At 47.4% G+C, this 243793-nt stretch overlaps 5 protein-coding genes across 18 annotated transcripts; 3 read left to right on the top strand and 2 right to left on the bottom strand.

Moving 5' to 3' along the window:
- The first annotated feature begins 442 nt into the window (after positions 1–442).
- Positions 443–62655, top strand: KIZ (kizuna centrosomal protein). Of its 11 annotated transcripts, none has more exons than XR_005932980.1 (15): positions 10326–10472; positions 16016–16078; positions 17628–17784; positions 23149–23241; positions 27724–28099; positions 30666–30915; positions 35263–35397; positions 36562–36726; positions 38052–38202; positions 41796–41955; positions 42955–43035; positions 52436–52535; positions 60575–60618; positions 61629–61761; positions 62415–62505. XR_005932980.1 is itself a non-coding variant. In XM_030021870.1 (15 exons), the coding sequence occupies exons 3-15, from the start codon at positions 16050–16052 to the stop codon at positions 62516–62518; spliced, it is 1845 nt and encodes a 614-aa protein (XP_029877730.1). In that variant the 5' UTR covers positions 10359–10472; positions 13266–13353; positions 16016–16049; the 3' UTR covers positions 62519–62655. The 11 variants fall into 11 exon arrangements, 9 of the variants coding, with proteins under 9 accessions (XP_029877731.1, XP_029877735.1, XP_040981231.1 ...); XM_030021870.1 differs by lacking the exon at positions 61629–61761 and adding an exon at positions 13266–13353 and having other exon boundaries at positions 10359–10472; positions 62415–62655; XM_030021869.1 differs by lacking the exon at positions 61629–61761 and adding an exon at positions 13253–13353 and having other exon boundaries at positions 10363–10472; positions 62415–62655.
- A 4904-nt stretch (positions 62656–67559) lies between these two features.
- XRN2 (5'-3' exoribonuclease 2) lies at positions 67560–120342 on the top strand. Of its 3 annotated transcripts, none has more exons than XM_030022890.2 (30): positions 67560–67717; positions 74618–74745; positions 74826–74937; positions 76428–76539; positions 77673–77731; positions 77811–77900; positions 78978–79050; positions 79157–79207; positions 79566–79723; positions 80139–80213; positions 80316–80449; positions 80546–80603; positions 80694–80801; positions 81897–81941; positions 82879–83010; positions 84331–84449; positions 87596–87731; positions 91352–91459; positions 91539–91628; positions 92148–92220; positions 95731–95814; positions 96548–96645; positions 96736–96815; positions 98678–98734; positions 100778–100846; positions 100945–101079; positions 102495–102622; positions 108888–108948; positions 114567–114708; positions 119515–120342. In XM_030022890.2, exons 1-30 carry the CDS (start codon positions 67643–67645, stop codon positions 119575–119577), a joined length of 2853 nt encoding a protein of 950 aa, XP_029878750.1. In that variant the 5' UTR covers positions 67560–67642; the 3' UTR covers positions 119578–120342. The 3 variants fall into 3 exon arrangements, with proteins under 3 accessions (XP_029878750.1, XP_040981286.1, XP_029878751.1); XM_041125352.1 differs by lacking the exon at positions 67560–67717 and adding an exon at positions 69071–69089; XM_030022891.2 differs by lacking the exons at positions 67560–67717; positions 74618–74745 and adding an exon at positions 77221–77328.
- A 3057-nt stretch (positions 120343–123399) lies between these two features.
- On the bottom strand, positions 123400–124583 carry NKX2-4 (NK2 homeobox 4). Of its 2 annotated transcripts, XM_030022932.1 has the most exons (3): positions 124205–124583; positions 123601–124073; positions 123400–123540 (listed from the first exon to the last, which is right to left on the bottom strand). In XM_030022932.1, exons 1-3 carry the CDS (start codon positions 124581–124583, stop codon positions 123400–123402), a joined length of 993 nt encoding a protein of 330 aa, XP_029878792.1. The 2 variants fall into 2 exon arrangements, with proteins under 2 accessions (XP_029878792.1, XP_029878791.1); XM_030022931.1 differs by having other exon boundaries at positions 123400–124073.
- Positions 124584–157802: 33219 nt separating this feature from the next.
- Positions 157803–159838, bottom strand: NKX2-2 (NK2 homeobox 2). Its single transcript, XM_030022592.1, has 2 exons — positions 158720–159838; positions 157803–158446 (listed from the first exon to the last, which is right to left on the bottom strand). The coding sequence occupies exons 1-2, from the start codon at positions 158976–158978 to the stop codon at positions 157887–157889; spliced, it is 819 nt and encodes a 272-aa protein (XP_029878452.1). The 5' UTR covers positions 158979–159838; the 3' UTR covers positions 157803–157886.
- Positions 159839–206688: 46850 nt separating this feature from the next.
- On the top strand, positions 206689–213743 carry PAX1 (paired box 1). Its single transcript, XM_030023591.2, is given in 6 exon segments — positions 206689–207007; positions 208090–208520; positions 208522–208720; positions 209871–210013; positions 210282–210501; positions 213023–213743. Coding segments are annotated over 6 exon segments (1089 nt in total). The 5' UTR covers positions 206689–207003; the 3' UTR covers positions 213115–213743.
- The last annotated feature ends 30050 nt before the right edge of the window (positions 213744–243793 follow it).

Raw genomic sequence — 243793 nt, 5'->3', positions numbered from 1 at the left:
GAATGCTCTGAAAAGGTAATTGTCTCCTGATGATATTTCCATTATACCCCAATCCTGGCCTAAATGCTATCAGCGCCGGGCTGAAATCGATACGGGGAGGAAGGACGGGATCTCCGCCCCGGCCCGGCGGGGTCCCGGCCGCTGCCCGCACAGCCCGGCAGGCAGGGCGGGGGGGTCCCCAGGCCAGAGCCGGGGTGGGGGGCAGCATCCCCAACACTACCACCACCGCCACCCCCCGCCCGGTCTTTGCAGGAGGGCTTCGGGGGAAAACCCTGACTCTTCGCCGTTGCCGCTTTCCCTCTCCTCGGCGCAGCCGCGGTTTGCCGGCGGTGCCGGGCACGGCGGGGGCCGACCGGGGCTGGTGCCTGCCGGGGAGTGGGGGGGGAGGCCGGGGGTGGGGGGCTGACGCCGTTCTCGCCGGCGGCGTCTCGCTGCGGAGGAGCCGCCGCGCCGGAGCCCAGGTAAGGAGGGCGGCAGGACCCTGCCCGGGGGGGGGACGACCTCGGAGGAACGGGAGAAGCCGCTCCGATGAACAAACGCGCCGGTGCCCGAGCCCGTTCCCTTCGGCGGGATGCGCCCCGCGCCAGACAGAGGTCCTGGCCGCGGGTTTGCTTAAGGAAGGGGGGTGAGGGGGGGGGGGTGTTCAGGCAGGAGCTGGCAGGGCTGCCCGCCCCCGCGCCGAGCCCCCCCGATGCTCCTGCCTGCGGGGCAACCGGCGAAGCACCGCTGTGGGGAGGCGCGGGGAGCCGGGGAGCCGCGATCCCCCCCTCGCGTGGGGCTGGGAAAGGAAACCCGGGCCCGGCCCGGCCCGGGGCTGCCGGTTACCGATCCTCCATCGTTTCCCCCCGAAAGCCCAGCCTGTCGGGCGTGTTCCCCCCCTCCCCGCCCCGCGGAGCAGCTTTGGGGCTGCTCTGACCCCCGCTGCCCTGGCACCCTCCCCGGTTTCAAGCCCCGCAGCACACGGCCAGCCCTCGGGTCGCAGAAGCCGCTGCCCTCCGTTACTGAGGGTCATTGTCGGTCCCGTTCACCCGGCGGCGCTGGAAAAGCAGCGGGGATGAGCCCGAATGGGCGCAGCGTTTGGCAACGCTCTTCCGGAACGCCGCTGCGCCTCCGGTGTGTGAAATACCCCGGTTTTCCAAGGGGAGCGAGCCTCCCTTTCGCTGGGCGTTACGTACCCGCGGTACCGAAATGATAAAATCGCCAGAATTAAATCACTCGGCGGAAACGACGGCGGAAGAAAAAACAAAAAAGAGACATGAAGGCGGTAAGCAGGAGGAAGGGGCGAAGCGAGCGGGACCTACCTGAGTCCGCTCCGGCCGGGCCGGCGGCGGGCACCGCTCGCCCGCTCCGGTGGCCTCCGGCGGCTGCAAGGCGGCTGCAGGGCTCGCCGTTTGTTCGGCGATCGCCGCTGCAACGGCGCGGCTCGACATCACCCCGAGAGCCCTTAGGAGCCGGGGTGAGAACGCGGGGGGGGGGGGGGCGTTCTGCAGCGGCTCCCGAAAACGGCACCGGCGACTTCGCCCGCCGGGTGCGGGGGATTCTCCTCCGGTTGCTTGCTTGGAGCGGGGGGGGAGTGTTGGGTTGCTTGGGTTTTTTTCTTTTTTTCTCTCCCCCCCCCCCCGCCCTTCTTTCTTTGTAAACCCCTTCGCCCAGGCTGGCGGGGGCGGGGGGCTCGGTGTGGCCCCGGCCCCCGGGGCGGTGCGGCGAGCCCGGATTTCACCCTGGCCTTCGGATAATTGCTGCGTAATTGCTATTAAAGGATCGGGCGTTGACGGCAGCGCCGGGCGGGCTGGTAGCGCGTCCCCGGGCACTTCGGGGCGCAGCAAATAAATGCACTTCTGGAGAGAAAAAAAAAAAAAAAAAAAAAGGCGAGCGAAGTGTATTAATTGAGCGAGAATAAAGGCTTGCTCGTTAAAAAGTTTACTGGATGGTTGCAATCGTCTGTGCTGCTCGGGGGGGGGTAGGCAAGAACTTGCCCTCCGATGTGGAACAGGCGAAGTTACTCCGGGCAGGGCACTGCTGCACAACGGGGGGACACGGACACGGCGGGGGGAGCGGCTGGAGGCGAATGCCCAGGGCCGCGTTGGGATGCCCACGCCCCCCCCCCCCAGGGTCTGGTCCACTCCTGATGGGAACAGGGCACCCTCCAGCCCCGCGTATGGGATGTGCGGCTGCAAACGGTCAAACATTGTGGCCCTTGAGCCTGTAGGTCAGCCCAGAGCTTTACCGTCCCACCTGCCCACCCAGCTGACATCGGCGCTCTGTCAAAAGCAGAGCCGAAACGAGTTTTCGAGCACTATCTAAATGCACTGTTGGAATATTTTCCATTTCTTCTCAAGCCCTTTCGCCAGCTTCTGCTTCAGGTTCCTATTCGAGTTTGGCACGATTCTTTACTGTTGTGTGTACTAAATGGAGCGCAGAGCCCGGCGGTGCCGAGCAGACATGGTGTAATTAATTTAATAGTCTTATGCTTGTTCTTCTGCTTTTCAAATGAATGAACGGTGTATATGTATGGATCCCTTAATTCATCACCAGGACAATCTTTTGCACAGGACAGGGAGGAAAATGCTTAATAAATGACAGAAAAAACAGCACGGTGGTTTGGGACAGGAAGTGAGAAATACCATCTCCACTTGAAACTGGATTTCAAAGAAAGAGAGAGTTCAGAGAAGCAGCGTATAGTTATCACCCCACGTGAAATTTGGCCTGGCTCTGCAGGTAGCACTTGCTGAAAAACAAGCCGGCTTCTCCAGCACTTTGTAGGGTCCAGATGTTCGGCTCCAAACCTCAGGCAGAAGTAAAAATAAAATGGAGACAGCAACCAAACTGCGACCAGAAATTAGTTCAGGTTTGCACATGATTCTAGCTCAGGGGGAATGCGTTTATTTTCCATATATGCTGCCACTGCCGTTTTGCCGATTTGCTCGCTTTTGTTTTGGAGTCACTGATGACTTGCAAACATTCATGCTGAAATACAAAGGTCTTTAACGGGGTTTAAATATTTTGGTTTACGGTAGTGAGGGATTCTCGGGAGACTCTATGTTTGTCAGTGTCCGTCTAAAGAGCAGCATCTCGCTGTCCACGCCGTCATTAGGAACAGCCGTCGGATCTTATTTCCCTTGCCCCAAACAGCACTAAACTGCAAGGCTCGCCCAAGTGCTTCCCTTTGTTTCAAACCCTTGTAGCTTGGAGCACTTGTTGAACCTGACGACAAGTGCATCAAAGTGGCTGACAATTATGAAATAAACAAATATCATTTGAGGCATTTTTGAGCAGACTCCAGTAATACATAGATTAGCTTATTGATGTCGTTATCGTATTGAATATTATTCATACTTCTGATATTTCTGCTGCGCAGCAGCATTCCCTGCTCAGTAAACATCATATTATCTCACTATGCAAAAGGCTTCATTAATCAAAACAGACAATAGGCCAGACACTCTCCCTTTGAGTCTGGGGTTTTGGATCTTCCAGGCTTTTTACCTTGTCTGCATGCCTTGTCCCTGTCAACGCAGAAAGCAACTCTTCAAAACAGATCGCTATAAAATGTGGTGCTAAAAGGACAACATTATCTAATTCAGTTAAAAGAATTTCCCAGTTATTTTATATTTTCCCTTTAATTTTTCATGACTTGTAGAGAAAAACTTTTCAGTATTTCAGTCAGTACGTGAGATTACTCCACTCATTCGTTAAAATACTAATGAAAGAGCCCGATAGATCTCTGTCCTTTAAAGCAGCAGCGGCAGCGTTAAGACCAAGAAAGATGGGAGCCGACTGGCCAACCTGTGGTTGCGCTGCCTGCCTCACTCATTGGCGATGGGGAATGGCTGGTGGATGGGGAGCTGGGAATAACGTGGCCATGAAGCTGCTGTTCTCCAGAAAGAGGATCCTGGCAAAGACACGGCACGATCTCGACTTGGTGCAAAGGGCCACACGTTGAAGGCGAGGTAGGCCACTTTAGTGGCTAGGAAAATGTTTGGGTGCAAAATCTCCCCTTTGCCTCTGTAGGCTCACTGCAGCATCACGAACGCACAGCTGTGCACTTCGGGCGCGGGTGCAGAGCAGGCAGTGAGACACTGGGGCACACAGAGAGTCGTTCGTTCATTTGGCGAGTTTGGCAGAGGCAGATTTGAACCCCGCAATGGATGTTCTCCATCCCACGATTTGTAACGAAGTTGAACTCTTGGCGGCGGTGGTCTGCGACGCGTGGCAGGCTCTGCCTCGCACCGGGCTATGGCGCGTTGGGTCGAGCTGCAGCCTGCACAGCGGAGTAACGCTCCCTGCTGTGGGACCCGAACGGGCAGTTGTGGGATTGATTTTGGCTACGTACTTGTGAGCCATCGTCTTCTTCCTGCTTTCTTTTTGATTACTGCGGGCCTGAACGAGACATTCTGTGATGATCCAAAATAGCACAAAATAGTCTTTCCCGCACAGAAATACATCAGGACTGTTTCAGATTGAGCAACAGAAATTAAAGCAGTGGCTGTGCAGGGCACTCTGGAGCGTAAGGCACAGATGATTTCAGAGAAGACAGGAATTGAGCCTTTTGACGGTCTGCGGTGAGTGGTCTCATTCAAATTCAGCCTCTTGTCTCGCATCTCAGAAAACCTAAATTCAGTTCTCATTTCTCCAGGGACGGGGAAACTCAACACCGTCAATCTCCTCTTTCCTCTTCAGACAACAGCAGACACTTAAATGGAGACTGGTTAATTCCTCGTGTCTACATCTCAGAAACAGAAGTGACTTTGAATTATTGGGAAAGCAGAGAGACCCGCAATCTCCCAGACATCCTCTGCAGATCCTTGGCCTTGGAAAAGCCTGAGTCAGGTCACACCTGATCCCTTCTGGTCTTGGAGCCTCATATGCTGCTTAGGAGACTCGAAAAGCACTTGGAGGTGGCTGGAGAGGAGGGACGCTTCCCGGCAAACCTTCTCTAAACTGGTCCCCTCCCTGTGCCACGGCATTCCTGTTGCTCATTAACAACAAAGAGCCGTAAACAATGGCATGTGCTTGTATCTAAATTCTCCAGGATTAATTCAAAATTCATTGACAATTACTAGAGACTTTTCAATTATGTCAATAGGCTTTGGGTAAGGCCCTTACATTCTTAATAAACATTATATAGTTTTAAATGCTCTAGTCTTGTTCTTAAGATTTTTACTTAATCAGCCATTATCGTTGGCTTCTGTGTTAACAAGTTCTTGCGGGAGGAACTCATTTCACCTGTCCTGTCGACAGCAAAAACCACCTTCTTCAGTAAGACACAGTATTTTCTATTTATGCATCGGAAACGAGTAATAATAGGTTGCAAGGAACTGTAACATTTAATAAAAGCATTTTATTACATTTAAATTTATTAAAATTTAAACATGAAATTCAACATGTTAATTACTATTTCCATGCATTGACACTGACAGTCGGAAATGGATCCACACAACTGCTCTGCTGAGATATGTTCACTGCTGTTATTTGCTCTTTGATTACTAATGTATTATTAGTGCTCTTCATTTGGGACTTGATTCATTAACAAAAAGACTTACATGGGCATTATGTAAATTTTTTTGCATGTCTTTTACATAGCTACCAGGGTATGTATTATGAATCTAATTGAAAAAAAAAAAAACAAAACCAAAAAAAAAAAAAAAAAAAGAAAAGAAAATGTATTCAGTTCTGTCCTGACTTGTGGGCAAGCTCTAGCTAAATGTACAGTCGCTCTCAGAAATCACATCAGTGCAGAGAGGAAAAACCTCTTTTCAGTACATCACAGTCTGTGTTTCTGCAAACCCCTTTCCAGAGAAACCACGCACAAACCCCAGCCTGCTGCGTTTCAGCAGAAATAGCAAAATGGTGGCAATGAAATGTTCAGGCTCTCTCATATTTCTCATTCGCGTGCCTGCTGTATACATCGGTGCTTGCAGCTAAGCGCCCCTTTTGTTTTTATTCAATGATTTCTCTTTAATGCTTTTGAAGTCGTGATTTGGTTTATTCTAATCCAGACGTTGTCAAGCAATGTTTGTATTTCTCACGTTAAGTGAAACTCAGCTAAAATCAGAGAGGGCCCTTAATCTGTAAAAGCTCATCATTATTGTTACGGCAGCAGTGCGGGAGGGGGTACAGTTATGCAGAGGCTAGTGGGGGGAGGCTTTGTCCCAAGACACCCTACACGAGGACACCGACAATTTCTGCTTTATATAAAGAGTTTCCCGTCTTTCTGGGACCAAGTGGCATCCCCTCCATTTTCTGGCTTCAGATCAGAGGCTGTGGCAGACAGTCTGCAGCAGGGACATACCGTGCGTGGGTCTATCGCTCAGGAAAACGGGCAAACCCCGTGACAGCCATCTCTGATAGCTGTAGCCAAGGGCCGGCAATGGGTGAGAGGGGAGAGGCCACGGGTCAGACAGACAGATGATTGGTGGCACCTGGGAAGAAAAAGCACGGAGCGGGTCAGAGATAAGCAGGGCAGAAAAAACTGCGGCAGAGCTGTTTGGGAAGATCCCAATAGTAGAAGCGGCAGAAACGCACGAGTTTTAACTCCAGTTTCCCTCCCGCGGCGTGAGCCCACTCCACCGCAGGCAGTGGGTCCTTCCGCAGATGCAGCTTCAGGCTGGACCAGCCCCTTGCGCGGGGCCGCAGAATCCATCGGGCTCTGGCAGCCGGGAAGGTGCCCTGCAAACCACCACAGACCTGCGGCTGGGCGCAGCGAGGTGATGATATCCTTAAGCGTGGGGACACAGGGTGACAGCTTGGCCCCCGAGCCTTTCACTGGAAGAGAGCGACACAGGCTGTCACTGGAGGCGTGCGTTGTCAGTCCCTCGCCCCCTTTTTTTCCCCTACAAAGACATATTCTTTTTCACTTTCTTCTCTTTCTCTCCTCCCTTCTTCCTCCCGCAGGTGGGCACCCTGCGGCCAGATGCTCATCACAGTGAGGTGGATTCTGCACCTTCCAGGGTACTGCTACATCTCCAGAGGAAAGCAGGATGCTAAAGGCACACATGGTTTCCTCCCTAACTTAAAAAGAGTGTGTAAAGCTGTTAAGATTAGTGCACATCAATCCCTGCATTTGAATCAAGAGATACTTTTCTTTTGGCGGCTATTGGGGAAAAAAACCCATCATTTCATTCAAAGTGTATTTAATAAGACAGAGGGAGACAGATTTCTTTGACAATTTTACAGCTCTTATCAGATTACGTTAAAATTAAATTAAAACAATCTAAAAGAAGTGTTAAGTACTGAAGGGAGAACACAAACAAAACACTCCTCTTTGTAGGCTTTCAGGGCTGGGGTACTGATGTTAGTTATCAGGAATGTGAGTAATAAGATTATTCTTGAGTCAATTATGAGCCCATCAGTGTCAGCGCGGGGGATCGCGTCGCACGCCTGGTACCGCAGAGGGTGAGCACTGAGACAAGGGGTAGAAGGGCAAGAGGAACAAAGTGGGAAACATACTGGGGGGACCAGGCTGAGGCTCCTTGTTTCCTAATTTCTTGTTTAATAAAACACCAGGGTGTTTCACCCATTTAACACCACCAGCCCTGCCGATTACCCCAGCCCCTCCTGGCCCCTCTTCGCCGCCGGGACCATTTTGCCCCAATCTTCTCAGTTTTGTCACCACGACCCCCAGCGCTCCCTCCCGGCTCCTCCCCAGTTAGAGGACCCTCCGCCAACCCTTGCCCATTTCCCGGGGGTAAGAGGTTTGAGCAAGAGATGCTGTGGGAGGTGGGCAGCCTGTCCAAGCGCGCACCTCGGCGGGGAGACGCGGAGCAGCCCACCTCCCCCTCAGCAGCAGCTCCCCTGCAACGGAGCGCCCCGGAGAGCTCTGCCCCTCACATTTGCTCCGCCGTAGTCCACAATTAAAAAATAAATACCAGGGTTGGAAAGGTCCACTGAAGAAATAAACTGTGCAGTCCTATGAACCTCACCTCCCGCGCTGAGCTGTCAGGTGGAGATCAACCCCTTTCAACTGAAACTTGGGAATCTTGGTTTGGGAATAAGGTTTTCCAGTATGTAAATATAACGTATGCTCGTAATTTTAGATAGCACTAGAAGCGTTTGAAAGTTTTGATATTATTTTAGCAAGCACAAATATTTTCGAAAGCAGTTTAGTCTTCCAGAACCAAACCTGGTATGTCACTGGTACAGGCTTAAGAAAGCCAGATTCTTTGCCTGTTTTGAAAAATAACAAATCTGTAGTATATGAAAGTGTTTTCTTGTTCAAAGGCCATATAGCCTTTGACAGTTTTCTGCATTGACAATCAGCGATGCATTCAAAATATGTGTCAGCCCGACAGAGCGCATTTCATGGCTGACGTTCTGAAATAACAAGTTTTTAGTGTCTCACCTCGGTGTCAAAGGGGAGACTATTTTTTTTTTTGACGTAGATATTAGCAATGAGAGCTGTTAGGAGGGACCTTCTGGGGGAAAAAAGGCAATTTAACTATGAAGCAACCATGAAAACCCTTTTATTTCTATTTTATCTGCCCCCATGACTGAGCAGGAACATCATGCTGATACAAAGGCTCTGGAGAAGTCTTAGTACTACAGGTAACCCTCAAGGAGGGCAGGGGGATCGTGTCTGCAGCTGAGATGCCAAAGCTCCGGTTTTTTTTCCCCCACAAATTTTTAAAGGAAAGGGCAAGCTGTGGTGGAGCTGGGTTGCAAAGTCAGGATCTGGGGAAAAAATGCCCAACTGTGGAAGTTTAGGCAAGCTCAGACCCAGATTTCACCTGTCGGTTCTCATGAAGATGTGAACTCGTGCTGTGGTGGACGTCTCCATAACACGTCTTTGCTTTCAATAAGCAGAAGAGCAGGAAAGAACAGTGTGTCTTTTATTACGAGTGTTTTTTATGTGAATTCAATAATAAAAGGCTCCCAAATCTGCAAATCCTTTGCCTGTGCGTTTTCTTGAGTAGGTAAGCTCTTACATGAGCTAAAGCCATCCATATCTTATTGAGCCATTTATTTATAGTGGATATGCAAAGGCTAAGCCAGACAGCAGCTATGGTTATTCAAGTGACAGAAGCTAATTTGGGGACTGTTAAGTACCGCTACATCAATTCAGCAAAGCTTTTTACTTTACATTTAGATTTGGTTTATCCCAGTTTGAGGATGAGGTTGTTGAAAACCACTAGGAACGCTGTCGCATGACACCGAAACCTGGCAGAGGAGCCCCGACCCGCAGGACGGGGCCACCCCCGCGGCAGCCCAGAAGCTCATCCCGATGCTCCTGAGCCTCCCAAACCCCCGGCGCTGGCACGTGGCTTGAGCCGTGTCCTCAGCCGTGCCATTACTCTCGCAACTACAGCTGATGCTTTCACGTGGCAGTTGTCGGGCAGAAGTTCTAATGAAGGGTAATTATGATGATGATCTCGTACTAATTGTGTACTGATTGCTGTTCTAATTATGCTTAAGCATTTCATAGCTATCCGCAATTTTGTCTATTGATGTAGAGTTTCTTCTCCTTAAAGTCAAACACTCTCAGGGTATTTGAACTTTCTTTATTGGGGCACTGGAATTTAAGCACTAATTTGGCAGCTTCCTTTCAAAGGGACCTGAGTTTTTATCTGAAAATGAAAAAAAAAAAGTGTTTTTCTTTTCTACTTTGTTGACCAGCTGGAGATGTAAACGCAGGGTTTGTCAGGGCTGGTCCAGTGCTCGCTCAAGGCGGTGTGGCTTTTTCCACTGACCGATGGATTTTGGCGAGAGGACGTTGACGTGCTCTGCCAGCTAGACAAAGGGGCGATTCAGAGAAGGAGGAATCGGGGACTTTTAGTCTGATGTTTGATTGCTGTACAAATGGAAAGAGGCCATTTGCATTTTCCGGTTAGTTTTTCCCTGAGAAACACGGTGTGCAACCAACTCAGTAAAACCAACTATTAAAGGGGGGGCCCTGTTACCGCAGCTGTTCAGCAGCTCCCCGTTATTTTTGGAATTAACGTCCTGGCACCTTGCAGAGTCCCTATTTCCCCGCCTTTTCCGGGGACACGGAGATCGCTGCCTCGCCCAGGGCTACCGAACAGGCTGGGGCCCAGTTCTCCTCAATGCCCGCCCGGTGACTCGGCTGGGTGCCACAGCCATTGCAACTACTGTAGTAATACCTAAATTAACAGGTTTAGTAATACGCCTCCCTGCCGTGGCTGCCGGTGCGCGTCTCTGTACGTACAAGCACGCAGCGGGCGGCTGCCCCGCCGGGCGGGAAAGAAGGCGGGAAGAAGGAAGGCGGGACGCCCCGGCCCCGCCCCGGCCCCGCCCGCGCCTCAGGGCGGCGGAAGACCCCGCCCCCGTCCCCATGGCAACGCGCGCGGGGAGGGGAGGGGCTTCCGGGGCGGGGCCGGCGCGGTGCACGGCGGGAGCCGTCGCTTTGGCCACCGGCGTAAACAGGGCGGCATGAGCGGGCCCGGCCCGGCGGCCGTCGCCGGTTCCCCCCGGGCCTGCTGCGAGGGGCTCGGCGGCCTCCTGCGGCGCCTCCGCGACAGGTGAGGGGACCCCGCGCCCCCTCCGCTGCGTCCCGCTGCCCGAGAGCGGCGGCGCCGGGCCGGGCCGCTGCGGGCCTCCGGTGAGGCCTCGCCCCCCTTCCCCGGCGGGGCGCTGCCGTCGGGAAGGGGCCGGGAGGGGAGGGCGGCACCCGCGGGTTCCTGTCAGCTTCTCCCGGGCGCGCCCGCGGGCCGTTCTCCTGAGGGGACCGGCCGGCGTGGGCTGGCTCCTGGGTCTCTGCCCCGGGGCGGGGGGAGGCGGGCTCTCGCCTTCCCGGGAACGCAACAGTGCTGCGCCCCGGGAGAAACGAAATGGGGTTCGTGGGGTGGCTTGGGGCGATCTTTACATTAGGGGGCTTTCTCCGGGGAGGGGGGAGTAGTCTGAGGTCCCCAGCAGCGTCTCAGAGGGGGCACTTCTGTCACCTCCTTCTGCCTTATCATCTTCCTTCGGCCGATTACGTGCTGGCAGAGGCGTGTGTACTGAAAGCTGGCTTATTGGTAACGCCCCATTTCGATATTTTCCCTCGTTGTGCTGTACGATCTCCGTATTAGCCTGTTGGGTGACTTCTGAAAGCGCCGAGGACCTCTTACCCCTTGTGTGAGAAGTTCTCCTGCAGCACTTCTGGCAGCATTTACAAAATTACTTGTTACTTCAAGTAAATAATATGGATGCTGGTATTCCAGAGCTGGCTAGTTGATGAACGGGTGTGTACAGATGTTTCCCTTACAGGCATCTTTTTAATCTTTAAAAAAAGTTATTGTAGGTGTTTCAGTTTGTGGGTGTTTCAGGGGGATCTGACTTCAGGAGAAAAGCAAGTGTAGGTGGTGATCCAAGCTTTCTAAAGGGGCTTTGGCCTGAGGGATCTCAATCACCGGTCAGTTCCTCTGAAGCTGTGCGCAATTAGTGATGCTCCCTGCCTGTTACTCACTGCAATAACCACAGTAATTGGTGTCAATTAGCGTTTTTTTTTTTTTCTGGCCAGAGGAAGTCTCTCGAGATCATTTGTGGTATACTGTTATGAAGTTGTTTTCTAAGCAGTACCTGTTTTCTGTCTAATACAGAAGACTTTGATTTTCTGGGTCTCATGCTAGCTACAGTACTGTATTAGCTGTATACATTAGCTAATACACACAGTTAGCAGAAATAACACCACCATGGCCGTGATAATCTAAACTTGCATTTAGATACTGCTTTGACAAAAACGCTGTGTATATCTTCACTGATATACTGTTCTGGTCTGGAAGACCACTGGCAAACAAAACAGGACTAATTTGCTGTTTAAAAGACTGGATAAGAATATACACAGCATATTTTTATTGTGTAGAAATTATTAAAGATGTGGGCCCTAGATATGGAAGACACTTTATCTAAATTGTGGTGTTAGAAAGTGCGAGGAGAGGGCAGATTAAAATCTGAGTGTTCTAGACGGTGTGCTGCTTTGAACTATGTCTTTACGTGCAGATATCCCTCGTGTTAGGAGTAGAGATGTCTTGCGCTTCCCAAGAGCCCGGTCTGCGTGAAGTTTGGTCACCTCTTGTATAGCCTCTCTGTTGTCCGAGCTAGGGCTGAGCTCATGCTGCAGGAATGGACTTCCCTTCTTCAGCTCCTCTGAAACCTCTGGGAACATCATACATTTCAGACATCAGCTCCTCTAATTCAGTTGGACCAAAAGATTCAGGAGTTATTTGGGGAAGGGGCATTACAGGCAGACAGACAGCATGATTGTATAAGCTGTGCTTCCTTTGGAGACCCAGCTTAACAGGTCTTGTGATAATAAATAGATCTTTTCTACCTGGCACACTTCTGTTGTGTGTACTTTAAAATACAAGATAAAAAATGTATTTGCACTTGGTGGTGTTGACACAGAAGGAGTAATTTTTATGCCAGAGTGCAAGTTGTATGCTGCTGTTGCCTCTGGGAACGGTGCTGCAGAGGCAGTTGCCTCTTCAGAATTTCTCGAAGTGATACCTTTTATCTAAACAACTTCTTAAAGTGAAAAATATAAAACCTTTTGTTAAATCACTGGAGCTTTTTAAGCCCCGCTTTGGAATTCTGCACTGATCTAATTCCAAGTCGCCTGTTCTAGGACCTGAAGTACCCGACAGCTGTTTCACTCCTGACTGCAGTCCTGCTTTCAGTTTGCAGTTGTGCTTAAGCAAACAATGAGCCACTACTAAGCAGCCGTATGTGCAAGGGCTTGAATATGGTGGAGGAAGCTGCTGCTTGGTTATGTCCCCCATCTGACTCTTGGTGAACTAGAAGGGAGTTCTCATGAATATTTCTTTTCCACCTGTTCTCATAAATCTGTTTTTTCCTTAAGTGCTTGAGTTCTGAAGTGCTTGAGAAATTAGCCACCAGATATTAAGCTTCTGATAAACAGTCAGCATGGACTGCCTTAACGCTTGTGCAAAAACCCCATAACTGTACCTTAAATTCCATGTTAGACTTTATTGGATGTACTTTATTTCTTAATGCTGGTACTTTGTCCAGTCTGAATATAAAAATTACTGCATGTGTAGGTCCTTGTACACTGGTCAGTGGTATCTGTGTTGTGGGCAAAATTATAAAGAATTAGGTTTGAGGTGTCTAAGATAATAAGTGAGATGGGGCAGAGAGTTTACCTTCTGTGTTTTATACAGACCTGACCATGTTGTGATTACTCAGCACTTAATCTTCGGTGGTTGCTGGTGAGAAAGGCAGTGTTTCAGCGGTGTGGGCAAGGGAGTAAATAAATTATATAGTTAAGTGCTGTACTTAACACTGTGACTAACGTTGCAATTAGCTTCGCTTTTCAGACAGTGAGGCCTGATGCTTCACGCTAAGGGTGATTTGCAGTAAACCTGTACCAGTACTGAGATGTCCTGAGCAGAGGATGTAAATCAGGTAGGATTATTAGTTTCAGAAATATCTGCTGGTATCAGTTGTATGTAGACAATGGTTCTAAACAGGCCCCCTCTAACCCGCCCAGGGGACCAGCGCAGTTGCTAAGGCTTGAGCAGGCTCTGGCCAGGCTCCAGGCTAGTAAGGTGGATGCAGCTCAGTGCTCAACAGTTGATTTAATGTCAGGCTGATGTAGAAAAACAACTGTAAAAATAACATTTCTTACTTTTATGGGAAAATTGCATTGTGTCCAAGTGTTGCGCAATTTTCTATGTACTTATCTCAACAGGGTATCATGACAGGAGTACTGTTATTCCTACATTATGGATGCGGAACTGAAGCACAAAGAGACTAAGGCCCGGTATCTCAAAAAATACTGAGGCATCTTAGTCCTGCTGGTTTAAATGGGAGGTGAGGGATCAAATATCACTACAGATCGATGCCTGGTGAAATGCCAGAGATTAGAGAGAGCTTGTGGCTGACCAGGGAATTTAATTCTGCTCTCAAATCCCAGACTAACACTCTTTCTGTGTAGACTGAAGGTTCAGGGTTGTTTGAAAATGAGCTGCCGGGGTCCTTAAAAAGTTCTGAAGTGTGCTATTTTTGCCCATTTAAGAAAAAAGTTGATAACTGACTGTTTGCACCATTTTAACCTAATGCAAAACTGTGTGAAGAAATAAAATTTTCAGGCAGAGGGCTTTGGTTTTTTGTGTAAAAAAGGAGGTGGTGGTGCAATGGAGTGGCCAGAATGATCCCTGTACTGCTTCAAGCTTCATTTCTGTCACCGACACAAAGAAACTGTGCTGGAACCTTGGCAGAACCTGGGCAAGCAAATCTACAAGTAAAGTCTTGATTGCCTCTAATTCAGTGCTTGGATGGGGCTGTGTTGCAAACCAGCACAAGCTGTGTGGTAACCATTCCAGGCATCCATAATGACGATGCTCAAATGCTGAGAGGTTCTTACCTGATGTTTTCTATACTGCTTTGTTTTGCCTTGAGAAGACCTTACTTATATATTCATGTGCTGTCTAAATAGCTGTAGCAGACTAATGAATGGGATACTGAAAAACCACGCTGGTAGAAAGGAAACGATCTTTCAGGAGCTAAGGAATGTGATGTTCTACCTGTGGTATCAGAGAATGAGGAATAGGATTGGAGCCAATGGCTGTTTGCATCCATCGGCTTTTACATCCATCAGGATATCGGTGTTCTTTATTGAGTCGTGAAAATTACTTCTAGAAGTGTAAAAACAAGATCTTGAAATCTTCTTTTGCTTAGCTGTCCATCATGTAAAAGGAAATTGAAAGGATGAGATCCCAGATGAAGCGTGGCTTTTAAATTGCATACATGACATGAAAACCTAATCTTGTTTCAGACAGTGGCAGGATCAGATGGGCAAAATGGATGCCTTGATCTCTCAGACTAAGAAGCAGAAAGGGTTTTTTTCCTTGCTTTCTTCTGTGCAGGGCAACTGGGAGGAGGCAAACGTGTGTGGCTATGACATGGACGCGTTTGTAGGGGAGTGCACAAATCCATAGATAAGCGTGCCTAGCCACATGGGTGCATGCAGTCTCACGTATCTGCCCATATCACTTGCACGTGTACAGCCTTCCTGGCTAATAAGAATTTGAGATTATTTCTTAATAAGCAACTTGGGGTACTTGCTTTGATTGTTGCAGGGTTTGTAATGTGAACCTACTGGAAGCCTCTGTCTTATCAATTGATTATTCTAATTTTTTTGCTCATGGGATGGTTGCTCATCTTCAGATGCAATTTGTAATCATTAAATAACATCAGCTTTACTCTTTGCTCTTCCTGAAAATAGATTCTCTTTGAAATAGATTGTAGGTGAGGTATGAAGTTCATTCTTAAGCAATCTGATCATCCCCATGGGCCTATAGCCTTGCATTGCTTTTGGCAGATACGTATGGCCCCATAGCATTTTCACAACCATAAGTATTTTTGATGGTTACTTGTATTTGTTACCCTTTAGTAAGTTCTGGCCAGTAATGGTAGCATATCTCTAGATGTACTTGCCTTTAATGCATAAGTGTGAAATATGTACTTGATTTTAAGTTCAAATTGTTAAATAAAATACTTGGATAGCACATTGGGCCTGTAAGCCGGGGAAGAGTTGGGATTTTTTTGAAATCTATTTTTATGTGTTGATACATCCTATGAGAAGTTCTGGGGAGCTGTCCTTTTGAATAAGTTCAGCAGAGTATTTCCTGCATTGAAAGTGGACTGCTGTTGGACTTGGAGTGGGAAGAAAGGGAGAGATGAACTCATGAACTGCCAGTCCCAGGGTTAAGAGCCCTTCCTGGAGCTGCTGGAGAAGGAACTTGAAACAGCAACTTAAGCTGGGCAGAAGTCTCTGGCTTTTTGGTGGTCTTGTGTGGGTGTATACATGTTCAGGCATCTCTTCCCTTTAAAACAACCTAGCTCTCCTAGAGGAACAAAGAGAAAAGTAAAAGCTCTGAGTTTTTTTTTTTTTTTTTTGTGATAAGCTTGGCTGGCAGATCAATCTGTAAGACTACTGATCTAGCAAAAATGTGCTCTCTGCTCTGAAAAGGTTATGCTCTGTAAAATGCTTGCTTTCTTGCATTTTGAGAATTTAAATTGTGAAATAGTTTTGCCTTACTGTATGTTGTTTGTTTTCTTCCAGTGAAGCCAAAAGGCTGGAATTAGAAAGAAAACTGATGGAATACAGGAAGTCTGATGCATACCTGTAAGCCTATTTAAAAACTTTATAAGCCTATTTAAAAACTTCTTAGAGGTTATTTTAGTTACAAAGACTTAGGTATCATGGAATGTTTTTAGAATGTTATCTTGAAGGGGTTTTTGATAACAAATTTATATTTGTATGTTAAGTGTAATGTAAGATTCATGTCTCCCAAGTTATTGATGAAATAACTTCAGCAGTAACATAACTACCTTATTCTATTAATACAGAATTGTTATTATCTTAGTAATAACTAACATGCAGGTTGGTTTTATGCAACTTTTACAAAATCACTGTAGCATAGTTTGTGCTAGAAAGTCCTAGGGTCTTATAAAGTCTGAACGTTTTAGGAAGTCCTAGAGGATATTCTAGGTTCTGGGCCTGCTTCTTGGATTGTTTCTGCATTATCTGTTTAATGCAAATTACATATACAGTCTGTTTTAAAAAACAACAACAAAAAAAACCCAAACAAAAAAAATCCCAAACCCTAAACAACAAACCAAAGCAAAAAAACCCAAACACCAAACAACAACAACAAAAGAGGGCTGAAGTGTGTCTCATCCAATATTCTGTTCCTTTCCCCAGATGTGTTTTGTAAAGCTCATAGAGGTGACTTTTCGACTTTTCTGTCTTGGCTCAAGCGACTGAGGGCTAGGTGCAGTAATGGCCAATCCCTTAGGAACAACTCTTCTGAAAGAGGGCCTTTAGATTAGAAAAAGGTGTAAATTAAAGAAAAAAGATGCCTGAACGGGTAGGGAAACATCACATGTACTTTGTTTTTTGTTTTTATTTGATGTTTTTTAATCTAACAGGTTTTGAACTGAAGTTTCTCTGAAAATATTGGCAGCTTGGGGGATTTAGGTTGCAATTTCACTACTGATTTAAGCAGAGCTGTAGGCAGATTGAGACCAAAATATGCTCTTGACTGCCCTTGGTTCACATTTTCCCTTTGTTGGTACTAACACTTGTGTGGCTGCCCTGTAATCAGAGAAGAAAATAGGTCAGGCTGAAAGTGAATCTCTTTTTTGGGTGGGTGAGAACTGGTTTAGCTGGATTACTCTTGGCCTAATTTGCCACGTGGCCACATAGCAGATAGTATTGGCACAAAAAAGAAAGGCTTGGAGTGAGATGCCCCTTTCGGTGGCAGCATGGATTTAGGTTGGCTTAAAGCAGTTGTGAAACCGCAGCGTTAATGTGACAATTTGTATGACTTTCAGAGCACGTTCTTCTAAATGCAATTTTCATTTTGATTTAATGTGATATAAGTGACTAAAACATAATCCATTTAAAACAAATTTACAAGCGTTTAATAATAGACTTATCCTTTTGAACACCCAAACCCCTGTTTAAATCTGAAGTTATATAGCAGACATCTGTCAGTTGTATAATGTAGCTTTGGACAGTTGTGCAGAAGAATGTGTCTACTCCTTTTTGGGGGACTAGGGGGGCAACTCCTATGTAAGTGTTAGTATGTCTGTGTCTGAGGAAAAGTGATTGCAATAGATGCATTTGTTTTATTTTCATACCCTAAGTACAGTTTCTTTTTCCCCTGTAGAATGAAACTAAGATACATGAAGCTGAAAAAATACCTGAAAGAAATAGATGAACGACAAAAAGGAGCTCTACTGCGAAACCAGACCTTTCTAAAAGAATTCGACCAATTTGAAGCTCATATGAAAACTTCAAGTTCAGAGATGATTCAGAAGATGGAAGTAACTTTCTATAAGACTTAATACGTTAGTGTTTACTGTTATTATAGGGTTGCTAAATTGGCTTTGTCTGAGTATTATGCACATGAAGACTTCAGATGTTAGTGAAACCTCATTATATGTTTTAGAGTGCTTAAAGTGGTAATGTTTGGGAATTTGAAATGAACCCAAACTCTGCTAATATATGATGTAATAGACCCTACTGTAGCTGCAGGGGTAGTCAGCGACACTTCACAGAACTCTACATTTGGTCCACAGTGAAGTGCCCTGTGCTTCTGAGTCTCTTGGAAGCAAGGGAGAGCTGAGATCAAAAAATGTGGAAATGGATCATGTGTCTGGGGTGTTAGTGATAAGATAATAAACCAGTGATATCTAGGTTAGGACAAAAAGGTGGCTTGAGTTGTAAAATGTTCATAGAGACTTTGTTATAAAACAGTATTTCAGTAAGGCTTTTATTACATAAAGTACCCACATATATTTTGTGGAAGTCATTTCAGGACATATTTTTCATGTTGCTGGTGTGAACACCCTAAATAGCCATAGTTAGTCTTGCCCCTGCTTATTGCTCCATCTTCATCAGCAGAGGAAGTGTAAGAGTAAATAACTTCTGTTACAGCAGATTATTGCATTTGAACTATCGGGACTAAATCTGAGCTCAAATGAGGTCACAGTTCTATTACTAAACAATCAACTAGCAATACTTGAACAGTGCTAAGAGAAAAAAACCTACTTCCTCCAGTATCCTATTGCATCAGTCCTAACTTTGCTGTTGGTAATGTTTTTGCATGTACTCAGAGAGATTTGATTCATCTGCCTTCAGAGTTGGGGAAGTTGTGAACTTTCCTTCTGGGCTGGTAAAGCCAAGCCCAAGGAGTATTTCATTACCTTGTATGCTTGAGCTGTGTGTCATAACTGACATGGTAGGAGTGTGGTAGTACCAAATAACCACTTTTAAAAGAGCCAATACCCTATAGAATATACTTCTTGTTGTCTTCTTTGTAGCATCTTTGTTATCAAAGATGACCCCAAGCATGCTGCTCTTCCTCATAGCCTTGACTGGTGTCAGCTCAAAGGTCTACATTTGCAAAAGGGATCTTATTACTGACTTGACTGAATGTCATTGGTTTGAGAGCTTGTGCTGGGATGAATTAGCCTTACAAAAGAGGCTGTTGAACTAATACATGCCTGTTCTGTTTTTAAATGACTAATTTCTTAAAAATTACCACAACAGGTAGAAAACATGCATAGTCACTACATTTTAAAAGGAAGAATAAAAGCTCTCATGAGGACAAATGAAAGTGACAGTTCAACAACTACATTAGCCATCCTCTGCTATTTGTTCTGCCTGTTTCTGTTGTTTTGGTCTGTGATTCTCATTGTGGAAACAGTTGTCAAAAGTCAGCTTGACTCTGCAGTGTTTTCCTTCTGGAGAAAAGTATTTGTCTTCTGGCAAGCCCCTACTAGAATATCTCTCCCTGTGATGATTAGAACTGATAACTAAATGGGGATTTCTGTACCTCCAGTAAGTAGTCAATCTACCTTAATATCTTAAAATAGTATGGGAGAAAAAAGTTGTGGAAGTAAAAAAAACCAAAAACATTTATAGTAGATCCATTTCTGTTGAGATAAAAAGGTCAGTTACCACTAAGCCTGAAATGCTATGATTTTTTTTTTTTCCCCATGCTGAAGTAAAATTTGATGATTCTCTTAATTTTCCAGTCTTTCAAACCCTCATTTGCAAATGTGAACAGACTTTTTGCTTTTCCTGTTTAGCCCTATTGGGGTAAATGGCTTCAGTCTTTTCCTTATGGTTATGTATCAGTAATGCTATTTGTAGGTTTAAGAGTTGCATTTGTATTGCTTTTTTTATAATTAGTGCAGAAATAAGATGAAACTTATACTAGTAAATAGATTCTTAAATCCATATTTAAGGTTATATAATAGGATTTTTTTATCATAACTCATGACTGAAGTACTTTCAGTTTAATAGGCTACTATAAGAAAAAGCCAAGCTTTGAGGATTTTGGAATCATATTAATATGTTGTCTTGCTCTTCACTGAAGAACAGTTTGGGATGTTGCAAAATGATGTAGTTTGGTAATGATCTCAGATGTGCTTGTGCCACTAATACATGGAGTCAGATTTTGGGGGAGGTAAAATCTGGGAAGGAAATATATTTATATCTGTTTTCCAAGAGCAGTAGCATTCTTCAGAAATATTTGGCAGGGGCTATTTCTGTCACTCTGCCACTCCCGTTTTTAACTTGCTGGAAGAAAGGAGGGAAGGAAACAAATTAGTTGAGGCACTTTAAGCCCCTGTGATGTGGTACTGACACAACACTTACTCTTGTGTGGCTGTCTAGAACTCAGTTGTGATTGTTTTTTATTTCTCCGAAATGCAGTTTGAATTACAACAGGAACAGTGTTCTACAGAGCGTACTGTTCCCCCCTCTGTCTTCTGTTCAGGGGCACACAGAGCTTGATCTGAGACAGTAAAACTTAGACTGGGGTCCTCTTAAAAGGAGGTGTCTGAAAAGCCAGGGTCCAGTTTCCAGAAAACGTGAACTTGCAGCAGCACCCTTGGGTGACAGTGGTACAGGACTGAAAGAAAAATGTGGGGTAGCTGAGGTGCTCAGATGCAGCAAGTATATGAAAAGAAATACGTAAGTACTTCTGAAAAAAGCTAAGAGGAGGAAAGAATCAGACTGCAACATAAAAACAGGGGGAACGGAAGGGGAAAAAGCATAAAATGATGTAGAAGTTTGAAAACAAACAAGCAAACCTTACTGTAAAATAGTTTTGGAAACTTTTCTCTTAATATGCTCTGGAAACACCGCACTAGGAAGTGTTATTAGAGCTTAGCCTGAAATAGGGATGTAGAGGCAGTAATGTTTGGTTTTGGTTTTTTTTTTTCCTACTGTCTGGTTTGGCTTTCACTAGCTGCATCACAGTAAACTGCACAGTATGCAGTTCTTATGTTAGAAAAGTTCCTTTCTTTCAGCAGATAAATATATGACCTGAAGTGTGAGCCTTTGTCCTTTCTAAAAATCTTTGGTCCTTTTAACTATGGATGTTAATGTTAATGCAGTGTCTAGTCCGTTTTGAATCCTCATAAGCCTTTTGTCAAATCAGTATTATATGACAACAAGCCCTATACAGTAATTTTGTACTGTGGCTAAAAAAAACCAACCAAAGAAAAAAAAAAAACCCCTAAACTTTATTGTTTTAAAATTAGTTGTCTTTGATTTCACTGAAGATCTCCTTGCTTTTTTTATTAAGAACAACAACAACTAGCTGGCCTCAGACAACTCTCCCCATGTTTGCTGTAACTTGCAATGTATTAACCCTGCATTCCGTTGTTCGTATGAGAGTAAACAGTCCCAATCTCTGCTTTTCTCTGCTCATGTGGAAGATTTTTATGTATGGGATTTGAAATGGGGTGATGAGGCCGGTTTGTGTTGATGAATGCTCCCTCTGAAAGGCTAGTAGGTTTGCAGGTCCGTTTCCTATTAGGGAGGTGCTGTCCTTGACTTCAGCGTACAGAGTGGGTGATTTGGGGGGGTGTTAGCTGATCTCCCTGCCTTTGGAAGTAAGGAAGCTCTCTGGAAAAGATGCAGCTATCTCTTATGGTGGCAATTGATTTCCACTCTAATAAACCAGTGGGCTGGCTAACATCCCATGGTTGCATACCCACATTAATAAATTCCTCGCACAACTATAGCCCAGCTAGTGCCTGGTAATTCTTTTAAGCCTGTTGGGTCTGGTGACATTCACAAAGCATCTTTTCCTTGCTTCAGCTTAGTAACATACAGCTAAGAGACTGTCCCTGGGGGGGTGTGTGTGTGTGATTTTTGCCCCCCCTTTCTTCTTTTTTTCCTTTTTTAATTTTTTTTTTTTTTTTCATTTTTATTTAAAGCAGAGCAGGACTGGGGGTATGTTGCGATGCTAGGTTTCCCCTGTTGTTTTTAAGGATTATTTTTTTCTGAGCAACCCTAATGCACGCCAGTTTGACTAGTGGTAGGTTGTTACACTGGTGTGAGTCAGTTGTGCCATGGGTTGATCTGCATGCAGGGTTTTCATTCATTGCTTCCATTTTGATGTTTCTATGCCATCCATTTTATTTTTGCCCAGTTAGGCTTATTTTTTTCTGAGCTGTCGAACAAAGCACAGATTACACATCCCCTATGCTACAGTTATGGAAAGCCCCCTTGTTGTGGATTGCATAAGAATTATGGAGCATGTAATCATTTAATCTATCATGGAAGTACACAGAAAGAAATTATTACTATTTTCTCCTTTTTTTCATAGAGAGAGAATGCCCTTTAGGGGTGCTTTATCATAACTATGTCCACAGTTTATTATATGGCTGTAGCTCACAAAACTTCTTTTGTTTCTGAAAGATTCACTTTTTTTCCCTGTGTGTGTCTGCAGTTTGTTTAGTAATTTTTGGGAGTATACGTACATTCACTTAATATTTCAGGAAAATCCAGTAGTTACATTTGAGTTTATTTTAAGCATCTTTAATTCTCATGTGGTTAGTTTTTTGTTTCTTAAAATTTCATGTTTACAATTTTATGAACAGCTTCTATTACCTGGGAAATAGCAGACTTGCTGAATGTACCATTGGAGTGAAGTGCAGAGCTGGTTAAGTTAATTGTTTTAAAGATTTATTTTCATGCATATTGCCTGATGCAGAATAGGTACTGAAGTGCTTTCATTCAGGGCCGATGTAACTTGTTATTGGGGTTTACAATTACTAACAAACAGGATTAATTATAGGTGCTGCATGTGCTTGGCTTTTAAGCAGTAGTCCTCCTATGAATGCATTACATTTGGTCAATTAAACAATGTAGTGGAGGTGAAGACGGTTTATGCAGTTGTTTGTTAGTAACACTACAGCAAGTTGCCTTTCATGCTGGGATGCTCTTTGTAACATCTGCCATATATTTTTCCTTATAATAGCTCAATGAGTTGTAAGATGATGTATGTAAAACAAATTCTAAAGCTCATTTCATCCCAAAGCCGCGGAGTCATTGTCTGGTTACAGCAGAAATAATTTGGTGTTACAAATACTAGTTGGGATTAAATAAATTTGAGTCAACAAGTTACTACTATTTTGTAGGATTCTAAATTATGTGAATGAATAAATGTGTATTAAAAACCTGCAGAAGATTGTGTACACAGGCCATGTCATTTGTTCAGGGGGGCTGAAAAATTAGGAGAAAATGGCTCTTCAGATATAGTCTAAGTAAAAAATGCTGCTGGGACATTACATTTTAAAGTGCACAATTTGCAAAGTAATATTTGTTGAGTTGTGGTTTGGGGTTTTTGGCCTTCAATTTTATGTAATGGATTTGTTCACATTTAGGCATGGTATGGAAGAGAAATTAAAAGCATGTTATTACTTCAAGAGGGTAACTTGTCAGCAGAAGGTGACATGGAAGAAGAATACAACGAGCAGGTAATGTGAAAGAAGTGGGGGGAAACGTGTTTTATTACATTGATGTGCTTTCCTCTCAGCTGCTGCATGAAGAGGCAGGCATTGCTAAGCAGTCTTTGCGTGGGGATTTTTGTTGTGGCATTTGTAGTGTGAAATATTGTTTAGTGCCTGAGTGAAGTAGAATAACCTGGGTAAAAAGTGCAATTATTTCAACCAAAGAACTAGAATTATAAAAGGGGGGAGAACTCTAACTGTTTGTATCCATCTTCTTGTTGGTTTTTATAATTCCTATGCTGAATAGTGTGAAAATGGTCTTGACTGAGGAGGAAGTATTCTTAATGAATGATATTTTTAAAAATGCAGCAGTCAATTCATATGGTATATTTATAATTTTGTGCGTTTTGACCTTTTCTCAGAGGAAGCAAAAAGAGATTGCATATCTAAGTAACAGACAAAAAGACTGACAAGGAATACTTAAATATATTCTGCTATATATCTGCAGTAATGCAGGCTTCTAATCCCTCCTCCTATCTCCATATAAATGATACAGTTCAAGACCATAGCTGTTTTCTTCACTAAAAGCAGTAAAGCTCTTTTAGATGAAATGTCTAAAAACATCTTGTAATAACTTGGAGCATGCTGGCAAGAGTAGTCACTTGTGACTATGTGTGAAACCCCCTCAGCTAGTCGATATTGTAATAAGCAAAAACGGTAGCATCACTCCATTATTCAGAAAAGCCAACAGCATGCTTGTCCCTTAGGCTACAGCATTCATTAAGAAAAGCTTACTGGGCTGAAAGCTGGAAACAGATGATAACGGGATATGATTTTCATATTTAATGCATTCCTTGGAAGAGTATGTGTGCTGCAGATTGATAGAAGAATCAACTGCTACTTTACTAAAAGACTTTCTAGTTTGCCCTATAGCTACCGATGGAATCATTCAGCCAAGAAATTAACTTTTTCTCCTTTTACCTGCTTTATATATCTGCTAAGCAGGCTGCCTGGCTGCCAGGCTGCCAGTAAATGTTATTATGCAGTTAAATGTTTGGTATTTAAGACTCTTATCAGAAAAGAAACAGAGGCCACACTATTTTGTTTTTATAGTAGGAGGAAGGTTTTCAGTTTTCTTTCTTCAGTGCATTAGCAGTCGTTAATCTGAGTTTATAGGAAGTTTTCCCCATAGATTAAAAAGTTAAAAACCTTGAATTTAGAGCATTCTTTAAACTGTAATATACAAAGCAATGAACCTGAGCAACCTTGACCTATATAAGCAGGCCTCCAGCAGTTTGCGAATTATGTTTTTAATTCAGACGTATGTGAAAAGGTAAGTTCATTTTTGAATGCTAGATTCTTCAATTAAAAGCAGTCAGTGTAGGAGACATGATTTCTAACCTATGGAAAAGTTTACATAAGTACTAGAACATCAAAGGCTTGTGGTGTGACTTAGATTTTTAAAAACTGTTAGCAGGTTTTGGACAGTACAAGAACTTGGTGCGTACCCAAATGTCACTTTATGTTGAATTACAGTTAATAGCTTGACTGCGGACTCTTTCATCTGCTGTCGCCTTCTTTCTTCTTCCCATCTCCCTCCTTAAATACAAAGGTAACTTCAACTAAATTGTGCATCCTTTTCCCTTGTCTGTGTGCTGTGTCTCAGATCTTACTCCGTAGCTCCATTTTTTTTCCCCGGACTGATTGTGCCTGTTTCCCACCACCTTCACCTCACTTAAAATCTGCTTATTCTTAAGTCCAAAATAAGAGAGTTTGTTCTCGGTGATGTGGCACTGAGTCAGTGATAGCGAGCACATGCGGTTAGCAGGTGGTATATCCAGGATGCAAATCAACACAGCTAGGAACTGGTTTTATTTACCAGCACTGGTATTGTAATGGTTTCCTTCAGGCTAGTCAGGATGCCAGTGGTCATGTGCTAACCTCATCAGTGATGCGTTTTAGAGACCAAGAAGGACAATCACAGAACCAATCTTGTAGGGATGGTCAGTATCCCATCCCCTAAAACACCAGTGTGAATATCTGGTACTTCTCTGAGCTGTGGGATATGCACCCTCTTGGACTCTCAATTTTTACGGAGTTCTTCAGTTCAGAAATCATATACCCAAATGGTGTTTGTCTAGAAAACCATGATTCTCCATGGAAAGGACTTGAGCACCAGTCTTTTGAAGCCCAGTGTAATGGCAATCCAGTGTTGGAAGTTGGAGGAGAGGTCCTGTACTGAAGAGGTCCTTCTCAGCTGGCAGAGCTGTGTAAGCTGGGCGTCTGACACCTTTGTGCCATGAAGTCTGGCTTCTTCAATTTCGAAGCACTTTCTTGAAGTCTTTCAAAGATTTTGGATTTGTGCATCTTGGCAGCGCCGTGTCTGTTGGACACAGGGCACAGGGCACCTCCCAGGGACACCTGTGGGTGGCAGAGCATCCTTCCCCTAGAAAGGGGGTGTCCCCAGGTGAGAGTAATGCCTGGCGCCTGGAAGAGACAAGCCTCTGGCTCATCTTCACCTCCCTAGCTTTCACATGGTCGTCTACTGTTGGGGGAGACCGGGCTCTTTTGTTAAGTCCTAATGGAAGGGATTTTTTTCTTATCTTTGTTCCCTTCAAAACACTTTAATGATAATAAAAAAAGATTGTATTTGTTACTGGAGAAAGAAGTGGGGAGCCTGCACTCCACAACCAAAAAGAGGATTGTAAGGGTGCTTTGTGCAGAGACTTCATTTAACTGCCAGCTGGAGTGACATGAAGTTCAGTAATTTTGTTGACTGTTCTAGGTAGTTCATCTACATGTTTTTACTGTTTTGGTTTGGTGGCAAAAACAGTACATAGACCAACGTTATCTGTCATACTTCTGCTTTGAGAATGCAAAGGTGGTGAAGAGATTCCCCGCCCCGCCCTGCCCCGCAATCAGAGAGGAGCTTGTTAGAGATGTGCGTCTGCTATGACTCTGCCAAGCACTTGTACCTGTTTGAATTGCATTTGTTTTGGAACACTACATCTAGGAGCTGCTAAATCCATAAAGTACTTGCTAGATGCATTTTAAAGCAGCAAATCCAAGACCCGAAAAGTAATTAGGAGAAACCCGAGAGCAGTGGTGATGGAATAAGCTGTGAAATTAATCCGAGTAGCAAACCTTTACTTCTTCTTAAAATAACTTCATGGCTTTTTGTTCTGCTTCTTGTTACGTGCAATTTGAGCTTTTTTAATGAAACTTGGTCACAGACTAGACAAGATGCCTTTGTTTCCTTTAAGCTGGGCTTGGCAGCTGACTTTGTATGGTAGGAAGAGGTCAGGCAATGAAAGAGAGGAGAGAGGAGTGGAGGTGACTGTAAATTGTCCTGCTGTGATTTGGGGCTGAAAAGTAAGCCCTGCTTAGTATGAACAATGGTATTACGATAGCTAATTTTGGCTTTGCATAAACTGGCGGTGACCTTTTAGTAGTAGTGGTGGCAGTAGCCACTCCTCCTAAATTGTTCTGATTGAGTAGGCTTACAAAGAAAAAAAGACAAGTATTAAAACACTGGCATTTAGAAGCAGAGTGGTTATACTGTTGGAACTATTTTTATGCAAGTTCAACAGTTCTTGAAGGAAAGTGCCATTTAAAATGTTTCTGCTCAGTGCCCGAAGTTGCCTTGTGGAAAATGCGATTTCATCTATGTGGTATTAGCCGAGTAGTCTACCTCTTTGGTGTGATTTAACAGACAGGAAAGAGCAGAAGAAAGATAATGAATACAGTGATTTTTGCCTCATTCTTATTTGCTTTGTTGACATGCTGTGAGCAAAGCTGGATATAGACAAGTAAGCAATGGCAGATGTGTGTTTCAGACTCTCTGGGGACCCTTCCTCATCCTGTTGCCTTCTAGAGAAGACCATGAGAAGAGCGGCAGGAGGAGGCTGATCAGAGCAGCTGCTGTGGGTGGCTCCAGAAAGGCCAGCTGTGCCACGGACACTGCAACAGGGTCCTAATGGGCATGTCTTGGCTTCGAGATGCTGCGGTACCTAAACCACAGGCTACCCGCGGCTGTACAGAGTCATGCACAAGTAGAGCACAATGGTTCCTCTAGAGTCAGTAACTTCAAGGCATTTTCAGTGACTTTGGGTAGCTCTAAATGTTGTGCTTTGGTCCAGGGTCTTAAAAGCCTTTGCAGGAATCTAATCTTAAAGGTTTGCCTGTTTGTAAAAACCAATTACTGTTTAGATTAGTTAGAGTCCTTCATGTATTTCAGTCCCTTTTAGTCGGGTTGGGGGTGCCATGTGCTTTTGCCACTGGTTGCTTTGGCTCATAGAGCTCTAGTTAAGGTCCAGGCCCTCATTTTCACACTAGAATGCAAGAAATGCATGCCAAGTGTTTGTGTAATAATAATACTACTACTATAGAAAATACTTGAATTCTGTGACACTTCTCTCTCCAGAAACCAACATGCCATCCCCTAGAAGCTCAATTTGCAACGCACTGCCTGTTTGTTTCCTTAAGCCATCTCCCACCTGTGTTTTTCAGATGCCGTTGGTTGGACAACAGGCAGGAATCAGCACCAAGACAGCCATGCCAAGAGGACTGTATCATCCAGCAACAGTATTTATGGGCTGCCACACATCAGCCATCTCGGCCGCAGGAGGTTTGGGCACGTGGCAGAAACCCCCACAGCCCACAGAGAGCCGCTCAGCGCCCGACCCACCTTCATGCTCTCCATCACTTGAAGGACTCGGTCCAGAGAGCAGAAGCGCTGATTTAGAGAGCGATGCATCAGTGGAGGGAGCAGCGAAACGCAGGGACCTGGCTGCCAGTGAAGAAGACTCTGAGCAACTCTTCTCCTCAACATCTGATCCCAAACCAGCTACCCCTGAGGAGGAACAGCCGCAGGGAAGCATCCCAGGTACGTCAGGACACGTGCCTGTCTGCCTCTGCCTGGTGCTGGGGCGTGCTCATCTCAACCAGAGTGATGCTCACAGCTGCTGGTTTCCCCTACGCCTGTTGCACTGTGGTTGAAGCATGGTGGCACTCTTCCCCACCCCCCCACCCACGTTTTTTTTCTTTTGACTCTGTTTCCTATCAGGCCACTCATCTGGACAGGCAAGGGCTTGCTGGGGGGCTGATCCTGTTCAGGTTCACTGTTAGAAAGTGAAGATTTCTTCACTGCTGTGCCCACAGTTGTCTTGAAGTAGTCTGAGCCTCATTTTAAGAGGTTTAATATGAACCTACTTCACTGGAAGAGTACGTCACTTCTGTTTCAGGTTGATTTCCTTCTCCATTGTGCTTGTGCACAATAGTTCATCCATTTCCAAAAACAGGATTTGGCAATGGAGACTGAGGATCAGTATGTCCCCGTATGTGGCTGGATTGAGTCCTACTTGGTGGTGGTTCTCTGCCTTGTTCTGGACTTCCCTGAGAAAGGTGGTGCAGACCCTCCCAGCTGAGATGCTCTTGCTCTGGGATGGGAAGTGCTGCCCTCAAAGGCTGCGTTTCAACTTCTCATTCCTTCCCCCCCCCCCCCATCTTGGCAAAATATATTCTCTCCCATTTTACTGGCTTGGTCGGTTACTTTGAAGTAAACTAATAGACTTGTTTTTGAAGTCACAGTGACAAAGATTTGTCGCTAAGTAACAGTTTATTACTTTTTTGAGACCTTGCAGAAATACTCTCCCCAAACCTTGCCAGTTAACATTGCAATTTTCAACTTAAACTAGTTTTCCAAGTCCCACAACAATTGCTAAAATGGAGCTATTTATAATGGAAACTGGTGGCAACCCTAGTGATGCAGAGACTCCTGATCTCCTGTAACAATTATGGGTTTCTTTATAGAGGAAAGCTGGCATCCCCATCAGATGCTCTTCTGTACTCCTTCTTGGGGTTTTTCTGGCATCCTTTTTCTTGAGGTTTTTTTTCCATTCCTTTTTCTTTCTCTAAGGAATTTATTTGCCTCTAATTTTCTTTCATCTGATGTATTTGCCATTTCTCTGTTTTAATGAAAGCTTGTCCTTACTGGTGCTGGAAGGAGACCAGTCCAGCCTGGCTTACATTAGCCCCGGGCTCTGCCTGCAGCTCTGCAGAGCGACGGTTCCTCCCCGGGGAGAAGGCTGAGGTGGCCAGCATCGTGTCTGGGAAAGAAATACCCATTTAATTTCTGGAATGCAGTATCTCTGCCTTCAGAGAAACTGTACAGTTGGGTTCAAAATCAAAATGAGCTTTTTGTCAAACGGTGCAGTAATCACCTCAGACCGCTCGGGGGGCTTTTTATGTCTGTCTGCTGCCAAGTGCGTGTTGCGAAGTGAACAGGCTAATGCGGTCCAGGTTTGAATGTGTGGAGGGGACTGGCTTGTTCCAGCTCTCCTAAGCTTGACCTTCCATGCTGCAAATGATGGGAGCTGATGAAGATGCTTGGCTGTGCCATACCAGGAGCGAGCACACACTGGGGTCTGCTGCCGGCTCGGTGCAGAGCAGCAACTGCCAGACTCTCCTGCTGCTCCCTGGCCACTGCTTGGCAGCAACAGCACAAAAATGTAGGAGGGAACAAATCCCGTTTCCCCCAGGTTAACGAAGCAAGAAAATGGCCCCTTCCCCACCCCCACCCCCAAAACTGGGGGGAAAAAACTCCGTTCCTCTCCGTCCTCATTTCTCAGCAGGTGAAGGAGTGATGTTCCTGTTGCGCATACTTGCTTCACAAATTTGGAAACAAGGCTAAGAGAGCCCATCCTGGCACAAGCTACTGCTTGGCATAAACCTTAAGTGATTCAGTTCCAGTGAAACTCCATGACCAAGACATGCAGAAATGCTGGGTGCTGTAGTGTTAGCAGGTGTGCAAATGCTGGTTAATTTAAACCCATGGTGAATTTTGTGGAAAACTGGGAATTTCTGTAGCAATACTAATTTGTTACAGCACTAACTGGTCCATTAACTTTTGGCATTGTATAAAAAGATAAGTAGCATGTATCTGTCATCTTAGAAGCATGATTCAGCCCCATACTCTCCTCTTTTAGAGAAGGCAATTAACGTGCAGAGTTTAAAAGCCTCCAGGCATGTATTTCTTCTGCAAGGTTTAAAAAAAAAAATGTGTTATGATAGTAGCCTCTTCAGGTGCACCTTTTTCCCAAAGAAAAGCTTTTTTCCAGCTTTTCCGTTTCGTCGTGCCTCCAGAGATGATTTAGTGAAGTAGTTGGTCTTCATGCCAGTGATGGTTTTTGAGGAGTGCCAGATTTGTCTCCCACCCGCCCGGAGCTGCAAACCCTGGCGTGAGTGTGGAGGCTGGAGCCTCCCCAGACTCCCCCTTGTGAGAGGAGCGCAGAAGGACATGGGGCCGTGGGCAGGGAAGCCCAAAGTGAAGGGAGAACAGAGGGATGCTCATTCATGCCTGTTAAGTGAAAGAGGTGAAAAAACAGTGTAGGTAATCTTATTTTCATTCCCTATGCTACAATGTACTCCTTGGTAATTTTTTTTTTTAACAGGACCAAAGTCTTGCCTGAGTAACTGGTGGACTTGTAAGGAGGCAAGCTCGAAGAGCAGCATTGAGCTCCCAGGCCCTGCAAGTGCCGAGGAGGTGATGCCGAGCACTCCCAGCGTGCCACAGGGAACGTCCTCGCCAGCGGCCGGCTGGGAGCGGGGCATGGATGCCAGTGCTGTGGAGGGCTCTCTGCTGCAACCACCAAACCCTCCCGCAGCACAGGAGGAGCCCTTGGTCAGCTCAGCACCAGACAGGTATGTCCTTCTGTATTTTCTTTCTCCTGGTACTCATTCGTTAGTGTATGCCCTGGAGGCCATTTTCACAGCTTGGCTGATGCGTGGCACTAAAGCTCGTATACAAGTGGGCAAGCTTCTTACTTATTTAGTATCTCGCTACCTCTGTGCTAGTGTTTAGATGGCTTCAGGTAACTCATTCAAGTGAGACCTGGAGAAGGTAAGTTATGTTTTTATTAAAATGCAATAGACATTCTTTAAATGTAAGTAAATCTTATTTCAACAAATTAATAATACCTATAACTTACAAAACAGCATATTTTGCATGGATTAAAATTTCCAGTCGGATAAATTTCTTGAGCTTTTTATCTGGAAATAGCAGAGAGAGGAAAGCGCAACACAGAGATGCACGGCTTGTCCTTTGCAACCATACAAAAGTGGTGGAGTTTTACTGCCAACAACTGCAGTTCTGGAGTCTCAGCTGTAATATCAATCACAGCTGAATTTTCAGCCTTGCAATGCCCTCGTAAGACAGGGAAGCACATCCCCATCCCAGGGGGCAATACCCACTATGAGATAGTCCACGGGGTTTGGCCAGGTCGCATGGGAGGGCTGGCTTTGCTCCCTTGCCGCACGTGAACGGCCCCATGCCAACTGCTGTCATCCCTTCCTGGGTCCTCACCTTGTCATGCCCTATGGCTGCAGGAGCATCTCTCCCACTTTCATCCCATCTCTTAGTTCTTCTGAAAGTCCATTTGCCACCAATTCCCTCTGCAGTGCTTCATGTCCACATCCCCCTTCACCCTGGCCATCCTACCACTGCCTGGCCCCACATTTTTGTGACCTATGACTGCTTGTTGCTTTCTCCTGCCTGCTGTCCCTTAGTGACATGCTTCTGTTTCCTTGTCCTCTGTATCCTCAACACCCTTCTCCCTCCTCACCGGCGTTTTCGTGCCCCCAGTCACAACAGAAATATTGAAAAAAGCCTTTTGTGCAGGCATGTGCTGTATTCCAGTGGGTGCTGCTCCCCTTGGGTCTCCCTGCCTTGTGCAGGCGCTGTTCACATGCAAAATGCTCCTAGCTGGATTGGTTAACTAGATACAGGGTGGTTAGGTGGTGACTGTACGTTGGGGAGAGGCCACGTACGAAAGAAACCAGCATTTCTACCCCTGGAGAGTGACTACTCTTTTGCTGGTTGGTTTTTTTGTTTATTTTTTCTTTTTTTGGTCATTTGCAGCTTTTTAATCTGCTTAACGCATCTATTCTTCCTACATTCATGGTCACATTGTCTTAGGTACTGATTTCAATATTAGTTTGTATTTTAATAGATGGCAGTTGAGCAGAAACTAGTGGCCATCAATATACACTTCTGTAACTTTATCATTTCACAGTTGCATCAGACTGTTGCTTGCTATGGAAACATCATCTAATTTACATCTAAATAGCTTTTACCCAGTTTTTCTTTTGTATAACACCTGTTAATCATAACACTTTGTAGGGAAGTTGCATAGAGTGCCTGCCTTTGCTAGAGAAGTCATAGCTGAGCGATGGTAATTTAACCTTTTGTTCTCTCCCCGTCGATGCTAGTGATGCCTCGCTGTTCATGAACTGATGAAAATATTGTGCAATGCTCTTGAAGCCCAGCTAAATTATACGAAAGGTTTCACTGCTCGCATTATCTGCGGAGCACAACTGAAACCAGAACGTGGAGGTTTCCTCTCGCATTATGCCAAGCTGAATACCTCTGTTTCTCAAGGCCATGGAAGTGGGATTGCCACTGTTAGCTGTTTCTGCAGAAAAGATACAAATCTTAATTTGTTTTACCTGAAAATTAAAACGCAGATAAAATTTCAAAACCGGCAGGCATGGAAGATCTCATGGTGGGATAAGTAGCGTTTCCGTTGTTGTGCTTATAACCAGGTGGGCTTTCCAAGTCCATCTTTCTAATGCACGTGAAACGTAGTGTGCATGCTCAAGTCTTGCAAAATAATTCATGAGCTGAAAATCTTGGGAAAAAATTTCCAAGTTAATTAGTGCATGAATTTAAATTATAGAAATTACACAAACTATGAGAATGCAACTTTTTTTGGTCTGAATATATCATGCCACAGATTCACAAAATGCATAATGTCACAGGTCTTGTGATGTCCCTTCAGTCTGTGTTTTTCTGCAATGAAATTCCTATGCTGGCTGAAGAAATATGCTGAAATTATGCAAAACTGTGCATATTTATCATTTTAAATTGAGATATCTGTAGCTTGGACTTTCCCAATGCAGCAGTGTCGCTGCTGTGGCATCCGAACGAAGTACCATTCCGTCCCCTGTCGTCCTTGGGCCATCCATACGCTTTTGGTGTATTATTTGAAATTAGTACAGGAGATGGAGTTGAAAGGAGCTCTTGTGTGCAGAGAGCACAGCTTATTCGAGAGGCAAAACAAAATCATTGTTACCTGTCAGGAAGTCACAAGTTTACATTTTTTGAGAAAATGCCTTTCCCACCTTACTGCAGGGATACCATTCCCTTTTTTAAAAGTTTTGGGTTTTTTCTCCCGCAGTAAGTGTTTTGCAGGTTGTATTTTACCTTTGGGTGAGTTCAGCCTAGTTTCAAACTGCCTTCTCCAGCTAGAAGAACGGTTATCATGATAACATCAAGTTGTTAAATCAAGGTGATGTTGCTACGAAAGGTTATTTATCATAAGGCTTGCACCTTCCTTGCAGTTCACAGTAGGGTGCTGGAATTTTGCTACCTCAGTTATTAAAAATTATGATTTTTGGCAAATAACTTCTGTGTTTCTGAGCACTGCTGGGTAGGTGCATTGATCAGAGGCTGTAAATATGTGTTTTCAGGCTCATCCTGCCAGCTCAGACCCACATGACAGCCTGGGCTGTGTATTTTCCGTCTTGCAGCCCAGGAGCCCGCTGGTCAGTGGGGGCTTGCCTGGCTTGTTTGAGCAGCACCTTAGAAGCACCCAATCTCCCCTCCTGCCAGGTGAAGCCACCCGATAGCTCTGGTCCTCGGCTGCTTGTTGCCGGTCTGAGCTGCTGAACCGGAGGTGAAAGGCTCCGTATCCTCTTACCATTCCTTACAGCACCCGGCCCTTTCTTTAAGGACTTAAACCCGGGGAGTGGCGGGGGGGGGGGGGGGTGAGGATCTCTGAGAATTAGCGCAGAGAAAGATGATGACTATTTTAAGGGCTGTGCTGAGGGGGTGGAAAAAGGCAGAGCTTATGCCTGTGCTGCTTCAGCTGCATTGAAGAGGACTTAGCACAGATGGATTGTGCATTACAAAATGTAACACATAATTCAAGCTGTCAGCTTAATCAGACTGTTTCCAGGAAGCAACCTGTAAAAGAGAAGGACCTCTTGTTTGCTGACCTCTGATCCGTAGCCTGCTGCAGATTGTCATACATTTTGTTTTTCTTTATGTTGGTGTCCCTTCCTTCCCCTTCCCTTTTTATTATTGTATCCCTCTCGAGTGGCACCCTGGAAGGACCACCCAGCGGGAGGAAAACAATGGGAAACGAGCCGGCCGCTAAAATACAGGGTTTGTAAGACTGGGGCAAAAGAAAAAGCACTGTTTAACTGCATATGTGATCTCCCTGGTATTGTTTTGCTTATTAAATGTCTAGGAAACTCGACTAAATGCACAGCAGCTCCCACTTAATTGTTCACTGTTGCCCAACAGTCCAATGGAAAACACAACTTTTGGTACAGCTTAACATGATTGCAACAATGATGCAAGTTTTTGTGCACAGAGCTTTTCACTTGAGGGAGCATAAACGAAGGTTAACTGTATAAATATGTCAGCTTCTACATATGGAAAAAAAATATTTTTAAAAAGTCTATTTTGCCTGTGGGGTTCTGCAGGCGCAGGACCAGCTGGGGCATTGCTGGTGGAGACCTGGCCTGGAAAGTCCCCAACAAAGCAGGCAGCCGGCCTGGACCTGAATAGCCATTTACACCTCTGTTCAAGGATTAGCCTGCTGTGTTGTTTCAATGTTTAAGTCCTAATTTGCATCATTATAGAGGTGCAGCTTCATCAAAACCCCTCTGAGGTCCCAGTTATGTCCCCATACCTGTAGGTGGTCACCAGATTTATTTCAATTGTGGAGGTGAAGGAATTAAACTACTCAGCACAGGGGTAATTTCAATGCAGTGTCTCAGGCCCTGGCTGATTTTTGGATGGTTTGTTTGCTCATGTGCTTTTTTTGTCTTCCTACAGAGCTCAAGCAACATGATTTTTGCTGCTGTTTGCTTTGAAGAGCTAAAATGAGGGTGTTTATTTTTCTAGCTGGTGTGATGGGAATGCATTTAAAATACCTGTCACAACTCGGGTCATTTCAAGTCCTGTTTGCTGTCTGTCCGCAGGCACTGCGGGATGCTGGCGGGACTCTCCCGTGCGCTGCAGCTGATAGAAGATGTGGTGGTGAGGACAAGCCCCCAGCACCGGGCGCTGTACCAGGGCAAGTGCGTGGGGACAATGGGGACAGCGGAGCTGCTCAGGTTAATGCCGTTTCCCTGCGAGCTGCTTCCCCTCTCCACTGCCCTTGCAGGCAGGAACCAGGGAGGCAGGCAGTGCTGCCTGTGCCTTAACCCCATCCCCTGTATTCTTGTTTGCTTGCTGCTGTACATCCAGTGTAATGCTTGTAATAATTTTGTTGTTGATTGCTCACATGCTTCTAATTGAATTCAGGTGAGCAATGGCGAGAGGCTGTTACTAAGCAGCTTTGGAGGAGCCTGTTGAGATTTGAGCCGGGGTCCTCGCTCTTGTGGTGACAAATGGCCAGTGCAAAGAACAAGCGGGCTCCTGCAAACAAACGTTGCCAGTTGCCAAGAGGCCTCCCTCCTCTTCTGCTGTTTTAATGTCATCGGAGAGCTGAAATATGGCACTCAGAATCACATAGGCAAATTACTCCCAACAAATACTCTTTCCTAAATGTAGCACTTTTTGCAGCCTTGCTCCGCACATCCCTTAGGTGAAGTAAATACTTATTTCCAAGAGTGACAGCATCCCCTTAGCTAGTAATGCTGATATGATTTATTGAGGTAGACAACAATAACCAGAAAAATAATTTCTTCTTCGAGGTAAAACAGCAAAGAGAATCACCAAAACCCATGTGTTAACAAAACTGGGTTCACAGAGAGCCCTCACTGTGCCTCCGCAGCACAGGCTCTTAATTACAAGAACTGGGAATGGCTTTGGAATTTTACTTAAAATTACATGTCAGCCTCCATAAACTAGGATTCTTCCAAGCACTTGATGGTTAGAGGATTTCTAGGGAATTAAGGGGAAGGGTTGCCAAACCAACCTGGTCCCTGCAGCCTACCACTGGAGATGGGTTCCTCCGACATGACTGCTTTGGCCACGGCATGGCTGAGGCTGCCTGGCCAAGAAGCAGTTTCACCGAGTGGACATGTGCAGGTTCCTCCCTCCCTGTCAAAAAGCAAAGGTGTGAGATGAAACCTGGTGTTTTCTAAGCGCTGGGTTTGAGCTTCCTGTCCTGTTCCACATCTTTTGCAGAGAGCATCACGGATGTTTGTCCCTCTGGGCTGTCCCACCGGTTATCCCATTAGCCAGGAGAAGTGTTACAGATTCTGCCTTCGAACTAATGCTGGTTCTCTGGGCTTTAAATAAACATTGCATGTGATACCTGCTTTATTTTGTAGCTTTTGTAATTGGGCCAGCAGACTAAAAGAAGACGACCTTGAAGCATGCGAAGCAGTCGTCCTTCATCAGCTTCAGGCTTTATTACAGAGCATGCTGAATGGATGCCTCCTACCTGAGAAGACACTTGACGCTGAAGGTAGAGCGGTGGATGAAAAGCAAACCAGGTATTGCAGACACAAAACTTGCATGTGGGTGTGATTAACATTCTTTTCTTTCCTCCCCAAGTCTGCTCTGCCTCTCTGGTGCAGAGAAAGCAGACCTGGGGCCAGACCTCTGATCGCACTGGAAAATAAAGACATCCAAGTGCTGATCTTAACGCATCTTTGCAGCAGGCACGCAACTTGAAATGAGAACATTAAGCAAATTCATTTATTTTCTTTTTCATTCACTGATGGTGAATCTTACACCATGGGGCAGCTCTTGGGCCAGGTCCCACCGTCTTGCCCTGTCCATAGCATCTCCCGCCCCAGGCTGCTCCGGCAGGGAAGGAAACATATTAACTTCAGAGACCTCTTAGCCAAGTAATTTCTGTGATCTTCAATGCAAGTCTCAGGCACGTAACAATGGGGAATGTAATTTTGAGAAGCAAATTATTTTTCTGTGAAGCAGAAGATGCATATAGCCTTTAAAAACAATAAACCGCAGTTATTCAAAATGGTTTTTTTTCTTTCCTGTGCGTATGCCACAGGGACAAGTGAGAATTGATTATTTTTTTTTTTTAAGGTCTCTTTAGTACAGTAATGAAAACAATTTCCATTCTTTCTTACTTAGCTTCTGTCTAGACCTTCTTCCCTGTTACAGGCTCAGCAATGCTCAAGTGTTAGCAGGATCGGGGCACTTGTGAGCACTGAAGAATGGTCTATTTAACTATACCTGGTTCTCCTTTCGAGGCTGATATGCCTGCAAGCACTAATATGTTGTTGTATTTCCTGAATGGTTTCTTAGGGACAAACACTTGTAGAGTTAATTGGAATTCACTTCTCTGTGGAACTTCATTGGAGCAACTGGAAAAACAAACATCTTTGGCAAACAAGATTGCAGTATTTATATTTTCTGCGTTAAAAGAAAAGGCACTTTTGCTCAAAAATAATAAAAAGAATTCTGAGGAAAAAAAAAAAGACAAGCCTGGGGAAGTGGGTGCCCAGCAGAGAGTGCCTGATGGAGTAAGTGAGGTCTGCCCAAGGCTGAGACTAGGGGCTGCAGAAAAGGTTTAATGTCTCCCGATCCCGAGTCTCAGGACGGACCCGGGGACAGACATGACAGTGATCACCCCTGCCTGTCCTCCCCACGTTTGCAGAAGTCACAAGTGACTTCTTGCATTTTCCACTTGGACATTTTTAAAAGAAAAAGTGGGAATTAAGGACAAAATGTGTGATGCTTTTCCCACTGTATGTTGACCCACTTGTCCAGATAAATGAGTAGCGTCGCACCTGTGTGAGTTTCATGTATGCAGGGTGTCCTACTAATGGTGCTTGGGTTTGTTTCTCAGCCCAGACCAGCAGTGGGACGTGGACATGCTGTGGACTTGCTTGAGCAACCATGCCTTGTTCTTGAAAAAGCACCAGGTTCAGCTCACGGAAGAAGTGGCAGAGATGTTTGAAAGACTGCTGGTTTCCAGCAAGAAGGCGCAGGACAGCCAGGTTGGCACTTGCATCTAATAATATCTAAATCAATGACACCTAGAGACTAATTTGCACTGTTAAGGCGAGATGGGCCCTGTGCTGCTAATGCGATCCGGTGTGTGGGCTTTAAAGGGAACGACAAGCAGTCTGCATTCATTAATCAGCCTTGGAGACAGTTAGGAGGTGGGTAAGGAGAGAATACAGGTTCTTCAGTTGTCTCAGTGCAAACACATACAGCACTTCATCCCTTGAAGAAAACAGTCTCTTTAAGGTCTCCAGGAGGGTGTCTGTTTTCCACCCTTCAAACCAGTTATTTGTTTAAACAAGCTCACCATTTGCTGTGGTGCAAATTTATCACAAGGCTTATATCATCTGTCTTTCTCTGTGGCTTAGTAGCTTTTTATCATGAATGATGTATTTTAATTTTTTTTTTTTAAAAACAGAGTTATGTTTAGTACACTGAATACGCAGTGCATTTTACAAACAGTAGCGTGCTCATTTTTTTAAACATTAATGTAAAAGGTTATGAACTAACTCTTTCCAAAAAAAAAAAAAAAAAAAAAGTTGGTGTTTGGTAGACCTGCGAGTGCCCTGACCTCTTTTGCTGCAAACCCAGAGCAGCCAGCTGCACAGGGAGGGCAGGGCTTTGATCCCTGCGGCCTCCAGCACTGGGGCTGCAGCTGTGCCAGGAGTACTGGGACTCTGGCACTGGGGTGACGTCCCAGCTGCTTCTGCACTGTCTCTGGGGTGGGAAGCGGGAGGTCTGCCAGGCAGCCTGCCGGTAACAAGTTGGCCCAGTGCCCTGCTCCAAAAATATTTGCAAAAAATATTTTTCCTCTAATTTTTAATGAGAAATTAAAAAGTTTGAACTGCTTTGCTATATTCTAGTTTTAATAGCATTTGAAACAAATAATGAAGATGCAATATTTTAGTCAGTTGTACACCTTCAGTTATAGCCAGGATAACTTCTTTTTCTATATTTGGGTAAGTAATTTGTATTCTGTCCTTAAAACATTCAGTCAAGTAGAAGAGATGAGCAAGGAATGCATTGGTGAGAGATAAACAAATACCGTACATAAATTTATAATTCCATGTAAAAACTTTTACAAAGTCAAAGCTCAATAACACAAGCTTTGTGGGTGAATATAGGCAGTAATAATCTATTTATTGCTACGTATTACTGTGGCCCACACATATGCATTTAGCATTTATATTACCTATTAAGTGGATCTAGTCAATTAAATGTAATGCCAAGATGCATCCCCTACTTTGAAACACCTTATTTCCAAGCAGGTTGCACAGAACAGGATCAATATAAATTACACAACATGCATGTACAGGGAACAGTTGCTTTATGATAAAGATGTATATAATGTAGTAGTGAACTCATAAGCAATCTGCACCTAAGGATCTTAAATATTTACGCCTCCAAAGTTTGAATTTTTTGCCCATGTTGACAACTTCTTTCTCTGAGGGCTTAAAGATCTGTCAAGAACCCCACTGGATGATGGTAGTGTACATCCAGGCAGCAGGGTGGAGGTGCAGGAGGGAGCTTTGAGCTCTTGACCATACAAAGAGACCTGTCAAGTCTGCCAGCTCCAGCTCCATCCCCATCAGCACTTGTGGTCCATGGAGGTTTGGCGATGACCAGCAGCAGGTCCACCTTCTCCTCCAGTGCTTTCAGCATCTCACCCATTCCAGTGGTCCACAGAGTCTGTATGTCCACCTGCCTGTCTTCTCATCTCTTATCACTAAATTACATCTGTCTTCTACTCTCTTACGCCTTACTATCAATTCTTCTCTTCTCTCACGGATCTCTCCCATTACCCCTGTTAAGAAAACTGGGTATTGTTCCTGTGGACACGGGACAGCCATAAGGAGCTAGCGTGGTAGGAACACCTTTTCTGGGCAGTGGGATAGTCTCTTGTCTGTGAAGGCTGGGGACTTGAGTGCCTTTTTCAAACAAGTTACGCTCCTGTAAGAATAAGACCCATGTGGCTCATGCAGCGTGTTAGATGCCTTCACACCTTGATGGAGATGGTGGCCACCCTGGAGTTGCCTTAGTCCCCGTGACTCTGAACGCCGAGCTTTGGTTCTCCTGGTGGGACCCTTCCTTCTGCCTGGATTAATTATGGCTTTAGAGTTTACATTGATTGCTTATATTTGGTGGTGATGGTTCATGCTTATTTGGATGTTAAATGATACTGCAGAAGGGTAAACGAAGTACTTATGGTGTGAGAAATCCACACTGAGATAAACTGCTACATGGGAATTAATTTGTTTCAATAGTAAAGATTTCCTGATCCTGCCTGTAATTTAAGGCATTCTTTACATTAAGAAAACAAGACTTAAAGTCCCCATTTTTTCAATGAAGTAGCAGCTTGCTCGCATTGGTTTTGTATGGAGACTTCCCATATGTAAGTTTAATAAACAGAAAAAAGTTTGGTGAGCCATTTGCTTAAGACTGAAGAGTTGCCGTTCTGGGCTCCTGAATAAATACGGATTAATGAGGAGGGGGCAGATACAGGAGAACAAAATTTTCTCATGAGTCCAAAATGCTTGGGCTTGAAGCCGTTCCATACTCTCAGGTCAGTACATACAAGTTACAAAACCTGGAGTCCTCTCTGAGATGTTGGCCCTCATTGCTGAAGGCTTATTGTTTTATTAAACAATTGTTTTATTAAATAATTAGATAATTAGAGCAGAAAATCTAGTAGATTTTAAAGACTCAAGTCCATATTTTGTGTTACAAAATAAAACCAGGAGGAACACCCTACAAGTCAAGAAGAGATAGGAAGGATGCCCAAAAAGCCTTTGCTGCTCTGTGTGAAATAATAAGCGCCAGGAAGGATGATTTCTCCTGCTCTCAGAAAGAGCTTTATAAAAAGCCACATGCAGCACTTTTAACACAGGTGGATGATAACCTAAGAAGCACTTGCTTTATTTTCAGCCTGCTTTTAACTCAGCTATATTTATGGTATGTTCAGCTCCCTATAAAGGTACTGGCTTCCAGCTTAATTTTTTGCATCAAAAATATGTTTAACTATGGAGGTCTGAATAGTGCTGCTGCAGAGGGCTGCACACACAGGCAGGAGAGAACAAACTTCATGAAGGTGCAGCAGTAGTACAGATTAAAATCAGAACCGTGCCTGGCTGAGGCTAGCTTGGGCAAGCTGTGGATCAGGTTCTCTGCCTTTGGGTTCATCAGTCTCGGGTGGTGTTTTAAGCTGCAGGCTTTTGCCAATGCCGTGGGTTAACTTGCGTTACTGCTGTGTGCCTGAAATGGAGAGATTTCTTTTCAGTCTGTTGCTATTGCAGCGTATTTGATACACCCTCCTGTTTTGCTTACCCTGAATGCGTGAGGTAGGGAATACTGAGAATGTCCAGAAAACCTAGTGATTAAAAGAATAATTCAGAGTTTGTGTTACTTCAAGGCAGAATGCAATTCCTGAGCTAGCGCCGATTTAACTCAGAGGTAATTTAACATCTAACAAAAACACCCTGGAAACAGATTACACCGTGAAGTATAGATTAGCCTAAATGTATGTTGGAAAATGCTTCAGACGAAGGATAATAGGGCTGTGGCTATTTTTATTTTTTTAATGCTGCAGGCTCTACCGGTGTTGAGAGAGGCCCTTCCAGAAGAGTGTGGGGATAGGTCATCTATTGAGAGTAATGAATCATCTTACAGCTTGCCATCGATCCCAAACGACGGCAGGGAAATAAAGCAGGCGAAACACGCTCCCCGGCTCGCTGGCACAGGAGGACAAGGTAACAAGTGTTACAAGGTCCGGCTGTGCGCTTGAAGTTAGTGTCCTTCTCTGTATGTATGTATTTTCTATCCAAATCTGCAGGGGACTGTATTATAGTGACTGGCAAATTAATGTATATTTGTCATGAACTTTGGAGGATTTTCCTAAATATCTCAGTATCGTTTGTCATTCTTGTTGTTTCTTAAAATGAGTGATGCCTATTGTGACTATTTTTTTTCTGCAGGAGGAGAAAAGCAAGCCTTGTGGCAGTTATTAAAAATGGATCTATAGGTGTGCATGTATTTAAAAAATATCTGCCATTTAGAAATTGTGGCATATATTTGTTGCCTTTGATTATAAAGCCAGACGGCAGAATAAATTTTCAAAAATAAAAGGGTTCATGCTGAGAAAGGTGTGTGGTGCCATTTGAGAGCTTAGAAGGTGAATACGTTTGTGAAAACCCAGTTAATTTCTTTAGATAAGGAAGTAATATATTAGTTCGGTGTAATAACCGGCAACGGCAACTTGCTTGGTCTGCTCTCAGAGCATCCCTTACATCAAAGTCTGGAAGAGACAGGCAATTAGGTTGCAATGCTCTTTACACAACAAATGTAAACAAACTGCTTTAGGCCTCCTAAATTCACGCGACTTTTATCCGCTGAGGAGACGGAGACTTTGATTTAAACTAATTTTCCGTGGTCGGTATGATATACGCTGCTGCTGTCGGGCTGCTGGACGAGATCGCAGAGTTACTGTGGGTTGTTTGTTTCCTAAATCCCATTGGGTCTTAAATTATTTAAGACATTTGGTTAGCTTGTCCTTTTCTCTGGAAGCTACAGAGAGGCAGGGTAGCCTCACATGCGAGGAAAGTTCACAGTAGGCGCCTCTTTTAAGAACGGTAATGGATAGTTTAGATCAATAAACAAGAGATAACAAAAGTGAGAAATTAAAGGGAGTAGGGCTTAAAAGCAAACAAACCAGTCTGATCACTGCGACTTTGAAATGTGTTTCATTATAGTGTGTTCACATCCAGAAGTCACAAGCTGGTGTGAAGATGAGAGCAAGGAAGAAAGCACGGTTGAAAAGATTCCTATTACAGGTAAAAGTAATGGCTGCATATTAACCTCAAATCCAGTATTCAACTTTATTATATAATCAAAACATGGCATTTTAGTGGTTTGGGTCCACTAATAGTGAGTAAATTCAGCTACTACATACTGAGCGCAAAGATTAAACGTAAGATCATAAAGTCCACGCTCATGTTAACATAAACCAAGATGGAAAATAACAGCGCCTATTTAATTCCTTGTAATCATGTTATACATTTAAACCATGTGAATATCCTGTCATTTAGCCTTTCAGGTCCCGGTATCAGTGTTACAAAGGTCAGTCTCCATGGGGAAGATCCAGTAATTATATGGCAAACTACAGATGTTTCTGATTTGATTCTTTTCTTTTCTCAAGTAATTGAATGTGTATCATTAGAATAAGCGCAGGGAAAAACCCTGCTAGCCAGGAAGCCTTGCCTTCGTCTCTGTTACAAAAGCTGACTGATAACACAAAATTTTTAGCAATAAGGTTTTATCAAGACGTGTTCAGATCCTCCCGCAGCAGATGTATGAGGCTTGCTTAGGATCCTGAGATGTTGCTGCTTTTCGGTCCTGGGGTATCAATAACACATTAGTATTCAGGGCAGGGCTCTTTGCAATGAGTCTCAATTTGCTTTTGCCTGATTTTGTGAAGTCGTGGGCTGCTTCCTTATAAATTTTGATGTTTGGCTAAATATTTATTTATGCAGGTGTGTACTCCGACAGAAAGGTGTGAGGGCATCTGCTTATGCAATGCTCGCTGTTGCTTTTCTGCTCTTTTACGGCTTGAAAATAGCCTGTCTTTCGGAGGGCAATTCATTTCTCTATAGAGGTTTTCCTCTGCTGCTTTTTGAGCCTAATTTGCAGCTGAAATATAAAAATGTGCTTCTTGTACTCCTGAATTATACTGCAGCAATAATATTCCTATGTTAGCCCAATAAAACTTAGATTTTATTTTTTTTCTAGAGAGTAGAATGCTTTTCATTTTCCTGCTTCTTAAAACTGTCCTTCAGTCACACATGGCAGCGTATTTTAAAACATGAATTGCATTCATTTTCAGAGGAATTAAAAGCCACTTAAATCTTTTTCATGAAACAAAACACACTTCTCATTTGAAAATTAATCTAAAATTTTGCAAATCTTGGGATTGGTTCGATTTTGTTTAACTTAAGAGGATTCAAATTTGAGGGTTGGGGTTTAAGTTCCCTAAACTGCAGAGAGTGCCAGCAAGAACAATGTCAGGAACAGTGACTCTCTCCAACTAATGCCATCACTGATACTTCTTTTTTTTTTTTTTTTTTTTTTAAAGAGAATACCGGCTCTTGAGTTTGGATCTCCGTAGCTGCCAATGGTTTTGGTTTCCTTCTCCCCACCCTGAATTTTATGACTTACCAGTACTAGTTTTAGCTATGATTTTGCATACAAATTTGTCAGGGAATTCTCTATTGCAGTTTTTCCTGCTGGGGACCCTGATGGTGTGTGCAGCTGTTTGCTGTGTTAGATGTCAGTTAGTCAAAAGCTAAGCCATGATGGACGTCCCCCTTTCCTACTTCTCCCATAGCTTTCTCACTGAATGGGCATGCAGATACTAATCCTTTCTATTTGTAAAACTGCTGAGAAACTCTCTGTAACCTAAACACTGAAACTGGTAACTTCAGTTTAAAATCTGTTCTTTCTGAGTCTGCTTTATTTACTGTTTTGTTGCAGCGTGTTTCCAGTAGCCAGTGGTTGCATTGTCTCTAGGAGTGAGGCTTTTCATATCTCACTTGAAAGCAAAGTTGCTCCTTTCAGATGCGATTCATCTTCAGCCCATGATCTTCTCTGGGCTTCTTGTTCTCTTCTGGCTCCTTGCCCTTCCAGCCTGTTGCTTTTTTCATTTTTGCTCATCATTATTTGCTGTAGATTGCGGCCCTGGAGCTCTGAAATTGTTCTGTGCCTAAAACGGAGACAGCATTTCTGTGCGTTGTCTCTTGGGTTCAAATTACTTGTTTGAGGGTTTGGCTCTGTGTTTTTAGATGGCCTGATATTTAATGTCTATTCTGTACGCGATTGTTTTGCTGTACAACTTTTTCTAAGCTTAAGGGATACAAATTTTGTTTTTTTCAGTACTTGCTGAATTCTTTAAGGGCTTTAAGTGTTGGTTTGAAACACTAAAAGCCCCAAGGCTTCCGAGTTTTGGTGGACTTCATTGTGAGAGCTGGGTGGACATGTTTCCAAGCAGTCTTCTGTGATGGCACTTTACGAATACTTCTATAGTTTGGGTTTATTTTTCTTCTGTTACAGAAAAAAAGAACCAAAATATTTATTTGTTTTAATATTCTTTAAATATTCCGGAAATATTTGTATTTTTTTTAATGCCTGTAGGGGAGGAAGGAGATAGCTGTGTGGCTTTGGGGAAGGGCCTTTAGAGTCAGAGCTGGCATAGTGTTGGATGTCCCTTAGGGACAGCCTGAAACTGCTCGTGAGACTTCACCCAGAGCTCTTCTAAAGAGAGGCTTGGACTGAAACATCTGCTGAGCTGTTCCCATCCCTGGCAGGCCACATGAGCTTTGCAAACCCATAGTCACCTGGGGGCATGGGGGCAATGTAGCTCGTAGCATAAGGATGGTTTCTTTCCTAAGCTTGTGGAAGGCTGTGTTGTGATAATTGACTTTAAAAGGATTGTATTTTGTGTATGGTCTCACCCAGAGAGGAGTTAGCTATTAATAGCAATCTCATTTTATACCAGGTTATATGAGGATAGAGAAGGATATGTGGATTCATTCTCATTTTCTTCATGGATGCTTTGGTTTTTTGTCGTGGGAAGACATGTAAAATAAATTGTTCAGCTTTTTTGCTGTTCCTGAGGTATGCGAATAATGCGAGATTAAAAAGAAAGGATAAAACCCATTATTTCTTGTTTTGCTGGATGACTGTTTAAGAGTCTCATTTATGAGCAGGAAACTGCTGATTTTATTGAAGGGGCAGGTTTGTTAAATCTTTACCAAAACCAGATTCTCTCTACCCTTCATTTATGTCTTTGATTTAAATAGACATTAAAGCTATAAAGCATTTGAATAAAAAAGGCGTTTACTTCTCCGTTCATCAGCCTTCACTTTCACAACATCTTGAATGTCACCTTCCAGCTACTCTCCAGGTATAAAATCTCTAATGTAGAAATAAGGAGGGAAAACCCTCTTAAGAAAAAAAAAATTAGCCCTTCTTTATATATGATAAGAGAACATGAAAGGGCACAAATGCAATTCTCCTTTCCTTTTTAGGTCACCTTTAATGAGCCAATAATCCTGCCAACACTTTTCCCACGCCCACGCATCCTTCCTCACAGGTCCTCCTTTGAGCTTCAAGTTAAAAGGTTCCCGAGCTTCCACTTGGAGTGCACTAATAAAGGCGTTAATAAGTCTACCCAACTTTTTGCTTCGTTTGATATCAACCTGTTCACAACTGCTGTTATGAAAAAAGTTCATTTGTATGTGATTAATTGCTGCTGCTGTTGTGGTCTGACAGAACTACCTTGGGACAGTGTAAGATTGTACGTTTTGCTTAAATTAGTTTGGATTACCTACTCCAGTAGGTGATATTTTAGGCTGCTCAACTTAAGTTCCTGAAAGACCTCAGAGTCTTTTTACAGTTATGAATTCTGGGTGAAAATTCTTCTTTGATCTTTAAACAGAGGCAGCAGCTTCTAGGAGTATTCTCACTGGATGGCTTGCTCCACTGATATTTCCCGAGTTCACTGGTCATCCAAGGGTCTGCTCTTGAAAGGATAGCATCATATGTTGGTATATTATTATGATAAGAGGATTTATCCTTTTTTTCTTTTAAAGGAAGAGGGGAGATATTTCTTGGTATTTGACCTACTTCTGGATACTGGTTACTGTATTGTTCTGCTCAGGTTTTAATTTGGAGATTTTTTTTCTGTCTGTTTGCTCTCCAAAGAGTACATCCTTTTATCAGATTTGCAGGTAGCCTTTATCTTCTCTCTGTATGCAAGTTTTTTGCTTTATTGCAAGGGCGATCAGTGCATATAAGAGCCCGCATACAGCCAGGACTCACACCTCTGATCCCAAGGCAGAGGTGTGCATAGCAGCCATTGGTGTGCTGGCAGCGGCATGGCGGCTGACAGCCCATCTTTAATCCTGCGTAGCTCTTTGTAGATTGTCAGCAAGCGCAGTAATTAGTGTTATTGTGGTGGAGGAGCTTGTTTAGATTTAAAGCTGTTCTGGGCAGGAACTATTGTTAGTTTTCTATTTTGGTACAGGACCTAGCAGTATGGCAGCCCAGACCTACCAGGACTTCTGAATGTGGATGCAGTAACTATTGCCAAGGTAACTGTAAAGCTACACAGCTTGCAGGCTCAGCTGATCCTGATAATATTCCTTTCAAGGCATTATTGACTTTGAAGTCTAGTGACAGCTGAAATACCCAAGCTGCTAACTATTTTATTGGTGTTAAAAGCACACAGAAAAAGCTAAGTTCCTTTTGGTGTAGGTTCTCACTTGCATATGGGACGAAGATGCGGACACGTGTCTGGGTTGAGTCTGCGAAAGCACTGGGGTCTTTTGGCCTCCAACTACCCCCATTTGCGTACAGGATTATTGATTGTTATTGGAAATAATGGATGATAGCTCTTTATAGCTTTTGAGTGGCATACAAAGTGCTCTCGTTCCGCTCCCAGTAGAGCAGCACCTACTATTCTGCTTCTACGGCTTGCTTACGTGCTTTGTTGCTTAGGTCGAAGACTTCAGTTTTGCTCACAAACTGTATGGGCTACACATGAACACAGTGGTATTTCTGTTTTCCCAGTGTGCGTTTTAAAAACCATCAACCTTGTGATTTAGCTTTTCCATTTCCAGACAGGCAGAGTCAAGCACTTGGAGATTGTTTGTCGAAAGACAATTTGGTGTCTGCAGATGACTTTTCTATGCTGGGACTCTAGCTGCAGTGAAGGGCTTTAATGCTGGTTTTGATGTTTAAAAAGTGTGGGCGGCTTCCTCGGTGGGACAGGTAATAAAATTAGCAAGATATAAATGTTGCAAGTGTGAGGCCAAAAGCTTTCTTATCTCTTTATTTGCAGAAAATTACATGACATCACTTTTTTAGCCGCTGAGATGTTTGGCTATAAATTGATAGATGCTGCAGCCTAGGCCATAGAGGGAGGAACACATGGAGAAAATACCTTCTTTTCAGTTCTGGGCTGGTGCAGTGTGTTCTGGGTTAAAATCACTTTAATGGTTTGGCAGAACAAAATAATAGTAGTTCATTATGCAACAACAGTGGTTTTTTCCTGGAATTGTTGGCTAATGAAGAAAACTACACCCATTTTGTTCAGAACAAAATTGTAAAAGCTGACATGAAAGCTGCTTTGACCCATGCTGACCACACAATTAATTCAAAGTTGAAAAGTGTGGAGTGTTTTTAATTAATAGTGGTATTGCAGATCCTTTGCTAGTTCTGAGTGGAAGGAACAATGCATAGGGAAAAAGGTGCAAGGAGAGCTGTGTTGTCTGTCTGGGACACACCAGCTCCCATTCTGCTGCAGTATTGCTCAAATGATTGGATTAAGAACATTCCATTATTAACATGCCAGTTTGCATTTAGAGCCTGAGTTTTATCAAGCTTGTTCAGTTGTGTCTGTGCAGTACAGGCTGGCCCCTCAGACTGACTAAATGCTCAAAGCACCCCATCCAGACAACTTCACCCCCGCGTGCTTGCATTGCTTCTGGGTTGTCTCTGGAACATAGGAGCTGGTGGTGTGGTGAGGCCGCTCCTTCTGCAGACCGCTTAGGCAGAGAACATCAAGCAGAAGCAGATGGCATCTGTCTGAATTTACCAAATCCGGATGGGGAGGGAGAGGTGCTTTTTACCAAGCCTGTGTATGGCCCAGGAGGCATTATGAGATGGCCGTCGGGAGCCACTGCTCTCCAGCAGAGCTGTCACAGCCTGCAGCCACCCTCTCGGCTCCGCTTCTGCTTCCCAGTGCCACTGCTCCCTGCTGAATGACTTCTATGGCACTGGCAATTCTTTTATCCAAGGGTTTCAGTCTGCACGCTGCTGATGCCCTCTCAACCTAGCTTTTTTTTCTTCTCTTTTTTTCTTTTTTTGCCTCTTCTCCACTCGGTGCATCTTTTTTGCCAGCGCTGTCAGGGATAAATGTGTATTTGTGTTTCAGCATAGCATGCCTCTTGCTGTCCCCAGCCTGCGACAGGAAGGGTGTTCTTGGCTGTTATAGTACGGCAAGTTAGATGTTTCTGGCAAAACAAACAACAAAAACACGCACACAAGCCAAAATAAAAGTGTCTTTTTGAACTAAGTTGCATTTAATCTTAAGCATGACGATCGGTTTTATGAAGGAAATACACTGATCTGCATAAGGGTTTTATGGCATGATGCAGTTCTATCAGGAGTGAAGTGCTTAAGGGTTTTCTCTCCTAGCAGCGTATTTCTTGTATCTTCTCTGCCCTGTACGTTGCACCAATCGCTTGTGCTTTCTCACAATGGTGAAGCAAGTATTGCTGTGTGCCCAGGTTGGGCTGGTTTTGTTAGCGCTGCACGTCCATAACCGAGACTCTTCTTTTCTGCCACCTCACAATGCGGACACGTTGTGGAAGGCATGGAGATTAAGTGGATGAGTGGGGTAAGAAGAGGTAAGAGCCAGGTGATTGCTCAGCACACAAAGCAGCAGTCGCTGCGCACTGATTACGCGTCGTCAGAGACTTTGTGGGTGCCGCAGCCCAGATGAATCGCCGCAGCAGGCTTTCCAGGGAGGTGAGCTGGTGGGCTTAGATGTTCCTAGAAGGATCTCCCATTTCTGTAGGGTGTGTAGGGTGTAAGTCAGCACAAAGATGCTCAAGGGGAGCGACTGGACTAATTGGCAAGGCAGTCTGGTGGCACTGAGGCAGACGTGGGGACTGACAGCCCAGCATTGTATTACCATTGATGGATAAGGCAAAGCTGGGCTCTGAAGTGTCTTAAAGGTGAAGAACAAGTAGTTTGTGTTACTGTTTGATGTTGCGAAGGAAGGGGAGCCAGTGCAGGTACAGAAAGCTTGGGGGAATGGTCTTTTGAGGCTGGTGTGTGTGCAAAAGCTGTAAGGAGAGCTGCACGACAACAGGGCCCAGTTTGAGTTTTGGTAAAGCTGGCAAAGACCTGGACTTATAAGTGCCAACTGGGAAGGTGTGGCAGCTATGCCTGGATCAAAGATGGGCTCCATGTCACTGCCCTGAGGGATGGGAAGAGCATTCAACAGCAACAGAGAAAGTTACTCGTGCACATGTAGAAGCACTTCCCTGAGTTTGCAGATACGTTCCTGCTGCAGGGGACCCCATCGACAGAAATAGACATATCGGGTCCCTGCTCAGGGTCGGGTTCCCAGGCTTAGCCTTAAACATGGAAGGCTTTGAGAAGCACACACCGCATGCAGCCACTTAACTGGTGCGCTAACACCCTCTGAAGCTGCCATCCGCTCTGGAAACTCTCTACCTGTTACAGTTGGGAAAGAGGAAAAGCGTGCAGTTCATTAACAGACTGTAATGAGGTGCGTATGTCCCTCTGCACATGCAGGGCTGAAATGGGAAGGGTGGTTAGAACTGCTGATTTGTGTGGAGCCCATTTGGTTCACATTCTCCTTCACATAAGGAGCGAGCCATGCGCCGGAGCCATGTCTGAGAGCACATGTAACTGGATTTTGAATGTTGGCAGAGTCTATGGCCTGTTGTGTTCTGTTAGCTGGGCACAGCTTGCTTGTGCAAGGCTTTCCCGAGGCAGAGGGATGGTCTCCTGAAGCAAAGCCTGCTCTATCCCCAGACAAGAAGAGAGCACGTTATCTCGGCTGCGTTTTGTGTTGTAGTTTGAATCCGTGCATGAGGTGCCCTGAAAAACACCCCATATTAAGTGCTTTATTGCTGGAGTGAAAAGCAGTTTCTGGGAGTTCTGACTTGATTAGATTAAATTAGCTTTTTTACTTTCCCAAAGTAATGTACAAACAGGCGTGACTATTCATTCCTTTGTGGTCAGGGGTTTCTCAGTGCATGCCCACACCACTCAGTCTGCGGGTCTGAGCTGCCACCAGTCTTGTATCCAGGATGTCCTCCGTGATCTCTGCAGGTCTCTGCTCCTCTGCGCGTGTACATCACAGGAAAGGGAGGTGTCCCCCTTTTTTCCTTTTCTTTTTTTTCTCCTTTTCTCTTTTTTCCCCTCCCATTCTTGATTTCTTTTTTCTCCATGCATTCTCTGGGAAGCGGTCAGACTTTGTTCGCAAGCAGCATGCTGCTGCCAGTGCAGCACCTGTGCCCGAGCTCTGTCATCCCCTGTGCCGGTCAGGCGTCTCGCACCTCTTTGTTGCTGAAACTGAGCAAGATTTGTGCCGCTGAAATCCAAGCACAGAGTGGTGTGAGCTGCTGGAGCAGACTGGTGATGTGCACAGCCAGTTAGAAAGTAGAGTGTCCAAGATGTACAGAAATACTAAATTATCCTGGGTTGGAATGAAGTTGGAAACAATCAGGGCTTGTTTATAATGTCAGTACTTCTATATATATTTTTTTATATATATATATATATATATATATGCAAAGTAGCCTTTTAAAGTGGGATTTGTACTTGAGCATCATGTTCTTTGGGAACGAGTACAAAGATGAGCAAATGTACAATTCCAGTGAATTCATTTACCTCTTTTTTTTTTTTTTTTTTTTTTTAAATCAATCTCTACAGAATGGAAATGAGATACGCAGAGCGGGGGGGTGAAAGGAAAGAAAGGACAGCGTGGATAAAAGATTTTGAAATAGCTGGGTGTTTGGCTATTTAAGTCATAAAAATCCCAAGATTTGTGTCTCCCAAACGCAGCTCTATTTCAAGAGAATGGTTGAAAATACTGATGTATCAAATAATATGAAGAGAACTGTAACTATCCTATACAAAAAATAATCTACATTTAAGGGGAAGGGGAATAAAAATAACTTTGCTTCCTGATTAACTAAAGAAATGAGAACCCAGGAATTTAAAAAAAAAAAAAAAAAAAAAGAGCAGAAAGACCTCATAAGTCCTTTTAAGTTTTGCGTGAAGTTGCCATGATGCAATACAGCTCTTAAAAGAATCTCAGTGTTTGCTGTTTTTTCTAAAATGAGGTAAAACATGCAGAAATTTCACTATTCACAAGAAATCATCATCAGAAAACTGATAGTGAGGGACTCTTGTTTTCTGTGTGTTTAACTGATTTCCACTTAATCATGAGCAAGCAATCCTGAGGCAGATACCATAACTGTGTGCTCTTCTCTGGACTTTGTCATCAAACCGAGAGTGTGGCCATTATGTGCATCTATTTGAAAATAAGAGTGTGTTGCTGCTAGGCACTGCACGCTGTCGTAAGGTCCAGCCATCGTTATTTGAAAATTTACATTTCATGTTTTCACTTAACAGGTCGGGATAGTGGCGATAATAGTTCCAAAGCAAAAGCAGGCCAAGAAATGCATTCGGAAACTAGTTCTTCACCAAATGAAAGAAGTCCTCCCTTCTCAAGGTAAAGTTGTTAAATCTTGTAACATTTGAAATGCTTCTGTAGAATGAGAAGCACTGACAGAAAATCACTGAAGTGCCAATTAATTTATTTTTTACTTGATCTAGGGTTAAGGTTTGTATTTATGTTTATCTCATAAAACATCTTAAACTTTGGTACACCTTAGAAAATATTTGTGCCACAGCCAAGTATTGTTTTGCAGCTGTTGTTTTCTCATTTTAAGACTCAATTGACATCTCAGTGAACCACAAATTAGCGTGTACAGCTGCTCTCAGTAGGGCTACTCAGGGGCCAGACAATAGGAGTTGCAGGAGAGGGGCAGACATAAAACATAAAGTCTTCAAGAGATAAAGTGGTGGGTTTCTTCTCCATGTATCCGAGATGTAAACTAGCTGTAACTGGATAATGCTTTTCATGGGCTCAGGGTTTGGGTTTTTTTTTATATTTACTGGGGTATTTATAACTTGCCTTTCTTGCTTTCCAACTGAGTAGGTTTAATTAATGGCCTCACATGTACCTAAAGGGTGCAGGTTTTATCTTTTTTGTTTGTTTGTTTGTTTTTTGTTTTGTTTTTGTTTTAAGAAAAAGAAGTTGGTTTGTGGGTTTTGGGGGGGATTTTTGTGTGCGTTTGTTTTTTTTTTTTTTTAACTACAGCAGTTCCCTTTGGGTCCCTGAGCAGTTCTGTTGGATGTTCCTTGTATTCTTCATTGGCATGTAACAGTAATCAAACAGCAGCAATCAAATTAGTGGTCAAGAAGCAGCAGAAAATAGGATATAACACAGCCATCTCATGAAATATTGGCTGGGCTTTAGATCCTTATCTGCTCTTATTAGAACAGCCCAGCAAGTGGGTGCTGCTGCTACGCGGCTCCTGGTCTGAAAACTGCCATCAATAGCACTCAGGAAGGGACTTTAAAGCATTTTGATAAATGTTTAACTCTTTCTGCTTATACGGCATCACTATCTTTCTGTAGCTTTTTTATGCTGTTATTGATGAGGTCAGTTCCAATTTTGCAAGTGGTGTTCTGCATTTTGTGTTAAAATCACAGTATTTCTGTAATTCTTCAAGTACAGTAAATACAAGCTGTAATACAGTATTGATGAATGGCATTCATGCTTTCTTTAGGATCAATTCTTATAGTCTTATGCTCAAACTTTTTTCTTTTTTCTTTTTTTTTTCTCCTTTTAAATTTTCTGAAACTTTGAGAATGATGTTCCAAATCATACTACCTAATGCTGTGAAATGTAAGGGTGCTCCTATAGATGAATTTTTAAATGTTAAATTTTAATCATTTACTGAAGCCCAGGCAGCAGGAAGAAAAGGATCAGGCCCTGAAGAACTCGCTTACAGCATCACTGCTAAGCACCTGAATAAAATATGTATAATTTAAAATGAACTATTTTTTTTAATTAAAAAAAAAAAGTCTCCAAGGTTTTTCCCCCTTGGATGTTGCACTGCTTGCTAATAATGCGTTCAGCAACTTCTGCATTTTTCAGATGCTGTTCATACAGCGTACTTTTTTCGCTGTTTTTTTCCAAATTCTTGTTTGCGATAGATTTTAAAATAATTTTCTTTGCTCTAAAATTTCATGCCTTTCAGCGCTGAGAAGCAAGTGTGCTTCATGTGCTGATACATGATGATGCTGCTCTAAAAAAAAGAAATCTCTCACAGCGGCTTAAAGTTAGTTTTTCTAAATGAGTCAAAAATAACGCAGCCTTCTAATCATGAAGTTTGTTAACAACCCTTGCTTTTGGACACTTGGCATCCGCTCTGCGGAGACGGAGAGCGGCAAAAGTAGTGAGAAAGACGGAGAAATGGAAAGGGCGACCAGCCGCTTGTTTGTGGCCAGGACGCAGCGCAATTTCTTTGCCGCTCACATTTAAGCGCTCCACTTACTGCAGTCACTTCTCGGGCTTTATTGCTTTTACAAGTGGTCTCGAAACCCACTACTTGAGAATAAACATAACTGTGTAGCACTGCTGTGGTACTTTTTATAAATTCTTCTTTGCTCCGTTTTGTCACTGAGCTGATGAGTGACCTCGCAAAAGACCCTGCTGGACCTAAATAAAAAAAATGGCTTCCTCTGATGTCCTCCAGACAATAATTATGATGTGCCAGTTAAGCCCAAACTACAGCTGAGGGATTTTACTTTAAAGCAGAGGCTCGGGCGCAAAAATGCATTTATAGCTCTTTGTCTGGCACCTCATTATGTGTGGGCCTGATTCATTAAGTAATTGGTTTGCAGTTGTTTACATGAGTATTAAGGCTTTCTATTCAGCAGCCTTTGAGAGATACATTGTGCAAATGTTGCATGTTATGAATGCCGAATGAGGGGCAGGGGACCGGTCCTATTGGCTAAACACTGCGCTCTGTTGAAAAGCAAGAGAAAGAGATTGGGTGCTGCTTTGCATAGCAATGACTTTCTTAATAAGCTTTACAGATTAATACACACAAGCTATAAAAGATGCAAAGAGATACTCTTAGCACATTTATACATGCTCATTTCACTATTATGGTACTGGAGACGGGAAGAATTGAGGGCTTTCATATTCGGTTTTTCAGTGCGTGTCTTCAGTGCATGAGACTTAATAGAATCCGATGTTTATTGTATTATAAATCATGGGGAAGTAGGCAGATCTGCAACAGTTTATTATTAAAGATTCTTTCAATGTAAATCTTTTTCTGCCATTGTATTTCCTACAGCAAAATCATTTTGTGGTTGAGTGGGGATGAAAGGCATAATGTACGAAGGAGTGAGTCTTAATAGGAAGCTGCTCTCCGAGTAAAGACCACTTGTTCCCTTTTGTTCAGAGGTGCATGCCAGAGCTTCCTCTTCTCCCGCAAATATCATCCTGCTCTTCACTTAGCTATAAAACTACTTTCTCCTGGCTTCATTTACTTTACCGAGGGAATATTTACGTGCACGGAGATGCAGCTTTCGTTTGAGGAGTTAGCGTTTTGCAGCAGAAAAGAGCACGTTAAATTGTACAATTACTTGGGGGGAAAAGGTATCAGAAGTCAGGACTGAATCTCTCAGCGAGAGCGGGCAGCAGGCGATGTGTGTGGCATTTCGTGGTCCTGTAGCAATGGATGCAGCCAGTGGAGGTCACTAGCTTTCTGGGTAATTCCGAATTTTTGATGCAAACAGTTTATTTTTCTTTGACTTGTTTGCGCTGTCTCGTTTCGAAATAATCTGGAGATTAGAGATGCATTATCGACTGAGAACCAACGAACAATTTTAATTTGTCAGGACATAAATATGGTGTAAAGTATTTTAAACTTTGATTAATCTGTCTTCTGGAAGTAATCCGGTCTGGTCTCTGAAGGCAGCTTTTTAGTCGAAAGCCGCCTTTACCAAACACAGATGTAATGACATGCAAATAAAAGTTGGCAGATTATAATTCATCCTCTTAATTATCCTCGGGGGCGATGTTTAACACCGAGGCTGGCCATCGGGGGGCACTCCGGCTCTGCGCATCCCCCGCGTCCCCCCCTTGCAAAACCGGCCCCGACATCCCTTGACTGGCTGGGGGGGCGAACAGCCTGCCTTGGCCGGGGCTCTGGGGAGAGTCTCCAGAGGTTTGGGGCTGGGAGCGCTCGGGAGATGCGTTTACCGGGAAATCCAGGGAAAGTGGCATAGCGTGTTTCCAGGCTCCTGAGAGATGCACCTAGAAACCAGCCCGTATCCATTTTTTTTATCCTCCTGCTGTACTTTCAGTTGTCACATCACTTCTGTAAGAAGCCGACTGTAAATTCAAGCACTTTTTTCTGACGTTACAGATATTTGTGAGCTTAGTTTCCTAAATCGTAGCATCCAGCTGTTGCAGAAATCGTAATGTTGTAGTGGGGATGCTCTACGGATATTTGTGGGGAATGGTTTGTGGGGAGAGGCAACAACATCTATCAAAATACGTTGTAGTACAGAGGAAATAGTTTATTTTTGCGGCGATGCCCTACGCTTTTCCGACACAGCTTCATCACAGCCCTGTGATGCAGTCTTTGTGTTAGCAGTTTCTCTAGGCAAGAGTGGTAGGGTTTTTTCTTCAGTGTGGTATATCTAAACAGAGAACAGTCTTAAATGTAGCTCGATGTAGGTCTTTGTATCCTAAAAAAAAGGTTATCCTGCTTGCAGTGTAGTTACTTAAATTCAATAGTATTACTCCAATTCTGGCACGATGAATGGATTTTTTAGTTTATACTGACTTTCCAGGGTGGGGAATACTTGTGATGCCCAGTTTCTAGTAAACGATCAGCAGAAAATGATAGAGCCCTCGGGGTTCTGCAGGAACAGGCAGGAAAGCGTATGATCACGGGGGATACCCAGCTGAGACTGTCACATCGGAGGCACTGCCACTAAGCAGCCTGGCCTGCTTACTACCAAGAGGCTTTTAGATGGTTTTGAAAAATTCTTTTTAAAGATGGATCTACGACTCCGCATCCGCGCGTATTGCTGGGGAGAAGCTTCATCGCTTCTCTCGCTGAGGGTTAATAAGCACCACCCTGTGAAAAAGAAGTGCTCGATTTGTTTTCCGTGGCATGCTGCCTCAGCAGCGCTTGTGCAGGACGGAGGCGCACAGGCTTCGAGCCTCTGACAAGATTAGCTGGAGTATCAGTGTTCCTGACACTGCTACACTTTGTGTTTTGTTTGTTTTTCTGATAAAACTTGGCATTTGGGTGGTGTTTTTTTCTCTTGGTGCTTGGGTGGGTTTTGTTGGTTTGGTTTTTTTTTTCTTTCCCCTTGATGTTTGGGTAGTTTTCTTTGTGGTGTTTGGGGTTTTTTTTTGGTTTTTTTTTTTTTTCTTCTTCTTTTTTTGCAATTGGGTATCTACCCCCCTTGGCGTTTGGGTGTCTTTTTTCACTTGACACTAAAACATAGAGGTTCAACAGGTGCTATAGCAAAAAGATATTCAGAGTAAAGTAAACATTTTCTGCTGTTTTTCTGTGAGCCACCTCTATTAACTTGGCTCTTGTTGGTCTGGTATTTTCCTCATAATATTAATTTTCTTTAGAGAGGGAAAAATATTTTCTTGGAGCTTTTTCATTTCTTATTGTTGCAGCATCTTCAATACAAAAAGCCTGTTTCATCACAGTAAAGGAGAGATTAAAAGGCCCTTTGAAGTTAAACTAGTTTGGGGTTTTTTCATTGTTAGAGCCTGGGTTCAGTTTGGAATTATTTTAGGGAAGAAGCAAATGTGTAAATGGATATTGAAGGTCACGACGGGGGATTAGTCGAGGCAGTGAAACTGGCCTTACTTCATTTATACTCCTAAAATTTCTTCGCGGAGGTCTGTGTTGTTATTGTGTGCTCAGTATACCAGATGATAACTTTCATGATTGAATTTGCCAATTTGCAAATACAAATGTTTTGCAACGTAGAGATCTTCTTGCATCTTATCAGCCTTGACCAACACTTCAGACATAATTCAATAATTTTATTCCCTGTTACAAAGCTATCTTGCAGCATTTTCCAGGCTTGGTTTGGTGGAGCTGCGATTTCCAATCTGGCCCTTCTGAAGTCCTAGCTCCATTTTTCCCTATCTCCCCAGGCGTTTCTCTGTGTGCCAACAGCTTTCGTGCCAAGCCTTTGCTGACGCCCTGTTCCCCGTCTTTCTCTTTATGGACTGCTGTGTCACGCTAACGCCCAGCTCCTGGGGTGCAGCGCTACAGCTCTGTGCTGTTCTGGGAGTGAATCCCATTCTACATGCAGTGGGATAAGCCCTGGGAGGATGAACCCCAGCAAATAGATGGGTTTTGGTAGAATACAAACATCTGTCTCTCTCCCTCTCCTGTCAGCATTGACCACCTTCTTCATGGGAAGCCAGGGCAGAAGGAGGAAGGTTTCCAGACCTTCCTACAGCCATGGCGGTCCTTATCCGCTGCAACTTCTCCATAAGACCGCTGGCCTTCAGCCAGACCTGGAGCACCTCACAGTGCTTTGAGCTGTCCAGAGGACCAAGCCGCCTGAGACCTGGGAAGTCCTGCAGTGGTGGTCCCACGCTCCACGTTGTGCACAGTGGTCTTCAGCACAGCAGGGGCTCTGGGCCCAAATGACCAACCTTCTCGTCTTTGATCTGGGCTTGAACCATGGAGAGAAGTGGAGCAAAAAAATCACTTCTAGGGACCTCCTAGCATGGCTGAATAACAAAACCCCACACGCCTCCCTTCTTGACAATGGGAGACGAAGCAGCAGGCAGTGGAAGCGGTAGCTGCCAGCTGCCTGATCTTGTTTTACTGAACTACTTGAAGATAAAATGGTTCTTGTGCAGTCTGCCACAGAAGTCACCTCTCAATTTGTAGCTCAGCAACAAGTGGTTTCTCTCTCTACACCCAGGGGAAAAACCATCCAGCTGCCAGAGTTGCAGCCTCTTGAGCGCATTTTTATGGGCTAAGCCTGGGATACGTGGAGCACCTCCTGGGAAATGCTGAGGGTCATGGAATCTCACCAAAGTGAACAAGCGTTAAGGGTGTTCATATTGCAGGACTCAGCCCAGAGACTCCAACTTAAAATACTTGCTGGAAATAACTGTTGAGTAAATGTATTTGAACGAGAAGTTGAAGTGTAATGCAGCGTAGGGTTTGACTCTGAATAAAACAGAAAGGCATTTGCATGGTTTGCTAATGCTAAAATGTCAGACAAACATCTGAAGGCTAACATTTTGAAGTTTTTTTACTTAAATAATAAGGTAATAATTAGTTATATCACTGTTAATACTTTACTAGTATTGTTACTGTTACTAGTACTTAAGCCTCAGTTTGGTGTCTTGGTTGAACTTTGGCTACATTTAATATTCTATTTTGGGGATTTTTTTGTGTATCTGCAAAGAGGGAGGCTGTGTGCTAATGGCATTCACAGCTTGTAGAAAAGGAATGTGATTTAAACAGTATGAGCTTTCTCTTATTTAGAAGGAAAAGTTCTTGTAACATAGGTAGCTGTAACGTAATGAAACTTCCCCCTGCTTTAAGTTTAGCTTTCCAGCTGCAATCCCAAATTCTTACTGAATACAGTGGTACAAGACAAGCAGTGAATCATCTCTTTTTTTTTTTTTTTGTATTTCCTTCATAAATGCCTCCACAATAGTAGTTAGAATATTTTTAACTCCCCACTTTAAACAACTATGCATTAGCTGCCATGTCTTTAAATGAAATGCAGCAAATTGTATGAAATTTTTGACAGCTGATTGAGTCCTGTTTTGACTGTGACAACAGCTTCAAATTGCAGCTTGACATTTGTTTATATTTTACTAGTTCGCACAGCAATGTCACAAATATCTCCTATTTGATCTTCCTTATTAAAATCAGCTGAAGCTTTATTTTTAGAGCTTATTGCAGGACTGTCAATATAACAGTTAATTCTCCTACATCATTGCCCCTATGTGATTATTTCACAGCCCCAACACAATACACATGCTACACACAAAAGATCAAAATGATTCCAGCTTGTTTGAGAGATTCAAAAGGGCCTGTGATGCTCTAGACACAAGAGCAGTCATTTAACAGAACAGAGTCGCAACTGCATATACATCAAGGTAGATCAAAGGCAGCCGGGAGATTGCACATTTACATGGGGATGTGGATGATGCTATGGGAACCCAGTAGCTGGGCTGGAGGAGGACGCTGGCAGGAAGGGGACTAAGGAAGTTCAGTGAGCATCGGTGGGGGGTGCTTTTATTTTTGTTTGGATTTTTTCTTTACTTTCTTTGCATTATCTGAAAGGCCGCAAAAGATAGACGGAGCTCTGATCCTTTGTACCCTTAATTCACTATTGGTGTAAATTGGCGCTGTTACCAAGGAATGACTCCAGTTCATGCTGCCTGAACATCTGGACCAGTCTCCCTGCTGCATGTTAATTTCTCCACCTTTTAGAAGACATAAAGGTGAAGAAACCCTTGACAAAATAGTTATTTTTAAAGAAAAAGTAGTTAGAGAAGTTACTGATTTTTTTTTTTTAAACCACCTCACAGTTTTTTTTTTAAAAAGTTGACTTACATTCTTTTAATTTTGTCACATTGTGCTGATTATTTGAAGTCTTTCTCTTTTACAGGACTGAAACCAGGAAGGGAATGGTAGCTGCTATAAAATCCAAAGGTAAGAAACCAATGTTACGCCCTTTAAAATAGATGTCTTTCTAAGTGTAATTTATATTGTAGAAAACCTCTAAGGACAACATCATGGAACCGAATAAAATATGGGCATAAGGAAATGGGAAAGCATGGAATGGCCCTGTCTCAATACAGGAGCCAGCAAATAGTTGTCAGTGGTGTGGAAGGAGTAGTGATCTTTGCTTCGGGGTTCAAATCAAATCAAAGAGTAGTGAATAGCAGGTGGGAGAAAGGCTAGAGAAGGAAAAACCTGATGTTTTCTTGATCTTCCCTTTGAAGAAGGGAGAAGTGGATGGGCAGCAGCCCGTGTGTCTGCACAGTTACAATAGGTAGGCGCACAAAGGTGCCCGTGCACCTGGAGCAAAAAATCTGGAACAGTTGTTTTCCACGAGCAAGCAGGCTTTCTTTTTTAGTTGGTGTTTGGGCCCTGCACATTTTCATTCTCCCCTGCATTTCATTTTTCTCTTTTAACCACCATAAGGACCACTGGTGTCTGAAGTCACCTCTAATGGAGCCTTCTGTAAGTGAAGTCAGTGCTGGGAGCAGGCAGCTCTTCGCCTGGAGCCCAGCTTTAGGCACTATGCAGTCCCAAGTGGTACAGAACATATTTCAGAGGTGTGGTGTCTGGGCTGGTTTAAGGATGCCATAAACGACGGCTGCTGTGGTGCCATTTGAAAGGTGCCCTCACGTCCCCATCCCATTTCCTTCTCTGCTGAGGAGTTTCATTTTTTGGAGCCTTTCAGCCATGTTCAGCCTCTTGATCTCCTCCCAGGAGATCACCTCCCAGGTGTCAAGCGTGGGAGCAAGCGCAGGGTGCAGCCGGCGCCGCTCTGATGTTCCCGGCCGAGTGCAGACCTGCAGTCCAGGGGGCCAGGGATATAGGATGAAAGATGCAGCTGCTCCATTTGTAGATAAGATGTTTATATAGCTTGTGCCATCAAAAGCGCTGAACGCATTAACGGTGCCTCAACCAAACATGAGCTGAAATTTCTGTAGGAGGTATGACAGCCTTCCTCCCTCCTGCTGCCTGAATCCCTGTTTCTTCGTCTTATGCCTCATTTGGGATATCGTGGGTACTGCACTGACTTTGGACAAACAGCAGCCCTCTGAAAGCAGACAGCACAGCTCTGTAAGTGACTGTGGGATTGACTTGTGCTTCCCCATGTGCCCTGCTTTTTACTTTTTTCGGGTCAAATGAATTTATGTATTGAGGAATCTCCCAGGCGCTCTGAATTTAAATGTGATTCTGTTTATTTCAGTGAAACTGTTTGCTAATTCCCAGAGCTGTTTGTTAAAGCCATGCAGTCCTTTGAAGTCTGTATTTGATCCTGTCTCAAAGTGGTCATTTTTCATGTGTGACATCATTGCCATTTTTATGCCAACTCTGTGATGTCATGCTCCAATTCTGACTTCACCACAGGGTCAAGTAGGGGGAGAAAGTGGAACATAATAGACAAAGCTGTAATTCAGGCAGCAGCTGGTCAAGTAAATTGCTTGGAGTGGAAATGTTCTCTCAAGCTACCTTGAGGAACAATGAAGTGGGACCTCTGAATGAGCCCACTGTTTGGCCACAGCAGCTCCGGTATTGGAGACCACGACGTATTGACAGTGCGCTGTATCGGAAATGCACGCTGAGGTCTTGTGGTCTTCAAAACTCTGACCTTCTCTATAAGCCATGGTGTCTAGCTGCCCCTGGAGAGCTCTAAAATGATCATGTCTGTGACATAAGTGACATAAACATGGAAAAGAGCTTATAATTTTTTTTTTTCTCCTCCCCCTCAGCTTTCTGGGGCGAATCTGAAGACAGCAGCTCCGAGATTGAGGCTGCTTTGCGCCCACAAACTCACAGCACAGAAGCAGATGAATTTGATGACTTCTATGATTAGGATTCCCCCGCTCGCTTTTGGGAAGAAATAAGCAATATCGTCCTGTGCATATTGAGAGTGCCACTGTTTAAAGTGCAGCTTATTGCTTTATATTCAAATAAAATTTAAATACAAAATAAATATTAGTTGGTACTGTACATGGCCTTCCTGTACGCATGCTTTCTCTTAACTGCTAAGTGTTTTCCTGATCTGACGGCAATCCTGCCCTGTGAGACTGAGCCTTCTTGTGATGTATTTGGTTTTGGGGGATGAGTGAAGATCTGTCCTGAGACGCCCGCTTTCTCGGAGGTGCTCGCACAGTGCTCGCCTCTGAGCGTTATCACCTCGGAGGGTGGGGGCTGTCTATAAAACAACCTCCTCCTCAGGCAGGCAGCAGGGTCCCTCTGTGTAGTGTCCTGTTTCTTCGTTGCTGGGGCTGGGCGCTGCTTGTCCGCAGTCCCCTGCTCACTGTGAGCATCTCCTGCCCGGTGCCAGCAGGACAGGTGCGGGACGCAGCTGCGTGACAGGTAACTCTTCTGTGTGGCAGAGGTGAGGAGGCTGTCACAGGTGAGGAGTCAATCGCTAGTGATCTGGAATTGACAGGGCTATTTGACTGGCCAAATCCAGCTTGCCTCTCTCTTGCTGGAAACTGCTCAGTAGTGCCACTTCCTCCAACCAGCCTGATCACTGCTTTTGTTGCACTGTGAATGCAAAGACTATCCTCTGCTGCTGCTTGCATGTATTCTGGTATTTCGACTACAGAGCTAGATGTGGTTTTGAAGAAAGCAAGCGAGCATTCTGGGTATGCATACATATGCTACTCAGGGCGGGCTGGCATGTTTGATCTTTATCTTCTTCTGCAACAGATCAAGAAGAAGAAATGCATAAAATGTACATTTCTAATTCGGCACGTTTTGGAACAGAGCGGCATTTACATGTGGCAAGCCCCAGTGATTTTCTGCTTTTACTTGCTTTGTAAAATCCATGCTGGCATTGCTGTATGGACATCACAGTAATTGGATGACTCTAGGAGCTTCATGCATTTTTAATTTTCTCCTTTTAATTCCTTTTATCTAAAATTAAGTTCATTAAACATGAGATTTTCTTTCGAAGGGAGAAACCAGGGGACATATTAAAAAAAAAAAATCTGTTCATAATTACGATAAGTTCAAAAGCAAAAAACAGCACCCCAATTAAACTCCACTGCAAAGCAGTACTGCATCTTTGAATACAGGCACCAATCTCTGGACCCAGTCCATCAAAAACAATTTTAAAATGGTAACAATATTCAATTTAATAAAAAAAGTGTGTGGTCCGAGACAAGCTTGAGAATATGAAATAAAGGCTTGCAGAAGGCTTGAAAATGAGAAGAAACCCTTAGTACAGATGTCTGCTGGCTTGCCTAATCTCGTGGTTTTCAGTCTAACGTTGGCAATGGTGCAGTGCTGAATGTTCCAACAATGGGAAAATCAGCTGCACGAAGGACGGAGCTGGGTGGGTGTATGACCAGGGCTGATGTCATGTGGGACAGCTGGACTTGACTAAAGGACTGAAACTGGACTTTACTGAAGGCTTTAATGACCTCCCCCACTGTGCTGGGGTTTCCGTGCCCGTTTGACCACAGGCTATTTTGGATTAAGGCTCCTGTGATCCCTCCCTTCAGAGGCTGGCTAGCTGATACAGCCTCAGCCACAAAAACAGCAAAGATCCCTCTGCCCTTCCCAATTTTTGCCACACCAGCTCCCCATGTCCTGTGGGACCACTGTCCCACAGAGAAGCCCCTGTGCTGTGTGATGGGCAAGTTAGTCAAGGGATTGGAGGTGTGCTGGGAGGAGAAGGCAGCCCATGGGGACCACAGGAGGTCTCCTGCTGCCCAAAGCAGCAATTCCCATGTGCCAGGCGATGGTGTGGGCTGTGCCAGGCTACTGGAGAGGGTGGCACAGCTCCCAACTCTTCATTGCTATGGCCAGCCTCAGTCAACACCTGGCTATCAAAGCCTCGGCGGGGCAGGGGATGGGAATCGCAGGACTGTCCTGCAAATTGTGACACTTGAAAACAAGTTCTGCGATGTGATGGCAATGTGACCAGAAGAGCTGGCACGCTGTCATGTTGCTGCTCTTGGTGGACCACCAGGTAGGTTTAGGGGCTTCTCCTAGCAGCGTGTTGGAGGCTTATTGTTCTTCGTGTACTGCATGCTCAGCGTCACCCAGGAGACCTGTATCAGAACCACTGTCTGAACCCACCATCCGAGGGCTGGTGCCTCGCTGGGTCATCACTCCTTGCTGCTTTTTTCTGATCATCCCTAAGCCGTGGTAATTCATTCCTGATGGTCCTAGCCATCTGCTAAATGTAAGCTCACCAGCATGTCACACCACAGACAGACTATTGCTACGTGATTTTTTCAGTGAATGTCAGACCAAGGTTCATCTGGAAAAAGTCTCTCTAGCAGCCTGCGCTGCTAAGTAACATTGCATCAAATCCACAGCACCTTTGTAGTTTTAAGCTCTTCCTGAGTGATTCTGGGTTCTTGATGTCAGCCCACTTTATATCTCCTTGCAAGATACAAGGCGCCCATCACCAGTCTTTGGTGCTTTCCATTCCCTCAGTCCAGCTCAGCCACAGACATGCAACTCGTGACAGATGACAGATGGCTTTGGGAGCTTCTGCTAAGGCAATATCTCTCTTTCGGTGTTCAAGCGATAGCCGAGTTCCTCCAGAGCATTATTTATTATACTCTTATTGTGCACAGACTCATTAGATGCAAAACATTCTGCCAGTCAACTTTATTCTGCTCCTTCACAGCTGTCATACTGGCAGCCCAAAGATGATGACAGATGATGGTGATGGACAGGGGGACTGTAATCAATACAGCCTTAACAGATTTAAATCAGCATGCCACTCATCTATGGAAAATACTGTAACGAAAAGGCTTCCTGTATTCCTGCTGTGCATGTGCAGCGACTTGGTGCTATGGTCTTTTTTTCACGTGTCACACGCACACAGCTGCTAGGCGAAACTTCGGCTCATGCCCCTGTACATCCGCTGACAAAAACAAGTTCGCACATAGGGGCTGACAAAAAAATGCCAGATGAGTGCCGTTGCCTGGTGAGCCGAAATGGAGTCTTGTGTGGGCATGCAGCCCGGACTACAAGACCTTGCAGAGAGAAGCAGGGCCTTCGGTTGCTGATGGGGAAGCCGACGGAGCTGGCAGTCGCTTCCCGGGAAAGAAGGTCGCACTGAGAAAGGAGCTCATCCCCACCTCAAATCGGACATTTGGCAGAAACTGTTACTGCTGTTTGTCAACGAGATTATTTTTCTCTAGTGGCAGACCTCTGCTACTGCTTCTTGCACAAGAGAAGACTCCGTCTTTTTCAGTTCGCTGGTGCACACCTGGCACAACAGCAGCCCTCCCACTCAGCTGCCTCTGCCTTGCCTATCTTGTTCTTAAAAAACTGTGCTTTTATCTAGCAAGTACTGGGCACACTCCTTCACCGAGGATTCCAGGTCACAAGTTTCTGCAGCACGAGTTTTGCTTTAGGATATTTGTAAGGGTTTGGGTTTTGTTTTGTTTGGTGTTTTGGGTTTTTTTTGCAAAATGCAGATTGACTTTTCAAGGAAATGTTTGTTGCAGTATTAATTTTTTCAGCACTTGTTTACTCAAGTAATTATAAGATAAGATGATCACATTTCATTTGCATTTGCTAGTGCTGCTGTCTTCTGTTTTCTTTAGCATTATCAGAAAAACAACTGATTGCCCATCAATACAAACAAAATGTTCATACTAAGCTGTCGTGCTCGATACTAAATTCCAGGAGGAGAAGCACTACAATAGGAAACTTCAATCAGGGTACACTTTGTAAGGAACAGATAAAGGACGATCTTTAGCTGATACCACAAATGTGGTGCCAATACAAAGTTGCTGGGGAAATTTATTCAAGTCACAGATTTTATTAAGAGGAGTGACACCAGAAAATGGCTTAACAACAGCTAAGTGAGGCTAAAAATAATGAGAAATACAATATTGGGTTAATTTGTTCTACAGCAAATTATCAAGGTAGCAAGGTTCCTCTCCCCTCCCCAAATCAGTGGCATTGACTCAACAAGCACTGCTGAGATTTTGTTATTTTTGTTAATGATTCCCAGGCTGCTTTTTCATGTCCTCGCCCCCGTCACTGCCCTCCTAATGAAGGTGATGTATAGCGACGGGACACAGCAGAGCACAAAATCTTCCTCATGTTAATCCCATTTAATGCCTGAAGGTTTAATTCCATTTCAGCATCATCAAACGGCTAACTTAATACTATTTGCTTATGCAACAGGCAAAGCAATAAGACGGGGTTTCTTTACACTGCCTCTTGCCACTGTCACGAATCGCACCAAGTGATTTTATGCTCGCTGCTTCTGCCCACGTCCCCTCAGCTTCTGCTGTTCTTCCACCCCCCTGCCAGCGATGCCAACAGCTCCCTCCCTCCTTCGAAGGTGAAAAGGCCTCTTCCAGAGCCTCACCCTTTGGTCCGAGTTCCTTACTGTGGAGGGAGGCTCCCGGAAACTGAAAGCAGCCTCACAGCTTTAACTCTGACAGAGCAGCCATGCCCTGAATCACTTTTGTCATGTGTCTTCTGCCCAAACCATCCCACGACGGCAAGCTACCTTTTTTGTTTAACAGGGCAGCTAATGGACGGAAGTTTTAACACAGAGCCCCGTCTGAGAGCAAGGACGGCATGTGGTGCTGCCTCAGACATCAGTCTAGCCTCAGGCTTTTCCCTTCCGACTGTCATCTTTGTGCCTAAGGAGCTCCCCTACAAATTCCGGGCGGAGGTGACACCGCGAACCCCTCACGGCAGGTCAGGGGCAAGCCCACACGGCGACCCCGCCGCCTCTGCCCTCAAGCCGCCATGGCGCCCTCGGCCCCGCGCCTGCGCACTGGGGCGCGCCCGCCTCTAAGATGGCGGCCACGCGGCGTGCGCCTCACGTGACCGCCCCCTCCTCCCGCCGCCGGCGCCGCCGGCGCCGCTGCGGGCGCGCGCGCTCCCCCATGGTGCCCCGCGCTGCCCTTTGCCCCCGGAAGCGCTGCTCGCCGCCTCGCCCGGCACCGCCGCCGCCGCCGAGAGCCGCGGTCCGGCCGCCCCCGTTCCCCGCTCCGCCATGGGAGTCCCGGCCTTCTTCCGCTGGCTCAGTCGCAAGTACCCCTCCATCATCGTCAACTGCGTGGAGGAGAAGGTGAGGCGGGCCGCCGCCCCGCCCCGCCCCGTCCCGTCCCTCCCCGGCCTCCTGTCCCGGGACGGGGCCGGGCCATCTGACGGCCGCCCCGTGACTGCGCGGGGCTGTGGGTCGGGGGGAGGCCGGGGGGGGCCGGGCAGTTTGGGAAGCATCACCTGCCGGTACTTAGGGCCTGCCCGTACTGTGCCGCCTTCAGCCCCGTCTTCGCTGTCTCGGGCGCTCCGCGTACCTTTTCGGGGGGGTTCGGGGGATTTGGGGGGTGGGGTTTGCCGGGTTTTTTTGGACTGGGCGGTTTTAATCTCGGTGAAAGTGGCGGGTGTCGAGGAGAAGTTAACACACCTGCTTGATTTTCACTCGGGTGCATGAGCGGTTCAGCGGCTTGGGAGGAATGGGGTTTTGGGGCAGGGAATCGGGTTTCTCCTACGATTTTCTAGTCTTCAGCTGGTTGATTGAAATGCGAGCCCTGCCCGGCGAGGTGGCCTCTGCCTTTGTATTGCTTCGGGCAAAAAAAACTAGGCTTTATGAAAGTGTTTGTCAAAACTTATGGTGAATAGGGACTAGCGGGGATGCTTTTTGCTGTTTCTTGTTTTGTTTCCGTGTACGTTCTTCATAGCCCCTGCTTGTCAGCAACTTCTGTGTAAATGACAAGCTGCAGCAAGCTTTAGGACTTGTTGAAAACAAAAGTGAAGCTGCTTGTATTGAAAAGAGTAAGGAAACACAAGCATAAATAGTTAAAAATATCTTGTGGGTCTGGAAACTCGTCTGTCTCCGTGAAGCGGATTAGTTCCATGATCCTGATTGTGATGTGGGCTCAGGAAAGCCGTTGCCAGCACAAGAGTGAGTGCAGGAGTGAGACATTTGGGAACTGGGCTGTCTTTTATAGCTGCACGGGTTTTATGTAAGATTAAAACGATATCTGAGTGTGTGTATGGTCATATGCTTCCTTGGGCTCACATTCCCCTAGCATTTGAATAGTTTACAGTTGTATCATTTTCAGATCTTATTAATTATTTTTGTCAGTCTTTTCTTTAACATATTCACATCTTTCTACAGCTTCCTACTTTACTCTGATTTTTAAATTTTTTTTAACGTGTCCACCAACACAGGATGTCACACTTGCATCCGAGACTTAAAACAAGTCTGTAGTTGTACTCTTTAAACTTGAGCAGCTTCAGCTTTTTTTTTGTCTCATTGCTGGTATTTTCTAGTATAGGAGAAATATCTCCTGCCCAAACAGGGAGCTGGTTTTTCCAAAGACATCCTCTAAAATCTGGCTTTTCATAGCAACAGAAGACACTTTTTGGTGAAGACTTAGTCCCAACCTAGCTGCTGGACCCACAGGTGGTTTTCATTAACCTGCAGCTCATAGTAGGTACGGTTTGTTGATTGCTTTATGCTGGCTGGTCACTGCCTTCGGCTGATGGCTTATATTTATCCTCTCCCTTGCATCAGCACGGAGGTCTGTATGGTTATCTGGGGAGCCCTTTCTGGGAAGTAACGCAGCTGAAATAATGTTTGTTTATATGTTTTTGCTAGGCTGGTTCCTTTGTGCGCGTCACTGCAGCTACGTGAATGCTTGTGCTGTCCTAAGGGACATGGTAGGAGGTGGAAGGTGACAAGGAGGATGGGGCTGCCTCCCTTCAGTGATAGCACAGACTTGCATTGGATTTGAATAGCTGCACTGTGGTAGCTTTACAGTGTAGTGAGCATGGCAAGTTACTCTCTTCAGGGCTAACTTAGCCAAAGTTTTTCTGAGAAGATGAACTCTCGAGTTCATGGTTCCCAAACTGTTTTTCCTGTACGCTTTTCCAAGTAATTTTTATCATCTTTTGTCAAGTTGTACCAGCTGCATTCTGCTCTTCTTTGTAGTACTGTTTTTGAAAGTTCATGTCCCTACAGCTGAGCATGTGCTGTGGCTGCCGGCTTTTTGCTACCTCCTGTCCTTCCCTGGGAGAGATGTGCCTTACATTTGGGAAACACTCTACTGTGAAGGACATAGAAATGTGTGGGCAAGGTAGAGACGATAAGGGAAAAGAGAGTGAAGTGGTTGAATTATGTATTGACACTGGGGTTTTTTGACTGCTTATATTACCTGCCCGCCTTCAGCAAGATTTCAGTGTATGCGAATGGCAGATAGATCACCTTTGGTATTCAGTTCTTGTTACCGTCAGGGTGTTTTTGCGTTTCAGATTCAGACAGTGAAACAGAATCATAGGTTTGGATTAATCAGATGTTGCACAGTTAAAACTGTGAGTTACTCTTTTGTTTTTATTGCAATTGTGGTTTCAGTTAGCCTGTCAGCACAAAGTTCATTTTACCTGTAGCTGCAAGAAGTGAGTTTTTTATTCCAGTGAATAGGTAAGCTTTGAGGATTTGTCTGCCTGGGGGAACTGTTATAGAAAAAGGTAGTTTGTGGGTTTACAAGTTTAGCTTAATAGCTGCTCGTATGAGTGTTTACTCTGGAATAAGCTGTTGACAGCTAGCAGGGATTGTTCTGGTCACTACCAAACTCTTGGGTTTTGTGTCATCTCTGATGTGATCTATTCTGAGGATCTGGGTAACCCTCAGTTTAGAGGGCTGTCAGGTACATGTGTCGTGTTCGCATCTGCTGGAGAAAAGTGGGTGGCAAGGGTGTTTGGTGGGAATTGGAGAACAATGTCTTTCTGCCAGCTACACCTACTGAGCATATGACTGTTGATGTGGCGTTCTCTCTCTCCCAGCTGGGGCTGTGGGTCTTCGGAGTACTAACACCCGAACGTGTGTGTGTATCCTACTAGTTGTCTTCAACTCATGCTGGTTGGTTTGCTTTATCCCCTTTTCACCAAAGCGGGGAACTCACAAAGAGAAACAGTTTGGTTTTTTGCTTCCAGTCAGCATCATAGCTGGCTGTACAGTCCAAGCCTTTCATTCACCAAATCCCCCTTTCCTTCATTACGTCAAAAGTTCACTTGCATGAAGGAACATCCATTTCAGCAGTAAAGTTAGACGGTTTAGACAGCAGCTTTAATAGTTACCTGTCGTATTTGTAACCATGCTGGCAAGATAGCCTCAGTGCTCAGTAACCATGAGGCGACGTTTAGTTGTGATGCTTTGAAGCAGTGTTCTTCTGAGCAGAAGGATGCAGGTAGAGTTTTGACAGCATAAAGTAGATTCTTTTACAGGTTTGTCTTTACTATGAATGGGTATTTTACATTTTTGTCTTACAAGCTTGTCCAGCTGCTTCTGGATAATGCTTTAAGATCTGTCTATTTAAAAGCAGTCACAATTTAAACGGCAAATATCGCTGCAATCTGTAACAATTAAGTACAGTTTTCTCTCAGAGCAGAAGACTTGTCTTTTTCATCACATTTGTAAACATTTAGATTAATCTTTATGTAATCAAAACTGCTCTAATATTTAGGTAAAGGTTTGTATAGTCTTGGTTTTACTGAGTTTGTGATTGTCTTTTTTTTTTCTTTAATAATTGAGCTTATAACAGCGAATGTTCTTTATTAAAAGAAATGGAAAGATATGACAAATTCCATTGGGCCAAGTTAGACTTACCGTAACTGAAGTGCCAGATCCTGATGTCCTCATCCACATTGCTTTGTTCCAGCTTAAGAGCACGTTGCAATTACAGTAAGGACAGCACATGGATAAATCATATTCATTAAAATTTTTTATATTCAAATCTGGTTATAAATTTGAGAGCGGACTAGGACAGTAGTGACAAGCTGTAGTTTGTCTTACTGTAGATGAATTTAAACTTCTCTCACGATGTAATCAGCTCTATGTGTATTTTAGGATTGCTATAAATCTCTCTAATCAGAAATTTTGTATCTCCCAGTAGCTTGTCTCTTTGAAATATTAAAAAGTTGATCCTTGTTCTCTTACCTTGCTAGATTATTTCTTTTTCTTAAATCTGATTAATCTTCTTCTTAAGCTGAGCAGGAAGAATAAGAGGAAGATCTTGAAGATAATATAAAATCCAGGAGAGAATATTCTTAATCAAATTCTTACGAATTAATAAAGCTGCACCTAAAGTATCATATTTGAAGATCTATTTTCAATGGTTTCAAAAGAGGCTGTAGATTAAAAGTGAACAGTTTAGTTATATCAAAAGAGATATCACTCCCAGATACTTAAACCTTTTACAAGGCTGTTACATTAAAAATCTGTTTGGTTTATGAGGATGTAATGGTGAAGTTGCTGACATAGTGGTATGCAGATGAAAACTGAATGGCTTTCGAAGCCATCGGAAAAAGATCATACTTATTTTGCTTTACCTTCAAGACAGAAAATAAGATCTGTGACAGGGGCAATTTTATTTTCCATATCACAGAGTTGTAAGCCTTTGATATCTTCTGAGTCACAGTTAGCTCTGGCAAGAGGTTTGATGAAAGATCAAGTAGAACACAAGGCAAGCTTCTCGTCCCATTATCTGATGTAAACCAGAATGAATACTCTTCTTTTACAATTGTAGGTCTTGGTTGCCCAGAGTAACTTTACTAGAACTGTAAGGTACGGTGCAGTGTTGGCACCTGACAATTAGTTTCTGCTAAAACCATGTGATTTTTGTGCTTGTGTTCTAGAAAGTTCAGTAAAGGAAGCAAACAGTAGTCAAGATTTCGTCTGTCAGGATTTGACTCGTTTGGATGAATAGTATAAGATAGATGTGAATTAGCAGAAATTTCACCCCTTTTAAAGAAGTGAAATAGAGGGACTTAATTATTTCAAAATGACTTCACAAAATTGCCCTGAAAGAATTTCATATACCTATAACTGTGGAAAATGTAAATACCGAATAAAGACTTATTTTGCTGAGAAGTTTTAATTTTTGCCTTTTAAGACTGGGATAAGTTCAGCTAGTTCTGCTGCTACTCTAAGCAGGAAAATTGTAAGAAAGTTGATGGTACAATCTGTAAGGGGTTTTTTTTTTTTTTAACTTTTGAATCTGATAGTTTGAGCTCTGTATGAGAGGCGTGGGGAACTCATTAAATGAGTAGTGGGCAGCAAGTCTGCAAGTAGAAGTTCAGAGTAAGTGCTTGATGTTGGTTCATCAGCTGCCGATAAGTTTCATGTGAATGAGAGAACCAGCAGTATCACGTTTTTCCCATCTGTCTCATGCAATACTGTGATCATAGCTTTACATAATAACATGATATTCATTTGTTTAATTTCACTTTATGCCAAACTATTCAAGAGTACACTTCATTCCAACTTCGCGATATAACTCTTTCCAGTCATAATTTCTCTGAAAATCATTTGACTTTTTCTTGATCAGTTCAAGTCTCTTCATCACTGATGCTATTGGTGTTTAATTCAGTGGTTTACATGTTTGGCTGATGATATTGCTTTGAAAGGGAGAAAGAATGCTGAGAAAGAATGCTGAGTTGCTCACAATCGCAGTAAGAGTGTTGCTAATAGCCTTTTGACCAAACTAAAAAAACAAACAAACAAACAAAAAAACCCCCAACAACAAAACCCCAAATAAAACAAAAAAAACAAACCCTAAACGTAAGGTGAGGAGACAAAATTGAACATGGTTGCTAATCCACCTTGCAGAGGAGCCAGTCTCTGAAACGCTCACGAGTGTTTCAAAACGGCTTGCTTTGACAGCTTGGGAGAAGGGGATGAGGTTTTTCATGTAGGTGTTATAGGGCCAACTCCAGTCTCTGCTCTGGGGCTGATTAGAGAGACTGTTCTCCTCACCTAGATGGTTGCTTGCCACTGACGTGACAGCATATGCAAAATAATGTGGGATTATTTATTACTTCCAATTCAGCTGAGATTTTTTTTCTTTGTACTTCTGGGTTTACCTTGTATAGCCTGCTGTAAGTGTTCAAGCATTTCATAGTAGTACAGGAACATAGATGGCTATAGGTGGTTTAGGGCGATTATAAATTCGCTTCAAGTTTACCATCTGAACTGCGGCCCGAGTTTCATGTTCATTAGGCAGCAGCCTGGCAGTAGAAGCAGCACTGATGTAGAAGAACTGAAGCATTAGGGTCAAAAGTTTACTTATTTTTGGAAGTGGAAGGGTAAGGACTGGGTTTTATTTAGAATTTCAAATATATCCACAGACAAACTCAGAGGTAAGAGTTGAAAAGTTCGGGGGTTTGAGCATCTTGGTGCATTTTGATAGTCATGAGGAAAAGTAAGACATGTACCCAAAGTGGAGATTCAGCTGGTAGGATCTGAAAGGATCTCCTTTCTTTGTGTAGAGGAATCTGGGAAAAGTCCTCTTTCTAGTTAAATCTCATTGTCGTTTGCTCAGCAGGATGTGCTGATATACTTTGGGGAGGCTTGTCACGTCATCAGCCGTGCTCCAATATGTCATCAGCCATAGGTGAATCACTTTTACTGTCCTGCCTCCCCGAGTTGTGTGTGTGACTTAAATACCAGATTGCAGTGAGAAAAGGCAGAGGTGCAAGTTTGTTTGGATGTGTTAATCTGGGGCACTAAGTGTTTAAAGTAGAAAGATTTTGATTCTTCATGGTTATCATGTTAAAGTTATAGCATCATATTATAAACTTTGAAGCCCCTTTGCTAGATTTTGAGGGAGTCAGTATAGTCTTGGCAGTAAAAGGAATTGCTTTCTTGAATAATATGAGATATGGAAACATCTTGTTTATAATACATGCTGATCAACAGAAATGAACCAACTCTGCCATAAAGCATCGTAATATCTTCTAGTTGTGCTAGTTTATAAACACCTTTAAAAAAAAAAAAAAAGGCAGTGCAATTTTAATAGTGTAAGCATGCATCTTCAGGTAATTCTGTGGGTAGCTTGTTGCTATCTTTTTTTCCTACTGCCCTTGAAAAAAAAAACTTTTATGAGTCTGTACATTAATACCTCTTGGTTATTTGTGATAATTCTCTAATCAAGTACTGAAATATTTGTTTCAACTGTATTCACAGGCTAAGGAGTGCAATGGTGTCAAGGCTCCAATTGATACAAGCAAACCTAACCCTAACGAGGTGGAGTTTGATAACCTATATTTGGATATGAATGGTATAATTCACCCTTGTACACATCCAGAAGACAAGTAAGGCGGTTTTTTATCTCTTTACAAATAGGATTTATTGATAGCATTTCAGATGTTAAATTGAATGCTCTACGTTTTAGGCCAGCACCCAAAAATGAAGATGAAATGATGGTTGCAATTTTTGAGTATATTGACAGGATCTTCAACATTGTAAGACCAAGGCGACTTCTTTACATGGCTATAGACGGAGTAGTAAGTATTGATATACTTATTTATTGATATGCAGCCAGTAATGGCTGTTTGTAAAATTAGGGTAGATGCCATCTGCTCTCGTAAGATTCTTTGGGAAATAGTTTTCTAACATGAGAAACTACAGGTAAAATAAACTGTTAATTTGGTTTTGGTGAGGATAATTAAAAGTATTCATGGGTTTTGTTGTCCACAGGGTTGTATGAGCTGGCTAAGGTAGTCTACTGCAGTCTGAACTTTGCTTCTGCAAGACAGTAACACTCTGAAACTACTTATGTTCCTCTGTTTTGTGGCTTTAGTAATAATTTATGCCACAGGCAGGGAAAGACCAGAAAACCATTTAAGCAGGTGCACTTAAAACAAGCAGTGACTTAGTTGTGCTGCAGAATATTTCACAGGCTAGTCTTAAGGCATATTTGAGGCTGAAAGCTTGTCTTTCTCCATACCTGATCCTCATCTCCCCTCGGTACATCATTTGGTCTAGTGAAAGATACCACCTTTTCTCAATAACTTTGCTTTACTGAGTATTTTTCTAACCAGATTGCGTAGTCTCGCTGAGAGATGCCAAAATAGCCTAGCAGAGACTGCTGGTAGGTCTCTTAAGCTTTGGCTGTTTTTCTAGGCTTTTCAGTTTCTCAAAGGTAAAATGAGTATCATTAAGTAAAAAGATTTTTAACCTGAATTCAAGTGCAGGAATTCCTAACATATGTGTGTATTGTGTTGTTTTTGAATGGATAAATATCAGAGATGTAATTATAAATACAGTCCACCGCACTCCTCCCCCAGTATCCCTAGCCATGCACCTAAACAAAAGTCGGTGAGGCTGAATACGGGAATATTCAGTGAATGCAGCATATGTATGGCCCAAAATGCAATAGAATAGAGAGGAACGTGACAGAATAGAGAGGGACAAGATTCAATGCCAGTCATTCTACAATGTGAGAGAAGCACTTTATATAGAAGCAATCGCAGCTAAATGTTGACGTAGCCTTTTAAAAACCCCAACATACCTGCCATAAGTAATAGCTAACTACTGTCTGCTGTAGTCTTTTTGTTTTCAAGAGAGTTATAAATACAATTGTAGGAGTTTCTTGCTGGAGAAAGGGTGTGTAATAAATAATGGTTTCAGATACATGTCACTGTAAGTTTCATTTATATTGGAAGGGAAACTTTGAATCCTTGAGCATTGTGGATTTCTGAGATGGGGGTACAGCTGTGCATGCTGCTGGCCTACCACACAGAGAAGCTTAAGAGACCTATTCAGAAACATGTCCAGCTCCCAGTGTTGCTATTTGAGAGCTAGTGGTGACACGAGGGAGGGACAGCAAATCCTTGTTTCAGTTACAGTTCAGACTGATGTCTTGTTAGATGCTTGGATAACTACAGACTGACCAATTTCAAAAGACTTGTCTTGGCTACCAAAAACAACTAGCAGAAAGGAAGCGATTGTCCAGATGCAATAACTGAACCAAGCATTATGATACCTTTTTTAGGCTCCACGTGCAAAAATGAATCAACAGCGGTCAAGAAGATTCAGAGCATCGAAGGAGGGCATGGAAGCTGCTGAAGAGAAGCAAAAAATAAGACGAGAAATTCTGGCAAAAGGTAGAACTGTGACCATGTCTCAGGTTTCTCAAGTGAGAGTCAACTTGTTTTGAATACTTCAGTGAGGTTTAGAAAAGAGATGTCTTGCTTAGTGGGTATTTGTCTCTGTGTTACTAGGAGAAGGAGGGGCATAGCAAGCCTACAGAAGGATGGATCTGTGTTTTCCAAAGTTAAGAACTAAGATAAAACAAAATGTCACTCTTTTCTTCTTCTGTCTCCTGCCTGAAATGGATTTGTATTGAATACTCTTAATTCCTTTGGGAAAAAATTGGACAGAAGAGCAGAGATAAATGTAGTACTGGGAAACTAACCAAAACTCTTATGGAAGGAAGTACAAATTTGTAGGGCTTGTTGAAAGGAGCGTTGAGGCTTAAAAGCAGGGATCAAATTAAAATAACGCTGCAGAGGAATAATGAACTGCAAGCAAGGGTAGTTACTTGACAGTGGAAACTCTAAACTCAGTGAGGACACAAAGTCAGTGCAGCTTCCTACGGGTGACAGTGACATGACTCGAGGGAAAGGAGTGTGTGTAGCTGAAGCATGCTGTCTGGGCTGGAGCAATTAATTCAGGTGACTCTGTAGGAGGAATGAATACTGTAGCCCAAGTGAGAGGGCCATTGTGTAACCTAGTTAGGGATTAAAAAGGGAGGACAAAGACTTTTTTAACATTTCTTCCTGTAGCATTTCTAGACTACGAAGACCCTTTATGAAGCTCAGAGATGAGAGAAGTTGGTGTAACCCTGTGTTTGAGCCCAAGTGAATAGATAGTGGAAACATAGGGGAGAATATGTAAGAAAATAATTATTTCCTAATGTTTTATCTCATTTAGCAAGCTTAGTTTCTTTGAGATTTCTTTCACAGTCTTTTGACAGAATAGGTAGTGAAATCACTTTCCTGAAGTAATGTTTGTAAATGTACTAACACCTTATATTAAGATGGAGATAATATAATGGTAAGAGCTGTTTTAGTTTTGTTGGTTTGGGGTTTGTTTTTTTGTTTTGTTTTGTTTTTAACAAACTAATTTTCAATAAGTGCTAGTTGTTATCAGGGGAGCCATCTGGGTTTATGTCATGCAAAAATATTTTTAATGTTCTAATGTATTTTACTTCTGTTAAATGTTTTTATTGCTCTAGGTGGCATTCTTCCTCCAGAAGAAGTGAAAGAGAGGTTTGACAGCAACTGTATTACCCCGGTAAGTAATCTTGCGCTTTAACCAACAATTGCCAGTGTCTGAATGAAGGTTTAATTTATATTCTTCTGTCACTTTTTAGGGAACTGAGTTTATGGACAATCTTGCTAAATGTCTCCGCTATTACATTGCTGACCGTTTGAACAGTGACCCAGGGTGGAAGAATTTGACAGTAAGTTTCACAGTTTCATACTTCAGGAAAATTAAGGTGATCTATTAGGCTGGGTTGAGATATGATTGAAAAATATAAATTTAACAGATTTGTCTCATCTTCTGGCATTGTGTGGTTATTAATAGTGGACCAACTTGCACATCCTGCTGGGACTTCAGAGATACATTTCATCCTAATAACTCAATCTAACAGCACCATTTGTTTTGATTTCATTTAAGAGCAATGAAAAGCTTTGATAGTAGAAGGCACAATTTGATATAATGGGAGACAGGGTTTTAGGAATAGTTTTTCTTCTTTTGGAGAAAAGTGTCAAGATACATTGTATATGTATTTTTTCACTGTTTCTTTTTTAACTCGTTTGCTACCTCAGGTAGGCTGCATTTTCTCTGTTATTCTAACGATGGATGACAATAGATAACAGGCAGCTTTCTGGACTTTGAAATTCTCTCCTCCTGTTCCTCAACCACTCTATTGCCACTGAGTTTTGTTTCTGACAACGCTGTGTGTTTGCTCTGTACAAGAGGGCAGAATAGTCAGTCTTCTCAGATGCAGCTGTCTGTTTTATTTTCCATAAGTTGACTGTTAAAGTGGTCTGATTAGAGGGCAGTTGACTCTGCTTACAACTCATGTCTGATGGAGGGAATTATAAACGCTAATGCTCATCTGGACATCAGTGTAAGGAAGTGTATAAAGTGATAATGTATCAGTGTATCTACGCATTTAGAAGACCTAAAGGGAAGCAGGCATATGTCTGCTCTATCTGTTAGTTCTCTAGTGCATATTTCGATTGCCCTGATATTTGAAGTTTCCTGATAAATCATGTTACTTAATGATGTGATAATTTCAGTGGTATTTGAATCAATATGTCAGCTTCATCCTAGAATTAGTAGAAGAAAATGAAGGTCTATTCATTGGTTCCAAACTCATTAATTAATTTCATTTTGAATCATAATATTTTAGTTAAAACTACAGATTAAAATTTCAAGTATTCATAAGTCAGATTCAGTATATGAACTACATAAGTTGGTTTTTTACTATGGTGGCATAAATTGTTTACATAATTTAAATGTTTCACAGGTTATTTTGTCTGATGCTAGTGCTCCTGGTGAAGGTGAACATAAAATCATGGATTACATTAGAAGACAAAGAGGTAAAATTCAAATAAATGTGAACATTTTGTTTTAAATTAAGGTATGGTCAGTAGTAATTTATTTTACGTTACTTTGGTTGACTAAATGTAATTTTCTTTCATATAGCTCAACCAAACCACGACCCAAACACTCATCATTGTCTGTGTGGGGCTGATGGTGAGTTCTCTTTTGCTAGCAATATGTCCTATTAAGCTTTCTTGTGCTGTTTTGTTTGAGTTGGGCTGTAGTTTTTAGGGTTTCACTTGTATCTGTGTAAATAATCCAATGTGTTTGTTAGTTTTTGAAAGCTCTGTGTAATATATGGGGAAAGATCTAGCACTGTCCATAGCTGAAAGGCTAACTTTCACTTAGTTGTGCTGTCTGGGTAGTTTGTGGGTAAGCACATCTGTGTGTTCACACTTGGTTAAGGTAGAATGTACTTTGCTTTTAAACTTTTTTCTTTTTTTTTTTTTTTTTTTAAAGCTTAATAGTATCTGTCCTTCATTATATTTTATTATTGTCTTTTGATTGGTAGCTGATCTGATCATGCTTGGGTTAGCTACACATGAACCAAACTTCACTATAATTAGGGAAGAGTTTAAACCAAATAAACCCAAGCCATGTGCTCTTTGTAACCAGATGGGTCATGAGGTTAAGGATTGCCAAGGTTTGCCCAGAGAAAAACAAGGCAAGGTAAGAATTTTGCTATTTCTAGAAATTCTTTTTGTCTGTAAGCTAATTTATGTTTTAATGAGATCCTTAAATTGTTTTTGGTGTTGGTTTTGGCTGAAACAGAATGCAAATTATATTATTGGAATTACCTAGCTTTCCTCTCACATTAATGAGTAAAAATTGTACTTCTGTAGCACCAAAATATTATGCCAAACCTAACATCCTCACTTGTGGCGTTTTGTTTTGTTTTTTCACTGGCAAGTGAAAATGATCAGTAACTTAAGACATGCAAAGTAGTGAAATGCATGCTTGGCATAAGAACTTGACAAACTGTACTTGTATACCTCTTAACTCCTCTCAAAGTAAGCCTTTAAAATTGAGCTGAGAAACTTTAAGGTGAGCTTGGATGTCATGCAACTCTTTCCTTTTATTTTAGCACGATCAGTTTGCAGACAGTCTTCCTATCGCTGAACAAGAATTTATCTTCATCCGATTATGTGTTTTGCGAGAGGTATGTTGAAGCAGTGACTATATATGCTTTATATAAATAATACTTTTAAACTCCATACACAGTGTTTTCTAATGTCCTTTTTCTTTTGTGTGTGTGTTGCAGTATTTGGAAAGAGAACTCACTATGGCCAGTTTGCCTTTCACTTTTGATTTTGAAAGAAGTGTTGATGACTGGGTCTTTATGTGCTTCTTTGTGGGAAATGACTTTCTTCCTCATCTGCCATCTTTGGAGATCAGGTAGATGAGAATATATGGGGTTTTTTCCTGCAAGTATACCTACTGTGGTTTTAAATGATAAGAATCTCATGCTTTTGTTTGTTTGTTTGTTTTTAGGGAGGGAGCAATTGATCGCTTGGTTAACATATATAAAAATGTGGTGCACAAAACTGGGGTAAATTTTTTTGCTTTTTCTTAAAAAAATATCTGGGTTTTGCTACAAAAATAGGCTTGTTTTTCAACTATATTATTTTCTGATTTGCAGGGGTACCTCACAGAAAGTGGTTTTGTCAACCTACAGCGGGTCCAGATGATCATGTTAGCTGTTGGAGAAGTTGAAGATAGTATTTTCAGAAAGAGGAAAGATGATGATGTAATTTTTTTTGTTACATTCTTGGTGTTTGGTTTTAATCACATGCATTACTGCTAGACTGTGACACTCCTTTAACAGAATAAGGGAAAAAACAAACTTTCTATTTTTTTGTTATAATCTCTAGTGAATTCCTCCATACTCAAAAAAGAATTGCGTGCTTCCAGTTGATTTTCTTTTCCTGGACTGCAAGGCCTGTTTTTCTGATTGTTATCCCAAGTAACAGCAAAATGAAAACTGTATGTGAGTTCTGTTACTGCCTGCAGCTTTTTGAATAGCCGCTATGAAAACTGAAGAAGGAATTGTTTTGTAATTTGCTGCAACTTGTGGAAGTGCAAGCCTTGACCAGGGGTGAAATACTAAAATTGAATTCCAAGTGCATTCTTGCTGTGTAGCACCTCCTGCCATTTGAAATGTGTCCATAAATTGTTTTTCTTCTGGTCTGTCTCTGCCGTTTGTGCAGTTTTTTGTAGAAATATTCCAGTTTATTCATTAAGTGCAGGGGATAAAACACCTTGTGAGTGAAAGAGCAGAATTGTGTTTACTTTCCAATCAAAAAATACTGTGCTGGTGCTGGCAAAATGTTTTGTTTATAATTGCCGCAGCCTGCACCTCTCTTGAAGTGGAAATGCCAATTTGAAGTTCAAGTTTTCAGTTTCCATGGCCCAAGAATAAGAAATATCTTTCCTTGAGCCTCTTCTTTTCCTGTTTCTAGGACTTTAATGTGTCTTCTACTTTTTTTTTTTTTTTTTTTTTTTTTTGGGTGGCTGTTCCAGTGCAGGCAAGGACCTTGTGTCCTTTGACACTGCTGTGACCTTGAAGTAAGACTCTAACTAAACTTAGTAGATGATATAAGCCATTACTGAAATTGTGGGGCTTTGAATACACAGCTACTTTTTCACCCATAGGTTTTCAGGGTAGGGTAGAAAATTGTATCCCATTTCCATTGGATTTACAGACACAAGAATTGACCTATGTCTTATTCAGAACATTACCTTAAAAACCCTATGGCCTTCTGGTCAGTAGAGGATTACAGTGAAATATTTTTCCAAGAAATCCGTATGCTTGACTGACTTTATTTCTCTTTATTCTTTTTAGGATAACTTTAAAAGACGGCAGAAAGAAAAAAGAAAAAGAATGAAGGTAAATTAATTCCTTTCACAATGCAAAAACTAGCAAGAATTAAAATGTATCCTATAGCTTTCAGCAGCTTTCAGAATCCTATAGATTTCAGGGCAATGGAGTTTAGCATAAGAGTTTAGGTTTAAATATGTATACCAGTTTGCATTAAATGGATTTGCTTGATTAGAGGCTTGTTTCTAAAAAAACCAACGAAGGCTTACCCCAAACTATAGTTATCTCGCATTCTGCCTGCAAGCAAGTCAGCGTTGCCAAATATCTCAAATGTAATAGAGAAGCATTAGCTGTTGTGGGAACGTGTTTGCCCTTTCTGACCCATGTAAGCTGAATTTTTAAAATTATGTTATTGGGACAATGTTGAATTTTTCTTCTATTCACAAAATATTCTGATGTTTTAAAAATGGGCTCTTGTATGTTCCTTTCAACATAGCTTTGTTCTTGGTTAGGACGTTCAGTTAAGTGTAGCTTCCAAAAATTTCAGGGCATGTGATATCCCCACTCTGAGTACTACCTAGATCTTGTGTTTATTTTTTAAATTACATATTTTCTGACTATCCCTGTTAGAGTGGAAGAGGTTATTCACTTTCCTTACAAAGAATATGTTCTTCCCAGTAAGTTAGATGAAGTCTCACTTCCCCAGAAAACTGCCTTTCAGCCTACCTAGAAGGAACATGGGCACAAAATGCAGCGTTTGTGGGTTTGGTTGTTTGTTTTGGTCTTTTTTTTAAAGAGCTTAAGAAATTATAGGAATATAAGGGTCTCACTTTTGTCATCTTATGTCTGACTGAGATTGTTAACTAATTTAAGCTGAACTGCATGAGTGAGTAAATTATGCTTGTTTTATATAACATGTTAATCTGAAAATTGTGACAGAGCATCATCACGCTGCTGTGGAGATTACACAGCTTTTTTAGTACACTTGTATATATTTATCTTTTAGAGGGATCAGCCTTCTTTTATTCCTGGTGGACAGTTCTCCCCTCAAGCTCTGGGAAATCGATCTAGTCCTCAGGCAATCAGTAACCCTAGACAAGCCGCCTTTGAGATGAGAATGCATGACAGACAGAATTCTGTAAGTAGATGTTCAAAGGTATTTACACATAGAAGGGGAAATAATCGCATCCTATGTTACTATGGACACGTTTTTCTCTACCCTATCAAGCTTTCTTGAAAAGCAGACACCAAAAAATCTATTTTTCAAGGAAGCGGCTTTTAATAACCAATTTTTGTGAGACTACTTGAATAAAATTGTGTTCTTCATTTTAATGTTTGGTATGATACTGCTTGTTAAATAGCTCTGGGAGGGCAAGTGTGAGGTGAATGCATCTGAGTCAAATACGGTGGCTCTTCTCCCCAAACTTGTTTAGTACTTGTGGAGTCAAACCTCCTTGTGAGTACAGGTTTAGGAACTTCCTCAGTGGGTTTGTGAGAGAGACAAACTGAATACCTGAGCTGGAGGTCTTTTAATGTTCTTTTTGTAATTTGTATACACACACAGACATAAATATCTCTATTTTGGAAATTTGTGATTTGCATAGCTATGTGCTTGTGCTTTTACTTTCCAAAGCATTGCTTTTCACTGGGAAGAGGAGAAACTTCAATGAGGTTTTTGGAAAGGTATTAGAAAGTGAGAGAAAAGTGGAAATAAGTTGAGTGCTTTGTTAGAAGTCTTGACTGTTAACTTCAAATAATAATTATGACAATTTTTTTCTTTCTGAGCATAAGTTTTCATCCAAACAGTGAACAAATTAAAGGTCCTTTTCCTCATAAAGATGTGTGTTCTGTTTCTTAAGTCTAAATAAATACAATATCCTCTTTCAAAGTACAATTTCTGCTATTCTTCCCTCTTAATCTTGAAATTTTTGCATATGGGTTAAGCAAATCAGTTCCTTTATGGAATGGGAGAAGTTTCTTTTAGATTCTGTAGTATTAAAATAGATAAATTTGAAAGGAGTTTAAAAGATCTGTTGTGAAGAAACTTACAAGCAGCATTTTTACAGTAGTCTGCATATGCATTTTTCACTGTTGCTGTAAAATGAAGTTGTAACATAAGCTGTGGGACTAGAGAAAACAGCTGTATTCCAAAATTGGAATATATAAAAAATGGCATGTTTTATCAGTTTATACTGTCTTGTTTATTGCATCTTTTTCTTTCTCAAATACAATTAACTTTTTGCCTGTGTGTATGAGTGCCAGCCTTTTAATGCAAAGATGTGTTCTTCTTTTCTTTTGCTACTTGACTTAATAGCTTAAGCATTGTGTAGCTTTTGCCTTGAGTTTTTGGGGAACTAAAAATAATGCATGTAAAATTAACAGCTTTGTGATAATCAACTTGAATTTAAAATGCCTAATAAATTCCCCCCCCATTTATCTCTCATAATTCTGACCCTAGACAACTTCATCATCTCCAAATACCAGCCTCACTTCTGATGGCAGCCCATCCCTGGCAGGAGGAATTAAGCGAAAAGCTGAAGATAGTGACAGTGAACCTGAGCCAGAGGATAATATCAGGTGAAGCCATTTTTTGTAGCACTTTGTTAGCAAATTGCTGAAATAGATGCAGTCTAATTAATGCCATTTAGCTTAGTGCAGCAGTGCCTTCAGATGCTTTTCTATGATCTTTTTATCCACCGGTAATTAATGTGGAGGGTTAGAATATTCAGTAAATTCCAGTGAGATGTGTAAGCTATAGCTGTTAAATCTAAGTATCTAGATTAGTATGCGTGCAGGTTTTCGTCCTCCAAGCCACTACTCCCTTTGAGACCAAGCACTAGATTGGCTAGATATTCACTGTTCAGCTTTGATTATGTGAGCTGAATGCCACTGTTTTGCAGTTGAATTTTTGAGCTATTTAACCCATAAAATTCAGTTACATTCACGTGTGCAGCATTATTTATCTTGATTTTCACAGTATGTGAAAATATTGAATTTTCACATATTCAATATGATCCATCTTTGATTTGTAGCAGGCCTTGTTTTGTTTTACGATGAGTTCTTTAAATGTCTTAGGACAGCTGATCCCTAGATGATTAAGGGATAAGAATTTTATGAGAATTAACTGACAGTGAATTACCAGTGAGTCTGCATTTATCAAAGGTTTAAATCAACCTATTCCCCTTTAAGTTGAGGGTGAAGGCCTTATAATTTTTTGTTAAAGGTTCTGCCCTCATAAATGCAACCAGTAGGGTTTTGTTTTCTGTAGAGTCAGGGAACGCAGGTGGACATGGGAAAACAGTAAGTGTTACTTCATTCTGAAGTACTGATCACTAGTGTCTGGGACTACTGTTGTGACATATTTGTGATATCTAGCTCATCAGATCTTCCAATATTGGATATTCTAGCTCTCATTCTTATTTTCTTTCCTGTAAGTGCAGATCTGAATGGATTGATTTTTTTTTTTAATCAATCAAGCAGAATTCTTATCTAAAATCAGGATAAATTTTAATGTTTAAACAACTGCATAAACGTACTAGATGCAACAAAGTTGTTTTCAAAAATATATTTTGTATTTAGATTGACTTTAAAACTAGAACAAATAGTTCTAGTCAGCTAGCAGATTGTTTTTTGTTATCTTATGAAAAGGTTTTTGAAATTTATGCAAGTGTCTAGCTGCAGGGAGCTCCTAGGGTCAGATGCTCATAGACTGCAGCTATTCTTCACTCTGTCCTTCAAGACTTTAGCACAAGTAGCTCTGTCCTTGCTCACCTGGCTTTCTTAAAGTCTTGAAAACATCTCTTGGTTTCTCTACCTCCTCATCAGTTTGAATCATCTTTGAACTAGTTCAGGTCAGATTTTAAAATGTATCTCTGTACTGGGCAACAGAAACAGAAGCAAGGGAAGATCTTTTTTGCAAAACCAAAAGGATATGCATCATGTAAAAAAGCATAAATCGATCTTTACTCTCTCTTAAAGGCTTCATATGCTATATTTATTGCTCCATGAGATTCTGACAAGTGTAAGTTTGAGTTGACCTTGCAGGTTACTTGTGTGCTTCAGATTCTGTATGTAATTTAAAGTGGTCACAGCCTTTGTGGAAAGGGATCTTGCATAGTGGTTTTCAGATGTGATAATCAATGCCAAGTTTTGAATTGTTGAGAATAAAATTATATTTAAAAAAAAAAATCATTGTTAAGGGATTATCTGATTTAACAGTTTCTAAATCAGAGTTGTAATTTGCTTTACTCTAGTTCACTTGAATACCAAAATTCATGTGAACTTTGAGATATGTGTGTGTAAAATGCATGCACTATGGTGAATAATAGGTTTAAATTTAAAAAAAAAACCAACAAACTAACTAAACAAACAACCCAAATAGTTTTATGAGGGAGGACAGTTCTGAAGCATGATGTCATGATTGAAACAACTGTTAAGTAGATCTTAATCTTTCCATTACTTAAACTACCTTTTTAGATGGCAGTCTCTGAATTGGACTGGAATTTCCCCCAAGGTTATGTCATGTCTGTTAGGACTAACAACTTGAAGTTTCATGTGTATTTTAATATATGGCTTGCTTGTGGCACAACTGTTCTCTCAAAATTGATGTCACCTATTGAATGACAGGGAGCACAGCAGATGTAGTGAGCGGGCAAAATGTCCAAGGAGGAAAAGTTCTGGAGTCTGTAGGCAGATATTCCTGTTGCTGCCCATGCCCACCACAGCTGCATTCCCTCTGCCTTTTCAGTTTTGCGAGGAGCCTATGGTCTGTGCTTACTGTTAATCTTCACAGAACATTCTTGCTTGAAATGTGGCACAATATAGCACATTATTCACTTTGTTCCTAACATTATACAGTAGAGCTGTCGGATTGAGATGCTTGTCTGTCAAAGATGAGCAAGTTGTTGTTTTCCCCTGCCCCATCTGTAGACAGACATAAGGGGGAGCTGTGTGAAGTAAGGATAAATGGTGTCTGAGATGGCTCTTTTGACTCCAGTATCCATCACTGGCATGAAAGATTGAAAATCCCTGTGTAAAAGGGAACTTGTCTGATGTGAGCCAGCAAGCACAGGATTCCTGAGTTGCATATAATTCTGCTGGTAATCATAGCTTGTCTGAACAGCAATATAATATAGAAATCAAGCTGCTGCTGCTTATTATCTATTTGCTTACTTTATATTTTGAGTAGCACAGAAACTATATCACTTTTCTGCTTGAGAGGGCCATTAAGAATAGAGGAATGAACTTGATGTGAGAAGATATTCCAGTAAGATAAAGATTTGGCCTAGGGTAGCTTAAACAAAATAAGGAAGGGGGAGAGTTTGTTCTCTTTCTAGTGGTTGGAAGAGTTAAAGAACAAAGTTCAAATGGCAGTTCTGAAAGTAGATTCCTGACGAGAAAGATGAAATTGCCGACTAGGAACAATATTGTTCTGAAAAATGGTGACAGCAGCAGGCACGTGTTTGAAAATCTACCCTGCTTCTAATAAGTACTTTGAAGACATGTTTATCAGGATGGTAGCTTCAGAATTTCATCTGGATTTTCTATGATGCCAACCATCAAATTTTATTCTCTTGCTGTTGAGTATCAGTTTTTATGCTTTCATTTAAATCATATAAAAATGGGAATTGAAGTAGCGAGTGACTTTGGCTTATACTTTAATTCAGATATGTAAATGTGCATATATTAACATGTATTGACATCTTTTGGTGTTTGTTATGCAGGTTATGGGAAACTGGTTGGAAACAGCGCTACTATAAGAACAAATTTGATGTTGATGCATCTGATGAGAAATTCCGTCGTAAAGTTGTACAGTCCTATGTGGAAGGGCTTTGCTGGGTTCTCAGATATTATTATCAGGTACTTAAAAATTTCATCTCTGAAACTTCAGTTTTCTTTTGTGTCTGCACCCTATTTCTTTTCAGGGTGCCCAATCTATTTGACACTCAAGATTTGAATGCAGTTTTTGCTTCTCACAGTAACAGCGCTTGTTAGTTTATTAAGGACTGATGCATATTTTTCCTTTGCAATGCATAGCCATGCATAGTGAAATTGCAGATGACTAAATGAGTGAACAAAGGACAAAGCCTGTGAAATGCTAGTAAGAATTCCAAAGGAACAGAGTTGTCAGTCTCCTCTATAGATTGTAATGATGCCCTATGAAGTGTATTGTGATTGAAGTAATCTGTATCTGATTTAAATCTTTTGATAATTGAGATGTCAGATTGGCAAGAGATTAGTTAGACATATTGGAGTTTGTTGCACTGATGGTTAATAACTAGCTTCGTGCCCTGAAGACAAAGTAAGTTCTATTTTGTGTGTGACCTGGGAACAGAATGTGCTTGAACCGATGAAGTTTATCTGTCTCAGCAGGGCTTTGTAGCTTGAGCGCAGTGCCATGTTGATAAAACTGCACATTTTTCATAGGTGGCTCACACCTGCCCAACTTAGAGCAGAGGCAGGGCAAATACCTCGCATGTCTGCAAAAAACTATGCGGTCTTACAGTTAGTTTATTTTAATGTGTACTCCTTTCCCCACTCCCCCCCCCCCCCCGTCCCCCTTGGGAACAAAACGGGAGTATGTTCCCTTCCCTTCCACTGTATTCATTAGTTGAGTTTGGGCTCTGACTTGCATGTTATGGTAGGTGAAAATCACAGGGTTTAAGGTTTGCAAGTCTGTTGCAGTTGATCTGCAGGGGAGCTGACCTCTCCACGTCCTTGAGTAGCTCCTTTTGCAAGGGACAAATGTCACCTGGACACCTATTTCCACCTATAGGTGGAAATTCCCATGATCCTGTGTACAGTTAAGGTCTGCTGAAAGCAAACAGTGTTCCTGTTAACCGTGACAAGTTATATTCCTAGAACTCTATACATGCCCGCATGTCTTCAGAGTGCATAAATGAATCTTCAGATTAGCTGTAGGTGTCTACTTGCTGCAAAACTGTCAGTGTGACCTTCAGTGATGCAGTAGTACAAAACCACTGCAAAAGTCTGGATTGTAAGGGAAACTGAAGGGCTTAGAGGAAGGGAGTATATGGCAAAACTGAGATAATATTTACAAGGTGACCAAAATATTTATACTCATCTGAAGATTGTAAAATTAAGTTTGTTGTAAAATTAAGTTTGTTTTATGCAAAGAAGTGTGCATGGGGTGTGCGTTCATTGCTTTGTGATCAGTGGCCACGGCCTTGTGCAGACATCATTGTGTGCTTTTGTAACTGTTCAAACCGGGGCTGCGTTTGCATGTGCACAGTTGAGAAATTTGTGGCTTTAAATGTATAGGAGCTGGAAGACAGGCATATACCAAACTTAAAACAATATGGGCAAGTCCCTATGCAACACTTGCTAGTTTAGCTTGTAAAACGAATTTAGTTATTGAGATCTATGTAGGTGACTTCTTGTCCTTCTGAGTTTGTAGATGTGGTGGCTGAAGTGACTGATGCATATAGAAGTGACAGATGATTACAGTCGCAAAGAAAATAAATCTGTGAGGTTGACAGCAACTTCAGGCAGGACCATAGTGCTCTCACAAATATTGAGAGGGATTGCTAATAAGACGTCAAGGAAAAGTGACTGTACAGAAAATATTTTCTGGTTTAGAAATGTTCCAAAGGAAAACTTGATGAAAGTGCACAAACGTTTAGGGCTTTGTTTTTGCCGTTTTGCTTCATATTCAGATTACTCGAAAAGAAGGCAAGTCTCTCTCTAGACCTTATGAAAATTCCGTTGCAGACTTAAAATAGTGCAGCAATGAAATACTTGCATGTGCTGCTGTTTGTACTTGCATAACAGAACTGTGTGTAGGCAAGATACTGTAACCTGCTATACATGGGCAGTCTGTTGGATGGGTATGGAGCAGCAATCAAATCACTTTCTGCCCATATGGAAGTTAGATTAGGAAGCTGTTGGACTGGGGGAATTTCAAAACAGGTTCACTTGATGGTTTTTGTTTGGTTTTTTTCTTTTTACCATAATAAGAATTGCTTCCAGTAACTGCTGCTCATTGTCCATAAAACTTCTGACAGAATACATTATGTGCTTTTCTATTCTTATAAAAAGCTAATAATGCAGATCTTGTTCCACTAGTGGGAACATCTGTTTGGAGAGGGGAAAAAAAAAAAGGGGGGGAGGGGGAGGGAAAAGAAAAAAGAAAAAAAGAAAGAAACAATCCACCTGGCTTTTGAAACATACTGAGACCATCTGAAGAATTACATCTAATAATTACAGTCTCTGTAATTTTATACCAAAAATAACACTGGAGGAGTCTCATTGACATTTACTTATTCAGAATTGGAAGTCAAAATAGTAGGCTTTTGTTTCAAGTGGTACTGCTAAGAAAAATAGCTGAGGAGGTGAAAACTTGACTTAGACCTTCTAAAGCCACGTTTCCTTTACAGAGTGCATCGTGTTCTGATATGTTATGAGTTTACTTTTTCTCCTTTTTGAGGATTATTTTGCCTCTTTGAAGTGAATGCACTTTACATTTCCCAATATTCAAGACAAAAGAATAAGAGGGGAAAAGCAAAATGTTACTCAAAGTGTGTATTAGTGCTTGTACTGAATAGAAAAGTAACAGTTAAGAATACTTTTCAACCTGCAACAAATATTGTTCACATTTTCACACCTTGTAGAGTGTATCGTATCGGGGTTCTCTGGTCCCCCATATTCCTAAGTTAGCGGTGGGATTTTGCATTGATAAACAGTAGCGCAAACTGTGTGCTGCCAGAAAAATACTACTTCTGTTCTTATTGAGACCTCTGTAATGGCTTTCTGACTAGCACAATTCTGCCATTTATACAATTACAGAGAACTTGGAAATTCCTCCTCTGTGTCATCCGTGTGTATTTCCCTGTTCGAGATGTGGTAGCAACTCTACACAAGTTGAAAATGTGTCCAGTTGTTACAGGCTCCTCAGCTTAGCCCCAGAGACTGGTTAACTGTATGGATAGACTGTGATTTCCTACTCTTTGCAAGAAATTTTTGTGCTTGGTTTAATTGGACTTTGTGCACATGCTCGTGTGTTTTTTCTCGAGGGGGAGGAAAAAGGCATGAGGTACATTACGGTGTCCTGAAGCTAAGGTTAAGATTCTGCTGTAAGGTCTTTTGTGTCGTTCTGGTGCTAGGTCCTGTCTCTTTGGCTGTCTCCCTTAGTGACTCAAACCTAGCACATAGCAAGAGTACTTTGGCATAGAAGTCTATCTGCTGTTCTGTGCTGCCGAGGAAATGCCCGAGGTCTCCATTCACTGTCCAGTGAACTCACTCGCTCTAGTCTGGCTATGAAAAGTTAAGTCCCAACCTGAAGTCCAGAGTACCTTTAGAGGCAAGAGCTCTTTCTTTTCTAATCATGGGGACTCCTCTTTCTCCTGGTTGATGCTGGGCTAAATTTTGTCATCTTTAGTGACTGGGCTACATGATTTTTATTTTTTTTATTTTACTTTTCTGATTTGTCTGATTTTGTTTCTCTTGTTTCTTTATCCTAGGGCTGTGCATCCTGGAACTGGTATTACCCTTTTCACTATGCTCCGTTTGCTTCTGACTTTGAGGGTATTGCAGACATGCCTTCAGATTTTGAGAAAGGCTCAAAACCGGTAGGGCATCTTTATTTATTTATTTATGATTTAACAGCTCATTAGAAGTGCCCTACATCTGCTTGTTTAATTTCAACAGTTTAAGCCTCTTGAACAACTTATGGGAGTATTTCCAGCTGCAAGTGGAAATTTTCTGCCGCCAACGTGGAGGAAGCTCATGACAGATCCGGTAAGAATCCTTGTTGTATTCCTCTCTGTAAGGTTATGTTGTCTTGCAGTTGTGTGAGCATGATTTGCTCCTTCTTACTGCAGGCAGAAAAATAATGGAGACCAGGAGGGAACGTTTTTGGTATATTGCAGAGATTCTTCAAAGATCCTTAAAAGTCATTCTTTGAATTCAGATGTTTCAGTGAGAAAAAATATTTCTGGACTCTCTTAACGCTTTAGTAAGATTCTTTACTTTCTTATAGAAACCTTGCAAAACTTAACTGGGGAGCAGATACCTTAACTCAGTTATCTGGAATTATTCTATCCTGCTTAATTTCTTGTTTTGATACTCTAAGTAATGGAAGAGCCCTACCACGCTTCATGTTTAAATAGCATTTAATAAAAGATGTTTCTATTAGTCAAAGTTATTTGCATCCTCCTTAGCTTTGTGTTTGCTCACCCTCTGTGAAGTACAGTACTACGTGGCATTCTGAATCAATTAATTGGCTTTAATGATTTTTTTTTTTTTCCTCAAATACAGGAATCAAGCATAATTGACTTCTACCCTGAAGATTTTGCTATTGATTTAAATGGGAAGAAATACGCTTGGCAAGGTGAAATTTCAACTTTCTTTTTTTGAGCTGTAGCACACTGACCTTAGTCCTAAGAATCTATGTAAAAATACGAAGAAAATGGAAAATTATCTTAGTGAGATAATGATGCACCAAGTCACACACGTAACTTGTGTTACTTCGTGTGGGGGAGAAGTATTTTGCAGCAGGTATATTTTTGAAAAGAAATTAGTATGAAGAACAAATTATGGCTCAGTAACTGATTTAGGATTGGCAATGATTATTATTAATTTCAGCAGTCATTCTAGATTTGTTAATTTGTCCTGAACTAGATTAATCATTTTTCTATTTTTATCAGCCTTAATGTGTAATTGTCTTTTGTCTCGTTTGCATTTAATTAATGGATCTTGTTCTGTTCAATCAGTGGCTCATTAGTACCTTGCGAAAAATGCTTTGGGGAATATAGAAATATTTGGATGCCTAGAAAGAATGAATGAAGAAACAGCTACAGTATTTAATGCAGCTTCTTCTTTCTTTAGAGAATATTAGTTTTAAAGGCCCGTCAAATTTTGTGGCTGGTTACACTATGCAGCTAATAGTGTAACATCTCAATTATAGGTATAAATAATTATTTGGGCACAAAATGAAACACATGAAATTCCATCTGAGCATAAGAAAGCACATTTTTACTCTGAGGGTGGTCAGACACTGGAACATGTTGCCCAGAAGGTTGTGGAGTCTCCATCCTTGGAGATACTCCAAAGCCAGCTGGACATGGTCCTGGGCACCCTGCTCGGGGCAACCTGCACAGCCCATGACCGTGCTGGAGCAGAGGGGGTGGACTAGGTGACCATAGAATGGTTTGGGTTGGAAGGGACCTTAAAGATCATCTAGCTCCAACCCCCCTGCCATGGGCAGGAACACCTTCCACTAGACCAGGTTGCTCCAAGCCCCATCCAGCCTGACCTTGAACATTTCCAAGGATAGGGACATCCACAATTTCTCTGGGCAACCTGCCCCAGTGTCTCGCCACCCTCACAGTAAAGAATTTTTTTCCTAATATCTAATCTAGATCTACACTCTTTCAGTTAAAAAAACATTACCCCTTGTCCTATCACTACATTCCCTGATAAAGAGTACCTCCCCATCTTTCCTGTAGGACCCCCTTAAGTACTGGAAGGCTGCTAGAAGGTCTCCCCAGAGCCTTCTCTTCTCCAGGCTGAACAACCCCAACTCTCTCAGCCTATCTTGCCTCACAGGGGAGGTGCTCCAGCCCTCTGATCATCTTCGTGGCCCTCCTCTGGACTTGCTCCAACAGGTCCATGTCCTTCTTTTGTTGGGGACCCCAAAGCTGGATGCAGCACTGCAGGTGGGGTCTCACCAGAGCGGAGTAGAGGGGGAGAATCACCTCCCTCGACCTGCTGGTCACGCTTCTTTGGATGCAGCCCAGAATGCCATTGGCATTCTGGGCTGCAAGCGCATATTGCTGGTTCACATTCGGTTTTTCATCCGCTAATACCCTGAAGTCCAGGGGTTCCTGCTGACATCAACAGTTCTGTGATCTTCCCCCAAGGCAGCTCACCTATGTTTTGAAATAGCCACAGTTAGACCTATGAGTATCTTTCTCGGGACAGTGTTCCAAAATCAAAGAGAATATTCCTAGGTATTGTGAGATGTGTTGCATAGCAGGTTTTCCCTCTAAAACGTGAAGCCCTTTCTTACCCCTGTTGTAATTCTGGCAACATTCCTTAGTCCATTTGTCCAGTTATCAAATCTACAGTCTAAAGCAGTAATGTTTTAAGTAGCTCCCACGTGCTTTCTGCAGGCTGTAACATTACTTTTGATTCATTTAATGCTTAATTGCATTGTGAACTCTTTGTTCTGGATTAACATCTAGAATTCTCATGTTTAAGAGGCAGTTGTGAAACAAATATTTTGCAAGCTGGAAGTACAGACTATCTTGGTTAAAAAGCATCTAGTATACCTTGTCCTCTTAATGAAATGTTTAAAGATCTTCCTCTTAGAGATGTTGTTATGCTTCTGAAAGCTCAGCATTGATCCTTTTTTGCGATCTCCTGGGTTATGAACACTTCCTATTTTGTTGTCATTCCACCAGCGTGTTGTGAAGGTGAAAATAAATTGTTTGTTTTCTAGGGTAGGCCTATCACTGTTTCCCTTCACAAGTAGTTATGTTCCAGCTGAAATTTGAACTTGGCTGAGGTCTGGTGCTGTCTTTGATAAAGCAGTAGTCAGTCTGCATGAAGATTATCCTCATACTTCATAAGCAGGGACAGTGCAGATTTCTTGTTTGGTGAGGTTGGCAACAGCAGGCTGTACGGTTCTGCTCCTCGTTATTTTACAGTACGCTAAATAAAATCCTGATTCAGTTAAACTTCTAACATATTTAACACTTCATTTATGGTTTGTTCCAAACTGGTTTTGTTAGGAGAGGGTATGAGCTTCTGGTGAAATTACACTTTTAGGTTGTCCCCTTTCCTTCAGCTCCAGGTCAATAGTATTTGTTTTAATAAAGCCACATAAAGATCTAACTTCTGAAGCAAAAGTGTTTCAGGCAGACCAAGTTTTAGATTGGGAATCTAAGTCTGTGGAACTCCAAAGTCTCTGTGAATGTTGTACCTTAGAGTGATGACAAATATGTCTGAGATCTGCCCACCGGTAGAACTGGTACGGGCACAAATATGAAACTATGAATATCAGTTTAGTAGAAAACCCTTGCTGTCATCTTGTTCAGAAAAAGCTCTAGTGTTCACGCTAAGGGAAGTAAAATAAAAACTAAAATAGTTACTCTAGATTCCAACCAATAATAAGGGTAACAGAAGTAAACCTTTGAAGAATCTTCATAGTAAATTTCTTAGTGCTTTTTTTGATTTTGTAATAGAAGAAAACATATACAGAAGCACACCAGGGAAGGCTATTCTCCAGTTTCATCCAATGTGATTGAGTGGGCTCTGAGATGTGCTCCTTAGTGAGGGTTTTTGATCCTGAGAGGAGCCTCCATGTTATCTTGGAGTAAAATTAATAGCTGGTGTGAATAGTCCCTAATGGATAATATCTGTATCACCTCATCTCTGAACTTGGAGTGATTTCTTCCATTGTTGTCTCTTAATAAATTAATTTGAATAAAGTAGCATTGAGTTCTGTCAGGGGAGTATCTGTAGCAAATGAGACAAATAATGACTGTTAACTGAGCTCATCTTGTTCCTAAATGAGGCAGGTGTTGGTAGAGGTTACTGCTTCCCAGTGCCTACCCAGGACTGGGGGGGAGGAGGAGGATGAAGGGGTGCTTGGAGATAAACTTCCCTTTTCAACCTGCACTACGACTGAACTATTTTTCTCTAAACAGCCTGCAGGGTCACAACTTCTGAAAATGTAGGGTTTTCTTTTCTGTGACTGAAACAACAGTTGTTTCTTGGATAGGGAATCTATTGGCGCTTTCCATGCTAGTGTCTTTTTTTGTTGTTGTTGTTTTTGTTTGTTTGTTTGTTTTTATCCCCAACAAGTGTGGAAAAAATAATGTTTTGGTTTTACTAGGTGTTGCGTTATTGCCATTTGTTGATGAACGACGCCTTAGAGCTGCCCTGGAAGAAGTCTACCCTGACCTCACCCCTGAAGAAAGTAAGATTTATGATATTTTGTTATAACTTGTTATTACTACTGTGTTTCACCCTAAATAAGCAAGGTATAATAGACGTTTGGTTGGATTGAATTATGGCAGGCTATAGCCTCTTCTTCATGGATGGTGCTGGTAATTAGAATGATCCTCAATGGGTTTGTTTTTGTAGCTTTCGCTTACTTTTCTTTTACTCAAGTAGACCTGCAGAAGACTTAACCTGAAAATTAGATGGTAGCTTAATTGTATGAAAAGCTTCTACCAGTATACACTGTCAAAGTATTTGTTAGATGACTATGTTGTAATCAAAAGAATAAACTCTGTTTCCAAGGTTAGAGTTGATGGTAAAACTTGATAGGTGTATTGGCTGTTCTGACCAGTAGGCTGGCTGTGTCTAGTTACGATATGTGAAGCTTCATGTTCAGCTTATATAGGCAAATGTACACGTTATTTTCTCCATTGTACAAAAATAATAGCTGGTTCTCGTAGGTAAACTGCATTGAACACAAGATTCCCGTTGTTTTACTGTCTGCCAACCACCCTTGTGACCAAAGACATCCTGTTCTGGGCAGAGACGCTGTCTTTCCAACACTCTCAAGGAATGTTCAAAGCTTTCTCCTAAATCACAGTGAAGCTTTCCTATTGTGGAGATGTCAACAGTGCAATGTGCTGGTCTGCTGTGTTCCTTCCTTCCCTATTTGCTCTGAACTCTTATCCCATTCTCTTCATCTTTTCTAGGCAGAAGAAATAGCCTTGGTGGTGATGTTCTCTTTGTTGGAAAACACCATCCACTTTGTGACTTTATTGTAGAACAGTACAAGACCAAAAATACAGAGGTAGGTTGTAGTTGTTCTTAAGGGATTGTGTAGATGTTGAGGATGGAGGTCTAATAAAGCGCTTCAGCTGAAGAATTATTTTTCCCATAGCCAGTGGATATACCCCCAGAGCTGTGCCATGGAATCCAGGGAAAGCTTACACTGAATGAAAATGCTGTTCTTCCAGATCAGTGAGTATGTCTTTTAGTATGGGTTGTTTGATGCTAAAGGACATTTCCTTCGCTTATGTCTGCATTTAAATAAAAATATCTTTGTGCCCACAATGAGAAACCTAAAACCTCTGACAAGGCAATGCATTTAGTTCTGAGGCTAAACATGCTTTCCACTAGGTTTCATAGTAGGTGTGAATTATCAGCAGCGTATGTAAAAAACCAAGCAAGTAAAACTTTCATTCTATGATCCTATTTTATGTTTATTTATTTCAGAACTAGGCTTTTAAGGCAGCATCAGAAATCTTTAAAGCACTCTAATGTGTGTGTTTAATTGCTGATGAATCTTTTTTTGTTTGTCATTTCATCTATGGAAGACTATTTTTTTATGTATTTAGTGATGTTCGAACTTTAATAGGTAAACAGGGCCTATATAATAAAAGTAGTAGTGATCAGTGGCCTTATTCAGTAAAGTCATGTTGTTTTGGCCTCTTTGCTTTTTTTATGAATGTTAATTTAGTGCAGTCTGATGTAATTTCCAATAGTGCATGCTATTTAAAGAAAACCAACCCAACAACTCTGCTTTTTATATGCTAATCTTAATTACATTAAAGAAAAATCCAGATAGAGATATATTAGATATATTTTGCTGTTTTCCATTTAGGCTGTAGCACTAAATTCAGGACTGTTACCAGCTATGCATACAAAAAATGCTAATATTTTTTGTTTTCTACATAATGTATTTAGTTTGAGAAATTATCAGTGTAATCTTCGCATAGTAGGATATGCATTCGTTTATCTAACTTTGCTTAGAGGCATAAGCAGGTGTTCAGTAACTCATTTGCATTAAATGCACAAACACTCTGATTTTGTTGGACAGATAATGTATCCTAGGTCACACTCACTAATATACATTTCTCTATTCTTGTCATGGCTTGTGAAGAATATAAGCAAGTCAGAGCTGTTCTTGGAGGGAATAGCAATGGAGGAAAAAGAAAACTCTTCTGGCATTGTCTTTGCTAGATAGGGTGTGAGAAATGGGTATTTTTTTACCTAGAGAAGTATTTTGCTAGGAATTCTGTGAAGATGAGCAGGCACTTATATTGCCGCTTCAAAGTAAGTCTTACTTTGCTAAAAAGATTTGGGTCAAATTCAGCCAGCATGTGTACAGTTTGTGACCTTTATGTGTAACATGGGTCTGTGACAGTTGTGCACAGTAGAGTGGACAAAGAAATCTGGTGTCTGATTGCTAAGAGTAATTTTCTCGAGCGTGTTGTTTGTCTGCTTGAATTGAAGGGGTAAAGTTTTCTGGAGGAAAGAAGGAAAGGGTTAAGATGCAACTGCACGTCAGGCTATTAAATCTCAGTTAGAATGGAGACTCTTTAAGTGCTGTGTAAAAACAGCTGCTAAATTTTTTTTTTTTTTTTTTTTACTTCAAAGCCTCCTTCTTCTTAGAGAAGCAGGTTTGTGTCTTCCTGGTGTCTGCATGTGTGTCTGTCTCTCTGGTCTTCTCCTGCCCTCTTAGGACCTGTTGTCTGCTTATAGTCAAACCCTAGCAGTACAGGGAGATTTCCAAGGTGCAGAATAGTACTAAGGTTTGTAAACAGGCTGCTGCGTAGTGGGAAGTGTGTGAACCCGCTGTTAGACACTAGAGAATCCACACAGACCAGCTGCAAAAGTAATGACATTAAGAAATAAGGATTCAGTAATTCCATTGGTTATAGAAGTATTTGATTTAGGGGAAAGGCAAGTTAATTTTGAAATCCCTTTTATGTGTCACAGGCTTAGTTAACAGAAGAACAGGAGTGGTAACAACAGAGAAAGTGGAGAAAATGATGAGAAATATGTTACAACATTTTGACAGAGGTTTTTCTCTTTACTAGGACAGTGGAGTCTCCTGTTCCAATGCTGCGTGATCTTGCACAAAATTCTGCAGTCAGGTAAGTAAACTGTGGGTTTTAATGCAATGGCATACAAAATACAGCAATCAAAACTCATTTTGTTCTGGTGTTTTGTGGTGTTGAGTTTGCAACAGAACCCATCTCTTAATAAAATTGAAGCTTTTACTTCAAAAGTTTCTGGTTTTCTGTGAGAATTGAATCCAAGATGACGTAATACAACAGGCTTGGGTTAGGGTGGTTAAGCAGAGTGTGCATAGTCCACAGGGTTGTCCAAAATAGTCATTTCTCAGTACATCAAACCCAGTGTGTTTCATCCCTTCAGAAACGCCTCATCTTTCCTGCTGTTGCTTTTCTGCTCACTCTCTGTTGGTTCTTCTGGATCTTTGGCAAGCAAGGAGCAACACCTACAGAACTTGATAGTCTGTATCAAGCCTTTTAAACCTCTGAGACAGAATTGGGTATTGATTGAAAGCCCTCCAGCTCCTGATTTTTGCCTCCTGGATTTTTATCCATTTTTATTTCTAGCAATTCCCAGAGGATGCCTGAGAATATAAGCTTCATGTCTTTAAGAAGTAAAGGAGTAATAATACTAACTTTGCCTGAATGTAATGTTTGGGAGAATAAGAGACTTATAATGAATAAAAAACAATGCAGAGTTTCCAAGAGTAAATTTTGTGGTCACATAAGATTTTAATTACTCTTGCACTTGACAGAAAATTTCTGTAGATCTAGTGTCATTCTCACTTAATTTGGCACAGTATAATAGGTATGTAATGCTTGAGCCTATAACCTTTCACTTCTTGAGCCACGTAAGATACTTGAGACACTGAAAATCACTTGTGATCAGTCTGCATCATTTTTTCTTCCAAGGAGGTATAACTTGGTTCAGCTAGAACAACTATCTACAGGCAGTAAGAAATGTTAAGTTGTGGCTTGTCAGGATATTGTAGAAAGGATGTTCTGAAATGGGGATTTAGTTACTTTGAGTGATGAGTTAAAGGTAGTTTTTGCCTTTCCATCTGCCACTGTCAGGAGGTTTGAATTGTTTTACGCTTCTGTCCATTTCTCCATTGCAAGGATTTTTCTTCCTGTCTTTTGAGATAGTATGAGCAGTCATGATTCTGCTCTTCAGTTCTTGTGACTTTGGCTGAATTTTCCAAGGGACCATTATTCTCTTTCCTTTAAATCTCATTCATTCTCTGTGCTGGAAAACAGATGTATTTCACCTGGAAGAGTGAGATTATTCTGCTTAGCTGTTTCCTTTTATCTTTCTTGGCATCCCAAGCATTCTTCTATATCAAATGGTAGGTAGTGAGAGAACAGGAAGCAGGTTGGTGCCATGGACTTCAAACATGTGCCTCGTGGGACCTACCTGAGACCTGGATACTTACACCAGGAGATTGGAATTGCTAGGATTGTGGATGAATTTTCCTAGAGAAAACCCAACCTGCTATATAATGCATTGTACCAGCAGAAGTTAAGCTTTCAGCCACATTTTGCTCTGTTACTATTTAGTTTGTGTAATACTAGACAGCTCAAAATGCAGGATCTGTGAGGTGTCACTGAAAGTAGGTGTATATCCCTCCAAGGGAACTGCATGCAACTGCAAAGCCGCCTTTCGGGATAAAAACTCCCTGGCTGAGGAAATCCCACTTCTAAGTTTTGTACGCTTTTGACTAGACTGCATAGCAAGCTGCTATCCTTCCTGTCTATACTGTGGCAGCCTTTGAACTTAATAAGTACAATCAGTGCTTTGACTAGAGGATTTGTACTTAAGGGTCTGCAGAAGATACTTTCATTACCATACATAGGACTAACTGTTTTCTAGACATTAAACTTTCTTTTGGACTGGCTATTGATACAGGGGAGGAAAAAGGTCACCCCGTGGAAAATAATTGAGATGTCTAAGTCCAATTAGTCAGTATATCCATGTGCAAGAAATGCACTTTGCAGTTTAAGTCATGGGTTCTTGAATCTTATATTTTCTACTGTGTACATCACTGTTAATAAAGCAGTAATTATTGTTTAATCTTGCTTGTCTTAATTATCAGGTAAACCTAATCCTCAAATACTTTCTCCTAGTATCTCTTTCAAAGATCCGCAATTTGATGAAGACTTTGTTTTCAAGGCTATAGTGTTACCTGGTGCAAAGTAAGTATCAGTTGTCAGTTTTCACATATTTCCATTTTCTTTCATTAATCTGAGTATTTGCTCTGATGAGTATTTATGGAACTATTTTTAATATTAAGGAAACCTGCTCCAGTTCTGAAGCCAGGAGACTGGGAAAAAACCAACAATGATGGCAGGCCTTGGAGACCGCAGCTTAGTTTTAACAGAGACAGAAAACCAGTCCATTTGGACCAGTCAGCATTCAGAACTTTAGGGTAAGACTGGTGGCATTGTTACTGGCTGCCTTGCTGAGATGACTGTACTCGTTTATTGCTTTTTTTTAATTTAAAAAAAAAAAAAAAAAAAAAAAAGGCGGCAAAGGGGGTGGGAATGGACTGTTGGAGATTAGGTACTGGTATTCCATGCTGGAAACTTTGGCATGTGATACTTATACAGTTTTCATCAATACTTAGTTTATTACTATAATTTTGCAGTAATGCCTTGCATTCTTCTTGATTTTGGGGGAGGTTCTACTAAATATTTCTAACTAGCTTTCCCACTGTTGGTTTTTTTTTTCAACTTGTTTGGTGGTTACTTGCTTGAAGTACAGAAGGTACAGTGAGAATATTGCACACAAGTGATAATTAAGACTATTATGAAGACATGAATGTCTTTTATGCTTTTAAAAATTAAGGAGTTTTGAGAACCCTTGTATGAAGTGTGCGTTACACCATACACTCCGTTTGATTGTCACTTTTCAAGGCATTGCCACAGTCAGTTTTTGTTAGTTCTCCCAAAGTCCAAGTAACTTTTCCAGGTACTCAGTGGAGTACGAGAATGCTTCTGAGCGCAGGATGAGAGAATGAGCTGGGGTTATGAATTACAGATAAAATGAAATGTTTTTCCTTACTGGGGAGTGCAAGGAGCCATACATTTATCAGAGCCAGAAAAGATAATGTTTTAAAGGAGATTGTATTATTAGCAAATAAAAGTAAACTTTGTGAGCAGCTGAACATGAGTGTCCCTTTAGGAAGAGAAAATACTTTCTTCTTCATCTTATGGCTCTGGAGGAGCTGGAAGAAGAAAAAGCAACATCCTTCCCTCCATTCGTGTGTTGGAAAGCATAATCGTTCCAATGCTACACTTGTAAACCATCTTCTGTTCTTCCATGTCGTAGTTATAAAAAAAAAAAAGTATAGCTGTGTTATTGATCACATATGATGTCTCATTAAATTGCTGTCCAGGGTGGCAGACACCACAAGCATCAAAGTCTTAATGCGAATGTAGTTCTGTACAGGAAGAACAGCAAAGGCCTGGCAAACACTGACACGCCAATATTTGCAGGTCCCGCACCTCTATCAACTCTTACTTCTTAGGAAATGTGACAGCAGTTCAGTTTTACTGAACTCTTACACAGTCTGCAGGGAATAGATGTTCTTCTGCTTATTGTGGCTTGCTATAGAAACTTCAGAATTTTTTTGCTGGGACCAGCTCGCAAAGCATTTGCTTTGTTGGTGGTGTGCCTGGGACCCTGGTCTGTAAGCGAGTCACTGCATCGTGCTTGAGCCGATCTCCACTGACCCACTGAAGAGAGCTGGGGCATTTCATGGGCTCGGTAGCAGCTGTGCTGTAAGATGACGTTCAAAAAAACATCCTATTCTTTTTCCTTTCCATTTCCTACACATAATAGCCATACAATGCCAAGGGAGAGAGGGATGCCAGGAATGTATGCCAATGCAGTACCTCTTGGAACTTACGGGAGCCCGTACACCAGGCCACTTCTGAGTGGGCAGCAGCAGATTCCTAAATTGTTGTCAAGTAAGTGGATTCTGCTTTCTACATTTCTGAGTTTGAAAAATATTTCCGTTTTGTTTTGGTCTGTTACACTATTACAAATAAAAAGTGGATTCAGGCATCCATCTTCATTAACCCTGTGTTGCTCTTCTCTATTGTTCTTCCTTTATTGGAATGCTGTAGTGAAATGTACTAAAATGTAATTATGTGCCTGTAAGTGGGATCCTATTTTGAATACTGCGCTCAGTATTCAAATGCAGTAGGTAAACTAGCATTTTGTCTCCTAAGGGTTCCTAGTGTCTATTATCTGGAACATATTCAGTATGTGGCTGAATCTCAACATCACCAGCATCAGCAGACTTAGTAGAAGCTTGGTGCTCTGTGTCTGAAGAGAACAGCAAGAGGAGGATGCTGGCCACAGAAAATAATTAATGCACAAGGCACAGTGGCAGGTCAGGAGAGATTGTAGGACTGACAGAAGAGCTGTGGTTGGCGCTGAGATGCCAGACTGAACCAAAATCACTCATTCACAGTCCTCTATTGGCTTCTTCTGCCTGCGGTAGGTGTTGCAACATCTGGCAAAGAGGTGGTAGGAGTTGGTCAGGAGGTCAGGGATGCCACTGCTGTTGGCTTGGTGAACAAGTGGGTCAGTCACTGGAAGTGCTAAGACAAATCCTGTGTGACCTAAAGTGGACTACTTCGTCCTGGGAAGGAATTGCTTGCGCGAAGGGCTCCCAAAAAGGGTGCTAGTTAAGAGTCCTCTCTCTTCGCCTGTGATTAGGAGCTGCATTTCTGTAATGGTGGGATTGAGACAGGAGGAAACTTGGCTAAACTGCCTAAAAAGGTGCTTTAAAGTAAGAAGTTCTCACTGTTCAGCTGAATTCTTGCAATATTGAATTATACAGGTGTATGAAGTTTAAACATCTGGCACAGATGAAGTTTGAACTCCAACATTTTGTCACATATAGAAGACCAGATTACTGCATAGTGAAGCTGTCAGCCTTTTTATACTTGATTTACATTTTTGCTGCGTATGAAACAGCGAATAAATAATATTGATGGCCACTCTGAACTAAGCTTATTGTCCGGTCCCAAAGTAGATGAAGTGTAGTTGAGTAGCGGGTGCAGAAGCTTTCTTGTGTGAAGAATCAGATCAATTTAAGTGGAGAGACAGATTGAATATGAGAGCTTGGAGCTATTAACTTTGATTAAAGGAAAATGAGTGGGTTTTTTAAACAAACAAGAAATACAGTCTGAAGAGAAGAGTGTGGGGAATGGGAAAGCAGAATTACCAGACAGGCATCACATTTTTGTATTAATCTTCAAAAAGAGAAAGTCTGTGTGGTTTGGGGGAGAGAGAAAGTATTTGTGAGCCCATCAGTCCCTATACTGCTGTTCAAGTCTTCTGAAGCTCGAGTCTTGATACTTTGTGGGAAATACTTATTTCAAAGCAGTTTTCTCTGCCTTACGTACATGGAGCTGATCTTGCCAATTAGGTACTTAGAAAGCTCTCATCCTCATGGCATCTGAGCACCTTGTGTTGTATAGGAAGCACTCCACATGCAAATATGCCCCAATGCCATCATTCTTTCAAATTGAGGAGGCTTGAATCCACTGATCGATATGAAATCCCAGTCCATCTGTTGGCCTCGGAAAAACTGTCTGGTGGCTTTCTTTCATGTGTCCCTTCCTCTCCTCATTTCCTGCCCTTGCATCACCCTCAAATTGCCTCTGGCATCCCCAGTTGCTGTTCTGCAGGTGTGCCTGGCAAATCTGAAGGCAAGGCTGAGTTTTTTATTTTTTCTTTCTTTTTCTTGTTGTGCCATTTTCCTTAATGCTGCTTTATCCATTAGGCAGAGGTTGATCTCGTGCTTTCCTGTTCAGGCAGCAAAAAGAGGTGCCGGGTCAACCTGCTGGTCCCTCCAGCCACTGTTGCAGCACACTGCTTCGCACGCCGCCGGCAATTGTCGTACAAAGGCTTTTTCACAAAGCAGGGGTTGTGCGCCTGCCATTGCTCTCCAGAGCTCTTCATCCCAGAGTTGAGAAGCTGGTTCCTGGCACACTCTGTTTTCATGGGAGACTGCAGCGCAACATGCTGCAAATATATTCTTTGTCAGTTAATTTTGTTGTATTTCTCCTCCTCTTCTACTAAGGATACCAAGCTGTCGCAGGAGATTAGTCTTAAACTCTAATTAACTTCTGATTTAAACTGACTGCAATGTGAATTCTTTACAACCAACTACAGTGGTGGTTGACTTAATCGGTGCCGAGTGGCCGCATGTGTCTTAACTCCTCTTTTACAGGTAGAGACCCTGGTAAAAGGGTTAAACCCTTGCTTAAACCCTTGTTAGAAGAATACCTCCAAGTATCATAGCCCAACATTTCTGCTGAAATCAGTCTTTCTGACATTCACACTGAAGGATGCTTTTGCAAATGGGACCACACCCGGACACCATAACACATTCTGGATTATGGATTGTGTGGGCTGAGTGTGAAGCAAACCTGTCAAGGTGGGAGCATGTCAATAACTCTCTGAACCTCACTGCAGTAGGTGGTGGTCATCTTATTGAACAGGAACAGGCTGCACGGACAGTGCGTTTGCTCCGATGGAAATTTGTGGTCAGAATGGAGCACGCGAGCCAATTTCGCCCAGACAGCGTTCTGTCTAGGAGTACCAAAAGGTGTTCCTAGATCTGACAGCACAGCTATCTTCTTCCTTTTGCAGTCAGCCCCTTCAGTTCAAGCACAAATGTCTCTGTCAAGGCACAGATATCTTCAACTAGAAAATCAAATTAGAAGGAACAGGAAGGCGTATGCTGAGTTTTCAATGGGGCAGGTTATCTCTTGTGTCAAAATTGTGTTCATCAGCTATGTAATTGTGAGAGAACAGCTGTATGCTGTGGCATAATTGGATTGGGAAGCATCCGGAACCCACATGTTCCTGAAAAACTAGAGCTGATGTGGTTAAAATTCCCACATTTTGTGGGATTGATGCAGATAACTTTTCATTTTATGTATTATGTTTTTATATGTATGATGAAGTAAAATTAGACTCTAGAAGGGCAATGCGGTCAACCAAAGTGCCATCTCTTCCTCAAGAACCTGCTGTGGGTGTTTCTTACTGTTGTTCTCTGATTTGACTTTGATGTGCCAATTTTCAGTTGATGAATAATTGTCTGTGCTGATAACTTGGGGAGTCAAGTGCAGTATGGCAGTACTCTGTGAATGGCATATTTGGTTTCTGCAGCACAGGATACCTGATTTATGACTTTCATTTCAGTCAGTAAACTTGTCAATTAGCTGCATTTGAAAAGTGATTTTGATTAGTGCAATCAGTAAACACAAAATCTCGTCTTTGATTGCCACACTGATTAGATAAATTGTTACTTGAGGAGCTGCTAGAGAAGGCAGTTTATCTGGCCTTATAGCTCTAGGAAATGCCTAAGTTTTGAAGACTAAAGAAAATATTAATTGTCATTTCTTCTCCTATTTTGTACCTTTTTGAAGTGCAATTCACTGCTCCAAGCTTTTTCTCTCAAAGATTGTTCTCTATCAGAGCCATACAAATGAATAGTAATAAGGTAGCTTTCAATGTTTTTATGATGATTTCATTAAACTCTTCCTTAAACTGTTCCCTAGAGCTGCAAAAACATCTGGTTACAGCAGGAGAGCTGGGTCCTTTCTTTTTCAGATGGGAAGAAAGTGATTAACTAGGACAGATGTTTTTGACTAGCCCTGAAGCAGAGGTCTGTATGAATGGGAAACACTGTACCAGGGTGAGACCAGCATCATCTCACTGGGTTTCTCACTAGAGCACCATTTGACCCTGGCAGTGGAATGGAAAATGTGTTCATAAACTTCAATTAAAATGTGAAGTTCTGACCAGGGAGGGTCAGGGAGGGAGAGACTTTATTAGTCTGTATAATTGTCCAGATACTTTGGGGTCTTGCCTAGCTCAGCCTGCACAGAGGAGAAAGGTGGGGGAAACATGGCCATTGTTCTTCCTGGAACATAGCGGGGGCGGTTTCTGGAAGTTTGTGTGTTGGAGCAAGCAAAAGGAAAACTGAGCCAGGCCTAGGAGACTTGCAGGTCTGGTTGTGGTGACAGAGCCAAAACCTAGCCCTCATCCTGGTGGCTGCGGGTGAAGAACAACAGGTATTAGTAAATGCAGATAGAGGGGTTTGGGGCATCTGAAAGTGTTTTTAGCAGAACTCAGTTCTTTTGTGTTGCGTGTATTTCTGTGGTGCTGGTGTCTGTGAAACTTTGAAATTATTAGAACTAAAGTCATCTTATGATATTTTCTGATTGAAAATAGTGATGCTCTTGGGCTTTACCAAATTTTTTATTTTTTACGGGGTTTTTTTTAGCAATTTCATCTTTGTAATTTTTGTTTTTTAAGCTTCAGTTTAACGTTGAGTCTTAATTGCTCGTTTCCCCCAAAGTAGCTGAAGACAGCATTATGGGCCTGGGTTTTCCTGTGTTGCACTGATCTTGTATTCAAAAGCAAACACAGCATCAGTAAAGCATTGTGTTAGTACAGCCTGTTTATGCGTGTAAAAGTCCTTGTAATTCACAGGCTGACCAGTATAAAGTGCCACTGTCCATCTTTGGTCCTTGTGATGCTTTACACTGTTTTGGTTACAGTGTATGTGAAGTAACCACTTATACCTGATTATGAGCATCAGTTAGTAACAGTATATATGTTTCTCTGTGTATGTGTATATATGTAGAGAGAGGTGTATATATTGGTGTGCGCGCACGCGTGTGTGTATACATGTAATGTTTAATAAATAAATACAGCATGTATCCCTGTGCAGCTCAGGCCATTGCTGGGCTGGATTAGCTCTGCCCAGAGGAGGCCCAGGCAAGAAAGGCAGTGCTGCTGGGGATCAGAATTTATTTCCCCTGATGAAACGGTGTTATCTTCAAGGGGGGCTGCCTGCACTCTCCCCTGCACGCTGGAGTGCTGCCGTGAAAGGTTTCTGTCTGGGTCAGACCATTACAGCCTGCAGGCAATCCAGCCAGAGTTAGGAGAGAAGTGCAGATTTTTCCTCTGTTTTTGGGGTTTTTTTTCCCCTTTTCTTTCAAATTATTGCAAAGCGTTAGTGTACTTGAATATTGGCAGTTTAATAGGGTGTTACTGTCCCGTGGCAGTACGTCCATTAGACAACCTTTGGAACCAGCTGTTGAAATTAGGTCACACTTAAACACTATTGAAAATAATCAAAGGTGTCACTGAAACTGAAGTTCTTGATTGATGCACAATTTGAGTGTTGTGGACTGACCAGGGAGCTATTGATTAGCCGTTTCTTTTATCCTGTTTACTGACCAGTTTATTTAGAAGAACAACAACCATTTAATTGCATGTCCTGTTAAAGCAATGTTGTTACTGCGATGTCATTGTAAAGAGTTAGTTTGGGTAGAAGAAACAATTGAGAAGTGGGTGGTCTTTTTCACTGCAGTTTCTTATAACTGCAGTGCTAGGTCTCGGGCCAAGTTTTTACCCCAAAAGCTTTAATTCACTCTGACTACATTATCTGAGAGATCATTAATAGATTTTTATTATTATATTATCATTGTCTAGGTTATATATTTTTACTATCTTTAAATTTATCCTAAATATAACTATATTTTTTATATATATGTGTAAATGTGAATAAAGTGGAACTGTTCACTCTATTATGTGCTGTGGTCATTCTTTTAGTTTGCTTTATAGAATAACTTAGCCTAATCGGAGGGAAACTTGCACATATTTTGAGTATTAAATATGTGTTGCTCACAAACATGGTGTGTTATGATGATGGCACAGCGGTGTGCGTGTGTATATGTATCTATAGTTTTTTCTTCAGATAGTGTAGTGATGAATGTACTTGTAAGTAATGTAAACATTAAATTAAGTCTTCAGTTATGGTAACAGACATGGTTTTGCATTTTTTAAAGTTCAAGAGAAGATACCTGTGAAGTGTCCAAGCACTAACCAATGCTAGTTCTAGCAATTAAAATTCAGTCTTCCCATAACTTGAAGATTATTGGACATAATAAAAAAAAAAAAAAAAAAGTTGCCTTTTCTTAATTAAGACTAAGCTTGCCACTGATGGACATAAGGGCTCTATCAAAATCAGCAATACTAACCAACGTCTTGGTGAAATATATTTGGCAGTGTATCCAGTTTGAGCTTTTCTGTTTGACTTCTTAAAACAAGTTCTTGAGCATGTGTAAGAATAAATGGAGCACAGTTCTTTAAGTATACTTGCTCTTTTTTATTTTAACATTTTATTTTACCCTCTAGATCTTAGACCCCAGGAGTCTTGGCGAGGTCCTACGCCCTTGTTTCAACAGACACCACAAAGGTAAGGTGGGAGGGATTGAAGTTTTGTAAAATGTGGCCAGGAGGATGTACTTGGTTCTGCCAGGCTTCACAACTTTTTTTTTTTTTCCCCTCTTTGTTTTGAACTTTGTTGTTTAAATTTGTTGAAATCATGCTGTACAGCAGGTTTTTTAAAGTTAATTAATGTCCATGATTTATTTATACTTTGTGAGTGCACTATGTGGTGTTCATCCTTTAAAAGGCTTGAGTACTTTGTATTAAAAAAAAAAAGAAGGCAAAAACACTTTCCGTTAAAACTCAGACTTCAAAATTAACTTTACTGTTGGTGCTTTGGTACCGTTCTTGGTTCTTTGGCCTTTATCTTATTGAAGCTTTTGAGATACTATGAAATTGAACACAGAGAGCTTAAAACTGCATTAGATTTTGGACAGGCTAAACAAATTTCTTTTTAGGAGGGCTGTGGAGCTTAATGAGGCATAACTAATGGTGTTCCACTTTTATCATTTCTGTGCCGCAACCGCAGCATTAGTACAGACTAGCCATTGATTCTTGCTACAAACCTCTTGAAGTCCTAATCAGCTTCTTTGGTACAAGTTTTTCAGGCCTGACAAGCCTATTGTAGGGCAGTGTCACTGTAGGTCAGTAGTTATTAGTTGCCACTGAAAACAGTTTCTTTAACTACTTAAGACTGAACTGAATTAAATGCAGAAGGGACTCAGGGAAGGATTATGGAATCTGCAGTCCAATAAGTGCCATCGAATAGAAGGAATGTGACATGGTTTGATAATAAGGGATGTTTTACATGCGTTCCTTCATGGATAGGTTGTATGTTCTTAAGTCAGATAGACTTTATAAACTCCAGCGTACCTGTGAAAGCTATGAATAATGACATTTATTTATATTTATGGAGGAGTGAGAGTGTATGTGAGATCTTTGAAGCTTCTGCTCTAGGGCACACTTTTTTTTTTTTTTTCATGGTTTTATTTGCAAATGTTAACCATTGGAAATACGAGCTTTGGGAGAATTTATTGAGCTCTCCGCAATCACGCTTTCCATGGCAACCATTTTGATCCCTATTGAAATAAGTCCAGCTCCCTTGTCCTGTGCCATGTCAATGTGGAATATTGCATTATAAATGAATCTTGCATTACAAACTTTAATATTACTTTGTCCATGGGAGTTGGTATTCCTACATCTTAATTAAATCCTATTTATATAGTACCATTTTGTGAAATATTGCTACAGGTCTGTAACTTGTCATTACTTTTACAATGCTATACTATCATTTTACCAGGCTGTGGGGTTTTTTTGGGTGGGTTGCGTTTTTTTTGGGGGGGGGGGGGGGTTGGTTTTCTTTGTTTTGTTTTGGTTTTTTTTCCAAAGTGGAAGAGTTTATCAATTCACCTATAAATAACTTCTTTCAGCCAGAAATTCTGTTCGTTTCTCACTTGAAATACATATTTTTGTTGCAATTGTAATAATCGACTGTCTTTCTAATCAGAATCCTATCATAAGGTTACTGTGCTTGGTTTGCGCTAATATTTTTAGAAGTGACTGCACACTGTCCAGGTACTTCAGAGCACTTTTGCAGATAGACTGTGTTCATGATTCAATCTGTTAACCTGTCCAGCGTGCTTCTAGTGTTGTGGTATTGACTTCACTGTTCAGTTCCCAGTCTTGAGGAAACTGGTGTCCCCTGAGGTGACTTTAAATTGAAGATATATCATCTTCACCTAGAAAATAAGCTTTAGAGAAGCTTGGAGAATGCCGTGCTAGCTTTTGAGTGACAACAGTGTATTTACAATGCTTTCCCTCTCTGATGGTGCTTTGTTATACCTCTGATGTTTTATGAAAATCACTAACTTGCCAGTTTTGGTGCTGAGGATAAGTAATTTTGCCATGTTCTTGGAAGGTGTTTGATTTGGGAAACAAGTCAAACAGATGCTTAGGGCTGATGTTGAGTTAGTTGCCATACAGAGATAAGGATGGAGACTTAAGCAAAAGTTTAAACAGAAACATAAAGATAGATAGCCTTAGTGTAGGAAAAAGTGCCTGAACCTGTTGAACTGAACACCCCCACCCCCCAGCCGAGAGGTTTTCGGTTTCCCAGTTAATTCCCCAGGAGCTGCCAGTTTCCTATACCGCTAGCCCCAAGGCTGTCCCCGCTTGCTGCTGCAGCTTCAGGTGTTCCAGGAGCAACAAGGTGCCTGTTCTCCATCACCTCTGCTCCTGGGGAGAAAGTAATTGAGGGAGGCCTGCCCCTGCTCCAGCCTTTTCATCTGAAGTGGGTTGGCAGGAGGCTACGATATCCTTGATTTGCGACATCAAGCAAGGGATAAGCAAGGAGCTCTGTCCCTGCCAGGAAAGCTTTGAGCCTTTGTGCTATTTCAGGGATAGAGTACTGCAGCAGGGGCTAAACACGCTCCTGCTTCACAGGCCTGGGTGGAAGAAAACCCAATAGTGTAAAGCTGCTTCTTCATAGTCCAGATGATCTTGTCTCCTGTGTAAGATATCTTACTTTTAAATTTAGTGATGAATTCAGTGTGCAGCAAGTAAAACAAAATTGGTGAGTTGCCATTGAACAGGACACCTTTCAGCATGTCCTGTTCAGGCCCTGGTCTGACTGGGCTGTGTTACTGGAGATGGCAGACAATTCTTTCGTGCTCTTGCCTTCAGTGCTGGTAAGCCGGTATCTCTCAGAGGTTATATATATATTTGCTGCCTGGTTTCCTGGCTGATGGAAATTTGTAATCTGGTTAAGTAGATCCTTTTGCTTAACCTGCTCATAGAATAGATTTCCAAAGAGGCTGAGGTTGGAACACAGAAATGTTTTACTGTATAAAGGTTCCTGAAGTTGTATTTTTGCTATCCTGTATGTATATGCTTCAATTTAATCGTAAGTTGACGTAACTCTGGATTGCGCATTTGAGTAACTCTGCCAATGTGAACTCGTGCTATTCCAAGTGGCACAATTCTTTTTTTGTTACCTGTGAGGCACAGCTTTGCTGCATACAAATCTCCACCCTCAGGTAATTTGAATCACCAGTTAATACATCCATTAGATAAACATAAAGTCAAGTGCTGTGGGGGACTATAACTTCCTGATTTCTGTTTACCAGATGAAAATCTAAAATTTTGGTTTTTAAAAATACTACATAATTCTGTGAATTAAGAGCAGCAAAAAGGTGTAAGCTGCTTTTCTGACTTTAAGATCAGAAAACATGTTGGAGCTTTTTTTTTTTTTTTTTTTTCTTTTCCTACTAGGCTTATCCTTAGAACATGTAGTGGTTCTAACTGAAAATCACCAATTTCACTCTTTCAGACGGCCTCAAAGCAAAAATGCCTCAACATAATAGTGATATTAGTGTTAATGTGTTTCATTTGTTAAATATCACAACTTTTCACTAAGCGGCACTTTATTAAAATAAAAAGTTTAAACTCTGTGCCAAATACATATTCACGTCAAATGAAGTTTGTGTCAAACTTTTCCATTCCAGGCATGTAGCAAATGTTGGCCTGTGATCATCAGTTGCTGAGGGTATTTATCACAAGCAGGTTAGCAAAGTTGTAGAGACAGACTGACTGTTGATGAAAGTCATAGTGCTGGGGCTATATAGGTAATTCCTGGTAGTTTTCCTTAAGGCTGAGCAGTGTATTTTTTCCTGGAGAGTCTGCTGTTTTCTAGGAATAATGGGGAAAAAAAAGTGAGTACTCGCAACACTTAATCAAAAGGAATATCAGAATACTGATTTTGAGTGTTATGCCCTGAAAGTGTAATGTACTAGTAACTTTAAATACAGTATTGCTCCTCCTAATGAATGATTCAGATAACATTGTGCATTGCTAGACATAACTTCTGAAGTTAAAAATAAAACCGCAGTTCAGTGTTACCACTTTGCTTTTGTGCATGCTCGTTTTTACTACATGTATTGCACATCGTATTTACCAATTGTGTATTTATCAGGTAAGACTCATACTTTTATAAAGAGGAATCAAGTTATTTAATTTCTGGAGATGGCAGGAGTTTCTCTTGCCTTACTAAAATTCAGGCAGGTCTTAATCTGACCAGGTGGAGCAGCTCTCCTGTAGGCTTTAGTGTGAAACCAAAAGCAATTTGCATCCAAAAGCAGAAAGCCTTCATGTCCAAAATGCCTGTTTTCATTCATTTTAATCTTATGTTTACCTGTCTTGATTCCAACTTTGCCTCTGTTCCAGCTGGTGAAATGTGTGTTTAAAAGTCCTTCCTCTCTCAGCATCGCTTCCTCAGTTGCTCAAAGCAGAATGTGCCCAACATTGTACAGCTGGCTGAGAGTCCTCCCTTGGTCACAAGTCATACCTCCTCCCTGAACTGCGTGGGCGCTTGAAAGAATCTTATCAGCCTCTGGGTAGGGTTACTCCTCCGAGGCTGAGGTCCCACCAATTTAATCCAGCAAATCTAGGCAGAGTCTCTTGGAAAACGTACAAAGTAACTTTCAGTTCAGCAGTGCAGCAGGTAAATGGGAAATGCAGTGCTCATGCTCTCTGCTATTCCTGTCTCTCGGCAGGCTGGCCGCACACTGTTCAGCTGACTCTCTCTTAAACAGGGGTCAGAAAAGATTAACTGTCTCGACTATCCAATGTTTTTCCTTTACAACAATACATTGTACTGCAAAACATAACTGCTATGAATTCTGTAAGGAATTGTACCCTTACCCACGCTCAGCTTTAAAGGCTGTATCATGGCTATATCATTTTTCTAAATATTTTTATTCAAACAATTATTTGATGTGTAATACCTGTTGCTTTATAATTGTAATGTTAGAATAGGCACTTGAAGGCAATTAAAACATTTCTTGCTGTTAGTAATCTAGGATGGTAAACTAGGTTATAATGGATGTTGAATTTGCGTTCCCATATAAACTGTATACCAAATGTCAGTCAGTCCATGCCAATTAGTGCTTATGTTGCTAGGTCACCGTGGTCAATTGAAAACGGCATCAATAGAACTTGAAAAGGTTTCTTCCCGATCAGACCTTCTGACATATTGAGCAGAATAATGGATGGGAAAAAGCAGCCAAGGCCCCTACCCTAGATTCAGAATACTCGCAGTAAGAATTCATTTGCAACCTGCAATTAACTAGAAAGAATGGACTCCCAGAAAGAGTCTGGACATTTAGAAAAGAAAGCCTCATTCTCCTGTATTGCACATGTTTACTCTTTGGATGGTGTGTTACATTTAGCTAACTTGGTGATATCTGGGGTTTAATCTACGTTCAAGATCAGTGTGGATGAATTGGCAAATTTGCCCCTAAAATAAAAGATGGGCAGAATCCTTCCAAGGAATTTGAAAAGTCTGATTTGTAAAATTGAATTTGCTGCTTGTGGTAGTACCTGGTTCTGTAGCTTTCAAGCTGGGATGAAGGAAGCAGTAAGTAAATGCGGCCTTTTGGTAGGAGAATCTTGGAAGATATTCCCCCTTCCCTGATTTATCTCTAACAACTTGGCCATCTGCAGTACCACAGCAGGCATAGCTGGATGTGACAGTGTTTAACTCTGAGACAAATGGGATCATTTATCATACGAGACTATAGAAATTTGGATTTTGTGGTGTGAAACTCTAGGAGCTAAGTTCATGTTGCAGTGTGTTTCTTCTTTACACAGAACTGCTGGGGCTGCTCCTCTTCTTGCCTGGAACCGCATGCTGCAATCCCAAAACCAGTACCAGCCAAGTCAGTACCAGGGGCTGGGCGGACCAATGAGTTACCCACAGAGACCTGAAGATCGGATGGACAGGGGAAGGCAGGTATGAAGATGTTGCCCTGTTTTGCATGTTTTGTTCTCGTCCCAAGTAAGGCTTCCTTCATGTGTGGCTGTGGAGAGTGAATGCAGCATAGGTTGACATTCCTGAGCTGGTTTTAGCCCAGTAGCTGTGTCACCAGTGAAAGCACTGACAGGTAAGCTTCCCAGCCTTGTCCTGCCCCTCTGTGTGTACCCCTGGGCAAGAGGCCTATGCCATGACTATGCCGACACTGCTTTTCATTAAAAGTAGATCAAACATGCTACCAAGTCACACATTTCTTGCAGCCTGAGAAAACGTAATCTGAAGGCAAGTGTTTCAACCAGAGTCTTTGTCTTCTGTAAGGTAATCTATCAGCTACACATTCTGGGGATAGAAAGGTTTCTCCCCGGTGTGTTTAAAATGTAGATTCTTAGGACTTCATTAATTTTTCCCCTCAAATGTTTATTGGCTTTTTCGTAGCTGAAAAACTACTTAAATGCAAATGTTAGATTCTAGTAGCCAGAGAAGTAAACACATCTGTGAAAGTACACGTGAAAATAGCTTTGTGTGGTTAAATGACAACAAGTGAACGTGATAGGAGAACCTCATCCAAAATTATAGGTGACTTTGTCATCAGTTTATGAAAATGCCACAAAATGAAAATGCTTCTTGAAAGCAGCAGGTGATTTTGCTTATGTGATTTTTTTTGCCTGTGTGTATTCCCAGTAAAAACGTAATGTGTGTATACTCTTGAACTAGAAATTTGAGTATTTACAATGCTATGTACTAGTTTAAAATAAATTTCAGATATCTATATTAAAATTCAAGTTCTGTTGCAGTTTTGGTAAGTCAGAACTATTACTCAGCTGTGGGAAGGTTACTGACCAGTAATGGGGAAAGAGGAGGAAGAACGCTCAGCTGCATGGTAACAGCACTATTTCCCAATCCTTTGTATGGAAACTAAGGCACAAACTGTTTGAAACTTGCCTTCTGTTGGGACCTGGTTCAGCTACTTCTCATAAATGTGCTCAAGACAAGTCACTTTTTAGTGGATGCTCTTAGTTTTTCTTTTCTTCTTCCCAGTCTGCTCATCTCCCGAGTATGTAAACATTTGTGTTACACAGTACAGCACCAATACAGTCAAATTTGGTGTTTGATTTCAGGGACTGTTTCTCCATGCTATTGGCAGCATATAGTCATTTTCATGTAGGTATAAATTCTGTCCTGCAGTGTGTGTATTGGATAACATCCCAGTCTCCTTTGCTTATACAGCAGGGACTGCAAGTACAATCCATTTAAATTGTAATGTCATACAGCATATGTGAAAGCCTTCTCATAGCATTTCTACCACTTCTCTGATTCTTTGTCTGCTTTATGTTTTCCTTCTCTGTTCTGGTTGGGAGACTCAGGTAGCACTATCACAATCACTTTTGCACCACGACATTGTTATGGTGTGGGGTTTTGAGGCAGCTAATACAATAAAAGCATGTACTGTCAAACCAAGTTTGTAAGAGAAGAGCCTTTGGCCTTTGCTGGGGAGGCTTTTTGCAGAGTGCCGCGTGCTTCTGTGTCTGGTTCAGCTTGTCAGGACCGAAGCCCAGCAGAAACAGCCTGTGAGCTGCTATTACCGTTCTCAGCATTGTCTGCCGACTGCAGGATTACATGGTGCTGCTGAAAAGATCTATAGCCAGCGAGGAGTCTGCCCCAGTGCTCCCAACTCTTAAAACTCTTGTTTGACTGAACCCTTGTTAGCAGCAGTGAGATTCTCTTCTCCCTGCCCCCCCGACTCCTACCCTGAAGCATTTTTAGTGCAGAGGAGGCTTTTAAGACTGGAGTAAGAACTGTCTTTAGCTCATTCAGTTGTCATATTGGTGTTGCAGGAAGAAACGGCGGAAGAAGAGGCAAGTATACCACCACGCACTCTTGCTCCAATTGTAGTGGGGAGGCATTGCCAGTACAGATCCTTTCAGGACTGGTTTTGGCTAGAAGCAAAACTAGACAGCGTGGGTTATGATCACATTAGGCTTAATATGGGGAAACAGTGGGGCTTGAATCCTGGCTGTGCTGCCCAGCTAGTCCCCAGTTTTTTTTAAGTATATTTCAAATTTGGATGAGGTGTATTGATAAGATCAGTTTTTAAAAATCTTTCATTTTTTGTTACACAGGTTTACCCAAAACACCGGAGACTAAGAAATAAATGCATAATTGCACTACTCCATAACGGGCTGCTGTAATAATGTAGAAAAATCAGTGGAGGATTTTGATGCTGGTAGAGTCTGGGTGGTATTTAATTAGGGCTGGAAAACAGATACTTGAAAAAAGTCTGTCTGCTACACTATACTCTGCACTACCCTTTATCCTGGGTAGCGTAGGTGCATATATTTGCAAAAGGAATCAGTGCTTAAACTAGTTCATTCCTGACCTTAAATCTTCATGCGTAACAGCTGCAGCTGGAATCACAAAGGTGAACAGGAATTGTCTTCCAGAAGTAGTTGCAGTGTGGGCTCAGGGAGGGCATCCCCTGTTAGTTCACATTTGGAAAGCTGTCTTGTAACTGTGGGCTCTCAGAGCAGCATGGACATCTACAGCCTGGCAGTGACAGAAAACCTCTGCCCTTGCAGCTTTCCAGCTGTTTGCCACCTGAATGATTAAATAGGAGGCGTATTGCTGTTTGGTAATATTGCAGTCTTGCCCAAAACGTAATTCACCTGTTACTAGCATGGGATGTGTCTGCTGGATCATGAAAGGAAGTTAAAACTAGGTGGTGACTATGGTTTTATTTGTATTCACTTACGTGATGGTTATTAAGGACAAATCTTTCAGCTCAAGTAAATTTGCTTCCTTAAAAAATTTCCTTGGCAGTTGTGTTGCTTTCCAACTGGTTTTTAGCTCCTTTTAAATTTTGGTTGTCTTTTTTTCTTTTTTTTTTTTTCGGGGTTTTTTTGGTTATTTTTAAATGAACTTTCAGATGTTATTTCCTCCGGGCTGACAGCACTGGAGTAAAATTAGAAGCTACCTTAAAGAGTTTAGGGTGCAAAACCAATAATTGAATCTAGCATTGCTGCCTGTAAATTTCAAAGCTTTAAAGCCTTGAAAAGGGATACAAGTGGAAGTGGTGACACATAGCAGCATAAATAATTATCTTTGGTCCCTTTCACCACTGAATTCTTTTTTTACAGCATACAGAACATGGTCTGAAGAGGTTAATAAACGCGCTGATACAAAGTACTTACAAAATTAATGCAACTGCCATGGATATGGGTTGCTCTGTGGTAGTGGGTGTTTGTTGGCATCTTCCAGCTGTTCCAGAAAACTAAAGAATAAACTTGATCGTGTTGTGCAGGTGTTTGACGTTTTTCTTTTAGTCTGTAGTAATACACAACTGAATGTCCAGATAAATGTCTTGTGCAGCTCTTACAAGGCCTCTAGACTGTAGTTCTGTACATAGATTTAGGTAACTGGAAGGATTTTTCAAGGGATGTAGACAACTTGTTTCCTTTTTTAATTGATTACAATCAAAACCAAAAACAAATGTAAAACCTTCCTGACAGTAGAAACAGTGTATTCTGCAGGTCTCTTTCAGAGCCCTTTAAAAACAGGGTGTAACAAATCGGTTTCTGCTCAGAAAGTTGTTTTTGATTGCCTGACACAAGCAGGCTGAGGAGAGCCTCCCCTGTCACAGGTTTGCTCACTGTCTCTTCAGTTTCAGCCGTTATCTCTGAGCCCCTGCAGGACAGGGTAAAGATGGATTTCTCTTTTAAGGAAATGAAAGGAAGCCTCTCTTCCCCTACCCACCAAAAAAAACTCCAAGTAAGAAACAAACAAAGCCCTATAGCTGTCGTTAGTGCATCACATTTAATTAACTTTCTGGTCTCTGCAGTGTATCAGGCTTTGAAATAATTTTAAATGTTTCAAAGGGACTTTTTATGAAATTTTCTGACAGATTTTTCACTGGATAGTTGATGTACAGAATGCCTCATCTAAATTTAAATACAAAAATATATCTAATTTGGAGTTATTTCCAAGGTGGGATTTAGGCATCTTTCACCCATTATTTAAAATAAATGAGTGCTGAAAAGGGCTGCTTCTGTAACAAATAAAATTCCACCACCACCACCACCACCCCTTAAAATACCTATCTGTAAAAATGTCTGCCTTGCTTTTAACATAAGATTGCTTACAACTAAAACAGAAAGCTGGTAGTTGAGGAAAATTTTTTTTTTTTCCTCTCAAAAAAATAAACCTGACTAATCTTACTAACAGCATACAGGCATCGCACATCTGAAATTGATACTTTAGTTAGTCCACAAAAAGGACATTTACATCATTACTCTGTGTAAAGCCTAAGCGTACAGACTGCAAAGCCCGCGTTTCGGTAGGAATTAAAAATTTGCATTTCAGATCTGCCCTTCAGGTGTGCGTGTGAATGAATATGTGTGTGTGTATGTGGCTTTAACATTTTGTACCCCTTTGCTTCCAGCATTGCTGAAAGCAAAGAACATGCAGAGGTGTGACAGCTTGGAGGTAACTTGTCCTCGGTGCTGTCTTTTGGCGAATTTATTTCTGATTTAGAAGCATGGCTCTTCCCGTGGTACAGCTGGAAGCTGAGGCCGGTGCTGTGCAGAGAACCAGTCTCTGCTGGTGGAAGTTAAAGCTTGTGTTTTCAGGAAAGCATCCGTAAACGCGGTTAAGAGACGTTCAGCTCTGCCTGCAGTACCTTTCTGTGCGAAGGATGTATTGTTTCATTTTTGTGTGGCGCCTGAAGCTCGCCTAACTTGTTTACTGTGATGTTAATCCAAAAAATAAATGCTTGCTTTTGTTTGTTTGTAGGCATATGGCCCTGGGAGGCCCTACCCGCTACCACCTTCCTCAGGAAGATACAGCTGGAATTAGCTTTTGACATTTTTTTTTTTTTTTTTTTTAAAGTATAGAGAACGTCTGGGGTTTTTGTTTTTGTTCTTTTATTATTTGGGGGGAAAAAAATGAATCCTTAAGAAACATCCCTGTAGTTTTTAAACTACGGTATTTGTTTTAAATGTGCATATTTCTTACCAAACTGATTATTTTTTTTTTTTTTGTGGGCAGCTATGTCGCTTGGAAATAGCGTATTGCAAAATACGAGTAAACTAGACTTGCTAATTTGCCTGTGAGACATTTGATGAGGTGGGAGTGCTGTTTTGTCTTTATTACGTATACAAGCTGTGCTTAGCTGTGCCTGTCAATCTGAACTCCAAACATCCTTTACTTCACACATAAGAGCCTGAAAACAGACACAGAGTTTTAAAGAATGCATAGAAATCGGATTTTATTAACTCTTGGGGAAGACGCAGCAGGCAGCCTGCAGAGCACGGTGTTTAAAGACGTCTGTCAGTATCCCTTGTCAGATGCTTCCTTGAATTTCTCACAAAGAAAGGAGATTTTTTTGGACTTTGAATTAAAACATTTCAACTTTTACAACTTGTGCCTGTTTTGACTTTGTTATTGTAACATAAACAAGCACGGAAGGTGTATTTGTCTGTTTTGATATATAATTTAAAATAGCTGCAAAGTACAGACTTTCCATTCATTTTTAGCACTCTTTCTAGGGATTTTCCATGTGAGTGTACCAAATCAGTAAATATTTTTATTTGCTTTATAAAGTGGCTTTTGAAATTCTGAGCAGTATCGAGTGGTTTATTTCTAACCCCCTCCGGCATGTGTTTGTATCTCTTATCTATACCTGCGTGCACACATTTATATTAATTTCTCGGAAAATAATTCCACACGGCCTCTACAGTAGTGTTTAAAAGCCTTGTTTAATCAAAAAGAAATGACGAGAGCATCCAGTTAAATGAGTAGCGTTAATGCTAATATACCATCTTTTGGCTGTGCCACGCGTGGACTTTTCCATTAAACACAGGTATCATATACATCAGTAAACTTCAAAGCTTTGCTGTTGCCCCTACGCACGGTTGCAAGGTGCGAGTAGTTTTTCAGCCCCTTCCTTCAAGGGCCCAGATGTTAATCACCAGCAAGGAGGAGAAAGACCAGACCAGTGTAACCTTGGGAGGAAGAAATCATGAAACTGGATTCATTATTTTCAAGTGATTGAGGGTGGAGCAGAATCCTTCATTGTAATGCAAAGAGTTGCCATCCTGCCCGGAGCCGGGAACCTTCGTCAGCCCTCACCAATGGCCTTCTCCCTCTGCCGGGAAAATATTTGGGTCTCAAAAAAGTAATTTTGCTTTTCGAGCAGAACAAAACCGGCAGCGAATGCGAATTTTCATGCAAATGCGGTGGTTGAGCGCGAGGCTGGAGGAAGGAGCTGGGTAGCTCATCCTCGCACCGCCAAAGGTGCCCCCTCCTCCCAAGGATGAACCTGGGGTGCCAGTGGGCTTTTGTTCCTCGCTCCCTGTGTTTAGGGGTGGGGGGTGGTATGAAAATGGGGCTGGAGAAACATTCTGGGGGGCTGCTCTGGGAAGGGCTTGTCCCTTCAGGTTCCCCCTTGCCCAGCTCTTCACGCCCTTGGCTGACAGCTGGCTGGTGTTCCCGAGCGGAGCCTGCCCTTGGCGCTGGGAGATGCGGTGCCCACCTGGACCCTCGGAGCTGTGCTTGGAGCAACGCGCTTGGCCGGGAGGGGCTTCGGTTCCTCTGCTCTGTCACGCAAGGATGGGATGCAGGGCCTGAGCGTGGAGCATCGCCCCTCCTCTGGCTGTTTTGCTTCGGCTGCCCGGGCATCCCCTCTGCCCAAGGTGTGCGGTCCTGCTGCATCCCAGCGCTCTCTGGGACCCGGAGCTGCTGGGGGGTATCTGGGGGTGGCCCGTGGGGACAGGATCCCCGTGGCACTCCTGATGCTGCTCTACTTTACGTTTTCTAAGCTGGAGCTGAGCCTGGTGCTGTCCCTTTTGCTTTAGCAGGGTTGGAGGGCTCAGACCCATCCCCTTCCCTAAAGGGCCATGCCGGGCGCTCCGAGCCGCATCCTGCAACCCCGTCCCGCGTGGGAGCCGGCGGGGAGAAACGTTAGGGTGGGGGAGCCGCGGGGGTCCTTGCGCATCCCCCTGTCCCCCGAGGGAGCGCTCCCGGTGCGGCGGCCGCCGGGAGGGGAAGGGCGGGGGGTCCCGCCCTTCCCCTCCCGGCCCCCGGGATGGCCCTTGAGAAGGGGGCCGGGGGCCGGTCCGTGGGCTCGCAGAAGCCGAAATCCCTCTTTTGCACCCCAGAATCGTTCCTTCACGGCGCAGCCAGGAGCGGCGCGGAGCCGCGGCGGTCCCCGAAGCTGGGGAGCCCCCGGAGGGGCTGGGGTTCAGCGGACACCCCCCCCGAGGATGGCGGAGCCGGAGCGGGGTGGTGGTGGAACGAAATCCTCTTAGCGGCTGGGAGGGAAGGCGGAAAAACGGGGGTTTTGGGGGTTGTCCAGGGGCGGTCAAACCGCATCCGTAGGTAGCCCGAGAACGAAGCAGGCAACTCTTGAGAACAACGTTTCCTTTTATTGTTAAAAAAAAATAAAAAATAAAAATTAAAAAATAAAAGAAAGAAAAATTGCCGGAAACTTCCGAGAAGCGCTTCCCGGTGTGCTGGATTTCCTCGGGGAAGAGGCGCGGGGACAAACCCCGCCGCCCCGATCCGTCCCACCGCTCTCAGTCCTTCCTCTTCCAGCCCGGCGGCTCCGGCCGCTGCGGGGGCCCGATCCCCGCCTCTCCCGGCGGGGAGGCGGTGTCCAGCCCCGGGAATGACCGGGAGTCTCCGTGATCTCCGCAGCTCGTCGGAAGCTTAGCGAAGGGCCGGGGTTTGCGGTGCCGTCTGCGGAGCAGCGTCTCCGCTGGCGTACATTCATTTCCTAAGCCATATTTAATAACAACAACGATAAAAACGTTTTTCCCCCTTAAATCTGAGCACCGGCGTTCGAGAGCTCTTCCGCCAAAACGCCCTCCGCCGCTGCCGGGCTTGGATTTTGTTTTATTTTCTTGATCCGGCGCGCCCCGTCCTCCGAAAGGCAGCGGCCGCCCGCCGCTCGCCCCGCTCGCCGCCTCCTCGACCTTGAGTTACAATTCAATTTACCTTCAATCAAATAATAATGAAATTGCACTTCAGGGGCACCCTTATAAAATTAATTCTGCTGAGATAAGTTGCACTTCAGAAGATTTATTGTTCGCCTTCAATGGGTCTGTAAGGTATACGCGCACCGGCGCGGGCTCCCGGCTGCGCTCGGGTTTGGCTGCCGGTGCCCGGTGGCAGGAGAACGGGGCCGGGCCGGGAGCGGAGCCCCGCGGCCCCCCCCGCGCCCGTCCCCCGCCGCCGCCGGCCGTGCGCCCCGTCGGGGCTGTTCTCCCGGGCGGGCCCGCGGCGGCCGCGCACAGCGGCACGAAGGCGGAGGGGACGCGGAGCCACGAACGCGCGCCCACACGCAGGGAGCCCCCGGCCCTGCGCCCACGCGTGGGCGCGCACGCGGCCGCAACCTCCCCACACCCCCCCCTCAACCGCCGCGGCTCTGCCGTCGGGTCCAGGTTTCCAAAACCGGGGAGAGTCTAAAAAAGCCGAAGCGAGGCCGCAGGGCCGGGGAGCCGGGGTGGGGAGGGGGCCGGACGGGGCCGACGGGCGGTCGTCGGGGGGGGTCCCCGCAGGCGCCTCGCCGGGCCGGGGCGGCCGTCGGGGCCCGAGGGTCCGGTCCCGGAGCGCGGGGGCGACGCCGGGGCGGGGCGGGGCGGGACACACGCACACGCACACACACGCACACACGGATTACCACGTCCTGCCGTAGAGCAGGTTGGGGCTGACCATGCCGCCGTTGTAGTCGACGCCGGCCGAGTCCATGGGGGCCAGGGGGGGCACCTGGCCGTGCAGCGCCGGCGGGCTGGGCGAGAGCTCCTCCAGGTCGGCCGCCTGCCCCAGCGAGCCGGGGTGCGGGTGGGCGGCGGGGGCGGCGGCGGGCAGCGCCCCGGCGGAGGCGGCGGGGGGCGGGGGGGGGGCGGGCTGCCCGGGGGCCGGGGTGCCGCTGCCCGGCGGCGGGCAGGGCTTGCCGTCCTTCACCAGCACGGGCACGGCGACGCGGCGGGGCGAGTGCTGCTGGCAGAGGCCGCCGCCGCCGCCGCCGTCGGGATGCAGCTGCTGGGCGGCCGCCTTGTCCTTGGCCTGGCGCTTCATCTTGTAGCGGTGGTTCTGGAACCAGATCTTCACCTGGGTGGGGGTGAGGTGGATCAGGCTGGCCAGGTGCTCCCGCTCCGGCGCCGACAGGTACTTCTGCTGCTTGAAGCGCCGCTCCAGCTCGTAGACCTGCGCCTGGGAGAAGAGCACCCTCCTCTTCCTCCGCGGGGCCGCGTGGAGCGGCACGATGGCCTTGGCGCCCTCGGCGATGCCGCTCAGGCCGCCCATCCCGGCCACGTTCATCCCCGCCGACGGGCCCATGAACCTGGAGACTGAGCGGGGACAGGCGGCTCAGCGCCGGCGGCCGCCCCGTCGGGGGCAGCGGCTCTCCCCCGCCCGCCCGCCCGCCCGCCCGCCGGCCGCCCCTCGCCCGCCGCCCCCGCCGCCCCGCGCCCGCACTTACTGCTGGAGTAGCGGGGGTCGCCGCCGGCCCCGTACCAGCCGCCGCCCGCCGCCGCGCCGCTCCGCATCCCCTCGGGGTAGGCGGGCAGCTCGCCCATGTTGCCCAGCCCGCCGTTGCAGTAGCCCCCGACGGCGCCGTGAGGGAACTGGGAGACTCCGTGGGGCATGTGGTAGGCGGTGGCCCCGGTGGGACCGGCCACGACGTGCTGCGGCACGGCGGCGGCGGCGGCGGCCGGCACCGGCGGCTGGCGGTAGGGCCCGAGGGGCGCGCCCAGCCCGCCCGCCCCGTCCATGCCGCCGAACTTCTTGTAGCTCTCCTCCATCGGGCTGAGGATGTCGGTGACCGAGAAGGGCGTCGTGTGCTTGGGGCTCAGCGACATGGCGGGACGGGACGGGACGGGACGGGATGGGCCGGGCCGGGCCGGGCGCTGCCGCCGGCACCGGCGAGCCGTGCGCGGGCGAGGCGCGGCGCGGCGCGGCGGCCACCAGCCCCGGGCGCCGGTAGCTCGCCGTTTCTTTTAGCCCGGCGCCGGGTTTACGCCAGACGCGGGGGGGCGGAGCGAGCGAGCCCGGCGGGGGAGAGCGGCGGCGGGCGGCCCCGTCCCCTCCCCGCCTCCCGCCGCCCTCCCCGGCCCCCTCCTCCCGGCCATTGTCCTGCGCCCGCCGGACGGCTCTTAAGCCCGGCCGCCCCGGGGCAGCGCCGGAGCGGCTCCGAGCGGCCCCGGCCCGGACCGAGCCCCGCGGCCCTCGCCCGTAAGTACCGGCCCGCTCCCCCCCGCGGCGCGCTGCGCGGCAGGGGCGGGGGGCGCGGACCGCACCTCTGTCCGTCCGTCTGTCCGTCTGTCTCTGTGCGTGTGTGCCCCCGAAAAGAAACCGCCCCGGGGGCAGCGCCACGGCTGCGGCGCGGATCCGGACCCGACGGCGCGGACCCGACGGCGGGAGCGAGGGAAACCCCTCTCCCGGCCCGGTTCCCCGGGGGCGCGCGGCTCCGAGCCCCGGCAAAGCAGCGGGCTGGCCCCGGCCCCTCGGGGCGGCGGGACGGAGCGCCGGGGCCGCCGCTCCCCGGAGCCGCTCCCGCCGGTGTGCGGGCCCGGGCGAGGACCCCCGCGGCGCCGGCTGCCCCTTCAGGGATGATGCTTCGTTCGCGGTTTGGTTTGGGGGTTTAGTTTTAGTCGTTGCTCGTTCGTTCGTTGGTTTTGCGACAACGAAATGCTCCCTCGGGGCTGTCCGTGCCCCCGGCTGGGGGCCGGGGCGGACGCGGGACGCGCCCCCCCCGCCCCGGGCTGGGGCCCGGCGCCCGTCGGGGGGACAGCGGCGGGGGGCTGCCTCCTGCCCGTCCCCGGCCGCTCCCGGCGGGCAGGAGGGAACCGAGGGGGCTCCTAGACGGCCCTTTGGGGGCTGAGAGGACGGGGCGCACCCGGACCCCACGGCCAAAGTTTCCCCCTGCCTTCCCACCCCGACCCGGGGCCGGGGCACCGGGGCTCCGCGCCTCGGGGCCGTGCGGGGCGGGGGCGGGCCAGACGCCTGCCCCGCTCCGGGGCGGCGCGGGGGGGGGGACCCGAGCTCCGCAGCAGCGGGCTGCTCCCGCACAAGCGCCGCGGGAGCCCGCGGGTTTGGCTCGCCGGTAGGTGCACCCTCTCCAAGAGCCGCACGCTGCTCCCGACCTGCCCGCACCCGCTGCCTGCACTCCCTGGCGCTGCTCGCTCCGCGCAGGGTGCGGGCCGGGGTGCCGCGGGGTGCCCAGCTGCGATTTCCATACAAATAGATAAAACTCGGTGGGTGCGAGAAGCAGCACCTGAACTACACCCTCCCGGGTGCGCATCCCTCCGCTCCTGGTGTTTGTCGGCCCCGGAGGCACTGGCCGCTCTCCGGGAGGGGCTGAGCCCCATTTTGGGGTACTGGGGATGTCCCGCACCTCGGGACCGGATCCTTCCCCTCCCAAACCCCATCCTTTCCCTGATCCCTTTGGTGAGAAGTGCTGGGCAAAGCACCTCCAGCCCTCGGGTGATTGTCAAAGAAAAAAGAAAAGATAATCAGAGAGAGGACAGGTCTGCTTCTTAAAGTTTGGACTCCCCGCCTTGAACTCGGAAGACCCTCGGTGCAGGGCAGTAGTTAAATGCGTTCAGATCTCTGCATGGGCTACTGCTCTTGCTGCTCACCTGTCCGAAACTCCCACTCCCCGCCAATTTTACCTGCAACACTTTATTCAGTTGCGATTTTCCCACAGTTCAGGCAGGATTCCTGGCACCTGCATTATTTTTTTCTGCGCCTGTTTTCCACCTCCCTGCTTCAAAAAACCGCCGTTTTAAAAACTCCTCCGTCGCTCCCGCCGATGGGAGCAGCACCGAGGGCCTGCTGCCACCCCCCTCGCAGCGCTCTGCCCCCGCAGCTGGAGGTGACCCACCAGTGAGACCCGCCTGCCCCGCAGGGCAGCCCCGGGAGAGGGGGGGCAGCTCTGCCCACCGGCCCTGAGGGACGGGGCCCTGCAGCAGAGCCCCCGGTGCCTGTGCCCACCAGCCTGGGCATTTCCAGTCACCGGCGGTACAGCTGTGCTGCACTCCGTGCTGCTGAGCATCATCTGAGCTCAGCTCTTACTGTGCCAGTGTCTTCCTCAAAAGGCTGACAGTTACATTGTATTTTATGTTATTTTTTTCCCGAAGCGTTTTCTGTCCCTTTTGGAGCACGTCCCCTCCTTTCTGAGAGTCACGCTCCAGGAAGGGGCTGCTGAAAACTCCATCCTCCCCGGATTCAGAGGCGCCCTGTTGTTGTCAAGGCAGGTGGCAGCGCCCCGGCGGATGGGGGGGTCAGGGGCCTGAGCCCCCCCGGCTAGGCGGGGGGAGGGAGGGGGACACGGGTCAGCCCTGGGGGGAAGCGGCCCTGGGGTTAACCTGCAGCTTGGCAAACAGAGGACCCCGCAGGAGCCCCGGCTCTGCGCAGGTGAGAGCCCCGGGAGGTGGATGGATGGAGATCGGCCTGGAGAGGCGGCGAGCAGTGGTCCTGCTCCTTTCCAGGGAGGGGAGAGGCTGCTCCTGGTGCCCTGGGGATGAATCCGTGCAAGCTGCTGGGGCAGGGAAGAGGTTTGGGATCTCACTGAGGCCTCGGTGCTGCTTTGGTAACAAACCAGACAGAAAGAAGGCGAAGGGATGAACAGGACGTGAGCCTGGCTGGCGTGACCCGGGTTTTTGGGATCTGACACAAGCGAGGTGGTCTGTAAGGACTGGAGCAATGGGCATGGTTCCAACCCCTGCGGCCTCCACTTATGCACAGAGGCGTTTAACCGGGGACCTTGTGCACAAGGAGTGTAAACCCAACGGGTCTGCCTAGCAGGAGAGCAGCCCAGGAAGGGCGAGCCGGTAGGAAAATGACCCCGGACACAACAGCCACGGCCAAACTCCTGTTAGAGGAGCTGGGATGAGGAGCGATGCAGGGTGTTTCACCAGTGATGGGGCTGGGACGGGCTCTTGAGGTCTGTGGTGGGTCCCGGGGGGGGGGGGGGGGGTCAGTCCCAGGGACTGACCCAGGTCTCCTGCCCACGGGCTCTTCCAGAGACCTGGGGGACACCCCTCGCCCCGATTCCCTGGGGGCAGAGGCTGCCCCCCCCCTGCATCCCCTTACAAAGCCAAAGGGGGGGCACACCCTGGGGGGACCTGAAAGAAATGCAGGCAACAAAATTCCTCACATTTATTTGGCACTGAAAACACCCCAGAATTTTTCCCACATCAGTAGCATGATGTTTTTTTATAAAAAGCATAACATTGCAACAGAGGCTTTCATAATTTCTTAATCTGGGCATTGTAACCCTCCTGAAACAGAGCCTTTTGGCAGGGTCAGTATCAAATATTTGGTCCTTGTTGAAATGAAGTATCGAGGTGATTTTTTTTTTTTCCCTTTGCTGTTTTACTTTAGCAGAAACCCGATGCACTCCTTTGTTCCAGTTCAACTTCAGTAACTGGATTTTCTGATAGGGAGGAAAATGTTTCATTTCATTAGAATGTGCTGGACTGGTGGTGGTAAAGAAAATCCTATTGATATGGCAAATGTTTCACAAAAAAACCCCTTAAAATCATCCTCATTTACAGAATGTATATTTTTCTAACTTAATCAGTCATTACCTGGAAGTGCCGTGGAAAAATGGACTGTGTCCTCCTATAGCCTGGGAAGATCAAACTGCAGATTTCAAGCAAAGTAGTTTCAAAAGCAGATTTTCAGAAAAGACATAACAAATGCAATAAGGCTGACAGTGATAGGAAAGAACCTACTGAGAAGTCAAACCATTAGGTTTTAATTTTTTTGAATTATTTTCCTAGCTTCTTGATTACACACCTTCCACAGAAGGTCACCTTTATTTAAAGCTGTGGGAGTGCAGATGTTATTTCAGAGATCAGTTTGTCTTTCTGATAATAATGACATATTTTGGCCATCCGGTGCTCATTTCCACACATAAGTTGTTCTTGCTATTTGAGACCGTGCCTATTACTGTAAAGATATTGACCTTGGAAAGACACAATTGACATATAGATAGAGGCTGATTTTTTTTTTTTTTTTGCGTTTTTCAATAATCCAGTATAAATGCTAATTTATTTCTGTTGCAGCTTGCCTAAAAGCAATAGTTTCTTCTAAATAATCAGCGATAGTCGCTCATTGCCCAGTTACAGTGTTGTGATCACGGTTGATGGCAGTTTGCCTTGATTCAGCTCTTACCAATAATTTGCAGAGATTAAAAGGGTCTTGGAAATGGAGGCTTAAAGAATTGCTTTCTAAAGACATTGTTAGATTGAAAAAAAGGAACCTGGGGTTTCCAATGCACTCTAAAATCATTTCCACATAAACCCCAGATTTAGTAGTTTTGAGTGTCACTAAATTGTCTGTTCACAGGGAAAGGAAGATATTTATACGGCATAAAGCGATCTCTGCTCCTCTTGCAGACGTTGGTCTCGCTGCCTGCGTCCGGATGGGTTTGCATCTCCCTTTCCAGGGGAAATCAAGCACTTAGAGAGTCATCGTGGGCAGGAATTAATGGCCGGCGTGTTTGCTCAGGGGAACACCTGCCAGTGCCACCACAGGGGGCACGGCCGCTGCAGGAGACGGTGTCGCAGATTTGGGGGTTTTGCTTATACTAAAGTCAGTAGCAGACTTATGGGGGGGGTGTTAATCTCACTGCACCTGACATCTATCCACCCTTAGGGTTCCCTTCATCCTGCCTCTCTTTAAGCGATGATGAGTGCCATCAGAGTTACCCTTTACAATTTTTTTCCTTGTGACTGTAGGTTTTCCTTATGCTATTTTTTGGGGAAAAAAAACCCAACACTAAACATATTGGACTTTTCCCTCCCTGAAAGTCCTGCTTGCTAGATGGATTTTTTTCCTTGGGGCTTTTTTCCTGAGGAGCCTTTCCCGCCCTTTGTCCAGCACCCACAGCAGGCAGGGTGTCTGCAGTGCCCCACAGATGGTGCGTGTTGGGCTGAAATCACCTCCAGATCCCCCGGCTATCCATCCCATCCCCTGCCGCTCCCAGGAATCGCAGCTTTGCAGAGCAAGGGCAGGTTTGTCTGGCTGTCTGTGCCTGCCCCATCCTTGCTGAAGGCTTGGGGCAGTGCCTAGCCCATCACCTGGGCTGGGTGCTGGCTGTGCCCTCGAGAGAGCCCACCAGGGTTCATCCCTCCTCTGCCCTCGATGCCCAGGCACATGGACGCTGCGTTTGGGTGCATTAAACCCACGGTGTGTGACCACAGCTGGGTGCCGCGTGGCTTCGATCACCTTTTGGAAGTAAACTGTTCTGTAGCCATTTACTGTGCTGTTAATTTGGGGGGTGGCTGAAAACACTAGCAGTCCTTTCAGATTTTCTTCCGAACTGCTGCAGAAGATGCTAAGCAGCACAAGACCCCCTCTAGAAACACCCTGCAGGTTGGCAGTGGGTGCAACTATCCCCTGAGATCAGCTGCTGATCCTGTTAACGAGGGTTATATTGATTTCATCTGGTGCTGATTCTGTATTCAGTGAATCCCTTGGGCCTGGGTTAGATGGTATCGGCAGCTACGTCTGCTGAGCATGTTTTCCTCTCGTTGAAATAATGACAAGATTGTTCACCCCAATGCGTTTTGAACATTAATGGGCACTGACCCTGCTGCCAGCTCCCGCTCCTTGCATTTCTTGCCCGACGTTCCTGCCCTGCAGTGGAGCACCGTTGGGCTGGAAGCCTGCAGCGATCAGTCAGGGCAGGCGGCTGCTTGCGGCTCGCACAGATGTGGGCTGTTATTGGGACCCTTGATTGACTCCTGCATGGAGACACGCAAGTTTATGAAGGTCCATGGGCAGGCGAGGTGTTCCCCAGGAGCTGCTGTGGGCTCTGCCCCCCTACTTCTGCCCTGCCTGGAGCGGGGCTTGGGTGGCAGCTTCTGCGGCCGTGGGAGTACAAGCCAGTTTTCCTCCTGCCTGTGCAAGGCGATGTTTCCAGCTATCGAGATCCCAGGTAAATGTCTCGTGCTCTCAGATTTGGCTGGGAAAAGTTTCTGTCAAGAGAAATGCGGTGGTGTGTGGTGATGTGAACAGAGCTGTCTCCTGGGGGGGCTCTCGGGTGCAGGGAATGTTGGTCTTCCTGGTTAAGTGAAATATCCAAGAGTTGCTTTTAATGTTTTCCTAATTATTGATGCAGTAGAAAATATGCCAATGTTGTGTGACAGTGGCATCTCATCCAGCTTTTCCTCAAATAACAGAATGTAAATATTTATTTGGCATCCCAGCCTTTTCTGCAAGGTTCGCTGAACCCTGCACCGCTTCTGGCTAGCAGCAGGCTTGTGCTGCTGTTGGCTCCTTTGTGCCGTGCCGCAGCCTCCTGGCCAACTTCCCCTTCTCTCTTTGTTGATATAGTGTTCTTTTATTTCATATTGTTTTCCTTTCCTTTTTAACTAGTCGGGTTGAATAACGATGCTGGCTTTCCTTGTCACTGCACGGTGTGGGGCTCGATGATTTCTCTGCGAGGGAACGCCAGTAAAATCTGGGCTCCTGAGTTACCGCTCTGGTTATTTGCTGTCACTGTTTAAAATTTCCTCCTGATACGTGTTGCTCATAACTGCTTCTGGCTTGGGAAGAGGAGCCCTTTCACATAGGACATGCCTGTTTGTCCACACGTCGTAGCTGGCCTGGGCTGCGCTTAGGGTTGGCAGAAGGATTATCAAACCTCTTCGTGCTCCTTGGCAGCTGGATTAGATGTGTGCGCAGGATGCTGGGGGCTCTGTTACACTTCTGTGGCACTGGGGTGAATTTTAATGATGCCTCTCCTGTCTTGCTCTGTCATCCAGGAAAGATCTTTCTGCTGATGTGGAGGCTATCCAAATCCATGTAGCTTCTTCCCTCTGTCAAAGAAGGCTCAGTGTTTCCCCTAAGCTCCCCTACTCAAGTATTTTACTAGTTTAACATTAATTTTTTGTCTCCCTGTATCCATCCTCTCCTGTGCCCAGGTCGGAGAGCTGAGCTCTTTGTCAGGTCTGACATAATTGCTGGTTTGCGAAACTCTGACCCCCAGTTTGTACTGGTGTTTGCTGTACCTGCTGGGTCCTCACCTGCCTGAGGGTTTCGTGGCTGTGTGCTGCCTTCCCTTTGGGAGGCCAAACCCTTCTGGAGTGCAGGAAGACCCTCAGACACTGGTCGCTATGCATGTTCAGGAGTCCATGTTGCAAACAGTTTCTTTAGAAAACGGTACAAAATGTTCTATGTTAACAGGGAGGATTAAAGAGTCAAAGGCTGCCCATATCCAGCCTGGGTAGTAGGTTGAGAAGTTAGTCTTCAGACACAGAGTTGGCTCTACGCAAAACCCCAGACAGGCGTTTAGCAACATATGGGTTTTCTTTGGAAAGGTAAAAAAAAGAAGGTGAAAAAACCTCCATACTCATTTGATCATAGAATCACAGAATGGTTTGGGTTGGAAGGGACCTTAAAGATCATGTAGTTCCAAACCCCCTGCCACGGGCAGGGACACCTTCCACTAGACCAGGTTGCTCCCAGCCCCATCCAACCTGGCCTGGAACGCTTCCCAGGATAGGGGCATCCACAGCTTCTCTGGGCAACCTGTTCCAGTGCCTTACCACCCTCACAGGGAAGGTGACATCTCCTGATTCCTTTTGTTGGCATCCTTATGTCAGTGCACGGTCAAGGTGACTCTTTGGGTTAGATTTAGATACGGTGTGATGAAATCACAAAGTAGAGACTTCCTGAAGGATCCTCTCCATTACCTTTGAAGTCAGAATACTATTCCTTGTACAATTAGAAGTAACCATAGTTACTCAGAGCCCTGGCTCCGGGAGGCTGAGCAGAGCAAGGTGGCAACTGGAGCGGGGAGAAAACACCTCTTTTGGAGGAAGAGTTTCTGTGCAAGCCCTGTGGAGTGGGAGCATGTCCGATGGGCAGCGTGGGTGCAAGACCCGGCACAGGCTGGGCCAAGGGGAAATGATTCATTTCCCAGTGACGTGGAGAGTGAGGGAAGCTGGTCCATGGGGCTTCGTTCATCAGGCGTGCAGGTGTGGGTGCTGGTGTTAAATGGCACTCAGCTGTGAAGCTGGGCTTTAAGGACTTTTATCCCCCTGCCAATTGCCTGTGAAGAGAGGAGGGCTCACCTCGTCTGGTTGGATGAAGCAGAGGGGAGCTGAGGAGTGGCTCCCGCTCGTCCCACCTAGGAGAGGGAGAGGAGGACATGGCCATTTCCATGGGGCAGCGTGGGTGCGTGAGGTGAGGCTGCCTGCCTGGTGGCAATGGGGATCTAGCTGGTTTGGGAGATGAGGATTATAATAGGGTCATCAGGGGCTGCCAAATGCAGTGGGTAAAAGGGTGGAAATATTGTCCTCTCTCTTCTCTCCCTCAGCCCATCTTTACCCTGGAGGGGGGAGGTGGTGGGGTTTGCACGCAGTAGAGCAGGCCCCCCCCCCCCCCCCCCCCGCCATGGCAGCATCAGGGCTTGGTCCCCTGTCCCCTGGTGTGGAGGAGGGCAGGGACCAGAGGTGGCAGAGCTTTCTCACTGGTGTAGACCTGCTGGAGCTGCGGTGCAACAGCTAGCTCTGCTGCTGGATCACCTCAAGTCAGGACCTTGCAAAGGGCACCTGAGCTTGCATGTGGTGTCCCGGCACCCCAGGCAGCTTTTACGACTCAGCTGCCCATGTCTTCTGTGTGCAGGTCCCTGGGGTTGCTGCTGTTGGGCAATTACTGGCGGCGGTGCTCCCTGTGATGTGAGGACTGGAATATGCAGAATAAAAGAATATTCTCAAGAAATCAGAAGAGGATAGTAGAGCCACCAGAAAGACGGTTTTCTAAAGAAGAAATTGTGTCTGAGGTTTTTCTTTTAATTAAATTACACTGAGGGAAGCCAGTGCATGTGAGAGAACTTACAGTATTGGCTATCAGGAATCAAGAGGCAACACTTGAAATTAATTAACTGAACCGAGCTTGGGTCTGAATGCTGGCACAGGGACTGAGCGGAGCTGGGCTGGCATGGGAGGGGGTGGCTGGTGGTGGGGTGCAAGGTGGTCTTTGGCTGGGAGAGGGAGTCTCTGTGCCCTGGTTGCCTCACTTCTCTGCCCTTTTGTGCAGAGGCAGGTTTCCCTTTAGGTTACCCCATGCCTGCTCAGGGGTGTCCGGGCTGTCCCGCACTTTGTGCAATGTGAGTGGGTTTTTTCAGACTTCATGAAGGACCATAAACCCTAGTGAAAAAAAGTCAATGGAATTCATTCTGCAAGGGCATCGGGCACTTCAGGCTGCCCTCTCGTGCTGCTGGACCACTCCAACACACCCAGAGCATCCGTGTGCTCTGCAGTTGGGTACCGACTCATCTTTGTCTTGTCGGGTGCCTGTCAGCATCTCCAGGTACTGAAAAAACTTTATAAATCCCACGGGGGTGAAGCCAGCTCTGGCTTGAGGTATGGGCAGCTACGTTACCATCCCACCATTCTCTGCTGTGCTGCCCTGCCTGGCTCCGCCGGGATTAGTAGCTTGATTCCAACACCATGGTGTTCCTGTAAAGGCTTAGCCTCTTGCATGGGGCTGGCAAAGGCCACGCAGATGTTCTTTAAATCTGATTTCTATATCCAGCGAGTCTGTAGTTCAGCATCTTAGGGCTCTCAATGCATATGAAAGTTTGTGGGACAACCTGGTATGGATGCGATCTGAATCCAGGAGAGCAGAGCAGTGCAGTGAACAGTCGGAGCTGGAAATAACAGGCCAGGTCAAGACTGAGTCAGGAGGAGTTGGTTAAACTGGTTTGACCAATGATGTGAACCTGGAGGAGACTAGTTCTGCTTTCAAATGAGGAAGTGGTAGTAAAAGGCATTCTGGAAAGACATCTCCCAGGTTGCCTCCATATAAATCCCTGTCGCTCTAGCCACCTTTGCCTAAATCCAAAGCTGTTGCACAGGGAAATTACCTTTGGGGTATGGAAGGCTGTAGAGGGGTGAGTGCCCTGCTGATGCCTTCCCAGCTACTGGAATACGCTGCTGCATGCCAAGCAGTGGTGTCCACAGGCTGAGCTCCACGGTGCGTGGTACCCTAATGACCAATGAACGTAACCCGGCCATTATTTCACTGCTCTCACCCGCGGAAAGCAGCACTTTGGGGAAAAAACGTCACATTTTTGAGTGCTGAAATATGCCATTGATGGGCCAGGCATGTTAAAACAGTGGAGGCAAAGGAAAGGGAAGTTTGGTACTTGAACAAAGCATCCAAGCGGATGTTTAAGAGGTGCTGGCCTCTTCCAGATTGTGTTAATAAAAGATTTCATTAGGTTAAAAAAAGAGGAAACTTAAGTTAAGCACCTTCTCTTCTCTGCTGTGTGTTTTCTCATCCTCAAGGCTATCCTCTTTTTCATACCCTGGGTTACTGCTACAGTTCATTGTTTTCTTCCCTTGCTGCCGCACGTGCTGTGCAGGCTCTGACCCGTGAGTGTCACAGGTTTCCCGGTAGTGCTTGTCACCATGGAGTTACAGTCTGCAAAGCGATAGTGGCATTTAAAAAAAAAAAAAAAAAAAATTAAAAAGCAGCATTGCCTTCCATAACCGCAAAGCAGAGCAGATGGCAATGATGGCACCACTGCCCGGGATGCTCTGGAAATGGGTGCCTGGCAGAGTGGCTTCATTTATTTCTTTAATCTTTATCCCTGAACATCTCCCACAGGTGGACGTGGAAGAGAGCGGAGCTGAGGGAGCCGTGGGTGCCTGGGTACCACGTGTGAAAGGAGCCACAGACACCTGTAAGTTTCCCCCTTCTATTTTTTTCCTGCAGGAGCCTGCTCTGCTCCAGAGCCCTTGGGCCATTCAGGGTGGGAACCATGCCTGAGCCCCAGGGTCATTTATTTTTAGGGTGGGATCTGTGCCTGGGCCCTCGTAGGCTTATGAGGGCTGGTCCAGAGCCCACAGCAGGGTGTGAGGTGTTCCACGCAGAGCTGTCCTGTGCTGGGCTCCAAGTAGGGGTGAGTATACTGCCCAGTGCCTGCAAGCGCTGGGCATATCTGCTCAAGGCGCAAGGGTAGGGCTGAGCGTCTTCTCAGGGTTTCTCTTGGGTTTTTGCTCTTGCCAAGAGCCAATCTTGATGATTTTTAATTTTTTTTTTCATTCACATTGCATGTCTGGTGTAAGGCACTGAGTTTCACCCAGGTGTAAAACCCCCGGTCTGCACTGGTCCATGGGGAAGCTGGAAACTCTGTGTGCTGATGTGCTCCTTTTCTATCTGTGGGATGGGATTGCTACCCATGTGAGGTTTTTGAAGGCTTCAGGTCTATGTGCAAAAGATGGCTGTGTCTTCATATCTACCCCATGCAAGATGTGTTGCAAGGGATGCTGGGAAGCTGGCTGATGTCCACTGTCGTGGTTGTGCTCACTAAAAATACAGAAAAAAAATGTCCGGATGGGTGGGGGGTAAGGTAGGACTGACCTTACCTCTCTGGAAAGCAGTGGGATTTGGGGCTGTGCAAACCAGCCTGAGCCCTGGGACCCCCCCCCGGGGTAGAGCCTGAGATGGTGTAGGGGGTCCAAGCAGCGGAGAACACTGCCTGGCGTGAGCTTCCCCTGCACAGCTCCTTGGGGGAAGACGGCCAACAGCACGAAGGTGGGAGATGACAGATTATTCCTCATTCCTCTGTGATTCCAGTTGAGCTCAATGCTAAGGGATGGTGATATGGGGCCCCGTTGTGTGGTCCCTGGCATACGAAATCCCCAACAACATCCCCACCGGGGCCGGCTTGCACAGCGAGCGTGCGCTGGTGTGGAGGTCCCATCGCTTGAATATTTATAGCACCTTTGCTATGTTCATTCTAGCATTAAACTGCTAATTAATTATGACATTTGTACTACTTCATTTTTCACTGTGAATCTGCAGAACCTGGCAGGCAGTTAATTAGCTCTCTCTATGCAAAGGATACTAAGGAAAAATAATTGCTTGAGGAATCATCATCGCGTTCTTTCAGAAAGGTCTTACCTATGAGCTGGCTTAAAGCTTGCTAGATTTGCACTTTGAAAGATGTCTCTGTCAAAGGCCAATCCTTTGGAAGAGAGATTTGAAGGAAAAGGTTATCTCAGAGATGTGGCTCAGTGGGTGTTATTTAGTGCTTGTAAGTCCAAGGGAAATCAATTATCTAAACAACTCCCGTTCTGGAATGGATTTCTTTATTCTTTTCTAGATATGTACTCATCTTTGTCTTTGTATTGATGTGTACAGCCCACAAACCTGAGATTGCAGGAGGCGATCTGTCCTTCTCCAGGCTTCTCGCAGCTATTGCCTGGGAAAGGGTGAGGGTCTTCCCCATCATGTTTTTATTTATTTACAAATAGAATTTTTTTGAAAAGGAGCTGGGGGGCGATGGTGCTTACAAACAGCCCCTGGTTTCATACAGCCATCTCCTCTTCCCAAAGTTCAGGTATCCAGACCTCACAAACACAGAAACTTGTCTAAGCCCATCGAGGGCTTCAGTGACGTTGCTGGGAGTGCTCGTGGGCTGATGGTTACAGTGTGTCCTGCCTGTAGGGTTGCCCAGGCTTTCAGATCTTGCTGCTTTCAGGGGCATTTGCCTCCCAAAAAACCCTCAGAGGGTCTGGCAGCACACTAGGGGTCTCCTACCTGGAGCAGGACCCTGGGGCAGTGCTCTTCTATTTCTCCCATCTTCGCTGCTGTCTAATGCAGCTGTTTTTATGGCCCCACTGGCATGCCAGGCATTGCTCTTCATATTTTCTGGCTTCTCCTATAACAAGAACGGGTCTGTGACCACTGCAGGCTCCTTGGGATAAGGAGCAGGTTTCTATTTTTGGGTGACAAAGACAACCAGGAAGACAGAATAATGAAAATGGTATTTGTGTCTACAGGGATAAACAGGCATTTTCTTAAGCAGATTGAAACCTACGGCAGGTATGCTTGCCCTCAGCACTCCCTTTGAGAAACTTGTTTTATTAGCAGATAGTTACATGTTGAGGTTACAGAAGGAGCATTACAGTAATGGAGTTGACATCTATATAATGGAGTTGACATTTTATTGAAAAGGAAAAAGAAAAAACCTTAACAAACAGAGTTCCCCTCCCTCCCCCTTTCTTTATTTCCTTATTTTGCTGTCATCAATTGCAATAAGGCACACAAACTTTGAACAGCCGTTGATGCTGGCAATTTAATAAAATTTCATACAACGGTAGGTGCTTCAGGAATGTTAGCAGGACTAATCAGTCTGCTGTAAACTTGAACTTTGCTGAGAAATCAAGGCAATAGCTTGTTCAACAGCAAATCATAACAATTTGAATCAATTCTTGGCAGCACACTCTTGTTATTAACTATTACACACAGTCTTGGCTTCCAGTTTGTGTTAGATGCTTTTAGCAAGAAGTTCAGAATAGGGATCTCTCCCTGGAGGAAGATGCTTCATTTCTAAACTAGTTAATAGATGGGCTTTGCTCTGTTTGGGCTGCTGGTTAGATTCTGCTTTGGTTTTGCATTGAATTGGGCTGGAGTGGAAAGAAAATTCTTTGCACGCCAGATTCATTACAGCGGGTTTAGGACAAGAGGGACAAAGCAGCCCATCTGGGCTTACAAAAATGAAAGAAGATGTCAGAGTAGGATGCCAACTGGATTGCAAAAAAAAGATAAGGAATGGAAACACAAAAGCATCTTCAGTCGTTGAGCCCAGGAGAAGTGTTGATGAAGCATTGCTCAGAGCTCAATCTCCGCGTGTCTTTTGGGATTCCCATATTAACTCATGACAACCAAGTAGGTGGCTACAGCTACACTGTCATTAAATGGCTATAAAACATGGATCTTCCTTGCTGTGGCAGATGAGCCATTCAGGTCTTCATATCTCTGATTTGGGCAATCAAGAAATGGAAATAATCTGCAGTTCCCCCTTCTGGTTGCATCCTCCTGGCCTTCACTTGTTCCGGGTGTAGCAAAAGGATGACTTAGGAAAAACAAAAGCTCTCAGCTCCTGAAATGCTTTTCAGAAGTAGTATCTTTTTAATTAACAGAAGTTACAAGTCCCTTGTTGGCTTCTGCTCTTCCCTCTGTACTGTAATTTAAGTAACACATCTCTTTTTTTTTCTTCTGATTACTTAGGTTACTACAGCCCATTGACATTTGTATTTCTAATGTAATAATCAAATGCTAAAACACAGAGATTACATTTGGATCAACACGTTCAGTTCTTAAATCCTGAAAGTAATTATCTTTTCTCATGTACAACGAAGTGAAAATATTATTATATTAACCATTAGCGGCTCCATTGTCTGAATGTCGGCCGGCGGCACCACTTGCAATGCCATCCCCTGCTTCTGTAGGTGTAAACCTCACAAGTTTTCCCACAGCTGGAAACTTTTGGGGAGCTGTGGGTGATCCTCGTTCAGGAACCACGACATGAGAGAGGCACAGCTCTTCCTAGCAGGTGATAATTGGCTCAAGTATAATGAAGTGTTCATGAAGAGGCTCTTCAAGACTTCATGGCTGAACCTGTAGCTGAGGTCCGGTTAGCTCCATTCCTGACACCTAATTTATGGAAAACTTTTCAGCGCTGTGCAGCTGAACTGAGCCTCTTGGAGACACCCCAGGGTGCCCAGAGTGAGACTTGATCTTAGCTGGGGCTGCTTCTTGACCCACTAAATTCAAAACCACAATGCAGAGAAGCCATTAAACCTTTCAAGAGCTGCTTGCAAATTCACATAAAATGGAGAGAAGGCAATTAATTGTGTGGCGAGGCGGGAGCTGTTCCCAGCGCGTGCCTGTCTGCACGCCATTGCTCACGCGACGATGCGAGGAGCGGGCTGTCCCTGGCCGAGGTGGAGCTCAGGTAGATATGCCCGGCCATCGCTACGGAGTGAGCCCTATGCTGCAGAGATCCAGCGTCTCACTCCGGGCTGTGAGTAGCGGCTGTATTTCCACAAATTAATAGCATTTTAGTTCCTGAGCCAAAGCCCATCTAAATGAGCAGAAAATCTGTCACTGGTCCTTGCTGGCCACTCCCATGGGCAAGCGTTCAGTTTACCTTGGCAATCATAGCTGTTACTTGTGCAAACCAGAGGCACCGGACTGAACTTAAACAAGGGTTTAAGTTCTGGCATGTGAGGCTTGACCCTGTCGTGTGTTCCTGAGCACTCCTGTGCATTGATAGCGTTCATGCTGCTTGAAAGCAAAAAGCTGACAGACTTTATACTGTGTTTGGAATGGATGCAAGTACTGGCTTTCAAGGTGGATAAATAACCTGAACCGTTTCTTGACCAAGAGGTCCCATTGCCTGTGAATTACTAGGGGGAGGTGAGGGCCTGTTTTCACTTCTCTCAGTTGCAAGTGGATTACTGTAATGTCTGGAGGCAAGGATCCGGGCTGCTTTGTAATACACTTGCCCAAACGTGAGTATTTCTGAACTGTGCTGAAGTATTCTTTGTTTCTAAGGTCTGGCATGTTTCAACTAATGTGATTTTTTTTTTTTTTTTTTTTTTTACCACATAGCTGTGAAAACTACAAGAGTGGAAATCTTTTAAGGGTTTCATCCCCAACAGTAATCTACATGTCAGAGTTCACAGTGGTACAATACACAACTGAAGTTTTAAAATGTGACAGGGATCCGTGGAGACCTATTGCAATATTTCCAGAAAAGACTTCAAACATCACGTTTGATTTCCTAGAGCTGTGAAGTTAGAAATTCAAACCCTCCATCAGCATGTTCCCACAGCCTTGTAAGAGGCAGGGATAGAGTTGTGAGTCCTTGTTGCCTCCTGCTGATGCACAGCAGTGATTAGGTCCTGTCGAAGGGATCCTGTGTTAGTGCTTATTGATGCAGCTTGGCAGGTAGCGGATGCTGTGCGGTAAGTGGCCGTGACTTGTTTTTGCCGTGGAGGAGGACATCCACAGTGCCAAAACATACGAATGATATCACCGCAACCCAGCGGTGACCAGTCCATAGTGGTCCAGCTGGTGTTTAGGATATCATCCTGAAAGGCTGGTACTAACCAGGCTTTGCTGTTTGGGCAGCAATCCTGCATGCCTGATCTAGATCATTCTCGGCTGCAGCTGGACCCTCACACCAAATGTGGGACCACAGGACTTTTAGGTATTGCAGGGGGCAAACGGCCCCGGGAGCAGCACCCTGTCCAAAGGGGTAGGTACCTTTTTATACCGAGGCAAATGCCACCTTCCCTGTTCTCTTCCTTTAGTCTGAAACTGAAATCCCTAAAAAAACCATGACCACTTACCTTGGGAGGGGGTCTTGGGTGGACCCTTGTCCAAAGGTGACTCCGAGCCCACGTAGACTTTCTGGAGCAGGCAGCTGGTGACTGGACACGCTGGGCATCTGCAAAAGCTCCCACACTGCAAGGAACTGACAGTGTTAACTGGTCACCTGCTTCAGAATGGAGGAAAAAAGGGATTTAGCCCTTATGCTTCCTAATTTAGAGTGAGGTCTTAAAACTAGGGGAATGCTTTCAGCACTGCATCCATAGACTTTAGCTGCTGTCCAGCACATCCTCTCCTAGCCTGTTATTTCCTGGTTTAAAATCATGGTTAAATTCCTTTGGTTTCCTGGCAAATCCAGCTTAAATAGTTGGGATTCAGCTGCTGCCGCTCCATGTGCAGAGGGCAGGCGAGGAGTCAGTGCAGGGTGCAATGCCGGGTGCTGGGCAGGCGGCAGCATTTCAGGCAGCTGTCTGCCAATTCTGCCCGTGCTTCCCGGGGTGAAGTGCAACTCTGCCGCTTCAGATGAGAAAGGGCCTTGAAGGAAGGTAGGAAAACATCTTGCTGGAGCCCGAGCTAGCAAGAGCTGTCCGGCTCTCCGGGCATCTGGCTCTCCACTTGAGTCCCTGCGAAACAGGGATGTGATCAAGGCCCACCAAGTATACTTCAGAAAGCATTTGATGCAGGGAAATTGTGCGAGTTGATAAAGAAGTCGATAACGGTGTGTGTCTGAAGTGGAACTTAAGCTAACTGCTGAAAATACTTTGAAAAGCAGTGACCACAATTAAGCACTTAATCAGGAGAGAGCTGCAATTTTCTGAGGCTCAGAGTACAAAAATCATGAAGTACAGATCCAGAGATATGAAGGAAAATGTCTCTTTGGCAATTAAGATCCATTCTGCTCAAAGGCTGAAAATGGTATCATTGAATTACTTTTGTTGCACAGTTGATACACTGAATTATCTAAAATGTAAACCATTGTGCCTAAAATGCCACTCAATGAGTAAAACAGCTTCTCCTGTTCAGCTGTTACAGAGCTCAGCGAATTGGCTTCTGATGGTATCTACTCTCCTTTCTTTAAAATAACATTTTGAATTGACTCTTTTTCCTCCCCCAGGAAATAAAGTGCTGGTTGGAAGGACCCATGCAAGCATACCAAGGCTAAGAGGTGTTCCAGGAACTTTTCTATCTGCATGTGGATGCAATGCCTACCCCAGAACCGATGTGCAAAGCCCCTGAGGAAGGTGTTGGAGGTCCCACAGGAGAAAGTACTGGGGTACCTGCCCCACTGTTTCTGTGCGCTTACTGTTTGGAGGCTGGTTCATCCTCTGTACTTCACCCAACAGGTGGATGTGGGTTGACTTTGTCCCCCTTTTATCAGGGGTACATCCATGCAATGCAAGGGCCAATGCAGTTGTCCAAGCCAGCGACACGGGTGGGTGAAGAATCCAAATCCCCATTTGTATGGTGCTGAGAGGTTGGAGGGGAAGCTTGGGTGGGTGCAGCCTCCTGACCCATGGTCCCCTGCTGGGAGTGCAGGTAAAGGAGGGTGGTCGCTATTGCCCACCACTGGAGCCCAGCAATCCTTGAACGCCCTGCAGATCACCCCAGATCACATGATAAAGGAAGGGGAGCCTGTGTGTTGCCCGTGGAGATGTGCACAGTGTCTCCCAGCCTGTGGTTTTGAAAAGGTTGGACTGCTCTGGCATGTGAGGGTGTCGACTTCCTGCACGGAAAACTAAAACGTTTATCTTGCAGGAGTCTGCCAGTGATCTGCTAGAAGGAGGGGTCTGAGCCTCTATGGGTGGCTGCAGTCCAAGTCCCAGGCTCAACTTCACCTTTGAGGAGCCTCTTTGGTGGAAGGCGGAGCCGATGCCAGAAGAAGATACTATCCAAAGTACTCCACAACCATGCTGCTAGCAGGTATCAGCAGGAGAAGCCTGCCTACAAACCCGCCTTGGCAGGAGCTGGAGAGAAGATAAATTCATGTTGCACCAGACCTGATGCCAAACACCACGGTTCTCTGGCCAACAACAGGAGAGGATGACACGATGCCTTCCAGTGGCACCAGCATGCTGTCACAGGTAGGTCGGTCGCAGTCACCTGTGTGTTACGGTGGTGGAGAAAAGCATCCTGCATGTGCACTGTGCTAACATCAGAGATATGGTAAGTGCTGCCACCGGTCAGAAGAGAACTGGCTCAAAGGGACACTATGCTAAAATGGCTTCTGGGTGTCTGTCCTTTCCCTTGTGTCACAGCCTTGGCTGGAATCTGCTAATGATGGGTACACAGGGAAAAATGGCTCTGCTAAAAACAGGGACATGTACCCCTCACCCTCAGGTCATGCTGAGTTTGAAGGTCCTTGTGAGGATGGTTTTGGAAGAGCCTCTGTTTTGCAACACAAGCGCCAGCTGGCCATCTGGGTGTTGGTAGCAAGTCACACTGGGGACCCAGGGAGCTGGCTGCAGGCTGTCGGTCAGGAGTGGCACATAGGTTTACTGGGAAGGCACGTTCCCTCTGGTCTAATTATTTTTCCCCTCCCAGAAGAGCTGTTGCAATGACTGAATCATTGCAAACCCAGCTCTGTTGTGTGAGTGTCTCTGCTCTTATCCTCTGTAACCCCAATGTGTTGATAGCAGATCTGCAACAAGTACCACTGGAAGTACTTTGTGTTGCAACTGCTGCTATTTCCACTTACTTTACACTTGATTATAGATGATGTTGTAGAGTTTTATTGTTGGTTTGTGTTTTGGTTTGTTTTGTTTTGTTTTTTTTTTTTTACATCTGTGACTTGTCAGAACTCCTTGTTACATCTCCAAGTGCCAATAAATGTGAAGCCTATATCCATCAGTCACTTCTTGTTGTAGCGTATCTTCCTTTGAGAGCCTGATTCAGTGTCTCCTGAAGTCAATGTGAGTCTTTCCATTGATTCCAGTGGATGTCAAGTCAAGCTCTTCTTTAGACTGAGATGGCAGGCACTGTCTTTGAATCGGCTTTGAGTATCGTACACCTAGTACGATGGGACCCTTGTTCATCTTGGGGCCCCTAAGAGCTATTCTAACAATGACAGGGAAATCATCGTAAATAAATTCAGATGAAACCTTTGTAGCACACCACATCTTATATTTTGTTTTTGGAGGGGCATAGACAAAACTAGGACTACTATGACTACAAGTTACCTCTTTGAGAGCTGTGTAGAGTGTGTGCCTGCATGTGTATTTTTGTGCAGGCAATTTAGGAGGTGGGAGAAGACTCAAGTGGCATGTATTATTTAGTAAAGACTGATAAGGTTGATAAGCAGGGTGGCAAACTAGATAGTCGTATGTATTATTAGTTACTCTGTTCTGGTGTTCATTTCCAAAGCTTCATAAAGCAGCACCGTGTTACACTAACACAGCCTATAGAGGAGTTAAGGGTAGCTTTTATCCTCTGATGACTAACATGCTGCAGCCAGATGGAATGGCATAAATCTCTTCTTACACACAACGAAGCCAAAACAAATATTATGCAATGATTAAGTGGCAACCCAAACAGAAGCAGGCGTCCTGTGGGCTGAAACAGGAAATCTTGGGTTACAAAACTCAAGATATGTTAATTTAATTTGATTATATATTTGATGGCTATCTGAAGTGGCCCATGAATAATTGATGAAAACTAGAAAAGCTGTTGTTTGCCTTTAAAATCAAGCTGAAGAAAGTAGAAACTGAATATTTAGGAACATAATTACTGTTCACACAGGTCATGTGAGAGGTCCCCACAGCCTACCACTGTGCCTGATGGTGACCAGTAGCAGGAGCTGATGGAAGAGCATGTGTGGGATCTCCCCCAGCCTGGCTCCATTAATGGTTTATTGTAAATTAAGTAAGGATACTTGCACTCAGTCTAGCCAAGTTGTGTAAATAACTGACTTGCTCACACTCGTGGGGATGTGTCTGCAGGTTGAGTAACTCATGAAGCCCCAGTACCTCTGTTTTAGAAGACAGTACAGACTGCTGACCAGATCCTCCATCCCCTCATGTAGGCTGTAAGCAGTCAAGCTAAGGAGATATGACAGCTTTGACATCTGCAGCGTTACCTGTCTGGAAGCCACGGAGGGCTGCATTGTGCCGAAACACTGCTGCACTCTTGCATCCTATCCAGCAAACTCAGAATAGTCATTTAATGCAAACAAAAGGCACTTGACAGAGTCGGTTAGCCCCTTCCCCTACCAGTTCTTGGAGAGGGGGAGGAAAGCCAGTTTTGTTCATGTTTCTGGCAAGGGGTTACTGTATAGTGCCATTCTGCTCTGCGGTGGGATTGACTAAGATGTTTCTTGTTAAGGAAAAGGCTGGTTTTGCTGATTGCTTTTCAACATGTTCTACAGGCTTTGAGAAAAATGTTTTAAAGGTGGATATGGGTGTGGGGGGTAAACATACACAGATAACCTTTATCCTGAGATGGTTGCTTATCCTGTTCTTGTGATGCTAAGAGACATGGTGAGAGCCACAGCCGCATCACCACAGCGACAGCCAAGAAACCGGCTCTTGAGGGTGAACCCAAGCCCCGCTCTACTTTGCCATTGCTCTGGAGGAGGAACAACAAAGTTCTTCAGCTTCTCTTTGGCTGAGGTGGAACAGGAACCTCCCAAAACCCAGGCAGTTGCTGCTTTCTGCATTTACCTGATGTCACCGGAGTGTGAGCAGAGGACGGCATTGGGACTAAACTACTTCTCATGCTTTGCATAGCCAAGTGCCTCTTCAGAAAATGTAATGACCTAAACGTTATTCGTGGTGCTACTGAAAACCACGTTTCCAAAACCTTTGTTTCAAACATATGCAAAGACCCACTTGCTTCAGTTTCTGAATTATATTAATATTTATCTCGCATGAAACATGCCCAAATAATGACCACGTGAGCGAGAGCTGCCACGGTGGAGCTGCACTCACCCGATGAACTGTTCTTAGTCTGAGCTGGTCCCAGATCCCCAGCCAGCACCTCCAGCACCTGCCACCAGCCCTGTGTCCCAGGGGGTTGCCACCTCTGCCACCAGCACAAAGCTGGCCCCTGGCCAGGCGTGTTCCCCCTGTCTGACGAAGGGTGTCCGGCAAATAATGAGTCCTGACTGGTGTACGTGGTGAATATGATTGAAGGGCAAGAAGGCAGACCAACCCCAATGGAAAGCTGGAGACATGACGAGGGTCAGATGTCAGCACTTTACCTGAAGAATTGAAGAAAGCGTGGTGTATTTGCCTCGCAGTGAAACTGCGTTGCTCAGCTGCAGATCAAACAGTGCGACCAAAGGCTACGCATCCTTACTTACCAAGGAGAGGGCTGAAATGCAAGGGGCTACCTAGCAGTGACTTCTTGCTATTGTAAGAGGTAGTAAACAAGGTAAAGGTAGAATAGGGAAGATGGGTAAACAGTCATTCTTAAAATAAAATAAACATCAAACTTTTATTTGTCTGGGCCTTTGAAGGAGCACAATAACCATGGGGAGGGCAGAAAGCATTATTTACTGCAGGAAGCAACCATGAATTACACAGAAAGTTGTCCAGGAGCTCCTCTGGAGCTGTGACCTGCGGTGATTTGTGAAGAAGAGAGCGTGTGCGTAGCAGTTTGCTCTCAGCTGAAGCAAGTGTTACACCCCATGGGCTCTAATGGAGAGACGCTGGTTTCCACTAGCTGAAGACCTGACCTCAGTAGGAACAGAGGGGTAAAAGCAAGTAGATGGAGAACAAAAGCCTATCTTTAGCATACTTTGAAGTCCTTAACCCAGGGGCAAAGCATGGCTATAAATGAAAAGGCAGCCCTAGAATTTTAGTTTAAGCCAAACAAATTTGGTTATGGAAAAACAGTCTTATCTTGTTTACGGCCAAGCTTCAGCTTTACATTTGAGCTAAAAGGGAGATAAAGTTTAACAGTGATTACTTTTATGTTCCTATTTGAATACTCGCACAATGGTTGTAGCTGAAAGTCTAGACTAACTCGGGCTTTTTATGACAGTGGTAAAAAACTGATGGTATGTTAGGCCAGATGGCCTAAAACATGCCATTGAGTTGATTTATTCCTTTACAGATGCTGGGGTGTCCAGAAAAAATATTTTCCAAAGTCTAAGTCTTCCAAAGGCAAAAGCGTTCTTTAATGAGGTTAATAGGTGTCTTCAGACTTTGGTGGGTTTGGGATCAGCAGGAGATAGACCCATACCTATCAGTACAGATGGAGCTTGAAGCTCATATACTTTTTGCTGAAACATTTTCCCAGATGCCGCTGCCATAATCCTTTGCTTCTTTAAATCCCTTCTGAAAATTTATGCTCGCACTGAAGACAATACTGTCATGATTTTGTGATCATGTGTACCAGCTGGCAGTCACTAATTTGCTACTAATTTGTTCCAGAGTGAGTTTGGACAGACCAAATTTTGACCAGGTTTCTGTCAAATTGGACCACACAGCACTGAGGCTGTGGTTTAATAATCAGCTTGTTGTTATTTACGGGTTGCAAACACAAAAGTATTTGGTTAAGGAAGAATGGAGAAGAAGAAAAAAAAATAATCCTGAATGTCCTGGGCTGCAAAAAAGGCAAAATTACTTTCAATATTACCATTCCTCTCTTGTTTCAGATTAATTTTGTAATCCATCTATCTTCATTGACCTATTTTTCCCAAATCTTTATACTGGGGGGGGGGTGTGGGGGGTGTGACGTGTGTCATAGTTACTGTATATGGGCAGTACCCAAGCACAAAATGCACAAAGAGTGGTCAGGTGCCTGCATGTACAGACTGGGTGACCATACTTTCTTTGCTTCTCCTTCCCTCCTCATCTTAATCAGCTTGATTTGTTCTTTGTTGACTCTGGGTTGAGTTTTATTTTTGCCTCATTCTGAAACACTCACCTTAAGAGAACTGAAATACAAAAGAGCTGGGGATGTTTCAGTTGTTGTTTTTTCCATAATACAGAGTTTTAAGTGGCCTCACCTGAGAGGGACAAATCAAGTGGTCTTCTGAAAAACGCAGCAAACAGCTGCTATCCAAAGTCACTGCTAATGATAACATTGAATTCTCTTTTGTAGTGGATTTTCATCCAGCTGTTACCTAACTCTGAAAGGGACCGTCAAGGCAAGTTCCACATTTACCCATTACTTCAAAAAGCATCCCATAAACCATGAGTGAACTTTTCTTTTAACCTTTAAAGCCTTTGTCTTGGAAATCAGTGGTAAGAATTGCACGAACCTAACATATTTTCATCCTGGCCAAAATGCTGCTATGGCAGGAGTAAATTAATGAGATGCCTAGCACTGCCAGCACCACTTTCCTTGCCTTTCTTACGCGTGTATGTAAATTCACGCATGTCACACATATAAGAGCATATAGATTTTGATTATTGGTGGTCACAATGGATGAGCGTGTGAAGGCAGCATCAGTGGAGCAAAGGACCTGTGAGGGTGGAATGGACGGCAATGAATGCACAACGCCATTTTCCCCTTTCTCAGCCCCTTTTGGTGGGTTTGAGAACCCCCTTTCCCATCTCCTGCCTGGGAAGGTGTGCTTGGGTCTCCAGGGGCTTCAGGCCACTGCGGGTGATGTGAGTGGGGTGAGGTGACGGTGCTAGCCAGCGTCCTCTTTCCACTGGCTGTTACGCGCACCCGGGAGATGGGTTGAAGGAAGGAGGAGACCTCAGCTCTGCAAAACTTGGGCTGGTTTCTGGCAGAGCCAGGGTTTCCCTCAAACATCTCTAACGGTTTACTGGAAGATGCTGAAGATGTGGTTACCTGGCATGCATGTGTAAGCAGTGTGCCAGAGGGAAGGGCTGGGGTGATATTCCCTTGATCTGGGCTCTGTGGTAACCTCTAAAATCATCAGCAATTCCCTCTCCCTCCTCACCTATCATCATGGTACCTGAGTGTGAAAGTGATGGCTCTGACACATAGCCATTGCCTCCCTCCACCTGGGAGGAAGGCAGTGTGGGAATTCCAAAAACCTTTGAATATACATGGTGCATGCTGAGCTCTGCATACATCTTGGCAAACGCAAGGTCTCATCTTGCTTCTAGGGCAAAGTAAGGTCAGGTTAGAAGTCACTTGTATTTTATGTAAATGGGTCTTCTAGGATCACTCCCTGGGCTGTGATTTACACCCAGTTCAGGCAAGGGGGCTACAATATACTTTTAACTAGGCTCTTGTGGCTGGCTTTTGTGACTATCCCTCGGGGAAAAAAAACTCAAGGGTTGCTTTGCTGCAGCTTTATTCAAAAGCACATGTTTCAGGCTGATTCCCGCCATATGGTCTGAACTAAGTATATTTCTGCTTGTGCATAGACTGTGGATGGAAATCTGCACCAAGGACCGGACTTTCTCAACTGCTGCAGCGATCACGGAAGCAGAAGCGTAAAGGGGAGGAAGAGGAATAAGCAAACCCAACAGCTGCTGCATGACATGAGCTTCCTTATCTGACAAGTGGGGGGAGTTGTCACTGCAGGTGCAGTGGGGAACCACGCACTCCAACACCACGGTTCTGTCGGGAGTGGGTCAGGTCTGTGCCCAGGCAGCAGTGAGACATCGTTAAAGAACACGTCTCTCCCGTTGCGCACATCGCAGGTGCCCCTCCTCTCCCACACCATTGCTGTCGCACCCCCTCGTTTGCAGCGTGATCTGGCTCTCCGCTCCCCTGGGAGCAGCACCGCACCGTACCCCTTTGGCTTGCTGAACGTGGAGCAGGGCAGGTCCTAACCGCGCCAGAGAGGATCAGGAACTTGTTTTACCTTGCGAGATACGGTGCCAAGTCCTTCTTCATGGTGTAGCAGAGGATGAGCCTTGGATAGAGGATATGAGGGATTTAAGGCCACCTTTATCAAAAATAGCTTGAAGCTGAATTACTTGGTCTGATCTTGGCTAACAAATCGTGTGGTTTTTATCTTTTTGTTAGGAGTCAGTGACTTTCAGGCTTTTGCGGGACAAATTTAACTGAGGAGAAGGGGAAAAAATGTCTGAATAAGAAAATAGCTGGGAAGCTCCACGACTGGGGAAGTTTTCCAGGGATGATTTTTTTTTTTTTTTTTTACAGTCTTGGGCAACAGGAGATGAACTCTTTTCCTTGCAAAGGTCTCTCTTTCCTGCAAGATGTGTACAACACACCCCACAGGCCATGGGGAGAGAGAAGCTCTCCATCAGCCTTGGTGAGCGCTCACGTCGGTAGCGTGACTGCAGGGCAGGGGTCTGGGGGGACACAGCCCCTGCCACGGCCTCAGGGGTGGCACTGAAACTATGCTCCGGTAACCTGGGGAAGAGGCAGGGACTCTCCTGGCAGTGTGGTGCTGTAGAGCACACTGTTCCCAGGAATGATCACCGGTACCGTTTAGTTTACCAGTATAGATATGACCTTAGATACTAAAAGGATCCTATGCTGTAAGTCCTCCCCCATCCTATATACTCCATGTGGTCAGAGTAGAGTGTGGTACGTTAAGATGCTTGAATTCTTTGTGTGTTTGTTTCTCAGAGTTAGATTGGTATACTTTTGTGTGTGTTCTTTGCGCTAAAAAAAAAAAAAAAATCAGAATACACATACACTTTCAAAAACGGTTCTTTCCTTAAATAGTTGAAATAGTTCAGCCTGTTCAACCAGACCCAAGCTGTGGTGGTGATAATATGATTTTACACAATTTATTCTGAGCAGCTTTGCTTGCAGTGTTTATCTCACAGATAACTTTCTCCCTGAAATGGTGCTAAACCCTATGAAATACAGCAGATCTCTATGCAGAATCAAGGGACTCTGTTTAAGTGAATCTGCAACAATTCAAGGCAAGTTTCTCTGAGCTCTCGGCTTTTTACATTGCATTTTGAATGTTTTCTATTGATAGCATTGACGTGATTTCTAGCAGCTAAATCCCAAATATGTAAGTGGAGCTAGGGCCTACTATGTGCACCCCACTTACCTCGAAGTGCTCAAACCTGATTTGTGTAAAACAATAAAATATGTTAAACATTAAAATGGATATGTGATAACTCATGTTTTAAATTATTTTTGCCCGATGCATAAAACTTTTTTTAAAGAACTTGTCAGATTTGCATGCCAGTATGTTCTTGCAGTGCCTCGAGGGAACTGCACGTTGCTGTCCATTTTTCTTAACCATGGGACAGATGTTGATTTTTGCGGTTGGCCAGACAGACTTGCAGAGCGCCGTGGAGCACGTGGTCAGCCTGGGAGCCTGCAGGAGGGAAGGATGCTGCACCCAAACTGTATAACCCACTCTTCAGGCTTAAGTCCTTTTGTTTTCCAACCAAATGCTTGTCCTTTGCACTTGGAGCATCCCGGGTGCTCTGAACCTGCTGGTCTTTCAAATGTTTTGCGGGGGACCAACCTGTCCCAGCCAAGGGTATGGCCAGGGTGGGAGGAGGGGGGCTGCTGCCTGAAAGGGCCATGGGGGAGCCGAAGGGGAGGTCCCTCCTGCCCACCCCCCTGGGCCAGCCGCTGTGGGCAGCATGAAGAAACCTGGGGCGGTCAGCTGGTGTTGGAAGCTGATGCCAAAGCCTTTTGTGTTGGGAAGTGGGGTGACAGGCACCCCTCAGGTAAGGACTGAGCACCCAGGAGCGGCAGAAGAACAAATGCTCGAGTGTCACCCCAGGTGAGTGACGGCTGCCAGGCCAGCTTGTCTGCAAAGCCACGGCACCGGCTGTACAAGGTGGGAGCAGCGCTGTGTGGGGAGGGAGCATGGGTGGGTGCACCTCCAGTGGGGGACTGGGCAGTCAGGTCTTCACCCCCATGACCCCAGCCATCCAGCACTATCGTGTTTGTTTCTAGGTGCTCTTATGTGTGTGTGTGTATGTACATATAAAAAAAAAAAAAAAACAGAAAAAAGACAGAATTGTTGGCTCTTTATGTATAAAGTATCATTAATTAATGACACTGTGCAAGAACCAGCACATTCGCCATCACTGGATGGTGAATCTGCTGAATGAAAGCCTTGCTGTTTACTGAATTAAATGCAAAATTTAGCGATGCATCACCTGGTGAGAAATAAGCACAGAATGGATAAGCCTGTGAAGAAAAACAGATTTTTCTGGGGTTGGAAAGGTGTTGTCCCCTGGGGAAGAAAGGGAGATCTCTGGTTTGGAGTGTGCTCATCGTGCTGTACCCCAGAGAGAAAGGCAGACCGATGCTGGCTGTGCCCCAGCGGGGCCGTAGTACGGAGGTGAGCAGTGCCAGGCCTTTATTCTCACAGTTTACTTAAGGGAGGGCTGTATCTGTTTCTCCTGAAGCGTTTCCTAATGGGGTCAGCCTGGGGAGGTCACCGTAAGAAGGGGTGAGCATGCAACGCTGCCCTTGGGAATGAGAGCTGACGCTTGCCCAGAATTGAATTTTTTTTGTTACAAAGGTGTCCTAACTTGCTTGCTATGAGCTTTAACCTGCTGCTCAGATACTTTCAAATGTCAGAAGTGGGAACAAAACCACAGCTTGGACTCTTGTTTTTGATGCAAAACGTGAGTACTGACATTCTTTTAGAGCTTGTTTAGAGCTTGTTTTGGCTAATACAAGAAGCCAGATAGCACAGGGAGGAAAAAAGCTCCTGTGGCAATGGCACAGTGCGGTGGGCTATCTGCGGTGTGGGTGGTGGGGAGTCTTGCTAAAGGCGCAGCAAGGGCAGCCAGAGGCTGCCGTTTATTTGGCCTTTCCCAAAGCGCTTTTGAGTTGGATCATTCAAAAAAGGGATATCCTTAAGCACTTACCTGCCCTGCTTAGATGCCTCATTGCGTGTGAGCTGTAAGTGCCCCCAGCACCTCCGAGAGCAGTAAGGCAGCTGTAGCCATCCCCGTGGCTGCCGACACCCCGACTTCATGCCGGGGTGAGAAGGGATGGAGTGCTGGGAAGAGACCGCGTACGTGCTGTCACTTCATCGTCAGCTCTCTGAAATGCTGCGATAACCTCACCGCTTTGTTTGTTTGTTCTTCTGGGGTGGTTGATCCTCGTAATGATATGAAACAGGTGAATGCTTTGCACCAAACCCCGCTTAGGATTTGGAGGCGTGCTGTTTGCCAAAAGACAGGTGCCTGGCTCTTGAGGTTCTGCTAGACCCCTGGGGCTGCCGGGGGCAGAAGAGGCAGCAGCACCACCGGCAGCGGTAGCAGGACTCCCTCCTTCTATGGTGTCTTGCCCCACATAAGGATTACGGGGTGGATATTTTCACACCTTGAGCTCCGTGCTGTATTTCAAAGAGACGGGTGCAGGCCCAAAGCTGCTCCCTCCCATTCCCCCCCGGAGTGCTCCCCACCCACCCCCCTGGTCCATCGCTGCCCCTGGGCGGGGGGCTGTGAGGGTCCCTTTCCCCCCCTCCGGGATGACGCTGTGAGGAGGCTCCCGGCCGCCATCGGGACCCTCTGCGGGGGGGCGGCCCCGACGGCGCGTCCCTTATCCGGCAGCGCCGCCGTGCGGCCGCCCGCGGCCCCGCCCGAGGGGGGGGTGTCGGAGGCCGGTGCCCACCGCCTCGCTTCCCCCCTCCGGTTCCCCCAGCCCCGGGGGAGCGCGGAGGGGTAGCGGGGCTGCGCGGGGCTCTGCTGCCTCCCTGCGGCCGCACCGCGGTGGGGGGGCGGAGGGGGGATGTATACTATCCACTCTATCCCCGCCGCTGCAGAAAAGCAATAAACCCCTAAATTGTTCCCTTTTCGGGGAGATGGGGGGGGGGGTCGCTGGGCTGGGGGGGGTCTGCGAGGGTTTATTTGCAGGTGCGGGGATAAGGGGAGGCGGTGCGGCGCGGGGGGGGGGCATGGCGCTCCCGCAGCCACAAGCGCAGGTTTCCTGACCCCCGCCCCGGGCCGGAGCTTGCCCCTCCAGCCGCAGCGGGCACGTCGCGGGGGGGGGCGGACCTCCCCCCCCCCGTGTCCCCCCGCAGCCCTTCCCCACCGGCCCCTTCCTCACCACCGCCGAGAATTGCCCTTATACTTTGTAAATATTGGATTAGCTTTTCATTGACCGGCTCTCTTGAAAAGACCCGAAAAATCCACACCGGTTCCAAACTAAGCCAAACAGTCAATAGGTGACGAAAGTAAGTTATTTCCAGGGCTTAAGGGGGCTTCCAGCTCATTACCAGGTTATCGGAGGCGCCTAAATAGTTTCTTCCCTACAAGAGAGTGGAGGAAGGAGAAAGGGGGGGGGGGGGGGGAAGGAAAGGGAGCGGAGCCGCAGGAGCGGGGCGAAGCGGGGCCTGAAGTCCGGGCTCAGCTCGCTTGTGCCCCAAATCGCGATCCGCGGAGCGTGTCGCGATCTAAACCCGACGGGCAACTCTGGAGGCTTGCGGCTCCCCAAGCAGCTCCAGGGGCGGAGGAGAGGGGTGCACCCGGGTTGGGGGGGGACAGCGGGGAAAACTCGGGGGCTGCTGCCAAAACTGCAGGCAGGAGGGGTGTCGGCGGGGGGGGCAGAGGTGCCGGCGCCCCCCAGGTGAAGCCCCGTCTCTGCGCTGCGGGCCCGCTCCGAGGGCACATCAACTCCGGGGCACAGCAACGCCCCCGTGCAGCCCCCCCTGCCTCTGCCGGGGGTGCTGAAAATGGCAAGGATGGTTGGGGGGTCCCCCTTTTTTCTCCTTTCTTTTTCTTTTCTTTTTTGTTTTCTTTTTTCTTTTCTTTTTTTTCTTTTCTCTTTTCTTTTTTTCTTTTCCTTTTTCTTTTTCGTTATTTCATTTTCGTTATTTCTTTTTAATTATTTTTTCTTTTTTCTTTTTCTTATTTTTTCTTTTTCATTATTTCTTTTTTCTTTTTTTTTCTTTTTTCATTATTTTTTCTTCTTTTTTTTTAATTTTGGCCTCCCTCCCTCTCTCTCTCTCTCTGATCGCCTGCCTTGCACAACGAGGAGATACGACAAGAAAGAGCCGTTTCTCCGGGGGAGAAGCGGGACGTGCCAGCCGGCCGGGCGGTACGGCCGGGCCGGGCAGGGAGGCAGCCTGCATAACATTACCGGCCCTGAATGCAGCCTTGTTCTGCTGCCCGCCGCAGCCTCCGCGCAGTGCGGGCAGCGCGGGCAGCGGAGCTCCGCTGGCGGGCTGGAGGCGCAGGAGCGGGCATCGCCTTGTGTTTTACGGGGGAGATGCGCTTGGGTCTTTGGGCGGGGGGGGGGAAGCCTAATTTCCTGTGAAATGAGAGAGAAACTTGTCAGCGGGAACTGAGAGAAGAGGAGGGCCTCTGTTAGTCTTCAAAGAGAGAGGGAGAGAGAGGGAGAGAAAGAGAGACGGATTCTTTTTCCTTGCCCCCCCCCCCCTTTTTTTTTGTCCAGAATAGATATAGCACGAATTTTTAATTCGTCTTCCTTTCACAGACAACAATGCTGGTTTTGAAAGCTGGGCACAATTTGGGTTTTGTGAGGGGTCCCCCGGCCCAGCTGGCCATATGGGATACAACATGTAGAACATGCCTAACAATGAGCACGAGTGACAGCCCTAACAAAACGCAAAGGACACTGCTCCCTGACTCCGAGATGGACTGCCTCCCATAAATGAATTGAATGGCCCTAAAAAAGAAGGGGGGGGGGGGGAGAAGAAGGGAGGGAAGGCACAGGGAGGGGGCCCCCCCCCCCAAACTGTCTCTCCTTTTTTTCTCCCCCCCCCCCCCCCCCGCCCCGGGCCCAGCCCTGGCTGCCTTTGCCTCCATCTCTTTAATATGCACGCCTCTAACATGCTCACCTCCCTGCCTCCCCCATTGTGCTGTTTTGTGAAGTCTACTGTATATTGTGCAAAGATAGACTGCCCGGAGCTGGCCCGGCAGCATGGGAGATATAAGGCCACGGAGGTTAGGGCCACACAACTGGTTTTATAGACTTAGCAGAGCCTGGGGGGAAAAAAAAAAGAAAAAAAAAAAAGAAGAAAAAAGTGACAATTTTCCTTCCCTCCCGCTCCTGGCCCGCACGCTGGGACTGGCGAGGGGAAAAACTGCTCGTGTCCGCGTACCCCCCCCCCCCCCCCACCGTGTACGCTGGGGCAGGGGTCCCGGACCCCGGCGGAGCCTCCCCGGGCTGCAAAGCAGGCTCCGCCGCTTGCTGGGCCGGCTGTCCCCCGGTGATTCCGGCGGGGCTGCTCCGCCGGTGCGCAGGCAGGTTGCCGGCTCCGTCCCCGCCGCGAAGCCGAGCAGCAGCCCGGCCTCGGGCTGTTTAGGATAAGGGCTGGCCCGGCGGGGAGGCGCGGGAAGGAGGAACAAGAAAAGAGGGGGGGAGAGAAAAAGAAAAAAAAAAAGAGACAGGAAAAGGAAAAATCGCGGAGGCTGCGCAGGGGCGGAGAGGCGCTCAGGGGCACGGCGGGGCCGGGGTGCTGCGGTGCCGGTAGCGATCGGTACCCATCGGTACCCAGCTTCGGGCGTTGAACCGAACCGGCTCGGCTCGGCCCCGGCGGGACGGGGCGGGCGCTGCTCCGGCCCCATCACACCGGACAAGCCACCGTTTGTTTGGGTTTTGATTTTCTTTTTTTTTTTTAAGCATCTTTACCAGCCTAAAAAACGCAGCTGGCCCGGCTCTGCCTAAACCTGCTCCGAGCCGGGGCTGCCCTGCCCGAAACCGACCGCCGCTTCCCCCGGGCCGGGCTCGGTCCCCGTTCCGCCCCGGCCGAGCCGTCCGGCCTGCCCCCGCTCCGCCTCGCCTCTCTCTTCCCCACTATCCCCCCTCCCCCGTTTTTTTTTTTGGGGGGGGGGGGTGCCCCAGGTGTTAACCCTTTCCCCCGACCTGCCTGAGCCGCCGGCACATCCCCGACGGCTGAACCCGAAGTTTTCCACCCCCACCCGCCCTGTGCAAACGGCCCCCAGCCCGGGCAGGGGGGCGGTGGGGTGATGCTGGTATCCGCAACTCCGCAGCCGGAGGGCCCCAGCACCACGGGGGGCACTGGGATGTATCAAAGCACAGTCACAGATATAAAATTATTCTCCCCCCGCCCCACCCCCGCCCGGGTTGTCGCCAGCTCCGGGCGTTGCGGAGGAGCCGGGCTGGAGACGACTGCCCCGAAAAAAGCCGCTTTCCACCCCCCAAAAAAGAAGTTGCGGGGGCGACGGGCGGGGTGGGGGGGGCCGGGGGGCACTGTTCGGCCGTGTCTCGCGGCGGGCCCCCCCCCCGGCCCCGCTGAGCCCGGCCGAAAGGCCGCCCGCCGCCGGGGAATGCGGGGAGGCGGCGGCGGGCGCCGGCCGCACCGGGAAGTCGAACAAAACCGGTTCGTCGTTGTTATCCGTTCCTTCTCTTATTTTTTTTTTCCTCTCGAAACACAGCTTTTTTTTTTTTTGCCTTTTTTTTTAATTAAAATTCTTATTAAAATATCGAAAGCCCGGCTTTGTACACAACGAGCCCGCTTTCCCGCGGCGGTGAGCAGAGAGGGTTTCAGCTGCGGTTCTTTTCCCTCTGCTCAGGAAGAGTTGTGCGCAGACCCCAAACAAGATAAAACAAAATGAACCCCCTGGCTGCTACTCACGGCAGCGGTGATCGCAAGGAGATGTCAAAATACGCCCGCTAACAGTTGTCGGGGGTTAGACGCTGCCGAAAATTGTCCTAGGAGGGGGAGCAAGCGAGACCTCCCTGTCGGGGTGCCCCGCACCCCGGTACGGCGGCCGCGCTCCGGGCGCACGCACAAAACCACAGGAGCAGCCGGGGGGGTTTTATTCTTTATTTTTTTTTTTTTTTAAATTCTGACGATTCCCCCCCCCTCCTTTTTTTTTTTTTTATTTTAGTTGTAGGTAGACAGGACCACTCTGAATGGCGCAAAAATTTCTGTAAACAATGACGCACAAAAACACCTCCCCTCCCTTCCCCCCCGCCTCCCCCCGAAATGAAACCGAGCCCCCCCCCCCAAAAAAAATGGAGGGGAAAAGAAACGGGAGAGGGAAAAAAAAACATAATAATAATAATAATAATAGGAATAATAATAATAATAATAATAGCGTTTCCCTCTCCATTCCTTCCCCCGCAGTTTTGATTTTAATTTTGGAGCATCAGTCTCTCTCTCTCTCTCTCTTTATTATTTTTGTTTTTCCTCCTTTTTCTGTGTGTGTGTGGGGCTAGTGTGTGCGTGCGGGCGCGCTCCCCTCCAGCCTTCACCAAGTCCATTGCTGAGCTTGTACCAAATGGTGTGCTGTGGGGTACTGGGGGTTGCTGGTAGCGCTGTACTGGGCGTTGTATTGCATATGCTGTAGAGACTGGGCGCTATAGGCGGAGAAGGGGATTCCCGTCTGGAAAGTCGCGGCTGCCAAGTCCTGAGCTTTGAGCGTGTGGCAGGGCTTGCCGTCCCTGACTAAGACCGGCACGGCCACCCGCCGCGGGGAGGGAAGAGGAGTCACTTCCATACCTTTCTCGGCCCGGGCCCGCTTCATCTTGTAGCGGTGGTTCTGGAACCAGATCTTCACCTGGGTGGGGGTGAGGCGGATCAGGCTGGCCAGGTGCTCCCGCTCCGGCGCCGACAGGTACCGCTGCTGCCGGAACCGCCGCTCCAGCTCGTAGGTCTGCGCCTTGGAGAAGAGCACCCTCCTCTTCCTCTTCTTCCCCGCGTCCCCGCCGCCCGCCGCCTCCTTCTCGTTGTCGGGCGATTCGTCGGCCGACGGCTCCGGCGATTTGGCGGAGGGGTCCTGGCCGCCGCCGCCGGCCGTCAGCCCGTGCACTGCGGAGAGTCCGGCCGAGAGCCCTCCGTCAGCCCGGGGCGGGGGGCTCCGCGCCGCGCACCCCCCCCCCCCCCCCGCATCCGTCCCGCCGCCTCGGGGCAGCGCGGCTCTCCCCCGCCCGGGGGAGAGGGGCGGGGGGGTTCAGCCGGCCGTGGCGAGCGGTAATCCCCCCCTTCCCGTTCCCCCCCCCCCAGCCGCCCCACCGCCCGGGGATGCCCCCGCGGGCGCGGGCGCTGCCCCGGTCCCCGCGACACTGCGCGGTCGGTACTCACGGGAGTATTGGATGCCCTCGGCGCTCGCCAGCCAGCGCGTGTAGGGATTATCGCTATTATCATAGAAAGGGTTCTTCAAAGGCAGCGTCTGAACAGTGTCCAAGGGGGTTTGTCCCAAAACTCCCGCTTTCTTGGGCGGCTCCGGCGCCTCGCTCTCTTCCTCGCCGCCCTCCGCGGCGGAGCCGTCCTCATCGTTGGTGTCGGGGAGGTCCAAAATGTCCTTCACCGAAAAGCCCGTCTTTGTGTTGGTCAGAGACATGTTCCGGCCAATTCGAGGCAGGAAAGTTGGGGGAGCAGCTCCGCCGATCCGCCGCGTCACGGGAGCCCACGCACAACACGGGGGAGCGGCGGCGAAGAGCCCCGCACGCGGCAGCCGGGGGAGGAGGCTGCGGGGCGGCGGCACGCGTGGAGGGTGTTGGGGGGGCGTGGGGGGGGAATAGAATAATCTAGATTTATAGAAAAATAACCGAAGGGTTTTGTGCAAAAGAAGAAGCGGAGCCCCGGCCGCAGCGGTGGATCTCTGCGGTGGTGGTTTCTACGGGCTTGTTCTGCCACGGGGGAAAATTCAGAGAGCGGGAGCAGCAGCTGGCTTCGGAAATAGTTTGTAACTCCAGGGGAAAGGGGGAAAAGACACGCCAAAAAAAAAGAAAAAAAAAAGAAAAAAAAAAGAAAAAAAATCACTTCTGGATCTTGCTTAAACACCCCGAACCCGTGCCTGCCGCTTGAAAAAACCGAGCCATTGCTGGAGCGAACAGTCCATATAAGGCTGGTCCCCACACATGAACCTGCCGAGAGGAGGGAGAAAAAAAATACATTAAACCCGGGAAAGGTTGGCCACGTGTGGGCGGGTCTTGGAAGTCAAGTGGATGAAGACAGTGTTTGCAGATGTGAAATTGCGGGTTTTGGGCGAGCTCCGAGCTTCCACCATTGGTGATGAGTGGTATAACGTGTCAGTTAATTACCGGCGTGGGGAGGGCCCTTCCGCGTGTGTGTGCGTGTGTGTCAGCGAGAGAGGGAGGGTGTGATTTTTTCCTTTTTTTTTTTAAACACGGTATTTACATACAAAGAGCCTCGCACCAGCCCGATATTCCGCACACTCCAAAGTGTGTTTTCCACCGATTGCCTTGAAAAGCAGAGAGGGGAAAAAAAAAATTAAAAAAAGACGGGGGGGGGGGGTCATAAGGAGCGAGGGAGGCTGCGTGCGCGGTTTCCCACCCCTCCCGCGCAGCCTGCGCGCCCACGCAACCCCCCCCGGGGGGGGGGGCAGCGCTTTTGCGCGGGGACGCGCTCAAAGCCCCGCGCGGGACCGAAACGAGAGGCGGCTCAGATGGCAAGAGACCAACTTATCTAAACCGCCTAGGTCAATATTTTGGTTGAGGCTTAGGGATGAACGCTGGAAATTAAACAGCAAGTAATTGATTCTAGTTTGCTCCGAAATTAACCGAACTGGCAAAATGCGATCGTCAGTCACGACCCGGGGAGATCCGGGAGGTGATTACTTGGGGGGGGGGCTTTATTTGAAGAGGTCTCATTGATTTTGCCTCCTTCTTCCAGGGGAATAAAACCCAGCCCGTTTGGTTAATTTAATGGGCTGGAGGCCAATGGACTTTCAAATACGACTGGAATTCCTTTTTTCCTTTTTCTTTTTTTTTTTTTTTTCTTTTTTTTTCAGGACCTGGGGAAGGAGGGGGGGGGGGGTAAAGAAGGGGTTCCTTTCCAAAAGGGCGTGTTGGAAGGCCGGACCTCCAGGTGTCACACATGCACAGCTGGGGCGCCGGCAGCCGCCGAGCCCCGCAGCATCCCCGGGCGCGGGTCCCGGCGGAGCGGCGCGGAGCCGAGCAGCGCTGCGCGACCGCGGAAGCTCCCCCTGCCCGGCGCGGGGCTGCAGACCGCCCCCCTCCCCAACTTCTCCCCTCTCTATCTGTCTGCCACCAACTTTTATTTTCATTTTCCTTCTTCCTCCCCTTTCCTGCACCCGCCGAGGACCCTTGGCCGTGCACACCCTCACCGGGCACGGCCCGGACCTTTCCCTTCCCTTTTCCCTTTTCCTTTTTCCCCTCCCCGAAGCGCCCCGCAGCCGGACCCCGGCCCGGAACGGGTTTGTGCACGGGGAGGATGGTGGTGTGCGACGTGGGGGCTAGAATGTGGGAAGGGGCTTCTCACCATCACCTTTATTTCTGGGAAAGAAAAGTTGACCGAGTTTCTCTTCCCGGAGGAGGGAGCGGGAATGGGGCTGCCGGTGGTGGGAAGAGGAAGACGACGATGCCTCAGACATCCTCCTATTTGCCGATCAATGTATTCGCACCTTCCCCTCCTCTCCCTCCCCGCTCCCCCCATCTTTCCTCCCCCAGCCCCCAGCCTGCCTCCCATAAAGTATGTGATGTGGCTGACAATGCCCAGGGATTTTTCCCCCCCCCCTTTTTTTTTTTTTTTTAAGCGAGCCCCTGAGCACATCCTGGGTGGTCGGACCCGCGCAAACACAAATACAACCCTATGGCTAAGCTGGAAACAATGTCCGCAATGTAGACAAATGTCCGGCTTCTGTTGGAACCCTTTGTCTCGGCGCAGTTTTTGCATTTATTTCAGTGGCGAAATAATACGTGATTGACGCCCTCTTTCAATGTGTCCTAACTGTTGGGAATAAATCTGAGGTTGTTCCTAGTTGTCATGGTATTCAACCGCGCTCAATGGCTATCTCTTCATCCATTTCGGAGTCCTTCCTCGATATCGAGGGAACCCCTTCGGGCGGGCGCTCCCCCGCTCCGCTTCCCTTTCCCCGGGGGGAGGGGCTTGGGACACGCACCAGGCAGAGCGCTTTAATTTCCAGCAAATCTCGGGCTTATCGATTGATTTATTCTCCCCCACCCCCACCCCGCCCCCGGCTCGACCTGCCCGGCGCGGGGGAGGCGGCGGCGTTTGGGTCGGATGGGGCAGGATGGGGTTTGAATTACTTCCCGCCGCGGCGAAGTTGGGGGGGGAATAAATAATAATAATAAAAAAAGCCGGAATAACAGTGACAATCGCGACAGAGGCGGGACCACGATACAACGTCCCGAATTCAAGCCCGGCAGAAGCCAAGCCGGCGAGCCCGGGGAGGGACGGGCACAGCATCGCCGGGGCCGTGTCCGCCCGGGGCGGCGGGACGGGCGGCCCGTTCCTTGGGCAGCTCCGCTCCTCGGGGGGGGACTTTAAATAATTATTATTAATAATAAATAATAATAATAATAATAATACCCCCCCAACCCCCAAACAGACGCGTAAACGCCACAACGCGGGCAGAGCATCTCGCAAAGCCCCCGCGACGTGGGGCCCGACGGCGGCGGGAGCGGGGGATGCCCACGGGAGGAGAGCGGGCCCTTCTGCCGCGGGAGGGCGGACACGGCTCCGGGGGTCGCTGCGGGCTGGCCCGACCCGGCCCGGCCCCCCACGCAGCCCCCCGAAGCGGGGGGGGGTGTTTGGCCGGGCCCCGGCATCGCCTGAGAGGTAAAGGGAGGGCCGGCACCGGCGGCCCGTCCACCCGCGGGGAACAATGGTCCCTCGTGGGCACACAAAGTCCCGCGGCCCGGCAGCGGGGGTGGGGGGTCGGGGGGCTCCCACGAGCGGGCAACGCTGCGGGCCGAGGCCGCTCTCCCTCCGCACCGAGCGAACGGCCCGGGACGCCGTGACGTCACCGGCGGGGGGTGACGTGAGAGCCGCTCGGGCCCTTTGACGTCAGGGGGGGTCGCGGGGCCGGGACGCAGCCCCCGTGCCCGGAGCCGCGCTGCGCTGAGGGGGGGAACCCGACGGCAGCCCGGCGGCTATCGCGACAGAGACGGGGGGGGAGGGAGGCTCTCCCCGCCGCCCTTCACGCCCTTCTCCCCGCTGTGTCCCCCTCCCAGCACCCCGCGGGCGGGACCAGCCGGGTGGGGAGGGGGGATGCTCCAGCCTTAGGGCGAGGGGGCGGCAAGGCAGGGGGGGAGCCCGCAGAGCCTGCCGGGGCCGGAGGGGCTGCCCTCCCAGCCCGCCCCCCTGGGGGGGCTCGCCCCGGGGAGGGCTGTTTGCAGAAGCCCGGCGTAGGCCGGCGGCGCGGTGCGTGTACACAGGCTGAGTGGCTGCACTTCAGGACAAGTGGGGGAGTGTTTACCTGTTTACTTTCACAGGTAGCTCAAACACCCGCCATTCGCCTCCCCTCCCTCTCCGCTCTTTGTCCCCCCGCCCCGAGGTGCGTGGGGAGCAGCCCCCCCCCCACCCCACGGGCGGCGGGTGTCGGTTTTAGCGGCATTGAAGCTGGTTTTTGGTTGGTTTTTTTTGTTTGTTTGTTTTTTTTTTAAGACGGGAAGAGGCACTGGGTGGGGGATAAGAGAGGGAAAGAGCCCTTCTGAGCGGTTCTCGGCGGCAGCGGTGTGTGCGGGCTGGTCACGCGTGGGAGGCGGGGGGGAGGGGGCCGGCCCGGACCCGACCCCGCCGCCCTGAACCCGCAAAGCCAGCAGGCCGCCCGGGCAGCGGAGGGCAGCCCCTCCCCGCGGGCCGGCGGAGCGGGGTCTCGCCACGCCACGCCACGGGCGGCCCGTGGGTCGTGTTCCGAAGCGGCGAGGCGCCTTCCCTTGCTGCATCGGGTCTCTCCTCCCGCCGGCGGCCCGAGGGCTCCCGCTCCCCGCGAAGCGCCGGCTCTCTCCCGCTGCTTTAAGCCACCGACGCCCCTGACTTCGTTCCCTTCTCTGCCGAGCGACATCACATACGTACACTATATATAATAATATTATATATATATATATAAATGAATGAAAGGGGGTTTGGCAGGAGTCTGCCGCTATTCCTCCCCTTCCTGTGCGGTTCGCTCGCACCAACCTCTAACCCATCTCCGCATCGCATCTCCGATAACAGCCGTCAAGTGGATTAGTTTATTGTTTGATTAGACCGAAGGTGTGAGCTATTGTTTTCCTTCACTCCAGACCACAAATAAACAAACAAAAAGGACTGCACCTTGCCTCTCGGTACGGATTAGCGAAGCCCACACAAAGCCTTTGTTATTGGGGACAGGTTTATTTTATCTCTTAGAATGAGCTACACTTGAAATAAATAGGGAGAGGGAAGCGCAGCCCGTGTCGCTCCTGATAATTGTTATTAGGAGCTTCACCTCAGGAGCATCCCCTGTAAGCAACACCCTCTTTGTTTTAAAGTGTGGCGGGGGAAAGGAGATCCGCGTCATTAAAGACGACATCTTTTGTCGGCGATAAAAAAAAAACCAAAACCAAACCCCCCAAATTAAAAATAAAACTATCGGTGCTAAATACACCCTCCGAGAGCCCCGCACACAGGGTTTTAAATGGCATTTTCCAGCGGCGAAGCGGCAGCTCCGCGGAGATGCTGCCGGCTCGGAGGGGACGCGCCGCGCCGGGCCGTGGGAAAGGGAGCGGGGACGGGGAACCCACGTCACCGGATTGCCTTGAGCACCGGCACCCTGGCCGGGGGACGGAGGGAGCGTAAAAAAATCGTATTTCCTGACATCAGGGGAAACCAGAGCCCTCCGAATCCGCCGTCGCTTTCAAGAACTTAATTGTAACGTGCGGGGGTCGGAGTTTCTGCGGGGTGAAATTCCCGTCTCTTTTCACGGCTGGAAAAACGGCATTAACACAGGCGTTAAGGACGGTTTGGGGGAAAAGAAAAAAGAAAAAAAAGGGGGGGGGGGGGGGAAAGATTGCCCCGCACACAGAAAGGGAGCCGGCACCGGCCTTCCCTATCGAGGCTCAAGAGAAAGCCCCTGCCGCCTCCCAAAAATCCCGGCGCCGGCCTGCCTTTCTCCCGCAGACAATTAAATCTTCTCCAGGACATAGGAATCTAAATGAGCTTTCCTATTCTCACGATTACTCTATCTCCTTCCCCCCGAAGCTTCAAAGACGGAGAAATCCTTCCAATTCCCCGATATTACTTATAGATTTGTAGATCTAGATCTAGCCTGCCCCCCAACCAACCTCCCGAGGCGGTGAATTGTAATAGAAATTGGGATTTTTCCCCCTCCTCCCTGGGGGCTAACGGGGTTATGTCAGAGCCGGAGGGCACATGTTAGGGCTTTGATAAATGCACTTTAATGAGATCTTTGAAAATATTGCCAATAGTGGCGGAGGCAGTTCGTGAAGGCCATGCGTGCGAGCACAAAGCCGGGAGCCCGCAGCCCCCCGCATCCCGCAGCCGCCCGACCCAGATATTTGTTTGTCTTATTTAATTCCCCCGCCCCGGCGAAAGCTGTAAGCCCAGCCCGGGGCCTCCCTTCCCCTTCCACTCTATTATAAACTGTTTTATTTGCCGGGCAAACGTTTCACGCCCCCCCCCCCAGCGAGCCCCCCGGCCGCATTCGTTCCCGTCTCTCTAATGATTAAACGTGTCCCAATGAGATTAAGCTTTGTCAGAAATATTTCTCCTCGGGAAGGAAAACCCGACCCGTCTGGCCGAGGGCGATGGGAATGCGGGGGTTTTACGGCTGAGAGCACTTTCTTATCTGAATTTACTTCTCCCACCCGCACAGCACAACATGGAGGGCTCGGCGGGGAGCCCGCCTGTGCGCGCAGGTAGCCGGTGGGTGTGCGTCGCTAGTGGGGGTGCCGGGGATCCACGTTGAGCCTCCGAGGAAGACTCCGGTGCCCGCACGTCCTGCGCAGGAAGGGGGGGGGGGGGGGTGGGGGGGTATCGGGCTCTTTTCGGGAGAAGGATGGGGAAGGGTCCACGCGGGGGGATCCGACCCAAGTACTCGGGCCCGAGTCGGGGCGCACACGCGCGGCGTGGGGACAACACCGGGGAAAGGAAGGGAAGAAGTGAAGGAAGGGCGAGGGGGGGGCGGCGGGCAGAGCCGGGGCCGGCGGGCCGGGCGGGGGCCGGGGCCATTCCCGGTCCTCTGGCGTACTCTGCCGTCGCAGCCGAGAAGTGTCCCGTCGCCGGGGCTGGGGGGGAAGCGCCCCCGGCTCCCCCCTCCCCGGGCCAGGCGGGCGGAGCGCCCCGGCGGGGCCGCGCTTCCCCCCCACTCCCGGCCCCGCCGCGCACGGGGGGGCGGCCGGGCGCCCACCCGGGACCGGGGGCGTGGGCGGGCCGGGCCGCCGTCGGGGCAGGGGGACGCGCCCCCCCCCCCCCCCCCCCCCCTCCGGCGGGCCGCTTAGCATCAACTTCTACCTGCGCCGCCCCCCCCCCCCCAACACCTTCCCACCTGCTGCGCCCCAGCCCCGGCTCTCCGCCGGTTTGGGTTTTTTTTGGTGTTCCCCGCCCCCCCCCCCCCCCGCTGTCACCGGCGCGCATCCCTGCCGCTGCGCGGACACGCCGGTAAGCCCCCGCCGCCCCCCTGCCCACCGCGACGGGGCTCACCTGAGTGGCCGGGGGGGCTGGTGCTGGTGGTGTGTGTGGGGGGGTGTCCCTAGGCGCGGGGGGGGGGCTGAGCGCGGCGGCGGCGGCTCCGCGCCTCTCGCATTGTCTCCGCCGTGTGCAGGGCGGGCGCTCCTTCCTCCGGCTTTACATCGCGCGGTCTGTTTGCTTTCCTCCCCGGCGGGTGACGCCAGGCGAAATACTGGCCATATGTTCGGCGGTAATAAATTGGTTATAAGCGCAAACACGCCGGTTCCTGGATGGCTCTTTTAAGCCTGCCCCGGCCCTGCCGCTGAGCCGGCCCCTCTTCCCCCGGGGGGCAGAGCCCTCCTCCCCGGCCCCCCCTTCCCCAAAGATGCGGAGAAGCCGCTTTCTTGCCGGCGCGGGGACTCCGGCCCCCCCCCCCCCCCCAAACCCTCCCTCGCCCACCGCTCCCACCTCGCTGCTTCTTCACACCTCCCGCCGCGGGGCAGCCCGCAACTTCCCCCGGCCGAGCCCGGGCTGCTCTTTAACAAGCTCGCCCTCTATAAATCGCTCGGTAGCTAAGGCGCTATAAAAACCAAATAGCCAGATGTGGCACGTTATTTATGTGTGAAAGCTCGTTTACATTAGATATGCTGATCCAAGCTTTGATAGCGGGGGTTTGCGGGAGATTAGAGCTGGGTTGCCAGAGACGGCTCCAGCTGCAGCCCCCCTCCCCTGCCCCTTTTTGGTCGTCTTTTCCTTTTTTTTTTTTTTTGATGGTAATTTTTTTTTTTAATGTGTTGGGGTTTTTTTTCTTCTTTTGAAAGGGGAGGCAAAGAAAAGGTGATGGAGTTGGGGGGGGGGGGGGGGGGGAGCGGTGCTGTCTGACTTTCCTGAAGCTGGGGATGGAAACTGGTACCTGGTTGCAAGAGGCTCCTGCAAAAGGTACGACCCCCTGTGAATGCAGACAGAAGTATGAAGAGGTTACAGCTGGCCAGAAGGGCTTTCTGGGCATCCGAGCCTGATAGTCCATCTCCCTTCTGAAGGCTGTGGCTTAGGTAAGCACTACCAGCGCAGCCCCGCTGCGAGGTGAGCCCTGCGGCCACTGGCCACCCCGGGGAGCCGGCCATGATGCCAGGCCCGGCCGAAGCGTCAAGCCCTACGTAGCCAAAGGTTGCGCTGCCTCATTTGAACCCCAGGGGTCTGCAAACGGTGTAACCTTTGAGGCATGGTTCAGACATTTTCAGGAAAGCCCCCCCCCCCGAAGAAGCACAAAGTCCTCTTGAAGAGGGGGTCGCTGGTGACTGCTGGGGCTAGAGGGAAGGTCACAGGGGCCCTTCTCCATCTCACCTCATCTGAATTCTTTCCACCACCTGCCATATTTTTAAAAGCACTGGAGAGACCTTGGACTCCTCTGTGTAACTCCCCAGGGACCAGGACAGATATCTTTTAGCTAAATACTCCGGTCACAGGCAGCTCTAACAGAGCTGCCCGCAGATAAAGTGATTGATCCTTATACTAATCAATAAAGATCTTGTTCTGAGCAATTAATAACTTTGCCAAGCTTGTTTTGTTTGGATAAAGAAGTGGCCAGGTTGCTGACTGAGGGAGTGAAATGAGGGAAAAAAAAAATATCCTGTTGCCCACATAAAAATACAAATGTAAATAGTTAGCTCTTTATTTACATACCTGCAAAGTCTGCAGCTTTCATAACAAGAAATTCAGTCTGGATGTCCGGGACGTGTCTTACTACATCCCCAGGTAAAGCTGTGCAGAGGGATCTGAGCTTGCACTTCTATACATTTGGTTATAAACCCATATAAGAGGTGCGAGCTTGCGGACGCCCCATGCATGCAGGGCCCCCTGCGGCAGAGCCTGCTGTGCCCCAGACTGCGGGAGCGGGTCTCACCACCTCCCCAGCTGTGGCTCCTGCCTCCCTGGCATCCACACAGCACAGCAGGAGGAGGAGGAGGAGGAGCGTGGGAGGAAGGCAAGGGTGCAACAGCTGGATTTGGGGCAGGTGAGGGAGGGTCAGAGGGGAGTGAACCGGGACCTGAGGAGAGAGGGTGAATGAGGCTGGGAGCAGCTGGACGAGGAGATGGGGCTGGAGGTGAGGAGAGGAGAAGGATGGTCCATAGCTACCGGAGCAGCAAGCTGTGCCTTCAGGGGGCTGATTCGAGCCTGGACTCCAGGCTGCTGCCCCTGCCCGGTCGCTGACAGCAAACCTCCGGGCAAGGTATGGTGCTCAGCCCCAGCCTGATCCTGGGTGACATGGGACCTGCCTACTGACGGTGTTCCAGTGGCAAAGCAGCGCCTGATGGACCGCAGGGGTCTGGGCCCTGCAGATGTTCCCCATGACAGTGACAAGCTGTCTCTCAGACTGTATTGTAAAACAAGCCATTACTATTTTATTAATAAAACCATTTTGTATTTATTACTGAAAGCAAACCTTTTTGGAGGGCTTTTTGGCACCTGATGCAGGTGTCCCACCATCCCCTAGAACTGCCGAAAGCCAAACTGTAAAGCTGACGATGCGGATTTCCACACCAAACCCATGCGTCCTCATTTCGCTCAATCGTGGAAATTAAGTCTTTATTGGTGAGTAAAAACAGGCCAGGAGGTTTTATCAGAGGGTATGTTTCACAGGTGGGGGAGGCTTTTCAGATATTTGTTTGTTTGTAGGATCGTTGGGAAATGTTGCTTCAGGAAAAAAGGCAGAAGAGCAGAGGTCAGGATACCTCTTCTATGCGGGTTTGTTCTCTCTTCCTTAAGCAACCCCAATAATTGTAATGGTTTTGTTGGAGAAGGCTGGACCCTCAAACCATGAGGATACATTGGGAAGAGCTGCCGGATCCTTTCCAGCTCCAGGGAGAGAATAAATGACACTGAGCCAGTGATAAGCTGCTGCTCAGCCCTCCCCCATGGTCCAGTGCCCTCCCCATCTCCTCCTCCTTCAGCAGCTCTGTGGGACAGCAGATGTCTGCTTCCCCACTCCATCCCAGCACCCCATACGCTGCCCATCTCAAACAGGCAAGAGTGGAAAACCCTGCGCAGAGCCTCTCGGAGAGGTGGGTGTGCAAGGTGGACAGTCTGGACCGCGGTTTGGAGAGGTTGGGCTGGGCTCCACCTTGGTACAGGATGGTTATTATCTACAGTCACAACTTCTCTTGTGCAGAGTCGTCCACTGGCACCGATTTGTGCCCCTGGCCTGGGCCTGTGAGTTATGAGTCTCCGTGTGCCCCAGAGGAGGGAAAGGGGCTTTTCCCATTTCAAGGCTTAGCCAGGTTCTTAGCAGGCTCTTCCAGCTAAGGCTCTTCCATGGGGTCGTGGAGCTGCCTGCCCTCGTCCTGCTCATTGCTCCAAGGGTAAGGTGACAACCCTCGGCTACTGCTGGTGCTGATTTTGAGCCAGTTCAGGCTGCCTTGGTCCCGTTAATAGCCCCTTCCAGCATTTCATGTGCACCACCCCCCGTGCCCCTGGGAAGCAGTGTCTGGAGGCTGGGTTGAAGCAGTCAGGCCATGGCACCGGCACAACATGCGGGATGGGCTTGTGTTCCTGCGGGCCCATTGCCAGTGTTTCTGAACCAGCCCATGCTGCTTTGGCCTGTCCAAAGGCTGGCCCAATGGTGCACGGGGAGGAAGCCTTGGGTATGGCCAAGGGGACCTGAAGACACATGGACCGCTGACATACAACCACGGGCTCTGGGGACACCCCTTCTCAGGAGCTGAGCTTTGGGCTGCGGTCCCCAGAGAGTGTGGGCATCTGTGCCAGTTAAGACCAGATCCAGAACCTGGGCTGGCTGCACAAGTTGGGGCAGACGTGAGCCCAAGCATTCCCGAGAAGTTCCTAAATCCTGGGACAAGTCTTTTCTTGCAAATCAAAGGGAAACGCTAAGGGGTGGTGCCTGGGCTTGGGATGCTCAGAGTTGATCAGGTAGGGTGAAATAAAGCCGAGATTTCCCTGGCCGAAGGCATATATTTCCACTTTTCATACACACACGCCCACTCCATTCACAAATGTGAGGGAATTCAAAATGACCAGAAGGACCTTCTCCCCTGGAGAGGACGAGAGCTCGGGGAAGGCGCTCACACGGCACTGTGTGTCAAGACATGTCTGTCAGGTTCCAGTGAAGAGCAGGAACAGTTTCCGTGAAGTCTGGACTGAGTTGTCCCTTGTTCCAGCCTGTTTTTTATAGTGAATAAAAAAGACAACCTGTTGACCACCTAAGCCTTTGATGCCGGGGACCGTGATGGAAGAGGTGAGAGAGGGGATGGGGGAGCACACCCACACGTCACTTGAACAACCCCCACGCACACTGAGTCGGGTGACCGGTGTGTTTGAGGAGCCAGGAGAAGCCTATCTCTGCCGGCAGAGCCGCGGCGTGTACACACCTGGGATTAACAGATGGCCGCAGGTTGTCCCTGCGGGTTTGAGCACACAGCACAATCTGGCAGCAGCAAAGCCCGCTCTCTGGGACAGGGGTTCGCTCTGGCTCTTGTTCATAGTGTCTTGGCTGGCTGGAAGAGGGGAGGGGAAAGATGAAGCCTATGGAGAGGTAGATGTGAATTGCCCCTTTTGGCCAGGTTTGATTTGGAAGTGGGCATCCACTCTTCGTGATTTTATTTTATTTTATTTTTTCCTGGGGGCTGCAGTGGGAAGGAGCAGGAGCAAGTGTCAGTGGGAGCTGGCAGGGTACAGAGGCTGGTGCTGGGGGGGGGGCTGTTGGGGAAACAACAGCCTCCAGTCACGATGTCTGTGCTCAGACACCAGCCCTTGCCCATGGGAGATGGTGTGCTGGGGGGCTGGTGGGGAGCAGAGTGGTCTCATAAGGTTGGCAGTTTGACACAAGCTCTGGGGACTCTGTGGGGATGCTGTGGGCTTGTCCTGCTCTCACCCGCCTGACAAAGCCAGCGCTGTTCATACAGAGGGGGAAGTTTCCCAGTGTTTTCAAGTGAAGGTCCATGTCCCTGGGAAGTGGAGCTGTCCGCCCAGAAAGGGGGAGAGGGAGGAATCTCCTGGTGGTACCAATGATGCTCCCACTCAGACTGATTTTCTTCTCCCTTCTTAACGAAGCCTGTCCATCCACTTCTCTTTCTCCATAGCTAACCTTGGTCTTTCTATGTGCACCCAAGTTTTTGTATGGTATTTGCCATCGCGATGTTTGACTAAGAATTCCTATGCAAGTTGCTTTAGATGGATTTAGCTCTCAGCAGACCTGCCATGAAAAATAGGTACCCATCTGTTCAAACGCACCTCTTGCCCATGCAGAGCTGGGAAAGATGAGTCTGCCCAGGACTGTTTGTCCAATTTTACTAATCCTGAAGATGAAACAGATTCACTGGGGTACACACATAGGTGTGAAAGAACCAAAGCAGGTTTAAAAAAAACAGAAAACCAAGGGAAAGAAAGTGACATTGATGCTGTAAACCCCGCGAGCGACATGGGAACCAACTGGGAAACCACAGATAAGGAGCGTATCATGGCGTATCGCAGGCGCCCCATCAATCACTCGTCCATCTCCAGGCACCCGGGCGCCAGCGCGGCAGGAGCGGATGGGAGCGTGGCTGCGGCATCACTGTCAGTAGGGATCAGCGAGGCTGTTGGTGGGGATGCTGCTGACACAGGTTGCGGTGCTGGCTGGCATCAAAGGAGATGTTGCGGGAGTGGCTGGTAAGGTGGGGGTGGCATCACCCACTTCAGGGGCTTCTTGGGAAGTGCCCAGGGAGGATTTGACCTAATATCCCCAATACGCTGATGGAGATGAGACTCACTGGCTACAGGGCTGCTCCAGGAGATCCGGCAGCTGAAATAAAGTGCTGCTTAGCTCATTTTTCAACTGTTTTCACCACTTTTCAGCTGAACTTGCCCATCACTAATGACGTTACCTGGGCTTCCCTACGCAAAACCTCAGTGACAGTGGAAGCACCGGCTGCCGACCTTCCCAGGTACGTTTGCTGGCGTGCCGCAGCAAAACTCCAGCCGGAGCAGGTCAACAGTGCCACGTGCTCCAAGGACTTCCCTGGGAAAAACGTGACACATTCAAAGTGACAGCAGGACAGAGAATACTGTAAGGGTTGTTCAAAGTTGAGTTGGGAGGGGGCTTACTGCCCAGTTTCTTTCATTTCCACGGAAACGGGATACAAATCTAGTGATAAGAAAAGTCGAGCTCTGTCCCCAGCGGAACAGTGCAGCTCTTGTGGGAGCTGCCCCGACCGGGGGACCGACTAACCCTGTTCCCTACAGCTCTGCACCTTGAAGCCCAACGTTAACGCCTGTGCTCTGGGGGCCGCAGAGGACATACCTGCCACAGCCTTTCTGCCAGGAAAAGGGGGATGTGAGGATGATGATGAGGAGGAGAACAGCCATCCCTGCTGCTGAGGAAGTGTGAAAGGGAACCGGACATCAGTTTGTAGGGAGGAAGGGTGATCTGGGGAGGGGACGGGGAGCAGGAGGGTCTGCAAACAGGGGGAAGGGGGAGAGAGGGGACTCTGAGGTCTCTGACAGCCCCAGCAGGAGTTTGCACAGTCAGGACCATCTGGAGAAGAGCATCGGAGGGCCCTTTCCTGAGAGCAAACTTCACCAGGTTTCCCTCATCAAGGCCCCTCCTGAGCCCAGGGAAAGTGTCCTCCTTGCATGCAGGGGCACGGCCAGGTGCCAAACGAGGCTGCCCACCCCTCCCTCACCACCTGCCCTGCCCTCTGCCCCCCCCTCCCCAAGGTACATAAGCCCTGCCTGGGGGTTTCCTCAGGTGTTGCTGCCTGGGCTGCTCTCTCCCTGGGGTTTCTGGCAGATGCTGACACCCAAAAAGCAGGCAAGCAGAAGGCGAGGTAAAGGTGGCACGAATGTTACACATTAACAGTGTGACCGACTGCTTTTTCCTTCTGTCTCCTAACCGTTCCTATTACCGGGGACCTTGGTGCGGCTGCTCTGGCTAATGTGTAATCCCAGATATTTGCTGCTCCCTTCCACCAGGATGTCCCAGTAGCTAAGGTGGCTCAGGGTGGTGGGGGCTGTGCCCATGGTGTACTCTGGGGAGAGTATTTGATGTTCTTGATCTTTATGGAGAAATATTTTTCTAGTGCCCCTAAATGCTGCCTTGTGGGCATAAAGCAACCCTGGGGAGCTCTTGCACCAAAGTCGGCTTACACTGAGTTGGTTTCCCTGCTAATGAGACCCGGCTAATGAGACACTAGTGTTTCCCCTGCTTGCTTCGCTGGGATGCCTGAGACGTTGTGGCTGCTGCTGTCTGGTCTGTGGGGTCACGTCTGGGGGGGCAACTGCAAACATTGAGCTGCTGAAGTTGAGTGGCCTGGTGAACTTGTGCTGCTTCCTGGGGATGCTCAGGCTTAAGGTGCTGTGTGATTATTGCTTATATGCACATTGAAACTAACAGTATTGCTGTAGCTATTGCTAATCATAGCCTTGCCACAATAATAATTAAAAAAATATGTTGATTGGTCCTTCTCCTTGGTGTAACTCTGACTTTTTGTGCTGTAGAGATGCCTTTATTGATCTGCACTTTTTCCTCCCTAAGACTTAAGTATCTGGGAGTTCAAGCCCGGGAAGAAGTAGGACAAGCCACTGGCTGGCAGGTCTTGGGCAGGTGATTAGTTGTGATGTGATCCTCCTTTTCTCTGAAGCAAGATGGGAAGAAGAAAGTGTCCATTTTGGTCATTTTTCCCACCCCTTTCTTTTAAATAAGTAAGTTATGTTAGATAATGATTCTCAAGGGTTTGGGTTTTTTTTTTCCTCTTAGTACAACTAAGTAAACTCTCTTGCTTATGAGATAGTGCTACATACCCCATTTATTCCAATAGTAGGTCACATTATGTATTAATCAGGATGCTAAATACTGTCTGTAAACCAAAGTTTTTCATCAAAGGAAAAGACCTGAGTGAACAGCTGAGTCAAGTAATGAATATCAGGAGGGTTCTACTGTTCAAAGAGAGATGAGTGTTGATTCTTTTTCAGATAAAAGCCTGATGTTTAAAAAACATACTTAGAAGTAAACCTAAAAGATTTACTTATCACAAAATATTATTCACACCAATAGCAGCAGTCTGATTTCCTCCCCTCCGGTAGACTGGAAAGTATTCTGCCGTCTCAGAAAAAACCCTGATTCAAGTGAAGGGCAGAGAGGAGTCAAACTGCTGTTGGGTAGAAATTGGCCAGATTGGGGACTTTGGTTCAGGGGGTTCCTCAGAAAATTGAGTACCTTCAAAATGCTCCTTGCTGGGTGTGTAGAGGTGCTGGTCGCTTGGCTTTGCTGGGAGGAGAGCAGCATTGGCAAGCCTGGCATCATCTCCAGTGTTTACCAAATCCGTTTGCTGCAACCATTTGGGGGTGTAGGGGGAAACCGGGAATTTTGTCCTACTTCTACTGCTAAGTGTGCAAAGAAAATCAGCAGGCAAGCCTTAAAAATGAGGAGATGAACTGAAAAAGGGGGGAGAAAACCCCCCACCACCATTCTGTGAGCTATACAAGAGCGATTCTACTCTAGTCCTCTACAAAAGCCAAGCTCTTCCATGGAGCAGAGATGCAGGCAAGCCGATAAAGCTTTTGACTAGTGGTTTAGTTGAATGCCGAATGCTCGACCCACATTATAATCTTAGGGTAATTAATAGGGTGTGATGTAGGTAGAGATGCCTGGGCTTTTTCTCATCGTACCTAACCAACTTGGGAGTTTTTTCTCCCGCTCTCAGATAACACTCAAATGTAGTGGAATGAAACCAAATGAGCTTCTTGCAGTCATTTTTGTATTTTGCCTCTGTAATCTCTGGGTTTATTTAAATGCTCTCGTTGCAGTTATTTTCTGAGACTCTTTTTTTCATGCCGAACAGCTCCTGTTGAATAACTCCTCAGACACTATAATTTCAGGATCAACAATGATGCAGACAATAGAGGAAAAAATTACGTTGTGAGGCACAGAAAAATGAGTCCATATCCCCATCTTTATTCTGCTGTTCAGAGAGCATTTATGTATCTGTATTCCAAATTAATACAATGATCAACTTTCGCTTGGGCTACTTTTGCTCGGATTTTTACAGAAGACAGAAGTATATGGTCACATTGAATAACTGGAAGCACGGTGGGACTTGTGACCTCAGGTAGGAAAGCACATGATTTCAAGTGTATAAAGCAGAGGCTCTCTGGGAAAGGGGATGCTTCAGGCAGTAGCAAAAAAAAAAAAGGTCAGTGTTTCTAAAGCCTGGGACTGAAAATCAGGCTTTTTGGTTCCCATTTCTCCAGTCACTCTTGCTTCAGCTTCCATGAGGCTGGAGCTGCTGGTGGCTTCAACTGAAGCTGAGTGGAGGGAAGTCTGTAGGCATTGGCATGAATGTACTTGGAAGCGTCGCTTTTCTTGGTTATAAAGCTAGTCCAAGCTTAAAGACATTTAGGCACTGTTTCATCCAGCACATCTCTGGTGGGGACACCCTAGGGGGTGTAGGTGCTTGTTTGGGGGGTTTCTCTACCCTCCTGGCTGTCACCAAACTCATAAAGAGGATCAGGATCCTTACTTTAAACACAGATGTTTGCTTCCCAGCCCATCCCTGCATGCCTCCCGGGATAGGTACCTCATTATGTGGTGCTGTCTCTCCTCCTCAGGAGAAATAGGCTTGCACAAGTCCATGGCAAATTGCTCGCCTGATGTGTGCTACCTGACCAACTGAACAGTAATTAGCGTGGCGTGCTGAGCTGGCAGCCTTCCCCTTGCTACCCTGCTCCCTCTTCTTCCCGGGTGGTTTGCTCCCAGCCTCAGGATGCCCCCCCCCATCTCTGGTTTCTGGAGTGCTTAATTTTGCGCCAGCATTAAAACCAAAGCTAAAGGTAAGCAGTACATTGGGTAAAGCTGGAACACGGCTGACTCCCACCTGTGGCCAGGAAGCTCAGGCTCCTCTTGAAAAGATTAAGAAGAAATGAGCCAACCCACGCAAAACACTAGCTGTCATGTGCGACGGGGTAACAAACAGAGATGGTTTCTTCGTTACAAATCTCTGGGGTTTCACTGAGCAACTTGCTTCAGCGGTACCAGAGGAGAATTTGGGCCACAGGCATTGTTCTAGCTTTTTAAGCAGCAGCCCACATCACTCCAGTGCATGGGGCTGGCATTCAGCAGACTAAAGGCTTTCGTGCTGTTAATCATTATTCACTAAGGCAGAAGCCTGTCTGGAACTGGGGGTGCAGCGCGCAAGCTGGAGGAAGAGATGACAGCTCAATGAAAGAGGTTCAATGACTTGTTCTTCATGTCCTGGACACCTGGAATATTTTCCTTGAACTTTCTGCATTCAGTCAAAAGCCCTGCATTATTTTCTGAAGGACATCAGAGATAATTTTATTCATAACAGAATAAATTCCGTGACTGTCTGTAAAAGAATAAATGAAGAGACTTAACACAGTGGAGGATATGGAACATGTCACAACTGTGGCATTTCATTGAATATGCAGCATGTCTTTCTCGACTTAAGTGAATTGAAGAGCTTTAAATATATTCACTAACTCTTGTAACTACAAAAAAAGTAAAGCAAGTGCATTACTGGGGTGGCAGGTGTCAAGTGACTTAGCATTTTAACATTTTCATTATGCTTGGGAACAGTAAACAGAAAAGCAAGCCAAGGTTTCTTCCTATAAATTGCGTTAGGTTTCTAAACGATACGTGGTGAACCCACAGCCAGCACAAAACTCCGGTGAACTGAAAGAGAAAGCAATAGGAAATCACTGGGGTTTTGTTCTCCAGGTGACAAGTGTGTGGACACGGGCAGATGGATTTGTCACGGCCAAAGTTTTCCTGTCCCCTCCCCAGGCCCTGCCAAAGGAAGGGCTGATCCGGGTGCCCAAAGCCGCTGGGGAGGGTTCCCAGCTTTTTGGGGCCTCTTAGTGACTCTGTGCTCTCAGGCGATGTAGCAGCAAATGACCAAAATCCTGATGGATTTGGCCCGGGTGCTGACATGGGCACTGCTGCTGCCAAGGGGGTAGCTGCCGGCGGGCTGTGTGCCGTGCCGGCCGCCTCCATGGGATGGGGGGAACTGCTCGATGTTGGGGCATCGCTGAGGCCATGGCATCACGCTGGGGGCTGCTCCCACCTGGGACCAGTCTGGCGTGTGACTTCGCTACCTCTTGTAGCTGGGAAGTATTGGGAAGTAGAAGGAGAGGCTTGGGGAAAGAGGGCCTTTCTTGAGATGAGTGTATCACAAGGATGTGATGAGGCTCACAAATAATTGAGCCAGCAGTGATCACTGCTGCTAAATACTGCAACCCACCTCTGCAAAAGCTGCCCGTGGGTTGGTGCTGCCGCACCGGGGCTGGCACCTGCTGATGGTCACCCACACGTGTGCCTTGGTGGGACCGGAGCTGTAACCGTGTGAAAGATGGGTTAGCGTGCCGAAACGCTAAGGCTCGGCTCTTCAAGGCTGCAGGAGAGATCCATGGCACTGCATCAAAGCCCCAGTCTTGTGGCCCTGCAGCTGCGGAGGTCCTGCACCTCCCTGCCCAGTTCCCGCTGTGCCGGAGCCCACCCTCGCCTGCTGCTCCCCTGGCATGGCCCAGCCTTGAAATACCCGCTCCCTTCCCAAGCGCCGAGCAAAGCCGCGCGGTTCGCAACCTCTGCCGAGGTGCCGGCGCTGGCACGATGAATAATACGGGGCTCGGTGTGCCTCGGCGCCCGCGGCACAATGCGCCGGCTCTTTTGTGACTCCCTGACTCGGGAGCTCTCTGCATCTGTTCGAGGCTGAAGTGGCTCTTGGGCTGTTTAAAGGTTGAGTGCTACTGCTCCAAACGACGGAAGACAGATTCGGTTAAATAAACACAGGGGCTTAGAAATAAATTGAAGGTTACGTGAAGAGCTGGATCAGAATATAATGTTGTCAGACACATTACAACACGCCGATCTGAATGCGGCTCTCCAGCCATATTACTCTGAAATGTGCTTTGACACATTCCCTGTAAGTCCCTGCTGCTGGAAAGGTGGTGGGGAAAGCGGGGGGGGCTCAGACCTGGGCTGGGGGTGGGAGGAAGAGGACTGATGGCATGCGACCAGGAACCCCTTGGTTTAGATGGAAGGAAACCGATAGTAGTCCTGCTGCCTGTTAATTACTGCACATTTAAATTTTTCCCTCTAGTACATGTGTAACTGCTCTGTAAGTAGCTGTACAGGGTCCACGAAGATGGCATGAATCTCCTGCCATCAGCTCCAACCATCTTCTAGCCCCAGTGCCCTGTTGTACTATATAGGCTTTATAAAGCTGTATTCTTCCTTAATAACTAAAGATACTCTTTTACTGTCTGGGAGATTGGGTTTAATTCTAGGACCTCAACAGCTTTCTGCAAGGTGAAGGCAGCACACTTTGATTTAATTCTTGCCCCCTATAAACAAGTATATGTTCTGGATGTTGCTTTTGTAGTGCTATAACAACTTTGATTTGGAGAACACTTTTTTTTTTTTTTGACCAAAATGGCCACAATAACATAACTGCAATCACACCAGCCTGCCTTGTATGGGTCCAGCTTGTTTTCATGCTCACTGGTGTAAATGCTTTCCTCCTGGTTGGCTCAGCAGTAAGCCAGAGCTGTAACTTTTGTGTTGAAGCAGCACCGGTGACAGCGGGAGCGGCGCTGACCTGCGTTCAGCAATCCTCGGCGCACTGCGCCGGCGGAGGTTAGGGTTCAGGGTGCTGTTTGTTCAAGGTGTCTCATTGTGGAGCAGACCTCCTCTTTATGCCTGCGCGAGTGCACCGATAATCTTCTGGCTGAGAATAGCATTATGTGAAGTGTGTTTATGCTGGTGTCAGAGAGGAGAGAGTCCCAGTGGATAGACCGAAAGATTATTCTGCTGTGGCTTAGCCTGGTTTTCCACTCCTCTGCCTTTGCAGCATTTCACACCGTCCCGACTGCTCGTCTGCCCCAAGGTGAAAATTCCAATTTAGCCTGTTGAATTTTTGTGTGGCGAGAACTTTCCGACCAACATTATATATATTTTGTTGTTGTTGTTGAAACAGAATCAGTTTTCTGCAAAACACCTGCTCTTTGTTCTGGGAAGATGTACAGACCTTTTCCTTTCAGTTTCTAGCAAAAGTTTCAAAGCAAACTCATCCCCTTTTCCTCTGCCCTTAGGTGGGGAGCCCTCGGAGCACGGAGCTGCTGCCCTGTGTGACTCCCCTGGGCCCTGTGTCGCCATGCTCTCCCATCCCCACTGGCGAGGCAGGAGGAGTGCTGTATAACCCACCTCCGCTTGGATCCATCCCCTTAAAATGCTGCTCAGAGTGGAGCAGTCGGCAGTAACATAGGCAGGAGGGAAATCCCTGCACAGCCCATCTCTGTGTTTGGCGGTTGTATGATGGGTCTCGGTCCGTAACGGCATTCCCCAGGGGATGGTTAGGACAGAATAGTGCAGGGGGATGGCTAATGGAGTCTGATGTGATACAGCACATTTTGTGCCCAGCACTCTTTAAGTGCCTTTAGTGTCCTGGCCTCTTCCAGGATGATGAAGCGTGGGCTGAAATCTCAGCGTTTCACTCCTCCATGGAGCAGTTCAGGTCCCTTTTGCAGGAAAACAGTGTTTTGGCCAATACCAGGCTCCAAAAATGACTGGAGCACAGGGGAAGGCAGCTGGCAGGGAAAGGGAAGTTAGGGTGGAAGGAAAACTCCAAATTACCAAGAAAACTTCACAAAACACTCCCACCTAGTGTAAATGTGTGCTGCTTCTCTATAGCAAAGTGTAGGGTTATGCTGCTGATAGCCATTTGTCACCGTGTTTGCCCTAATGGCTTTTGTATTTGTCAATACTTGGGAACCCAGGTATGAACTGGGACCTTGCTGTGCTGGAAGTGGTGCTGTTCTGGCCAAACGGAGCAATTGTCTTTACTTAATCTTTGAAATTATTCTTGGTAATTGTCTATGTATGATTGCAAAGCATCTGCTCAGATGCCCCAGTTGAGCCAGTTTCATATTCCAGAAGGCCATAAAACCGTACTTGGGGCTTGTCGATCCCTTTTATTGGAAACCCCAGAATACACATCTAGTTTTAGAGCCTAATTTGTTGGATTCTTGCTATTACATTCTTGTGTGATCTCTGCTCTGGTTTAAAGGCGGAGAAAAATTGCTAGCTCTGCTGCCTGTAGTGGAAAAACTGAAGTAGGTGCGTTCAAAGGGCATGGACACCTGAAGATGAGTGTAGAGAAACCTGCTGCATTTTAAAAATTGTGTTATGTTTGAAGCGGAAATCATTATTTTTCAGGGCTTTCTATTACTTGCTTGGACAGGACTGGGATGGAAAAGGCAGCCGCTGTCTGGCCCATGGCAAGCGCTGGCTGTGCAAAGCCAAAGGAAGCTGCAAACGCAGCCCAGCCTAGGCTGGCGTGGGGTTCCTCTGAACATCTCCCCCTGACAGCAGAGGAGTGTGGAAGGAGGGGAGCTGGCTGTCACTGCTCACTGGAGGCCAGTGCAGGATTAGGTGTCTCATGAGGGATGAAGATGGAGTGGTGTGAAAGCACGGGCAGTCCAGGTGCTCACGTGGGTCAGCACTCAGCCTCCCTCTCTCCACGCACCGGGAACGGCTCTGTTCACTTCAGCGGGTCAGGGAAATACATGGGGCTGATCCTCGATGTGGTCCCAGTCATGGTGTGGGTTACAAAGCAGGAGCCTGGGGACGAGCCCTTTCTTGCTGCCAAGGGGAAATCCCTCGCTGGCATAAGCAGGACCATCTCCTTGGCCGAGATGGATATTCCTAGTGCTTGGCAGTGAGCATGACCCACCTCGGTGCTGGACCGCAGGAGTCGGACCACACTGACAGGACAGCCGGGCTTAACCTGGGTATGAATTTTCAGATGTTGGCATTGGGAGAGTTTTCCTACGGGCTGCTGTGAGTCAGCACTTGTGGTAGTCGATGCTCAGTGCTACTAAAAATCTCATTTAAGGAAATTATCCACTGGAACCCACCTTGCCAGCTGTGTAGTCTCTTCTGCCTAGAAAAAAGTATCATCGTACCATTTGACCTCTTCTCTTAATGCTGCTTTGGTGGTGCCAGAATAAAGCCAGTGTATAAGCAACACTTTGCTTGAAAATTTCTCTCCATTTGGTGGTATCTCTTACGGTTTCTCAATGTGGGGTTGGCAAGGATAAATACTGGGAAGATATATTTCAAGCCTATATATCCATGCAGTCCTGGAGCAAATCAGTAATGATATAAACAGAGGAGGGCTACATCTTCAGCACTGACCATGCTGGTGTAGCACCGTTAAAACAGGCTCAATAATCTAACCGACCAGTTTAAAATGTAAGTACTCAAGAATTACAATATAAATGCTGAAGTAAGACTGCCCAGCAAGGAAACAGCCCATGCTGCGCTGTGCCATCTGGGCTGTGTCCCTGTGCTCAGGGGCCTTTTGGTGCACGAAGGCAAGGCTGGGGCTGGGGATGCTGGCAGCGGAAGATGGGTGGAACAAGAAGTACGGGGGAGAAGAAATGGGTGGAAAGAAGCGGGCAGAAAAAGTGGGGGGGAGGAACCCACTAGAGAGGAGGCAATACTGGCAGAGGTTATCTGTGCATTGCTAAGTGCCCGTTACCTGATTTGGGGCCAGCTGGCCCCTGTCTGTGTCACTGGGGTGGCCCAGGCTGAGGCTGAAAAGCTCTGTCTGCGACAGCCTCGCTGGTCCCTCACCCGTTCCGTTTCGGGGCTCCCCGGGACAGGGCACTGCCCGGGGCAGGACCAGGCACCGGGAAGCTGCCGGCAGCACCTGCCTCCGAACACCGGCAAAGGGACATCGGTGGCACCCCTGGATATTTCAGCGCGGGTGGAGCGAAGCCGAAGGGACAGGCCAGGTAAGGCCGGGAGGCTCACCGGGAGCAGGGCAACAAAGCGAAACCCTCCGGCACCCGCCGACGGTGTCCCCGGGGCTCCGGGCGAGGCAGGCTGGGCCGGCAGCCGGTGCGGGACCGGCGGATGCGGCGATCTCCGCTGACACCGTGTGGCGGGTCCCCGCATCTCCGCCCGGCGATGGGGGCTTTAACCCCCCTCCCGAATCCTCTCCGAATACCTTCGGAGCACAGAGGAATGCCGTTCGGCCGAGGGACAGAGGGTGCGGTGCTGGGCGCAGGCTGCAGACCTCTTTCTCCCCGCTCCCCTTGCAGCTGCGCTGATAACAGCTCCACCAGCTGCCCGAGACCCTCGAAAGGAAGCGGATTCCGGCATTTCCCAGAAAGGCCTGCCTGGATCATCTCATCTGACCCGAGATATTTTTATGTCCTTCTTGCAGCGATCGCCAAGTGCCACGTTCTTGAAAGTGAGCTGATTTCTGAGGGACAGGGACCCTTTATCTCTGATTTCGGCAGGCACGAAGCTCTGGAGAGGAACCCTGCCTAATGTATTCAACTACATGTATTCTTAGCAAAAGCTCTTTCTCCTTAGCCCCTTCCAGTCACGAGGATTTGGCACTGTAAAGCTCAGCTCTGCCCGGTTTGGGGCCTGAGGAGCAGAGCAATTGCCTGCCAGCCCTGCCGCAGCCAGCCTGCCTTGGCTTGCAGGTGGATGGCAGGGCTGGGGGGCAGCAAGGCAGGTAGAGAGTCACCAAGCCTGCTGCCAAAATAGGCTCCTTATTCTTCCTGGGGGGAAAAAATGAAGTTACTCATTATTGCTGTGAGACAAAACCACTGATAAATGGAGGGAGACCTTCATATGGCCCTCACAGCCGGGACAGAAAATGTATTTAGGAGGACAAATATCCTCTTGCTCAGAGCAACGCCAGGACCCTGCGAAGGCACTTGCAGTGTTTGGAGGGTGTCTCTCCTCTTAGGGCCCTTGGACAGGCGGAGAGCAGAGCTAAAGGAAGATTTAGAGCTCAGGAAAGAGCCCCAACAATAGACAATGGAGCCATTTAGGGGACAACAAACAACTTTATGCCCTGTGAGTTTGTCCCATTGAAGTCACGGGGTGAGCGCCACAGCAGAGAGGAATGAATGGGTGTTTCAAGGGAGCCAGGATTTTACCCACTGTGCAGCCACTTCAGATGCTGTGGCTCTTTTTTTTTTTTTCTTTTTTTTTTTCCTTCACAGGATCAGGGCCAGAGAAAGAATGGGAACAAAAGCATCACATTAGCTGTCAAAAAGGAAGGAAGGGAGAGAAAGGGCTTTAAAATAAGACACCGATGGGAAAATATGAATATTTGGGCTAAGAAAGCCAAGCAGAAAGGGACTGAACCTCTCCCAGAAATGACTCAGAGACCGGTCTGAAGCTGGAGCACCGGGGCAGCTCCTCTCGTGGAGCACCAGGGGCTCGGGAGGGACATGGTGGGGTTGGTGCAGGCTGGAAAGCTGGAATCTGTGCCCAGCTCTGTTTGCAGAGTGTCTTGCCCCAGGGCGTGGAGGGTGCGGGGGTATCTGTGTCTCAGGCACCCCTGGATCAAGAGCGTTTGGCTGGAGCAAGTCTTGTGGCTGTGAGTGAATCGAGGCTGGTAGCAAGGGCAGAAAGTTCGGGATGAAAATGTTATGGGCTCTCTTGTTCCCTTTCTGTGGTGTTCTGCTGCCTGCCTACAACTCGGTGTGGTGTGTTTTGGTAGCAGTTTTGCGCAGGAGCGGTGTGGTGACATAAAGACAGATTCTTCTGGGGACAGGAAAAATTAGAAAATGCTTCCTTCTTCTCTAATTCTGACCCTGGCTGCCAGATGAAACAGGGCTGTGCTCTTACTTGAAGCACAGCGGGTACTTTGCTGAGAGAGATGCTTGGGCTCTTGGGCTCCCTGACTTTCGTTTGTCTTCCTTTTATTGTGTTGTATACTCTGGGAATGAGCTGTGAGAGTTGGAGAGCCTACAGGAAAGTTAAAGGATTTTTCTGGAGTTTAGGAAGTTAAAAATAGAAATAATTCCAGAGAAATTAAAAAAAAAAACAAAACCCTAAGCCAACCAAAATTGAACAAGGGCAAAGCTAGGAAGGGAGAGCTGGAGATGGAGGGTGTCTTATGGGGGGTGGGGTGGGGGGTGTGTGCTGGATGGGGATGCACTGCCCTGCTCTGCTTCCTCTGGGGCTTGGTTTCTGTAAGGACTCTGGCCCATCTTCAGGTATCATAGACCTGAGTTTGTTTCCACAAATAATTGCTTTTAATCAAATGGTCATGGGCAAGAGATCATTTTTCAGTGACGGCAAAATCACCTGGCTCTAATAAGCATCAAAACCCACCTCACTCACCTTCTCCCTCTCCCCAACTTTATTATTTGTGCAATCTGGGGAAGATGCTGCCATCACTCTCTGTGGGCTGGGGCGGTCCTGCGTGGCAGCAGGATGCTTCAGGGAGCTTTGCTCCGCGATGCCGCCAGCCCCTGTGTTGCTGCCGGCCGGGGAAACTCCCCGGAGCCGCTTCTCCCTGAGCCCGCTCCAGCAGCTGCTCTGTGTGCGAGGTTAATTAGCGCAATTAATAGTGAATGCTCTAATTGCAGACATTTAGTGGGAGACTTTATGATTATTGTTTTCTGCCGCAATTGTGCCGAACACTTGGGTGTCTCTTTATTAAAGGAAATAAAGCCGTAATTAGTCACAGTCTAATCCCAGTGCTGGCAGGAGACCTGCAGGGACATAACTACTCAGTCTGGAGCGAGGGGCTCCTTGGCAGATCCTGTCATTCCCTCACTCGCTGCCTAAATGACGTGGGATTTGGGGCGGACTGATGTCATTTTGAGCCAAAAATGGTGGGTTTGAAAGGGAAGTTTGCACTAAGCAAGGCTCCCAGGGTGTGCACACCAACACGGGCTGTGGTGTGCATCAAAAGCAAACAAAGCCTTAATAATGTGCCTGGAAAGCCCCGGCTGAGCCAGTTTTCCCTCTGTAGAGATATGGTAATGAATTTCTCTTCTAAGTGAAATTAATGCACAGATTGTATAAGTATAGTAGTCCTACACTACATTATATGATATGAAGATGTGTCTGAGAGTTTCATCTATATGCTGGGTGACACTATTCATACAAGTTTATCTCTTTTATGGGTTTGAAGCTTTTTCAGATACATATCAAAACCCTTTCCTTGCTTCCAACATGAATAATATATGCTGGCACAGCTTATAATAAATCATCTCGGTTCCCTGTACAACAGCGAGTGAGCAGGGCTATTTTAAGTACAGCCATCTGCATTACAGACCACGTCTAACATCGTAAAACCATTTTCTACCTTCCTCCCAGCAGGCCCACTGGCTCTGAGCACGGTGCATCAGTCAGGTTGCAGCCGGGTGCCTCCAGACCCGCCATGCTGGGGTCAGCCCATCAGCCTGGCAGCGGGTGCCCAAGGGAAGGGTAAATCTTCAGTCCCATTCTTTGGGTTTCTTTGCTTTCGAGACCGAAGAGCCTGGCTTCCCGGCTCTGCCCACTTGCCGGTGCTGGCCTTTCCCTGGCTGTCACAGCCAGGGGGGTCCATCACTGGTGGGGGGGGTCACGGATGCGGCTGTGTTTGGCTTTTTCCCGGTGCTGGGGCACACCGTGGCCTGGGAGCACCCCAGTGCTGCCAAGGGAGCCCTGCTGTGCCCACCTGCCCAGCTGCAGCCTGAGATGATGCTGGAAGGCTTTCGGGAGCTGGGAAGCCCTTTAATGTTGAAAGCCTGGGAAGCCTGATGGGTTTCAGTGATTTGAGGGTAGGTTAGAGCTGGGGGGGGAGGGGTAGGGGTTGTTGGGGGTCCTGGGCTGAGAAGGGTCTGGTAGATGCCTAAACCACACTTTCTTCCTTGCTTGCAGATCTAACCTTCACCCTCGGGCTTTTCCTCGCAGAGCCCCAGAGCTCCCAGCTCGGGCTGGGGGCTTGGCAGCAGAGCAGAAATGCATCCGCTCCCACCCATGGGAGTGGTCGAACCCCCCCCGGGCAGCCAGCGCATATGTGTCCATACACTGATTTGACTTACATAAAAGATTTTCCAAGGAAAAGCTTGCCGTGTATAAGGTGTGATAACATTCTTTTTAAAATCAATTATTTTGAGTTTACAGAGTGCATTTTCTATTACCTAATGTGCTGTAGCCAGTATATCTGTTGATTTCAAGGATTTTTTTTTTTTTTTTTTTATTTCACCTTGGCATGTCTTTTATCAGAAATCATTTTGAAACTTTTTAATTTATGGGCTTTTATTGCAATACTCAATTCATCCTGAGTAGTCTATTATTAAGTGTTCTAGAGGCTCTTATTGTCCTTTATCAGAGGATTGTATCTCTGTGCAATTCATCTGTAGTCATTCTTCATAGAGAAAATCTTTCATATTAGGTTCTTTCATCATTCGATGACAACTCTTGAATACATCATTATTCAGCAATGGGTTTAGAAATTATAATCATTAGGCAATTTTTCATATAATCTGATTTTATAAACTGTTTCTTTTTATTATCTTTTGATGGAAAACAGTAAATGCATCTGTCTGTTTTGATCCTCTCTGATAACAGTAATAGAAAAACTAAGTAAGGACATCTTATTGAGGAAACAGCCCAGCTGCATTTCTTATATGCACAGAACCAAAGGTTATTTAGTGCGAAGTAGAACTCACTACTCCATCTAGTGCGGCGCACTGAGCACAAATACCAAAGAGTAATACTGCGGTTCTCGTGCCTGATTGTTCTCCAGGTGGCTTATGGGGTCACAGAATGGCATTTATACAATTAAAAGGAAAAAAAAAAAAAAAAAAGTAGGAAGGAGGAAAGGAGAATCACACCAACATGTTTGGGACCAGGTTTTTGGAATAAGTGTCCCCTTTCCCCTCACCAGCCAGGTAAGAAAGATGTAACTTGTATTTGCAACCACCCTAAGTCTTACTTTGCTGGGAGGGAGATACTCTGGCTGCAAGGCAATGGGTCACCGAACTCCTCCCGGGGCTTGGACGTGGGGAAAGCGAGGGGCTGCCGTGGCTGGACATGGGGACGGGCAGGGGAGAGCTGGGGTCTCGCCGAGGTAGGTGTTGGGCTGTGAATGAAGCATCGTTTGTCCTCTCTGGGCCTGAAAACGGGACCAGCGTGACACGGGAGGGAGGAAGGGCACCTCCGGCCGGCGTCAGCACCAAAATGATGGCAGCTCTGCCAGGTTACTGGGGTAGTCAGGCATGTCTCCTTACTCATGCTTCATTTTGCCTCTTCCCCTTCTTTTTGTTGTGATCCATTTGTTCTCCTTTCCCAAACGTCCTTGGTCCCTTTTCCCTCTGTGCTGCAGCCATCAGCTCTGGGAGCCACTAGGAAAAATGGAATTGAAAAGTAAAACTGGTACCAACCACGTCACTGGGTTTTCTCATGTGCAAAGGTGGGCTGTGTCTGTTGCAGCTGTAAATCCGATTTCTTTTAGAGCATCATAGGAATCAGCATCGGCCGGCAGTCCAGCTGGGGGCTGCTGGGGGGTGGAATTTGGGGGTCCCTTGTAGAGATGTTGTTTCCTTTTTTAACAACTTGTGGTTTTGCTTTATAATTATGGAAAATCAAATCTCCAAATTTCTTTTCTCCTTAGAAACTTGGGAGAGGCAGCCAAGCCTCCGTGCTGCTCAAGCAGGGCTGAATAAAGCAAACATGCAGTGAGGTCTGTGCCGTACCAGTAGGGCCACGATGCCCGAGACATTCATCCTGGCCTCAGACCTAGCTGCCCTTTTTGGGCCATCTCCCTGTTTCTGGGCAGTTAGAAATGGTCATTTAAAACCAAACATGACTCTGTTACTTGGAGAAAAGGAGCCTGCCTAGGAGTTGTGCTTGCTGAAGGTAGGTCAGGGCTGGTGCCTCCCCAGGGATGACCCTTTCACCATCTTTTTTAAAAAATGGCCAAAGCTTGCCCTGAATTGAGCAGGGTGAAGAGACCAGCTTGCCACGTGGCCCTGGGCTTTGGCAGACCCACTGCTGCTGGTCCTGATGGCTGCCAACACTCAGAGATCTCCAGAGGTTGCAAACGCCATTCCTTTGCCGCCTTGATTTTCTGTGGTTTGAGTGTTTACTTGCGGAGTGGTTGTGTCTGCAATGTATCCCTCTCCATCTTCCAGAGGCAAGAGGGACCTAGCGTGATGGGGGACCACTGAAAGGTGGGGTGCAGATTTCCCAGGTTGCTTTTTTTTTCTTTATTGTATTTAAGTCTATTTCTAGAAACATGAGAGAGGAGCAGTGATTAAACTAAAGCTTTTCCAGCCCTGCCGTGACATTTGCAAGCGTGCCACTGCCATCCCCTTCTCCTTTCCCAGGAAGGGAAGTGCCATCCACTCTTTCGGCCCCTGGGGAAGGGAGGGAATGCTGGAAATTGTGGTGCAATCCCCTTTCTCCTCTCCCCTCCCCAAAACAAGGAGCCGTGGTCGGCCGTGGGAGCATCCGCAGTGCTTCTGTCCGGGCTGCAGGGGGAAGGGAGGGAGGCTTGATGTCTCATTTAGCTCGGTCGTAACCAGCCTTCAGTGACATGAACCAATAAAACATTGTTGATTCAAAGCTTAGTTCATGACGCCTCTAATCCTACCACAGATAGCAAACAGATAACAGAGACACTCTAATTTTCTGTAGTTTATTCGAGAATATAGAGGGAGATAATGCGCTGCAGGGCAAATACACGTTATTGCTTTAAATACAAAAATAAATCCCTATTCATTTAAAAATGTTTAAGAGGGGTTTCCCTGCGCAGGACTTATCTGCGAGGCTGTTGAGTTTAATAGCTTTATTCCCTGTGTGTTTGGGTAGCAGGCCTGCAGCTCCCTTCCCAGGCGGAGGGAGAGGGAAGATGAAGATTGCCATCTCCCGGCACGCTGCGAAGCTGCACGGTCCTGCTGCAGCATCACCGGCGGGCGAAGCCCCCTTGCAGGGCCCAGGTCCCACCGGGGCACCCACCTTCCCCACCCCATGCTCTGGGGACACCTCGGTGTCCCTCTCCTGTGGTTTTGGGTTTTTTATGCCACCCGTTACCTGCAGCTGTGTTTATCTCAGCTCCTCTCTGTGGTGCGAGGAGCTCTCTTGATGCCCATCATTTCTCACCTTGGCTTCATCTTCTGCCCATGAGCTTTTCTGCTCCTGTGTATGCGAATGCCACCCGGGCTCAGCAGGAGAGATCAGGAGAGCTTTTTGCAGCAGGAAAGGGTGGTGGCTCGTGACAGCAACCCCTCTATTGCAGTGTGGCGTCCCTCAGTTAAACCTGCGACCAGCTCCTGGAGAGCCGTGTTGTCGGGATGTGTGCAGGGAGAGGGTAGACATGGCACTGTGTAGGGAGATCGACCCCATAATGAGGCAGCTCCACGTGTTCCAGGAGCTCTGGGCTTTGGGCAGCCCTTGGCACGTGAGCATCAGCCAGGGCACAGTGGGCTGAGGCTGCTTCTCACCAGGAAGGAGATTTAGGGTCTGGGGCAGCCTCCGACCTGCTGGCCAAATGCTATGCCCATGGCCTGGGGGGCTTGTGCTTTAGTACCTCACGCCATCCTTTGCTCCAAGACGATGGTCTTGGTGGCTGTAAAATTATCCCTTGGGACTGAAGAGGCTGCACGTGGAGCAGGGCAAAGCAGCCTGGTTTGTTTTTGCTGGGTGCTGGGTTTGAGTCTCGTAGAAGTAAATCAGCCGAGCTGTGTTCGTTTTGGTGCAGGCGTTGATTTCGGTTCATATCGACTGCACACGTGAGCCCCTCTCATTTATTTCAGTTCCTCTCTGCAGATGAACTGAATCGGATTCCCTGGGCAAATATTTGATATATAGTGCTTCTGTGTGTGTTGGCAAGTACACAGGTATATAACAAAGTATGTAACCCCAGGCTTGGACCTCTCATTTCCTATGGTTTTTAACACTTTCTTGGAATCACGACAGAAAGTTCATGGCAGGCACTATGTGCCAGACAAGAGACGTGCTGCCCATCGCTTCTCAAGCTTGCCGGGAGTTGCTGCCCTGCAGACTCTAGTCCAGGTGATCTTGTTGCACCGGCTTGCGAAGAAACGGTGTTTCGAGGGATGAAGGAGGTTAAAAGCAGGAAATAGCAAATGTGTCCACACGCACCTTGGGGTGAGCTCCACTTACTGTCCCCGGCCCAAGAAAGTTTTCCTGCTCCAAGGTACCAGGTCAGAGCATCCCCGGTCCCCCGGGTCCGGCCGGCCCCTCTCGGGAGCGGCACTAGAGGGAGCTGCCCCGGCCCCGCCGCCGGCACAGCCCGGGGCTAGGCTGAGCCCCCTTCGGACTTTTTTGTCCTATTCCTTCCACACGCCCCCTTTTTCCAGTTCAGAAGACTTTCTGGTCGATTCTGACAACAGGCTCGGCGTGCCCTGACCTGCCTCAGAGGTGTGTGTGGGGAGACAACCGGGCTCGCAGAGCCCAATGACTCTCCCCTGAACAAAAAAAACCCCAAACCCCTACTACCCCAGCCCCAAGCTTTTTTTATCTGAGAAATTACTTTTTGAGAAAAATTACTCCCCCCCCCCCTTATTTTAAAAAATTTAAACCTTTGCCGGAAATGCACGTGTGGGGACTAGTGCTGACAATCCATACATGTTTCTAATTTTTGCCGAAGAAACCCTGCTGAACTTTATCTCAGACCTTTGTGTTTCTAAAACTGATGGCTGACAAGATAAAGGTACCTCCTTCATCTCCGCTTTTTCATTTCCCCTTAAATCCGGTAACATTGCCAAAAAGAAAAAAACTTCAATGTAAATATATATACTTTTTTCAGTGACTTTTTGAGTGAGTCAGTGTTTAAAGACATGAACAACATTTTTTTTTTTTTCTGCTCATGTGGACTTTTCCCTTGGCATTGATCCTGTCCCCCGAGGGCTAGCTGTGGTGTTCAGCCACTGTGAACTGGTTTCCCCGACACGGGGCTGCCTCCAGTCTGTGCTCTGCCTCTGAGATTACCTGTAACAAAATTCAGGCAGGCTGAGAGCAAGCCCCGCTTACACCACCCGTGGCTCTTTGGAGATGCTTCCTGGGTGAATCTTGATGGGAAACTCGGGGTCTGACAGTCCATAAAATTCCTTCTTGGCTCTGGGCACCAAGCTATGGCTCTTTCACTCTGACCTTGTCCCTAGGTGGCTAGCGATGTTTCCCCTGTACCACTGGACTAAATAGGCTGGGATCCAGCAAAGAGACACGCTTTGCTGGGCAAAAGCCCTTCTCCATGGGTATGTGGCCATGGTGCACACTGAGGTCAGCGCAAGACTTCAGATGCATAGTACATAGGTGTTGTCAGCCGTGGCTTTCCCAAGCTCCTGTAGGTACCGTCTGGTTTGTGCCAGAACGGTCTCAAGCAGCATGTTAGAGCCTGTTCTTTAGTGTATTGCAATGTGTACTGAGGGCTGCTCTTCCCTGGATAAGATTTCTGCTACCTCTTTCTTTACATGGATGCATTTGAACTTGCTCCTGGCTTCTGCTTTTTTGAAAGGAAGGCTACAGGTGCTGTTGGCAGGTTGAGCATCTGTCCCAGGGCCCTGCAAAGCACCTCCATGGCAGCAGGATTTTCAAAGCCGTGGGCTTATTCTCTGTGTTCTCCTGTATCAAAGAAACAGGGTACTTTAAAGGCATTTTGTGTTAGAAATACCCTCATGGAGCAGCTCAACATCATCTGCTGCTTCTGAGAGCCTTGGCCACCCTGCATGCAGGCTGGTTGAATTTGTGCAGGTATGCAATGAGAAATGCCCTTCCAGAAAGCAAAGGCATGCCAAGCCCCACTATTGGGGCTGGGGCTGGGGACAGGAGGCTGGGTTTCCACACAGTCGTCTCTTACAGCAGCACTTCTGGTGCAACCGGTTCCCCTTGGTACAGAGATGGTATCAAGTTTGAAGTTCAGGATATATTGACAGAGATTTTGTCAACAAAAAGGTGTTGAAGGACAATGTATTTGTGGAAGAAGTCACAAAGAGGTGAAAGATATCCCCTTCAGGAGACCCTTTCCTACCAAATCGGCATTTGCTTGCTGTTATTTTTTGGCAGAAGCTGGAGGTGTGGATGTGGTGGCTTTCATCTCCTCGTGCTCCCCCTGCCTGCGCCAGCCCAGCTTTGCGAACATCCATCCTAGAAGTGACGATGGTGACAGCGAGAAGCGACGGAGCAGTTGATGAAGAGCAGAAACCAGAGCCCTCACACAACTGATCCACCCTGGAAAGCGGTCCAGGAAAATGGGCATTGTGGCTTCACCAAATTGCATTTTGGGACTCAAGCATCCTCAATAAGAGACAATGGTGTTTGTGCCGTGCAGGGCAGTCACAGCTGACCGTGGAGAAATAAAATGGGCTGGTGGAAAGGGAGTTGTCTGTGTGAGGGGACATGTGTTCTCTCTGTCTTTTTTGTTTTCTCTAATAAATTATCCTGAGGCACTTGCTCACCCTTCCCGGGCTTCTGGCTCTCTGCTCATCTTCCCTCTTTTGCTGACCGGGGCAAGCTCTTGGGCATGGAGCGGCCTCTTTGGTAGGGCTGTGGATGGCACCCACAGTCGGGAGGTTGTCTGAACTGGTCTGATGAAAATTGCTATAGACAGAGTAATAAGAAGCCATTCTGGGCCCTTTTTCTGTGTCCTCATGGCTGCTCAGGGGAGCACCTTCCTTGGGGTAGGGGCACAGCTTGGGCTCTCCCCGTGTCCCTACAGCTCGCTGGTAGAAAATTCATATTTTTGTTTGCCAGCGAGGCTGCAGTTGATGTTTGCAGAGTGCGTGGGTAGGCACTGGGCAATAGGGGTCAAAAGGATGGATGGATGGATGGCCCTTGCCAGTCTCCTTCCCTCGGAAAGCTGGAAAAGCTGCTCGGGCTCTGAGAGGAGATGGGAAGGTGATCCCAGGTGGCCTCAACTGTCAGGGTTTCTGTGGAAAATGAATCACTTTCAGGTTTATTAGAGGCTTTATTAAATACAGCGTCACAAGTTTTCATCAGGAAAGCAGATTCATTGCAAGGAGATGCAAAGGACTAGGTCTGTGCCTCCTGTGTTTGCTTGTTGCTCTGTGAAAGAGCTTGGGAGAACAAAATTAATTTTAAGTGTTATTTTTCAGGTAGCCATAATAGAAAGAAAAATAGGGCATTGTGTCTCCTCTTGAGATAATGATCAAAACAGGAGTGTGAGAGACTGAATCCAGCCTGTTCTTGCATTCATCCCAGTGCTGGGATCAGGTAACCCAGCACAAATGTTGTTTTAAGGCTTTTTCAGTCTCTCCTAGCCCCAAGCGGGGCAAGCGGAGGGTGCTGCCTTCCCACAGCCCCTGGGTTGTCTGGGACACGGACAGTCTCCTTCTTCCTACAGAAGACCGGGACACAGGACAAGGCCACTTTTGCCCAAGTAAGAGCAACATTTAACTTTCTTTTTTTTCCACCAAATGTCACCCAATTTTCTGCAAAGCCTCTGAATGGTCTGGGTGGCCCCAGGAAGGGCACGGTCCCCCTGGAGCAGCTCATCAGCAACCCCTCCTTCTGCAGCTCCCTGCTAGGGCAGGCTGAGTCCCACCACCGCCTACCAGCAATGGTTTCGTACCTCCTGCGAGGCTCTCGGCTCCCCTGCGTCCAACTACAGCATGTACCACTTAACCCGGCGTGTTCGTGCTGCATACTGGTTTGCCTCCTGCAGCAGTGAGGCCAGACCCTTGTCTCGTCTAATCAGGGTTGGGCGAGCAAACAGTAAAAAAACCATGAAAAAAAAAAATCAACACAGTTTTGGCAGTTGAGTGTAGCTCAGGGTCTGGTCCATGATGTTTGAATTTTCACAAGGATGCACGTCAACTGGATGCAATCCCAATATGCTAAATGCAACTCGCCTCTAATTGCATTGTTTCCGCTGATCTCTGATGAAATTATTTATATCTATAACAAGCATGTTTGGCTGAAATAGTCTTTAAACTTTATATGAATTTTCCATATGCTTGTTTGCTAAAAAGAGACCAAACACTAGCAGGTTTGAGTTATTTTTTCCCCCCAATTAATTTTGTTTTCTTTCACTCCCTCGCATGTATTTTTACTCTCTCCCTCTTCTCTGGTAGTGCCAACAGCAGAACAGGAAGGGTGGCTGGACAGAGGCCAAATTTCGCTTCAGATCATTTCTCTTCAACACACACTGGTCTCTGAAAAACCAGATTCTGTTTGTCATTTGCTTTGCTCTCCCAGCATTGTGTCATGGCGATGGTATTGCTGATGGATTTCAAGCTTGCCTCATAGAGCAGTGCACAAGGTTTTCATAAGCACATTAATCTTAAAAGAAAAACTGTCAGAAGCAAACAATACCCCTATGAATGATGTTGTAAAGACACATACTAACTCTAAACATCCATTACCAAAGAATATTAACTTATAGAGGAACTCCATTTCCTCTTACTCCTTTTTAATAGGTACCTGATACCCAAAGTACTTCCACATTGAAAAATTTGCTCGAAGATGTGAAATTGCCCAAGATAAAGCCCCTTAACAGAATCTTTTCCAGCAAAGTCCCAGCAGAGCTTGTGTTGGGCCGAAGAGGGGGGGGTCTGCCAAGGCTGGGGGCTGACAGCTCCTTTCTGGGCTCTGCTCCCATTTTGGGGTCCTTCTGTGCCCCCAAACCCTTCGCCCGGTGGCAGCTTGCCCATCGGCACGGCCAGGTACCGCAGACCTGCTCCGGAGGAGGGAAAGCAGCTGCAGATCCCGAGCCTCATCCCAATTCTCTTCTGCCTGGAAGTTGTCTTTAATGCTCCCATGTTAGTGGATTTAGGTACCCCCCCTGCCCCGACATGCACACGCACTTTTTGTTCGTAAGCGAGCAGCCTGTGTGGCAGAAATAAAACATCTGAGATCGCTTTAAATGTCACTTGGAGCCAGGCCAGCAGCATAGGCAAGGAAAAGCTGGTAGCTTGTTTTAATTTAATGGTGTTGAAGTGTTCTACTGCAATTAAGCATCTGAAAATTAAACAGAAACAGTCATTAAGTCTGGTGATACAAACCCACTAGACCAGAGAATGTAAATTATTTCAAATGGTAAATGCCAAAGCAGTGTTTATGATAGGGATGTTTCCCCTTATTAGCCATTATCTGTTGTTTTAAATCAGAGGAACTTAATCCTGAGGAAATTAATCACTGCAGATGTTGAATCTTGGAGCCTGGAGCAGGTCACTCATTCAGCTGCGGGTTGCTAAAAGCCAGAGCGAGGGCTTGGAGGAGGCAAAATAAATACACGGCAGAAGTGGACAAGGGGATGTCCGTCTCTCTGGAGGATTTCCCGCTCCTGTGCTCTCCCGGTCCCTCCGTCCCACTCCGCAGCCATCCCAGGGAACCTCCTCCTCTCCCCGCCCGAGCTGGAGATGCATTTTTTAACCTGCAAGCGTTATTTACCAGCGATAATGCAGCCTTTCCTTGCAACCTGGCTGGCAGCAGCTTGTACCCTAGGGGGGATGCGAAGCCGTCGGGCTCCTGTAGCACTTGCATTTGCTCGCTCAGAAATATATGGCTTGCACGGGGGCAATAACCTGGTGCAGACTGTTTCCCAGGGCCGGGGGGCCTGTGACACCTGCCGGGGCTTCCTCTGGCCCCCCAGGCAAAACCAGGCTGCTTCGGAGGAAGGCTTTTGGGGAGGAACCGGTGCTTTCATGCTGGTGAGGGGTGACCCCTTGACACCCGACTGCTTCTTGGGGGAAGACAGAGGTGTCTTTCCCCTTGAAGTGGTGGGGCAGCGCCGGCACAAGGAGGGGGCCGGTGCCCGGCCGTGCGGCGGGGAGGCAGGCAGCCGTGGGTCAGCAGGGCCTTTTCCCCCCAAAACACGCCGTCATTTTGTGGGGGAGTGCACCCATTTGGACAAAATGCTTTTTTCTGATGAAAAACCACAAACCAACCCCGAAGGCAAGAGAAGGGCAGCGGGGGGCTATGGCGGGAGTGCTGAAAATGACCCACCCAAGCTTCACTTACGTGGGGGGACATGATGGCCGGGAGGGGAAGGGCAGGGCAGCGTCCCCAAAAACCGGCTGGGGTGCTGGCTAGCGCACGGGGCCACGCGCCGAGAGGCTGGCCGTGCAAACCGGAGGGGTTTACCCAGACAACTGTGGGAAATCAGAGCCCTGTCTTCGTCTGCGAAAAAGCCTTTCCCCCCGCACTGGCCGGACAACGCAGACCGACAACCTGGACCTGTAAAACTTCAAATGTGTGCTATTTCTGTAGTATTTCTTTTACAAGCCTCAGCTTTGCTCTGCTGTGAGTGCGAGCCAAGCTCTGATTCAGGTAAGCACATAAATGCTTGCTTAAATTCCTCATCTTTCAGCAAAAGCATACACTTACATCTAATGGACTTCAGTGAGACTTAAGCCTGGCTTTAAAGTTAAGCATGTGTTTTAAGTGCATTCCTGAATCGGGGCTCTGAGATCCATTGACGTGAACAGAAAGATTCCCCATTGGCTTTAGTGGGATTTTTCTTGCCTGAAATGGAGTCCAGATCTCATGAAATAAATACCCATGTCTTTGTAGATGTGGAACCACATGGAGACTTATGAATACTTGTTCCCAGAAAAGGATCCAGCTTATTCATATGCCTACATCATGTGTATTAAATTCTCCTGACATCTACCACAATTCTAGCATATAAATGGAAAACAGAATAGATACTGTGCCCTGAAAGCACTCAGCTATTGATGCCTTTGAATTAATAGCAGGAAGCATTGTTTGTGTGCAGCCTTTACAAATTGGACTTCAATTTTCCTCTTATATTGTTTCCTTCACATTTTATCCGAATTACTGGCCCGTCCGTCCACGAGGATCTTGCTCGCCCGGTCCTGGGCTGAGGGGGAACCCCGTTCTGTAATGGCAATGCTGAATTTCTTCAGGGTGCAGAGAAGAGGGCAGGATTTGGCACTCGGCGCACATCATGGGGGCCAGCGCTGGCTTTGCCCATCCCCGAGCCAGCGGCTCTCGGTCCTGACAGCGATGAGGGCAGTGAGGCTGGGGCACTGCTACCCCCCCCCCAAATCCTTTCTAGAGAAGGAGGAACGAACAAAGGCAAAGGGAGCGCAAAGGGAAATAAGGTTTGTACCAGGAGACGGAACCGTACGTACTGCACAAATAAATCTTAGTATCGAGAGCAGAGCTGTTCAGGTTAGATTCAGGAACAGCAAATGGCTACACTGCTGTTGCTTCTGGCATTGCATATGTCCAATAACACACAATAACTCAAATAACCTGTACACTTTCCCTCCAGGAGCGGCATTTGTTTTAGAGGGGGAATTCCAGAAAGGAGCCGCTCTTTGTTCGTGGTCCGTGGTCCCCATCCCGACGATGGCAGCCAGTGATGCAGATGTTCCTGTTCCAACACCTGCCGCTCCTTCCCGCTGCTGCTGTTCCAGGAAAACTACCAGAAAGCAGCAGCAGCATTCACATAACGCACAACATGTTTCATTTGTTATTTAAAATCTTTAGGAGCTGATATCGTGGGCGCAGGTTCAACAGAAAGAAGGAGCTGCCAGGTCCGTGCAGGCTCCCTGGAGGATGCCTGGCTTCCTGCACGATGAAATTACTGCAAGTCCCAGTCGGCTCCTGGTCGGGTCTGCTTTCATCTCCCAGTTCCCCTCCCGCCCACCGATGTTCATAGGATTAGACAAATTTATGCAGGTTAAACCCTTTGGTGTGTTATGCAAAAAAATCAGCAAGTCCCTCTGTTCTGGAGCTTGCTTGGGAGGGTATAGAGCAAGAAAGGGTCTTTCTATGCCCATTTCTGGGGACAGAGGGCTATGCATCTTTCATCTGACTTGCTGCAACAAGTCTCACACAACACCTGATTTCAAACAACGACTGTATGAGGTATATCCCAACACATGCCAGTGAAACCAGGTCTGGGCTTGCGTTCTGCCCAGCAGGGACAAACACTGAGGCAGAGGTGAAAAGGGGCCAGGAGGAGATGGAAGGTTTCAGGGCAGGATTGAAAGTGAGGTCCTGGTTTGAAGAAGTGGCTGTGAAAACACTATCATGATATTCAGCAGCTCTTCTCTCATTCCATATGCCCTCACAGCTGCAGACCAGTGCCATGAATATATTTTTTACAAGAGCTTACTGCAAAATGTTGCGTCTGCTTTCCAGGAAAAAATTGAAATGAGACAAGCTAGGAGGTTTTTTCCCCTCTTTCAAAGCAAACTTACAGAGCACCTCCCATCAAACCCAAACCAGAGAGATCAAAAAATATTTTGGCTTTCCCCTGAAATGAAAATAAAACTTTTCCAGCCATACAGGACTAGTAATTTTCTCTTATCTCATCTGGCAAAAAAAACAGTCAGAAAACCTTCTTTTGCACCTCAGAACACTTCTACTCAACCCCACACCCCTGCAAAAAACCGACCCATTTTGCTCAGACTTTTTTTTTTCCCTGGAGAAAGACTTAAATGAAAACAATTTATCGGGATATAAATAACTATTTTTTGGTTTATTTTCATCATCTCTTGCCAGCCCTGTAGATTCAGGGAGACAAGGGGAACTGAGCAATAGCTTCCATTCCAAAATAATTCATGCCAAAGCATGACCCCATTTGGTACCGATGCTGTGCAGCACCCGTCACTGTCTGTAGGTGCTTTTATTAAGGGAGTAGGACATAAAGCCAGTATCAGCCTGGGGCAAACACTGCCTTCACCAAGAAGGATGGGAAAGTGTCTTACATAGGCTCACTTCTAATATTGGGCTCCAGCTGTTGCCAGTCACATTTGAAGTAGTTCCTCCAAAGCAGCATTGCCAGCCACTTCACAGGCTTTCCCTCTTTTCTACGACACGACAGGGGAAAAGGACTGCGGTTGTACCATCAGCCCCATCTTTGCCTGGCCAAGGACCACGATATACAGCACGTCCCTCCGAGCAAAGGGGATGGGAGGAGCTGATGGTCCTTCCTCCCATCAGAAGGTTTGGGTTTCCCTCCCATCACCTGCAGCTCATCCCTCCAGGCGTGCTGTTCTTTTGGTGTCGGAGCTGCACCAAATGACCCAATGGAGAACTCCTGGCTGAGATGAAGCCTTGAGAAAAATCCTGCTGGCCCTGAGAGCTTTGTGCCCAGGTCATGGTGCATTGCTGTAGCCAGGAGGCGGGGAGGGAGAATACGGGCAAACCTGGCAAATCAGCTCTGGAAGCTGGCAATATTTAATTAGGGATGCATGAAGCAAATACTACAGGACTGTGAGTGTATTGGCACCACAGCTCTGTGGGGGGAACTGCAGGGTTTAGCTGCTGCACTCATGGGAGGAGGGGGAGGAGGAGGAGGAGGAGGAGGAGGAGGAGGAGGAGGAGGAGGAAGGGCTGTGCCTTCATGCAAGGCAGGCTGCTGCTCACAATGCCTGCTCTCAGTCTTTGCTCAATTTCCAGGGCAGTGAAGGTAAGGTATATTTTTTCCCCCCTTATCTTTAATTTTAAGGGCCTTATGAGAGGAGCACACTGCCGGCATGTGTGGGCAGGAATGAGAAGCAAAGGGAGCATCACCGGGGCGGTCCCCAGAGAGGTGCTTCAGGGCCAAAGGAGCCGGCTAGAATGGACAAGGCAGCTCTTCACTGCTTTACGTGCTGTAAATCCTATTTTATATCCCCTGTGCCACATACAGGGAGAAATAAACAGAGTTTTGCAATGATTATTCAGAGTCTTTATGATGGTTATAATGTTCTCTGCCGCTCACCTCACTCTTGCCTTGCTACCTCGGTGCATTTTCATATTGATACAAGTTTCTGCTGTGAAATGATCCCTGAAAGGAGTTTACCTGCCACTAAATGGCTCTGAACTCCGTGAAATGCTTTGGTACAACACCGTGAAACACAGCTCTTGGCTTGCTGGAACAACACGCTGAGCGCATGCCTCATACAGTGCCCTTGTTAAGAGCTGTGAAATGTGGCACGGGGTCGTAAAGAGCTGCAGAAGATCCCTTATATTCATAGCCCAGCACTATAAAATTTAACCTGTTGCATCCTTCCCCACCCCTAACGCCAAGCCAGACACTGACCAAAACGCATGAGGCAAACTAATGGGGAAGGTCCCTTCTATTGCCACAGCTGCCAGCAAGCGGCCTGTGAGGCACGTTTTTGCAGCCGGTGGAGCAGGTGACGTGGGAGGTGGGGGCCAGGCTTGTCCCCCGAAGCTGCCCCGGCTGGTGTTTGCATCAGCTGCCCCTCTGCTGGCCGCAGACTCTTGCACCAGGAGGAGAGCCCAGCCTCAGGTGAGACCTCGTCTTCAGGTTTGTGGAGCCCATCGCTGTCTGATAGGCAGGGCAGGTTATTCCTCTGTAAGATCTGAGCGGATTATTTACCTGGCCTTTCTTCCAAACCATTGGCTCAGGTCACGCTGATGTAAGTCCCCTCCTTTTCCCCCGTGGTCCTTCTCCAGGACTCGCCAGGGATGAGAAGATCCCGCACGAAACCGATGGAGGACCATCTCTGAGAGCCGGTGGGTGCTGTGCCGGATGGATCTGTGCCATAAAGCCTAGCTGACTGTAAGCATGGGTAAAGGTATCCGAACCTCATCTGAAATATTTTCCACGAGGAGGAGATTCCCCACTCTTCCCCTGGGGCCGCGTGCACGCCGTTCAGCGTGCAGCCGCTCTCCGTACACGCGGTGCCAAATGCAACAAGCCGACCCGGTGCTATTTCAGCCTACGCGATGTGTTTTTCCACCAGCACAACTTAACATCCGTTTCTTTGCCAAGTGTGCGGCCTTCCCACTTCATTATGGTCATGAGAAAACCATTTCAATAAGAAAACAAAGGAATAGGTTTAGCAGCCCTTCATCCCTTCTGTCGGTGAGCACGTGCGGCGTTTGTTTGCAAAGTTGGGCATAAGCTAATAAGCTGATCTTGCAGAGATTTACACTCAGGCAAAGATTTCCATATGGGCTTAACATTAAGCAAGACCTTAATCTAAAGGAAAATATCTGGATTTTTTTTTTTTTGTTTCTCTTTCAGTGCACTGTAGGACCAATGAAATATTCACCAAAGTGAACAGAGACACAGACGCTGACTCCAGTGGTCTCTGGGGCAGCTGGCCAGGCAGGAGGCAAGGACTTAATCTGAGAAGGTGTTGGCCATCTCTCATGGCACCTACAGCTCCCACTAAAGTCACAAGGATTGTCAGTTCTCAGCACGGTGTGGCGCTGGGGCTGGATGAGCATTTGCAGGAGAGGGGTGGCTGTTTGCTCTTGCCCTGAGAAGAGCGCGGGAGGGGGCCATGCAGGCGATGTCTTCAATGTCGTAAAGGCAGGATGGAAAGGAAGGACCTGAATGCAGAAGCTCAAAGGTGTCTTTTTGCAATGGGCTTGGCAAACTGAGGAAATTGAAAAGCTCTTGGCTCTGATTTCCCCCGTGAAGGCTGTATAACACAAAAGGACACGGGTATCTGCCTCCTGGCCTGCAGCCAGCGTGGCTGTGGCGCAAGACCTCGTTTCCCACCCGTGGAAGCAGACCGGGCGCTGCCATATGCCCCAGGGACAAACGCACTGCCTGCGAACCGTACAGCACTTGCCCAGAGCCCGTGCAACAACATTACATGCCGGAGTGTGGCTTCCACCACGGTTTGAATCTAAGCCCTAACAAAGCCAGAAAAAGAGATGCTCAGCTGTTGGTCTCGGGATTTTTGCCCCTGATGCCATGCCACTGTGGCCAGTGGTGTGAGACTCTGCGTGAGCGTGGGGAGAGCAGTGCTGTCCTGTGCAGAATTAGGGTTCCATACCTGCTTTTTAAAGGATGGGTGCACGCCCTTCATCCTCCCCAAACTCCCTTGCTAGGAAGAGAGCCTGGAGCTGCAATGCTGTGGTGGGGTGGTGTTTCCCCAAGGCTCCTGTCCTCGGAGACCCCCGCTGCTGCAGCCTCCTCGCCGGCAACGAGGAGCGGGGCAGTCCATCCCCATCCATCCCCAGGCAGCTGAACCGAATTTCAATACCGACCCTGCCGTTTAATGAAGCCGTTCCTGCAAGCCAGTCCCCCTCGCATACGCCTGACAGATGTCTTTTTCGCAGTATTAAGCCTTTGCAGGGAAGAGGCTTTGGTTTGCCCCCTCCTTTGAGACACAGCCAGCCAGAGCAGGCAGTCCCCGTCCTGCTCGCCCGCTTCTACTGACAGCCCGCAAGCCTCCCCTCCAGCAAGACCTCTGTGTGCTGTTAACATTGAGACTTGTTGAATATTGTTCTCAAACTGCTTTGTATTTTTAAAATTTCACTGCCTAGTAAGCTAAGGTGATGGCCTGCAACGGTGCACCTCTGCAGGTGATGGATGCAGACAGTAGTGGAAAAAACCTCCCACTGCCTATGTGCTTCTCAGGGCATTAAAAGAGATTTCAAATCCAGCCGCAGTGACTTACAAGTCATCTGAAATGGTTTACAGGCAGGAAAGGAGAAGAAAATAATGATACTGTCAGTAAAAAGACAGGTAGGATATATCCACTGCTATTTATTTAAGCAAAGGCAATAATTTTAAATGATCTGCATTGGCCTCAGATCAGCAACGTTTTACACAAGAACTGGGCTGACTTTATCCAGGATCGAGGATCCTGCTATCATTTTCACTTTAAGAAGCTGACTAGCACTGTGATCAAAATTCAGTCTTTAGAAAAAAATTCCAAACCTACAAATCTGGGGGTTTTGGTATTTTTTTTTTCTCTCCATGTGGAATTGAGGAGCCTGCTGGCTTGCAGTGGAGTATATTTTATACAGCTAAATTGCTTTTGACAAATGAAACCAAGTTATTGTTAATTACTCAACCTGTGGCCTTTACCAAGCTGAAATATACGATTAAACAAAATGGCTCAGACAGCACATGAAGCTTTGACGAATGATTTTATTTTTTGAGCTTCCAAAGCCTTTTCTTCAGAAAACAGAAAGCATTTTTTTTTTTTTGTCGTGACAGCGGGATAGTTCAACGCTCTATATTTAGCCAGTGTCAAAATGCTCAAGAAAAAAAATTGTCAGAAGTAATTTTGTGATCCTTCTGACACAAAAAGCACACGCACAGGCACCCAGATAATATTGCACTCCACTTTGCAAGGGAGAAACATTATGCGTTGCAGCGTGCCTTTTGTGAACAGGCGCTCGTTTTGAACCCGCTGCAATAGGCTTTTCCAATTTTGATTGATCGCGACAGAAAATGAGCTCCATAACCATGACTAAACTAAATATCCCCCCTAAGAGCCCCAGCATTTCTGAATCATTAACGAGTATAGAGTAAATAATAGGGAAACACACGGGAACCCCTATCTTTAACTATACTAGTTGATGGCTGCCGCAGTAAAGCAATATTCTTGATCTTTCTATTTAAAAATAAAAAAAAGCTTTCAGAGCTACCTGCTTCACGGCCGATATATATTTTTATTCAGCAAAACTAACAACGCAAAATCGTGCGTCTCTCATGAGCAGCTCAGCTCCTTGGAAGGCACGGTGTAAAAATATCCACAAATGTCCAGCAGCTTTTGCCAATATGGTTAGAATAAGGGGATTTTTCTGAGCTTTCTGTCACAGCAGTAGAAAGAAAAGAATATTTTAAAAATAATTAAAAAAAAAAAGTATTTATCACTTTGTGGGCCGAGGAGCGAAGTGCTGGCGGAGGGGTAGCGGCAGGGCACCCTCCCGAGCAGAGGGCTCCCGGGGAGCTGCTGCCCCCGCTCCGGGGGTGGGTTTCCCAGCCTGTCCCTCACCCCGGGGGGGGGGGGGGGTGTCACAGGGACCCCCCATCCCAAAGCTTTAGCCCCAGCCTAATATTTTCCATGCCGGACCATGAGCTCAGGACACTAAATCAAAAGTGGAGGAGGGAGGGAGCGGGGATAAGCCGAGAGAGGAGTGGAGGAAGAGGGGGTGGCAGGGAAAAAGAGAGCCGGAGCAAATTAAAACCATCTCAGAGCAAGGGCGGGGGGGGGGGGGGGGGCGGGAGGGGCTCGGCCCGGGGGGGCCAGCAGGTTTGGGGGTGCCGGGCAGCCCCCAGGCGCTGCCCCCAGCTGTCCGTAGGGCGCTGAGCACCACGGAGAGCATTGAGGGGGGTGGTGGTGGTGCTGGTGTGATTAATCGCTTTATCCAGCGTTTGGGGAGCCGGGTTGGCATCAGCAGCGGGAGAGCGGTTCCCCGGGGCTGCGGGCCCGGCCACCGGGCCCGGCTCGGCTGGGCTCGGCTCGCCCGGGCCGGCTGCACCGGGGGCTCGTTGCCCTTCCCTCCTAGCGGCCTCTGCGGGGCGGGGGGGGAGAGAAGAGACCCCCCCCCCCCGCCCGCACCCCTACCTGCGCCGGCCTGCCCGCTGCCCGCTGTCCCCGCCCTGCCCGGCTCCCCGCAGCCCCCTGCCCTTTTCTCGTCTCTTTTTCTTCGTTTTCTTTTTCTTCTTTTTAGTTTTATTTTCCTCTTCTTTTTCTTTTCCTCTTTTTCTTTTTTATTTTTCTTTTCCCTTTTTTCTTTTTTCCTTTCTTTTCCCTCTTCACTTTCTACTTCTTTTCCTTCTTCTACTCCTTCATTTTCTTTTTATTCTTGTTTTCCTCCTCCTTCTTTTCTTTCTTCGTTTTCTTTTTATTATTCTTTTCCTCGTTCTTCTTTTTCTTCTCTTTCTCCCTCTTCTTTGCTTCCTTCGTTTTCTTTTTATTATTCTTTTTCTCCTTCTTCTTTTTCTTCTCCTTCTCTCTCTTCGTTTTCTTCTCCTTCCTCCTCTTCGTTTTCTTCTGCTTTTCTTCTCCTGCGTTTCCTTCCCCGCTCGCACGCCTGCCCCCGCCCGGGCCTGGGAGGACCCTCTCCCGCCGGTACAAGGCAGCCGCGCAGCCCCGCGGACACCTCGCCCGACCCCGCTAGCGATGCCAAGCCCTTGTCCTTTCTGGCTCAAAGCCTGCGGAGGCAGAGGCCACCGGGGCAGCCCCCAGGCCGCTCCCCGGGGGCCCGGCAGGAGCGGGGAAGAGCCACGGGGGGATGCGGCGGGGAGCCGCAGGCCGTGCGCGGGGCTCTCCCGCAGCAGGTGCCCGGCGGAGGGGCTGGCTGGGGCCGGGGGGGGTTGCTTCTGCTGCGGGGCGGGCGTATTTTGTTTTTTCTTTTTCTTTAAACACCTGCTGAAAGCCTCCCCCAGCACCCCATCCCCGCGGAGCAGGGCTGCAAGCTGGCTGCGGTCACGCGTGTGCGCGGGTGTGCGCATCACGGTAAGAGCCCCCCCCCCAGCTCCGGGAGGAGAAGGAGCGCGCAGAATCCGCGGGCCCGCTCGTACACCGCCTGCGCGCCGGGCCGAGCCCGCCGGCCTCCCTTTCCTACAGCGGGCGCGGTGGGGAGCTCCGCGCCGGAGCCCGCACGGCCCAGGCTGCTGCTCCGCGGCTTTTCCCGAGGGGTCCCTGCCCAGCTTCCCCGGCCCCCGGCTCCCCCGGACCCCCGGCTCCTGCCCCCTCCCCTCCGCCCCTCACCGCGGGCCCGGCTGCGGGCTGGGCACGGTCCCCCGGGGGAAAAGGTTCTTCGGGGGGTGGGAGGGGACCCCCGCATGCCCCAAAAAAATCGTCCCGTTGGATTACCGGGGCAGGGAGAGAGACACCTGGTTTCCTCGGCCGCCTTTCGATTGTCTCCTTCCCGCAGGCTGCCGGCAGCCGCTCCGGCCCCGCTCCGCCGCGTGCTGAGAACGGCAAACTCATCGCCACGGCGCTCCCCCGGGGGCCGTAGCCGGGGGCGGAGGGGAGGGGGAAGGCAAACAGGGGGCACCCGGCCCTTTGCGATTCTCAGCCGCTGTTTAATCGATCCGCTCTCTTTTCCCCACGACCGATTTCCAACGCTCGGGCGGCACCGTCTGCCCCGACGCCGGCGGGAGCGCAGGGGTTTAATGCGGCGCGGGGCGGAGGAGGGGGCGGCCGGCTGGGCACCGCCTGGGGGCTTCTCCCCCTGCCCGCCCGACCCCCCCCCCGCCACGGATGTCGTGCCCCTGGCAGGAGACGCCGTTTGCCTCTCCTGCCCGCCGCTGCCCGCGCTCCCGGCGGCGAGGCCGGACCCCGAAGCGGTGGGGGCTGCCCGCCCGCCGCTGCCCGGCGCCGCTGCCCGCCTCTTCCCCCGACCCCCCCCCCCTTAAATCCCGAAGAGGAGCGGGTTTTCGATGCGGTTGCGAAGGCGATACCCGCGGCTGGCTGCGAGGCGGCTTTCCCCGCTCCCCCCCCACACCCCCCGCCCTTTCAGTCGTTTGCGGGGAAACACTCACGATAGACCTTTCCTGGGGTGGGGTGGGGGGAATCCACGGAAATCCCCCAAACGCTCGCCCCGTCCACGTTGTACGAGGCTGCTTTCGGGCGTTACTATTCGGGTAAGAAAAAGGCGGATTTCGATGCGGGGTGGGCGGCAGTGGAAGCCAGGCGGGGAAGGTGTCCGGCCCCGGCCCGCAGCAAACACCGCCTACCCCCCCCGCTGCCGAGCGCAGCCCCTCGCCCCCGGGCCGCACCGGCACCGGCGGCTCCCTCCGAAACCACAAGCCTCCCCCTCCAAACCCACGCCCGGAGCCCCCGGCTATGTCCCCGCCCGTGGGTCCCGGCCCCGCGGCGGCCGTCGGGGCTGGAGGCCGGGCAGGTGCCGGCGCTGCGCCCCGGCCCGCGTGTCCGCGTCGCGCGTGGGAACGAGGGCGGGGAGGGGGCCGGCGGGGGACCTTGCCGCCTCAAGGAAGAAGGGGAGGGGGCGTGGGCACCCCCACGGTGGACCCCGCTCCGCCTTCCCGCAGCCCTAAAACGGTCCCGGGGGGGGGGGCGTCCCGTGGGGATGGGGCGGGCAGCCCCGGCCGTGGGCGGGGCGCTGGCCCCGCGGGGGCGGGCGGAGGGTGCCTGCCCCCCGTCGCCCCCCCCCGTCCCCCGTCCCCCCCCCCTTTCCGCGGCGGGGAGCGGCGGCCGCGGCCATTTAGGAGCGGCGCGGGAGCCAATGGGCGGCCGGCGGCGGCGCCTCCACCGTGACGGCCGAGATTGACGTGTTTCCCACGTCAAATTGATCCCAAGTAGCGGCGGGGGCTCCCCGCGAGCGGGGAACCGGCCCGGCGCCGCCAGGACACCCCCGCCGCCCCGCCGCCGGCTCCCGCCCAGCCGGCCCGCCCTCCGCCGCTCCCCGGGCCCTCTATGCCGGGCCGGCGGCGGCGGCCGGGGCCGGGGCCGGGGCTGCGGCTGCGGCTGCGGCGCGGCAGGCAGGCGGTGCCCCCTCCCCGGGCGGAGCGGAGCTCCCCCGGCGCCGGGCGATGGGTAAGCGCGGGCGGCGGCGGGGAGGGCTCCGGGACAGGCTCCGCCGTATCGCTTGGCGGAGGGGGGGCGGGGGCGGGGGGGGTGGGTGCACCGGGCGGGAGGGAGGGGGGCGCCGGGAGGGGGTCCGTCGCTGCGGCCCGGGCTGCGGAGCGGCCCTCCGGTCCGTCGTGGCGGCGGGCGGGGGTCCGGCACGACGTGCCCGGCCGGGAAGGCTCTCGGCTGCCCGCTTCCTTCTCGTTCGCTCTGCTCCCTTCTTTCGGTTCTTTCTCCCGTCCTCCTCGCTTCTCCTTTTTCCTGTCTTTTTTTTCTCCTCCTTTTTTCTGTCTTTTTTCCCCTCCTTTTTTTGTGTGTCTTTATTTCTCCTTTTTCTCTCTTTGTTCCTCCTTGCCTTTCTTTCCGTTTCTCTCTTTCTTTCTCCCTTTCTCTCTCGTTCTCATTTTCCTTTCCTTTCCTTTCCTTTCCTTTCCTTTCCTTTCCTTTCCTTTCCTTTCCTTTCCTTTCCTTTCCTTTCCTTTCCTTTCCTTTCCTTTCCTTTCTTTTCTTTTTTCCCCTTCTCCCTTCTTTTTCCCCATTTCTTTCTCCCCCTTTCCCTTTCCGCCTTTTCCTTTTCCCCTTTTCTTCCCCCCTTTTCTTCCCCCCTTTTCTTCCCCCCTTTTCTTTCCCCCCCCTTTTCTTCCCCCCCTTTTCTTTTCCCCTCTTTTCCTTTCCCCCCTTTTCTTCCCCCCCTTTCCCCCTCCTTCCCCTTTTCTTCCCTCCCTCCCTCCCTTCTTTTCCCCCTTTTCCTTTCCCTCGGTTCCTTTTGCTCCTGGTTCCTTTTCCCCCTTCCCTCCCTCTCCTCTTGTCCCCGTTCCCCCCCTTCTCCTCTTCCCTCCCCATCCCCGCCACCCCATTTTCTTCCCCCTTTCCCTTTCCCCTCCCCACCTCAGCCCCATCCCACGCCCGCTTTGCCGCCTAGACGTGCTCCGGCCGGGCAGCCGGCGGGGGCCGCGACCCGGGCGGCGGCGGCGGCGCGTCCCGTCCCCTCCCGTCCCGTCCCGTCCCTCCGCCGCCGTGCCCGCCGGTAACGGGCTCCGCCGCTGCAGAGCACACGTACGGGGAGGTGAACCAGCTGGGCGGCGTCTTCGTGAACGGGCGGCCGCTGCCCAACGCCATCCGGCTGCGGATCGTGGAGCTGGCGCAGCTCGGCATCCGGCCCTGCGACATCAGCCGCCAGCTCCGCGTCTCGCACGGCTGCGTCAGCAAGATCCTGGCCCGGTACAACGAGACCGGCTCCATCCTGCCCGGGGCCATCGGCGGCAGCAAGCCGCGGGTCACCACCCCCAACGTGGTCAAGCACATCCGAGACTACAAGCAGGGCGACCCCGGCATCTTCGCCTGGGAGATCCGCGACCGGCTGCTGGCGGACGGCGTCTGCGACAAGTACAACGTGCCCTCGGTCAGCTCCATCAGCAGGATCCTGCGCAACAAAATCGGCAGCCTCTCCCAGCCCGGCCCCTACGACGGCGGCAAGCAGCCCCCCCCCGCAGCCCGCCCTGCCCTACAACCACATCTACCAGTACCCCTACCCCGGCCCCATGGCCTCGCCGGCCGCCAAGATGGGGGGTCACCCCGGCGCCCCCGTGGCGGCGGCCCACGTCAGCCTGCCCCGCTCCTGGCCCTCGGCCCACTCCGTCACCAACATCCTGGGCATCCGCACCTTCGTGGAGCAGACGGGTGGGTACCGCGTCCCGGCCCCGCGCCGACACCCCGGCCCCCGGGCAGGGGGGACGGCCCGCTCCCCTCCCGGCGAGCAGCTCTTTCGTGCGTGTCCCCCCCCGCCCCGGGGTGGGGTTTTGGGGTTTTTTTTTTGGGGGGGGGGGGGGGGATGTGTTTTTTTGATCGCCGCACCCCGCTCCGGCAGGACGGGGCGGCGGGGCCAGATGCGGGGAGGCTCAGACATCTTGAACTTTTTATGAAAAATGTGGAAAATATTTTCGTAGGGATGATAGATTGCCGACCGCAAATTCGGAGCCCTGAATTTCCCTTTGCAAAGGAAAAAAAAAAAAATATGGAAGGGGGGTAAAAAAGGGGAGAAAACAAACCAGGGGAGAGGAAGAAGGGGAAGAAGAAGAAGGCAAGCCACCTCGGAAAAGAGGCACGGCGCTCCCGGGGATCCCTCCGAGAAATTGCCCCGGTTTTCTTAAAAATCAAGCCGGGGAGGAGGAATCGAGGAGCGTGGCGGGGCGGCTGTGGCCGGGGCTCCGGGCGGCCGCGGGAGGCGAGGGGAGCGCCGGCAGCGCCCGGCCCCGAGCCCCGGGCTGGGGGGGGACGGGGACGTGGCGGGGGGGGGTGTTGGCGCGGGGGTGCGAGTCCTTTTATCCTTCCAAAAGCCCGAGTAAATCAACCGCATGCGTTTGCCTCCGTGCAATCATTTATCTTTAAAATTCCGATGTCACTTTTATAAATCTCCTTCGTCAGAAGAGAAATTGGGCCTCCTAAATTATCGGGAGCATGGAAGTGACGGGGGGGGGGGGGGGAGAGCCGAGGGACAGGGTTTTGGGGGGGCGCAGCCTCTCCCCGCGGTGGGGTACCAAACCAGGGTACACCTAATTTTGGCTGTCAGGACCGAGCCTCTCCCGGGCCGCCCTGTGTCCCCGGGATGCCGGCGGAGAGGGGGAGGCGAGGCGGATCTGTGCCCACCCCCCCCCCCCCCCCGCATCGGTTTATAACAAGAGGCACTAGCAAACCCGCGCTTTCCCCCCCGTTTCACCCCAATCCCTGCTCCGGGGGACAAAACCTGCTCGGGCCGCGGCCGGATCCGGGGAGGGGCGGAATGGAGGGGCGAATGCTAACGCTAACGGAGCCGCCGCGCTCTCCTCCCCAGGGGCTCTGGCTGGCACAGAGGGGTCTGCCTACCCCCCCAAAATGGAAGACTGGCCCAGCGTCAACAGGACGGCCTTCCCCCCGGCCCAGGCAGTGAACGGCATCGACAAGGCTGCCATGGAAGGAGATATCAAATACCCGCAGGTAACTGCTGCGGGGGGGGGGGCAGGACGGGACAAGGCGGGGGGGGGGGGGGGGGCGACGGCGATTTCCCGTTGCTCCCATGCCCCCTCCGCCCGGGCTCCGCACCGCCGCGGCCAGCTCCCCCCCCGCCCCCGTCCCCGAAGGGGCAGCCCCGACCCCCAGAGCCGGGCGGGTCGTTTTGAGCCCCCGCTGGCGTTCGGCGGTGCCCACTCCCCGCACAGCCACTCTTCCCCGCGTACCCTACGTGTTTCTTTGTGCCTGTCCCCAGCCCGCCCCGGGGCTCTCCTCGGTGGGCAGCTTCCTCCCGGCCTGCGCCTACCCCCCCTCCAACCAGCACGGCGTCTACGGCGGGCCGGCCGGCGGCTACATCCCCCCGGGCCACCCCTGGCAGCCGCAGGGTAGCCCCTTGGCCCACCACGGGCCCGGCGTGGCGGTGCACGGCGGCGACCTGGCCACGGCGATGGCGTTCAAGCAGCCCGGGAGGGAAGGTGAGCCGGGGGGGGGGGGGGGGGGGAATGGCGGGTGCGCGGCGGCGGACCCCTCCGGGGCCTCGGCGGGAGAGGAACGGCGGGGGCTAAGGGACTCGATGAGGGTCCCCCCACCTTCAGGCTGAGGTTACCTCGCTGAGTATTTTAAATATCCGTAATATTTCTCCCCAACCCGGCCCCGCCGGCTCCGCCGGCTCCGCCGGGCCGGCGGCTGCCGCCCGCCGGTGTGAGCCCCCCCGGTGCCCCCCGCCGCAGTATTCGATGGGTCCCGGTCCAGACCCCCCCCCCCCCCCACCTCCCCGCCCATTGCCTTCCCGCCCGGCCTCAGCCCGAACATCGGGATTGTAAACCGGGAATCCGTTTTCCTGGTCATTTGCGCTGGAAATCGCCCGGGAAGCGGGAGGGTTTAGGGCGAATCCTCCGCTTTCAACCCCCCCTCGCCCCGGGAATTTGCGGGGTGCGGCGGGGCAGGTCAGGACCCGCGGCCCCTCCGCACGTCGGAGGCCTTTCCCCAGTTCCTCCGCGTATTAACAACGAGAAAAGGAGGATAAAAAGAGGTACTAAGGGCATCCCTCTTCCCGCGGAGCCGTGCAGGTAGTGCGGAAGGCAGAGATCTCGACTAGGAATTATTAACGTTATAAATGCCCCGCCGCGGGGAGCAGTTAAAGATAACCCCCCCCCCAGACTCGCATGGGCTTGAGCTGAACGTATATACTCGAGGCGGTTAATTGGGACGTTTCTTTTATCTCCCGCTAATTATTTCGGTTCATTGATGGAAGCTTTATTTCCTCGGTAGGCGGTTTCGTTTTAAAAATCCCGACTCATCTGTTCTGGGTATAAAAACCCCGTCGATATCTTTCTCCTTTTTCGTGGTATTAGACTTTCTATTCTTTTTCACATTTGCAATTAATTTCCCACTTATTAGTCCATTTCTTTATTGTTGGTTTTCTGGGTTTTAAATTTTTTTTTAAATTTTCTTTTTTATACGATCCTTTACCGCTTCTAACTACGGCAACCTGCTGTGAGTTATAACATCAGCTGTCCCGGGGATGAGTTATTGCGAGTATCAATGGGTGAAAATAGATGATTGTAAACCAGTTATTTGAAAAATTAGAGAAACGGAGCGCGAGAAAGCGAGGGAGAGGGAGGAAAGGAAAAGAAAGAAAGAAAAGGAGATAGAGAGAAAGGACAGAAAAAAGGAAGGAAAGAAAATGAACGAACAAAGGAGGAAAGGTGACCTGCGCGTATTTAGTATATTTTTCGAGGTATTGTAAGGGACTTGGAGCTTGAGTTTTCTGTCTTGCCGATCTTCAAGCTGTCTCTGCCGAAAGGCCTACAGGCTTTCTTGAAACGTTTGTGGTTTTTTTGGTTTTGCATATTTTTTTCTTTCCTTTTATTTTCTTTCCTTCCCCCCCCCCCCCTTTTCTTTTAAAAGCTTTTTTTTCTCTTTTAATTCCATCGCGATCGGTTTTCTGGTTCCGCTACGTACCTGGGACAACCCAAATATCGAAATATCCGGCAAAACGCCTCCCCGCCCCCAGCCCCAAGCGGGGGGGGGGCTGGAGGAGGAAGGGCGGTCGCCCGGCGTGGCGGGGGGGAGCGGCGGGGTGGGCTGGCGGCCCCACACCGCTCCCGAGGCGGCCGGCCGGGGCCCCGCGGCCCCCGGTACCCGCATCGCGGGGGGGGGCGAGGGGGAGAGGCAGTGGGAGGGGAAAGGGACAGAGAGAGAAGGAAAGAAAGAAGGAGAGAAGGAAAGAAATAAATAAGGAGAGAGGGAAATTAATGACAATCTCAGCCCGGCAATTTCACCCTCCAGTTCAGACCTTTTCCGATGTCACAGCTGATATTTTCCCAGAAAAACCTCCCTGCTTATCCCAATGCCCGCAGCAGCCCCGGGATGCTTTGTATGCCGCCCCCCCCCGAAGGCCCCTGCGGGGCCGGTGCGGGGGGATACAGGGGGCCTGGTCCAGCCTTGGGCCGGGCACCGTGATGCGTCCCGGGGCTGGGCTGTGCCTGGGATGAACTGGGGCTGGGGAGAAGCTCAAGAGGAGTTTTCCTACAGCTGGCAGAGCCTTTCCCCTTCCCTTTCCCAGCACTGGTGGCACAGTCCCCTCCCAGGGCACCCCAACCACAGGCTGTAAGAAAGTGCTTGGGACGTGTTCTCTGTGTGGCTGGGATGGGTCTGGGTCACCTCCCCGGGCAGATCCAGATCCCTGGCAATGGCAGGGGGTGGCTTCATCATCACGGTCCCTATCACTCGGGGGGTGCGTCCCCCCTTTCCTCTCCGTTTCCCCGGGAGAGGTCTGATACACAGAGGCTGGCAGCCCTTTTCTGAAGGGGTGGCTTTCCTGGGGGCAGGCGGATGGGGGACCCAGAGGGGCAGAGCCGCTCTTGGGGGGCTACAGGAGGAGGGTCCGCATGCGTGCAGATGTGGGATGTGCCCGGCTGCAGCGATGTGCTTGGAGTCCATCAATCCGCTGCCTTGTTGTCTATTTTTTCCCCCCCTCTACCCTTCTTGCAGTTGTGGACAGAAAACCTGCCAGCCCTGTGGGGAAGTCTCCAGACCCTCTAAATACCATCCATGGACTCTCTATCCCAGCCTCCTCTTCCTAGAGCTGCGCAGCAGCAGCCTGGGGACAGTGACTCTTGGAATAAGCACCTGCAAACTGTAACTGAAGCCCAAAGTGCCACCAAACCACACCCAAAGTGCTGCTGCTTCTGGCAGGTGCCTGCGGGGACAAGGAGACAGCTGGGCAATGAGAGGTGACATCCTCCCACGGCAAATCCCTGTGCAGGGCGGCGCGGTTGGGACGTTCACTCACGCTGCCTGGAGGGACGCTTTACCTCCATCAGATCGGAAAGGAGTGACAGAAGAGACTCAGTCTTCCTTCTTTATTTTGTCTTTTTTTTTCTTTTTTTTTTTTTTTTGGTCTTGCTTTCAGTTTTTCTTTCTCCTTCCCATGTCCCTGAAGACCATTGGATGCAGGGCAGCGAATGCCTCCGTCCCCAGCCATTGCTCGGTGTGTCCCTGGCTCTGTCCCAGCCCAAGGGAGGACTTTTCCTCCAGGGAGCGGTTTCTGGCTTCCCCACGCCGCAGCCAGAGCAGTGGTGCGATGGATGGAGCCCTCTCTGCCCAGGCCTTCCAGTGCCTCTGCCCCGGAGTGGAAATGGACAAACGTGCCACAATGTTTTATGATATATTTTTATAATAACAAACCTTAATAAAAAGTGATCTACCATGGGCACATGCCACTGACCTCCTTCCTTCAGGGTCTGGCTGAGCACCATCCTTTCTCCCGGTGTCCCCCAGCCTCAGACAGCATCTGTGGGTTGCCTGTGAGCGGCAGAGACCCGGTGGGATCTTGGGGGCACTTGGCTGGAAGGAATCGATCTGTGCCAGGTCTGGATTTATGCACCCACCCACCTGGGGGCCCTGTGTTGCTGTGAGCGCATTGCAGCCCTGCTGCCCATGTCTAATTGCATGTGCAGATTTGGGGTTCTCCTGCATCGGTGTGGGGGGCCATGGCGCTGCTGGGTGACTCCTGATGCTGTGGGGCTACAGGCCAGCTCTGGGCACAAGCAGGGAGGTGGGTGGCTGCCCCCCCAGCCCCAGCCTGGCTCCCACCTGCCTCACCTGGCCGCAAGTGAACGGGGGGCCGGTGGCAGGGCTGCCCCTCACAGCCCACCCACTGGGCTTCGTTATCCCCCTCCTGTCCAGCCGGCTGGGGCGCGTTCAGGATGGGCTCCACTGGGCTTTTGCATTCCCTGGCTCCATCAGCCGCTGCCATTGGCTTCGGTCCCTTCATTGTCTGGAGAAGGGGAAGGTCCTACAGCGGGGCAGGGAGGAAATATCCTGGCAGGAGAATACACGCCTGGCTTTTTGCGGAGAGTGTGTCTTTGTGGGAGGGAGGGAGGGAGAGAGGGAGCGAGAAGGATGCCAGATTTGACATCCCACCCCAGGAAATTATTTTGCCTTCAACCTCGGGGTGGCAAAGTTCAGTTTTGCCTCTGCTGCTGCAAAGCCTCCAGCTAGAGCTGGTCTTTGCAACTGACTACAAAGCACAGGAGGGAAAGGAGGGAATTTTAAGTAGGCGAGGGTACTGTCCCAGGGCAAGATCTGCTGCCAAACTGTCACTGACTACATTTTAAAGGATGCGAGGACGGACGAGTCACCTGAAACAGATGGCTAAGAGCTCTGGCTAGTCCCCTGCCACGTTTATCCATTTAAAGCTACATTCGAGTATGTGGCAGAGCAACTTTGGAAAAGATGACTGACAGCAACACCCTTAAAGCTGGACCGCAGCATGCACGGCCTTTCTGTCCACCCCAACACCACAGCAGCTGGGGAAATACAACCCCTCCCGGGGAAGAGGGGAGCATGGGGACAGCCCAAGCCCCATCTCTCTTGAACTCTGCTGGTCTGGGAGGTCAGGGGAGCCCTTCACATCCACAATGCTGAAACCTTACTGCTCACGAGCCTGAAGAAACTTGTCTATCCTCTGTATAGGGCTGCCAAAAAGCCCTTCTGCTGGGGAGCTGGGAGAAGCCGGTTACCTGTGCCGAGCTCCCACGCTGTGGAGGGGTCTGGCTGAGTAGGAATGCCCACCATCATCGTGGCAGCCCGTTGTAAAAAGGCTGAAATAGCCTGAAAAAGCCATGCTGTGTCCCATAAGTGGCTGTTCTGTTCTGCTAGCCACATCTAGTCCTGCAGCACCTTCTGGTTCCTAAAGCCTGGGCCCTTGGGGTGCTTCAGGGCTGGATGCACCCCAAACTCCCCGCCTCCCAGCACCCCAAGCTCACATTGGTATTTGCTGTTAGCTGGGTTCGCAGCACCCTGCTGTGTGGGGACCCAGCTGTTAGCCCTCATCTCCCCCATCCCATGCAGGATGGGGCGGAGCTCCTGCACCCCGCAGAGATGGGACCGGGGGCTCTGACGGACGTCTGGGATGAGCGAGACACAAGTGCTGGGGTCGGACGGAGACATAGCACAGAGTCCGATCCTTTTAATTAGTGTCCTGCTGGGATGGTGCGCGAGTGCCTGAGTTATTCCCTTCCAAGACTGTCATGAACCTGCCAAAAACCCTGAACAACAGCTCGATGCTTAGCATCTGCCACAGCCCCAAGGCAAAGACATCCCTCTGCAAGCGCTTGCTGGGTGGAGGCAGCCGGAGGAGTGCAGCACGTGGGCAAGGCGCCGCATCACGAGCCTGGGGACCCGGCCTCGGGGCTGAGACCGTTTGGGCTCCGTCCATGCGATGATGGGATGCATCGTGTGATGGGGTGCATCGTGTGATGGGGTGCACCGTGTGCCCGGTCCTCCAGAGGCTTCTGCAGGAAGCTCCCGCCAGTGGTGCTGCCTGGGACATCCTGGGCAACCCCTGGGACATCCTGGGCAACCCCCCCAGCCAAGGCAGAGGCCAGAGTCAGTGGGGCCATGAGCCCCTTCATCCCCACAGCCAGACAGCCGGGGCTGCCCAGCCGTGCGATGAGCGGCCGGCCGGCTGGAAGCCAGCTCTGCTGTCCTGCAGCCCCGTCCATCCCTGCCCGCGATGTCAGCACACCTCGGGCGGAATTTGCCACCAGAGGGACCCTATTGTTCCACAAACACGCAACAGCAGCCTGCTGCAGCCCGCGAGGAAACCTCCACTTTCCCAGCCGGGAACAGATGGACATGCAGAGCGTATTCCCAGCCACAGCAGAAACCTGCTTTTCTGCAGGTATTTAGGGCTGAGGTGCCGTGAAGAGGTGCCGTGCCAAGCCGTGGGATGATGCTCAAAGGCAGGCAGGCGCCAGGAGCAGAGGGAAGCACGCCGGGTAACAGCGTAGTGGTTTTTGTGCAGTCAAGCTTCTGGTTTCTGTTCTTTTCTTGACTGCTTGACTGTCGGTAGCCTTTATTAAAAATGCAATTTTAACAATTAGGATTAGGGAAGGGACTTTCTCATTAAAAAAAACCACTTTTGGGGGGATTGTTTCAGCCATTGAATTGAACTCAGGTCTTTGAAAGCTGGTAGCTGGCTTCCTTTCCCCCCGCCCCCCCCCGTGCTTTGCTGTGAGAGAGGAGCTTTCACAAGGAAGCTGTGGGTCAGTTATCCATCCTGACCGATGCTATTGCAGAGCCATTGCTGGATGGGCTCCATCTGTGACCAGCTGCCCATGCACACACACAGACCCGCAGCCGCTCCCCTCGAAGCCTGTCCCCTCCATTTCCCTGCCCGGCAGTGTTTCTGGTGCAGGCAGAGCAACTGAAAAGCAAAAGCCGGTGGCCTGTCCCCGTGCAGATCCGCTGTCGCCTCGCCCCGCCAGGGCGAGGACTCCACGGCTGGGTGTCCCCAGTGAAGAGGGTTAAGGAGAAACCTTGCTGGGTGGGAAAACACTCTTGGTACTGGTGTCCCCCTGGGAGCAAGCCCCATGCTCCCCCCTCGTGCTGCCGCAGGAATGCGAGCCTTGTGGCACAGGCTGCGTCTTGTCGGCTGTAGAAACAGTGGCACCCAGCTCAGCCCAGCCCAGCCCAGCTGAGGGGCACAACTGGACTTGGTCTGAGCAGAGGGGTCTGAATAACTGATGCATTTATGAGAGCAAAATGGGGGTCCTGGTGCTGGCAGCGGGACACAAATGCAGATGGCCCCGGCAGCAAGAGGCACTACTGAGACTACCAGGCACTCCCAGTTAGAAATTAGCCATTTCCAGTTGGAAAGGTAATGGATGATATATTATTTGGGGTGAAATTTGCCACAAGCAGCACTTTCCTAAGGCTGACATTTTAGCAGCAGAGAAAAAAGTAGCATGAAGAGGAAGGAAAATGAGCTCCAGCTGCAGTAGGTCACTCAGTTCTGAGAAAATGAGGAAAAATGCATTGTTTTGCCCACATTGATAATGGCAATGATAATAATCATTGTCGTGGAAGATTTCTTGGAGCTGGGCATGGCTGTCTCCAGTTGGAAGTCCAGGATGTTCAGGGTGCAAACCCTGGTGTGAACATCCGAACTGAGGAGCCACCCCTGCCCAGTGCTCAGCCTTTCCTTCTTGTGTCCAGAGGGGAATGTGGCTGATCCGAACGCAGATGGCATGAAAGGGGAACTTAGAGGGGCTGGTCGGAACTTGCAGGGGATCTGAGGCGTGGAGGGACTGGAAGTCGCTGGCAGGTGGATAATTCGCACCTTGATACCTCCCCAGGACTGTAACTTACACAGGATTTTCTTGCCTCCTGCAAGGACTAAGACCTGCCGAAGTTGAAAGACTGGCTCATTGCCTCGCTTGCTCCATCAAGAGAAAAGGGAAGAAGATGGCATTTTTGAATGGCAAAGGAAGGCTGTGGCCACTCGTTTGCAGCAGTTCTGCCCGGCTTCAGGCGGGAAACCAGCCTCTGGGCATACGCGGGCCAGTTCTCCAGTGAAAGCGCAACCTCCAACTTGCCTAATGCATCATAGACATGCTGGACTTGGTACGTACATGCCACACACGCAGCCTGCTGCTGGCCAGGTGCTGCCTGGCTCCCGGAGCCAGCGTCGAAGGGCAATAGCTCCTCTATCAGCTAATCTGCAGAGTTTGGCTGCAAGATTGCCAACAGCAAGTGTTATTCTGCCTTTTGGTGGAATCCTGCCTTGAGGCCAGCGGCCACGTGGAGAATCCCCGGGGGAACTGAGCGAACTCAGCTTCTGCCCCATGCACCTCAGCTAATTCATTCCCTATCACAGAAAAATGCTGGGAGCAAAGACCTCAAATGAATCCCAAACTAAAAATCAGTCTCTTAATCAGGATGACATGAAGTGCTGCTCTGCCTCTCCGTGATCCAGACTCACAGCAAATTCCTCTCTGCGCAGGCAGGCTGACATAATCCAGAGAAAATTGGACTTGATCGGAGCGGAACTTTTTGAATTTATCGGAACAAAGCAAGAGGGTGGAAGCAATCCGCTCTGACACTTTTTCAGCAACGGTTTTGTCAAAATCGATACCATCCCTCAGAACATGTCAATTTTGATGAAATGGCATTTTCTGACAGAAAAAAATGAGGTTGAAACTGTTTCCATCAGCTCTACCTGCCCCATATATCTTTAGCACTGTTTCTTTCGAGAGCACAGAGCAGGATGGAGAACGTTACAGACCTCATTCAAAGACCTGCACTTTGTTACTGGAGACTCGCTGGTGGACCACATATTTATTTTCTTTTTAACATGTTAAGAATCATAAAGATTTAAAAACATCGCTCTGGTTAGAAACAAGCCGTGCCGTGGAAGTGGGGCTTGCAGATGTTTGGCATAAGTACAGGCTGTGGCTGCTCTCGCAAGGTCTGCCTCCCCATTGCCCGGTGCTTCGAGCTGTCCTCTGCAGCCGTGCAGCGTGCCGAGCATGCCCGGCTCTGGACAAGGTCCCCGCGCATCTCACCTTGCTCTGGTTTATTTGTCAGTGCAAGGAGCAGCTCGGAACAGGAACTGGCTGGAGGAGAGGTGGTGGCCTCAGAGATCAAGCAATGCTGATGTTAGCCCTGGAAAGAACAGACCCCCTTCGTCCCACGTAACCCCAGGTGTCCCACATCTGGGCTGGCGAGTGCAGGTCACCAGCAGCGGGTGACAGTCAGACTTCTGCTCCTTGTTAAGAGCCAAGAACTGACGTGCTCAAAGATCCGGCTGCCTCCCTGCTCTGGCTCCAACTGCAGCAGTGGTGGGTACTTAGGAAAGTGTATAAAGAATATTTATGCAGACATACATAGATATATACATACATACATAGATACATACACACATATATGCATACACATACACATTCATATACACCTACGTGTGTGTGTGTGTATGCTCGCATATACACACACATATGCACACAGATCCAGGCCCTGCCCGTGCTAGATTGTGACAATCCCTGCGTTTGACTCCCTGCGGTTAGGGTCTTCCTGTTGCACCAGTGGGAAAATATAGATGGTCTTGGAAAATAACCAAAGGAGAGAAACTTTAGACTGATGATGTATATTTGCTAGAACTGTTCTTTTCTAGACTGTAACCTTTTCTCCTTACGAGAGGTTTTGTTAGGCACCTTCCCTGCAGCAGCCTGTTTTTTTCCTGTGGCCGTCCGTGTTTATCGCGCACCTTGGAGGGCCGTGGACACCAGGCTGAGCAGTGCCATTGGAGATCACGCTGGCCACAGATCAGTCCCTCGGGCAGGGGTCGGTTTTCAGGAAACGGTAGTTAAGTTTGAAAACAGCCTACATACAATTTTAAAAAATCGGATTGGTTCAAATGTTTTGGGTTCTTTGTAACTAAATCCTCATCCTCCTAGAGGAGCATTTGCAGGTGAACACGCAAGAATACGTGCCCAGCTCTCACTGGCTCTCAAGAGAAGCTGCAAACCAAACCACCATTTGCGAATTTATAAACCTGCCCACAATTGCTTAAGTCACTTTTGAAAATGGGAATTTGATTCCCAAATCACTCAGGCACTTCATAACATTTCCTCTTAATAAATAGCTGTTGGGGCACTTGGCTCGCTTGGTTTAGGAGGGGACTGGACCCAGCCTTTCCCACCAGCAGGTTTCCACTGGTGCCGACTGCTGTGGAGACCTTCCCCGTAACCCTTCCTTGCCGCTCACAGCCCATGGCCAAAGGAGAAAATCCCACCTCAGCTCCTTATTTCACAGCTTGAGATGCCCAATAAATGAGTCTTCTAGAAGAGCCATTGATATATTGAGAGGGTACTGAGGTTAGGAGCCACCGGTGTAATGGTTAGCTCTTACATTGCCAACGCTTTCTGGGGAAGCATCCAGATCTGGTAGGTCTCTGGGCAGGGCCTAGGAGCTCCAGAGTGGGAGCTCAGCAGGGTAAATAAAATAATGAGGACACTAAAGGGATTGCATCATGGGCAGCCTGCACTCCCGACCTGAACCAAATGAATAAATCAGTTTTTTCCTCCCCAAGAAACCTGTGTGCCTGCAATTTTTATCCTCCTCCCAGGCAGTTCTCCCTCCCACCCCTGTAATTTGTGAGCTCAGCTAGACTGCAGCCAGACCACAGGTAAAGCCCCGCTGGCACGTGTAGCCATGCCTCGCAGCCTCCAGAGCTTTCCACTCGTCAGGTTTTTCACTTCTTTATCTCCCTGCACAGTAACAGGGCTCAGCAGATGTGTATTCCACACCAGGGGCTATGCCAACCCCGACAGTCACCCGGCCTCATTCGAACTGCCTTAATTAACAGCAAATATATTTGACGGGGGAGAACCCAAACTTGCGAGGTGATGAAACCTAAACGTGCCTCAGACAAGCATTGCTGAAGCCGTTGATAGTCAGGGATGAGCTTTACACTACCCAGGCTGGGTTACAGCCCGTAAAAATCTCACACCTCTGAAACCTGGCCCCCGCTGTTGGGTCCCTCTTCCTCAGGCTGTCCATCTCCCTGGCAGCTCTGGTTACAAACCCACCTCCCGTGTGCCTGTGCCGGCTGCTCTCTGCCAGAAAGCTAATGCATTCGCATAGCAAGCAGGATCTCTGCCTCACGCCAGGCAATCCACCTTTGGCATCCCTGCTTCAGCATTCCCAAGGTAGTTCTTTTTGATGGGGGATTTGTCTTGGGCAGATATCTTGGATGGCTTTTCCATCTAAAGCTTTATAGCTTCCTTAGCACTTTCTTTAAATGCCACTCTACAAAGTCCTCTCTGGTTTTCCTGCTGGCCCTTGAAGCCCCAACCACATGTGCATGTAGAGGCTGGCTGTGGAGCAGCATCTGCTGCTGTGTGCAGCAGATTTAACCTCCCGTCTGTCCCCTGCTACCATTGCTCCTGCCACCCCAGGTCTTGGCAGCAGGACCAGGACCTCTGGAGCTTTGCGCAGCAGCAATATGCTGGCCGACACCCTATCACCTCATCTCCTTGGAGCAGCCAAAACCCAGACTCCTCACCACTCCTGAGCAAGCTCTCAGAAGAGAAGAGAGCTCTGAGTGAACACCTAGCCCCTTTGGATGCCAATGGGAATACTGGTGGCAGCTTGAGCAAAACCAGAGTTTTCCCGAGAAAGAGATGACGATGGTACTGCAGGTCACCCCAAGGAGAGCCTTTGCCTGGTGTCTGCTTGCTGAGCTCTGCCCTTCCCTTCCCTGCAGGACAGCACTAGGGCAGAAATCCCCAGAGCCTGCAGCCCTGCTGATATAGCCCCAATAGGGAGAGACACAGCGTATTGCTGGACCAGATGTGTTACCCAGAGAGTCCCAAAGGTGACCACGATAATCTCCACAGTTGTAATTCTGCTTGTGTAAGCCCCTGCTAACATCGGCACCTAGTACAGCTGCAATATTTATGTTGCTTGCTTGGTATCCAAGACGTCCACTCTGACAGTGAGAGGCTGGAGAACAGGCTTTTATTTCCTGGAGGTGCTGAGAGACTTTTATAATCTGCAGCTTTAAAGGGAAAGCAACTACTTGCATCAAGAGTCAGTCTGTGGTGTGTGGATTTCAGCAATCACCCGGGCTTGAACCGAGCATGGCTGCAAATCCGCCACGTTCGTTAGCCTTTATCTGAATGCTGCGGTGACAGGATCCGAAAGCTTTTTGACACTTCTCTTTCCTTTGCTGCAGGTTCTCTGGGACCGCGTACAGACATGCATGCATGTGAGCTCTGTCCACTGTGGACAACTAGAGAAAACCCGATTTCCTCCCTGGATGCCAGGGTAAAGATGTCAACCGCTCTTTCCTTCATGAGTCCCCGAACATGTAAGCCTCAGACGTTGTTGCAGCAGTGAAGTGCTCACAGAGGTGAGCTGGGGCTGCCTTGCCCTGCCAGCTCTCTGAGCAGCACTGTAAACAGCTGCAGTGACTCGTGATGAAACACGGCTCACTTGCTCCTGAGGATGGAGAATGCTGCAAGGGAACAACCTCGAGGCTGAGACAGGACTGCTGCAGGAAGTGAGTTGCAAAGATTGCACTGGATAAGAAGGTGTTTTCCAGAAAAGCGTTAGTTTCCAATTTTGCATTTCATTCTCTCTTTTTGGTTACGCCCTCCCCAAATTGATTGATGCAGGAGAAGAAGTCAAGGAGAGCAGTAGTGTCAGAGTTTTGACAAAGGCTCCCCTCAATAATCTGTAAACAGCTGGTGACGATAAATTGAAGGAAAAAAATTCCTGAACCCTAAGTATAGCATTACTCGGCCACCAAGGAGCACTGTGGTTTTCGGTCTCCATTCAGAAGCATTGTGTGTCAATGGATTTTGGAGCAAGTTAGGGAAGGGAGATCAATGACTTGTGCAAAGATGGCAAGTCTTCTGTTTCTTGACTAAATACTACAGATATGAATGTAATATTTCCCTTGGGGAAAGCATACCCCCTCCCTCCTGCCCCCCCATCCTGCAGCATAAATATGAAAGTACTTTTTATCTCAAAGTTATATTAACCTGGCAAAGATGACAAAAGCTTTCACTGAAGCTCTCCCAGAGATAGCACTGTTTTGGCATCGGGTTCTCTGAAAGTGATGTCATCCTGAATTTATATGCCAGAGTTTTCCCTTTCTTCTTCAGATTTGTGGCAATGTCAAAGTTCTTCTCTAGAGCAGATCTGTTTTTAATATTTCATATTTACGTTTTTCATTTTGGGGCTGGCTGAAACATCTTTTGGTTTCAACCTTGCAGATGCTTACACGCATGTAAAGTCCTAAACTCTTGAAGAGTTTCTTGAAGAACTGAGGGATTAATAGAGATTACTTCTACATCTACATAGGCCTAGATTTTATTTTAAACATCAGGATTACAGAAATCCATGTAGCTCCACTGAGTCAGTGAGGATGCATCTCTTCTCACGAGCACAAGATCTAATGTCAGGTGTTTTAATTTTATTATAAAGAATGTTTCTGACAAAGCTCTAAGAGATTTCCCTTCATAGTTGGTAAAAGCTGGTCTTGGGAAAACAGCAAGGAAGTGTTACTTATGTAAAATTTCATATAGTCTTGAGGGGAAGATAAACACATGGCTGCACAGTTGCTGTAAGTGACAAGGCAGGTCTGCTACGAGCCCAAGGACGGCTTTGGCAAGTCAGAAAGGAGCTCTGCCTGGGCAGTCCTCACAGGCGAGCGCGTGAGAAGGTTGAAGGACTAGCCTGTACATGAGATTGCTATTAAATGCCCGTAGAAGCTGTGCTGTTCCCTGCCCGCTGTCCCCCCGTAAAGCCAAGGCAGGGATACGTGGCTGCGTGCTATTGCCAAGCGCGGCACGCTGTGGCCGAGCCCTGCCTGCCTGTGTCCTTGGTGATGCTAATTCGGGTCAGTCTCAGCCATCGGGCAGTCGGTTTTCATGAGAGATGTAAAAAAGGAGACCTCTCTGAGACCACTCGCTTAGGTACGCGGGGCTGCGATAGCCAGAACATATTTGCACGAGGAAGGGGAGGTGGGAGGGATTGATGGGCAGGGTTGGTTTTGTAAGCCTTGGGAAGTGGCCTTAAAATAGTCCCTGCTTATTTCTTAGGAGCTGTAATTGCCTCCGCTCTGACCCAGTGCTGTTTCTGTGCCCCTTCCCACAGGGAAGACCTCCCTTTGCCAAAAAGGAGTTCTGGCCAGCTGATCCCAGCTGCGGTGGCCTTGGCTGGACCTGCCAAACCTCATGCATTTACATAAAGCCCTAGGGCTGCTCCTGGGCTGTGCAACACCCAAGGGCCAGCCACAGCCCAGCAGGACTGTGGGGCCACGCAGAGGGTCAGATCGCGTCCGTGCCCTGCGGGGTGGTACCCGCCAGGAGAGGACCACTGTTTGCCGTAGCCTTTTTCTGATCCCACTTGACCCCCAGGAGAAGACAGGAGGCTTGTGGAGATGTGCAGGGTGCAGATCCACAGCTCCTGGCGCAGCAAGCAGCAACGCCAGCTCCTCACATTTCTTGGGCTGCAGTTTCTGCTGGCCCCTCGGGGCTCGCCCACGGGAGAAAATAACTGGGCTCACAATAACCAGCGAGAGTAAAACAGGGTGGGATCCAGGCAACTTAGGGCAATCTTGGTCGCAATTGTGTTGTGCCATGAACCCTCATCCCTTTTCTGTAGAACCACTCCGAAGACAGCGGGGTATTTGTCTTTTTTCTTCTTTGGGTTGCCAAAGAGTCGTATTTTAAAGTTAGAAATACTTGTCAGCATCCTAGCATGGCCCCCAGAGCCGGTGACGCAAATATGACAAGAAGCGAGGTCAGATTACAAATGAGGCCACTTCAAAACCTCTCCCGGAAAACTGGAGGTTTGAAGAAAGAGATGAAATGTGCTGAGGAAAAAAACACCCAAACAACCCAACAAACTGCTTCATAATCTGCTTGAAAGTGAGAATAAAATACCCTCTGTCAGGAACTCGATCTTCTTGCTTTTGGCAGGAAAGCGGCACGTATCGTGCCTGCGCGCATCCTCACGCATGCATCTCACTTTCCGTGGTCACCAGTGGAGTCGATCCGTGACCTCCGAAGCCACAGAGCACAAGCCACGTCTCTCAAAGCCAAGCTCGACACTCGGAGTCTGCAGCAGAGAGTCCTGTGGCTGCATGGGCTCGCACAGGCACTTAGGGTTTAGCAATGTGTACACGAGGGCTCCCCAGCCTGGGTCCTGCGTGGGTCTTACAGGATGGCCTAGAGATCACCAGCAAGTCTGAACACGACGGTAGGAAACTGCTGTGCTAACAGCAGCCACCTGTGTGTCCGTGTAAGTGTGCTGTTACCGTAGGTTTGTTGAATTTCATCTGCCACTTTATTGCTGGGGTGTTCCCAATATCCTTCTGCGGCCCTTTGTCCAGGCATTTGTTTTTGCACCACCAGCAACGTCCCCTCCTCACTAATGTCCCCTTCTCTGCTCCTAGCATGAACATGCCACCGCGAGGGAAGAATGAGCCACCTTCACTGGCCAAAGCTGGACCACCTGCCTCTACTGAGGGCTACCCATGGTGACTAGCCAAGCTGGAGGTTACCTGCGGGATAAACGCAGTAGACGGATGGGTCAGGGTCACAGGTGGGTGTGCGCGCACATCTCCAGCTGCCAGAGACGGGCAGCAGCACAGCAGCCTCACGGGGCGCAGGGTAACTGCGCAGACCCTGCCGTGCCAGCTTGGGCAACGCAATCAGGCCAGCCAGGGACAGAAGAGGACAAGGAAGAGTAAACACGGCATAATTGAAACAGCCTGGGAGGGCAAAGAGCTCTTCCAAGCCCTCAGCTGAAAACCACGTTCGTGAGGATGACCGCGTGGGAAAAAGCCTTGCATTACGAAGCCATTAGTCACTGCGTCTTTGCAGACCTTTGGTTCCTGCTGCTGAAGCTCCTCAGTGGGGACCTGCAGGCGCTTCACCCGATGGCTTCACCCAGAGGCTGCACAACTGGCTTGAGCTCCTGGGACTCATGTTTTCACTGTGAAAGCATGCATAGGTGCTATAATCAATATATAATGAGCCAACGGGCTGTGGCTCAGCTGCACTCCCCGGCAAGGAAAGGGGTACCGCTCGCCTTGCCGCAGCACCCGAGGTGTGCCTCCATCCCTGGACAGAGCCAGCGGTGCAAGTGAAGTAGCGCGCTCAGCGTTCCCCTCTCTGCTGCAATAACAGAAAAAGGTCCCAGAGCCAAAATTGTCAAATTTCATCTGACTCCGAGATTGAATTTCATCTCATCTCCAAAGCAATAACAAAACTTCATCTTTATGAAAAGTTGTCAAGAATCTAATTGTTTTGCAAATACTACAGATACCTCTTCCATTTCAAGGAACAAGTGGGGTTGCTTTTGGTTTTGGAAGAATTGAGTAAGCATGAAGATTTCCAAACTTGCTCAGATACAAAACACTATTGTTATATAGTACAGTGAAACAGCTGTGGTTTATAAGTACCATTAATGTGAAACTTTAACTTAAAAAAAACCCCAACCCTAAAAAAAGTTAAAGAAACAGAAAACATTTCATCCATACTAATGTGAGGTTTTAAACATATAGGCTTTTAAGTGAATTGGCCGTAACCACAACAATATTTTGGGTCTGACCAGAGCATATATTGTATGCAGATGTTAATTTGGCATTTGCATGCATATGCAAAGAAAAAAAAATCTTTTCTACATGTTTTTTTCTTGAGTGCATTGCGATCTGGAGTCACTTTAGCTTTACAAACTGATTATAAACACTAATTACCTGAAAACATGCTGTTTGGCTTAATACGTGGCCTGTAGACTAAGGTTCTGCTTTATAAAAATGCAAAATTTAGCCAGCATGTCCACCCCTCTCTCTATATATAGATACATACATTTATAAAAGCAGAATGTGCTGATTTGTACAAAACCCAAATTCCTCTGTTAACCCTCTCGCTCCCGTTTGCAAGCCTCATGTGTCAGGTGGGTCTATAATATGTTGGGGGGAGGCATTACGTGACTCTATGTGCTTTTTCGGGCTGCGAAGGTGCCCAGCCAGACCTTAGCCAGGCTGGTCCATGGGACCAGGTGGGAGCTGTGCCCCATGCATCCTCCTACCCATCCCAGGTCCATGGCATGAGAGCATCAGAGCTCTGCCTGCACACAGGGCACCCCTGCTTTAAAGGCTGCTCAGCTAAACACATGATGGCTATAAATACAGCCATCAATAGAGTGGATGGTTTCTGCAAGGAAGTACCGAAGTCGGGTAAAATAGAGTTTCCCGCCTGATTTTCCAGTGATGGTTTCAGAGGTGTTTTTACGGTCAGTTATTCTGAAAAGACAGATTACCCAGGGGAGCAAACTCTGCCTGGGAAAAGGCAGAGCCCACAGGTGGGAGTCGGCTGTCCCGGTCTTACGGCCCTCAGGAGGCTGCGGAGAGGGAGTCTTCTCCGACAGCTCTCTGCTCTCCCACCAACACCACTTCCAACCATCCTGAGGATGCGAAGGCAGTGGATGGGATAAAACACTCATAGTTCTGCGCTCCAAAAGAATTAACATTTGCGGAGCACACTGCTGCTTGAGATGGTGGTCTTCGACCTTCGGAAACGTGTAATGAATTAAACAGTGGTAGCTGGTTTCAGGGTAAAATGAAGAAAAAATTAAAAGAAGCAATGTTAGGGGAAAAAAAAAAAGCCATATTCTTCTAACTGAATCTTATCTTTGCATTGGCTTTAATACCTAAATGAAGCAAGCCTTACGTTCACCTGGCTGTTTCAGTACTTATCTCTGTTGTCTCTTTCCCAAAGGTGAGTCCTCATCCTAGCTTTAACTTTTGCCCTTCAAAAATATCCGCTCCCCCCAGCAGCTGATATCTGGTGAGCGAGTGAGCCTATTTGCAGTGTCTCTTAGTTTAAGAAAAAAGACAGCTATTCCTACATCAAAAAAAATATAGAACTGCACGATAATGTGAAAAACTTCACTGGCTTAGGAGAACAACTCGTGGAGCTCCGTCCCCGCCATAGTGGGAAGTTTGCTTGGCCACTGCCTGGGACCTACATGTCGCTGTGGAGAAAGGAGCTGGCTGTGCCAGGACTGGCAATGCTGGGCTCCCCTGGCCGGAGGCAGCCAGGCTGGTGGCAGGCCAATGCAAGCTTTTATAGGTACTTTTGGAGCACTTCATAGCACAGCCACCCAAAGCCACAAGAGGACAGGAGCTGTACGGTCCTGCCGCCAGCTAAGCAGAAGAGATAAAGCTGATGACTGAAGCTTTTATGGCTGTGCATCCTCTGGTGCCGCTTTATTAATAGAGTTATGCTTTGCAGTTAGGGCTGCAGTCTCAAAGGGGAGGGAAAATACCGATCTCAGCAGGAGAGACCCACTGCGCTGGTCCTGATACCTACCACCAGGGCTCAGCCTCCATATACTCATCGCAGCCCTGACCCAGCCCTCCGCCGAGGCAGCGGGTTCCCAGGTGAGCTCGGAGAGCTGTCGAACAACCACCGCTTAACTCTTCATTGATTCTTCTCCCCACTTATTTTCTGAGTTGAATTCCAGGGGGGGCTCAGGCTATTTATGCGCGCAGCAAAAGTGAGCTAAGGTGCTCTCTTGCTGCCGAGCGAGTCAGGGGAGGGTCTGGAGGTACCACGAGCACCCATCGGGCTCGCTTGCCATCACCTTGCAAGCACGAAAGGCATTTTCGGTTGTTTCGAATTTTCATCTTCCGAGTATTTTTCTTGTTAGTTCATGCTCGGCTTTCATTCATCTACAGGGAATAGCGCCGCAGTAACATGATACATAGCAAATATCACGATTTAAACAGAACCAATCCATTGTGAATGAAGACTTCTGCGAAGAATGGGAAAATAGAGCTAAAGGGCTGCTAAGTAAACTCTTTTATGTGTGACATTATGCAGGCAATGGTTTTGGAGTGTAAAAGATATTTTTCATTATATCAGTGTTATTAATTCCATCAGCTCGAACCGGATTGGTACATGAAATGGCTGTGTGTTTCCCAGGTTAATAAATCTGCATAGGTTTATTGTTCGGAATAAAACCTATTTTCCTCAGCAAATAACCATGATCATTTGGGGTTACAACCATTCCTCAGGAAATGCTTTATAACTAACATTTTTATTGGTATCATAGGAAATTCATATGCCAAATAACACGGGACTATAACTTTTATCTGACTTTAAAACAAAATCTGTTATCTTTTATGGCCAGTTTCATATAGTCCCACTATCAGTTTCCATAAAATTCAACAAGCATTCCTTATTCAGCCTGGAAAATCAATAACAGAGTTGGTTGAAAAGTGAAAATGTCTTTTTTGCAAACATTTTTGAAATTTCTGAGTTGTTTCCATTTGAAAGCGTTTGCAACCGGCTGGTTCCTGGCAGAGAAAAAACCCTCTAATGCTCTTGATAATGTTTTCTGTTATACTTCTTGAAAACGTAAAGGACGAACATTTCTGAGGATGAGATCAATGTTTTTCACAATATCATCAACTTGAATGGGCGATTCTGTTTTTGTGAAAGGTTTCTTTTCCATGTTAAAACCTCAAATTAAAACAATTTTCACCAGTGGTCATGTTCCAGACGGAATCCGCAAAACCCCACTTAATTATCACATCAGTTCATTAAATTGATTCCTATTGATTAGATGCTGATGGATCAATAACACTACTGACCATAAAAAGGAGCTGTAATCACCAAGTAGAGGGGTTCTGTGGTGGGCTTCAGCCCTTCCTGTCTTCTGGTGCAGGTTTCCTGAGTGACTGTTGCTTTTTGGGGGTATTTTCACAAAGTAATAATTCCCTTTTGCCTGCCGACATTGTGGGTTCGAGCTGGAGGAGCGGCACCGCAAAACAGCAAAATTTACCACCCGGCTTAAAATTCATAGGTGAGTGGTTTTTTCTCCCTATCTTTTCTCTTAACAGCCTGGTCTTTGGGACAGAGACAGCCTAATATCACATTTCCATGCAGCACCAACCACCGCAGGGATCTCGGTCTCGTTTGGAGTCATTTACGCATCCGCGTTAGACAATCATTCATTAAACCACAACATAAATAAAGTCGTAACAGACATGGGGAGAGCCCGTGAGCTCATTAAGCCCGTGGAAGTTTCTGCCGTTGACCTCCGTGAAGCCAGGATTTTACCCAGCGGTCTGGTTTTTTAAAGTCTTCGGGAGTTGGTCAGGATCAGATACAATGGAAGATTAAAAGAAAAGAATTACAAAATTTTAATTTTAATTTGGCAGGGCCGTTGCAGGGCCTATGGCAATTATATTGCCGTGCCTTTGCACAGCCGGAGTCTGGGCCAGCGCCCGCCGGAGTGAATGGAGTTGTCCCCTCGGGATGCGGGTGAGGGACTTCAGCTTCGTGTTTGTTTTTTCAGGCAGCGTTTCAGTAAGTGCTTTACAAAATAAGGCTCTGGGGGAGACACCCACAAACCTCCCATCGTCAATGAAAAGTCATCTCCGCGTTTGAATGGGAGGGCAGCTCCACTCAAACCATCTGAGATGCCAGCAATGCTACAGGGATAGGCTTTCTCCAAAAGGGGTGGTATACTTAACAACGGAAAAAAAAGAAAGAACCGCCTATTGATGGAAATCAAGTTTATTTGCAGGAAAGACTAATACTTAATACAGTTTATCCTCAAAAGGTCACTATAACCTCATGAACATCCTTCAAATGGCATCTATTGTAAATGATGTTTTAAATATTTCACAGAAAGTATTATGACTCTTATACAGAGAGATGAGTTGTGGTTTTTTTTGAATTGTAAAAAAAACCCATTTCTTCAGCCAGGAATATGATTTACAGAGTGAAAAAGTTAAACCCATGATATATGTGAAATAGGTAATTGATAAATCATAAAACAGGTTGAGTAGAAGATGGAAAAATACTTAAGCTGGATGAATTCTACCGAATTAAACCAGGCTATTAAATTGCCTAACATCCTGCTTAATAAAACTGATACGCTGTTTTATGCTGGACATTTGCAATGGTAGATGGCTTCCCAGAGCAGAATACATTTCATCTGCTGGAGAATCTGACGCAAAGCGAAATTAAAATTTTGATCTAAGGTCTGCAGCCTTTCGTGAAGATAGGTACTGAAATGCTGAATCCTCTGCCTGCACATAAACGAAGTATCCAAAGCTCAGTGCCTGCTACCAGGTGTCTTACCTGGGCAGGGAGCCTGGGATTTAGGTGAAGCTGCCCTTTCGGGTACGGGGCCGTATAGAGCAGTCACAGCCTGCACTTTTCACCCCACCAGTTGCACCCAGACTCTCTTGGACACACGCAAAAATGGCACAGCAATTAAGGCAGAAAAGGAGAGGCTGTCATTTCTGTGGAAATTGATGTATTTTTCATAATCTTTGGTATTGGTTGGTATAAGCATTATCAGTATTAGTCTAAACCAGTGCAATTATTACCTGTTTACCTCCCACTTTGAAGGAAAAATATGGGTGCATAACTAGAAAAGTGGAGAAATGCTTCATAAAGCTCCCTGAGCGCAGGTATTGGCCGAGGAGGAAAATGTCTCCAGCCGGCTGGACCGTGTACGTTGGAGTGTAAGACGTGGCACCCCCCATCCGCCAGCCCCGCTTCAAATTCCCAACAGGGGTGTAACGAGCGTTGGAGGTAATTAAAGCTTTCCTGCCTGTTCTTAGTTGATGACCAGAGAGCAGCTGAGTCAGGAGACACTCAGCACCTGGAAGGAGCCAGATATCCTGATAATTTGTTAAAAGACCCTTTAAACCAACACCCGGCAGCTTCATGGGAAATGCTAATAACAACTGTCCGTACAGACGGCGGTTCCTTATCTCCTCGGGGTTAAATTACCCCATTCATTCGTGCTTCAGAGGACAATGAGCGTGGCGGGCAGCCTCAGAGTAATCCTCTGACCTAGCCCTACCTGCAGTGACACCGGCGCGAAGGAGGACTTTTAGGAGGGTATCAGTTTCCACAGCAAACTTTCCCAGCGGCCGAGGGCTGAGGAATTGCACTTCTGCCTGGGTGGGGAGCAAAGCAGCCTCGTGAATCGCTTCAGCAGGCAGCTGAAAGAGGTCCCGAGCCCCCCGTAGCGCCCAGGCTGACCCCGGGGGACAGGGGTGAGACAGCACCGGCACCTGCGTTTCGTGGTGCCAGGGTTAACTTGCAACAGTTTTGCTGCTCTTTCATTACAAACCCCATAAAATCAAAGGTCGCTGCGTTGCACCAGGTGAGGTTGGAGAGATGTGTGGTCCCACGGGACTAGGTAGGCTGATGGCCACCCGTGCCAGCCCGGCTGGACTTTTCTTCTCCCTCTGTATAACAAAAGGGACTGGCCTGACCCTGAGGGGGGTTTCTCGCATGCTCTCAGCCTGATCTGCCGTGGTCGTGCCCAGAGAAAGGGTTGGTTGGACCAGGCGTGGGAGATGTGGAAAACGCAAGCTCAGAGCCCCGTGGGATGGCTGCTGGCAGCATTGTGTTTGCTTTCTTCAAAGCAGGCATGACTTTTACTCTTTTTTATCTCAGCTATTGTCTCTACCCATTGTCCAAACACATTTCTTACCAGCTGGTAATTTCTTAACTGTGTGCTGTAACACCCAGCTGTATCCCATGCCACTGTAAACCGACTTAAATAAACTCTGCTCGCTCAGGATGGAGCAATTGGCCAACTTGTCATAAATGCAGGCATTGAAGAGGAGCAAACAGCAAAGAGAGTACCACATTCAGAAATCCATTTAAGTAGCAAACAGCACCAAAATCAGCACGGACCTTAGTAGACTGTGACTATTCCCTGGCCATCTAACAAGGGCAGGGCTTAACAGGGGCACACGGGAGGAGCAAGAAGGGACTTGAAGCCATTTGCAGATGATGTATTGGCCAAGGTCCTTACTCTAAAAAGAAGAGCCATCTCCCGCGTGTTTATTCACAGATGTATTTTTATTACGTCCGAATAGCTGTCGGTTGGAAAAGGAAGATCTGTAAGTGTCCCGGTCCTGCGGGAAGCATGTGTCCAGCTCGGGCACCTGAGCAGGAGAGCAGAGGGTTTCTGGAGGCTTCCCTTGGAACAGGAGAAAAGAACTACACTTGGGCATAGGGATTTTTTTTTGCCACTGAAAGTAATTTCATTTAAAAATGGAGTTTTAGAAGAAAAGAGAAACTCTTCACACTTTCAGGTCAAATTCAGCTATTGATTTCAGCTAGAAGAAAGCACAGATTTTTCTTTATTTTTTTTTGAAAATGTCAAAACATTTCACTTTAGACTTGCTAAAACATTTGACATTTCCCAAGCAAAACCTTTAAGCCTTTTGTTTCCAAACAGCATTTGTTTATTTCTAAATTGAGCTAAATTAAAAGACAAAAGTTAGAACAAAAGAGTTAAATAACTCAGCAAAGCAAAACAAAGTACTTCAGATTTGAATCAAACATGATGTTTCAGGTTGACCCAACATGACATGTTTTGGGTTTTAGATTTTTCCCCCAAAAGCTGAGTCAACATGTGCTGTTTTTTTTTTTTTTTTTTTTTTTTTTTTTTTTTTTTTTTTTCTGGTTTGGCCAGGGAGCCAGAAAATCCATTATCGGCCCAGTTTGCTGAGGAGCTCCTCCGCAGACTCCCTGGTGGGGATCGATCCCTGCTGCTCCTTTCTTGGGATGGGCATGTTGAAGGGCGAGAGGAGCCCTCTTGGCCAATGGGACAACACGGTTGTCCTCATGCAGGGTGGAGAACAAGACTTTTGGGCCACCGGACCCAGCTGCTGGGAACATCTGCCAACATCTCCCGGCTGATGTCTACAGCTTTGACTGGTTTATAAAGCTTCAAGTGAGGCTCGTGTCCCTGTGCCATCCCAGCATGGCTACTTTTAATATAATGTTTAACATGACTTCAAGTTAATTTCATGTCAGCTTGCAGCCCATGACACAGCAGACATGTGTGTGCATCCGTCGGTGGCATTACACCACCATTAGCAGAGGTTTGGGTAAATACACTACCCACGTATTTGATTACTGGCTCACTTTCATGCTTCGCTTTTGGTCGTTATAATGTCAAACTTCAAATACTTGCTTTATTTTTTCTGCCTGGGCAGGCAGTTCATTTAATGCCATAAAACAAAAAAGGCCACATTGATGACATATTTCAATTTTTTTTTTTTCCTGCCACTGATTTTTTTTTTCCTTTAGCTGTGCTTGACAAATGAACAGAAATACGGGGATGAAAGAGAAGAACAGAGTGAGGGAGAGATAGAATAGAAAACAATAATAGTTTTAAGTATAACAAATTGAATAAATATCATAAGGAAATAATCAAAACTAATGTCCCTTGTTCCAGATGCTGAAATGTTTTGTAAATCGCATTTGAAGAGAAAGGTATCTTGGCTTTATTTTCCTTCTTTTTGATGCTGTGACTTCCTCAGCTGGAGTTATCATTTGCAGAGATGGATTCTGGGGTGGAAAATCCTGCAGGTTCAGAAAGCCAGGATGCAGTTCCTGGTGCTGTAGTTCTACTTTAGGACATTATTGCGTGTCCCGACCCTGTTTTGTTGGGCACGGCCACACCATGTGAGCTTCCACTCCGTAAAAGCCCCTGGAGAGAGGGGATGCTGCACCGTCCCTATCACACAGGAGCGCGGCGGCTGCTGATGGGTGTTTTACTCAAGAAAAAAGGAAGATTTAGCAGTTCTTAGTGAAAGGCCCCCTTGGAAACACAGATTTGCTCCGGGGGTTTCTCACCCGTTTGCCCTGACCTACCAGGAAGCCTTGGGTAGCGCGTCCTAGGCTGGCGGTCTTGAAGAGCGTTCGGGGCCATCATTAGCAGGGACGTGAGCAGTAATGTGCAGGCTGCAGGGACCTACCTGGGCACCCTCCTGAGGAAAGGCATCCCTCCCTGCTGCTGCGGGGGACATCCCTGCTTTCCGCGGCCAGTCCCCCCCCCGCCCCGAAAACCTGCTGCAAGCCTGCTAGAGAGCAACTGAGAGTGCTAATTGGATTGTATCAAAACTGCATATTTCATAAACATTACATCATTTCCTTGCTGCTTTCAGCAGACTGATTCAACAAATGTTTTCTATTTTACTCCAGGATTCAAACATGAGATGGGCTCAGAACTTGGCAGTAATTTACTTGCAGCTTAAATTTATGACATATACGAACATTTATATTCATTTAAAATGAAAGGCAGAGCTGCACAAACATTTTTCATCCATTTTTTACTATATGTGCTGGTTTTACCTTCTGTAGAAATTATTATATGTCTAGTTATATAGCCAAGGGAAAAAGAGAAAAAAATAAGTTCTTATACTTCAGGGGAAAATGTGTACAATTAATATCAGTTTACACATCTGTAATAACATAAAATATATACACCCGAGGTTATGTGTCATGACATAAATCATAAAAGGGTCATAAAGAGTTATTTAAGAACCTTGTAACAGATTTTATTAAATAACATTATCAAATATTAAAGCTTTGTGTGAATAAGTGCTGTAGAAGGGCTGCACAAGCTTCCTTTGCCCAGTATATAGCTGTAAACAAATTTTCCCAATAAAGACTAGAAAGCTGGAGCAGATTCTTGGCTAGTTTCAATCAAGAGCAATCATCTGGCTCTAGCGGGGCTACCCTGGTTTATTCAAGCCGTGGATTAGCCTTTTCGTGGCAAAAACCCCGTGGTCTGAAAGAGGCGATGGTAAAGGGACGGTTTGTCCTAAGCAGTTTTAAAAGCTCTGGGATTAAAAAGCAGGAGGAAAACCCCTCTGCTTGCACAGGTACTTTGGAAAGTCCCATCACCTTCCAAGGGATGCTGCCTTCCCAGCATGTTCTTCCCAGCCCCTCCAATCAGGGGCAGATGCCAGGGCTGCTCTCCTGCAAACCCATCTCGGTTCCTAAGGCACCAGACCTTAAAATCAGGGTATTACTTTCACAGCAAAAATTATTGGAAGTGCTCTCAGAGATCCCCACGTTTGCCTAAAGGTTTATATCCCTCTTTCCTCCCTTTCAGGACTGTACGCTTGGTGTATAATACTTGAGAAAGTTGGCTTTCTGAAGTAGAGGGGTAGGAAATATAGTTCCAATAAAGTTTTATATCCTTTCTCTAATATATATTTAAAAAAAAATAATTTCTCTGCATAATGTATTTTTCTTTGCAAATGTGGAGTACCTGAGACTGCGGTAGGGTATAAAGATTTTATTGGCACCCATTTGGGATGGTGCAAGAAAACCCTCTCTCTCCCGTTGTAAAAGTTTTAATAAAATAAAATTATAGAGCATTTAGGAGAAAATTAATATCTAATTTTGCTGAAATACCAGAATACTGCCAAGCGTGCTCAGCCCCTCAATAAATAAAGGAGCAAGCAGATGAATAAATGAATTTAGCCAGGCCAGCTTCCCAGCCTTCCTGCTGCCTGGCAGGGACCGAAACACCAGCCCCGTGTCAACCCTCTCATCAGCCACCGGGAAAAGCCACAGCAGGGATGGAGACCGGGACTTGTGGGTGCTGCGAAGCCCACCTGCCCCTCTCCCCCTTCCCAGGCACCGCGTCGGTGGGACCACCCGTGTGCCAGCTAGCCAGGGACCGGCACACCCCCAGGTGCTCTTGTCCACGGCTATCCACCCAACTGCAGGTCATCTCTTGCTGCCTTCTCCCTCTCGCAGTCCTGGAAGAAGACCAGCATCTCCCAAGGGTGACCCAAGCTATGGTAAGATCAGAGGACCTGCCCTGTGGAGGCATCTTTCTTTCCCATGCTAGCTCAGACCAAATATTTCACTTTGAGGTGGCTTCCAAAGCTAGGAGAGATCAGTATGGTCATGAGAACTAACAGCTGGAATTTCAGCAACAGGCAGGAAAAGGTAGACAGCTGAGGGGACATATCATGTGGTGTGAATCTACCCAGGACAGGAAAATTTTATCGCCGCTTTATAAGACTCTGTTGAGACCTTCTTTAATAGTGAATTCAAGAATTCGGTCATCCACATGCAAGGAAGTTCAGCTAGAGCCAGCACAAAGAGCTCCAAGATACCCTGGAGAAAGGAGAGCCTGTCTTATAGCCAAGAGAAGTGACAGCCAAGAGCAGATCCACATCTCAGGGATGGAGAAGATCCAGCGAGGCCAGTGCCAGCTCCAGGCAGGTGGATCTCTGCTGGTCTGCAGCTGGAAGAAGGTTCTCAACCATCCATGGAGACGATCCTGAAGTTGTTTCCCATACAAGCTGTGGCCATAAAAACTCCCGCATTTGTGGTTTTTTGGAGGCTATGGAAGGTAGAATACCACGTGGGAGTCCCCAGCGTGGAGATGCTATCACCATCCTATGCTCTTCTGTGCTACCTGAGGCAGCAGAAGTTCAGAAGGTGGGAATACTATCCCCTGAGCGCTGCCGTTTGGTCCTCCATCCTTCCACCCCAAACCCCTTTAGCCGTGCAAGGCCAAGGAAAAAGCTAGTCCTTGCTGGGTATCCCTCCTGTTTTCAATAAAAATATGTTTTGGTTTGGTAAATATCAGCAATATAGCCATTCGTTATATATATACTGAAAATAACTTGCTTGTGTTATTATATCAAAGTCATTAGGCATCGCATTCAATACACATACTATATTAATTCCATATAAATGAGGGGGTTAGTAAAAGTGGTCTGACTTAAACAAAATAAAATGGGCTGACTTCGAAGATATTGGTTGCAGATAATACAAGATTTTTTTGATTAAAATGTATAAGAATTTGAATAAGAATGCATTGTTTGGAGTACATTTCCATTGGTCTCCAAAAGAATTCTTACTTGCAGATATATGTGGTTTGAGTTAACAGGCAAAGGATTAAAAAAATACGTTGGTTTGGGCTAATTCTTGTAATTATATATTTTTGGTAAACGTAAATTGATTTGGTATAATAGGTCTGATTGGAAAATTACCTGTTTGAGATGGGAAAATAAAAGAGACTGTTGGACAAGAGTTTGAAAAAATGTTGGGTTTCAGTAGGATGCTTTGCTCTGAATGAAAGTCTGTTTCAATAAAAATGTTGATTTGAAAATTGTGGTTTTTAGTAGGATGGTATTTGATCCATTAAAACTGTATTGGTTTCTTTCTTTATGTTTGCCTTTCATTGAAATATATCAGTATGAAGCATGAAATAAGCATGTGTCAGGCATTACTCAGAATAAATAAGGGGGAAAAAAAAAAAAAGAATAGCAAAGCAGCAGCAGCTCTAATTGTGAAAGCAAGCCTAAATAACCCAAAGTGATTTCACGTCACGTGGCCCTTGCACTGGAAAAAGGCAGAGCTGCACGCAGAAGGCAAAACCCTGGCGTGATGGGCAGAGGGAACCCAGCCTCTCCCCCAGAGAGCCGGGAGAGCGTGGCCACTGGTGTCACTGGGAGGAGGATCAGGCCCCAGGAATGCAAAGGCGGAAAATATCTGCTTTATTAGATCAGCCCATCCAAGGGATTGTTCCGCAGAGGACGGGCGGAATTGCTTTGTCTGGCCCAAATTTGCATTATACCAGTGACAGGGATCCTACCGCTTCCCTTGGAGGACTTTTCCACATTCTAATTGATCTGATTGTTAGGAAATTGTTCATAAAATTAAGAATCTTGGAAGTAAATGAGGGAACCCAGGCAGAACTGCTCTACGCAAAGAGCAATAGCCATATGGAACGAGTTAGGCTGGGGAAGGCAACCGAGCAGTATAAATGAGTTCAAGAGACATTCAGATTTATTTCTGGAGAAGGAAAGGGACTGGGAGTATGATGAAGAAAAGCAGGGAGGTGGGTTTAGCAGGCATTTAAAAAAGGAAGGCATGCTTGAAGGGAGGACATTTACAGAGAGAGAACTCGAAGGATGTTTTTCCTAGGACTTTTCATTTTTATTGATGTCTGGCATGTGAGAAAATCATGCTCCCTGTTGCACAGAAGGTGAGAGAGGTTCCTTTTTTTTCTTGAAGAAGGTTTTATTTCAGGGAAAATTTCAGGAAGCTGAAGAAGGGGGTTATGCACTTGAGGCATTGCTTCTGTCACGCTCCTCTCTCAGCCTTAACACATGCTTTGCTGGCGGTGCGCACTGAAATCCCTGTAATTTCAAGTTAAACACAAGAACTGTGTACTGAGCCTTTAGACTTGAGGACTGACACCTCTGGCCGTTCCTGGTGGCCAGGAGAGCTGGTTTGGTAGACCACTCCAAAGCCAGCTCCTGCAGAAGTCCTCCATGTCTCCTCAGCAAACCCAACCCACCAGCCCCACCAGCCCAGCTCTAATCAAAGACCATGCTCGTAGAGGAAGTAACGCTTATAGCTAGGGTTTTAGGTCTTTGGAAATCCTGCATTCGATGCAGGGGTTCCCCGGAGAGGCAAGCCAAGAGGACAGGACTGATGGCACGAAGGGTGACACGGCCGGTGGACGCCGGGGCTTGTGGAAGCCACAGCTTTTGCAGGACGCAGGCTCCAGGACTGCAGGAGTTGCAGTCTGAACTAACCAGCCTGCTCCATTTCAGGGAACAGAGAAGAAAGATGAGTGCAGTCCAAATCGCTCTTGCTGCAGGACGTTGTTGCAGCAAAGTCTGTCCACCTTGCAGGCTTCTGCACAGGTTCTTAGTGCAACAGGATACAGACACACACAGAATGGGAGTTAAGCAATTCAAATAACAAGAGAAAGAATAACAACATTGCACATACACTGTTAAAATTTCAGCCAAATTAAAAAAAAATCCAACAACTATTGCTGCAACCTTTTCCAAGCCTAATGACATAGGTAGGCTATGTACAGCTGGGGGCAAACTTAGGGTTATAAACTCAGGTTATAAATAGACCTGCTTGGTGGAAGTAGAGGCATGCCCATAAGGAGTTACCAAACAAATCACTGCCATTTTCACCCTCGCTGGCAGGCCTGGAAGAAAGGTGTCACCAAAAAAGACTGGCAGCTCCATGCTGACAAAGGCTTCCTTTCTCTGCTGTCCATCACCAAAGAAAAGCATTTCTGTCACTTGACCCTGCCAGTCACATTAAAAAATGAAAACCTGCCCAGGGGACACACCAAAAATGAGTCCCCCCCTCTGTCTAGAAAATAAATTAGTGTTTGCAAAGAATGGCTTCAGATGGACGAGGCCGGGGCAGAGCTGGCAGGAGCCGCTGGCCTCGCTGGAGCTCTGCCCTTTCGCACGGGGCTGCACTTGGTCTGTCAGGCGTGATTAATTCTGCGACTAATGCAAGGCCACAAATGCACTTTGTCAAACGTTGGGGAAAAGCCCAGGTGGACCAAGCCCGGGTTTCCTGTGTTCCAGCCACTGCTGAAGAAACGCTTTTGAGATAGCGAGGTCTGAAATTCCGAGTTAGTCCTTGGTAAGCAGGCGGTGAGCCTGGGCAGAAGGAACAAAGGTCTAAGGGGCGCAGAAAATTAACTCCTAGGCTGGAGTGACAGCAGCAGGCTCATGATAATTTTGCTATTTTACAGTATGCCTTGTTCCCATCAGGACAGGTGGACTCTCTGCAGAATCTGATGTTTTACAGAGTCTTTATATTATGCAGAATCACAAAGTATCCTAGGCATGACTAGAAGGAGCTGCAGAAGTGAAGAGGCGCACCGCTTGAGCTCCACCTTTGTGTCGGTGTTGACCAGGGTAGCTCTGCCCTGCCTGCACCGTACAGGGGCGTCTAGCGGCGACATGCCACTGAGCGAGGGGTGCTGGCCTTCCAGAAACCAGGGGGTTCATCCCTCAGCTGCAAACCAGGACTAGCTCTACCCTTCGTCGTTCCTAACAGGGCTTAATAACCCTTAAGGACTAACCAAATGTTTAGGTGGACACGTCACCGCTTCCTTACATCCTCCTCTCCGCTGCTCTTGGCAAGCTGTTACCCATTTCCAGTAGGAACTGTTCTTGCTGTAATTTAAGATGGTTTCTCCTCTTTCTGTCCACCACAGAAAACTTATTCCCGTACCTGCCAGGCAGCCCTGTCCCCGCAGGCAGGATGGGTGCCGTTAGGCTTCTGTGCATCAGCACCTCCTGCCTGCTTCTGCCCAGCTGCCAGACAAGCTGCAGCCCCAGCCTGACTTTGTTTGGAAGCTGCAATAAGGAATGCTGGACCTTGCTCCATATGGACTTTTCCATACGTTGAGGCTACCGCTGACCCCATACCCCACCACGCACAAACCAGCCTGTGCCCCTTCTCGTTGCCTGCAAAGTCACCTGTCCTTCGTGGTTGTTACCAGCCATCGATTTACACTCACTGAAAAATCATTTCTGCAGAGTAGACGTACAGGTTTTTTGCCTTGCACATTAATTAAGCTACCGCAAAAGGAGGGTAAGTGCGATAGAAACCTGCATATCCATGCCCCAGGCAGATAAGAGATGTGCCTGCCTGCTTTAGCCTGTAGCGTTCATTGCGATGTTGGGAAATGGGTGCCTAGAAGTAACCCCTGTGTTTGGAGCGATGAGATTAAAGCCAAACTCCAAGACAAAACCTGGCCTGTTTTCTGCAGTGATTCCCGCGGGGGGGGGACCTTGTCCCATCCTGAGCCATGTGAACTCGCTTAGGGATGGGCACAGGATGAGTTTCATGATCTCATAATTTATTTGCAGTGAGGCTGGGAAGGATAAATATGGCAGACCATGGTTTGTGATGGGCAGAAAGTACAAATCAGCCAAAAATAGCATGCTGAACACTCTTTCAGGATCCAGTGTTTTGGGACTGTTAGGTTGTTCCAGGGTGTTTTACTTTCCAACATAAAAATGAGGATGCTCTTCAACATGAAGTTATAATCTAAAATGTTTAATATTCATTCAGACCATCACCAGATTTTAAAGTCTTATGAAGACTCACGTTGCATTTTTTCTGATAAAGGGAGCTGAGTCCAGACCCACTCCTTTGCTTCTGTCTTCGGAGACAAAGCCTTTTGCTTTACAGGAGAGGTGGTGAAGAAAGGCACTCGTTTCACAGGGCAGGATCGTGTCTTAAAAAAGCATCAGCAGTCCCTCTTAAAAAAATCTGGACTGGTTCCACAATACCACACACCCTGTAATTGCTCTTATTTGACTCCAAAACCAAAAAGAAACCTGGCACATGATCCTAACTGTGCTTGCTTACATGCAAATATTCCATATTTGCACATTTTAAAAGTGCGTTGCTGCTCTGCTCTGATTTTAGGCCCAGATAAGAGTGTGAATAACGGCTTCACTCGTTGCCTTGTAAGAAATCCCTTACCGATACCAGTGTGACTTTGGGGTCTGCATTTAAAAAAATATAAGGAGGATCATTGCAGCCTCTCTGAGGAGGCTGCAAAACTTACTAAATAATATGCTGATGCTGCAGATTGGTTTAATAGGGTTGAGCTGTAGTTAAGCATTTTAATGTGCATGTTGTAAATAAATAATGGAGGAAGCTGCTTCTTTAACATAGCAATAATTATTTTAAATTAAACCCTCGTTACAAAGAAATTAACTTTCACCTTGCTGACTCTATCACTTATTCTGGAAGAGCTAGACCACACTTCAGCAGGGGAATTCTTCACAGTTGGAAAGTGAGGACTGCACTCGTTTGAGATGGGCATGAATTATTGAAATTTCCATCAAAAAGGAAAGCTGAAATTGAGGGCTTTTTGCAAAATGCTACCATCAAAATCTCACAAGTTTTTTCCACGTACCGTTTGAATTTCCCAAGTTTGTATGGTGAAAAATCTCACCTCTTACACTCCAGCCGTATTTTTCAGATATTGCTCCACTGGTCACCTAATTCTGATGTTTCAACTTAATGAAATGAAAATTTCTTGCTTAAAAATACCGTGCTTCCTTTCCTTGTTTATAAAAGCTGAGGGAGAGTTACGGGGCATACGGGGAAACTGGAACAGGTACCCGGGTGAAGCATCTGCAGAGCTGCTGGATCTGGCACACCTCTGCTCTATCTGCTCAGCCCAAATTACCTCCTTAGCCCAGACCAGGAGGAAAGCATTTCAAAATGCTTTTATAATTTCCGCCTTATTGATAGCAGTATCTTGAATCTCATACTTGTAGAACTAATTTCAAGCTTTGTCAGTTTGATTCATTTTTTATGTTTGACGTTGCTACCTCTGGTTATTTTTGTTGGCCACTTTCAGGGTGGGAATAGATAAAACTGCCTGACCCCTACCAAGAACTTACCGCCGTTCCTCAGGGTTTCCCATTTCTGCGTGGTGCTGACTCTCGTTACAAGCATACTGTAACTACAACAGGAATAAAATAATGAAAGCCATAGGATTACTGCATCCAAGGCTCATGGGAAAGTAAACACCCAGTGAGCCATCCTTAGGTGCAACTTATACATCTAGAAACGTAGGTATCGAGAAGAAAGTCACGTGTACCTGAATGGGGGGAAGTCCATCTGATGGTCCCATCCTCTGCTGTGGTTATGCCTTGGTGGTGCTTGATGGACTCTCTCTGTGGGGGGAAGAAGAACAGTCCATTCAGAGCAGAAATCCAAAGGCATTTCACACTCCTAATAAAACAAAGCTAGTACTATACCTATAAAAACTCAATCAAACAAATCAAAACATTCTTTATTGAACGTTTTATTAAGTATGTTTCCTAGTGCCCCTCCATGCCTATCTTACCTCCCCTGAAGAAAAAAGAAAAGGAAATCACTTTTTAAAGGATGGAGAGCAAATTGGGTTTGATTCTTTCTGCTTTATGACTGCCCCGGAAAAACACAGGTATTCATCCATCACAAAAGCCTGAAAACTAACACATGGGGTGAGCCTCTCTGAATTAACGGCGAACACCACATCTGCATAACTGCCGATGTCCTCCTCCTGAAGGCTCTTGGAGGAAGACTGTCCTGACCTTTGGATTTGCCAAGAGAAGCCACCTGGGAGATATCCGATATATCTGGGATGTGTTGGCATCAGCGCTCCCTGTTCATTTTTATAACCATCAATTTTTTGACCTAAAGGAGGTGGGAAAAAAAAAGTGATTTCCTCTTTAAAGCTCTCTGAGATCTGCTGTGGGACAAGGCACTTCTGTGAAGCAAGGAGGGCAGGGAGCTACCCAAGAGACAG

The sequence above is a fragment of the Aquila chrysaetos genome, chromosome 8 (genome assembly GCF_900496995.4).
Source record: "Aquila chrysaetos chrysaetos chromosome 8, bAquChr1.4, whole genome shotgun sequence".
NCBI classification, from domain to species: Eukaryota; Metazoa; Chordata; class Aves; order Accipitriformes; family Accipitridae; genus Aquila; species Aquila chrysaetos.
Note: the sequence above shows the minus strand (reverse complement) of the source record. Positions and strands in the feature narration are given on the sequence as shown.

Excerpts from the sequence above, each read along its gene's own strand:
- NKX2-2 (XM_030022592.1), bottom strand. The coding sequence starts at position 158,978 with ATGTCTCTGACCAACACAAAGACGGGCTTTTCGGTGAAGGACATTTTG. Across the intron at positions 158,447-158,719 it reads CGAGGGCATCCAATACTCCC|TGCACGGGCTGACGGCCGGC; the intron begins GTGAGTACCGAC and ends GACTCTCCGCAG.
- XRN2 (XM_030022890.2), top strand. The coding sequence starts at position 67,643 with ATGGGAGTCCCGGCCTTCTTCCGCTGGCTCAGTCGCAAGTACCCCTCC. Across the intron at positions 67,718-74,617 it reads TCAACTGCGTGGAGGAGAAG|GCTAAGGAGTGCAATGGTGT; the intron begins GTGAGGCGGGCC and ends CTGTATTCACAG. Across the intron at positions 91,460-91,538 it reads TTGAGAAAGGCTCAAAACCG|TTTAAGCCTCTTGAACAACT; the intron begins GTAGGGCATCTT and ends TAATTTCAACAG.
- KIZ (XM_030021865.2), top strand. The coding sequence starts at position 10,384 with ATGAGCGGGCCCGGCCCGGCGGCCGTCGCCGGTTCCCCCCGGGCCTGC. Across the intron at positions 10,473-16,015 it reads CTGCGGCGCCTCCGCGACAG|TGAAGCCAAAAGGCTGGAAT; the intron begins GTGAGGGGACCC and ends GTTTTCTTCCAG. Across the intron at positions 30,916-35,262 it reads GTCAGCTCAGCACCAGACAG|GCACTGCGGGATGCTGGCGG; the intron begins GTATGTCCTTCT and ends GTCTGTCCGCAG.
- NKX2-4 (XM_030022931.1), bottom strand. The coding sequence starts at position 124,583 with ATGTCGCTGAGCCCCAAGCACACGACGCCCTTCTCGGTCACCGACATC. Across the intron at positions 124,074-124,204 it reads CGACCCCCGCTACTCCAGCA|TCTCCAGGTTCATGGGCCCG; the intron begins GTAAGTGCGGGC and ends GTCCCCGCTCAG.